We start from the raw sequence: 239,043 nt of genomic DNA, 5'->3' as shown, positions 1-239,043 counted from the left end.
TGTTAACGCCTCATCCAGCCACGGAGCTTTAACTCCAGCTGTAATCACGCCTGCTTTTAGCTTTGGAGGTCCCTGGGTCAGCCCCTAGTCGGCCCTGCAGTGCTAAGACAGGGGCTGTGTCACGGAGTATTGGGGGACTCAGGGCCCTGCACCCCCGGCTTCCTGCAATTCACCATGACTCTCAGCCAGCCAGTAAAGCAGAAGGTTTATTTGGATGACAGGAATACAGTCCAAGACAGGTCTTGCAGGCACAGACAACAGGATACCTCTCAGTTAGGTCCAGCTTGGGGTCCCAGGGCATCCCAGCCCACCCCCCTTTGGGGGGTCAGAGCCATCTCTGCCTCCCAGCCATCTCTCCAGCTCGCTTCCCACACTCCCCTTCAGCGACCCCTCCCACAGCCTTTGTTCAGTTTCCCGGGCTAAGGAGTCACCTGGCCTTCAACCCCTTCCTGGGTTCTCATGTTACACACTCAGGTATGCGCCCTCGGGCAGTCTCCCATCCTCCAATGCAGACTATCCCAGCCACACTCCCCTGTCAGCATTCACAGACCACAGTGAGAACAGGCCCAGTTCGTCACAGGCTGTCCTACAGACCCAATGAGTGAAGCCCAAGCTCCTTACATTGCTCACACAGCCTCAATCTAGGACCTCGGGATACAGCTGGTCTCGCAAACCCCACTAATAACACTGGGCCGGATCTCAGCTGGCGTTAGCTGGCGCCGTCCCAGTGAAGTCAGCAGAGCTGTGCTGATATAGGCCAACGAGGGACCTGGCCCCATCTTTCTTGTTATAAATTCAAGGGGGACTTTCATGCATCCGACGAAGTGGGCATTCCCCCACGAAAGCTCATGCTCCAATACGTCTGTTAGTCTATAAGGTGCCACAGGACTCTTTGCTGCTTTTACAGATCCAGACTAACACGGCTCCCCCTCGGATACTTTTCAGGCAGTAGAACAGGGGCAGTGAGATTGATCACCACAGTCCCCCCTTGTAGAGGTGCAGCAGATTTCTTCTGTCCTAGGCGCAGACGGATGCCTGTGTCCGGGTGCAGGCCGCAGAGATAAGCTCTCCTGGCCCGGGGGCGGTGCGGAGATAGGGCCTGAGTGATGGGGCCCCTCCGAGGAGCTGACATATTGCACAAAGGGAGCGAGGAAGGATGGCACAAAAGCTGCAGGGCTTGATTTGCCTGCCTGTCTGGGCACCACGGTGTGCACACAGCCTGTTAAGAGAGGACAATGGATGAAAGGAACCCACCAAAGGCCGCAGAGAGACGAAAGGGCTGGAGACTCAAGCTGGCTAACAGCAAGGGAGGAGGAGGGGAGTGACTGCCGGAGGAAGCATTGTCTAGTGGTTAAAGCCCAGGGCTGGGCTGCAGGAGATCTGGGTTCTAGTTCAGCACACGTGCTGCAGGACCTTGGATTGTTAGCGGGTGCCTAGAAACCCCGCCCTAAAGAGCTAAGGAGGGAGGTGGCTTATCTCGGAAGGCTCTGTTGACTTGAATGGAGCCAGGGCCATTTTCCCCAGCTGAGGGTCTCTGTCCAGCTAAGTGACTTGCCCTAGGTTATGCAGGAAGTCCGTGGCAGAGCAGAGACTGCCCCCCCCCCCCCCGGTCTCTCCAGTTGCAGGCTAGCACCCTGCGCCAGCCTTCCCTGAGACTTTCGCCTGCCTGCGGGAGCTGAGCGGAAAGCCGTGCAACAAAGCTGCAGCCCGGGAACCCTACTCACACTTCTTTCTTTCTAAATTAGCAGGGAACGAACAGAGGAGCCTGAGGACCAACCCCAGAGACAGCACCAGGCCCAACGCTCGACTCTCCCTCCATCCCGCCTGCCACAGCCAGAGCTCCCCGAGCCAGCCCGGCTGCCCCACGTCATATGGGCAGCGCTGACCGCGGCACCCACAGGCAGCTGCTTCCTTGTGTCCCTGCTCGGCAATGATCCGAAAGAAAGGCGGTCCCGGGCCGGTCGCCAGGCTCCTGCGGGAGGCTCAGAGAGCTCTGGCGTACTTCTTAGTGATGTACACGGTCTTGCTGGGCGGGCTCCTGTGCGCTGGGTTGATATTACAATACCTCGCACCGCTGTGAGCGGAGACACCACCGCAGGCCCAGCCTGGGTCCCACGAGACCTGGGTCCTCGTCCTGGCTCTGCCGGTGACCTCGGACAAGTGACGTCCCTGCTCTGTGCCTCAGTGTCCCCACCTGTACCGTGGGGGACATGCTGTTGGCTGCCGGTGCGAAGTGCTTTGAGATCTACTGAGGAAAAGCGCTAGAGCAGAGATAGCTCTTGTGATGATGCAGGGAAGGATTAAAGCTGTCTCACGAGCCACGTGGATTTTAAAAGCGTGTGTAATCCACACCTACTCAGCGTGGCGTTCTGGTCCCTTTTGTGGGGCCGGGGCCACCCGCAGAGAGGCTGATGAACCTGCTACAGCTGTAGCGAATGGCGGTGGCTATGTTAGCGCAGGCAGTAGTAGAGGGTTATGCTTTAAAGATCTCCAGGTTCAATTCCCACTCCCACCCCTGGCAGTGTTGTGTAGCACATTCAGTTACTGCCAACGGCGGCTCCATGCACCAGCGCTCCAAGCGCGTGCCTGGGGCAGCAAGTCGCGGGGGGCGCCCTGCCAGTCCCTGCGAGGGCGGCAGTCAGGCAGCCTTCGGCAGCATGCCTGCCAGAGGTCCACCAGTCCTGCGGATTTGATGGCAATTCGGTGGCGGGTACGCCGAAGCCGCGGGACCGGCGGACCTCCCGCAGGTGCGCCGCCGACTCCGCGGGACCAGGGACCTCCCGCAGGCAAGCCGCCGAAGGCAGCCTGCCTGCCGTGTTTGGGGCGGCAAAAAAGCTAGAGCTGCCCCTGTTTACTGCTGCTCACGTGTGCCGAGAGGGTGCTCCTCCGCCGGGGGAAGTGGGCCCACAGGGAAGATGCATAATGGACCCTCAGCAGTGGGATGCACAGCGGGGCCCTGATCTTGGCTGGAACGTCTGTGTGTGCAATAGGCTATTAATAATAATCATGTCGACTGTGGAAGTTGTTTGTATTTGCCAAAGCTGTGTCAGCCTATAGAGCGTTGTGTGTGATTAGATTCTGTCCTGCAAAGCCAGAGGTGGCCAAAAAGTGGGATCCATCATGGAGCATATAGACCTATAAAAATCGAGGCGGGAACTACCCCCGGGCCTCCTAGCAAATGCCGCCCCTGAGGGCAGTTGCCCCCCCTTGTGTCCAGGCTGTGCGTGACGCTGCCTTCCATTTAATGCTGGCATTTCCGGGGACCCAGGGTGGGGTGCGGAGAAGAAGAGATACTGCCTGTTGGACTCCATCCCTCGCCATGCATCAGCCCCTCACTCCCACTCGTGGGGACCCTTCCTTGTTTCTGCGGGACTCTTTGCGGTGGAAGAAAATGCTCCTTTGAAAGCGGTTCCTACGGGGTGGGGACGAGCCCTCGCTCCCTGCTAACTGCCGCGCCGGCTCCGAGTGCGTTATGGACACGGAGGATCATTAGGGTGGCTCCTGCCGTGCCCACGGGAGCGGTGCTGGTAATGCTCTGAGATGGACTAGGTTCGACCCGCCCCCTCTTGTTCCTTCTAGCTGCCTTTCTACAGCCGTTTCCGCCTCCCTTTCCACGGAGGGCACAGCACCCGTTCTCGGCTCTCATCATGTCCCCATCCCAAGAGCATGAAGCCTGCTGCTCCTGCTGTTTGCTCCCCTTGCCAGGGACAGCCCTGGAAAACGCAGGCCTCTTTAGCCAGAGAGCCGGTGCAGGCCAGCAGCAGCCACGCCCGCTTTTCCATCCTGCCCCGGGCCCTGGGACCACCCCGAGCGTGGGGCGCTTTCTCCACGTCCAGCCCAGCCATCACACAGGGGCTCCAGGCCCAGCAGTTGCTTTGACCCCCTGCTTCCCCCCGAGGCCTGTAAAGTTGGGCTCAAGGGCGACTGGAAGCCCTCCCTGGGCATGGAGGGAAGATAATCTCTACCCATAGACCTCTCCCCCTCTGTGCCTGCTCCCTTACTCATGGGGCCCTGGGTGCAAAGGGGTGTGAGCGAGTGGAGGGCGGGCATGGCCAAGGCGACGATGCGCCAGCCCCAGCCTGCCAGCGAGCCTCTGTGCCACACGCTCCCCTGGAAGGCCTCACGCCAGCCCCGGGGCAGCAGCGAGATCTGGGTCTGCGGAGCTGCCTGTCCGGCTCACGCCCTTCTCCCTCGGGCTGATACGTGCAACATGCAAACCCACCCCCCCCACAGGCCGCCTGCTCTTGAATGGGGGTCTCGGCCCCTCCCATTGGATTACTATAGAGTTGTACAATGGTGGCACAGAAACAACCCCACCGGCCAGGCTCTGCACCGCCACAGCATAACAGTCCCTGCCGCGGAGAGCTGATGGTCTAGGCCAGTGGTCTCCAAAGTGGGGTGCGCGGCAGGAGGAGCGCTTTTTTTGCTTCGTCAGGCGGGAGTCCGAGCGGATTTTTTTTTTTGCTTCGGCACGGCAGGCGGTGCGTGCTCAAAAATTTTTTACTCATAGGGGTGCGCGATCAAAAAAGTTTGGAAACCACTGGTCTAGGCAATGGGAGAGTCCTGGTCACCAGTCAACCCAGTCTGCCTTCATCCCAGTTATCTAGAGAGGAAAGGCTCGCTCCAGGCCTGCAAAGCCCACTGAAGTCGAGGGCAAGACACCCCTTGGCTCCAGTGAGCATTGGCTCAGGCCCCATCCCATCCTCTGAGCCATCTGCTCCCTCTCGCCTGCTTTTCTAAACTCTGGGACCGGAAAGCAAAAACAACTGCAAAAATAGCCCCGTGGTCCTTCATGTCTCCATTCGCCCCGCGCCCTGTCCCATTGCTAATACGGTCTGCGCTGCGGAACCGTTACAGCCAAAATCTACGTTTAGTCTCTTAAAGAATGAGATGATTTTCAGACGTGCTGTACACCAACAGTTCCCGTTTCAGTCCATTCACGTAGGTGTTCTCAGTAATTCTGGATGTAGGTGTCTGACCATAGGCTCCCAAGGCTTGGTTCTCTGCTGAGCTGAGAGGCAGCATTGCCTAGTGGCTAGGGTAGTAGGTGACCTGTATTCCCAGCTCTGCCACTGATCTACTCGGTGACCTTGGTCAAGTCACCCCCTCTCTGCGGCCCTGTTTCGCTTCCCACCTGCTGGCTATCTTGTCTATTTAGATTAGAATCTCTTCGATTCCCCCCTGCCTGCCAGAGGAGGGGACGATGGGTTTGAACGGGGGGAATCTGCCACCCCTCTGGCAAGTGCTCTAACTAGTGGGCTATGGGGTATCCTGAGGCGGGGGCTCCCCCAGTTTCTCTGTTGAAGCTGTTCCACTGTGGCTAAATAACAAACCAGGGACTTTAGCCAGGGTCTCCCCTGCGGATGTCTAAGCCCTGGACCGCAGCGTCAGTCTCACCCTCTCTCTGGCCCAACCACTGCACGTATTTAGCCACGGGGCCAGTCGGAGAGCAGCAGAGGTCTTGTGGATCACAATGGCGCCAAACCTGGGTGCCTAAACCTGAATCCTTGGTGCTAAAACTGGGGCTTAGGGGCCTAATTGCCTGTGTGGATCTGGGCCTTTCCCTCAGTGGGCCTCTGTTTCCCCTCCCGCCCCCGGGTCCGGAAACTGCTCAGGGCAAGGACTAGGATAACGGGTGCTGGGCTCAGCCCGGGCCTCTGGGTGTTGCCCTGATGCACAGAAAAGGTTAAAATGGGGCCACCCTGGGCACGCCTGGCAGTTAATAAAAGCATCCCGCAGCCTGGCGGCCCCCACGCCAGGGCACAGCCGCAGCTGGAAGGGTAATTGGGGTAATTGCATTGGCCTCAGTGGACAGTGATTTATACCAGCTGAGGATTGAGCCCACGTTGCATTGCAGTCTGATTAACAGCCTCTGGGCAGGGCTCCCCAGCGCATTCCCCTCTTGCTCTCAGCCTGCCTCGGACTCCTATGCAGCCGTTGAGGGAACGCTCTGGAGAAACCCGCCCGGCGGCGAGCCCAGATAACATGGGAGAAGCAGCGGCACGCGCTGACGTCCGAACAAACCGACCTTTCCCGGAGCCTGATCAGAGCTCCCTCCGCCGGGGCCTCCCCCGCCTCTGGCCTGCTGCATGCCACGGCCGGGGCTCTGAAATGCACAGCCCACCACAGCAGGCGAGGAGTCCAGCTCCACGGGATGACAGCCGGATCCGTCCTCCACAGGTAAGCCATCAGTCGAGGCGTTTCTGGGCATTCTCCAGTCACGGCCCAGCCCCGGTTCACAACAGCGGCTCTGCCGCTCCCTGTGCTGCTGTCCATGCCGAGATGACACTCGCGGGGCGAGGTGCTGCACAAACGTAGGAAGGGACTGTCCGTGCCCCTAAAAAGACAAGCCAGACACACGAAGGCTCATTGACCCCATTTTGCAGACAGGGGGCCTGCGGCCAAGAGCGATCAAGGGCCAGATTTTCAGCGCGCCTAGAGCTGCAGATAGGATTTTCCAGAAGCAGGTGGCACCCAAGTATGTTTGAAAGTCTGGCCCTGAGGAACGTGCCCTTTCACACAGGAATGCTGAGGCAGAGGTAGGCCTCAGAGGCAGAGGTAGGCCTCAAAGCCAGACCCCTGAGCCACAGGTTACTGTCTTCACCACCCAACCAGCCCTCCATTCCCAGGGCTGCTCTAGAATGTCTTCAGTCAGGGTATTTCCACATCCCCTTCAGGCGGCTCCTTCACATGGGGGCTGAGGCACTTTGCCGGACAATGTGGGAACCGTCTCAGGCGCTTGGGCTCTGCATCTGGCCCCTAAATCGGCTTTACAAATGCTACACTCCAACTCCTGGTAAGTGTTTTGCCTGGCGCCCTCCCCAGCTTCCCTCTAGGTAAAACCCGGCGTCCATGGGGCCTTCCATGAACCGGCTGCCTCCCGCTGGCTGCGTGCAGTCCCGGCCCAGGGTTTTAGCCCCAGGTGATGATGCACGTTGTGCTGGCGGCAACCTTATCCCCGGCTGAGCTGGCATCCGAGTGAAGCAGCATCTCACGGAGAGGCAGCCGTATGCTCTGCAAATCAGAGACCGTTTCAATGTAATGCCGGAGGGAAGCAATGCTCAGTCTGTCCTGAAATCCTGTGTAGGATGAGTCACAAAGCTGGGAACCCGCTGCAGAGAGCTTTCCTGAGCCGAGTTACTGAGCTGCTCCTTCTGGCTAGAGGAGATGGGGCTTCGCACAGACAGGGCCCTGGACTCTTCACAAGGCTGGGAGAGCAGCTCTGGGGGGGAAGGTGTCCTGGGGGAAGGCAGCGATTTAATGGTACACCATTAAATTTGACAAGTTTCAGAGTAACAGCCGTGTTAGTCTGTATCCGCAAAAAGAAGAACAGGAGTACTTGTGGCACCTTAGAGACTAACAAATTTATTAGAGCATAAGCCCTCGTGGACCACAGCCCACTTCCTCGGATGCATATACAGACTAACATGGCTGTTACTCTGAAACTTGTCATTATGCAAGGCACTGCATTTAGCCGTATGGAATGGAAATCCATCAACCTCATGAAAAAACTCATACAGGTTCCATTCTATATGCATCCGAGGAAGTGGGCTGTGGTCCACGAGGGCTTATGCTCTAATAAATTTGTTAGTCTCTAAGGTGCCACAAGTACTCCTGTTCTTCTTTTTGCGGATACAGACTAACACGGCTGTTACTCTGAAACTTGTCATTATGCAAGGCACTGCATTTAGCCGTATGGAATGGAAATCCATCAACCTCATGAAAAAACTCATACAGGTTCCATTCTATATGCATCCGAGGAAGTGGGCTGTGGTCCACGAGGGCTTATGCTCTAATAAATTTGTTAGTCTCTAAGGTGCCACAAGTACTCCTGTTCTTCTTTTTGCGGATACAGACTAACACGGCTGTTACTCTGAAACTTGTCATTATGCAAGGCACTGCATTTAGCCGTATGGAATGGAAATCCATCAACCTCATGAAAAAACTCATACAGATGGTTCCATTCTATATGCATCCGAGGAAGTGGGCTGTGGTCCACGAGGGCTTATGCTCTAATAAATTTGTTAGTCTCTAAGGTGCCACAAGTACTCCTGTTCTTCATTAAATTTGAGATGCTCTCTCAAAGGGGGTGGTGTTCCCCAAGCCAGGGGCTTTCTTCCAGAAAGGTCACCACTCAGGGAAGGAAATGGCAGGAACAAAGGGAACCATTAGTCTCCTCTCCGGCCGCTAATGAGCTGTCATCCCAGCCCTGATGGAATTAATGGTCTCTGTTATCTCCGCTCTGCAGCCTGGTGCCTGCTTTGTGATGCCAACCTGCCGAGAGAGAGAAAGATCAGAAAGGAAACAATGCCTAAGTCTTGTATAACAGGCTGTCACTATCTGCAAAGCTTTAGCTGCTGCCCTGGGGAGCTAATCGGGGTGGGCGGGGGAAGAGGAGGTTCGCCATTAGGTTTAGAGAGTTTGGCAGCCAGGTGCAATTCTAATCAGTTGAGGATATCATACAGGCCCAGAGGAGGTGTCAGCAGAGTACTTCTGTTCTGCACAGCTGGGGGACAGGACGAGTCTGCTGGGAATGGGCAGTTTTACGCCACCACAACCGTGCCCACATGTCCATGCTGCTTACCAAGCTTTGGGTCCAGAGATCTACTCGCCCAGAACAGGTAGCCCTGCCTGTGACCTTGTCGCAAGGGATGCAGGATTGGGAGTCCAGGAATGGAGGTTGTTCATAACGCTGAAATGTTCATAACTCGGAACAAAACATTATGGCTGTTCTTTCAAAAGTTCACAAAGGAACATGGTCGTCATACAGCTTTGAAATTTTACTATGCAGAAGAAAAATGCCGCTTTCCCTTTATTTATTTGTAGTAGTCTACGTTTAACACAATACTGTACGGTTCTGTAGTTGATTTTGTGCGTGTGTGTGTCTCTGCTGCTGTCCGATTGCTTTCGGTTCCAAATGAGGTGTGCGGTGGACAGGTCAGTTCATAACTCTGGTGTTCGTAACTCTGAGGTTCTACTGTCGCTAGTATTGGATGGGAGAGCGCCAAGGAAAGCCCAGGGTGCCGCCAGAAGTGGTGGTGGTGAGTCAATAGGTGGCGCTCTTCCCTCTGGGTCAGCACTGAGCCAGTGCCGATGGGACGCTTTGGGGAATCTAGGTGCAACTTCAGAATTCTGGCTGATCTTCATGAAATTGTTGTGTAAGGGAGTTCGCTGGTGTACGTGGGCTCCACCCTCATCTCTCCCAGAGCAGAGACAATGGAGAGTCGTTAACCTGAATGGCTCCCATTCATATGGGAGCACCCTGAAATGAGGAGGGTCAGTTTTCTCTAACTTCTGTGCAGGGGGCTGGGGTGTAGGGCACCAGAGACAGGGTGAGGAGGGGGCTCCCAGGAAAAACAAAGGATGCGGGGGCCGACCAAGGGCAAAGGAAATTGGCAGGAGAAAAGAGTGAGATTCCATGATTCAGAGAAGCCATGAGCTGTAGGGGGGAGGGACCCTGAATTCCTTAAAAGACTCTGGCCTGGCCCAAAAACACTTGAGAGTGGGGAGGGAACTGAGGGAGGGAAGGTGATTGTTGGGTCTGGAGCTGTATATCTTGTGTCCTGTCTAAAGTAAAGAGTAGCTGCTTTAGAAGCCCTTTTTGCAAAGCTTCTGTCTTACGTGGTTCAGCTACAGGGGTGAGGATCTCCAGGGTTGGGGCTCTGGAAAGGGTGTGCTTACGCGACCGGGGAACTGGCGCTAGTCTCTGTGCCTAGGCACTTGGACTGTGGGGTCTCCACTCCCAGAAAGGGATGCTAGACAGAGCATGTGCACCCCAAGAGTTTGCATAGAGACACCCTCTGCGTTCAAACAGAGGCAGTGCCTGAACTCTGCTCAGACTTAGGCAGCTTAAAGCACGTGGTGCCCAAACACTCCAGCAAGGGGCGCTCTACCAGGAGCATGTGGCAGCTCCATTCTGATGTTCCATCTTTCAGACGGGGCATAAAACCAAAGTCGTGATCCTTGGGACTCTCTCCAAGCATGGGAACGTAGCATCTAATTTGGAGGTTTGCACTCCATTAGGATGACCAGATGTCCCGATTTTAAAGGGACAGTCCTGATATTTGGTGCTTTGTCTTATATGGGTGCCTATTACCCCCCCCCCACCCCCATCCCTTTTTTTCACACTTACTATCTGGTCACCCTAGCTTACATTCCACCTGCATGCTGCACGCTTGCTTACCTGAGGTTAACTATGGTGCTGTTACACGCCTGCTATGTCCCATCCCCCCTGGAAGAGGTGGTCGGACGTCTCTTGTGGGTATAGTGAGTTTTATACAGACCGTTTGTAAAATGCATCGGGCTCCCGTGCAATGAAAGCTGCTCTGCATCTCCACATTATAGTTATGCCTCCATACATAGTCACAGCTTCTACATAGTCCATCCATACCGCCCTTCTGCATTAAGTCCATTAATGGCTATTAGCCAGGACGGGTAAGGAATGGTGTCCCTAGCCTCTGTTTGTCAGAGGGTGGAGATGGATGGCAGGAGAGAGATCAATTGATCATTACCTGTTAGGTTCACTCCCTCTGGGGCACCCGGCATTGGCCACTGTCGGCAGACAGGATACTGGGCTGGATGGACCTTTGGTCTGACCCAGTACAGCCATTCTGATGTTCTTATGTTCTCACCCTCTGGGGTATCATTACAGTTCCCTGGAGGTTGGTTATTAACCTGCCTACGCCACCTATTGCAACCTGAAATTTGGATTTTGCTGCAGAAGGCCCATCTCTGCCCCCCGCCGCCCCCCCCCGCGTTTTGTTTAGCGGCTGAGGTGTATGAATAGGATTGTCAAAGGGGCCGTATAGCATCTTTAGACTCTTTAAGGGCAGGGTGGCTTTTATAGCTCACCACTAGGGTGACCAGACAGCAAGTGTGAAAAATCGGGACGGGGGTTGGGGATAATAGGATCCTATAAGAAAAAGACCCAAAAATCGGGACTGTCCCTATAAAATCAGGACATCTGGTCACCCTAGCACACCCCCAGGGAGTGGTGGGGACCCACACACGTGAAACGGAGCTCATTAATAACCGATCAACAGCATATATGATGCAATGTACAGAATATAGAATTTTATTATTTATATAGTTATAGAAAGTAAATAATACATGGAAGAAATGACTTTGGCTTTTTTTTACATTATTTTTTTTGTTACTCATCCCTGCCGGGGCCCCGCCAAAAATGTTTGAATTGGGCCCCGCCCTTCCTAAAGCCGGCCCTGCTGGAGAGAACAGGAGGATTCAGTCAGCAGGGGCTGCCGATCCGTCCCATTCACCAGGGCTGCCATCCTGCGGCTTCAGCATTAGTGGCTGGGGTGACTTGGGGAAAGGTCTCAACCTCCCCACATCCCACTTCACTGCTGCCAGAATCCCTCCTGCCCCCCCTGCTACAGTCCCCTCCCTACCCAACCTGGGTGGGGCTGGAGGAGAGGGGTCTGAGAACTTGAGCTGTGGATTGGAGGTGGAACAGCTGTCAGGGGCACTGAGGGGGAGGTGGCAGGAGCTCCCCGTACAAGGAGGGGGGTTGCCACTGGAGGTCACTAGGAAGGACAACAAGACTCCATCCCGGGGGTCAGGAGGGGGAATCCATCCCTCAGAGGTGGGCAGGGGCTGGGTGGAAATGCTGCTGGTTCCAGGGGCCGTTAATCCCCCCTGATTCCTCGGAGGCATCTGAGTCTCAGACAGGTTCTCGTTCCCTTGCAGCAGGAGGACGTCACGGCCAATGTGATGCGCCAGCTCCGTATCATGCGGCACTTGCGCCAGGTGCCCGAGGCGCTACAGGGCCTGTGCCTCTGAGGCCACCAGCAACTCCCGCTCTCTGCTGCAGGTACTGCTCTGGCTCTCTGTAAATGGGGAGCTAGTGGAAGGGGAAATGGAGCCCCCTGGCACTCACAGAAAGCTGATTACAGAATGAGCCCGAACTGAGAGGCACCATATCCGCCCCCCTAAAGAGCCAGACTTCGGTGGTGATACAGCCCAGCTGGGGTAGCAACAGGATTGGGAACGAGGTAGGAAGTTCAGAGCAGCAAGGAAAGCCTGGAGGGGAACTTGAGAAGAGAGGTTGGAAAAGTGCAGCAAAGAGAAAGGTGCAGACCTAGCTGTTGGGTCCAGGGCCCTGAGCTGCTATCAATGTCAGGGTGGGACTGGGTTCCCCTACCGGCCCCAGAGGAGACGGCGTACACGCACCTGGAGAGGGTTCCCAAGCCCAGCAAGGGGGCTACAGGCTGAGCAAGTGCCCCAGCGATGGCAGAAGGACTTCTGTCTGTGGAAAGACCTCTTTGGACTTTTAGTGTGAGGCAAGCTGGGCCCCAGAAGGGTGGACTAAAGGTGGTGACCTGGCCGGAGTTACCAGTCAGAGAAACTGCCGTGGTGCTGAAGCGACCATGGATGGGGGACGCTAGCCCAGCGAGAGGGCTGTGATGCCATGCCTGGCCGCCGGGGGGCACCTAACGATGAGTAGATTCATTTATGATTGGCATAGTTGGCAGGATTGAGTTCCCCCTGTGATCCGTGAGGGAAGTCTTGGTTGCAGAAGGAATCATAGAATATCAGGGTTGGAAGGGACCTCCGGAGGTCATCTAGTCCAACTCCCCGCTCAAAGCAGGACCAATCCCCAGACAGTTTTTTACCCTGATCCCTAAATGGCCCCCTCAGGGATTAAGCTCACAACCCTGGGTTTAGCAGGCCAATGCTCAAACCACTGAGCTATCCCTCCCCCAAGCAGGTGTATCAAGGGACCAAGCTGGTCGCTGGATTTCCCACTTCAGTTCCAGGGACTGGCTAAGCAGCCAAAGCAGATCTAGGGGTTTCTCCAGCAGCTCCTAGAAAACCAACAGACGCAGAAGGAAGTGCAGGTGGAGCTACAGACGCAGCAGCAGCAATACCTGTGAGAGATCCTGCAAAGGGAAATCAACCCAGGCTCTGCTATGCCCATGGACAAAAAGAGCAGAGAAGGAGAGCATGCCTGGGCTGTGCTGAGAAGGTTAGCCCAGGGAGAAGGGCATGAGAAAGTGTACAAGCGTGGCCTAATGCCAAGATGGGAGCAAGAGTTCTTTGTTTTGGGGGCAGAGAAGCAGGCCATATCAAAAGACACGGCCTGCTTAGGAAATTGCTGAGTGGCTGAACGAGGGGCCAGGGCCCTAAGAAGTTAGAAAGAAAGGAGAAGGTGTCCTCTGACACAAACCCCCATGAGGCAGGCAAGGAGGAGGTGGCTGGGGTTGGCCATGGACCTTGCAGACCCTCCACCAACACACCCTGTCGGGTGCTGCAGGGAGATGAAGGACGAAATGATTGGCCCAGAGATGAAGCAGACTGGAGGAGGGACAAACACAAGGGTGGAGCAGTCCATGGTGGGTTCTCAGACCCTGACCCAAAAGGTTTTGGCAGATGCAGCGGCAGTAGCAAAAAGGCAACAGAAGACGCTAAAGGCTTCAGAAGAGGCTCTGCAAGCAGCTGTTCATGAGACTGAGTGGCTGCAGGAAGAGCGTCGGGATACTGCAGAAGAGAAGGTTTGCCAAAAACCTGCTGGTGGAGGTGCTAGCCCAAGAAATCTGTGACTCCAGGCCTTGAAGGAAGGGGCACCTATTGGTGAGTGAACTCTGTTACAAGCCTGCTTCCATTGTGGAAACAGCCTGGTATTGGAGAGTGGTGGGGATGGCCTGTGGGCGAGGATGGCTGGAGGGGTCATACAGGAGGGGCAGCAGCGTCCAGTGAGGAGATCAGGGAACGGGTTGTCTGCAGTCCTGCCACTGAGCGGTAACGTGATCCTGGCCAGGTCACTCTCCCACCTGGTGCCTCACTTTCTCTTTGAAATGGGGATCATCACGACCCACATTAAGAAAGGGTTTGATCCTCTGCTCTTGCTTCCCAAATCCCTGCCCTCCTTGCCCCCCACAGGTCTCTGCCCTGTTGCTCAAACTCCCATGCACATGTTAGTGCCTGTGTCACCCCCGCAACTGCAAGGTCTCATGTACAGTCTCCTGCCAGCAAACTGAAGCTGCCACTAGATCCAGAATAGGAATCGCAGTTCCTGTGCGCTGCCCTGAATGGAGTCTAGACCCTGGGCATGGGGAAGGCCAACGCTCACATCCAGGTAGATCATCAACCTACTCCTCTGTCCCAGGAGCAGGAAGGCCTCTGGTTTGTGCTCCCTTCGGTAGCTGGAGCTGCTGAGTTGGGAGTGTGGTGGGTAGAGATGGGAACAGGCCATAGGATGAATCAAGTGTCTGTTAGAACAAGAGTCTGATTTGGATAGGGATAGAGACCTCTTCAATGTTTTTAATGAAGTAAATACTAATGGGAATTGTGTGATCATGGGAGACTTTAACTTCCCAGATATAGACTGGAGGACAAGTGCTAGTAATATAATAGGGCTCAGATTTTCCTAGATGTGATAGCTGATGGATTCCTTCACCAAGTAGTTGCTGAACCAACAAGAGGGGATGCCATTTTAGATCTGGTTTTGGTGAGTAGTGAGGATCTCTTAGAAGAAATGGTTGTAGGGGACAGCCTTGGTTTGAGCGATCGTGAGCTATTTCAGTTTAAACTAAATGGAAGGGTAAACAAAAATAGATTTGTGACTAGGGTTTTTTTTTCAAAAGGGCTAACTTTAAAAAATTAAGGAAATTAGTTAGGGAAGTGGATTGGACTGAAGAACTTGTGGAACAGATGGATCAGACTGAACAGGTTCCAAACCTCTCGGAGGCTCTGACCTTCTAAACAGGGATGTCTGTTTTCTAGTAAAATCAGGAAAAAGAAAGGAGAAAACTCAAAAGAGGTTCCTCCTGGTGCTCACATACATGAACCCAAATACTCTCTCAGTCCTCAAAGAGAGACCGCGAGAAGGAGACTTGCTGAAGCAAAGATACAGGGGACTCTGAGGTTTCCCTGGCCCTGCGCCCCTGTCCTGCCTGGCTGATGTCAGCATCTCTCTGTGAGGTCAGCATCTCTCTGTGAGGTCACCACCTCCCCAGCACCCTTGACCAATAGGCTGAGGTCCTGCAAAAGGTCTTTGTGATGTCACTGTCACACCCACCCCTCCCCTGAAGTGCTAATGTCCTGCCGCAGGCCAGACCCTTTGGAGGTTTGAGCTACTCCCTGTGGATCACCCCACTCAATGAGTGTTCATTCTAGGAAGCAAGCCGGCTAGACAGTAAAACAGCAGAGGCTGCTCCAATGCTACACTCGGTTTCTCAGAAATGAGTAGACTTTATGGGCAGAAGAGACAGTTAGAGCATCTAATCTGACCCCCCGCATATCACAGGCCTTTCTGCACCATATGGGGCAGGCAGAGCTCTGCCTGGGCGCAGGGGGAATGGGATGGGGGTAGATCAAGGAAAGGGGGGAGGGGAATGGGTGAGAGGGAAAGAGCTCCTGTCCCAGATGAAGGAATTTGGGGGCAGAGGAAAGGACCCTGCTCCACAGAGAGGGGAGAGGGTTTCTGTGAGTGCCAGGGGGCTCCATTTCCCCTTCCACTAGCTCCCCATTTACAGAGAGCCAGAACAGTACCTGCAGCAGAGAGCGGGAGTTGCTGGTGGCCTCAGAGGCACAGGCCCTGCAGCGCCTCGGGCAGGGCCGGCTTTAGCAAGAGCGGGGCCCGATTCCTGGGGGCGGGGCTTGCTGCAAGCCCCGCCCCCAGGAATCGAGCCACGCTCCCGCCGCGGGGGGGGGGGAGAACGGACCTGAGCCGTGCCGCGGGGGGGACGGGGTGGGGACCCGAGCCGCACCGCGGAGGGGACGGGGGGACCCGAGCTGAGCCTCGCCGCGGGGGGGACCCGAGCCGTGCCGCACCGCGGGGGGGACGGGGGGGAGCCGAGCCGCGCCGCGCCACGGGGTAATGGGGGGGGGACCCGAGCCGAGCCGCGGGAGGAACCGGGGGGGGACCCGAGCCGCGCCGCGGAGTGGACGGGAGGGGGGGCCTGAGCCGCGCCGCGGGGGAGCAGGGGAGGGGGCGGAGCATTCAGGGGAGGGGAGGAGGGGGAAGTGAGCTGGGGGCGGGGTGGACAGCTGCAGCGCGGGGCCCTCTTGGCGCGGGACCCAATTCAGCCAAATCGGCTGAATTGGCCTAAAGCCGGCCCTGGCCTCCGGCACCTGGCGCAAGTGCCGCATGATACGGAGCTGGCGCATCACATTGGCCGTGACGTCCTCCTGCTGCAAGGGAACGAGAACCTGTCTGAGACTCAGACGCCTCCGAGGAATCAGGGGGGATTAATGGCCCCTGGAACCAGCAGCATTTCCACCCAGCCCCTGCCCACCTCTGAGGGATGGATTCCCCCTCCTGACCCCCAGGATGGAGTCTTGTTGTCCTTCCTAGTGACCTCCAGTGGCAACCCCCCTCCTTGTACGGGGAGCTCCTGCCACCTCCCCCTCAGTGCCCCTGACAGCTGTTCCACCTCCAATCCACAGCTCAAGTTCTCAGACCCCTCTCCTCCAGCCCCACCCAGGTTGGGTAGGGAGGGGACTGTAGCGGGGGGGCAGGAGGGATTCTGGCAGCAGTGAAGTGGGATGTGGGGAGGTTGAGACCTTTCCCCAAGTCACCCCAGCCACTAATGCTGAAGCCGCAGGATGGCAGCCCTGGTGAATGGGACGGATCGGCAGCCCCTGCTGACTAGGGTTACCATACGTCCGGTTTTTCCCGAACATGTCCTGCTTTTCGGCAATCAAACCCCCGTCCGGGGGGAATTGCCGAAAAGCCAAACATGTCCGGGAAAATGCCGGCCGGGCACTTCCCCTCCCACGGCTGCTCTGCTCCGCTCCTCCCCTCTCAGACTTTAAGAGCCGAGCTGCCTGAGCCAGCGCTACCGGCTTCGGACAGCGCCCCCTACCTCCGGACCCCGAGCCACGGGCCAGGCACTTCCCTTCCCGGTTCCAGCTGCGCTGGGGAAGCGCCGGCCGGGGGCGCAGGTCTGGGGGCTGCCCGGCAAACCGTGAAGCCGGTAACGCTCAGGCAGCCCTTTCCCCGTGGCTGGGAGTGGGAGGGAGGAGGGGGCGGAGTTAGGGCAGGGAAGGAGCGGAGTTGGGGCGGGGTTAGGGGTGGGGAAATGGGCGGGGCCAGGGCCCGTGGAGGGTCCTCTTTTTTTATTTATTAGACATGGTAACCCTACTGCTGACTGAATCCTCCTGTTCTCTCCAGAACGGGTCCAGCCTTGCCAGCAGCAGGACAAGTGTCCCCTGCCCATGTGCCTCAGCCCTGCCTGGTCAGACGCCATCACCCGTCAGTCCTTGGCCTCCCAGGCTGCCAGTGATGGGAGCAACTCTGGGTGGTGGCTCGGGTGACACAGACACCAGACCACTAGGAATTGGGTGCGGCCCTGTGGGACAGGAGAGTCTCGCAGAGGGCACTTGGGGGACTCTCCTGCCCTTCCCAAGAGCGATAGCACCCTGTCCTAAGAACATAAGACTGGGATGAGGCAAAGCTTGTCGTTAATTAGCCTGCCTAAAGAGCTGGGTGGAGCTGCTCCGGGGACAAGCTGGCTCGCTCCTGCTCATGGAGGTGAATTCATCTCCCTTCCCAGGAGCACCTGCTCTCCCTTTCATTCCCCACCAGGCTCCTTGTGCCAGGCCAGCGAATGGCCACAGGATGGGAATGAGGCCTGGGCCCCGCCCCAATCTCCTGACTCTAATGCAGCTGCTCACCTTGTCCCCCATCAGCTGCTGCGTTTCCCCCAGGAGGGAGTAGGTGAGGAGCAGCCCAGCCTGGCTGACAGGCAGCAGGGGGGTGTGGATGGCCAGCACTGCCCCTCTGAGAACAACTTGCCAAAGGCCTAAAACCAACAGGGTGTGAGGCATTAGCAGATTGCCCAGAGCCAGGCTCCAAGTTCTGGGGCTAGAACGGCATCTCCGTCTAGTGGCCCAAGGAGGTACCCACTGCAGGGGACCCAGCCACCCCCACTCCCTGAGCTGTCTCATGCCCTGGCAGAGTGTCCTTATCTCCCCCACCCTGGCTGTGTTCCTGTAGCCCAGCAGCCTGCTGTCCTGGTGCCAGTCCCAGCACCACAGGTCTTCGGCCTCATGGATGGTCAGCCCTTGGAAAGAGACACACACACATTTATCCTTCTGGTTGCAGGGCTTGTGTCCTTCCAATCCCATTGGTGGCTGCACAGTGGGCAGAGTCCTCGCTGCGTGCCCGGCCCAACAGAGTTGCAGGGCGTGGTGTGGAACACAGAAAGAGATAGAGAGACTCATCCTCCAGCCGGGGTCAGTCTGAGAGAAATTGGCTGGGGTCCCAGTCTCACTCTTCTAGCGGGTGCCATTTCCCAGCTGGGTTCCTTACCCCTCTGGTGCAGCAGCAGCTGGTAGAGCCGGTAAACCCCCTCCCTGGCCTGCCGGCTGATGTCCTTGGCTGGGTCACTGACGGACAGAGCCAGCTGTGCCATGTGGTGACCCATCCTGGGGAATTCCGCTGAGTTCTAATGGACGGGAGAGGGAGAGGGGACTCCATCAGCATTTTCCTGTCAGCTCCCAGTCCCCCCCGGGCCAGGACTCTCCTTCCCCTCAGCTCCTCTGCAGGAGATGCTAGAGGATAGGAGCTAGAGCCAGACCCTTAATTTCCTCTGCCGCCAAGGAAGCCTGGAGCACAGGGCTGTGGGCAGGGCCCTCCATGAGGACTTGCTTCCCCAGCTGCTCCAGGATGACAGGGAGGCATGAACCTGGAGCACAGTCCCCTTAAAAGCCCAGAGTCACCACTTAACTAGGACAAGAAGAACTTGACTCAAGCCAGGCTCACTCCCTGCTCTGACTCTGCCTCCCCAAGAGGAACACTCCTAACCCACAGCCCCTGCAGCAGCAGATCCTACAGCCCGTCGGAGCCAGCCCACCTACCCCTGGAGTCAGGAAGCTGGGGTCAGAGGTCACTTACGTCAAACTCAGGGAGGGTGATGGTGGATCTGAGCAGGGCCGTGCTGCTCTTAACGGCCCTGGATCTCTCTCGCGGCACCCTGGACACGATCCAGTAGTTAATGTGCTGTGGGGAAAGGAGGCATTGCACTGACTGCCCTGACCAAGGATGCCCACTGGGGGCCCGGCTAGGAGGACAGACTGGAAAATGGATCTAAGAGTGAAGGTAAAATTGCCCCCACCCCTCTCATCGGGCTCACCTCCAAGATGTAGTGGAGCCTGTCAGTGTCTGGGGACTCTGCCAGCAGGTTCCCCAGCATAGCGTCCAGGAGGTCTGGCAAGACCCTAGGCAGATCCTGAAAGCAAGGGAGAGCCATGGGTCAGAGTTAGGGAAACTGGGGCTAAACTTGCCACAGGATGGGAAGACGGGTCTCTGGGAAGCACTGGTGAGACCCCCAAACACATATCCTGGCCTCTCTCCTTCACATCCCACTGCAGGCAATTAGCAAGGACTCATGGCAGGATGACAGCTGGCTCTTCAATCCATGACTTTAGCATGATCTACCTGCACTTGGGTGGTGTCCTTCTCCGTGCCCAGGGTGAAGACGGCGTGCAGGGCAGCTCGGAGGAGGTGGGTCTCCAGCTCTGGCTCCAGGGCAGGTGTCATGGTGCTGGCAAGAGAGAGGAGCCGGCATTAGACTGTGCAGTGCGGGGATGGGACTGGCACCAACACGCAGGTTAAACTGCAGGGAAATAGGCACAGGCTGGCAAGAAGGGAAACTGAGGCACCGAGCCAGGGAATGACAAGGCCAAGGTTTCTCAGACAGACAGTGGCAGGGCAGGAATAGCCCCTGTTCCCTGGACCCTGCTGCCCCTCCTGTATCTGATCGTGGGAGTGAGCCTCTCCCCAAAGCCGACGCAATGTTACTGGAGTGAAAAGAACAGCCCAGCCAGGAGAGAGTGAACCCTCCCCCCACCTCTGCCAGAGGAGCCACCCTTGGGCGGTGACCTGGGAGTGGGAGGGGCAGTGACTCCCAGCCCTGGGCCTGAGCAGCACTGGGGTTAGGGGAACCGGGCCGGAGGGTCTCTGTACCTGAGGTTGCCCACAGCAATCAGGGAGTTAGCGAGGACGGCGCCGGGTGGAGAGTTATCAGGCAGCTCCTCAATGAGCTCCTGTGAGACCCAAAGGAGACAAAGGAGCGTGTGAGATTCGGGCCTCACTGACACTTCCCAGTGAGGAGATTACACAGCCAGGGCCCCACACAGCCAGCAGGATCCCCCCACCTGCTCCCCGCTCCTCTGATTCCTGCCCAATAGTGACCACTCTCCGAATTTCTCCCATCTCTTCTCCCCAGTCTTCAGCCCCAGCAATCCCTGCCCTCAGCTGCCCCTCGAGCACCAGCCATCCCCCATCCATTGGCCTGGGGAGACCCCTGCCCCTCCCATGTCTCTGTCTTTCCTCCAGCTGCTGGGCACCGTGTCTCGCTCACCACAATCCTCTCCGCCACAGCCGCCTTGCAGCAGTGCGGCTCCAGTGTGTCCTGCCCTCTCTGCTGTGCAGCGAGACGCGGGGTGGATGGCGTGCAGGAACACGAGCTGCTGGGCCTCCTCCTGCACCCAAAGAGGAGACACTTAGATCTCAAAAATTAGATAAGATGCTTCAGTCTGAGCTAAGTAGTTGCTGCTCTTAACAATTGCAAAATAATACAATACAAATCAAATAAACTATTTCAGCCATTCTATTATGTCCTAATCTGATCTGAGTAAACATGATAGGACACCTCATCTTATGCACTGCTTCTAGTGACACTCTCCAATAGACCCAGCAGTCCTTATTTCCAGGCCCCTTCACTAACCACTGCTGCACACTCCCTCCCACAGCTGGCAATTACAACCAGGCCTTCATGTCCGGTCCCCCTGCTTTGAGAGGGAGTGTGCTCCGCTGGAGTGATTGGAGCAGGGAACTGGGAGTCAGGACTCCTGGGTTCCATTGCTGGTTTCCTATTGACCTGTGGGACTTTGGGTAAGTTGCTCCCCACTCTAGGCTCTGTCCCCAGCAGTCAAATGGGGATTTCATACTTTCCCACTATTGGAAAGTGCTGGGAGAATCCCCCAGCAAAAGCTGCTCTGACAGTGCTAAGCAGCATCTGACCATTAGAGGTCGGAGCGCACTGCCCAGGAGGAGGAGTGTTTGGTTCCGGGCTGTTGGAGTACGGGCTTGCAACCATCTGTGCACACATATTATACTAATTGCATCTAGACCACATCTCCCTAGTTGGTTTGTGAGAATGTCCTTATTAACACCAAGATGGATCACATCTACTCTTTACCCACGTCCACTAGGCCCATAACCCTGCCAAAGAAGGAGCTAGGATTGGTTTGGAATGATTTGTTCTTGACAAGTCCATGCTCACTAGTCCTAAGAACCAAATTGTCCTGTAGGTGCTGACAAACTGATTGTTTAATAAGGAGTTCCAGTATCTTTCCAGGTATGTTAATGGATGGGAAGACGTTCTTTTTCAGGGATCTCTGACGAGAACTGGGGCACAGCACTTAGTTTGTTGAGGCCATGAAATGGAGAGAGGCACCTCTTCTCTCCTCCCAGCACCCCAGATACCTAAAAGGGTGGGTGCTGGGAGGAGAGAAGAGGTGCCTCTCTCCATCCCTCAATGGGCTTTTAAAAAGACAATGGTTACAATGTGGCCCCAACCATTTCTGGTTTCTGCAGACTAGATGTTTAGCTAAGTTTAGAATTCATTGGTGCTCAACTCCCATTTCTCCTTCACAAAGGGCTTTAAAGCCCCTTATCTCACCCAGGCTCTCGACTGCCCAAAGTTGGAGAATTGTCCCTGTTCCCATTGCAGAGCACTCCCCACGACACACACACAGAGTCCTCCTGGTGGTAGGAGGGGAACAGAGGAAAGGACAAAAGAAGTAAGAGATGAAGAGAAAGGAGGGAGGGATGGAGGAAAAGGTAAAACAAAAAGGACCAACCCTAATGTCCCCAGTGATTCTAAGGGACAAAATCCCAGGTGGGGAATAAAATTTGGCCACCTTAAGCTAGTGTTTTCCATGCCTAGAATTCAGCTGGCGCCAGATGCATCAGACTGAACAGGTTCCAAACCTCTCGGAGGCTCTGACCTTCTAAACAGGGACGTCTGTTTTCTAGTAAAATCAGGAAAAAGAAAAGAGAAAACTCAAAAGAGGTTCCTCCTGGCGCTCATGTACGTGAACCTAAATACTCTCTCAATCCTCAAAGAGAGACCTCGAGAAGGAGACTTGCTGAAGCAACGCCACAGGGGTCTCTGAGGTTTCCCTGGCCCTGCGCCCCTGTCCTGCCTGGCTGATGTCAGCATCTCTCTGTGAGGTCACCACCTCCCCTGCACCTTTGACCAATAGGCGGAGGTCCTGCAAAAGGCCTTTGTGATGTCACTGCCACACCCACCCCTCCCCTGCAATGCTAATGTTCTGCCGCAGGCCAGACACTTTGGAGGTTTGAGCTACTCCCTGTGGATCACCCCGCTCAATGAGTGTTCATTCTAGGAAGCAAGCCAGCTAGACAGTAAAACAGCAGAGGCTGCTCCCAATGCTACACTCGGTTTCTCAGAAATGAGTAGACTTTATGGGCAGCAGAGACCGTTACAGCATCTAATCTGACCCCCTGCATATCACAGGCCTCCTGTCTACCACAATAGCTACTTCTGGGGCAAACACATTCCGGAAAGGCATCTAGTCTTTATTAACTGACATCAAGAGATGGAGAATCCACCACTTTCCTTGGTAGCTTCTTCCTGTGGTCAATCATCCTCGCTGTTGAATATTTGTTCCTTATTTGTCATAGGAATTTGTCTCTTTTCACCTTCCAGCCATTCCCAAACCTCAGCCAGCATTTGTAGGTGACAAATCTCACGAATTGTCACAGATTGCGGTGTTACTAGAGGAGGTTTTGGAATTAACTGATAAGTCACCGGGACCAGATGGCATTGACCCAAGAGTTCTGAAAGAACTCAGATGTGAAATTGCGGAACTAATAATTATGGTTTGTAACCTGTCCTTTAAATCAGCTTCTGTATCCATGACTGGAAGATAGCTAATGTAATGCCAATATTTAAAAAGGGCACTATTGGTGATCCCGGCAATTACAGACCAGTAAGTCTAATGTCAGTACCGGGCAAATTAGTTGAAACAATTGTAAAGAATAAAATTGTCAGACACACAGAAGAACATAAATTGTTGGGCAAAAGTTAACATAGTTTAGGTAAAGGGAAATCATGTCTTACTAATCTATTAGAGTTCTTTGAAGGGGTCAACAAACATGTGGACAAGGGGGATCCAGTGGACATAGTGTACTTAGATTTCCAGAAAGCCTTTGACAAGGTCCCTCACCAAAGGGTCTTATGTAAATTAACTTGTCATGGGATAAGAGGGAAGATACTTTCATGGATTGAGAACTGGTTAAAAGACAGGGAACAAAGGGTAGGAATAAATGGTAAATTTTCAGAATGGAGAGGGGTAACTAGTGGTGTTCCCCAAGGGTCAGTCCTAGGACCTATGCTATTCAACTTATTCATAAATGATCTGGAGAAAGGGGTAAAAAGTGAGGTGGCAAAGTTTGCAGATGATACTAAAGTGCTCAAGATAGTTAAGACCAAAGCAGACTGTGAAGAACTTCAAAAAGATCTCCCAAAACTAAGTGATTGGGCAACAAAATGGCAAATGAAATTTAATGTGGACAACGTAAACTAATGCACATTGGGAAAAATAACCCCAACTATACATACAATATGATGGGGGCTAATTTAGCTACAACGAATCAGGAAAAAGATCTTGGAGTCATCGTGGATAGTTCTCTGAAGACTTCCACGCAGTGTGCAGCGGCAGTCAAAAAAGCAAACAGGATGTTAGGAATCATTAAAAAGGGGATAGAGAATAAGACGGAGAATATCTTATTGCCCTTATATAAATCCATGGTACACCCACATCTTGAATACTGTGTACAGATGTGATCTCCTCATCTCAAAAAAGATATACTGGCATTAGAAAAGGTTCAGAGAAGGGCAATTAAAATGATTAGAGGTTTGGAAGGGGTCCCATATGAGGAGAGATTAAAGAGGCTAGGACTTTTCAGCTTGGAAAAGAGGAGACTATGGGGGGATATGATAGAGGTATATGAAATCATGAGTGATGTGAAGAAAGTGAATAAGCAAAAGTTATTTACTTGTTCCCATAATATAAGAACTCCACTAGTAACCTCCCTCCAGCCTGACAGTTCACCTTTCAGTACGACCCGTTGTAGTCTCCCCTTTAACCAGTTCCTTATCCACCTTTCAATTTTCATATTGATCCTCATCTTTTCCAATTTAGCTAATAATTCCCCATGTGGAACCGTATCAAATGCCTTACTGAAATCGAGGTAAATTAGATCCACTGCGTTTCCTTTGTCTAAAAAATCTGTGACCTTCTCAAAGAAGGAGATCAGGTTGGTTTGGCACGATCTACCTTTTGTAAAGCCATGTTGTATTTTGTCCCAATTACCATTGACCTCAATGTCCTTAACTATTTTCTCCTTCAAAACATTTTCTGAGACTTTGCATACTACAGATGTCAAACTAACAGGCCTGTAGTTACCTGGATCACTTTTTCCCCCTTTCTTAAAGCTAGGAACTATGTTAGCAATTCTCCAGTCATACGGTACAACGCCTGAGTTTACTGGTTCATTAACATTTTTTGCTAATGGGTTTGCAATTTCATGTGCCAGTTCCTTTAATATTCTTGGATGAAGATTATCTGGGACCCCCGATTTAGTCCCATTAAACTGTTCGAGTTTGGCTTCTAACTCGGATGTGGTAATATCTACCTCCATATCCTCATTCCCATTTGTCATCCTACCATTATCTCTAAGCTCCCCATTAGCCTCTTAAAGACCGAGGCAAAGTATTTCTTTAGATATTAGGCCATGCCTAGATTATCCTTAACCTCCACTCCATCCTCATTGTTTAGTGGTCCCACTTCTTCTTTCTTTATTTTCTTCTGACTTATATGGCTATAAAACCTTTTACTATTGGTTTGAATTCCCTTTGCAAGGTCCAATTCTACATGGCTTTCGGCCTTTCTCACTTTATCCCTACATGTTCTGACCTCAGTAAGGTAGCTTTCCTTCCTGATCACTCCCATCTTCCACACCTTGTAGGCTTTCTGCTTTTTCTTAATCATCTCTCTGAGATGCTTGCTCATCCAACTTGGTCTACAACACCCACCTATGAATTTTTCCCCCTTTTTTGGGATGCAGGCTTCTGATAGTTTCTGCAACTTTGACTTGAAGTAATTCCAGGCCTTCTCCGCCTTTAGATCCACAAGTTCTTCAGTCCAATCCACTTCCCTATCTAATTTCCTTAAGTTTTTAAAGTTAGCCCTTTTAAAATCAAAAACCCTAGTCACAGATCTATTTTTGTTTACCCTTCCATTTTGTTTAAACTGAATTAGCTCATGATCGCTCAAACCAAGGCTGTCCCCTACAACCATTTCTTCTAAGAGATCCTCACTACCCACACCAACTCTAAAATGGCATCCCCTCTTGTTGGTTCAGCAACTACTTGGTGAAGGAATCCATCAGCTATCACATCTAGGAAAATCTGAGCCCTATTATATTACTAGCACTTGTCCTCCAGTCTATATCTGGGAAGTTAAAGTCTCCCATGATCACACAATTCCCATTAGTATTTACTTCATTAAAAACATTAAAGAGGTCTCTATCCCTATCAGACTCCTAACAGACAGCAAACCCCCCCAAAGACAGGGATAGAGCCCAGGAATCGAGATGGTGGGGAAATTTCATTGAAACCGTTTCTGTCCGAAAATCCCATTCAAACTAAACCAGTTTGTTTCTTGAAATCATATCAAGTGGCATGAAAATTCTTTGCAAAAATATTTTGTTGCAAAACAAAAGCATCTTCTGTGTCACAAAAAGGAGTACGTGTTTGTCTCGTCGCACACAAAGGGGAGACACTTAGATCTCAAAAATTAGATAAGATGTTTCAGTCTGAGCTAAGTAGTTGCTGCTCTTAACAATTGCAACATAATAAAATACAAATAAAATAGACTATTTCAGCCATTCTATTATGTCCTAATCTGATCTGAGTAAACGTGATAGGACACCTCATCTTATGCACTGCTCCTAGTGACACTCTCCAATAGATCCCCATCCTCCACCCGCCGGGAGGTAGGTAGGGGCGGATTGTTATCCCTACTTGAAAGAGGGAGAAGCTAAGGCTGAGAAAGGACAATTGACTTGTCTTAGGTCACACAGCCAGTCCGTGGCAGAGTTGGGAATAGGACCCAAGAGCCCTGATTTTCAAACTAACCATCGGATCTTGAATTTCAGACATTGAATGACCTGAATAAAGTGCTCTCAAGTGAGTTCCAGACCAGCAAGAGTTCATAGTAATTATTCAGCAAGTATTTTAGGAGAACTGGAATGGTAGAGAAAATAATGAACTGCAGAGAAGCAGCAAAATTTGTCGAACATATGACTGGTTATGACTATTTACTTGGTCTTAAAAGAAAACAACAGGGACCTGAGTCTCCTCCCTGTCAATAACCCCCTGCTCAGCCAATCAGGGTAGAGACCGAGGGGCGGGAGGATGAGGGTTCTCACCAGAGAGCCCAAAGGATGGCCCAGGTCACCGCTGGAGATCACTGTCTGAGCACTATTTCAGCCCCACATTTTTCGGTGGACCTCCCACAATGGGAGTTGTAGGACACCCCCCATGACACACACACACCCCTCCTGGTGGTGGGAGGGGAACAGAGGAAAGGACAAAAGAAGTAAGAGATGAAGAGAAAGGAGGGAGGGATGGAGGAAAAGGTAAAAGAAAAAGGACAAACCCTAATGTCCCCAGAGATTCTAAGGGACAAAATCCCAGGTGGGGAATAAAATTCGGTCACCTTAAGCTAGTGTTTTCCATGCCTAAAATTCAGCTGGCGCCAGATGCATCAGACTGAACAGGTTCCAAACCTCTCGGAGGCTCTTACCTTCTAAACAGGAACGTCTGTTTTCTAGTGAAATCAGGAAAAAGAAAGGAGAAAATTCAAAAGAGGTTCCTCCTGGCGCTCACGTACGTGAACCTAAATACTCTCTCAGACCTCAAAGAGAGACCTCGAGAAGGAGACTTGCGGAAGCAAAGTCACAGGGGTCTCTGAGGTTTCCCTGGCCCTGCGCCCCTGTCCTGCCTGGCTGATGTCAGCATCCCTCTGTGAGGTCACCACCTCCCCTGCACCTTTGGCCAATAGGCTGCGGTCCTGCAAAAGGCCTTTGTGATGTCACTGCCACACCCACCCCGCCCCTGCAGTGCTAATGTCCTGCCACAGGGCAGACACTTTGGAGGTTTGAGCTACTCCCTGTGGATCACCCCGCTCAATGAGTGTTCATTCTAGGAAGCAAGCCGGCGAGACAGTAAAACAGCAGAGGCTGCTCCCAATGCTACACTCGGTTTCTCAGAAATGAGTAGACTTTATGGCCAGAAGAGACAGTTAGAGCATCTAATCTGACCCCCTGCATATCACAGGCCTCCTGTCTACCACAATAGCTACTTTTGGGGCAAACACATTCCGGAAAGGCATCTACTCTTTATTAAATGCCATCAAGAGATGGAGAATCCACCACTTTCCTTGGTAGCTTCTTCCTGTGTTCAATCATCCTCGCTGTTGAATATTTGTGCCTTATTTGTCATAGGAATTTGTCTCTTTTCACCTTCCAGCCATTGGGTCTTGTTCTGCCTTTCTCTGCTAGACTAGAGAGCCCTTTAATACCCAGTATTTTCTCTCCATTAAGGCATTTCAACACTTCAGTGAAGTCCCCTTCAATCTTCTTTTGAGAAGCTAAACAGGTTGAGCTCTTTCAATAGCTCACTAGAAGGCATTTTTCTCCAGCCCTCAGAACATTTGGTGGCTCTTTGCTGCCCCAGCTCCAATTTCTAGGACCATCTTTTTCAAAGGAGGACACCAAGACTGGAGGCAGTATTCCAATAGCAGTCTCACTGCTGCTGTGTCACCTCTCTATCCTACTCACGGCTCTGCTCCTTCGTCTAATGATGGCTTTAGCCCTGTTCACCACAGCATCACACTGGGAGCTCATGTTGAGTGGCTTCTCCACTCTGGCCCCTAAATCCTTTTCAGAGTCACTGCTTTCCTGGATTCACGTCCCCATTCTGGAGGTGTGGCCAGCGTGCCTTGTTGCCACGTATAGGACCTTGCATTGGGCTCTGCTCAAACTTGTTTTCTTTGAATGGGTCCAGCTGGCCGAATGAGCCAGATCGCTCTGTATCACTGCCCTCTCCCCATCAGGAATGACCACTCTGCCTGTATTTTGTCACCCCCCAATCTTATCCGCAGTGATTGTATGTTTTCTCCCAATTCATTGATAACAATTCTTTTAAAAAATTAGTCCTTGAGAGCTTCTTCAGACCCTTAGTACCCAGGACCTGCTCCCCACATCACAGTGAGAAATGCTGTCCAGCCCTGCTGGTACATAGGGGATAAGCACAGAACAAACGTACCTTTAGGAGCTGTGTTGTCCATAGGCTCTGAACAACATGTGGGGGTCAGCAGATTACAAATGCACGACAGACCTGTAGTGTAGAGAGGTCCCAACTGTGTCTCGGTTTCCCACCCTGTAAAATGGGGAGAACAAACAAAACCTTGATTAGCTCCATTTGATAGCTGGGGAAACCGAGGCACCCAGAGGTGCAGAGACTCTCTCATGGTCCCAAAGCCAGGAATAGAAAACAGCAGATCTGATAGCCAGGCCTGGGACCTAACCCTGGTTTTCCTGGCCTTGCTTCTCTAAATTTAGTCACAGCCTCCATGTCTTTTCCCCCGTGTCCCTTAACCCCATGTCACTGCAGAAGAGAGATTTTCTGGTAGCCAGCTGGCTCTCCTGCATGTGGATGTCGTTCGAAAAGACGTGCTCTGGCTCAGTCCCATGCTATGGTTGGCTGAAGGAACCACTTGGTCACATTCTAGGCCCTGAGTTATACAGGAGGGGCGACTAGATGCACATAATGGTCCTTTCTGACCTGAACCTCTATCAATCGCTACATTTTCTGCTGCTAGGAAGAGAACTCTGGACCTATTTTCCCTCATTCACTTTCAGTCGGAATAATTTCAATCCAGGCCAAAGGATTTCCTCTTCCATTGTGTCTTTAGCACATTTGGGAGCAACCAGTTACTGTTACCCACAGGTTTCCAGTTTCAACCTGTCCCAGGGTAAGATGGCCAGGAAAGGGGTTGGAGCTCAACTGCACCTGGCCCAGGTGATGCAGCTCCCTAGGGTGAAGGGAATAAGTGTGGGGGTCACGTGACAAGACGCAGCCTGTGACTAGGACCCAGGCCTGCTGAGAGATAGAAGGGCAGGCTGTGCTCAGCCAGGAGAGAGACCCCAAGGGAAGCAGGCATGGGAGGGGCTTGGAGAGTCCTTTAAAGGTCAGGGAGAAGCTGGGAAGGGGCCAGGCTGAGCACTAAGGACAAGGCCCTAGGAGGGAAAGACAGGGCAGTTTAGGAGATGGGGCAGATAGTCCAGTTGGTTTCGGCTCCCAGGACCAGACACCCAGAGGTGAAGGTGATTGTCGGAGCTTCTGTCCTTCTTCCCCAGTGTAGATTTGATAGTGGAGAAGACTGATGCCGTAAGCGGGAAGTGAGTTACCCCAAGGTCACCCAGTGAGTTTATATCACAAATGCATACTCGGAAGGATCCAATAGAAACATGGATTTTCCAGTCTCTTCTTTCTAGGAGTCCCCAGGGCTAAGGTAAAACCCCTGCGGCCCCTCCCCATTCTGCTCACCTCCAAGATGTGCTGGAGTTTGTCTGTGCTGGGGGGTGCTGTCGGGAGGATCGAGAGCTCGTCATCCATGTTCTCTGGGCAGGCCTTGCTCAGAGCCTGCCAGCGGAGGGAGACCAGGGGTCAGGAGCCTGCATTAGCACCGGTGTGCCATTGACCAGGAGCTGGCTGAGGTAAGCGCCGCCTGGCCGGAGCTCGCACACAGAAACCCTGCCCCAGGTCGGAATCCCCTCCCACACCCAAATTCCCTCCCAGACCTCACACCCGGCACCCCAACCCCCTGCCCCAGGTCGGAACCCCCTCCTGTACCCTAATCCCTCCCAGACCCCACACCCCCACCCGCACCCCAATCCCCTACCCCAGCCCTGAGCCCCCTCCCGCACCCAAACTCCCTCCCAGACTCTGCACCCCAACCCTCTGCCCCAGCCCGGATCCCCCTCTGGCACCCCAAACCCCTAATCTCCAGCCCAATCCCAGAGCCCGCATCCCCACCGGAGTCCTCACCCCTCCCTGCACTCCAACCCCCAGCTCCAGCCCAGTGAAAGTGAGTGAGGGTGTGAGAGCGAGCGACTGAGGGAGGTGGGCTGGGCTGGAGTTAGTGGGGGTGGGGCCTTGGGGAAGGGCATGAAAGGGGTTGGGTCAAGGGCATTTGGTTTTGTGCAAGTAGAAAGTTGGCAACCCTACTTAAGGACCTTTGAAAAGCAGCCTCCTTAGCACCGCTCCTGATACCAGGGGCCAAGGCGCCCCGGACATGAGAACCACAATAGGCCAGAGCAAAACGCTGCGTTAGAAATCGGAGCTCAGGCTGCCAAGCGAACGATAGCTGACAGCTGACCGACAGGAGATGCGGGAATTAAGGTTGTGCCTTCAGCCAGCAACTGGTGTTCATCCGTTTGCACCACACACACACCTGTAGGCAGGGCCACTATTTCCTTGTCGGTCTGCCTGTTTAGCGTCTCTCGGTCCTTACTGTGCCCATCACCGTGGTGTCTGAGTGGCAAACCAAGGGTTTGACGTGTGCATATGAAACTGCCTGACTGGAAGGACGTGGTTTGGTGTGCAAGGCTTTGTGCAGTTTGGGGCTTGGGAAGCTGCAGTAGTTCTGTGCAGAAAGTGCATTTAGGGGCCGTTAACTAGACCGTTCTGCATTGATGCCCACACGACCCCTCCTTCCGTGCACTACCCTCCCCTCGTCCCTCCAGGCTCCCGCCCCGCTGTGCCTTTCTAAGGGGCTGAGGGGTTTAATCACAGAACTCTTGTTTTACTGCTTCAAAGGAACTAGTTTATTTGGCCACGTAGCAGATCGCTGACTCACTGGCGCGGCGCCTCCTGCTGGTCATCCAGGAATTAGTTCAATTCCAGCACTAGGAGCGCCTCCTGCTGGCCGGTGTCTCTCCTGCTTCAGGCCCCCATGTCCCTCACAGACCCCAGTGCCCCTTACCTTGGGGTGCTGTCCCAAAGCAGTGCCCCCACACTCTGGGTCTCCCTTCCCAGGGGAACCCCCTCCCCCTATGCCCACCTTGCCGCAGTGGCTCCTGCCAGTCGTCATCGAGCCCCCTTTCTCTGGGGCAGATGCAGTCTGTCATGGCCACTCATCACTGCCAAGGGGGTTGGATCAGCTGCTTCTGCCTATGCCCAGGCGGCACCTCTGCAGCCCCAGTACCACCCTGGGCCTTACCAAGCCTCAGCCTGGGGAATTGCCAGGCTGGAGCTCCCCAGCTCCTCTTGCCCATCCCCGGTCCCCTGTGCTCCCCGGCAGCCAGGCCCTTCCCACTCCCAGCTGGAGTGAGACTGAGCCAGCTCCTCCCTTAGCCCTTCTAGCAGGGCCAAAGCTGTGGCTGCCTCTTCAAGCAGCCGACCTCAACTGCCTTTAACCTCTTCTCCTCGGAGCAGGGGTACTGCCCCGCTCCAGGTCACTTTTCCTTCTTTTGGCTTAAAGGGTCTTTTTGGAAGGGGAAATCCCTGGCTTAACCGTCTTTAGATGTTAGTAAAGCCCCTTGTCGGCAACGTTAGGGTTACCATTCGTCCGGATTCCCCCGGACATGTCCGGCTTTTTTGAGTTAAAAATAGCGTCCGGGGGGAATTTGTCAATGTCCGGACTTCCCACCCCCCCCATGCAGAGCGCGCTCAGCTTACAGGGCAGCCGGCCGGATCGTGCCACTCGCACGGGCTCCAGCAGCCTGAGCCCTTCCTCCACTTCCCCCTCCTCTCCCCTGAAACTTGACACCACTCCCCTCCTCTCCCTCCCTCCCTCCCCCCCCCCGCATTCGCAGATCGCCGGCCGGCCGTTCGCCTCGGGCCCCCGGCAATTTGGAGCTCCAACCCTGGTCCCCTCCCCCGCTGTCGAGCGCGCTGCTCTGCAGCACGGTAAGGGGGCCGGGGGGTCAGAGAAGCGGCAGGGAGGTTCTGGGGGGGGGTAGTCAAGAGACAGGGAGCAGGGGGGAGGGTTGGATGGGTCAGGAGTTCGGGGGGGGCTGTCTGGGGGTTGGGGGTGTAAGGTTTTGGGCAGAGTACAGGTGGGGGGGTCTCAGGAGGGGGCAGTTAGGGGACAGGGAGCAGAGGGGTTTAGATGGGTCAGGAGTTCTGGGGGGGGCTGTCAGGGGGTGGGGGTGCGGATAAGGGTTGGGGCAGTTAGGGGACAGGTAGGGGGGTAGGGTCCTAGGGGGCCAGTTAGGATGTGGGGAAGGTCTCAGGAGGGGGCAGTCAGGGGACAAGAGGCAGGGAGGCTTAGGGAGGGGGTGGAGTCCTGGGGGGCAGTTAGGGGCAGGGGTCCCAGGAGGGGGCAGTCAGGGACAAGGAGTGGGGGGGAGGGTTGGGGGTTCTGAGGGGGCAGGAAGTGGGAGGGAGTGGAAGGGGCAGGGGCGGGGCTAGGACAGGACGGGGGCGGGGCTAGGGCGGGGCTCCTCCCGTCCTCTTTTTTGATTGTTAAAATATGGTAACCCTAGGCAACGTAAGCAGCGGGTGAATGAGCTCTCCCCTAACATCTAGCCGTGAGCTGGGGGGAGAGTTCAGGAACAGGCCGTATTTGCACAGACACGCTACTGTGCCTAGGTAATGAGCCGATGGAGCTGTTTTGCCAAAGGGATCCGTTCTGGGTGCTGTTGGGTACAGTTCACGATAGTGTTGAGTGCAGGGGTGCTGAAGTGCTGTTATCCGTATGAGTAAAGGGTGGCAGAACCAATGGGAGATTAATGCACAGGCCCACAGGGCCCGTGCCCAGGGGCGCCAGCCAATTTGGGGGCCCCTGCAGGAGCGCCGGAACCTATGCAGAAGTGAGGGTGCCACTGGCTCCAGAACTGTGGCCCCGCTTGTCCTCTTCCCCTGTGGCTCTGTCCCCTGCCAGGCTGGAAGCTGGAGCCTGGCTGTGGTAAGAGGCGCCCAGGGAGCCGGGGCCAGTTGTGGGGAGCCCTGGACCCTCCACCTGCCCAGGGTGGGGGGCCAGGGAGCCCGAGAGCAGCCATAGTCTGTATCCCCACCCCCAGGGAATGCCGCCCAGGGTAGGTGGAGAGTCCGGGCCTCCCCATTGTGACTTGGGTCCCTAGGCAGCTCTTACCACAGGCCAGCTTCAAGCCAGGCCTGGGAGTGGAGCCTTGGGGGGAAGAGGAGGACCAAGGGGCAGGACCCCATGGTGAGGGGAGCTGGGGAGACCAAATGTTCTTTGTACCCAGCTCCCCAATAATCCTTAATCGGCCTCTGGGTGGTGTGGGCAGAGCCATGGGAGCGGGCGGTGAGGTTGGTGGCTGCATTTGGGCCAGACTGGAGGGGAGCGGCCAGGAGCCAGGTAGAGCAGCTAAGGGGAATCTGGGTTAGTCGAAGTCATGACACCCACACTGGATGGATGAGGAGCAGTGCTTTGAGGACTGGCCCTGCCTCCATAGCCCTGATTGGCTGGGGATGGGCACACAGGAGAAGCTGGCCTCCTGCCCCGTCCCTCAGAGCCCTGGCTGGCTGGAGAGCTGGCAGGAAATCCTGCCTCTCCTGCCTGCTGCCAGCCCTTCTCCCACCCTTCGAGAAGGGGCTGTCGGAGAGACATGCGCTGCCCCCGCAGGGACACAGCAGGGCCCAGGGGAGCCTGAGCTCAGGGCTGGGAGCTGGGCCCAGGGAGCCGCCCTGCGCATGTGCGAACGGGCCCTGGCCCAGAGGGAAGGAGCCTGTTGGTGCCCGATGCCGATAGAGCCTATCAGGCCTCTGGGATTGGTGCCCGGCCCCCTCCTGCTGATGGTTCTTGGCAGCGACGCGGGGCTGTGGCCAGGCTGAGGAGGGTACCAGGGTGGGTCTCTGCTCTGGAGGGATTCTGGGTGAATTCCTGCCTCCCCGCGGGTGTCAGAGTTTGGAGCAATCCAGCAGGGAGAGGCGCCCCAGTGCCCAGCGGATAACTGAGGCCTACAGCTGGGCCAGTGGAGGGACAGGGAGGCAAATGTGCTGAGAATACGCCCAGCTGTGGAGCTGGGAATATCCTCTGTAAAGCCCTCACGTCACTCGGCTCTCTCCTCCCCACACAGATCAGGGGAAAGGGAGCTTCCGGCACAGCAGAGCCAGTGACATGCGGGTAGCCCAGGGTAAGTGGTAAGTGTGTCCCGCTTGCATTGTCACCCCTCACAGGGGTGACACACACACACACATACACTGCAGAGATCTGGGAGCAGAGTGCCAGCGGTGAGAATTCCCTCCGGCACAGCTATGGGGACATCAGTCTGGCGCGAGGCTAGAGACCAGAGCTCACCTCCAGGACTCCTTAGTGCAGCCTGATCTGGCCAAGATGCAGCTGCTATTCCTCGGTGGAGGAGTTGGGAAGGAGGCCAAGGAAAGATTTTATGGAAACTCCACTGTGATCGTAACTCTGAGCGGGGTTTTGTTCCATGAGGTTTTGTTCTTGACAACTTGTTTCATTTTGCCCACAGCCTGGCCCAAGGACTGCAGCGAGATAACCTGGAACAGGGTCAGTGGCGTCTTCGTCATCCAGCCCACAGGACTCCATCAATTCGAGGTCTACTGAGAGCTGAACAGCACCAGTGAGGGCTGGATGGTTCTCCAGCGGAACCGGCACGACACACAGATCACCTGGGCTGAGTCCTGGAACCCTGCCCAACTCCTGCACAGACAGGGGGAGGGGAGGAAAGAGGCCCCTGGTGCTCCCATGCCACCTGGCACGGGGCCTGGCTCTTCATCTCTACATCCGTCCTGCCCCTGCAGTCAGCAGGGCCCAGTTCTCTGAGGGGATCAGTGCCCCCTCCTTCGGCATCACCGTGGAGCTGCTCCGTGTGACACCATCATTCAGCTTGTGCCGATCAATCCTTTCATAGGAAACATTTGAAAATGCTCTGGTTTGAAATCTCCCAGTTCCCTCCCAATACGGTCTCTCAGGGAGTGGCTTTGTCACTCCCCTGGGGCCTGGTCTACACTACGGGTTTAGGTCGACTTTAGCAGCGTTAAACCGAATTAAGCCTGGACACGTCCACACAACGAGGCCCTTTCTTTCGACTTAAAGGGCCCTTTAAACCGGTTTCTTTACACCACCTCCGACGAGGGGATTAGCGATAAAACCGGCCTTTGCGGGTCGGAATTGGGGTAGTGTGGACGGAATTCGATGTTATTGGCCTCCGGGAGCTATCCCACAGTGCTTCATTGTGACCGCTCTGGACAGCGCTCTCAACTCAGATGCACTGACCAGGTAGACAGGAAAAGACCCGCGAAGGTTTGAATTTCATTTCCTGTTTGCCCAGCGTGGAGAGCACAGGTGACCACGCAGAGCTCATCAGCACAGATAACCGTGATGGAGTCCTCCCAGGATCGCAAAAGAGCTCCAGCATGGACCGAACAGGAGGTACGAGATCTGCTCGCCATATGGGGAGATGAAGCAGTGATAGCTGAACTCCATAGCAGTAAAAGAAATGGAAAAGTATTAGAAAAGATCTCCAAGGCCATGAAGGACCGAGGCCATAACAGGGACACACAGCAGTGCCGCGTGAAAATTAAGGAGCTAAGGCAAGCCTACCACAAAGCCAGAGAAGCAAACGGAAGGTCCGGGGCAGAGCCGCAAACTTGCTGCTACTACGCGGAGCTGCATGCGATCCTAGGCGGTGCAGCCACCACTACCCCAACCGTGTGCTATGACTCTCTCACTGGAGAAACACACAGGGAAGACGGTTCGGGGAACGAGGAAGATGACGATGGAGGTACTGTAGGTAGCTCACAGCAGCAAGGAAGCGGAGAAACCGGTTTCCCCAACAGCCAGGATATGTTTGTGACCCTGGACCTGGAACCAGTAACCCCCGAACTCACCCAAGACCCTCAGGGCACACAGGAGACCTCTGGTGAGTGTAACTTTGTAAATATTTGTAAACATTACAAAAAAAAAGCAAGCAAGTCTGTTAACGTGTATGGGGATGGAGCGGAAATCCTCCAGGGACATCTCCAGAAAGCTCTCCTGGTTGAAATGGGGTGATTTTATTAAGGGGGACATTCAGAGGCACCCGTTCCTGCTCTTCTGACCAGAAATGTTCCCCGCTGTTAACCACGCGGTGGGGGGAGGGGTGAAGTGATCATCCCAGAGAATCGTGTGTGTGTGTGGGGGGGGGGGTTTACTTGTGTTTGTGCCGCATGTTAACCGGGAAACCGCAGCCCCCTCCTTTTACATTGAAACCCCATTTTAAATGGGCAACCCAATTCATCCTTGATATGGGAAATGCGCTGCTGTTTGCAACCTTTCCCGCATGTTAAGAAGGTTAAAAAAGCCAAAACACTGTGGCCTACGATGGCTGCCTGCAAGCCGAAATATGCGACCTTGTAATGAAAGAGTGTACCCATTGTTCCCTAAAATGTGTCTTTTTTAACCACCTCTCCCTTCTCCTCCGCCAGCTGCAAATGTTTCTCCTTCGCAGAGGCTCGTGAACATTAGAAAGAGAAAACGTAAGACGAGGGACGAGATGTTCACGGAGCTGCAGATGTCCGCCCAGGCTGATAGAGCACAGCAGAATGCGTGGAGGCAGTCAATGTCGGAGATGAGAAAAGCCCAATATGAACGAGAGGAGAGGTGGCGGGCTGAATCGCGGGAAGAACAGAGCAAGTGGCGGGCTGAAGACGATAGGTGGCGTCAGCTTGCAGACAGACGGCAAGAGGCAATGCTCCGTCTGCTGGAGCATCAAACTGATATGCTCGAGCGTATGGTTGAGTTGCAGGAAAGGCAGCAGGAGCAGAGACCGCCGCTACAGCCCCTGTGTAACCAACAGCCCTCCTCCCCAAGTTCCATAGCCTCCTCACCAAGACGCCCAAGAACACGGTGGGGGGGCCTCCGTCCACCCAGTCACTCCACCCCAGATGATCGCCCAAGCATCAGAAGGCTGGCCTTCAATAAGACTTAAAGTTTTAAAATGCAGTGTGTCCTTTTCCATCCCTCCTCCCCCACCCATCCCAGGCTACCTTGGCAATTATCCCCCTACCTCTGTAAGGAACTAATAAAGAATGCATGAATGTGAAAAAACAATGACTTTATTGCCTCTGCAAGCGTGAGGGGAGGGGAGGGTGGGGCGGGGTGGTTGGTTTACAGGGAAGTAGAGTGAACCGGGTCGGGGGGGGGGGGTTGGAGGGTTCATCAAGGAGAAACAAACAGAAGTTTCACACAGTAGCCTGGCCAGTCACAAAACTCGTTTTCAAAGCTTCTCTGATGCGCACCGCGCCCTGCTGTGCTCCTCTAACCGCCCTGGTGTCTGGCTGCGCGTAATCAGCGGCCAGGCGAGTTGCCTCAACCTCCCACCCCGCCATAAATGTCTCCCCCTTACTCTCACAGATATTGTGGAGCGCACAGCAAGCAGCAATAACAATGGGGATATTCTTTTCGCTGAGGTCTGAGCGAGTCAGTAAGCTGCGCCAGCGCGCTTTTAAACGTCCAAATGCACATTCCACCACCATTCGGCACTTGCTTAGCCTATAGTTAAACAGGTCCTGACTCCTGTCCAGGCTGCCTGTGTACGGCTTCATGAGCCATGGCATTAAGGGGTAGGCTGGGTCCCCAAGGATCACGATAGGCATTTCAACACATCCCCAATGGTCACTTTCTGGTCCGGGAAGAAAGTCCCTTCCTCCAGCTTTCGAAACAGAGCAGAGTTCCTGAAGACGCGAGCATCATGTACCTTTCCCGGCCATCCCACGTTGATGTTGGTGAAACGTCCCTTGTGATCCACCAGGGCTTGCAGCAGCATTGAAAAGTACCACTTGCGGTTTACGTAGTCGGTGGCTTGGTGCTCCGGTGACAAGATAGGGATATGGGTTCCGTCTATGGCCCCGCCACAGTTTGGGAATCCCATTTCAGCAAAACCATCCACTATTGACTGCACCTTGCCCAGAGTCACTACCCTTGCTATCACCAGGTCTTTCATTGCCCTGGCAAATTGGATCACAGCAGCCCCCACCGTAGATTTGCCCACTCCAAATTGATTCCCGACTGACCGGTAGCTGTCTGGCGTTGCAAGCTTCCACAGGGCTATCGCCACTCGCTTCTCAACTGTGAGGGCTGCTCTCATCTTGGTATCCTGGCGTTTCAGGGCAGGGGAAAGCAAGTCACAAAGTTCCATGAAAGTGGTCTTACGCATGCGAAAGTTTCGCAGCCACTGGGAATCGTCCCATACCTGCAGCACGATGCGATCCCACCAGTCTGTGCTTGTTTCCCGGGCCCAGAATCGGCGTTCCACGGCATCAACCTGCCCCAGTGACACCATGATTTCCACATTGCTGGGGCCTGTGCCTTGTGAGAGGTCTATGTCCATGTCAATTTCCTCATCACTCTCGTCGCCGCGCTGCAATCGCCTCCTCGCCTGGTCCGGGTTTCGCCTTGGCATGTTCTGGCTCTGCATATACTCCAGGACAATGCGCGTGGTGTTCATAGTGCTCATAATTGCCGCGGTGATCTGAGTGGGCTCCATGATCCCAGTGCTAGCTATGGCGCCTGGTCAGAAAAAAGGCGCGAAAGTAGTATCTGATGGACCAGGAGAGGGAGGGAGGGAGGGAGGGAGGGCCGAGTGACGACATGGCGTACAGGTACAGGAACAGGGAGAAACACAAACAACTGTCACACAGAATGGTCCCCCCAAAGATTAAACTGGAAACCCTGGGCTTAGCAGGCCATTGGTTTCACGGAGGAAGGGGAAGCAAATGAACACAGAACAAATCTATTTTTTACATCTTAAGGTGGCAGCCGACGGTGCAGCATGAGTGACAGCCATACCAGTATGACGACGATGGGTACCAATCATAATATACCATCATCTGCCAAAAGGCAAGGGGCTGCTGCGTAGCAATGCAGCCCCACGTCTGCCAGCCCCACGTCCGCCAGCACCCAGCATCGCCCTCGGCCTCTTCTGGGTGCTTAGCAGACAATATTGGGCAATTGGCAGAAAATAGTATATTACGACTGGTAACCGTCATCATCAAAACAGTAGCATGTCTGCCCAGGTGGCCATGATTGACAGCCATACCAGTATGACGATGACGGGTACCAGTCATAATATACCATCGCCTGCAAGGGGCTGGTGCAATGCAGCCCTACGGCTGCCAGCCCCACGACTATCACTCATGATACACCGTCTACCGCCAAAAGGCAGTTAGCAGCTGCTGCTGTGTAGCAATGCAGTCCCACGTCTGCCGGCACCCAGAGGACATATGGTGACGGTGAGCTCAGCTGAGCTGAGCGGGCTCCATGCTTGCCGTGGTATGTTGTCTGCACAGGTAACCCAGGTAAAAAGGCGCGAATCTATTGTCTGCCGTTGCTGTGACGAGGGGGGAGGGGCCTGACGACATGTACCCAGCACCGCCCGCGACACTGTTTTGCATCATCCGGGCATTGGGATCTCAACCCAGAATTCAAAGAAAAGGCGCGAACCGCTTCTCGGCTCTCTGAGCTGTGGCGCAAACGTAGTATCTGACGGCCTAGGGGAAGGAGGGAGGGGGGCCGAGTGACGACATGGCGTACAGGCACAGGGAATTAAAATAAAGAACGGTGGCTGTGCATCAGGGAGAGACACAAACAACTGTCACAGACTGGTCCCCCCCAAAGATTAAACTGAAAACCCTGGGTTTAGCAGGCCGTTGATTTGACGGAGGGAGGGGGAAGCAAATGAATACAGAGCAAATCTATTTTTTTACATCTTAAAACGACGGTGCAGCGTGACTGATAGCCCTCGGCATCTTTTTGGGTGCTTGGCAGCAAATACGGGGCGGTGTATGACGATGGTCTTCAGGCCTATTGCACAATCGGCTGCTCAGGGAAGACTCTGCTAACGTGCGATGACCCGACTTGTAATAGGATGGCTAACAGTCGTAATACACCATTTACTGCCAAAAGGCAAGCCCCACGGCTGCCAGCACCCAGATCGCCGATGAAGGCTACCAGTCTACTGTTCCGTCTACCGCCAAAAGGCAGTTAGCAGCTGCTGCTGTGTAGCAATGCAGTCCCACGTCTGCCGGCACCCAGAGGACATATGGTGACGGTGAGCTGAGCTGAGCTGAGCGGGCTCCATGTTGTCTGCACAGGTAACCCAGGTAACCCAGGTAAAAAGGCGCGAATCTATTGTCTGCCGTTGCTGTGACGGGGGAGGGAGGGGCCTGACGACATGTACCCAGAACCGCCCGCGACACTGTTTTGCATCATCCGGGCATTGGGATCTCAACCCAGAATTCCAAGGGGCGGCAGAGACTGCGGGAACTGTGGGATAGCTGTGGGATAGCTACCCATAGTGCAATGCTCCGGAAGTCGACGCTAGCCTCGTACTGTGGACGCGGTCCGCCGACTAGAGCACCTAGAGCATTTTATTGTGTGGACACACACAATCGGCTGTATACAACCGATTTCAATAAAACCGGCTTCTATAAATTCGAACTAATTTCGTAGTGTAGACATACCCTGAGAGACAGCTCAGCCAATGTTCGCCCTGGTCTACCCTGCAGAATTACTTTGGTATAACTACATCGCATTAACTAAGCCGACGGGAGAAACTCGCTCACGTCAGCTTAGAGCAGCCTCATTAAAGCGATGCAGCGTTTACAGCGTCAACTCCCCCCCCACACACAGGTTTTCAGTATAGACCAACCCTCAGCGTGTCATAGGTGAATACAAGGTGGACTAGATTGTTTAGCATAAGTAGCTAACGCACGTAAGAGGCCATTCAAGCTGAAGTGGTCTGTTAGCACCCTTGCAATCTTAGGACAAAAACAGGGGTTAGTGGGTTACAGAGTGTTGTAATAAGCCATAAATCCAGTGCCTTTATTAAGATCATGATTTTGAGTGTCTAGCAAAGTTAGGAATCTACGTTCCCAGGCTTGTCTTTGCGGACTGTTTTGGTGTGGACAAATTTTTTGCTGGAAAATTTTGATATGGCCAAAACTTTTCTCCCAGCTCTAACTGTATCCTGATATCCTCCTGTTGCAGCGTTGTACCATGTGGAGTTGAAATCCAAGGGCAATATTTTTTCTCTCTGTTTACTCATCCCATGGTGCAGACCACGAAAACTAGCAAGCCTGTCCTGCACCGAAACTGTGCTTGGGACCAGCTACAAAGGGGTTACATTCTCCTGGTCATAGTGAACAGACGGGCACAAAGGGACATGACTCAGCCTGCCTGACATTTCATTTTTAAAGACCTAGAGCAGAGAGCAATTTTTCCCCCCTCGTACAAAATAACCCTGTTCTAATAACAACTATTAAACCACATCCTGCATTCAAGGATATATTCTCCCCTCCTGTGCACATTAAGATGGTGACATTAAGGAGCAGAGAAGCAGCATTGTCTAGCGCAGGGGTAGGCAACCTATGGCACGTGTGCCGAAAGCGGCACGCGAGCTGATTTTCAGTGGCACTCACACTGCCCGGGTCCTGGCCACCGGTCCAGGGGGCTCTGCATTTTAATTTAATTTTAAATGAAGCTTCTTAAACATTTTAAAACCCTTATTTACTTTACATACAACAATAGTTTAGTTATATATTAAAGACTTATAGAAAGAGACCTTCTAAAAACGTTAAAATGTATGACTGGCACGCGAAACCTTAAATTAGCGTGAATAAATGAAGACTCGGCACCCCACTTCTGAAAGGTTGCCGATCCCTGGTCTAGCGGTTAGAGCCCAGCGTTGTGTGTCAGGATTCAGCCGTTTCCAATCCTACCCACAATCACAGAGCAAGGCAAGTTTCCTTTCCCAAGGGGAGGTTTCAGCAATCAATGAAAGTTCCTGGAGCTTAGAGCGAAGACCCAAGAGACATGCTAGGTTTTCTCAGGCGAGCTGCTAGGGGCCCCGTGGGAGCCATGCAAAATATTTGCCGTGAAACCAAAGCCAGACCCTCCTCATTCCAGGTACAGTCAGGAACTCCGAGGGCAGCTGAAGTTCATTGGAAGGCTCTGAGTTGATTTATGGTTCTCCATCAAAACCTTGTGGAATCAACTAAGCAATAAATGAGTTGGCAATTTACTTAGGGTACGTCTATACCCAGCCGCTAGTTCGGCGGCTGGCAATCGAACTTCTGGGTTCGACTTATCGCGTCTTGTCTGGACGCGATAAGTCGAACCCGGAAGTGCTCGCCGTCGACTGCGGTACTCCAGCTCGGCGAGAGGAGTACCGCGGAGTCGACGGGGGAGCCTGCCTGCCGCGTGTGGACCGAGGTAAGATCGAACTAAGGTACTTCGAACTTCAGCTACATTATTCACGTAGCTGAAGTTGCGTACCTTAGTTCGATTTGGGGGGTTAGTGTAGACCAAGCCTTAGAAGACTTTATCCTTCTAGCTGGAGTGTTAGAGCCTTATGCTGGTAATTTGGAAGTGCTGGGGCTCCAATCCTGATCCCATGCAGAGCTGGTGATGGATATGTTGTTACATCCTTAATTTGCAGGTGCGAGCCTGGGAATGGTACAATTACCAGGCCCTGTCCCAAGGCGCTTCCCACTTAAAGGCTGATGCTTGTGAGCTGGTATTGGTTTGGGAAGCAGGAAGGATGGCTGTGTTAATGGCTGTGGAGGGCAGCACAGGGGCAGGGGTGAGAGCTGGGTTTTAACTTGAAGTGGCAGTGAGATCTCTAAGAAAAGGGTGGGGTGAGGAGATGGGTGCAGAGGTGAATTAGGCTTTGTCTTCACTGAAGTTTCAAGCACTGGTGCTTGACAGTAGCCATGAGCAGGGCCCTCTGGGGCTGGGAGCTGTATAAACAATGCATCCGAAGAAGTGGGCTGTAGTCCACGAAAGCTTATGCTCTAATAAATTTGTTAGTCTCTAAGGTGCCACAAGTACTCCTGCTCTTTTTGTACAAACAAAGAGACAGACAGTCCTTGCCCTGGAGAGCTTGTAGTCTAAAGATGAGACAATAGGTGGATACAACAGACCGTGTGTTGGGGGAAACCCATGAGGGAACCATGCAGACAGTGTTGATCAGCATGGGAAACCCCCCGCAGCACTGTCAGGCAGATGTGGATTCACAGCTGGAAAAACTAGGCCAGGACAGGTGAGAGTTGTCTACACTAGGGGTTAGCATCAGTGCAAGTGCCCCTGGGGCTGAAATCCCAACGCAGATGAGGCCTTAGGCTTGTCTACATGGGGGGAGTTATTCCGGAATAGCTAATCCTGACGGACGCCACGTCTGGACCCTCCGATTCTGGAATCAGAGCACCTTATTCCAAATTAGCTTATCCCTTTGGACTGAGGTAGTTTGGAATGAAGATCTCATTCATCGCAACAACCACACACAGAATTAATCAGGAATAGTCAATCTGCCTCAAGTCAGATTCCTACCCTGTTGTATTCCCAAGGAACTTTCATGCACAGCCACGCCCTGCGATCTGCAAGAGAGGAATGCCTTGCTCACAGCCAACCCTTCCCGTGCCAGCAAAGGGGACCAATGAGTGTGCTCATGATGATAGCCTTTTCCCCCAAGGTGGACCGTCGTTCGCTGGTGGGAAATGGAGCCAGGCTCCCTCCTAGGGCCGTGGAACGGCCAGAAGGTTTATGAAGCAAAGAAACTGGTGCAAACGGTGGTGAAGGGCTTGTAAAGTCCAGGACAGCCCAGAGCGAGTACGCTGGCTGCTGGGAGCACCGGGGCCCGCACCCCGCTCTCCTCCAGCCGTATCCCCTGCTGGCATGCAGCGTTCTAGCACTGTGAGGTAATTGCATTGTTTGTTTCAGTGGCAGCCGCCCACACAAACCGGCTGCTGTCGCTCTGCTTGGCGTTTGTTATGACGTGGGGTTGAGGGGAAGCCATCTCTTCAGTGACAGCGTTAGCAGTGCTGGGAATAAAGCAGCGGGGGGCTGTGGGTCCTACCCGCTCTGGGAGGTGGGGGGGGTAGTGAGGAGCTCCCCTTTGGCTTTCTCCCCCTCCTCTTTGCAGGTCTCCTGACTCCCAGCCCAGTGCTCCGTCCACTAGACCGCGCTGCCGTGCAGCACAGCTCCGACATGCGATGTGTTTGGATGCAATCCCCAAAAGCAGCATTCCCCCCGCCCCAGTGTTCGGCTTTCCTGGGACACCGGCTGCATTTCCTCCTCCAGCCCCAGGAAACGCTGATCTCCCAATGCCACTCTTACCCCACCCCGCAGGGAGTGTCGCCATGGGAAGGGTGACCGCTGACCGCCATCCAGGTGCATAGCGGCTCTTAGCCGTAAGGCGCCAAATCGCCTTCGGTGCTTGTTTGATCCAGGGGCAGTGTCTGATATGTGGGGCCTGAGTGTCGTTCGGTGGGGTGAACAGGATTGAAATGTCCCATCTGTGTCTTCCCCCCCCCCGGCCCCGATGAAACCCTCTTCTGATCTCCCCCTTAAATGGATCCTTCCCGCCCTCGTCGCCAGGCGCCGAGACTGAGCCGCTTTCTTTCTCATGCTCCCCTGTTTATAGTCGCTCATTTTCACTTGCTGAGAGCGTGGCTAAAAATAGACGGCAAAGCTGTTCAAAATAAACCTTAACGAGCAGCTGCCTCCCCGCCTGGCTCTGATGCAGTTCAGCATCGTCCCTCCCGCGGGGGCGGGAGGGGGGGACTCCATTGTTACGCGCGGCTACGAGCCATTCACTACACCTGCTGCAGCCAGTCTGGGGCGGAAGGGAGACTTAGCGCGCAGGCAGAGGGGCCTAGGCATTAAGACCCATAGCCTTTTGATTCCTGGAGCTAAGAGAGTCGAGCTCCCAATGCCTGCCTCATGACTCCCTCCTGGCTGGCCCTGTGAGCTGCAGCCGTGCCATTCTGCCAGCAGGTATCGACGCTAGGCCAGCTGTGCCATGCTGCCCAGGCTGGGAAAACCATCCTACGGCCCAAGCAAAGGGGTTTTCTCATAGATTCATAGACTTTTAAGGTCAGAAGGGACCATTACGATCTTCTAGTCTGACCTCCTGCACGACACAGGCCACAGAATCTCACCACCCATTCCTGTAACAAACCCCTGACCTATGTCTGAGCTACTGAAGTCCTCAACTTGTGGTTTAAAGACTTCAAGGTGCAGCGAATCCTCCAGCAAGTGACCCGTGCCCCACGCTGCAGAGGAAGGGGAAAAACCCCCAGGGCCTCTGCCAATCTGCCCTGGAGGAAAATTCCTTCCCGACCCCAAATATGGCGATCAGCTAAACCCTGAGCATGTGGGCGAGACTCGCCAGCCAGACACCCAGGAAAGAATTCTCTGTAGTAACTCAGATCCCACCCTGTCTAGTGTCCCATCACAGGCCATTGGGCATAGTTATCGGCCTCCTCGTCCCCTCTAACAGAGCTCCCTGTGCTGGGCCTACCTCTGAAGTCCTTCCTGGACGGGGCATGTGATTCTGATTTCCCTTTTAAAGGTCAGAAGTCTGGCTGCAGGGCTATGGGGCACTCAGCTCCCTTCGTCACACAGACTTATTCTTTCTTGGTTGGTTGGTTGCCTTCATCTGAAAACTTCCCGCCTAGCCCAGGAGGGCAAGTTGCCTGGAAGTTGTATACAGAAGATGAGATACAAGCTGGGGAAAGCTCCCCTGGACTTTTTCTTTCCCGTGAGCCTTTTGCCTGCGGAGGCCCTAGACTCGTTTGAGTTCTGACTGTGGCACCGGTTCTGGAAAACGATCGCTGTGTAAGGACCACCCCCTGGAAACCCTGAAGCCACGTTCTCCTACACGCTGATCTCGTCCAACTCTGCGTCTCAAATGGCTCACTCTAGCATGCGTCCTTGAAACGCCGGGCACCGCATTCCACCCCGTCAGTTGCGCGGAGGGGCCTGGCTGTAACGAAGGCCCAGTGTAATGACCTGGCTGCCCCCCTGCTAAGTGGTAGCAGATCTGGGAGCTCTGCACGTTGAGGAGGTGAAGCAGCGATTTGCTGTATTTACATTTATATACAGCAGCCCTGGCCCAGAGAGTCTCCCAAATGGCACCCAGGCAATCCCCGTTCATAGCTCTCAGCTCAACCATCCCTGGCTGGTTCCCAGGGAGCGGGCCTGCCCTCTCTGGGGAGGGAACTTTTAAAATCAGGACTGGCCGATTTTCTAAGAGATCTGCTCTAGGAATTGTTTTCGGGAAGGCCGACAGCCTGTGTTAGCCAGGAGGTCAGACCAGATGTTCCCTTCTGGCTTGGGAACCTATGAAAAATGAAGACAGGCAGCAAAGTTTTCTGCTGTTTGCAACAGCTTCCCCCACCAAGATCCACATTACACAACTAACAATACACGCATATCATCAAAGGCTGAACATTGCTCACGTGTGGCCATCTGCTGACTTCTGCTATAGCAACGCTTAGCCCCATCCCTCCATAAATTGCAAAGTATAGGTCAGGATTATTTCCAGTGGAAACTGAGGCACTGAGAAATGACGCGTCTTGCCCGAAGGGGGAGAGTTAGTCAGCTGCAGAACCAGGTTTAAAACCCCGATTTCCTGCTTGCCAGTTTTGGTCTCACCCCCTGCATTACTCTGCCTCGGCGTGTCTAAATACACACACAAAATGAGCTGCACACGTTGAAATTGTCCAGATTAGCCTGGTCCTTCAGTGCCCATATGCCTGCAGATCCTGCTGCAGGCCGTTAGTCACTTTGACTCTGGATCCCAAACATTCACTCCAAAGAAGCTGCTCAGATGAGTAAAAACAGTGAACAGGAGAATGTGGGGGCTGACGGGGGGGGGAATCTGGGGGCTGATCTTATAAAGGGGAATTAAAGACAAGTGCCTCGGGTTGAACGCACATTCTAGCAGATTGGGGAACACGCTTCGCTGCAATACTAATTCTCCAATAGACCGATGTCCTGTAATTTGATGGAACAGGAGTACTTGTGGCACCTTAGAGACTCACACATTTATTGGCGCATAAGCTTTCGTGGGCTACAGCCCACTTCATCAGATGCATAGAATGGAACATATAGTAAGGAGATATATACACATACAAGAGAACATGAAAAGGTGGACGTTGCCTTACCAACTCTAAGAAGCTAATTAATTAAGATGAGCTATTATCAGCAGGAGAAAAAAAACCTAAGTAGTGATCATCAAGATGGCCCATTTCAGACAGTTGAACTTTTCTGTGGTGAATGTAAGGGGTTAAACAGGGCCAGGCTGTCTGCTTCCTTCCCAGGCATGGAAGAAGCTTAGAAGCTCCACGCAATGACCAGATATAACTGGAGTTTCTCCTAGCTCTTGTAGGGCCACATAGCAGCCCCCAGGGAGAAGGGGCCAGGGAGGGGTGGGGCATGGCCTGGCCATTTCCCCTCTCTCCCTGCTGGCAGGGTGCAGCGCAGGTAACCCGCTGCCCTGTCCTGAGGCATGGCTCTATGAGCATGTGTCACCCACACCCACTCACTGGGGTGCATTGTGTCTCTCGAGTGGTGGTTGGGCCCCAGAGGTTGATTAACGTTGACGCTGAGTTGGCCGTTTTAGCTCAGGGGGTCCAGGCTCTGTGCATTCAGACCCGAGGGCCCATGGTCAATCCCCACTACCAGCAACCCACACAGGGTCATGCTGTGCCCTGGGGTCGGCACCACCATGTTGCGATGGACACTTGACAAAATTACCGTACTTAGTGATGGACGTGGCAGGTGGGGGTTGTCATTCAATTTTTTTTTGAAGAATTACCATGGACCTCAACATTTTTACCATGGACACTGGTAATTGGTGACCCCTGGCTGTGACGCACACTCCCCCTGAGTGCCTGAAAGCTCCAGAAGGAGACGTGCCTCTATGAAGGACGCTTCTCCCCAGAGTTCCTGTAGAGGTGGGACAGCTCCCCGCTACCGCCTCAAGCGTGGCCTAGTGGCTAAGAGTGACAACTGAGACCACACTGTAACCGTGTATCTATACACACGCTAGCCACTAAAATCCTCGTAAAAGGGAGACTGAGCAAGGGACCAGGTTAGCAGAGATGGGACTCTATTGAAGGGTTCACTTTGTTTGCCATGCACAAGGAGCCAGGTCTGCAATTTCCATCTTAGAAAAGGGGAAAACAACAACAAAAACCAATCAAATCTGCGTCTCCGTAAGAGAGTGAGAGCACAGTGTGTGAGACTCTTTGCTTGGCAGCCATCTTGAGTTCATAGACTCATAGACTCATAGACTTTAAGCTCACAAGGGACCATTATGATCATCTAGTCTGACCTCCCGCATGATGCAGGCCACAAAAGCTGACCCACCCACTCCTGGAATAATTCTCTCCCTTGACTCAGCTGTTGAAGTCCCCAAATCATGATTTAAAGACTTCAAGTTGCAGAGAATCCTCCAGCAATCCTCCTCTCACTGCGCCATCCCCACAGCAGACAGGCAAGGAAACCCCTTACAGACGACAGCATCATAGCACGTCCTTTACAATCACACAACCAGATGGTCCAACGCAGTTATATTGGAGTCTTGACCATGCTTTCAAGTGCTCACTCAGCTGGTGAAGGCCCTGGAGTGGGATTCGGGAGACGTGGTTTCCTGACTCTGCCACAGACTTACCATGGGACCCTGGGCGAGTCACTGGCCTAGGAGGTCCCTTGCAGTCCTATGTTCCTATTGAATATTGCATCAGTTCCCTATCCATGACATGGAAATTACAGGGGGGCTGTGAGGAAAATACAGGCATGTCTGGGAGGTGCGCAGATACTATGGGGATGGGGCCACAGAAATGGTAGATGAAGGGAATGGGTTGCTAACTGAGGGTGTATCTTAGAGCACTGGTAGGTTTTGCTGTGTCATGTGGTTATAGCTGATGGTTACATAGATGTGGAGCCTCTTGTGAACACTCGTAAAAATAACATTTGGGCAGTGTCAAATGCATGGATGGCTGTGGCTGGATCCTCATCAGAGATGAAAGGGACACTGCTCTGCCTCTAATGATATAGCCCGTCTAGAGTATTGTTCCCCTTTTGACCCGAGCAGCTAGTCAAAAATGTGGGGGTCTAGTAGGTTGTTTCAGTTAGGAGGAGAAATTCATGATAATCAAGTAGTTCTTTGTAAATAAACAAAACTGCATCAAACGAATGTACAAAGTCCCGTGTCTCTGAACCCAGAAAGAATCAAATAACAGATAAATGACAAATAAGCGGAGATTTTCCACTTGTCCCAGTTCCTGGAGTCATGTGATTCTAAGAAACACCATGATATGATCAAATAAAATCATGATAAAATTGTGAGCATTGGCCATGCTGTGTTAGATCAACCACTTAGTGGCTTCAGTGTGTGCGTCAGAAGGTCTAAACCAGGGGTAGGCAACCTATGGCACGCGTGCCAAAGGCGGCACGCGAGCTGATTTTCGGTGGCATTCACACTGCCCGGGTCCTGGCCACCAGTCCGGGGGGCTCTGCATTTTAATTTAATTTTAAATGAAGCTTCTTAAACATTTTAAAACCCTTAGTTACTTTACATACAACAACAGTTTAGTGATATATTATAGACTGATAGAAAGAGACCTTCTAAAAACGTTAAAATGTATGACTGGCACGTGAAACCTTACATTAGAGTGAATAAATGAAGACCCGGCACACCACTTCTGAAAGGTTGCCGACCCCTGGTCTAAACTTTTATCTGTCTCCACGTTTTTCTCTAACTTACTTCCTCTTAGACACCTGGCAAGTCCACTAGATGGCGCTAGACCACACTACCACTGGCACTTCTCACAGGGACCTTTTTGCACCTGCTTTCCATATCCTGTTGTCGCGTATGGTCTCCACTCAGCAGCGTGCCATGAAGAGTTGCACCTTGTTTCACCTCTCGAAGAGGAACAAGGCCGAAGTGGACGTGGGCATCTCTGTCCTTGTGCTGCCGGGTGTCTCCATCTTCATGCAGCACTGGCAAATTAAATACCGGGTGGTGTCACCCATGCGGGAGGCTTAAATTTTGGCCGAGGAAAACAGCCAGGCACTCCTGTTCTCTGGGTGCTGCCATTTTGTCTGTTCAGATTGTAGTACTCTATGAAAGCGAGGCTGCGACCCGACACGTTCTTAGTCCTGGGGCTGCGGTGTACTGGAATAGAGGAATGCCCACGTAGCTCAGGCTGCTATAAGGCTGTCACAGGATCTAGAAGGAGCTGTCTACTCTTTGCCCAGGGCTCTTGCTGACTTTCCCTTGTGATTGTTTATGGATAATGACTATCATCATTGTTCCTATTGTCTGGGTAATTTGCCTCACACCCCCTTACGTAACTTACAAAGTGAAGCTAAGCTGCATTCAGAATAGATCCACTAGAATACGTTTCTCAGAAACCACTGGCCTCGGCGTCTAGCAATCGGAGAGGAATAGATTTATCGTGTGAATTACAGTAGCGCTAAGAGGCCCCAGCTGCACTAGGGGCTGTACGTACACATAGCATTGCACTATCCATCAGAGAGAGAGGCCCTGTCTTGAAGAGTTTACAGTCTAAATAGACAAAGGGCCGGAGGGGAAAGCATAGACACATTGAGGGGAAGTAACTCCCCAAAGTCGCACAGCGGGACAATGCCAGAATCAGGAAGAGAACTCAGGTCTCCTAGCTAGTATCCTAGCCACTGGCCGACACCACCTCTCCAGAGCACATGCCCATTCCATCTAGCCCTATAGCATGTCTCTGGTACTGGATGCTTCATAGGAAGGTGATCTACCCTAGTGCACCGAGTTATTTGGGAATAGTCCAATAGGTACGATGCAAAAGCAAAGCATTTTCTTGCAAGGGATTAGTATTCAACTCTTTCAATAGAGGTACATGCCGGTCCAAGCTCACTGAGCAGTCAGTGGCCAACTGAAGATTAGAACCCAGGAGTCCTGAGACGGAATGCAGAATTGGCGCGTGTGACTGAAGAATAAAGCAATTTTCCAGTAGACGAAGACAGGGGGGAAAGAAATAATACCAACTAATCTTATGGGCTTGGCTTCCAAGGTAACGAGGAGGTCACGTTAAAACAAGCCATCCCATCAGCGATAGCAAAATCTGAGAAGGGACTAAACTGCTGTGGTCCTTACTACTGTCCCTGTATAGTACTGCCAATGCATGCCATTCATTCACCCACAGCCAAATGCCACTTACTGGGCACGTTCCGAGAGAGAGACCAGCTTGTGACCGATCCCCTACGCGAGGTCACCCACACCAAAAGGTGTGGGGGTCGTGCCAGAAATTAGATCTTGTTCCCCAGGGGACGAAGAGTATTAAATAAATGAACCAAAGATAATCTCACCGGCAACAAATGGCCTTTTCCTCGTTCGAAACGGCGCTTCCTTTCTAAGCCATCTTCTGTCAGTTCGTTCAGTGAAGTACACGTTTCACTTGGAAAGCGGCTTAGGGGAGCTCAAGTGGGTTTAGCACCCAGTCACGTGGCTTGAAATAGAAATCGCATGTTGGGTGTGGGCCCCACGGGCCGCTGGGAAGGCAGGTGGTGTTCCTTCCCCCAAAGGGCTGGGAGGGCTCCCGGTCACAGGCAAAATGCCAGGCATTTTTAAAGCAGAAAGCTGAGTGTGCCTGGAGGAATCAACCTTCTGGTTCTGTGCTGCATCGTGACCTGGCGGGAGGCGTCCAGCTGAGTCTGCAGACTAGGAATGGCCAAGGCATCATGACACTGAGATCAGGGAGCAAAGCCAGATTTACTACAGCTCCAGGTAAAATGGCCTTCAACACCTAATAAACAGATAGGGCCACACACCTGGGTTCAGGCCCCGTACGCTAGAGAGGAATGTGGCTCATTGCCTTCAATGTGACTTTTAGGAAGTGGCCGTTCTGTTTCCCAGAGAATGGGGGCTGGATGTGCCTTCAGGAGGCCCCAGGTGAGGTGGCGATGCCTTTCAAAGCACTGTGATGACGCTGAGTATCTTCTCCAGGCTGTTCGACAAGGTCTGGGCCAGCAAGAGGGAGGTTTGCCCCATGGCGTGTGGGATAAGGCAAAGGAGAAAGGGTTCCCATTGGCTTCTTTATGCATTCAGAATCCCCCGATGACAGATCAGGCAATTGGCTAGCTGTGCTGGTCAAATCATGACTGAGAAACTTTCCCGAGAATAGCCACTGAGATCGTACGGTGATGAGGGCAGTACAGATACCTAGATGTGTCAAATCAACAGTGACTAGTGAAATCTCCTGGCTGACGAATGGGATGAACTAGGCTTTACCCAAGCCAGCTTTTCGTGGGCAAAGCAAACGTTCGAGTGAGGACAGCAGAACTGCGGGTGGAGCTGTTTAAAGAAACGGATGGATTTGCTTCGTACGCAGTGAAAATGCGCAGGGCTAGCAGGGAAGCCCTCACAAGTGCAGACTCAAAGAGCCAGGCCGCTAGGAGAATGGGAGCCCAGTGCCACAGCAAGCGCCGAGCCCTTGATCTTTGCTGTCTCCCAGCAGCAGACTTGTAAACTTCTGTAGGGGGGCCTACCCACTAGAGGAGGACAAAGTGCCACCCTGCATTCAGGCATCCCCCCTCCATGTTAAGAGTCTCCACTTTCCCCATAGGGAAATCTGTCATCCATCTCTGCAGAAAAGAACAAAGAAACCAAGGCCAGATTCCCAGCTGGAGTAAAGAGGCGGAGGGCCAGTTAAGTCAATGGAATGCCGCGGATTGACGCCAGCTGACCATCTGATCCTGTCTGTCTAATGGGTTCCGCTAAAGCAAAGTAGCAAAGAGAAGGCGATTGAGGGAGGGTCCACAAATCCAGGCCCCCAGATCCAAAGGGGGCCCCCACACTACAGCATCATCCTGTGTCATGAAGAAGGACGGCCCTGTGATGGGGAGTGCTCCCCACTCTGGCCCGGCAAGAGCTGAATTGGGCCAGGTGGGCCCAACCAACTAATTCGGCTGCAAACAGGGGGAGCTTTAGGCTGGAGACAGCTAATTCGAGAGAAGCTCACCTTTGAGGGACAGGCGGGGCTTCTACAAAAGACAGGAAATTAGAAGCAGAGGGGGTAAGCAGAGAGCCAAGTTGCCTAAATTTATTCCCTGGGAGGAGGGAGCAAGGAGTGGGGAAGGCCGGGAGGTCTGGACGCAGCTCAGGGGAAGGTGCAAGGATCCTGTGTAGGGAGTCACTGAACCAACACCCGGAATAGTGGGTGGGCCCGGGCTCCCCTGCCAGCCACTGCAGGAGTGGTATGTGAGGCAGTGAAGCAGGAGACAACTGGAGAACAGGAACCTTGTTTCACTCCTCCCCTCCCCCAGAAGGGGAACCCCGATAGTGACCCGGCCGGAGGGCTGAGTCACGAAGAAGACAGCAGTGGCTCCTGAGAGCAAGAGAGGGGCGGCAGAGGAGAAACCGAGGTGGAACCGCTGAAAGGGGTGTCGGCCTGGACCGAGCTAATCCCCAGAACGGCCAGGAGGTGGCACCATCCCGCGGTGAGTAGAAAAAACCCATCCCAGGTCCCCGGATCCCCATGCTCCAAACACTGAGCCTGTTCAGATCCAGGAGCCAAACTGGACCTGGACACAACTTCACCTGCGCAGTGTCAGGCCGTCCCTGGTGGGGGTAGAAATGCGTCGGTGCCGGCACCCCGCCAGCCGCCACAGTCAGAGAGCAAATGGGAGCCGCGGCACAGTGGGCAAGGGATGTGGGGGGCTGCTCGCCCCTGGCCTCCCGACATCATGAAACACCCCAGCAGCTGCTCTTGTGCTGATGCTCTCTGCAGTGTGTGCGTTGCATTCGGGGGGGGGGGGGAGCACGAAGGAGGAGGCTGCCATTCAAACCTGCCTTTAGAAGCAGCAGTCTGGGGAGGGGGGCTCGGCTGCATGACAGCTCAGAAAGCCGCTCTCAGTAGAGGGCTCCTGCCGGGCTGTTAATTCAGGGCTGCTATTACCTGCAATTACACGGAGAACAGCTTCACTTTTTTTTCTTTTGACTCCAGTCACATGAAATTGCCGCAGGAGTCAGGCTGCTGCCGACTGAATGGCTCTCAAGGCAGGGCTGGGTTGGTCGTGGGGGCACTTTGCCGGCTCGGTTTGTTCAGAGACCACGCCGCTGACGACACCGGCTATTATGTGTAATGGATTCCGGGGGCGAGGAGAATGGAGTGGGTGAGGCAGGCGCCCATTGGGGAGCTGTGTTAAATGGCTCACCGATCGTAGGCGAGGTCTTGGCGCTTGGTCCCCCCCCCCCACTCCAAGCTAGCCTTGCGGTGGGGGTTGCGTGGCTGAGCCAATGCATACGGTAAGATTCCTCCTTCCCGTCCCATCCTTTCTTTGCTCCTCATTAGTTAACTGGGAACTAGGCCCAGGAGGGAGCAGTGGCCGGCCATGGGCCTGAATTGTGACCATTGGCTGGTGCCTGGGCCGGGTTATCCAACCCGCTTCTCTTTGTGTTTTCGCTTGTTGGGGTGTTTTTTCCAAATGGTCCGACGGGGGAGAGTTCTTTCTCGCAGGACGCCTGCCAGGCTCGGGGCTCCCCCAGGCAGGTGTCCCCACGTCTCTGGGGTCTGGAAGCTCTGTGCACCCAGGCCCTGTTCGTGCTCCCGGTGAATTCAGTGGGGGCGGGACTGGACCTATAGCCAGCCAGTAGGGGGCGGCACTGAGACCAGCCTTAAGGGCTTGGTTCTGATGATGGAAAGCAGGAGTAAGGCTGTTGAAGCCCGTGGAGTTATAATGGTGTAGGACAGGGGGAAGAGGGAGGAGGATCAGCCCCGAGGTTACTAGTCAGCCCTTTCTGCAGGACCGCGCTCACTGCTGCGCTTTGCGGGCGTGTTCAGAAGTGGCCTAGAGTCTCGGCGTGGACTCCCCAGGGCCATGCCAGAAGGAGCCATCGCCTTGCTCCGACCACAGAGTAGGCGAGAGCAGGAGATAGCCCAGGTGCCTCTCCTCTCTAAGCAGAGGGGAGCTCCCAGTCCTGTCGCTGGCTTGGGCAAGCACTGCTGTCCAGGCCTGTCCCCAAGGTCTGTCTTCATTGCAGACCGAATCTGCGCTCTGACGCTGGGGATGCTGCTAACCTCCCCCAGCCCTCTCTCCCGAGGTCAGTGTGCTTTCAACCCGGGCTAGTTGGCATGGCTGGGGGGGCTGGTTTAAACCCTGGGTTCCGCTCTCACTCGGGCTGGTAACCCACCCACTTTGCAGTGAGGACGCTGGCTACACCACACCAATGCCAAGAGTCCTCCAGGGCCTTCCCACAATTCCTCCCTCCCGTGTGCCCGATGGGACCGATGAGTTCTCCCACAACTGTCGCTGGGGTTGGGCTTTGCCAGTGCCGGTCAGCAGTGTTCACTCTGCAGCGAAGAGAGACCTTTTAACAAGTTCAGGTGACAGCTGACAACAGTCTAGCGACGATCTCTCAGTCAAGCCTGTGACATACGCAAACAGCTGGTGCCTTTTCGGCACCGTCGCTTCTAGCGAAGGCTGGCGTGTGCCTTTGCGGCGTTCTCTCTTCATGATGCGTTTCAGACTATTAAGTCACGATGCATATGTTTGCCTGCCCTCGTCAGCTCAACAAAATCTGGCCCGCGCCTCTGCTCTGTATTTACTGGGAAATCTCCCAAATTCACATAATGATCCCAATTAAAACGCCTCTTCTTTTTTTTTTTCACACACAGAAATACGGTCTGGCACGTTGGGCTAAGCCTGTGTATCCTATCGTCTGTCTATGTCGGCTCCATTCTCTGGCTTATCGGAGCCATGCGTCAGTGAGGTTGCAGGGATGTAACTGACAGATTAGTTCCGTCCTTAAATGCAGCCACCCAGGCAGGATCTGGCTGCGTATTTAACCTGGGGTTAGTGAAATGGTTCTAGAGGCAGCTTATCCTTGTCTTCCCTTGCACCCATTGGCAGCAACGGGTGGTGGTTCTCAGGCAGACCAGGCCACATTGATTTATCATTTGTTCCCTGTAGGACTGGGACATCCAGACGCCTCCTCCGAGATCAAGCCCCCTCTTGTGCTAGGTGCTGTGCAAACATGTAATAAGAGTCACTACCCAGGCCAGAGGCGAGGGAGGTACTTCCCTGTTTCACAGCTGGGGTGGGGCTGAGGCACAGAGAGACTGAGTGACTTTCCAGGGACAGTGCTTTCCCATCATATCCCTGCTAGTTGTGACCTTCCAGCCTCACCGCACAGATTTCGTTCCCTCTCTCTGCATTTTCTTCCTCTTGTTGCTTTACCAGCCACCAGCTCCATAAATCAATGGCTGTGTGGCTGAAGCCCATGGTAACAGGAGAGATGCCGCACTGGAAAGTGACATGAACCTTGGGCTGGGCGGCAGCGTGACCAAGGGTTTGACCTTGGGCAGGAACAAGAAGTGCTCTGTGACCTGCAGCTGTACTAGCGAGAGATGTTTGGTAAACAGGCCTGGCTGAAGCCTTCCGTTCCCGAGCAGGTGGGGAGCCCAGTGCCCTTCGGCCGTGAGTCTGACACTTGTATGAAGGTCGGGTTAAACCGGCAATAATATCAAGCATGGAAAAATCTATTGGGGTAATTTCCAGAGGTTTCTAACGCGTCTTCCCTCTGGCTGAGATTTTCAAAGCCCCCAGAGTGATATGGGGCCCCCATCTCCACCAAATGTCAGCGTAACCAAGCCTCCAAATCAGTTAGAAAAAATGGAGACAGATTTCGTTCTCCCAGCCCCGTTGGACTCCTGGCACAAAGAACCCACTGGGGTTTCCAGGCAGAGGGCATGCTGGTTCTCAGCCAGACTCTGAGCTGCCCTGCCATATCAGCCAACCAATGAGCCAGCTCCATTTGGAGGGCATAAGCCAAGTACCTGCAACAGGCTCCTGGATTGGCTGGCTGGGACACGGGGTAGTTCATAAAAGAGCTAGGGCAGGTAGAAGAGGGGCTTTGTCTTGCTCCATTCTTCACTGCAGACCTCAGGGCTCTTCGTTTCATGCTACCCTCCAGCTCTCCTCTAGCGCGTTTCGTCCCTAAATCTCAAAATGCTTTACCCCCGAGGGGGAGTGTTATCATCCCACTTGCAAGATGGGGAAACTGAGGCACAGAGAGGGAGCCATGGCGTGCCAGTATGAAGAACAGAACCAAGGTTTTCTAAGGCTTAGTCTAGTGTTCACTGCTCTAGACCACAGTCCCTCAACGTACCCACTTGCCACAGTAGCTCAGGCCAGCGAACCATCTAGGCTCTTAGCCTGTCTCGGACAGTGGCCAGCACCAGATGCAGAAACTCTGCAGTTGGCAGCGATGAAATCACCTGCCCCTGGGGAAAGTTTCATCCTGACCTCCTTTCTTTAGAGGTCGCCTTGTCCTCTGACTCTCAGTGGGGTAAATCAGCAGTGACTCGATGTCTGGCAGTCAGATTCTTTGCTGTCCTGCACCTTGTACAATCCTTTACACCAACGCAACGTGACTGCAGACTTGATCTGATCTGGTAGCGTTTTATACCCGTGTTGCCCGGGTGTGCATGACCACACATGGTGCAGGGCTGTGGCAAATAAGGGGGTTTGTTGACCATCTCCCATCCCAACCCTGAGCAGGTTGGACCCTGCTTTGGCTGTGGTGAGCTCAAATCTCAAGACGTTATGGCTGCAGGAAAAACAGGTCGCATTATACAGCATTGGCACTTTTCCAAAAGCCCTGAGCACAGAGTCAGTGCCCAAGCGGAGGGGAACACTGAACCGGAGTCTGGTTACATTTGTTTTCCCTCTTAGGTCTTGCCTACATGGGGAAATTGACTAGTATAATCATACACTGCTGTAGCTAGAGCAGTATAACTCCCTGTGTGGATGCCTTTATTCCGGAATAGGAGTGCCTGTTTCCACTTCAGCACGTACCGCTGCCGAAGCAACATATCCAGAGTTAGATTAGTAACGTTTGGAAACAATTCCTGGAGTTTTGGAAGGGATCTAAACCCTCATGCTTCAGGCCGTGCACTAACTAATGGAGGTCAGGAAGAAGCTTGCCCCGGAGGGGCAGGTTACCCAATAACTGCCTGCTGCAGGGTTTCTTGCAGCTGGTACTGGTCACTGTCAGGGACAGAATATTAGTCTAGATGAACCGCTGCATCTAGCCTGTTTTAGGTACCTACATGGCCCCCAGTCCCGTGGTATCTGAGCTCCTCGTCATCTTTACTGTATTTATCCTCACAACCACCCTTTAAAGTACGGAAGGGCTGCTATTGACATTTCTCAGATGGGGAGCTGAGGTACAGAGAGACTTAGCCCCCAGTTCTCACAGTGAGTAAGTGACTTGACCAGGGCCACAGAAGACCTTGTGGTTGTGGGGAATTGGACCCTGGTCTCCAGCTAGTGCTTCAACCACTAACGCATCTTTCCTCTCCAGCCTTGCAACTGTCTGGTCCCATGCAACTGAGGGGCAGAACTCGTGCTGGAGGGTAGTGGACACTTCCTATGGCAGGGGTGAATCCCACAGCAAGTTCTGGGATGGGGCTTGGAGTTAAAGCAGCCCTGGTGACCCACCCCGGGCCAGCAGGCAGGAGCCTTGCCAGCTGCCAGTTTGTTGTGCCTGGGCTGCCTAAAATTCCCTTTTGCCATGTCAGCTGCCAAATGGAAAGGAGAGAAATGAAAACAAACTAAATATAGAGTGGAGGGTGGTGACTGTCTTGGCAGCGAGGGCCTCTCTGAGCCATAGGAAAAATACACCGCGAAGAGCTGTTCTCACCAATGGAAACGTCCTCTGCGGGGGAGCTTTTTCCCCTGACCTTTCTCTCTTCTTTATTTCACAAAAGCTCTCTTGTTATGCCACCAATTTTACCCCGTGGATTATATTGTCGCCTTACCACGCACAGACTGGATAATCCGCACAGTCTTCGTTCCCGAGTCGCTCTGTCTGAGCCTCTAGAGACGGTGCGCCGGATTCCTTCGGCAGCTCCGCTAACCGAGAACAGCAACATGTCGAGCCGCCGCATGTCGTGGTGCCCACATCCAGCCTGGTCCTGCAAGGCCTGCCCACGTCTTTATCCTTCTGCATTTCATTAGCTCCTCCGCTGGTGTAAATCCACATTGCTCCAGTAGTTCCCAATGTTCTGTGGGGGGAAAGGCGGTGTCGGGAGAGTGATGCTGACGATCTGGTCCCAGGTGCTTTGTCCTAGTGGGTTTATTTGTCTCTCCTTAAATCCAGTTCTTGGGTCAGAGCCAAATCCTGGATCAAACCATCCTTCTCCCGAGGCATTTGTTTGGGCATTTGTTTCTAGCCATTGCTCTAAGACAGACCCTGGCCATTTCTTCTGGCCTCTGTACAGCGTCTTGCATTACCAGAGAGCATTCAAAGAGGGATGCAGATAGCAGTGGTTCTACTCTGGTTTTTTTTTTAAGGTGAATTTAGATCTGGTCAAAGGTGGTGGATTGACACCCCTAATTTGGGGTGTCCCAGCTGGGAGCAGCTGGCCCATAGGCCAGTCATTGGGCTAGAGAAGGGGGTAGCTTCCCTCGCTGCCCATGCAGTCTTGAGAACAGTTCCAGGAGCAGAGAAAGGCCAACAAACCCTGCCCGTTGTATTGTGAGCATAACTCATTGCTGCCAGTCCCTAGCGACCCTCAACCCACAGCTCCCCCTGACATCTGTTGTGGGTGCTCCACACTTTTGAAAATCAGGTCCTGAATGTCTGGGACATCCATAATTAGAAGCCACTTAGGAAAATGTGAGCCTTAGCCGCTCTGTGCCTCAGTTTCCCCATCTGTAAAATGAGGCTGGGGAAAACTGGGCCAAGGGGGGGATATGGTGAAGCTTAATTTATTAGCGTTTCTGAAGCACTTTGAGGTGGCGTGGGGGGGGGAATGATACAGAAATGCAAAGCATAATTGGTTAAAGTGGAGGTTTCAGATTAGAGCTGCTAATGATGGTAGTTTCTAGCGCAGGTTTCCTTGTGATGCAATATCACCAGGGAGAGGATGGAAGAGAAGAGGTGTTTCCTTTGGTAAATATTTACCACCCAAGCTCTCACCCTTTCTGAGAAATAGTGGCTCCAAACATCACGCAAAATCCCTCTATAAAAAGCAAGTTAATCATTTTCATGAATTGCTTAGGCAGATTAACCCAGAACAGCTGGAAATGTCACACCGAAGGTGGGAGTGTGGTTACAGGGCCAGATCCCCTGCTGGCGTAAATAGCTCGGTTGGCCTCAATGGAGCTATGCTGATTTACACCCGCAGAGGACTTGGCCCATTGTGTGTGTAATCAGCAGAGTGAAGGATTCAGGTCAAACCATTTCCCCGTGAAAAAAAGCAGAGGTCTTGTTCCCATGTGGGTTGGACTCCCCAATATGCATCTGAATTATATTATCATCCTGTCAGGAGGCTGGATTAGACCGAGAATAAAGGCAGCAGGCACCTAATCCTGCCGTCACTCACGTCGGTGTAAATCGGGAGTAACCCCCTTTGAAGTCAGTGGATTAACGTGGTGTAAAACAGCAGCAAGTGAGAAGGGATTCGGGCCCAAGGGCTCCAGTCCCTTTCGTCTCATTGCTGATAGCTTGCGCTTTGCTGCGTGTTCTTTGCAGCCCTAATTAAGGGGCTCTGGGAACAGATGGTGAAGGCTTAGTTAAAAGTATTATGTCCATAAACATAACCCTGCTTTGTGATTGCTCACTGCCCACGGCAGCTTGGTGCGTGTACAAAGGCCTGCGATTTTTATATCACTTACCCCATAACACCGAGCTCCCACGTAGCGTACTTCACCGCTGGCGCTCAAAGCACTTGACAAAGCAGGGCGATCGCATCTGCTCTGTTTTACAGAGGAGGGAAACCGAGGCACGAGGCGGGGGAAGGTCACCCTGTAGGCTGGGAATAGCCCGGGGATCTTGTGCATGCCAGTCCGCTGCTCTATCCCACTAGGCCATGCTGTTTCCCAGCAGGAGTCACTCCATGGAAACCAGTGGTACTGTATATCAGACTGGTATGTGTCACAGGCTCTCCGATTGTAGGGGGAATGCTGAGCAGAGGGAGAAGCAGTGTGTATTAGGACAGGAGTCAGCTAGATTTATACGTGGGGCAGGCTGGCAGGGGGAATACACCGATGCTCTGCGCTGACAAAGCGGGGAGCTTGGGTTCGGCTAGTCAGGCCGGAGCACAAGCTGGCTCAGAGCACGGTAATAGGAGGGCTGCCTTTAAGGCCAGACGCTCAGCTGGTATAAACAGACATCGCTCCATTGACTTCCAGGCAGCTACAGTCAACACGAGCTGAGGCGCTGGCACCACGTCTGGGTTCATGCGCTGAACCCCAGCCCGGTTGGGAACGGCCATCCGTTATTACCCGCTGATCGGGGCTTGGTGGGTTGTGGTCCCTTCCTTCGCAGACAGGTCTCCAGGTCACAGAGCCACTGCTGCGGTGGGAAAAGTCAGCAGACAGGCTGGAGATTCGACAAGGTCTCGGGAACTGGACGGGGTCGGTCCCCCGGGGCGCGGGCGGAGGTGGGGTGGTGGAGGCCTGTTTTGCTCCTCTCCCTGCTACAGCTGTCCTGCGGACTGAGGGTCTCGGTCGCTAGCGACTGGCAGCATTGAGTTACGCTCACAAGACAACGGGCAGGGTTTGTTGGCCTGTCTCTGCTCCTGGAACCGTTCTTCTCAGAACTTCATGGGCAGCGAGGGAAGCTACCCCTTTTGCTAGCCCAATGAGTGGCCTATGGGCCAGCTGCTCCCAGGCCTGGAAACCAGTACTTTCTGAAGCGCGAAGCAGGACTCCCGGCTTTCGGTATGCTCCCCTGCTGCGTTTTTAGCTGAGCCGTGAGCGGTGTTCCCTGCCACCCACCAAGCTCATCAGGAACTCAGAGCAGGTTCCCCGTTAATCCCCCGTGTGATTAAGCAGCGGCGTTGGAAAAGCAGAACACGCTGGCTTGTTTTGACTCATCGTGTATTTTAGGCTACAACATCTATCATGTGCGTGGCTTCTTGAGCGTGGCACCTCACTTTTCATTTCCTGGCACTGTCTCTCTGGGAGATTAACTCCGTTGTAGATCCACACACACACACACACACACACATACACACACACTCTCTCTCTCTCCCTCTTTCTAGGTTTCAGAGTAGCAGCCATGTTAGTCTGTATCCACAAAAAGAACAGGAGTATTTGTGGCACCTTAGAGACTAACAAATTTATTTGAGCATAAGCTTTCATGCCCACTTCTATTTATTTTGTCTTCCCAGATTCCCCATTCCTTCGCTTCTCTGTCCCTTGCCAGTATCAGGGCCCCTCATCTGTCTACTCATTGAGCCAAATCATGCCACTCCCTTCAGTGCTGTTGCTTGGGTGTAAAACGAAGGGCCGAGTTCCGAGGTGTGGCTGAGTGAAGGAGGGTCATTGCCCCTTAACAACCTCGGCGAGAGGGAAGACTGTAATACTGATTATAAAAATCACACGAATCTGTGCTGACTTCACTGATCGTTACAATAGTTTCCCTTCCAGGTTTTGAGGGCAATAACCCTAAAATATTGCCCAAGGGATGTGAGCAGTTGCAAAGAAAGAAGCTCAACGCTCAGCACGGTCTTTCGCATGGCTGGTGATTTTCTGGCCCTAGACCAGTATTTTACACAGCTGTTGCCTCAGGTGAAATGATCAGTACATCTTAGTTATGTTTTATTTCTGTATTACATTAACACCTGAGGGTCCCCCACAGAGCGAGGGGCCCATATGTGTTCGGTGCTGTATGTACAACTAGTAAGAGACAGTCCCTGCCCTGAAGGGCTTACAATCGATCAGAGAAAGGGACTATTCTCCTGTTTTACAGAGAGGAAACAAGGCAGGGAGAGACTGGCCAGATAGATCATGAGACCAGCTAGTCTGAGGTTATATCATGGGCCAGCCCCCAGCGCAAGGTCACACAATGAGTCTGTGGCAGAAGTGGGAACTAAACCCAGATCTCCAGGGTTCCCAGGCCAGCGTCTTATCGATCAGACCAGTCTTCCTCTTGCAGCTCACTTCTCTAGGGCTGAAAAGAGAAGTGTGGGTGTGCAGCATCTGCTTTCTCGCCACTCGAAAGTGTCTGAGCATGTGCGATAGCCTCATTGCACAATTTTGGGGACCTAGTGTTGGCCTGCATTTTTCCCCCCCCCCCAGGCAACAGTGTCTTGGGTCATGTGATTCCATGTGGTCTGGCACCACTGGAATCTCCTCCCCTCCTCGATAACTGGATCGCCAGCTCGCGACTCCCAGTAATGATACAGGTGCTGAGAGAGAGGCCTAGCCAAGCTCACGCTGCCATTTCCCATGCCCCGGCTGCAGCTCTGAGCGGGGGCACCAAGCCTGTTTTATACCCCCCTGCGGGGAAGTCAGCGCAGGCAGAGCCGGGCATAGCAGCCACCAGCCAGCCTCCTGCCGCCACAGCCGCTGGTACGAGAAAGCTGGTCGTGCTGCCTCCAAGGTACAGGCTGCAGCCCCGGCTATGCCCTGCTGCCCAAGACATGCCCCCTGTATCGGAGACAGCTGGCTGGGGAGGCCTCCTGCAAAAGGGGCATTGCATGGGGTGGGGCTTGATGAAGGCTTTGCTGCTCCACAGCACCCAAGTCACAGGGTGAGCCTAGCTAGCTCAGTTGGTAGAGTATCAGCCTTTTAATCTGAGGGTCCAGGGTTCAAGTCCCTCCTCCATCAGAGGGGAGCCTTTCCCTCTGTGGCATCCTCCAAGGACTTCAAAAGGCAACCCTTCCAATGCAGTGGGGCCAGACAACCTGAAAGGTTAGCATGGGGAGGTGTGAACGGCTGATCCTGTCAGCAATGACCTCCCTGTGACAGTGGGGGGGATGGGAAGCAACGCCTGGCCACCTCACCCCCCTGAGCACTGCCAGTTGAGTGTGCTCCAAAGAGACTGTCTTATTGCTTGCCAGGGGCCTGATCCGGCATTCTCTGAGCTCCCAGGAACTGCAGTGGGAGTGTCTGAGGCTCAGACTAGGGAAAAGGTTCCCCGTCTGTGCATACCAGAGACCGGTTGTTTTATTTTCCCCCTTTCTTTTGGATCTTGGCCACTCGCTCTCTGCAGGGACTGGCTGGCGTCTCACACCAGGCATGGGAACCTGGCTTCACTGGGAGATTTTTGTGCTATGAAAAATGATGACGTTTACCCAGAGCAGCAGCTTAAAACCTCCTCTCCCTCCCTACTCCTGATTTGCAAGAGTAACTCCACTGGTCAGCGGGCATGAACCTCCTCGCTCGTGCTGGTGCAAACCAAAAATAACTCCTCTGGGCTCAGGGGGCCCGACTCTCCTCTCTTACACCAGCGTAGCCCGATTGACTGCCGTGAAGCTAATCCTGATTTACCTCAGTGCAAGGGTGCTCAGAATCGGGTCCAGCATCCGTATTGCTTAACCAGAGACCTCCAGCTGCAGAGCATCAGGGCCAGGTTAACTATTACGTGACCAGTGAGCAGCTGCCCTTTCTCCTGTTGTTTTCCTTTGAAGGGAGCTGGGATTGCTGGGAAAGGCATTGCTGGTGTGGAACTCGGTGAGCGTTTCTCTCACCACCTCCCGGATTGCTATCAAATCCCTTTCCTAACGATCAGCTGGTTAATGATGGCCCTGGTTAATGTCAGCTTCGGAAAGGATTATGCTAATAAAGCGGGAGGTTAACATTAGACAGAGGCATTTGTAGTTTGGTTTATACGAGCTTTGACGTGTCTGACGCTCTGTCTAGCATCAATAAATATAGACATCCCCACCGGCCCTGCAATAACAACACTCAACTCTGCAGCCTGTGGATATCAGGGCCTGGTTTCCAACCCCCTTTTCTCTTCCTGCTGCTCTCTCTGACTAGCCTTCCCTTTCAGAACCGGTGCTTCCTTACTCAAGATCTGTTGCTGGTTCCGTTCACATGGCTAATAAGTCCCATTGACCTCAGCAAACACTAATCTAACCCTGTATTGCAAGATCCAGTATCCAGATGCATGTCAGCGGCATGTTTTGGTTGTTCAGTGTGTTATTAGGTTTCAGAGTGAACGGCCCATCGCTATGAATGGGTGCAGTTCATGCTTCTCAGAGCTATTGATCCAGGAGTAATCCTACGGGTCAATATAGTCAATATAGTCCTCTGTACCTTCTCCATAGAAGATGTGGGGCTTCTTAGCCCCACTAGCTCTCCAGGCCCTCAGTTCAATCACTGGTGTTGCCAAGCTGGTGGCCATCACATAAGCGCTCTGCAGACTCAGGCAGACGTCCCTGCACTGCTTGCATTCAGGGCCAACCTTTTCGAGGGTTTCTTCCCGCCCCGAAAGGCTAGAGATGGATTATGATGAAAGCTGAGACTCCGGAGCACGATTCTGCAGCCGGCGCTGAGCCTGGCCTAACCGAGGTTGCTCTGTCTCTTCCCCTACCCCCCCAGCTCTGAGCAGGGGCACTACCCGGCCAAGCTTAGCTCCATTGGCCATTCAGCCAAAGGGACGGGGCTTGTCAGTAACAACCATTAGCTCAGCAGAGTAATTGGCCTTTTCACAGGGGCCTCCATTAGCGAGGACGGGATGGACTCCCTCACTGTACCGAGGGGTTGCTGTCTCTAGACCGAGGCCCTCATTCAAGCGAGGCACTTAAGGACATGCCTAACTTCAGGCACGTGAATGCATTGCTTTGGTGCTCTCCTTCAGCCGGGCTCTTTGGTCAGTTCCAGGTTCTCCCCCCTCCCATCTCCGCCCCACAGGGCTTGGCATGAAGGGAGGCGGTGTGGGAGCTGGCCCCAGCATAAGCAATCCCTATCCAAGTGGGAGGATGGGAGGTAACCAGGAGTCCCTGCTCTCCACTGGCCTGCCTCCCTCTTTGCAGATGCCATGGCTTGCGAGTGCTTGCTTTTCTTTCTCCCCAGAGCAGGGGCTATCCATGCCACAAAGCTCCCACCTGGCTGCTGCAGGACAGAACCCCTTGGAAGCTCACAAGTGACACTCCCAAGAGTTGCAGCAGCATGGCCTGGCGGCTTGGGTACCTAGCTAAGGAGCAGGAGACCTTGATTCTTTTCCCAGCTCAGCTGTGTGACCTTATGTCAGTCATGTCTCTCTGTGCCTTAGTTTTCTAGCGGTGAAATAGGATATAATGCTTCCTTGGCAGATATAAAAGCACATCAATGTCTTCAATCCCAGAACTCCCCTGTGAGGCAAGGTAACTATTATCCCCATTGTACAGGCTGGCCACAGAGATACTAAGTGACTTGCCATGGGTCATGCTGGAAGCTGGTAGTAGAGAACTGAATCCACATCTCCTACATACCAGGGTAATGCTCTAATCATAGGACTGCACTTGCCCTGCTCTGTCAAGGCACTTTGAGAGCTATGGAAGAAAAGTGCTATGGGCTATTTGTAGTGAAGCACCTAGGCCCGCAGGTAAGCAAGGCACCTAATGACATGCCTAACTTCAAGCATGTGAATTGACTCGTGCTGAGAGTTAGGAGCACTGGTTAAACTGGGGCCCTAGTTTAGTAAAGAAACCTGATGGCTCTTGGAGGCATTAGTGGGGGCCATGTGTTTGTCTCGCCCTGGTGTAAATCATTGGGGGGGACGGACATGAGTGAGGTGTAAATCAGGAGGGACTCCACTGAAGTCCATAGTTATAGTGGTCAGAGGGCAGAATTTAGGGCCCCTACAAATTCATTCGGCAAAGGCATCTATTCTGGTCTCCTGAAACTGGATCCCGGCTCAGGCTTCCTTTGCAGAGGCTGATCTGTTAATAAAATGCCATATGGCTTAGTCTGGAGAGGAAGTCAACTCTCTCCTAATCCTGGATCCAGCTCGTGTGTGTCACATCTGGGCAACTTGGATTTCTGAATTAAAAAACTAAAAATAAAGCTTGTAAGGCCAACATCAGCCAGGCCGTAAACAGCAGAGTACGTTACGTATCCAGTATAACCCGGCGAGAGTGCTAAAGTAATGAACTGGTGTGGATTTGTGCAAATTGAGTGTGGCAGGGTGGATTGTTTTTTTATTTTTTGGGGGGGGAGGAGATATAAAAATGAAAAAATTTATTATTTTCCCCTTTATTTGTAAAAGTGCAGAATTAGTCTGTACAAAACCCAAATTCCATATGTATAAAATTGAACAGTCACAACATTTAAACAGCATCGTGAACTCTTCCAGGAGCTGATAACTTACAGTCCAACTGTGCAACTATCTGAAATTTAAATAGTTTTAATTTTCAGTTCAGGGTAAAACACTAGAATTGCACCACTTGGAGATGGCAGGCAGGAGACTCAATCTGCAGGAGGATGTAAGGTAAATCAAACTCCCTTCACCCACCCCCACGTGTGCTCCCACACCCATTTATAACAGCAGAACACCGTTGACCTCAGTGGAATTTTTACGGGCTGTATGTGACATTCAATTCAATTGAATTCCTGAATTCCTGCCTGTTTTTCTTCTTTCCAAGAGTGACGATGAAGGGAAGCATATGGGAGGGAACTGGAGCAAGGGGAAGAGAGAAAGACAACAGTGTGGGTAGATGGAGTAGAGCGGCGTGTGAGTGTGTGTGTGTGTGAGTGAGATAATACTTTGCATTTCAGCTGCTGCTCTCATCCACACATCTCAAGGTAGTTTTCCCTTTCTTTAAAGAGGAACCCAAGACACAGAAAAATTGAGTTACCCAAGTTCCTGCAGGTGGGTAGCCAGGAATAGAATGGCAGAGTCCTGATGCTCGGTACTCTGTTCTGATCACTGCTCACATTGCCTTTCAATTAGATGATGCTCCACTGACTGGCACAATGTAAGAAAAAGGCCTGAAATGAGACAGAAAATAATAACGCAGGGACATTACGTGTGAATACCCAGCTCTTCTACAATGTCCAAGAATTTGAAAGCTTTTTATAAACCTTGATGTGTCCCACTTTTTTTTTTTAGAAAGGATTAATAAATTGCTAGATGGTTTAATAAATGGTTAATTGGTTGTTATAAAGGCCAATAGGTTGCTTATATCACCATCTATAACACCTGCTGCTGATGGGCTAATAACCATCTGTTAGGGTTACCATATTTCAGCAAGCAAAAAAGAGGATGGGAGGAGCCCCGCCCTAGCCCCGCCCCGTCCTGCCCTAGCCCCGCCCCTGCCCCTCCCACTTTCCGCCCCCCTCAGAGCCCCCAACCCTCCCCCTGCTCCTTGTCCCCTGACTGCCCCCTCCTGGGACCCCTGCTCCTAACTGCCCCCCAGAACCCCACCCCCTACCTAAGCCTCCCTGTGCCTTGTCCCCTAACTGCCCCCTCCTAAGACCCCCCCCACCCTAACTGCCCCCCAGGACCCTACCTCCTACCTTTCCCCTGACTGCCCAAAACCTTCTCCACAGTGTCTTGAGCCTATACAGCATTAGGCTACAGTTTGCTCTCCCGTTTCCTCAATGAAAATCTGAAGTAACTCCTTTGAAGTAAATCCATGTTTACAACAGTATAGCTTTGAGCAGAATTTGGCCTATACTCCTTTAAGGTCAGGAGGGACCATCATGATCATCTAGTCTGATTTCCTGCACGTTATAGGCCACAGAACCTCACCCAACCACTCCTATAATAGACCCCTAACCTCTGGCTGAGGTACTGAATCCTCAAATCATGGTTTAAAGACTTCACGTTACAGACATTTACACTAGTTCTGTAATTCAGTCTCTGAGGTCAATAATTTACCGTACTTTGATTTTGAGGTAACGCCCAGTGTGGGGGAGAAGGCTCCGAAATGAGGGACATCCCATTTACTGATTAACAGAGCACAGGTAGGGTAGGAGATTGGTCAAGAAGAAAATGGGCTTCCCAATTCTGCAGCCTTTATTCACGTGGGTAACCCATATCAGCACTAGTATGTCCATTGACATAAACGGGCTAAATCGTTACTCAGGCAAAACTTTCCTTGGAGAATTGTGTGAGCGGCTCAGGGTTTGGCCTAAAGGTTTTACTCAGATAGGTAAGGATTACTCCTGGGAGTAAAGTTTGCAGGTTCAGGTGTCTGGTTTATCGCATGCCTGATTCTTTTCTCTCTTATATCAGCTGCGGCTGCCTTGCACCGGCGAGTGACAGGAGATGCAGTCCCAAAGACCATGAGTGCACCAAGAAACACACACAGTTTTTCTGCTTGTTCCTGGAGCACAGTCGTGTTTGTTCCAAGCACTCAAAGTTAGGGCTGGCTATGGGGGTGCACTGAAAGGAAGGATCCCACACAAGCTGTTCTGGGCTCCTGTCTGAGACACGGTGCAGCAGATTTCCGTGTATGGAAAGGTGTGTTTATATTTTTCTTGGTCAGTTGCTTCTGGTCAATTGTATCCAGAGTTATTTAGGGTCCCTTAGGTTGTGTGTGAGACTGAGGGGATGAGTAGGGGACGCGTGGTGGAGGGTTATTTATTGGGAGGTGGATGGGAAGTTAGAAATGATTCTTTCTATTGTAGTTAATTAGTGGCTAGAACTTCAGCAGATGTAAAAGAGGCTTTAAACCAGCTGAGGACCTGGCCATCTATGTCAACTGTGATAGATTATTGAAATATAGACCCCCAACTCCCCTTTCCACTGAGGAAGATACAGACCTGACTTGTCCCAGTATAAATCCTTGAACTTCCCTGGAGCAGCGCGCGAGTCCCTTCATTGTAAGTGAAAAGAATGTTAGGCTCTTAGCCTTAATATAATTTTGTTTTAACCAGTGGTATTTTTTTTTCTTCAAGTTGAGGTGCATTGATAACTTTGCTGGCCAGTATTAAACGTTTCTTTGGTGTATTTTTCTTTTCTCCTGTGATCAGTAGGTTTTATTGGGATTCATCAGACAATGTGCAAAACTTTTGTAAATTACAGGCTTAGATTGTAAATTCCATGGGCCGGGGATCATCTGTTTGCTCTGTGTTTGTACAGCACCTTGCACAATGGGGTGCTGGTCTATGACTGGGCTTCTAGTTGCTACTGCTGCAGTACAAATAACAATGGGATGGGCTCTTTGTATGTTTCTCTAATGTTAGCATCTGGTTCTCTGCATTCAGTAACTTCTCAGCCCGCTTGAATGTATTTATCCCAACGTCTCCCTGTGTTTTCATGCTCATTTGTATTCTAGTTTGCAGGCAACACCGGATTTAACTCAGTGCAGGGCTTGGAAACCTTGGGTACTCGCTTGCTCAAGAATGTTGCTAATAAATCACCGTCTGAGCTCCCTCCCCGTGTATTATTCGGTGGGTGTGTCTGGTGCTGTAGGTCTCTGCCCCATGTTTGAAGGTGCCAGAGGGCGGACCCTCCGCCTTGGGCCGCCTCCTGTTTACATGTACATGAGGGGACTCCACTGAAGTCGATGGTGTGAAACTGGAGGATTGGGATTGCAGGCTGCCTAGGGGATCCAGATTGTGCCCTTGCAAAAGCATCAGGCGGAGAAGCCGCAGCTGTGGCTGATTCACCGACACTAATATCACCGGGGTTGCTCTTAGTTCAGGGGTGCGTTACCCAGTCGGGTGTCACACTCCGCCGCCTCGCTTTAGAAGAGCAACCCCCCAGAGTGGGAGCATTAAAGGTGCCTTGACCACAGAGCAAGCAAGGGGCTCAGTCTGTCGCCAACAGCCAATCACCGCTGGAGCTGCCCGCCTGGCCACGCCCCTCCCTCTTCCGATAGGCCAGCGAGCTGGCCGTGACGTAGCTCCCCACACATGGGGGAATGGAGCGGGCAGCTGCCCGGCTGGGCTCAGTCCCCAGCGTCCCGCTGCCGGGCCAGGCTTGGAGCGGCTGCAGCCCGGACTGGCACCGGCCATGGCCAAGCGGAGCTCGCTGTTCATACGGGTCGTGGAGGGGAAGCACTTGCCAGCTAAGGACATGTGAGTCAAAGCGCCTCTGCCCAGCCCCAGGGGTGGGGGGCTCTGCTTGGGCTGTCCCGCGTGGGGCACAGGCAGCCTGGGGGTGATTTGCAGGGGGGCTGGCACCATTTGTGCGTGTGTGTGTGTGTGTGTGTGTGTGTTTGTGTGTGTGTTTGCTGCTGCTGAGAGCCATTGAGCCAACCTGTAAACCCGGGATAGGATGGAAACCACTTCAAGCCGGGGGGTGCGGCAGCCCCCCAGTTCCAGCGCCTGAGGGGATTGGGTTGGTTCTAGCTCGCAGATTCGAGGTGGTGCATGAAACACAGGGAGGATAGAGATTGGTGCTGAGCCAGGGAAAAGGGATCTCCCAGCCCCACCAGACTGGCATGTTAACCCCCAGCCCCCCAACAGTAAGCATCCTTTCCTCCCCCCAACTACCCACAAGACTGTCACCCGCACCCTACCCCCCTGTGCAGGCCTGTCCATAGGGTTATTGCTGCTCAGATACAACCCCTATTGCAGGCAGGTTTTGAGGGATCTCCTCCCCACCCCTCACTCCCAGCGTAGTTCTTGCATGTGAACCCTCACACACACCTCCAGCGTGGGCATGTTTCCTCAACACAGACCCACACACCTCGCAGGGTTAGTCCCCCAACACACCCACTCATGCGTCCTTCCCAAGCAAGCGAGGTCTTGGTCTTAGGGTTTTCCCCCAACACACACACCCTCTCCGGGTGTAGGCACGCTTGAGGGGTTCTTTCCCAATATACGCCACATGCCTTTCTGATGCATGCATGTTTATTAGGATTCTCACCCCATACACACGTACCCCTCCGAGCATGCCTGTTCTGGCTCTGGAAAGTGGGTACAAGGCAGCGTCCCGGCACCTGCCTGTTCTTCACGTTGCTTCTCTTTTACAGACACTGGACTGAAACCAAAAAAATCATAATGTAACCAAAGGAGGTTGATTGACTTATTTATTTGCTTCCTGATTGATTCTTATTTTCCATCCTGCCTGGCCCTTTCTTGGGGAAGAGGAGAAGTGGCTACATGTTGCTTTTTTTCTGAGGGAGAGGAGAGGAAGCAGCTGCATGAGTGAAGGGGAAAAGGGTTAGTAAATGAAATAGATGAGATTTTGCTTCTTACCATATGGAGGCATTTGTAACCAGGGTCCCAGTGTAAATCCTGAATTGCTCAGCTAGGACAGCTATCTCCGGGGGCTGTTAGTGTTAAGGAATCAGCCTTCGGGTTGGTGGGACTGAAAGGCTGCCAAAAAAAAACCCCTAACAATCGTCATGGAAAAGGAATAGACCTAAATAAGGAAAGAAACGTGACTTTTGAGTGTTTTACGGGCCTGATTCTGAAACCAGGTTTATGTCCGTGTAATAATGCCATGCTCCTGATTTGCCGGTGTGTGAATGAGAGGAGAATTGGACATTACGGAAAACTGAGGGTGAAACAGCATTTTAAAGACTGTGTTGCCCATAGACTGCGTTTGCAGGGAACAGGGACTGGACAAGCTCCTGTTTCACCAGCGTGGCTGTGTGGTCTAGTGGGTACGGCATTTGCTGGCGAAACAAGAGACCTGGGTTCTATGCCCAACTCTATCGTTGGCCTTTTGGGGGACCCTGCACAAGTCACTTCCCCTCTGTAAAACAAGGTTAATTATCTTTATCTGCCTATGTTAAAGTGCCTCGAGATCTGGACCATTGTTCTTCTGTCTTTAACTTGGCCAGCCAAATACTGCTCAGGTTTATGCTCTGCATAGCCTCCTCCCCTAAAGCTGGTGGTCAGGCTGCACAGGGGAGGTGGTGCAGGCTCTGGGCACCGAGAGAGCCTCTCCATACAGGCTGCTGGAGCATGAGGGTTTGAAGTCGTGCTGCAGCCGTGAGGGTCTGGTGGGCCAATACTTCTGCCCTAGGGGGGCTCCACAGCCGGAAATGGCAAGTGAGGCAGTGCCGTCCCCACAGAAAAGCTTACGAGGAGCAGAAGTATCTGCTGAGGGCTGCTAGCGTGTGTCGTTTTGGGAGACAAGTTTTCTCATCCGGGTTCCATACACCATTTTTGAGTGGTGGCTGCTGCTCACCCAGGTGCTCTAGAGGTGACCGGTTGGGCTGCCATGAGGTGGATCCGTGTACCTGTGCTTCACCCTCTCTGCAGGGAGAGGGAATCGCCTCCATCACTCTGGAACAATTCCTACTCCAGCTACTCCTGGAGATACACCCAGCCAGTAGGGCTGGTGTAGGGTGCTTAGCATTGGGTGAAAGGAATAATGGGGTGATTCCAGGGGATCCCCTTCAAAAAGTTGGGCCTAATTCTGAGGAACGATCGTCCAGTGGTTAGGGCACTAGCCTAGGACGTGGGAGACCTGGGTGAAATTCCCTGCTCTGCTACGGATTTGTCTCGGCGCCTTAGTGGCACACCTGTGAAAGGTGGGTAACAGCCCTGCCCAGGCTCACGGGGGGCTGTGAGGATAAAGGCGTGCAAAGATTGAGGTGCCCGGATAGCCTAGTGATGGGGCCGTGTCAGTACCTTCGGTAGACGCGAGGGTGTAAGCAAGGGAAAGAACCCTGCTGAAGTCAATGGATCTTACCCCTGGGTGAGATCAGAATCTGGCCCAACCTGCTTTAACTTGGAGGGAGGCACAAGATGTGTCATGGGATGGGTGGCCAGACTGAGCCGGTCTGTCTACCTCCAGTGCGGCTCCGCAGTAGCGCTTTCTCCTTGCGACTCCGGTGCCTGGGCTCCAAAGCTAAGGACAGGATCCCAACCCTTCGCCTTGGATCGGACCACGGTTCCCAGCACTTTCAGTGACGTTCCTGGGTGCAGGGTTGTTTTTATTAATTGCTCTTCTGATTCAATCCGTTGAATCCATACACCAGCTCCTCAGCTGGTGTAAACCATGGTAGGGTCACTGAGCGATGCTGCTTTATACCTGCCCAGGATCCGGCCCATTATAGTTGTGGATGTCTGTGGGTGGTGCACCTGCTCTGCTGACGAAAATCTGGAGTAACTCCATTTGTTCCAGCTGAGTTACTCTGCGTTTACAGCAGGATTTGGCTCTGATCCTTGCTCCCGGCTTTCGCTCCGTGGGCCAGATCTTCAGCTGGCTTAAATCCGCACAGTTGCCAATGACCAGTCCTGTGCTGACTTGTGCCTGCTGAAGATCGGGCCCCACATCTGTAAACCGACCCAAAGCCCCAGCTGTAGGTACAACCGGCAGCTCCGCGGTGACTGATCCGCGAGGTTGCTGATAGCCACAGCTGCGCCTGTGGTGTCCAATTCAGTCCACAGGGCACCCTGACATTTTAGGCAGCCTATTTGTTAATATATTAATGGGTTTGCCTTCTCCGATGCCTGGAATGAAATTCGCTCCCCAGGCAGCCTTGGCTTGTCTCCAGCTCTGGGTTGGCTTCGCTGGCCCTCTTTGTGTTTGTTAGTAAGTGCTTTGAGGGGCCACTGCTGCGGCCATGAATCCCGAGGGTTCAAGACCCTGGACTGCTCAGTGGAGAGTCTGAGCTAGTGGTGTCCTGTATCCGTGGAAACAGACTGGGAAGGAAGCTCTGAACTTGCCACTTCACCTGGATTTGCCCTTCAGTGACCCTGGGGATGTTCTGCCCGGCCTGTAATCACTTCTGAGGTTGTAAAAGTCTTAAGGCCTGATTTTTTCCTCTCCCTTCTACCAGCTTTCCCCCAGTGTAACTCCACCAACTTCAATGGATCTACTGCAGAGTGGCACCAGCGTCAGCGCGAGGTGATTCAGGCCCTGTAGGGATCAATCCTGCTCTGGTTGGCACAGTTGTAAATCCAGGTTAACTCCATTTCAATCAATGGATCATTCTGGATTTACGCCAGGGTAGCCAAGGGCAGAATTTGGCCTACAATATGCAGCTCAGGATGGATACAGGGCAGGGATGACTTATGGAAACTCTGCCATAAGTGTGTCTGATTCGCCTGACACCGCAATAGACGCGAGCTATTTACCCAGTGTGAAGCAGGTGTGAGATATGAATCCGACCCAGTCGGTGCATGGATCCAGCTCCCGCAGGAATCTGAACAAACCCAAGTGCCTCTTGTTCAAGAGACGCTTAAACCTGACCCCAAATTTTCACCTCATTTTAACAATGGGAAAAGTCATTTTCAAGCACAAATCTCCCCTGGCAGTGTTTGCAGCCTAGACTTACTTGGCTGCCCTGAAAACTTGAAACTGACTAAACCAGAGGGAAACAAACCCCTTTGATTTTTCTCCCCCACTATGGTCCGAGCCAAGGGAGATAGTTTTGGTTTGTTTGTTTTTTTTGTGCAAAGAGCCATGAACAGCATCAAATGAACTGGATTTTTGACACTCCCTTTCAATAATCTAATGTCATGTTAGGAACACAGGGAAAGAAATGGGTTTCTGTCTGTGTAATGTGTTTATAGGGAAACCCCACCGTATGCCGTCCTGTGTACCAGGCATGTTCTCTGTGCAACATCAGCTCCGTTTACATCCATGTTTCCAAACACAGCCCCTATCTTTGGGTGCCTCACTCGAATCTCCTTCGGTGGGCCCTGTTAAAAATCCATAACCCCGGTTGACTTCGCTGGAGTAGCTGGGCCTCGGTGCCTTTCTGGATCAGGCCTGAAAGAGGGATTTGGACAAAATGCAGCAGAACCCGTTTGTGGAGTGAATCTACAACTTGCTGCTGCTTAACCAGGACAAACCTTGCGTGCTCCTAAATGATCTGGCTGTGCCTGAGTCATGCTTTTCCATTCTGGCTCTGGTACACCCTGGGTTTGGCACCTGAAATAAGTTTTTTCCAAGGAGGGCTGGGTCCAGGGCCTGGTGGCGGGTGGACCATTCTGGGAAGAGTGACTCCAGTTGCCAGCCAGGAGCCCAGCCCTTGCCAGCTGGCTGCCCTAAAGGGATTGGGTTTCTCACCTTCTGCAGTTTTTGGGTGCTCACCAGAAAGGCACCTCTCAAGAAGCTATTTCTAGACTGCTTGTAATAACGTGCTGTGTCCATGCGAATGATTCCTCTCCCCCCGGGGAAATGTTACGCGTCCTTCTCCCAAGCCGTCAAGCTGCCGATTGTTTATTGTTTAATTGTGGGTGATTCAGTGGCATTTGATAGTGGGGGACTCCTAGCAACCAGAAATAGCGCGGACAGGTGTTGTGTGAGCTTCCCTCAGCTCAGTTCTAGCCTGAGCTGCAACGCACATTTTGTTAATCTGATGCTGGGCCGCTCCCCACAATGCACCTCAGTTGTGACCTGCAGCTTGTCTCTTCCAGTTCAGAACAGGTTCCCCACTGTCATCAACTGGGATGTGGACTGTCAAGCCTGCTGGTTGGCGTAGGGGCCAGAGTCAGGAATGCAGTAACGGGGGCCAAGGGATCAGAGCCGGACTCAGGAACCGAAGCCAGGGGTTAGAGACGGAGTCAGGAAGCCAGTAGGCCGGCAGGAGCAAGGCTGGGAACAAGGCAGGCACAGGAGAGATCACAGCTGCAGGCAGGTGTGGTGAATCGCCAGAGCTCGGTTAGAGCTGGGGCACTTAACCGCCGGCTTGCTGGCTTCCTCGGCCAGCCAGGCAGAGTGGTCATCTCAGGCTCCGCTGCACTCACGGGAGGCCCAGTGACTGGGCAAGTGGAGCTGCAAGGCCTCACGCCTGACACCCTACACGGTTCTGCCAGTGAATCGCAGTCCTGGCTAGCAGCCTCTCCTGCTTTCCTGGGCTGTATCGTGCCTGGGGTCTCTCCCCTGCAGCCAGTGGAACTGGACCAGGGATGGGTTTGTCGGGTTTGCGTTGGGGACGAATGGGGACCACGTTGAGCCACCGTAGGTATTTCCCTTCTGACCAGCTCCTTGGTTTGGCACCTTTGGCAAGGAGCAGCCATTGCACTAACCCAGCGCTCTAACTCCTGAAGGCTGGTGGCTTTGACCCTGACCCCTCCCACGCCCCAGCCTGTGGACCTCAATGGAAGGTCGTGTGTGGAGCATTCAGCGGCACAGCAAAAGCATCCAAAATGGAACAGGTTAGTGCCAGCTGGGTGTTTTAAATCATTTCTAGCTAGCCCTGGTATGGCCACAGATTTACAGAGGAGATTAGAGTAGCAGGGCGTGGGGAGAGGGATGTGGCTAATTCTTAGGAGACTCCAAGCCGAGCATTCCTAGGGGATCAGGGGCCCCCTGGAGGCTTCAGCTGGAGCGTTAGTTGAAGAATTCCTGTGGCCGTTTTGTTGACCATGCTATTCCACCCCTCTGCCTTTCTGCTGTACCTGCTCCTTGTTCCTGGCCGAGGATGGGGCATGAATACAGGCTGCAAGTCACTTCACCTTTATAGACTGTGCTTGTACATCTGATCTAGAGAGGAGGAATATCCCTGCTGAATCCCAAGGAGATGGCCTCTGCAGGTGGGGTCATGGGTTATTTCCATGGACAGATATCCTAGCAGGGTCATGCTGATGCCTTCAGGTACAGTTTTGCCTCAAGTTTTTGCCCTCCTGCTTAGCTAGCACAAATGTAGACCCCAATATTGGAGTCTCATCTGAGCAAAGGCCGTTTCTGTCTGCTGGAGTTACCCAAGCTACTGGAATACAGTCGGAGCCCTTGGAGTTCGCTGCACCTTCCGCTGCATTTCCCTCCACATCTCCTCCGATTTGCACATGCTATCCGTGACCCCCACAAAGTCACAAAACCTCCCCGTCAGCTTCCTCCTGGGGTTGGCCAGGAGAGCCGTGCACAAGACCAGCAGCAGGAGGAGGAACTGGATGGGGGGGGCTTGCTCTGTGGCTGTGGATTCTGCTTCCGGTTCCTTGTATCACGTCTCCAGGCAGAGTCTGGTTGGGCAGGTGGTGTCCACTGGCTCCTCGGAGTCCTTTGAGGAACCGTGGAGGCTGTGTGGGGTTCTCTGCTCTGTGAGCCCCTCTGGATCCCTTGACCCACACTCCTGTCCCTCTTTTCTTGTGGGTTTTTTTTGGCCCCAAGGCCATAACCGTTTGCCAGCTGGGCGTTGTGGTTCCTCCCCCTCAGTTGAAGAGGGTGGGCCTCTGCCCACCCATCCCAGGACCCACAATAGGTAGACTGGGGCAGGCCTTTGCTGCTGGGAGCCCACCTGTAAGGAAAGGGGCTGAAGGCTAAGTCCTGTGGGACTGGAGACCCTTGTTTGGATGTTGCTTGAAGACTTGGACTAAGGGACTCTGTAACCCCGGAAGGGGTTGAATGCTTTAAACTGGCTTGGCCGGACGTCAAGTTGCCTGTATGGCCAAAGTAGGGCCAAAGCTGATTGTGGGACAACTGAGATGGGAACACCGTGATGCCAGGTCTCACCAGGCGGGAGTGCCCCGGGATGATGAGTTTTGTAACAAGTCTCCATTGCAAGCAAAGGTATGACTGCAGTCCAGGGAGGCCTATCCACGTTCGCTAAAACAGGGAAGACAAGATTTGACGTTGCCAAGGTTAAAAAAACCCTAGAAAACCCCCTTTAGGCCTTCTACATCCATCGCAAAGGGAGGGCAGAGCTTCAGTTTCATGTCCCTTGGCAGGTCGTGGCTCTTGTTTCTGCTCCCTTTAACCTGGGTTTTAGTTCTGTTTTCTTGGTAAGTCAGGCGGCTTTGGGGCCTTATAAAGAAAACGTGATGCTATTATTTTTTAGGACGGCTCCTTTGTCCTGTTAAGCAGCCATCCTCCTGGCAGTCGGAAAACACCAGCATCCTTAGAGTTAATGGTGGAAAAACCATCAAGGCAAAAGGAGTCACTGCCACCTTTTTAGTGGTGCTTTGATTCCCAGCCTCAGTCAGAAGTCCTGGGTCATTTAGCTTCAGCAATGATTAACAAACCCCTGAACGGGAAGTTTCCAGCACCGCAAGCTATGCACACAACTCAACCTTGGCATTTCGTTATAAAACTGTCAGCCTCCCCGGAGGATCTATGGCTTCCCATAAACAATGGGACATTAAAACCTGCTGGGAGGAAGCCTAAAAATGGCCTCTCTCCAGCTACGTTCGGTCAGGTACCTCTCGTGCTACCTTGTTCCGCAGCAACCTTTCTTTGGATTGCTTTCCTCCGTTCAGATGAAATGCCTGCTCCACCAGGATCTTTCTGAGGTGCTTATATGGCCCCAACCCAGTGGAAGGGTTTTTTCTATTGCTGTAGGAAGCCGCCTCTCCACGCAGCGGTAGCTAAGGGTTAACATGAAGTAGGTACCTTGTCGTTGCAGGGCAGCTAGAGTGCACCTCTTTGGTGCTCTCTGCAATTCACAACTCCGTAGTTCATGCTGTGGCACCGTGTAGACAGAGCTGGGTCAAGGGGAGAATTTTCCGTCGACTTAGCCACGTCTACACTGGGGGTTAGGTTGGTATTTTTCACACCCTCAGCACTGTAGCGTAAGGCCATGACTTGCCTAAGGTTACACGGGGAGTTGAACTCTGGTCTCTAACTAGCACCATAACCACTGAACCATCCTTCCTCTCTGCCGTTCTCTGGAGCAGTGAGCCAAATGGTTCCCAGGACTGTCTGATTCATTAGTTGTTGGCGCTGGCCGAGAAATATTGGAAGAGTTGGAAAATGCCATTGGGTTGAAATCAGAATGATTAGCGAGAGCATGTTGATCTTGACCCAACTTTCAATGGAAAAAATTTCAAAATGGTGTGCCGTTGAAATGGAGGGGTTGATTTCCATGGTTTTGTTTCATTTGGACTCTTGTTTTGGCTTTGATATTCTAAGTACGATCATATTTAATATTTTATTTCATATTGTTTCACAGTTGTTGAAGCAAAAGTTTTGATAAGGGCAGCTCCAGGGCCGGATTAAAACGTCTGAAGGGCCTGATGCAGCTCCTCCGGGCCATAGTTTGCCCACCCCTGATCTAGGGACGGACACTTAAGTGATGTAACTTGATACAGCCCCATTGGCCTCAATAAAGCTACAATGGTTTGCACCAGCTAGGAGCTGGTCCTTCATATCTAACCTGGAGTATGTAAAGAAACAATCTACAGACTAGTTTGCCCATATCTGACATTCCCCACATGTATTCCCTACGTACTTAATAGTTTGTCTAAGGCAGGAAATGTTGTCAGCAGTGGCCTATATTTAACAGAAGTTGATCCACTGATTTCATTTTAAAACCTGTCCAGAATGCAGTTGTAGCTCATTGAAATGCTGGGAGAAACACTGTCTTAGCAACCTGAAATTCCTTCCAGCAAAACACAGATTCAAATTATCAGCTCCCCGTAAAATGAAATTGCTTTGGAAAATGTGTTGTCAAATAATCACAGAGAATGTAAGTGAGGCGGGAGCAGGGAAAATGGTGCTGGTAACAGGACAAAAAGAAGGGCTCTTTAAAATAAATAAGGTCAGTTATTTATCTGAGGAGCCGGCTTTGGAAAGAACATGGGCATTGCCAGACTGGTCCATCCAGTCCAGTAACCTGTCTTTGACATTGGCCAGTACCAGATGCTTCAGAGCAAGGTGTAAGAAAGAGGCCCACAGTAGCGGATGTGGGAAAATCTATCCCCATATTAGGTCTCATCTTGGTCTAATAGTTAGAGATGCTTTCAGAATTATTGTTTTTACTTATCCATACTAATATTCAATCCCTTTCAGTCTAGGCCCCAATGATTTCATGTAGCAGTGAGTTCCACAGTTTAATCATTTCATTCTCTAAAGTGGCACGTAGGTACCCAAACCATGGGTGCCTCAGTACAGATTTAGCTGCTGCAACTTCAGGCAAGGTGTTGAAAATGGCGCCCTGCTGCGTTCAGCCGCCCCACCCCACTCTGAGATGGGTGTGAAGCACCAAACATGCTAAACAGATGAGGAAACGAAACCGCAGTAAGACTAAACCCACGTCTACCCACCACTGCTCTAGGACCATGCCCAACTCAGTGGCGCGGGTGCGAGCGACGGCGTAGATAGCTCTCCCCACCCCCCTCCCCCCCCAGCGCATTCATACGGTACTGAAAATGGCCACCAGAACCGGCGAGCTGTCTGCCTTCTGGTTGCTGCTAGACCAGTCCTGCTGAACTGATGTGGGTTCCCTTAGCGCTCTGATTACTAGTCGTCCCCCCCCCCCCCCGACACCCGCTCCCCCAAACGGCAGCTTTTGCTATTCTGGGGAGTAAGTTTGTGGCAGACAGCAACTGAGGGCAAAAAACTCAACCTAGCATAAAAGCAGAGGCCCAAACCCTGCCTGCAGTTTGCAGCCATGCGACTAATGTTTGTTTTTAGTCTATCAGCCACTTAACGCTCCTTGGCAGAATTAACCTTTCTGCTGGCCGGGGGAATTGTTGCTCCGGCTGCAAATCATTAAGACAGTTCTGTAGAATGCCGTGTTTGGGTCCCCCTCCGCCCCCGTTCCTTCCTTTGATTGGAAACTTCATCAAAACAGCAAATGTGCCAAAGAGGCTGCATTTACCACTGGCCTTTCCCTGCTTTACGCTTGCCCCAAGCCAGCACGGTGCTGCATAGCAGTGTGGGGGGCGGGGGGGGGGAGGGAGGAGGGGGTCTCCTTGCCCCGTTTCTCCTCAGAGTCAGGGTCCTGCTTTGACCTCTAGCCTCCCTTTGGGTGACCATGTCCGGCACACCGGGACACATGGTTTCTCCCTGTCCAGACCCTGTAATAGGCCTGATCTAAAGCCCACTGAAGTCAATGAGCTTTGGGTCAGGTGCCTTTTCTGTCTGGTGACCATCACCATGGTATCTGGGCACTTGTGCTGGTTTCCCCCAAACTCTTCCCCTCCTTGGCTATGCTACACCCTTATGGGAATCTCTCCCCATGGCCGTGATGGTGGGGGCGGAGTGGCACCAGCCTCTTTACCACCTTGTCTAGATCTGCTCCCCTCCCTGCTTGGTCAGCAGAGAGGCAGCCTGCAGGAGAGGGTGTGGTGTGGGGGGGCTCTAGCTGCCTGGTGGAGGCCAGAAGGAGGCGCTGTTGTGCGTGCAGCACAGGTGTGTCCTTTGAGAAGATGGATAGTGGTGGGGCCCTAGCGTACTCCACACCCACTTGGCGGGGACCACAGATGCTGTGCAGGGGGATTGCACGTCCCCGGATCTCAGAGTAGGATCGATTCTGGATGAAATAGAAAGCCCTGGCAGCCTGGAATAGCTGCTCCGTCTATCCTGAGTCCTCAGGGCCTTGCCTGGCTCCCTTTGTTTTAACAGCAAGTAACACTGGGAATCCGTTTCTCCCTGGAGAGCTGCCAGGACAGACACCCTCGCCAGAGCTGCTGGAAGGAGAAGTAAAGGTCTCTGTCGCCAGCAGGTAGCACTGAGCTTGGCGTGACCGTGGTCTGGTTAGCACTGCCGTCCCTGGGGTGCCGCGAAGAGCTGTCGACCCTGGTTACCCTGAGACTGGAATCGGTGTCCGCACCTCTTTAAAGAGCCGTGCTTTGAACACAGAACGCCCTTTCCAGCCCCAGGCCAGACGGAGGCTGAGTTGTGCTGGGAAACAGAGGACTGTGCACAGGCTGGCTTGAGATCACCAGGCTCAGTCCAAGGCTGAGGGGAGTTCTCCTTAACCCAGAGCTGGTAGGAATCCAGCATTAGCCTCTCGATCTGCAGCGTGTCGCCAAAGACCCCATTGGGCAGGGTTTGCATTAGGCCATCTGAGGGCTTTGCCACAGAGCAGGCTGGATGCGGAATCTGCCTGGGATTCCCCACATGGCTCTAGGCCACCAGGGCAGTCTTGCAGAATAACTTCTGGACATGCTTGTGCAATGAAACCCCACCGTCCCTGGGTCAAATACAGCTTGGAGGAGATCCCCAGCTCCGTTGATCAGAGGGGCCCATGCAGCTGTCAAACGGGAGTGGCTTTCAGTCAGTCCTGATCTGGGCCATCTGTGAGCCAGCGGCCAAGGCATGAAAGGTCTCCTCTCCTCTTCCGCTTCCTCTGAGCTGGGCAGCCTTTTGTTTGTGGGCTGGTAGGTTCATGCCATGTCTTTTTCCTAATGAAGAGCATCTAGTCCTAAGCCAATTGTTTTGACTGGATATCTGCAGCACAGTTGTGGTAAGGACCTGCCTGAAATCTCGACCCTCGAAGCCACCGAGCTAGAGAAGCACTATTAGCGCTCGGTGGGCTGTTTTTTCCCCTCCATGCTGATCTGTTGAGTGGGAATTCCGGCCATGACAAACCTTGGAGGGCACTGACCGATGGATCCAAACCTTGCCGGTTTTCTGACTGCCGCTTGCGCTGGTCAGTGCTCTCCTTTTTCCCTTTGAGTTCTGTGCCATCAAGACCTTAAGTCCACGTGCAGAAGGATCTAGTCTATTCCTTGACCTAGAAGTCACTTTCAGGCCAGCACCACTTAACTCCAGATGTTTGGATTGTCGGGTCAGCACTGGGTCAGTGTGCCTTCCTGGCTGGGAATTAACCCCCCAAACCCAGAGCACTGGAACTTCCTCTTTCGGGGCATAAGGATATCCCTCCTCCAGGACGTGCGGAAAGCCCCCTAAAGCCCATCCCCGGGGAGCTACGGGAATTTTTGTGGCTGTTAGGAACGTGTGTGGGGCATGGGTTGAGAGTAGCTGGATGTGCTACGGGACCCATATGCCAGACTGAGAGCGTTGGCTATGACGAGGGGTGGTGCTGGGCCTCCTGGAGTTAGTTCTCAGGACACCTGGGTTCAGTGTTGGCACAAGGTAAAGTCAAGGAAATATCACAGATCTTAACTTCCCCGTGCAGTTTGTCCAATGGGGGAAGGAGAGGAAGAACCCGGTCGGTGGCGTTCTCTGAGCCCCCCGGATCTTGGGGGAGCGGGGCGGGGTCCAACTGTGTCTCCTTTTTGCTGCCATGACACTGTAGGAAGCACTGCATCGCCAGCAGCACTAAGTCACTCTGGCTCGAGCCGACTGGTCGCAACAGCCAGCGCCTGATGGGGGAAGTTGGACGTGCTCAGATCCGGTGATAGAGCGGGGGGTTTTCCACCCCTGTTTTGGAAAGAAGAAAACTTCTTGGCAGCCAGAAGGACTGAGAGATTCCCAGCCAGGCACCTCTGTGTTTACAAGGAAGCCAGGGTCTGAGATTTATTTCCTTCGCGCCTGACCCTCCCCCATCCTCCCCCATTTGGACATTAGGAAAAAGTTCCTAACTGTCAGGGTGGTTAAACACTGGAACAAATTGCCTAGGGAGGTTGTGGAATCTCCGTCTCTGGAGATATTTAAGAGTAGGTTAGATAAATGTCTATCAGGGATGGTCTAGACAGTATTTGGTCCTGCCATGAGGGCAGGGGACTGGACTCGATGACCTCTCGAGGTCCCTTCCAGTCCTAAAATCTATGAAATCTATGAAATAATCCTGGATCCGTTCTTATTTCTGTTCAGTCCAGACACTGTCGGGTGAAAGGGCTTGCATAGATTTCTAAGGCCAGAATGTCCCATTGGACCAGGTTTTCTGACCTACACAGGCCAGTTTTTTTCACCTAGTACCTTGTGTTTGATGAAAGCCTCCAGAATGGCACCAGTCTTGATTTAGAGACTTCAAGAGATGGAGAATCCACCACTTACTTCCTTTGGTTTACAGGACTCTTCGGTTCATTTTATTTCCTAGTGAGCTTAGGGTGCCAATGACTGGTGCCTCGCTGACGGGCCTGCTCCATTTGGGTCTCAGAGAAATAGCCTGTCTACGCTGCTCCGATTAGTTTATTTATTATTTGCATCGCAGTAGGACCTAGATCGCCCTGCTAAGATCAGGTCTAGAAGAGCTGTTCTGGAGCTGGGAAGGGTGGGTATAGCAGGCAAGGCAGGACATGGATTTTACCTCCCGCTGTCCCAAAAAAGAGCTGATACTTGCTGTGTGATTGTATCAGCCCTTCCTTAGAACTGCCGACTGTGAGCATTCAAAAACCATGAGTCAGGCCTCGAGAAAGTCATGAGATTGGCTTAAAAACCATGAGATTAAAACCTCCCACAAAAACTAATAAACAGAGTCTCCTCCCCTAACACAACATGCCTCTGGAAGCCTGCTGCTAGCGCTCTAAGGATACGTCTACACTGCAAAATAAACCACCCAGCAGTGAATCTCGGAGCTGGGGTCTACAGGCTCACGCTTCAGTGCTAAAGACAGGCATGTAGATGTTCTCGCTTGGGCTCTGAGACACTCCCCCTCCCTTACCCCCACCAGGTTTCGGAGCCCAAACCCCAGCCCGAGGGGGAACGTCTACACTGATCTTTTTAAAGCCATAGCATGAGTCCAAGTCTGTAGACCAGGGCTCTGAGACGTGCTGCCCCGGTGTTATTTTGACAGGATAGCCGTACCCTTAGACAAGTGGACCGTGACTTGCATAGGAGGGAAAGGCCATTGTGACTGAAGAATGAAAGCTGGGTGCCTTCTTTCCCTTGTAGCAACTGAGGTTAGAAATTCCCTGGGCAGTGAAGTCTGTGCTAACATGGGCATTTTGTCTTTGTTTTGCAGCACGGGCAGCAGTGACCCTTACTGCATCGTGAAAATCGACAATGAAGCGATCATCAGGTTACTGACTCATCTGCTTGCGCTCTCTAATGCTCGTTCACGTGGTCTTGTGCTCTCGCTCTCTCTCTCTCTGTGCAGACTCTATCCTCAATAGGTGCAAATCCACTTAGCTCTGCTGACATCAGTTAAGTTAGGCCAATTGACACCGCTAAGGATCTGGGGTCCTGGTTTGGCTTTTGTTGTTGTTTTTTTCCCTTGAAGTGCTCCCTGGAGCACACGCTGATTTCTTCTGCCCCTCTAGAATGTGTGTTCCATGTGTAACATGTATATTCCGAAACTTGAAAAGCCAGCGGGGGACTAATCCCGAGTGCCGTGCAGCTTGGCGCAGTTTACAATATTTGCCATATATAAAAAAAGTTTGCTGTAGTTTTAGGCTGTTAGGAGCCAGTGATCAGAGAGACGTTTCCTTTCCATGCGAAATGACCATTAGGGAGGTTATGAATTTTTCCTCCTCCTGATTAGAGATTAATGTCATGTTGATCTTGGAACCGCTGGTAGAATTGTCAACTCCCACCCCTCCCCAAGCTGGTTCTGTAAACAAGAAGGAGCTATCAGAAAAGCTATTTCCCATCTCCTGTTTGTCTCATATCCTCTCCAGCAGACATTGCTTTTTATTCTCCTGGGTTCGGAGCAGAGGGGGCATGAACCTGAGGTTTTGTTTCCCGGCGATCCATGACAAGCCAGCGCTAAAGCCTGAGACGTGTGCTGTTCAAGTATGATGGCTAACCGGTGATAGAATGCTAGTGTAGACCGGGCAAGTTTAACACATGTTAGAGTGAAGTTCAACCAGCTATCTTGGCTCTACTCTGGGATCCGGACCAGCTAACCCGTATTAGAGCTGACAGCTCACCCTGTCTGCACTAGGACTCTAGTATGTGTTAGCGATCACATTTTAAAAAGGTGCTTTATTATTTTTTTTTAACTAGTGTAGACAGGAGGCTGCTGTTGATAGTCACACACACATCCTTTTGCTGCGAGGTCGCTGATAATCCCCAGCCCCAGGTTAGTAGTGACCAAAAGCTGTTCGCATCGGAGCGTGGTTTAGGACAGACAGTGATCAGAAGGTGGTCATCTGGTGGGTCTCAAATTTTTCCATGCCGTGATTACAATAGAGAGAACTCCCGCTCCCTCAAGCTCCTCTAACCATAAAGAAAGAGCCGCTCGGCATACTCTGCTAAAACCTGATTTTTTGACCCCCAGGTTGAGAGCCCGTAGTGTATCCAAATTAAAGTTCAGGGGGAACTGGAGTCTGGCTAGGACACACTACTATGGAGACTTTCCCTGGGTCCCTGAGGCTATGTCCACACTGCAGTGTAAGCCCAGGGTTCAAACACCGGCTCAAGTCTAACCCCCCTTCCATCTACACATAAATTGCACTAACCCAGGGCTCAGACCCAGGACCCCTCGGGGGTGGAGGGGCTGAACCTGAATCAAGCCGGGACCCAAGTTTCAAGCCCTGAGTTTTGCAGTGTAGATGCAGCCCCACTGGACTCATGCTCTGGGAGTTTGTCAAAAGTATCCCACAATTCCCTGGGCCAACTTCCTTTGTCCTCTGGACAGTCAAGTTTTCGCACACTGCACCATGAACAAAGGGCTAGAGCAGCCACGTTTTGGGGAGGGCACTGGGAAGTCTGGGATATGGGGGGGCTGGGCTCAGGCCCGCATAAGGCAGGGTCCTCACTGGAGTCCCAAGTTGGGACCCAGGGCTCCACAGTTCCTAACCTGAGGTTACAACTGAGTGTAGACACTCAAACCCCAGGTTAACAAACTCATGGTCTGCTAACTCGAGTTCTCCTAACCCTGGGCTGCCACTGCAGCGTAGACAGACCCTCAATGACCATGAATGGTCAGGAGAGCTTGGGAGAACACTTCACGTGGGGCTTTGTTGCATGAGGAAGCTGGTGTCTCCCTGTCCCTATACGAGTACTTGGAAACGACTGCGATGTCTACTGCAGAAGACCTCAGGTAGGTGTCTAGAGGAGGTACATCTCAATGAGGAGCGGATGGTTGTTTGGGAGACGGGTACCCACGCTCCCGGTAATGACTTGTGATTAAAGGGACCCTCTTCCCTCCAGGACGGCCACGGTCTGGAAGACGTTATCCCCATTCTGGGGGGAGGAATATGAGGTCCATCTGCCGCCCACCTTCCACAGCGTCTCCTTTTACGTGATGGATGAAGATGCACTCAGGTATGGTGTAGACGCCTCTCCGACTCTTCTCCTCACTCCCACCGGTGCAGCTCCGCTGGCTTCAGAGGAATTAGCCCTGACTCTCCCCAGAATGAGACTTGAGCCTTGGGACGTATCCATGGCAGATCTCTCTAGACATTAGTATTGTTGTTTGTTTGTAGGACAGTAGCACCAGGAGACCCCACTGTGCTAGACCCTGTACTTACCGTCCCTGCCCTAAATAGCTTACCCTCCAAACAGACAAGGCCCAGGAAGTGCTGTTACCCCTTCATTAAAAGATGGGAAACTGAGGCACAGATCAAGTGACTTGCCCAAGGTCACAAACGGACTCAGTGACAGGTCAGGCCATTGAACCTCCCAGGTGTCCACAGTGCCTTAGCCACAAGACCATCTTCAACTGCAAGGAACTAGGGAAGAGAAATGACCGATCTGTGTCTGACTTGGCGGGTTCTGCTGACTCGCTGCTCCCTCCTCTGACCCTCTCTGAGAAGGACGGGTGGAAAAAATCCAAATAAAATTGAAGCCAGGAGAGGCCAAACCCTCAGCACCATCGCTGCTGCATCGGGGAAGGCAAAAACCAATCGTTTCAGAACCTTCCACTGCTTAATTCACAGGCTGCCCTCAGTGCTGAATATGCCAGCATGTGCCTGACTGCCATGGGGCATTGGAGACCCCCTCCTCCTGCTGGAATCCTCGGCTCCATGGAGAAAGGCTCCTGAAGGGAAACTCTCCCTGCGTCCTGTGCAAACTCCGCTGGCCTGGGCAGCCGCAGCAGGGAAGTGCATGAGTGCCCAGAGGAGGTGCAGGGTGGGCTCACGGCAGTGGTGCCCGGCTCTGTGAGAGAGATGGGCAAGTCCTGAATGGCGATGCATGTAAAACAGGGCATTTCCACTGCAGTGATTTCTGGGCTGGACTAAGAACCACCAGCCGCCTCGGGCCCAGATCCTCATTTCGTTGACCTCAGTGGAGGGAATGTGCATCAGGGCTGTCCCACAAATTGAGGGGCTTCTTGTGAGCCCCTTGCTTTCAGCTACTGGGCCCCAAAGCTGCCTAGGAATGAAAACATTCTTTCTTCTAGTAGGGTCCGTAGGAATTTAAGGCTTTCCCTGTCTTGGGCACAATGTGCTTCCTATGCTCCTTGGCCAGAGAGGGGCATGGAATGTGTTTGGCTCTCGGGCTGCCAGCTGTGAACGAGGTGAGGGGTTTTCCCCCCATCCTAGGAGCTGCCCGATGCCTCCTGCTGGCGATGCAGGTGGAGGAGCTGAAGACTCAGCCATGTGGGAAGGTCTTTGGCTCCCCTGGAGATCAGCCGCTCCAGAACCACGCTCCTCACTTAGCTGCCTGCAGAGCATTTCAGATAATCGCCATCAGCTGGAGAACAGTGCCCTAGCCTGTGGGGGCTGGAACAATGGGATGGGGTCCCTGCAGGGTGAGATGGCCTCGTTTCTGATTCTCTCTCCTTGAATGTCAGGAGGACAGAGGGCCAAACCCCCCTGCAGGCTACACACCGGTAATTGAGGGCACAGTTGCTGGTCCAGCGTCGGATGCCAAAGGGTCTGGCTGTTCGGTGCGGCGCTGGGAGCACTGGTTAACACGTGGGAGAGGAAACTCCAGATGAGTGGTTACCCCATGGTCATGGAAGAGGAAACCCTTGTCCGCTTGATGCACAAGAGTGGACACAATCGAGTGGGAATGGAAGAGGATAAGCCGTTCAAATCTAGAGGGTGCAGATCTGCACTGTCAGCCCAATGGGGCCTGCCTTTGTGTGCGCACACATAGAATTTGCTAAGTGTGTGTAACTTTTTATGGGAATTTATTTCTCACAACAAAGGATTCAGGGTGAGAATGGCACCTCGCACCTGCCCACAACCCTACGATAACAAACCAGCACTCCTAAGCAACCCTACAGTAACACAACAGCATGTGCAGTGCCAGCAGCCACACAGTAGCAAACCAGCTCCCCGGTGACCCTACAATAACACACACATTGTGCCCGCGGCACAGGGGAAGAATAATTTTGACCGGCTGCCACGTTCCCTCTCCAAAGCAGCGTGTTGGAAGCCTCTGCCAGGATGGAGGGAGGCAGTGTGGTCCAGTGGACAGAACGCTGGACTGGGTCTCGGCTCTGTCACTGGGTCGCCTTGGGCATATCACGTCCCCACTCGGTGCCTCGGTTTCCCCATCCCAGCAGCAGCACTGATGCCATCTTGCCAGCCTCTAGTCATTGCTCTGGTACAGCGCTGGTGCCTGAGAGCGCGTGTGTGCATACATGTGTGCACCATGCGGGGGGAGCGATGGAGCCCCCGAGCATCGCAAGCAGATCTGGATCAGGAAGCTTAATCAAGCTAACCGGAAAAGGACCGTCCCCCATCTCCCCCCAGCCCTGACCTCACCCCCGCGAGGAGCCGGGAAGCAGCAAAAAGCAGGTCTCCATAAACAGGAAGGGGCCGGCCCCATGCCCAGGTGACAGGCTTGGCTGATTGCCCAGCAGCGTCTCTCTGAAACTGATCCCAACAGGCTAAGGGGGGCTCCCAGGGAGCTGCAATGTTTCCACGTCTCTCTGGCTCGGGCTCTTTAAAGGGGAACTTGCATTGCGTGTTCGTGAGCCCAGGAGGCCGCATCCTGAGCAGGCTGGAATGGGGAGGAAGCCTGGCCTAGCGGGTGGAGCCCAGTGCTGGGATTTGGGAGACCTGGGTTTTGCTCCCAGCTCTGCTATTGGCCAAGTCACTTCACCGCTCTGTGCCTCAGTTTCCCCATCTGTGCAATGGAGATAACGATACTGACCTGCTCTGTAAAGCTTTGAGACCTGCTGATGGAAAGTGCTGTTTGGAACTAGGTTGGCTGAATGGGGCTTGGGTTTGAGGCCAAAGCAGGGTATAGCCCCGATTCAGGACTGCATGTAAGCAGGTGTTTATGTCCTATTTGAAGGCATTGGGACTTCATCACAGGCTTAGGTACCGCCCTGATTGGGGCTGTGGGTTGGGCTGGGTTATGCCAATATCTTGTCTGCAGGGCCGGCTCCAGGCACCAGCCGACCAAGCACGTGCTTGGGGTGGCACCTTGGGGCAAGGCGGCACTCGAATTGTGTTTAATTTTATTTGGATTCGGCGGCATGGCGCTCGGAGGGGGGGCGGGGGCTTCGGGCTTCGCGGTGCTCGGAGGGGGGGCGGCGGCTGGCATGGTGCGGCGCTCGGAGGAGGGGCGGGGGCTTCGGGCGGCACGGGGGGGTGGGGCTTCGGGTGGCGTGGTGCTGGGGGGGCGGGGATTTCGGCGGCGCTCACGGGGGTGGGGGGCAGGGCGTTCCTGGGGCAGCAAAAAAGTTAGAGCCGGTCCTGCTTGTCCATGTCTGACCCAGGAAGCGAGCTAGCTCCACCCCTGAACCTGAACCATGGGGCTCTGACCTGGGGATTCGAACCGGCTGTCTGCAGGGGTTTGGCGTGTCGAGGTTTTACATTGGCTTGGCCCCTGCACTGCAAGGCGCTTTGTTTTGTTTCCCCAGCCGCGATGATGTTATCGGGAAAGTCTGTGTCACTCGGGACGTGCTGACTGCGCATCCGAAGGGTAAGGCAGATTCTCGCTCCAGCGGAGGCCGGGTGGGTTTGGTTTCTGTGCGTGCTGCCAGACGCAAACCAGCACCGTCCCGTTCCCTGGCGCGCTGACGATGGAAAGCAGCTTGGAGAGCCGCTTCAGGGAGATTGCACCGGTGGAAATGAAAGCCAGACTTGACCCCACAGCCGAGCACAGGCTTCAGCCAGCCAGAATTTCTCTTGTGGCTTCTCCCCTGCCATTTACGCAGCCCCATCAAAAGCCACAGACTTGCCTGGTTGCATCTAAGGGTAGATTTGAACCCTCAAGCACTACGACCCCTCTACTGCCCCAGCCCCTAGGTGGGAGTGAAACCAACAGCCTGTCAACGCTGCATGTTGCCACTGTATCCCAAACAGCGGGGCTGCGCCAGGCACTGTGCAGCTCCCCAGGGCACAATGCCTCGGGAACCGGGGGTGGTAAATGCAGTGGCATTTGATTTGGGGTTTGGGCTGTCACTCATTCCAGTCCCCCTGTAAATCAGCGCGGTCTCCAAGGCATGTGCGGCGACTAATTATCACTGCACGCAAAGCGTCTGTCTGCAAGATGCTGCCCCAGATCAGTTCAGCCTGGGTCCCGGTGCGCCGTCTGGCACTGTGCTTTGTCGGTGAGTGTGATCTCTAGCCCCTGCTGCGCTGTAGCAATAGCAGTTTTGCAGGGACTCGGCGAGGATTCGCTAAGGGCTAGCTTGCAGGAGCGTAGCTGCCCATTCCAGCAGGCTCCCGCTCCGTCTGGGCAGAGAGCGCCCCCCGTTCTGAGCACTGCCTAGCTGCAAGTTGCCAGAGCCCACGGGTGATCCGCCAGCCCTCCGTGCAAACGGGCGCCAGCCTGTACTCCTGACGCTTCCACCCAGGTTCGAGCTAGAGCTGGATCGAAGGGCTGCACGCCAAGAAGGAGCAGAGAGTGTTTCCTCCTGGCACAAAGGGAGCTCATCAGAACTCAATCTCCCACCTATATCAGGGATGAGTCATGCAGGTCTCTGGCTGCCCGAGTCCCCTCATCCTTGAGTAGGCAGCTCACGTCCTCGGCTTACTATTATCTAGCGGCTGGGCAAAGGCAGCGAATGCTGCGTGGGTAGAGGAGGAGGGGAGAGGGAACGCTGCACTGGCCTCCCGCCTGCGTGTGTCTGTCTGGGCAGCTGGGCCCAGCCCAGGGGAGGCTGCAAAAGGGAAAGGAGCTGCCCTAGGGGAGGGTCTGTCCGGATTTGTGAGGACTTGGGAACTATCTGGCTCTTTTAGACACCAGAGAGGCTAAAGATCGAGGTAAAGGGTCCTGCCCCACCCTGCTGCCCCACCCTGCTGCCCCTAGCAGCGAGAGGCTTTGGGTGGCTCAGGGGGTTGGTAACTGGGTACAGCGCCTTTCCCCGCCAGGCTGCTGGTTTGGGCCTGGTCTGAGGCCAGCAGTGACTGAACGTCGTTACCCTTTGGTGGCTGCTTGGCAGCCTCGCCTGCAAACTGAGCTGCTGGCCCGGTTCTTATGGGACAGGGCCTGCGTGGCGCATGCTGCCAGCCACCACTCGCGGTAACGGGCACCTGTGTCGGCAGTGGGGATAGCTGGAGTCTGAGTGGGCCTGGAAATCTAGATCTCCTCTCCCTCCGGGTTAGGCGTGGGGCTCGTTGGGGGGAAGGGCTCTGCAGAGAGACGACTTTGGGCTCTAAGCCTGGTGCCTTTTGCCAGCACTAAATTCACTGTCAGTCGGTCTCTTGTGGGGGGTAGTGTGAGCCGACTGTGTGGCACTGTGATGGGTCAGTGGTTTGGGCACTAGTCTAGTGAGGCCTTGTGAGACTCAGTCAAGTCCCTGCTCTGCCACAGACTTCCTGAGTGACCCTGGGCAAGTCACTTAGCCTCTCTATGCCTCAGTTCCCCAGCTGTACTGTGGGGAGGACAGCCCAGCCCTGCCTCCCAGGGGTGTTGGGAGGAGAAATGCATTAAAACTTGTGAGGCGGTTTGAGATCTCCTGATGGAAAGCCCTGCATAAGAGCGAGATATTAATATCCAGGCAGGGCTGCTGGAGACCTGGGGAGTGCGCCCTAGTGGTTAGAGTGGCAGACCACGTGTCAGGACGCCTGGGTTCTATTGCAGGCCCTGTCGCTGCTTCATTGTTTGATCGTTAGTAAGTTGCTTGAGCTCCCTACGCCTGCTTTCCTGTGCGGAAAACGGGCCTGGCCAGACAAACCCGTGGCAGGGAGGCACACGCAGCTTTCTCTACCAGCGGTTCTCTCTGTGCCTAGGCTACAGTGGCTGGCTGAACCTGACCGAAATCGATCCCGACGAAGAGGTGCAGGGGGAAATCCACCTCCAGATTGAGATCCTGGGCAGCGACGCGACGAGGAAGCTGCGTTGCAGCGTGTTTGAAGCCAGGTAAGGGGGTGGAGCAAGGCAGAGACCGGCCTGCGGGGAGGAAGCTGCTAATGCCCCTTTGCTCTCCAGGAAGAGTCCAGAGAAGAGCAATGAAACTGATCAGGGGCCTGGAAAGAAGGAGGGTTTTAAAACCTCAGGGCGTGCAATGTACCGGTAAGGCTGTAAAGGGGACGGGGGTTCGTAGAGGTGGGTGTAGTAGAACGAGAACAAAGGGACATCCAGTGATGTTACAGGGAAGTACAGTGGCTGGAACACTGGCCTGGGATTCAGGAGGCCTGGGTTCTATTCCCACCTTTGCCACTGGCCTGCTGGGTGAACTTGAGCAAGTCACGTCCCCTCCCTATGCTTCCATTTCCCCACCTGTAAAATGGAGCTAAGTATACCGACCTCCTTTGTAAAGCACTTTGAGCTCTGCTGATGACCGTGCTATATAGGAGCTGCGTATTATTATTACGTGGAGTATAATTAGCCTGTGGAACTCATTACCAGAGGATGTCACTGAGGCCAATAGCTTAACAGGATTTGGAAAAGGATCAGATGTTTATCTGGATATTGAGAAAGTTCCGTTAAAAAGGCTAAAACTCCTCCTGCTTCAGGCCATAGATCAACCAATAAGTGCCTGGGGTTGGGACGGAATTTCCCCTGGGACCAGATTATTCCATTCTGGGGTCTCTTGTCCCTGCCTCTGCAATGGCTGTTCCGGGCCCCAGTTGGGGACAAGACACTGGGCAAGATGGACTCTGTGTCTGCTCCATCCTGGCTGTCCTTGTGCGCACCGCACACACAACGCACGTCCGAATCCCTGATGCAGTTGGCAGAATAGCAGGCGCTAGACTGAAAAGGCGTTTCTAATGAGGCGTTAATCTTCCCTGCAAATCCAGCTGAGCTCCCTCCATCACGGCCCCTGTTAAATGAGTCCCAAGACCCCCTGCTGCTACTGCTACAACGGGTGTGAGAATCTGGTGCAGGTGGGGGCCACCGGTGGGCAACTGCTGTCTTGGTTTTGCCCTAAAGGTTGCCTTGGCTAGAAAATGAGTAGGTGGGGCTGGGGTGCCTAGCGCTGCTTGGAGGGGTGCACGGCAGGGCAGAAAGGAGTTATTCGGGGAGCTCCAAGGGATGTCACTAGGAGGGATGGAGGGGATGAACATCAGGCAAAGCTTCCTGCCCTTGGACGTTAGGCTATGGAAGAGGGTCCCCAGGAAAGTGGGGGGAGCCCTGTGGGTTCAGATACCGTAGAGTCAGGCTGGCCAAAGCGCTGCAGAGTGGGGGTGGACAGGCCGACTGCCCGGGGCTTTCCCTTCTCTGACACCTGCCGCTCTCTCTGCTGCGTGTGCTCAGGCTGGGTACCACCCTCCAGGGCTGTTGGGGAATCTCTGTCCCCCCAGACGGGCAGAGGTGTGGGATGCCCCGTCTGCCGCGGGGAGAGGAGGGTTCATGCCACACGGAACAAAGGGGACGTCTTCACTGCAGAGTTAGCCCAGGCGATCGGCCCCACTGCAAAGCCCAGCCCCGGTTATTTGGCACTCGCGGTGCTGCGCTCCCCTGGGTGAGTCACTAGGACTTCTGGGGACCCGTCCCATGGCTCTGAGCGCTGCAGTGAACTGAGCTGCTCTCTGGTGCTTTCCCAGGGAATTGTGAGGGGGTTTAGTGTGGGGGGCTGAGGGCAACACCTGGGTAAGAGCCTGGGTTAACTCTGCAGTGAAGATGCTCAGGGGCAGGATAATGGGCTGATGTGTGCAAGACCTTTTAGCGACTCGAAAATGCAGGGCCAGATCCATCCCGCTGGCTCCAGGTGAGTGACCCCAAGGACAGGCCTCTCCTTCCTCTGTTCAGTCTCTGCGTAACCATTTCCTCCCCGGGGCCTGGGTTCCGCTCCTGGAGGCAGCTTCATGTCTGGCCCTGACTCTGCCATTGGAGAGCCGTGAGGCTCGGGGCTTGCGGGCAGTGCCGGGCTGGCGAGGGGGGCCTTGCCGCTGTGGTGTGGGCGAGACTGTGCCAGCTGCTGCTGGGCGATTGCTCCAGGGTACCAGCCTCCCCAGGCATTCGCTAGTTGGGGCTCGGTGACCCGCGAAGGCTGCGCAGATGGGAAGCCAGCGCTCTGTTTGGGCAGAACGCCCTTGAGGCAGCTCTCTAGTCCGCCCCCTCAGAGCAGCCAAGTGGCCCAGTCTGCGCTGTCAGCCAGGCACGGGGGGGGGGGGGGGGAGGAGAAGCCCCCGGGGAGCTGCAGGGAATCCGCTTCCCCAAGCCAGCCAGCTGCGTGGAGTTCCCTTCCCTGTGACTCCCCGCTCCGCACGATTTCCCTCCATCCCTCGCTCTCTTGACCTTTCCACTGGCTCTGTGGGGGGGGGGGGGGTACCCTGCACAAGAGCAATGACCAGCCGGTCTCTAATCGCAGTCAGTCTAATGCCCAGGAGCCTTGTTCCAAGGGCTACGTGGGGAGGGTACAGCAGGCCGCCTACGGGAGAGATTCGGACACAATTTCCTTCTGGTGTCTGCCCGGCCGCATGGAGTGATTCTCTCTAATACGAGCTGGCTTCTGTCTTGCTCTGAGCCAGCCTGCCTGCGGGCAGGGATCCTGGCACGCCTCCCTTTGCGGGCGGCTCTTGTCCAAGTGACGTTGCAGGGGGAATTTAGGGAGGAATCTGGTCAGGATCCCGGGGTTTCTCTTCCCAGGGGATCCTAATGAGCACAAGTGCTCAGGGCCACTTTCATCTGAAAGGCAGCATGTCCTATGTGACACGTAACCCCCGGGGTACGGTGCGCCTGGGATATTGGTTCAGTACGCAGTGATTCAGCTACTCCATCCAAAGTGCAAATTCCTGGAGTGCACCTACCCAGGTACTCAGCAGTAGTCCGTAGCGGTGGTATTATTTTTCTATTAACGAACAATAAGGAATTAATATTCATACAGTGGTAGCACCTACGGTCCTGATATCGACCGCAGCCTGTGGGTGTGGGTCTAGTCCCTCTTTGGTGGGGCAGGAGGAGAGAAGGCAGCCCCCTCTTTGCTCTGTTGGCCTCTCCGATCACTGAACTGCATCATCAAAGAGTCTGTGGGTTGCCCCATTATTGTTGGGCTTCATTATTTTCCATGTCAGCTAACCCTGCCCCTCCACCCCCCATCTCCCTGCTGCTGGGGGAAGCGCTGAGTGCAAATTCTAGGGGCGAGTGCCAGAACCTGCGACTCGCCATGAAACAAACGAGCCCCTTTTGTGACTCGTTCTGGGAAGTGCCTCACTGGCCGACCCTGCGTGTGGCTTTGACGCTTTGCACACGTAAGCCCGGCAGCAGCGGGTGGCTTTTCCTGGCTAGCAGTCGGTGACTCACCCTGCATGCGGATGGCACCGGTCACATGGCTCCGACCCGCCCTGTGGATTCTGGAAAGGGAGCACTTGCAACACGTTAGTCTCTTTTATTCCCTAATTAAAGAGGAGGATTCTGGTTTGGGTGTCTGGCTATTTTTAGCTTCTGTCCCTGGCGTCACTCCGCTCCTTCTGGGGAGCTCTGCTGAGTGTGTTGATTTGCGCTAGCTGAGGAGCCAGCCCGTATGAGTCAGACAGACTGCGTGGAAATGCGTCTTCCCCACTAGTCTTTGTACCTGCCAGTTCTCTCTAAGGCAAATAATAATCCTTCATAAAATGCCCTGGAGCCCTGCACACATCAACCCCGGTTAAAAGCAACATCACACAGGGATCTCTGCCATTTGAATTCTGAACAGTGGGGTCGGCCGAGCTCTGCCTTGTTAATAAAGGATCGTGTAAGTGATCAGAAGTGCTTTGACGCAACCATGGACGTGTTTAGATCTCAGGGAAAAGCTTGGCGCGTGGGAGGCAGAGCGAACTCGGCTGTAATAAAATGAATATGAAGGGGGTGTCATGGGAGTCACACGTACACACGCTCTGCTCTGCCATTGAGACTTTGCTTTTGTTCTTTCTTGGCCCGTCGTTCCTTTATTTGAAGCCATCCAGACTAAAAATACACCTACGGAAGGCCCTAAGCATTTTATTCCCAGTTTGTCAGCACCCCACAACGTGAACTTTGCCATGGAAAACCTACGTCAGTGGAAATAATCTCTTGGTCTAGTTTAAAGCGGGTGGGAATTGTCTTGCTAAAGAGTGCCGTGGAGAGCGGGTAATAAACCGGGCTGGCCGCGTTTTCAAAACCACAAGGGTTCCATTGAACTGCTCTGAAAAGACATGGGGGATGCCCCATGTGGAAATAATTTGTCTAGCTACAGAGAGCCTTAGTTGGAGTGGTGCTTGGATTTTGACGTGTGTGTGTGGGGGGGAATAAGGGCACTTTGGGGGGGCATATGTGTCTCCATAAGTTATAAAGTCAGAAGGCATATTGGTAGAAATATTTCAGACAATTCTAGTGCAAATTCTGCTGGAATCTGATCGATTTCATGCCGCCTTCTAACACATCAGTGTCAGCAGCTGCGTTGAGCAGTCAGCAAGGGGTTTGCCTCTAGGGAGGGCGTCTCTCGCCAGAGATCAAACCCAGTTACCGTAAGCAACAAAAGAGTGAGAACGCTGCCTCGGGCCTGGAGTGAAGCACGTTCCCGAAATTAGCATGATGTCGATGTATAAATCGGTAGCGTGTCCTTATCTGAAATAATATATCCCCCCCTGGTCACGCAACATTGAAAAGGATAGCGCAGGAGTAGAGAGGGCTCAGACGACAGGAATGATTAGAGGTCTGGAAAAAGGAGCGCGAAAGAGAGGCCTGCTTACCTGAGCGAGGCGACACACTGCCATAATGAATGATGGAGAGAAGGTAGATCAGGCCTTTCTGTTCACTCTGTCTTGTAATGTAAGTACAAGGAATGTCGCTGACAGACACACATGAAGAAATAAGTGTTTACTCACCGTGCAGTTGGCCTGTGGAACTCCTCGCCACAAGATGTCACTGAGGCCAAGAGCTTAGAAGGATGGCGAAAGGGATTGGCCATATGTGAATAATGAGAAGCTCCAGGGTTACGATAGTGGGGATGAAAAGAGAAAGGTGGGAAGGAATGTAAACTCTCGTTCTTCCAGCTAGCCTCTGACTGATGGGCGTTAGAAAGATGACCCCTCTGAAGCAGCTGATATTGGCCACTCCCAGAGACGGGCTATTGGACCAGTCTGCAATTCCCATGACCGGGGGAGCCTAGCCTGATGCTCCCAAAGGAGTTCTCCCCCGTCTTCCCCCGAACACCACTGTTGTTGGCTTTCCCCCGAGCACTCTGTCAAGGCTGCTTCCCCACTTTGAACTTTAGGGTACAAATGTGGGGGCCTGCATGAAAACTTCTAAGCTTAACTACCAGCTTAGATCTGGTCCGCTGCCACCACTCCCAAAATGCTAATTCCCTTCCCTGGGTAGCCTTGAGAGACTCTTCACCAATTCCCCATTGAATACAGATCCAAACCCCTTGGATCTTAAAACAAGGAGAAATTAACCATCCCCCTCCTTTCTCCCACCAACTCCTGGTGGATCAAGATCCAACCCCCTTGGATCTAAAAACAAGGAAAAAATCAATTACCTTCTTAAAAAGAAGGCTTTTAATTAAAGAAAAAGGTAAAAATCATCTCTGTAAAATCAGGATGGAAAATAACTTTACAGGTAATCAAACTTAAAGAGCTCAGAGGAAGCCCCTCTAGCCTTAGGTTCAAAGTTACAGCAAACAGAGATAAACACTCTAGCAAAAAGGTACGTTTACAAGTTGAGAAAACAAAGATAAAAACTAAGACGCCTTGCCTGGCTGTTTACTTACAAGTTTGAAATGTGAGAGACTTGTTCAGAAAGATCTGGAGAGCCTGGATTGATGTCTGGTCCCTCTCAGTCCCAAGAGCGAACAACCCCCAAAACAAAGAGCACAAACAAAAGTCTTCCCCCCACCAAGATTTGAAAGTATCTTGTCCCCTTATTGGTCCTTTGGGTCAGATGCCAGCCAGGTTACCTGAGCTTCTTAACCCTTTACAGGTAAAAGGATTTTGGAGTCTCTGGCCAGGAGGGATTTTATAGTATTGTACACAGGAGGGCTGTTACCCTTTCCTTTATAGTTATGACACGCTCATACAAAGAGCAGGGGACACTGAGCTGCAGTTAGCCCTTGGTTACCAAGCAACAGCTGGCACCCCGGGATACCACGCCGCTGGCGGCTTTCGGTGGCCAGTCTGGATCGCCCAGTGCTGCCAGACCTGCACCTGTCAATAGCCCTACCCCACCAAGGGATCCTGGGACAGCGTTTCCTGCTCACGCCACAGCCCTGTGTGACGCGTACAGGAGCTCTGTGGAAGCAGCTGGTAGCCCATGGGGAATGAAGTTATTGCCCTTCTCTCCTAGCCCTGACTGGGGCACATGGGAGATCCCTCCCTGGATCCGTGACTCCCCCTCCTTCCCATCAACATTCACACCAGTTATGGACATGCAGCTTGTTCCGCTTCCTTCCTCTGGCCCTGTACGCATGCAGCAGTGAGGAGTAACAGAGGAGGGACCACGCATTTGAAAGCTGCTTTGGTTAAGTAGCAGATTCCTTTATGGTGCGCACCATGAACTGGCCCCCGTTCCTTTGTGCTTTCAGTGGGAAGAGTGAGGATCTTGCAGGTTCCCTTAAAACAGGCAGAACTGGGCAAAGAACTGATTTTTGTTTTGTTTTTTTTGTTCAGTGGCAGTTCCAAAAAAAAACCTCTCTTGTTTGTTTCCGGTTGATCCACAACAAAATTTTTTTTTTTTGAAAATTTCCAACAAAAATGAAACATTTCATTTAAATTTTGAGCATTTTTTTAATTGTATGTTTTTTACGTTGGTTTCAATAAAACTGAAGGAAATTTCTAAATAAAAAGTCACTTGGAAAACGTCCAAACGAACCGTGTCCAAAATGAGTTTGGTTCTGGGCCGACGCCGATTGGCGAAATGTTTTGGTCGACCTTAATCTGCATTTTGCACTGACCTGTTTCAGTTGGAAAATGTTGCCAGCTCGAGTCAGAGGCTCTCTTGTGCCAAGGCCCTTCTGATTCCTCCTCTCTCGCAGGGATTTGGCTCGGAAAGACCGGAACGGCGCTTCCGATCCCTTCGTCAGAGTTCGCTACAACAGCAAGACCCAGGAGAGCTCGGTGAGTCGAGAGAGCTGGGCGGGGTGTTTGAGTCCATTGTGGGGACAGGGAGGAATGCAGCCCATGCTAGAAACTCCCTTCTGCCTTTCCCTTCCCCAAGGGGGGAACCAGGGAGGCAATCAGCATGGTGAGTCCTGTTCCCTTCGTGGACACAGCATGAGGGGAGGAGGTTACTCTTGGATGGATCAGTGAGTTACATGTGAGCATCACTGGGACCAGAGCGCTAGGAGCCTCGTTCTGTGCGGATGTTCCGTTGGCGCTAACGGGGTGGCTCAGGGGAGGTGTACGTCAGGCCAGAATTTAGCTCTTGTCGTGTTCAGGACTCAGGGAGGGAAACCGCTCAGGTGCGACGGCGTGAGCCATTTCGGTGACGTTATTTTGGATAGAAGACGAACTGCCTCGGGATGGGCCTGACCCAGACTCCCGAGATCTGAGCGACCCCAGGCTTTGGGAGGGGGGGATTGGCACCTCGATCGAAACGTTGCAGCGCGGCCCCATTTCTAGTGCCCTGTTTGACTCCTGTCGTTGCCAGGCTCACAGCTCGGCACAGTCTGTATCTGGCCTAGGCTTCTTTGCAGTGACCTAGTAGAGGAGTATAAATTAGCTCCAGACACGTGAGCATGGACTCTCAGTCCAGGTCAGCACCTCCTGCCTAGTAGAGCAGGGACAATCCGACTGGTACTGTCTGGTTACGGGGAAGTAGTTAGGCCCATCTGGGGAAGGGATGCAGTTGCTCTCTCGACATATGGCAGGAGGGTAAATGCTAGGGAGGGGGAAGAGCAGCTGAAGCTAAATGACAATCTTGGCACAAGAACTAATGGCGATTAAACTGACCCTGAAAAAACGGAGGCTGGAAATTAGAAGGCTCCTGACCATGAGAGAAGTGAGGCTCTGGAATGCAACAGGAGTAGTGGGGGCAAGAAACCTACCTGGTTTTAAGGTGGGGCTTGATAAATTTAGGAATGGGATTCTTGCCCGCAATAGCAGCGTACTAGACTCAGTGACCCAGGAGGTCTCTGCAAGTCCCGTGTTCCTGGATAGCAAACCATGCATAGGAACGATCTAGAGCCGCTAACTGTTTTCCTGTGGGAAGAAGTCAGCAGAGTGAGAGATCTGCTGACCCTGGGGATGGAAACGTAGGTAGTTTAGACCTAAAGTTTAACGTTTGTATAGTTAGGGGTTTTTTGTTTTTAAAGAAAGTTTTACCAGAGCTAATAGGAATCGAAATGATTGCACAATTACAAATGAAAAAAGGCATCAGTGCTGACAACCACAAACGTCCCCTCAAAAATAATGAGATTGGCTTAAAAAAAATTGGATTCTTTTTATTTGCCTTTGCTGTTCTTGAACCTTTGGGTCACATTTTTGCCTTTGAGAGCTAGAAACTTACTTCTATAAAATGAAAGCTACGATTTCCCCCCCATAATCACATGACTCCAGGAGCTGGGGCTTTCAGTGAAACGTGTCCTATGGCAAGACTCACTATGAAATCACAAGCGTGGTAACACTGAGTAATGGCAACAGGGGGCTGTGAGGAGTGAGGGTTAATGTTTGTGTTTGGGATCTAAACCTGCTGTAGTGCATGAGAATCAAAGGCCTGAATTCTTAGTGACACTAAGGCCCCACTACACCACTCTAACAGGGAAAAGAGGCCTTCTAGTGGTCTTAAATGTAAATTTATATGCACTTTAGTGCCGCTTTAGATTGCCAGAACCATTGACAAGGCCTTAGAGTAACTAGGAATCTGGGCCTCAGCAGTGAAACTGATTAGAAAGAGAAAAGACGGGTGAAATTTGATGAGCGTAATTCCGCTGCCCAAAGGGCAAAAAGGGAACTAAGAACAGCCAGGGTGACAAATCGATGGAGACTGGCTCCAAAAGCCCAGACTTCGTTAGACATCTGTATTTGAATTTTGCATATGCCACCTCTTTTTATAACGGGCTGCTCCAAACCCTTGGCCTCTCACCACTCCTCAGCGCTGAGGGGTTGGAGATCTAGCTCTGGCGATTGTGGCTTGAGGGCGTCTCTGACGCTCCCTGTCCTGGGCCTTGCGTGGTCCCTCACACTGTGCAAAGTGGGCCTGAGGCACATTGCACTGATGCGGACGACCACACAAGGTGCAGAGCCGCAGTGAATCGGGTCAGGAATCAAGGCCGGGAAGAATCGGGCATTAGGCTTTTACAATTCTTCCCACGTTGATAATCTAAGGGCGGTTAGTGACACAGGTAAGAACACACTCTTTTTAAAAAAAAAAAACATTATTTTTCCCTTGGTGACTCGGTGAGACGCTGGTCCCTTGTCCTGCGCTGCTTAGTGGAGGATTACAGATCCCGCTTGGGAGGGTGATTAAAGCTGTATTGCTTTGCCCTGCCCAAAGGTGGTCAAGAAATCCTGCTACCCCCGCTGGAACGAGACCTTTGAGTTTGACCTGGACGAGTCAGCCACAGAGAAGCTCTGCATTGAGGTGTGGGACTGGGATCTCGTCAGCAGGAACGACTTCCTGGGGAAGGTGAGGGGCGACCGCCAGCTGATCCGAGCCACCTCCATTGGCCTGGTTCTTATACACTCATTAGGATTAATATTTAATAAGCTTCATGGATCAGACATTGAGGTCCAGTTCCAGCGCGGCCACTGACTCCCTCTGTAGCTTTGGTAAGCCATGTTGCCACCCGGTGCCTCAGTTTCCCCCATCTTTAAAATGGAGGCAGGATGGCCCAGTGGTCAAGGTGCTAGTCTGGGACTCAGGAGACCTGGAGTCAATTCCCAGCTCTGCCACAGCCTTCCCGTGTGACCTTGAGCAAGTCCTGTAGCCTCTCTGTGACTCATCTGTACCAGGGGATGGCAGCACCGCCCTGCCTCGCAGGATAAGCGTGTTAAAGATGGGGAGGGGATCAGGTACTTCCCATCACTGTAAAATCCAAGAGAGAAAATTAGATACTTAGATAGAAACACCTAAGTTAGGATGAAATAATTCTCCCTTCCTTTGCAAAGTGCTGCCAGTCCCTCGGTGAAGTGTTTTCATTATTATTTTATCCAAACCACTGAAGTTCCGGGGCAGGCTGGGGGTTCAGATAGAAGCATTTGGGTCTGGGCCATCTCTAGGCTAACAGCCAACATCCTGAGGATGGCCTAGAGGAGGAAGGGGGCGTTCAGGATTACCGGGTATCAGTTCCCATCTTTGCCACATCCTTCCCGTGGGACTTCACGGCAAGTCACCCGATCTCTCTGGGTCTCCATTCCCCATCTGAAATCCTTTCTCCCACCCTGTCTCTCTTGTCTGTTGCACTGTAAGCGCCTTGGGGGAGGGGTGGAAGGGGGGACAGTCTCTCATTATGTGCACGGACAGCGCCTAGCGCCATGGGGGGCCCTGATCTCAGTTGCTGCCTCCTAGGTGGTGGTGTAATACGTGCAATTGGCCATGAGAACGAGCTAACGGTGAGAGAAGTAGCAGGTGACACTCGTCTCAACTATTCCAGAAGTGATTCGATAGCGAAAGTGCCCTGTGGTAACCCGGTCGGTTTTCCTTGCCAGCTTTCTCCTCCTGCGTTCCTTCCTAGGTGGTGTTTAATATCCAGGGGTCACAGACCATTCAGCAAGAGGAAGGATGGTTCAGGCTGAGGCCAGATAAATCCAAGCCCAGAGTGGATGAGTGAGTCTGTCTTTATCCAGTTACGTTTTCGGGCCATAAAATGCAGAGAGAACGCCAGGGGATTCAGCAGGGGGCGCTCTCCCTCCGAGGCAGTGGTGACCCCATCGTTCCTGGGGCTTGCAGAGAGCAGGGCGGGCGATGCAGTAGGGAGCGCTCTCCCCTCTGCGTCTGTATTTCTGTGCCAGCCCTTTCGAGGGGACGCCCGTCCATGGGATTTCTGCGCACCACGATCGGGTGGGTGTCCTCGTTGGTCCTGGCACACGTGGTATCTTATAGAAACATAAGAGTGGCCCTACTGGGTCAGACCAAAGATCCATCTAGCCCGGTATCCTGTCTTTTGACAGTGGCCAATGCCAGGTGCCCCAGAGGGAATGAACAGAACAGGTAATCATCAAGTGATCCATCCCCTGTCGCCCATTCCCAGCTTCTGGCTTCTCTCCACTCTTTGGTTCTGTGCTCCGTCCATTTCAGAGGCAACCTGGGCTCCCTGCAGCTGCAGGTGAGGCTTCGAGATGAGACGGTGCTGCCAGGCAGTTACTACCAGCCTCTGGTCCAGCTGCTGTGCCAAGAAGTAAAAGCGGGGCCCAAGGTGAGCTGGCTGCACCACACCATCCCACGCAGAACACAGCCGGGAGGCTGGGCACGTGGCTAGTCTTTCCCGGCATCACCCCCGTTCAGAACAGGAGTTCAGTCATAGATTTTTTTTCAGGCCACTCTGATCATCTAGTCTATTCTTCAGAGACCGGACCTAGCGATTCCTGCATGGAGCCCCATAACCAGAGGGTAAACTAGAGCATTGAGTTTAGAGAGATGTCCAGACTGGACGTAAAGCTCCCAAGTGAGGGAGAATCCACCACATCCCTTGGGAAGCTGTTCCAATGGTTACCGCACATGCTCACACATGCACATGAGCAAATGTTTTAGGCGCATGTGTGCTAGGTACATTACGCTATCCAAAGAATTAAACCAGTTAAACGCCCTTCGGAACTCAAATAATCTGTCACTGTAGGAGCTCCTGGGACTGGCAACGAGCTACGGAGCCCAGGACCCCGTTGTGATAGGTGCTGTACAAACACACAACAGAGATGGCCCCAGCCCCAAGCAGCCTACAGTCTGTAAGGCGTTTTGGTGGGGCTGCATGGGGGAAGCGAGTATAAGCCACACTAAGCGAGTGTGGTCTTTCTCTCTGTCCAGTGGCTGGCCCATGTAAAAGGACAACAGTCTACTACAGCTGGCAGCTAAGGGAGTGACTCCTGTAGCTCAGGTGGCAGAGGCTCGTGCTTTTACCACTGAGGCAGGGTTTCGAACCCCTCTGTCAGGCCAAGCAGGGTTGGTTACCCCAGCTCTGCCAATGCCCACGCTGTACCCACTCTGTAGACGACACTTCAGCCTCCAGAGCTGCCAGCAGCCAAGAAAACTCCCCAGAACCCAGCTCTGCCCTGCCGAGGGCGAAGGCCTTATCCTGGTTGCCTCTTCCACTCACTGCGGCCCCCGCTTCTCTTCCCAGCAGGATGGGAAGCTTCGCTTAATCACCCTGATCGACGAAACCACGACGGCGGAGTGCAGGCAGGAAGTGGCCATCAACCTCGTCAAGCTCTTCCTAGGCCAAGGCTTGGCCAAAGAGTTCCTGGATCTCCTCTTCAAGCTGGAGCTGGATAAAACGGGTGAGGCTATGGGGAGGAGCCTGTTATTACACTAGCCGCGAGTGACCCGGCTAGAGTCAAATGGTCTGGGACCCTAGTGGATAGAGTACTGGACTGGAATTCAGCAGACCTGGGTTCTATTCCTGGCTCTGCTGGCTGGCCTTGGACAAGTCATTGCCCCGCTGTGCCTCAGTTTCCCCACCTGTAAAGTGGGATAATGCTATTCACCTTCTTTGGAACGTGCTTTGAGATCTACCGATGAAAGGGGAGAGGTAGGTGTAGTTACGGGGATGTAAAACTAGCAGGAATTCACAAACCATTTTTCTCCTGTCACTTACCTGTCCCCTTTCACACCCGGGGATTCCATTAAACAACCCAAGTGATTCTAGGTAAGGGGCAGCCTGCTGCATGTGTACGGGATAGACGAGCGTCCCAAAAGCCAGGTGCGTGTCCTGCAGCTGTGAGCCCGGTTCTCCTCTCGCTTTCTCTGATGTAAATCCGGTGCAGTGCCACCGCTGTTACAAGGTTGTCTCTCGCCTGGTTTGTTTACCTGGCTCTGGGTATGTAAGTAGTGAATACAAAGAGCGCCATCTACTGGCAAGTAAGAAAATGGGACATTGTTCGTAAGTAAGGTAAAGTTGGTGTTTGGTTAAAGTGGCTGCTGAAGCCCCAGCTCTGAACGAGTTTAACTGCGCTGGTGAGAAAGGAGAATCTGTCCAAGGGGCATCTATGGCCGCTGTCACTGGAGGATCTCCGCCCCTCCCCGTCCTTAATGGATTCAACCTCGCAAAGGCCTTGGGTGGCAGGGCAGGACTATTATCCCTCTTGTACAAAGGGGGACCTGGGGCACAGAGAGTAGGTGACTTGTCCCAGGTAATACAGGAAGCCATAGACTGGGCTGCTGCTCTAACCACTGGACCGTCCTTCCTCTTAGAAGCAGGGAAGCTGAGAGTCTTTCATCAGACTGTCTTTGCCCTTCCCCACCCCACCCCTTCTCCCCCCATCATCCCCCAAGTCTGTCGCAAACACGGTGACGTCTGGTTCATGTTTTCAAACCCACCATGTCCCTGTAGGTTTGGGATGAATCAGGGTCAGCTGCCCCGGCCCAGGTGAGTTTTTCTGTCAACCTCCAAACAGCTGATGATGCAGAGAGGTCACAGATAAGAGGCTGGGTGGCTCTGGAGTCCACTGATGGCACTGAATTGTAAAACAGGCCAACCCCCCACTTCGGGGGTGTTCTGATCTGGAGCCAGGCTTCGGGAAGAGCTCTCTTCTCCTAGTGACCCGGGCTAACGTCTGCTGGCCAGGATGGAGTCACAAGGGCTGCAGTACCACGTGCGGAATAATGTCGCCACCTGGATTAATGTTGCGTTGGGAGACGTGGGCCCAAGTATCCGAGTGGGGCCGATCGCCAAAAGGCCTGGAGGGTTGGCTCAGCTCCGTGCTTGAGGCTGAACGTTAGTGGGAACTAGGTGTCAGGACTGCTGAGAGTCGCCTCCATTCCCATTGGGCCTGCACGGCTGGGCTGGAAGGCAGGAGACCCTGCCATGATGGGAATGCTTAGAAACTGCAACAGGAATGATAATAAAATAATTGGGGAAGGGACCTGAATTTTTCCAGGGCCCCCAAAGGGTCAGTTTGGGTTTGACTTGAGCTCCAAAGTGAAGCTTTGGGTTGTTCTTATTTTATCCAAGCACATTCAGGCTGGCCTGCAAGATATGCCCTAAGTGTGCTAGACGTGCCAGGAAAATTCTGCTCCCGGGGGCTCTGGCTCCTTGGCTCTCTCACGGGTGACGCTCTCATTTTCAGATGAGCCAAACACGTTATTCCGGAGCAACTCCCTGGCCTCGAAGTCGATGGAATCCTTTCTGAAGGTGCTGCCCCGTGCTCAGCCGCCACGTGTTATCCCCTGGAGTGTGTTATCGGTCTTGTAGTATCCACAGATGCCGGGGCGGGAGATGACCTCCTAGATAATTGAGTCTGGCCCCCTCCAGTTGCAGGCCCTAGTCTGCCTTGAGATTCGCTCCACGAGTTGGGAGCAGAGCTGGGTCTTTGCTGAAACCCGGTGACCGTGGGGAGTTTGGATCCAGATCTTTACTCTGTAGCCCGCCCTTATCTCTGTAACGGGCCAGGACAAACGCCCAGCTCTGAGAGCAATGAACGGTGAGGAGACCTGGGCCTGGATCTCTGTAGCTGGAGTCCATCTATAAACGTTAGACCTCCCATGCTCAGTGAGATAGTGGGGTGACCTCTGAGACTTTCATTGGCCAAAGGGCTGCAGTGGGGGAGAGATCCGGACACGTGGCGTGGATCCAGCTTTGCCCTTTGGATGCAGGACTATGCCTGTAAATGCTGGGGGGGCGGGGGGGGAGTGTGTGTGTGTGTGTGAGGGTGTGCGCGTGAGCTGCACACTCCTCTGCCTGCCTCACTGGCCGCCTCTCCTTAGGTGGCAGGGATGCAGTATTTGCACAGCGTCCTGGGGCCGACCGTGAACCGAGTGTTTGATGAGAAGAAGTACATCGAGTTGGATCCCAGCAAGGTGGAGATTAAAGAGGTCGGGTAAGAGGCCGTGCCGGGCGCCAGGCAGGGGACGAGAGTGGCAGAAACCCAAGAGCCTTGTTCTGGCTCAGACGCCGAGGAATGTGGCGCTGACATGTAGACTGCTACCCCGGATTGCCCTGGCACCAGCCACCCTGCCCTGAGACCACGCTGCTGCTGGAGCTGACAGCGCTCCCTGAGCGTAGGGGATGCGGGAGGCCGGATGCTCCTCTCCCCTGGCTGTAACTCCCATGAAGACCTGATGCAAATTTGATCAGGCCCACAATCTTTAAGAGCCAGAGTCTCGGGGTACGTCCACACAGCAAACCAAACCCCACGGCAGCGAGTCTGAGCCCGGGCAGCTGACTCGGGCTCATGGGGCTTGCGCTTTGGGGCTAAAAGAGCAGTGTAGACATTAGGGCCCAGGCTGGAGTCTGGGCGCTGAGCCGCTCCCCCTTGCTGGGTTTCAGAGCCCGGGCTCCCATCCGAGCTTGGATATCGACACAGCTATTGTTCAGCGCGAGGCCAAGTCAGCTGACCTGGGGGTTGGGAGGGGGGGGGTTGCTGTGTACACGTACCCTAAGGGGCCAGATCTTCAGCTGGTGGCATTGCTCCATTGACGTCAATGGATCTACACTGACTGACACCAGCTGAGGATCAGGCCCTAGACTCTGTGTGGCTGATGTTCCCCTCCAAACAGAGCGTTCTCCGAAAGCCTGTAAGTCCCTGGCTGCAAATCTCTCTCTCTGCTCTGGAATCATAGGGCTAGAGAGGAGCCCAAACCAAACCTCCAGCTCCCACTCCGGACTTGGTGTCTCAGGCCTGTCTCTAAACCGAGCCAGACAGATGCCAGGGGATTGGCTGATGACTTAGGAAGGAGGGAGCTAACTCACCCGGTGATGGTCCAGCTAGTTCAGTGTCCTATATCCCACGTCCGGCTGTGCTAGACTCTTCACACCAAATGGTGTGGTCCTCACCCCGGTGGAGAAGGGCAGCAATCCTTCCTGACCCCAGCCAGTGGCCAGCATGTGTCCTGAAGCATGTGGATTGGCAGCCCTGCACCCCAGCTGCAGAGACCACTCACAGTCTCCCCCAGTGTGCGTTCCTGACCGTGTCCATGTGGCTTGCCCGGCAGGTGCTCCGGGCTCCATCGGATCCAGACGGAGAGCGAGGTGATCCAGCAGAGCACCCAGCACCTGCAGTCCTACCTGACCGACCTGCTCATCGCCATCGCCAAGTCGGTGAGGACGTGTCCCGCCACCATCCGCGCCACCTTCAGGCAGCTCTTCAAGCGGGTCGAGGAGCGCTTCCCGGGGAACAAACACAAGGTCAGGTGCCAGGCCCTCCCCATCCCTTTCTGTCACCGGCCCAGAGAGAAGCCAGCCCAGCACAGAGACGGAGATGGTGACTTTCACTGCCAGACCATGACTCTCCGGGGGGACCTGGCTGTCCCGTGCTGTGGCTGGCTTCCAACAGGCATTGGCTGTGAGGCTGCAGAGCAGCTTAACCCGCCAGGCAGCAGCTGCCCTGAGCCTGCTGTCATACCCAGCAGTGATGGGAAGGGGACAGCCCTGGCTGGAAATCGCAGCCTTGTTTCTGTCTGGACCAAGACGGGCCCCAGTGCGGGGCCTGCTGAGGTGGGAGCTGCAAGGAGCAGCGCTGTGGTTCAGCAGGGGGCGCTCTTCCCTCTGGGCCATTAATGAAGCAATGGTGGCCTGCAGGGCTGGTCAGAAATTAAACTCTTCTGGGATGGAAAATGGGGTTTTTGGCTAAATAATCTTTTTTTCACAGGAAGCGCTGTGGAGAATCTTGAACTTTTTGTCAAAAAAATGAAAATTGAAATATCTTGATGTGGATTAGCCTGCCCCGGTGTCTTATGGGAATTGTAGCGTGGTTCTCCTTGGCTGTTCTACATGTCCCGTGATGCACCAAGGCCAGGGAACCCCGTGGTGCATCATGGGAGATGTAGTCCAACCAGGAAGCTGTACCAATATAGGAGAATAGGAGAGCATGAGGCACCGAACTACAGCTCCCATGAGGTACCATGGCAGCAAATTGAAATGTACCAGTTTTCAGATTTTCACTGAAATGTCAAAATTCTCCAGAGAAAATTGAGATAAAAATCATTCCCCCCCTCCCCCTCTTCATCTGAATTTTCTGCAGGAAGAAAACTGCATTTTTCTGACTGTCCCCATATCCAGCATGGTACATGTCTCCCTGAATTCCCCTTTGCAGTTTAAGTTGAATGCAGGATTCTTCCCCACTGTTGGCTGCCTTGTCAAACAGCTGGCATGTTCGTTCCACCCCAGAGGTGGCTGCATTACAGTGGCGGGAGAACACACTGTATAATTGCGAAAGCACTTTGCGACACTGCTGACCCATGGAGGCTCGGGGGGCCTGATTCTGATTGTGCTTACACAGAGATCAGCTGACAGACCCATAGCATCTCCCTGGGAGGCCTAAGTTACTGCTATTGGTGTTTAATGAATGATTTCCTTCTGTCTCCCTGCTGATACCGCACCCCTCCCTGGCCGCTCTCCTCCTGCAGAACGTGAAGTTCATTGCTGTCACTAGCTTCCTCTGCCTCCGCTTCTTCTCTCCTGCCATCATGTCCCCCAAGCTCTTCCACCTGCGGGAGAAACATGCAGATGCCCGCACCAGTCGGACCCTGCTGCTCCTAGCCAAGGTAAGTCCCGTTTTGCCCCACGCTGTGCTCCATTGGCGGCAGGGGGTGGGGTGTCTGTGTCCATAAGGGACCCTGCCAGCGCTTCCCAATGCAGCGTTTCCGATCAGACAAGCCGAGGGGCTGGCATGGGAGCACAGGCGGTATCCCCCCAGGCAGCCCTCGCTGCCTGCTGACCCAGTGTGCCATGCTCCCGTTGGATGGAAGGCAGCAATGGAATCCGCTAGCTTCCCTGCAGCTCTGAGCAAGGCCAGGACATTCAGGGGAGACTCCAGGCAGCTGTGGGCAGCGTCAGTCACGCAGCCAGAGCGAACCACAGAGTCTGCCCGTGTCTAGCTGCCCGTTTCTCTACAGTGGGGGACTGAGAATCAGGACTCCTGGGTTCTCTTCCTGCCCTGAGGTCAGGCAGAGGGTAACTCTCCTGGCTTTGCCCTGTGGGCAGCTCTGGTGGCGTGCTGTGATCCTTCCCTCTCGTTTGGCACCAGGCTATCCAGACCGTGGGGAACATGGACGCTGCGGCCAGCCGGGCCAAGGAAGGCTGGATGGCCCCTCTGCAGCCCACCATCCAGCAGAGCATCTCCCAGATGAAGGAGTTCATCACCAAGCTCATAGACCTCGAGGAGAAGGAAGGTGAATCGATCTGCTGGAGCCAGTTGGCCTAAGGACCCCACACTTTGCTCCATCTGTCTCCAGGGGGATTCACAATCGCTGATGTGGCTTTGGGCTGAATCCTTCTTCTAAAAGCATAGCAGCTTCTGGCCCCCACAAGTAGGACGCTGGGACTCAGTCTCTCTACTCAGCCTAGATGGATAGAGCAAGGTGGATCAGACTGGGATCAATGAAGTAGCCTGTCACAGGTCAGGGGACCTGTATTCCTGCTCCATGGATCAGCAAGGACACCCACTTTTAGTCCTCAGGCCCCAGCCATCCCCTTTCTTGGACAGAGACTCACATCTCACAACCACCTGACTCGGGTTTCCCCAGGCTACACAGTCCCCTGCCTATGCTGTGATAAGCCCAGCAAGCCAGACTGTCTAAAAGGCCAATGTCTGCGCTTTGCTTCCCGTCCAGAGGCTAGGACAGGAGAATTTCCCATAGTAACCAGGTACCACGCAGCCCTTTCTAAGCAAACACCCTGTTCTTCAGGTGACAGCGTTACAAACAGTAAAAACCTACATGTGTGCTAATATGCTTACCAGAGATCACCCCCAGCTCCAGCAAGGGGTGAGCAGCCCTTCACACCACACCCAGGGGGGTTTCTGTGGTTACAAGGTTGTGGCAGCCTGTGCATAGGTTAGCCTTTCCTGTATACCTCCCCAGAGATTCCCTAGGCAACCCACTTAACTGTTTGTCCCCCAAAGGTCATTCTTGTCTGGTCCATAGTTTCAAACGCTCCCTGGGAGTGCAGAACGCTCCCTGGGAGTGCAGAACACTCCCCCGGGTTCACATTGGTCCCGTCTGCCCCTGGAGGCATGACATGCAATCCCACAGCAATGCATAAGCTTTGCATTCTTAATACCATGGACTCCAGGCCCAAGAAGGTTTTCCAGGGACAGTGCAGGAAATTGTCATCTCTGTCGCAGACGGCCCTGCCTGCAGGCGGTGTGCTCCAGCAGACAGGGCACTGCCTTGGGCAGGAGACCTGTGTGCTTGCCCCAGCTGTGAAATGGGAATAGCTCTGGAACTCACTGCTCTGAGGCCTGCGGCTGCCCGGGGGCTAAGCGGCAGCTGGCTGGTTCTGAGGGCATCCCTGTTGCTTGCAGAGGTGGACCAGCCGAAGGCGCAGACGCTGGTTGTGAAGGAGGGGCCTTTATTCATCCACAAGAGCAAAGGCAAAGGGCCGCTGTTGTCATCTTCCTTTAAGAAACTCTACTTCTCGCTGACGAGCGAGGCCCTCAGCTTTGCCAAGACGCCCAACTCCAAGGTAAGGGGGACGCCCCCTGCATTAGTGGGGGGTGGTTTGCAGCCCATCCCTCGGACGGGCCCATCTCAGGAAGGCAGCTGCTGGTCCCATGTCTTCGGCCCCAGATGGACACGGCTCCACCTGGACCTGGCAGACAGATGGAAGCTGCTTCCTCACTCAGCCCCCAGCCCAGCCCCTGCTGCCAGCGTCGCAGTGAGCCCCCCGGGAACACTCTGCTCTAGGGGATATTCGTCCCCTGACGCACCTGGCAGCGACACAGGGCAAAGACTCTGCTGGCCTGTCCGTGGGGGGGAGGGGAGGATTCTCTCGCACTGGTGGGACTGGGAGCCGGGGTTGGGCCTGTACCTCCATTTGCCCATCTGTGATGTGGAGCTGAACTGCTGGCTTCTGGGGGTGGTGGTGAGAATTCAAGATGCAAAGCGCCAGGGGTGGGTGAAGTGGTCGTGAAGCAGCCCCCGATCCTGCTCCCCGGTTGGAGTGGGGCAAACTCCAGACCCCACTCCCCAGCAGGAGCTCGAGGGCCAGATTAAAACCGCCATTGGGGTGGGTGAACTGGCCAACGCTGCCCCAGGGCCTTGAAGGCTCTTCCTGCCCATCCGTTCGAGAGCTGAAGGGCAGAGGGGGCCGCTCGGATCACCTGGTCTGACCTGCAGAGCACAGGCCAGAGAAGCATGGCCAGCCGTTCTGCAGTGCAGGGGATCCGCTGGCATCGTCTCTAGAGTCTGGGGAGGCTGGTCAGACAGCTTTCTTCTGTGAAGCCCCGTCTAAAGGGTGCATGGCCTCTCCCTGGGCGAGCTCAGATCTCCTGGGCTCTGCCATGGGGCCGGCCCTTGCCCCCTCTCCCCTGCTGAGGTTTCCATGGTGCCTGCCCTCCCCTTCATTTCAGAAAAGCTCCTTCATTACCCTGTCCAACATCCGGGCGGCCGAGAAGGTGGAGGAGAAAAGCTTTGGCAGCTCCCACGTGATGCAGATCATCTATGCTGACGAGGCGGGACAGTTGGAGATGGCCTATCTGCAGTGCAAGGTGGGCTGGTCGGGTGTCTGTTCAGGGAGCGGGTGAGGATGCGTGGGAGACTGCTCCAGTCTGAACGGAGACTGGAACTCATGGGCCTGGCCGTGGATGTCCGGTGTCGTCCCCCTTCCCTGACAGCGCAGCGGGCTGGGGGTCAGGACTCCTGGGTTCTATGCCTGCAGGCCGGCCACAACGCTCTGCAGTTTGAGAATGTGTGAGCAGCAGTCCTGAGGCAGAGATCAACACAGCTGGTCAGTCCCAGGGGCCAGAAGAGGCTCTTGTGCTGGGCGGTGAGGGGCGGACGCTTCATTTGCCTCGTGAGGCCGGCTAGTTCGGGGAGGAGGCTCTGGCACTAGTGCAATGCACGGCTGGCACGCCACGGATGGGGGCCCTTTGCTTTGCGCCCAGTCTGGCACACGAGCGTTGTGCTGGGCAGTGCCCATGGGCTGCAGCCCAAGTGATGCTGGGGGCCGTGGGTGGGGACCCTCCAGTCACTCGGTGCCTGGCGCTCCTGGCAGGGACATAGGGCAGTGCCCGCTGTGTGTGTCTGTTTCAGTGCGTCAATGAGCTGAACCAGTGGCTCTCGGCCCTGAGGAAAGTCTGCGTTAACAACGCCGAGATGCTGGGCTCCTATCACCCGGGAGTGTTCAAAGGAGACAAATGGAGCTGCTGCCACCAAAAGGATAAAACAGGTACTGTGCTTGCCCGGCCTCCTGCCAGCAAAGGGGAAGGTTTGGGAATGGAAAGGGAGTCTAGTGGTGAGAGCAGAGGGACAGAGAGGCGTGGCTCGTGGGTGGGTTCTAGGGCTGTAGTTCTGCCACTGCCTCATTGTGTGACCTTGGGCAAGTCACCTGATCTCTCTGTTCCTTCAGGGTCCCATCTGTGAGAGGCATGCCTGGGCATCAAGTGTTAGTCTAATCTACAAGTGGGTGGGTGGGATGGGTTCCCCTCTGTGTCTGACCCGCAGAGGCTGTGGCTGGTACAGTCCAAACTAGGGACGTGTGGGTTGTCAGCTTGTTCTTTTAGCTGTCTGCCGAGAGGGCTTGGAGCCCCTTGGCTCAGGGCTTCTCTACACTTACAAGGCCGCACCGGTGCAGCTGCGTCGCTGTAGTGAAGGCGCTCCTATGAGAACGTCTCCCGTCAGCATACGTGCTCCACCCCCAGCTCCCTGAGAGGCGGTAGGAGAAGCCGTCCTGTCGATGTAGCGCTGGCTACACTGGGAGTTCGGTTGTAGTGTAGACCAGGGCTCAGGGGCTAGAGAAAGGCAGAGTATTGTTCCTGTGTCCTTGGGCGCAGAGCTGTGTTAATTTGCTGTACTGATGGCTTGGGAACACCCGGACGCTCCCTCCTCCAGGGAAGCCAGAGCAGGGGGAGTCGCAGAATGCCTTGGTGAGTGTGGTTAAACCCGATGGCTCTTACATCCACTAGAGGGCACCACTCTGATACCAACAGTCCGCCTTTGGGGGCCCACCTCAAATTAACCTGCTGTCCTGGCTGCTGTCGCCTAGGTTTGGGATGTGATAAAACCCGGCATGGAGTCACTCTGCAGGAATGGAATGACCCCCTGGATCCCGATCTAGAGTCTCAGTTAATTTTTAGACACCTGTTTGGAGTTAGAGACTTAATGAGGTGAGTCGCTTGATTCGTGCGGCATGATTGGGGCTGTTCCCCTCTAGGAGTTTGCACCCAGGGATCATCTCTGTGCCCTGCGAGGGGCCTGTAAGCATGGAGTGAGTCTCACACACTGTGCTCTTGCTCACGGAGGACCATCTTTGAGGTTCCCAAGGAGGGAGGGGGGCCAATCAGCACAGTGAGTTACGTGTCCCAGGGGCCAACAGGCCACGCACTCTGCCCCGGCAATCATCTGCCTAAGGCCCAGAGTTCTGCTGTTTCAAAGGTCCGTCTGGAATCAGCCTGGAGTTCGTACCTGTCTATATGCACAGGTCCCAGGCATTCTGACGGACGCCAGAGTGAGGGTGATCCCCAGGGGCCCCCTCTACACTGGTCTGCAGCCTGGGATCCTGTGCAGAAAGATATCATTAGTGACTAGCCTAGAAATTGGAGATTGGAATCCCTGTTAGGTCACATCTTGCCCATCCCCAGGCCAGGATTGTTCCCTTCAGTCTATTTCAGTGCTCTGTCCATTCTAGTTTAAATGCCCCAAGCAGTGGGGCTTTCACCATCTCCCTTGGGAGGTTCTTCCATTATCTTAATGGATTTCACGGTGCAGGAACTCCTGACACTCACCCTGAGTGTTCCCTTTCTGACTGTCCCCATCCTCCTTCATCTACACCCCATATCACCCTGAACAGTTCCTCCTTCCTGAGCATTCACTGGGGCTACATCCCAAAGAAGGAAGTGTGGGTGAGCAGGGGGATGGACATATACAAGAGGCTGGGGTGGCTGCTCAAAGGTCCTTAGAAGAAGCCACCATGTGTCCAGAGTTAGCCAAGGGGAGCAGACACACACAACTTAATCTTGCAAGGTCCTGACCATCTCGTGAGATGCTGATTGTCTTCAACTCCTGTTATCAGTGGCATTGTGCAGGATTTTACCTTCTGGCCTCTTGGCTTTGAATATAGTGGGGCTAATCGGTTAATTGCGGATTACATCTGAAAACCCATTGTTGTTTCATCTTGCTCCCTTAAGGGAAAAGTATCTGGAGATGTTGACGGAGAAAAATGAAAACGTTCTTCTGCGCCAAAGTGGAGGTATTGCTTTGTTGTTGATGGATTATTCATCTTTCCCAAGTGGGCATGTGCTATGATTAGCAATTATATCTAATAATCAACACTCTCCTCCCTTTTCCCAGACAATGCCACTTTACCTTGTAATAATTCCCTGTCCTGGCCATCAACCATGGCCATCATTTTCAACCAGCCCTAGCTATCATCCTTTGCTGCTGGGGGTGGGCTCGAATTTCTGGTGGTGCTGTCTCCTCTGGTGATTCTTGGGGCTGGTAGTGTTGTCAGCAGCTGCTGTGCAAGCACCACTCCACTCAGGGTAATTCTCTCTGCTTCCCTGCACCTCCACAGGCCCCGAAAATGTGGACGGACCCACAAGGCTATTCCAGGTGCTGCAGGACCTCGAAGATGCCCATCACACAGCCGTCTTCAGCTCAGGCACCCTAGCTGACCGGGACAGAAACTGCCTCCTGGAGCTGCAGACGTGACTCCTGGAGTGAACCACTCCATCGCCTTTCACTCTGCTCACTTGGTCCTGCTACGTCCATCAGAGCTGCCAACACTAGACATCTTTGCAATGGGAACTCCCTCGACACCGTGTGCTCTCACCATCACCCCGCTGCTCAAAAAGCCATGCCATGGACTTCTGCCAGCTTAGCATGTCTCCATTAGTGAGCGGCTTGTCAATGACCCTCTTGTGCTCTCACTAGTCCCCAGAGAGGGATGGGGGCCTGTGCAGAAGCTTTCACGTCTCACCTCTGCCAGGGTTGCACTAGGGAATCTCTCTCCACTATTATTTTCACCTTTCAGTCAAGATCCAGCTGTTTTGTCAAGCCTGGTCTGATGTGAAATCGTAGCTCCTCAATGCAACCTTATATCTGAGCTGCTCCACCCTGGGTTTGAGACACCAGGGTCAAAATGACTTGGTGGAGCACTGAAGCCAGTAGTGATGCATCCACAGAAGAGGAGGGGGAATCTCTTAAGGCAGGGGACCGGGAGTCAGGTGGCTTGGATTCCATACGCTCTTCTGCCACCGACCCACAGTGTGAGCTGGGGCAAGTCATTTGACCCTGCTGTGTTCCTGAGTTTCCCCATCTCTGAAATAGGGATGATGAGCCTTCCCCTCCTTTGTTAAAGTGCTTTGCAATCCTCTGCTGAAAGGCGCAATGGAGGTGCAGAGTATCCATTAACTGGAGATGCTGGCTGACGCCTGGAATTTGTAACCAACGTCCCTGAGCTGCACATCCATCCGTCTCACTGGGTTGTTGAATGAACATAAATATGGACAAGTCTTGAGTCAGCACCTCAGACCCCATTGCGTGGTATGTGGTTACTGCTGGCTGATCAGTGACCATTCCACACCTTGAGGAAGAAGAGAGGGGGAAGTGGTTCGTTAGAGCAGCTGATTCTGAGCCAGGCCTCCTGACTCTATTCCCACCTTTCCCCACCCTGGGTAAATTGCTGGGTTTTAGAAGCACTTGGCATCCACCTGCAAGAGTCAGTGAGAGCTGGAGGGGCTCAGCACCTCTGAAAGCCAGGGCCTTGACCTCTGCGTCTGTTTTCTGATCTGTAACTGCGGATAATATATATTCGGCTAAACCAAGTTCTCAGTTGCAATCCCATCGGCAATCACTGAAGGCAGATTTTCACTCCCCATGCCCATCTGCCAGGGGTCTTGCAAAGCTTACTTACCTGTCATGTGGTTCTTGATCCCAGGAAATGTAAAATACTATCTGTATAACGGCTTCCTGTCCAAAAAGTGCTTTCACATCCCTGGTGAAAGGTGCTATAGAAATGCAGGCTGGCCACTACCCCGTATGCCGCATTTCAGGCCCACGTAAACATATGCTCTGAAACTATTGAGCAGGTGGCCTGGCTGTTACTGCTGTTGCTGGTTATAAACAGTCTGGTTCATGGCCATTTGGGGGTCAGAACAGTGCACCTGCCGGATCACATGGCCCCTCCATTGAACTGGATGGAGAATACACAGGGTTAGACCTGCTGTTCTGCGCAATAAGTTAGTTAAGTTAATGGAGATATCCCATCTCCTGGAACTGGAAGGGACCTTGAAAGGTCATCATGTCCAGCCCCCTGCCTTCACTAGCAGGACCAAGTACTGATTTTGCCCCAGATCCCTAAATGGCCCCCTCAAGGATTGAATTCACAACCCTGGGTTTAGCAGGCCAATGCTCAAACCACTGAGCTATCCCTCCCCCCCAATATTATCACTTAGCGCAGCACATGGAGTCAGCACAATCTAGCAGCCTGGTGGAGGGACCCAAATAACCATCCATTTGCCACAGAAAATGTGTCCCTTTGGCAGTTCATCAGATTGCATGCGGGGCCAGGGCTGGTGCGCTCATTGCAGAGGTGGCTTAGCCCTGATCAGGTGCATGTGACCTAAGGAAATAGACTCCAGAGCAGACCGGTGTCAAAGGGAGTAACCAGGGCCTATGCCTTCCCATCCACTGTACAGAACCAAGGCTAGAGAAACAGCTGTGTATTTGAATGTACAATAAACACCTCTTTTACCATGAGGCCATGTGTTTGCTTTTCATTCCCTGCCAGCATCTCCCTCGGGAGAAAATGCCAGTGGCATGTGTGGTCACTCAGTTGAGTTCAAGGGGAGAGACTGTTTGTTTTTAACCCTTTCAGTTAATTGAATTTACTTTCATGTTCAGAACTGGGGACAGGCCCGGCCTGCGTGTGAGCCACCTGTGGAGCCGGGTCCTGCTGGCACCTCAGGCCCTGGGTGGGGGGCTGCCCGGTGAGAGAGGGGCTGTGCAGATGCAGGTTTGGGGCGTTGCCATCAATAACGATGTATTGTGTCTCCCTCAGAGGGGGGTGCTGCCCGGGCTGAGGGTCACCGGCCACGACGGCGCTAAGAGGGTGTTGCTGCCGGCAGGGGCCCGATGACGGGGTGGGTGACGCTGGTGAGGATGTTGCTATGGGCGCAGGTGTTGCCGTGGGCGACGATGGTGAGGATGGTGCTATCGAGGGGGGCGTTGCCATGGCAGCGCTGGCCACGAAGGTGGTAACCAGGGGCTTGGCGATGGGGTTGCCGGTGGTGACGGGGCTGGTGTGGCTGTGGCTGAGGGCAGCGCCCCTGGGCCGGGCTCAGCGGGGGGTCGCTGCCTATTGCTGAGCGGCAATTTCTCCTCGCTGCCGGCAGGGGGCGCCGCTGAGTGCCCCGGAAGCGGAAGTGGCGGGCCCCTGGGTGCTCCCGGAAGCGGAACCTGAGCTCGGCGCTGCTGGCAGCGGACGCGCCGCCGGCGCCGTTACCGCCGCAGGATGAACGCGCCGCCGGCCTTCGAGTCCTTCCTGCTCTTCGAGGGGGAGAAGAAGTGAGTGCGGGGGGCGGGGCCCCGGCGCTGTGAGGCCCGAGTTCGACCCCGCCCCCCCGGACAGCGCCAGCCCCCGCCCCCCTCCCGCCGCGCCAGCCCCCCCCGCTCCTCCTTCCATCCCCCCCGAACCCCTCTTCCCCTCCCCCCCCTTCCCGCCGCGCCAGCCCCCCCCCGCTCCTCCTTCCATCCCCCCCGAACCCCTCTTCCCCTCCCCCCCCTTCCCGCCGCGCCAGCCCCCCCCCGCTCCTCCTTCCATCCCCCCCGAACCCCTCTTCCCCTCCCCCCCTTCCCGCCGCGCCAGCCCCCCCCGCTCCTCCTTCCATCCCCCCCGAACCCCTCTTCCCCTCCCCCCCTTCCCGCCGCGCCAGCCCCCCCCCGCTCCTCCTTCCATCCCCCCCGAACCCCTCTTCCCCTCCCCCCCCTTCCCGCCGCGCCAGCCCCCCCCCGCTCCTCCTTCCATCCCCCCCGAACCCCTCTTCCCCTCCCCCCCTTCCCGCCGCGCCAGCCCCCCCCGCTCCTCCTTCCATCCCCCCCGAACCCCTCTTCCCCTCCCCCCCTTCCCGCCGCGCCAGCCCCCCCCGCTCCTCCTTCCATCCCCCCCGAACCCCTCTTCCCCTCCCCCCCCTTCCCGCCGCGCCAGCCCCCCCCCGCTCCTCCTTCCATCCCCCCCGAACCCCTCTTCCCCTCCCCCCCTTCCCGCCGCGCCAGCCCCCCCCCGCTCCTCCTTCCATCCCCCCCGAACCCCTCTTCCCCTCCCCCCCCTTCCCGCCGCGCCAGCCCCCCCCCGCTCCTCCTTCCATCCCCCCCCGAACCCCTCTTCCCCTCCCCCCCTTTCCCGCCGCGCCAGCCCCCCCCCGCTCCTCCTTCCATCCCCCCCGAACCCCTCTTCCCCTCCCCCCCCTTCCCGCCGCGCCAGCCCCCCCCCGCTCCTCCTTCCATCCCCCCCGAACTCCTCTTCCCCTCCCCCCCTTCCCGCCGCGCCAGCCCCCCCCCGCTCCTCCTTCCATCCCCCCCGAACCCCTCTTCCCCTCCCCCCTTCCCGCCGCGCCAGCCCCCCCCCGCTCCTCCTTCCATCCCCCCCGAACCCCTCTTCCCCTCCCCCCCCTTCCCGCCGCGCCAGCCCCCCCCCGCTCCTCCTTCCATCCCCCCCGAACCCCTCTTCCCCTCCCCCCCTTCCCGCCGCGCCAGCCCCCCCCCGCTCCTCCTTCCATCCCCCCCGAACCCCTCTTCCCCTCCCCCCCTTCCCGCCGCGCCAGCCCCCCCCCGCTCCTCCTTCCATCCCCCCCGAACCCCTCTTCCCCTCCCCCCCCTTCCCGCCGCGCCAGCCCCCCCCCGCTCCTCCTTCCATCCCCCCCGAACCCCTCTTCCCCTCCCCCCCTTCCCGCCGCGCCAGCCCCCCCCCGCTCCTCCTTCCATCCCCCCCGAACCCCTCTTCCCCTCCCCCCCTTCCCGCCGCGCCAGCCCCCCCCGCTCCTCCTTCCATCCCCCCCGAACCCCTCTTCCCCTCCCCCCCTTCCCGCCGCGCCAGCCCCCCCCGCTCCTCCTTCCATCCCCCCCGAACCCCTCTTCCCCTCCCCCCCCTTCCCGCCGCGCCAGCCCCCCCCGCTCCTCCTTCCATCCCCCCCGAACCCCTCTTCCCCTCCCCCCCTTCCCGCCGCGCCAGCCCCCCCCGCTCCTCCTTCCATCCCCCCCGAACTCCTCTTCCCCTCCCCCCCTTCCCGCCGCGCCAGCCCCCCCCCGCTCCTCCTTCCATCCCCCCCGAACCCCTCTTCCCCTCCCCCCCTTTCCCGCCGCGCCAGCCCCCCCCCGCTCCTCCTTCCATCCCCCCCGAACCCCTCTTCCCCTCCCCCCCCTTCCCGCCGCGCCAGCCCCCCCCCGCTCCTCCTTCCATCCCCCCCGAACCCCTCTTCCCCTCCCCCCTTTCCCGCCGCGCCAGCCCCCCCCCGCTCCTCCTTCCATCCCCCCCGAACCCCTCTTCCCCTCCCCCCCTTTCCCGCCGCGCCAGCCCCCCCCCGCTCCTCCTTCCATCCCCCCCGAACCCCTCTTCCCCTCCCCCCCTTCCCGCCGCGCCAGCCCCCCCCCGCTCCTCCTTCCATCCCCCCCGAACCCCTCTTCCCCTCCCCCCTTTCCCGCCGCGCCAGCCCCCCCCGCTCCTCCTTCCATCCCCCCCGAACCCCTCTTCCCCTCCCCCCTTCCCGCCGCGCCAGACAAACCCCTCCCGGGCCCCCTTCCATTCCCTCTCCCCCCGAGCGGGACAGCGCCAGACACCACCCCGGTCCGTCCCCCTCGAGCCGCGCCAGAGACCCCCCCCCGCGACTCGGGCAGCGCCAGGCCCCCCCCCGGCCCCTCTTCCCTGCCCCCCTTTCCCGTCGCGCCAGACAAACCCCTCCCGGGCCCCCTTCCATTCGGCCCGCCCCCCCCGACCTGAGCAGCACCAGCCCCCCCTTCCCCGCACCCCTTTTCCACCGCACCAGACATCTTCCCCAGACCCCCTTCCATTCCCCCTCGCCGGGCAGCGCCAGCCTCCCCTCGCCCTCCTTCCCTGCTCCCCCTTTCCCACTGTATCAGACCCTCCCCCAGCCCTGGGCAGTGCCAGCTCCCTTCCACCCCCCTTCCACCCCAGCCCCTGAGCCGGGCAGTGCCGGACACACACACCCCGGTCCCGCGGGTGCCAGGGATTGCAGACCCCCTGAAACCCGCTTGTGGACTCCTGCTTGAGAACTGCTCGACTAGATGAGCTCTTGAGGTTCCTTCCATCCCTACGTTTCTCTTATTGTAAAATCTCAATTGGCAGAAGGACTCAGAATTAGGTGGCAGACCATAAATCTATTTCCAGCTTAGAGATAGTATCAGAGGGGTAGCCGTGTTAGTCTGAATCTGTAAAAAGCAACAGAGGGTCGTGTGGCACCTTTAAGACTAACAGAAGTATTGGGAGCATAAGCTTTTGTGGGTAAGAACCTCACTTCTTCAGCTGCAAGTAATGGAAATCTCCAGAGGCAGGTATAAATCAGTGTGGAGATAACGAGGTTAGTTCAATCAGGGAGGGTGAGGTGCTCTGCTAGCAGTTGAGGTGTGAACACCAAGGGAGGAGAAACTGCTTTTGTAGTTGGATAGCCATTCACAGTCTTTGTTTAATCCTGAGCTGATGGTGTCCAATTTGGAGCTCAGCAGTTTCTCTTTGGAGTCTGGTCCTGAAGTTTTTTTGCTGTAAGATGGCTACCTTTACATCTGCTATTGTGTGGCCAGGGAGGTTGAAGTGTTCTCCTACAGGTTTTTGTATATTGCCATTCCTGATATCTGACTTGTGTCCATTTATCCTCTTGCGTAGTGACTGTCCAGTTTGGCCAATGTACATAGCACAGGGGCATTGCTGGCACATGATGGCATATATAACATTGGTGGACGTGCAGGTGAATGAGCCGGTGATGATGTAGCTGATCTGGTTAGGTCCTGTGATGGTGTTGCTGGTGTAGATATGTGGGCAGAGTTGGCATCGAGGTTTGTTGCATGGGTTGGTTCCTGAGTTAGAGTTGTTATGGTGCGGTGCGTGGTTGCTGGTGAGAATATGCTTAAGGTTGGCGGGTTGCCTGTGGGCGAGGACTGGCCTGCCTCCCAAGGTCTGTGAAAGTGAGGGATCATTGTCCAGGATGGGTTGTAGATCACTGATGATGCATTGGAGAGGTTTAAGCTGAGGACTGTAGGTGATGGCCAGTGGAGTTCTGTTGGTTTCTTTTTTGGGCCTGTCTTGTAGCAGGAGGCTTCTGGGTACACGTCTGGCTCTGTTGATTTGTTTCTCTATTTCCTTGTGTGGGTATTGTAGTTTTGAGAATGCTTGGTGAAGATCTTGTAGGTGTTGGTCTCTGTCTGAGGGGTTGGAGCAGATGCGGTTGTACCTCAGCACTTGGCTGTAGACGATGGATCGTGTGGTGTGTCCGGGGTGGAAGCTGGAGGCATGAAGGAAGGCGTAGCGGTCGGTGGGTTTTCGGTGTAGGGTGGTGGTAACGTGGCCATCGCTTATTTGTACTGTGGTGTCGAGGAAGTGGACCTCCCGTGTAGATTGGTCCAGGCTGAGGTTGATGGTGGGGTGGAAGCTGCTGAAATCATGGTGGAATTCTTCCAGGGTCTCCTTCCCATGGGTCCAGATGATGAAGATGTCATCAATGTAGCATAGGTAGAGAAGGGGCGTGAGTGGACGAGAGCTGAGGAAGCGTTGTTCCAGGTCAGCCATAAAAATGTTGGCGTATTGTGGGGCCATGCGGGTGCCCATAGCGGTGCCACTGGTCTGGAGGTATATATTGTCACCAAATTTGAAATAATTGTGCGTGAGGATAAAGTCACAGAGCTCAGCAACAAGCTGTGCTGTGTCGTCATCAGGGATCCTGTTCCTGACAGCTTGTATTCCATCTGTGTGTGGGATGTTTGTGTAGAGAGCCTCTACATTCATGGTGGCTAGGATGGTGTTTTCTGGGAGGTCACCAATGCATTGTAGTTTTCTCAGGAAATCAGTGGTGTCACGGAGATAACTGGGAGTGCTGGTGGCATAGGGTCTGAGTAGGGAGTCCACATATCCAGACAGTCCTTCAGTGAGAGTGCCAATGCCCGAGATGATGGGGCGTCCAGGATTTCGGATCTTGGGTAGTAGATAGAATAACCCCAGTCGGGGCTCTAAGAGTATGTTGATTTGTTCCTATGTTAGTGTAGGGAGTGTCCTGAGTAGATGGTGCAGTTTCCTAGTGTATTCCTCAGTGGGATCTGAGGAAAGTGGCCTGTAGAATTTGGTATTGGAGAGTTGTCTGGCAGCCTCCTTCTGGTAGTCAGACCTGTTCATGATGACAACAGCACCTCCTTTATCAGCCTCTTTGATGATAATGTCAGGGTGGTTTCTGAAGCTGTGGATGGCATTGCGTTCTGCATGACTTAGGTTATGAGGCAAGCGATGTTGTTTTTCCACAATTTCTGCCTGTGCACGTCGGCGGAAGCATTCTATGTATAGGTCCAGACTCTCATTTCGACCCTCAGGAGGAGTCCATGTGGAGTTCTTCTTCCTGTGTTGTTGGTGGGAGGGTATCTGTGTATCAGTGCGCTGTTCAGTGTTATCTTGAAAGTATTCTTTGAGGCGGCGAAAGTAGGCTTCCAGCTTAGAGATGTTTCAATTGTTTCATTGTGTGTACACAATCCTAGGACATTCAGTCATAAACAAGTATGTCCCAATCAAATCCTTTCATTTCAAACTCCTGCTCTGTTTTGCTGTGATATTTGGTACATATGGCTATGTTTGTCATTTTGCAGCTGCCAAATCAATGGTTGCATGTTGCACCTTTTACCTAGTCTCTGAGCTGCACAATCAGTCAAAGTTATGGGTTAAGTGAGAAACTTTCAGAAATACAAATGGATTAAAGACGGAAAAAAAATTGGTAAGCTAAATCTTCCAAAAATTATCTGAATTATTAAAGGCAGCGTCTACTGAATAGACAATTTGGCAAACAGCTCAAGGATAAAATGTTTGTGGCTTTACAGTATTCATCGTGAAGTGACATTTAGAAGCTATAATTTAAAAGATGGTGCAACTTTGAGGTTGACGAATTATTCTATATTTCACCCACAGAGCTTGTAAAATGATCTGCTAAATTACCCTTTTATTAGTGCACTGTGCAGAGTCATTTTTGGCACATGAAAAAAATTCTCCCTTGCCAATACCAGTACACAGCTACAGCTGTGTGGGAAGCAATTGCTATTACAGTAATTCTTAAAGAAGGAAACCGGGCTCTGAAATTCATTAGTTTTCTTATGTCACTGTTGTGCGGCTTTAGCAATGCTGTAGGGATTGCATAAACTTCTCCTTCTGATGAATCAAAGTATCATTGTGATTCCATATTGACTTCATAACTTTGTGTATCCAAAACAGGTACAAAAGGATCTATCCGGTGTGAATCTAAAGATAACCATTTATGACTGAAAGCATAGAACCGTTTGGTTTGATTTGTTAGATAACATCACTTGCTTTAATGCCAATATTTGTCTTTTACTCAGGATCACAATTAATAAGGATACAAAAGTACCAAATGCCTGTTTGTTTACAATCAACAAGGAAGACCACACACTTGGAAATATTATTAAATCGTAAGTAAAACCAATTCCTGTTGTGAAGGTCTAATGGTGATGCAGTAGCTTACATTTAGCTGGGAAGATTGCCAAGGTGCAGAGTGTGACTCTAACCATAAACACTGGATAACTAGCCGTTTTCACTAGCATGCAGGCCTATTTGTGGTAGTTACGGATGTGAAGTTATGTTCATTGACACCCACTTCTCATTGTGGCCCTTGTTACCACCATGTGTCAAACTTTGAGCTGGGGGGCGATTCTTCTGCTCGTGTACACATACTGGTGCCAGCTCCTAGCGTGAGCATAAATAGCTGTGGCCGCAGCGGCAGACATACACCCCCTGGTTTCAGGCAGGGTTGTACTTCTGCCGCTCTGAGAGCTAGCAGGAGTATGTGTACATGAAGCATGGGAATCATACCTCTAGCACAGGAGTGGGCAGACTACGGCCCAGGGGTCACATCCGGCCCACCAGACATTTTAATCCGGCCCTCGAGCTCCCGCCATGGAACAGGGTCGGGGGCTTGCCCCGCTCTGTGCAGCTCCTGGAAGCAGCGGCATGTCCCCACTTCGGCCCTTATGTTTAGGGGCAGCCAGAGGGCTCCACACGCTGTCCCTGCCCCAAGTGCTGCCCTTGCAGCTCCCATTGGCCGGGAACCACAGCCAATGGGAGCTGCAGGGGCAGTACCTGCAGATGGGGCAGCGCACAGAGCAGCCTGGCCGCGCCTCCATGTAGGAGCCAGAGCAGGGACATGCAGCTGCTTCTGGGAGCTGCTTCAGGTAAGCAACTCCCCGAGCCTGACCCCCTCCTGTGTCCCTTCCCCAGCCCTGATCCCCCTCCCACCTTCCAAACCCCTCAGTCCCACCCTCCTGCACCCCAAACCCCCCAGCCCCAAGACCGCACCCCCACCCCCAATTTCATGAGCATTCACGGCCCACCATACAATTTCCATACCCAGATGTGGCCCTCGGGCCAAAAGGTTTGCCCACTCCTGCTCTAGAACATAGTGTTAGCATATAGCCTCTAACTTTTGGGTAAAGATTGGTTCTTTGTAACACGGGAAGACCTCTTCCCCCCCCCCCCCCCCCCCCCCGGTCAAATTGGCAGTGACCTTGTGGGTTCCTCCCCCCCCCCCCCCCAGTATGTGGGTGCAGGTTGCTTGCCTGAATGATCTGGTTATATCTCACTTTACCGTTTCCCTTGCTATTACTGGGCCTGATGCATCTTGATCCCTCGTAGTCTCTGCCTGCGGTACATAATAGTGTAGTCTTCTGTGGGCTGTAATAAATTGGTCAAATGTTGGTTGTTGGGTTTAGTGCAGGGGGTGGTAGTGGCCTGTGATATACAGGTCAGAGTAGATGATCCAGGGCCCCCATCTGCCCTTAAAATATGAGACTCGATCTGGGTGGCAAAGGTGCAAATGCCTACTTTTTTTTATAAATTACAAATTAGCATTGTAGCAGTACACACTGATTCTAGTGAAGCAAGAAACTGTTAATTTAAGAGTGTAGGAAATTCGAGAATCTCCAGGGGTAAACCAGGTTGACTTCACATGGTTGGACATGGCAGGAGCTAATCCATTCATAGCTAGTGATGCAGAAGGTCTTTTGCGTAAGTCCCTTCTGTAATTTATAAGCTCAGAACAGCAGCACGTGGCCTCCAGTGATAGGAGTAAATACTGCTAAACTTGGGCTCTCTGCATCAGATGATTGAAGTATGCTTTTGATAGCTCTTCTGCATGGATTTTTGCTGGAAATGATTCTAGTTATACCCTGGTGCTTTGTTCATACGAACACCACTGCTCAGTTCTTGCTAAGCATTTCCCATTATCCCTGCTGTTCCAGTCCTGGATCTGTCAATGCTGCCAAAATGTGCAGTGGTTTTATGAAATGTATGTACTGGCATGGACATAACATTCCCTCTAGCCCTCAAAAAAAAAAACTTTATGGAAAAATTCTCCAAGGATTGAATTAGCCTGTTAGAAAGGTGTGATGTGTGGCAGAACCAACTTCATGCTTTGGGATCTTACAGAAATTTTGCAGCTAAACTGTTTAAGTCATGTGTCTTGTACCCTCTAAATGCTCCCCCCCCCCCTTCCCATTTCAGGCAATTACTGAAAGACCCTCAGGTGTTGTTTGCAGGATACAAGGTCCCACATCCTCTGGAACATAAAATCATCATTCGAGTTCAGACCACTCCTGATTACAGTCCCCAGGAAGCTTTCACCAATGCTATCACGGACCTGATCAGTGAACTCTCCCTTCTGGAGGAGAGATTCAGGGTAAGTTTGCTTCTCTGGCTAAACTGCGGTGTCACTAATGTGGGGAAAAGTTATGAAACTGTGACCTGGTTTAAAAATGACAGTTAAGTTACATTTTTCATATGAAAGCAACAGCTGTAAGGTTATGATCAGCCCAATTCAGCTCTGAATACCCATGTGTAAATTCCACTAAGCCGGAGCAGAATTTGGCTGTGTTACCACAGGACACTTGAGATCTTGTTCAGTTTCCCACACCCCTTGTCTCTCTAGGTGTCTAGCATTTGCTTTCTCTCCCTTTTCACAAGCATTTAAGTGTGAAAGCCTGTTGCCTGGAACAACTTACTTGAAAAATTCTGCCTTTCAAATCTTTTTCACATGCCAAGAACTCTTTAATAATACTTTCACTTATGTGCCCTTCTGTAATTACTCCATTCCTTACTGTACAGTGTCTAACCTCAAATTGTTTGAGATACCATTGGTCTGAAAAACATTTCAGAATAAAACTATAGTGAATTTCATACACTCCTATTTGCTAGTTCCTTAATTGAATCATATCCTTGACTTGTTTTAATATAATCACAGCAACTAATGATATCTCAAAGAATAAAGCAGTTGACACACAGGAAATCCTTTGAAAGTTTTCCTCTTTTCATGTAAATGCCTTCCAGTAATTAATAAAATGTAAGGGAAAATGTATAAATATGCATTCTCCCTCAGAACATTTCCTGTTTTCCATCAGGAGATGCTCATATTTCTGCTGCTGATTTAAACCATTGTTTCTTTACTTTGTATCAGAATATATGATTAAATATTTTTTAAACCAAGTCATCTCTTTAATCTCAAATATAGTTTTTATAGTGATGAATGTTTTGCTCAAATTATTGGTCTTCAAACCCTATTTAGAGAGGAAATAAATGAGATCACTTTCTGGTACAGAATTCCTTTAAAACAGATTATCTATTTCTTTTGTTTTACAGGTTGCCATCAAAGATAAACAAGAAGGAATTGAATAGAACGTGAAGCTTAGAGTGGACTTTTTTTTTTTTTTAAAACCTGGATTGTGTTATAAATTTTGTTTTCATTATAGTGGATGTGACTACTTCGTTGAACAAGTTCTTTAAGGATTATTTTTAACTTTTTCAGTAAGAATTAATGTCTCTAATAACAGTGGCTCTAAATTCACTTATTTGTAGTTAGTTTGCCCAGAGAAAGCAGCGTTTTGATTTCTGTACAGGATAAATTATTTGCAGGTAGGATGGTAAGTGTCTGAGAAGTCTTGTATCAGTTGAGCTATTAAACTTTTTTCAAAGCTGTGTGTAAGACTTCCACTTGCTCAATCCATCATTTACTGTCAGTGAGTGTAGAGCCTTTGATTACTGTTGTAAGACCCCATGAAACTTAACAGCTGGGTAGTTCTCCACTTTATTTTGTCCTGTGGAGCATGTTAGTTTTTTCACCATGTAGTATTGGGCTTAGTAGCTGTACGTCCAGAACAAGATTAACTGCTGAGCTATGCTGGCTAATCTATTCTTGTGCCACTGATGCCCCTCCTAGATCTAGGGCAGCATTCCCTCCCATCCCCAGAAGTCATCTCTTCACTACCAAGTTAACAGGTATTACGTTTTATTAAGTATCATATCTCTATAAAACAAATACACAAATTGTGAAAACTCACAGTAAAAGAAATTGGCTATTGTCAAGGACAGGATGTGTGCCAAGTCCCTTTGCTTTTTCTCTCTTGCATGATAAGGGCTGGTTTAGAAAACTTCATGGTTAAACAATCACTAATACTGCACTATTTCAAAACATCACAGGAATGAAATTTTCCATAAAGAACAAGCTATGTTTTCTTCCATACAGCTGCTATATTTACGCCAGTTAAAGCAATAAGGTAAGTGAAGGTAGGGTCTGTCACCACATTGTTTATTAAGACTTCAGTCAGCAGCTCTCCATTTGCTCGAAGCTCTGGCCACTCAAGAATCTAGCAAGAGAACAGATTAGTTGTACAAAGTCAGTCTTGGTTTGGGTTTACCTCTGTTTAGAAAGGAAAGGTACAGCTACCCCCCCCCCCCCCCCCCAAGTCAAGTCTTCACTGGGGGAGTGTATAAAACACTGACCCCCAGTCCATCCCTTTATACCTACCAGTTGTGGCAAGATTATATAAAAAGTTTGTAAGTAAATAGGGTTGTGGAGTAGCTACTGGCTAACAGCATGCGATGGCAGTAGTCTGGAAAAGTCACCTACGAAAACTACATGCTAGCAGTTAGAGCCTCAGTCGTTGGGAGTATATCAACACTGATCTAGGACAGTAAATCTATTATAGAGATGTAAGCTAGGGTAACCACATAGATTTTCAAGTGCATGGAAAAAATTAGATGGTTGCCTCTCAAGTTATCTAAAATCTCTCCTCTTGTTCAACAGCTTTAGTCTTAACTCGGGTTTTGATACTCATTGGTTTAATCAAGGAAAGACAGTAGGTAATGCGGAGAGCCCTGTTAAAGACCAGCTGTTGGGGGGGGGGAATCATCAAGTTTTCAGAGCTGGTGGTGAAAAAACATCAACTATAAATTGGTACTGTCAGGACTTAGCATGTGAGAAGCCTTTCAGTAGGAAGAGGTTAATGGCACCAGAGCTTGGGAAAGGTAGAGACTTACCCCACATTTAGTTCCCTGCTGACTCTAACAACGCCTTTTAGAATTAAATTGAACAGTCTGAATTTTAAAAAAATTTCTTAAGAGACATCTAATGACAGTGCTGTTAGTTACTTTCATATGCTAACATTAATGATCAGATTTAAACTCAAATCTGTACAGTTGTTAAGTAATTTGTCTTATGCCTCCTGTTTGCACAGCCTCACTGATGGGGAATATCGTTCAATATAAAAACCAAAGGCCTACCTGTGTGGGAGCTATTCTGTTCTCTGAGCGTTTTCCCTTGGAGGCCCTCCAGGCTGAAGAGTACTTGCTGAGATTGTACATCCACACACTTCCCTTTTCATCGCCACAGAACACATACTCTGCTGCTGCAAGAGCAAAAGGACCAGGGCAGGGTTGAGATTTCTGATGGCCAAGACCAAAACCTTCTCAACCCTCTACCATTCATTAACCTGATGTTCCTCTTCTTATGGCAGACAGAGCCCAGGATAATGAATGTCACCTTCCAGATGAAATGTATCCCATTCTTAATTGCTGCAGTGTGTTAAGTAAACCCACCTTACAAAATTCAACTCCAATGATTTTTATGGGCTAGTCCAATATCATTTGTCGTATCATATGAAGGAGGTGCTGAATGGATTTTGGGCTCAAGGTGGTATGTTTTTATGACTATTTTGCAAGGCTGAAATAAACATTGGTCTTGCACTGCTAGTGTCCCTATTGTAATGCTCAGTTGGGTGCCTCCAGCAGACAGCTCAGAGCGGTGGCCTTTGTTAGGAGGCACTCCTTTCAAAGTAAGGCAGTAGGAGGGGAAAGAGTGTGGATTATTTTAAGATTCAGGTTCCTCCCGGAAATTTGTCACTATTATGAGGGCCGGGCAGAAGTTCTACCACCAGTTTTAAATGCAGCACAAATGGTAACATGCTGCCCACCTGTATAGTGAAAGCACCCCTCATTTTAAAGTGCTTTGCAGATGTTCAGACGGTAGCTATTAGCATTTTAGAGGCAGCATCAGAATAACTGAGCAGCAAGACCTGATACCTTACCTGATACCTTGGGCAGGGTAAGTAAAGCAGAAATGGCAAGGTCTATTAAAAAAAACAACTTGTAGCTTCTCGAATCCAATCCAGCCTTCTCCATTGGCAGCTGTAAAAGTGGGCTTACCGGGGCAGGTGCTGAGGGTAAGGTAGGGCAGGTCTGTTGTAGACCACTCCAGTTCAGCTAGAATAAGTGCGGGTCGTGTTCTGTGACATGATTTCCCCTGTGCCTCAAACGACTGGCTCCAGCTCCATAAGTAGATAGACCCTGTCTTAGAACTCTTAGAAACTGGAGGAGAGAGCAAAAGCGTATCAGGAATGAATGTCCTAAAATATTCAGACATTTATTTCAAAACACCCAGCCCTCTTTAAATACTGCCTTTCTGACAGTAACATGGCTCCCTATTACGAAAGAAATCTAGTCACCATGTGTGGTGATAGCTGAGGGAGCTTTCTAGCCACGCTGGCCTTAAGCAGACTGATAGTGAGAGACTAAAGGAAGAATTAAACAAACGTGATTTTCCACCCCATAGTACTTTAAAGCAGCACCCAAGGACCCTGGAGCTAGTGGGGCCTGGGAAGCAGCTGCTGAAAACAGAAGGCCAATGAACAGCTGGCTACTATAAAGGCTAAAAGGTTGTCCATCCTGAGAAGTTTAGTGCACAGCAAGGTAGGGTGTGAATTTACAACACATTAGCTACACTGCACTAAAAGTGCCCAAAGTTACTTAGTGCGAATGTCCCTGTGTGGAGAGGCCCATAGAGCCAAACCCTGCCAGATTTCAGGGTGGGAATTAGGGGCCCTGAACCAAGAAAGCATTTTCTCCAGTTCTATTCAACACCCAAAGCAAGTACACGCCATCTGCCTTGCATGGCTAGAGGTTCCTCCTTAGATTAAGAATGTAACGTTACCATATTCACGGTATGTGGCTCCAGTCCCAAATCTGCCCCAGCTGTAGTACAAATTAAAGTTGTTCCAGTCTTCCTGAGACCAGGAAGCATGACTTCTATTGTGTGTAGGAAGTAACTGTGCTTATGGCAATCTGCCTCCAACTAAGAGGGAACTGAGTTCATGCTTACCCACAACATCCTTGTTCAAAAAAGCCAATCCATCCACTCTGTGGGAAGCTGTCTCTTCTCCCTCATCATTAGGAAACTGGAACGCCACTTCAAAAGGCCTGATGAAAAATTGAGAAGTTAAATAGTGGTCAGCTACCGAATAAACAAACATCATCTCCAAGCACCACGTGATCCGTTAAATGAGACAGTCTCACAGAGTTCAGTGATGCAAAAACAGCGTGTCATCTAGCCCTTCTCGGTGCCTAGGCAGGATTATTCTCTAATACGATCTAGTTTTAGATGTGCCAAGAAATAGGCCTCCTATTATGCTGTGATAATCAGGTCCTGACACCCCAAGGGAAGAACAGAAGGTTTAAACCCCCAACAATGAGCACGTGAAGTAACTGATTGCGTACTATATTGTACTATCAAAGTGTATCAAGTAAAGTCTTTTATGAAAGCCTGTAATGTGCTGAACTTGATGGGTTTTATGAGAGATGTATACATACCTGCACTACAATTTCAACTACATCTCCAGCATGGAGGCATCTCCTAAGCCAGGTATTTTCAAGAAACTGGCTTCAAGTAATGACCCATTGTCCAGTCAGGAAGAGACAACGGTGGAGCATTAGAGTTAATGGAAAGCCATCCATCCAACCCAGCTATAAAGTTAAGAAGGGATTTACACACTGAATAAACCCTGGACTAAAAGGGGGAGGGGAGTCTTTTAAAAGTAAGCTTGTAGCTGAAGGGTTTTTTTTTTAAATCTGGAAACTGAGGGACAGCCTGGAGGCTGTCTGTGAAACCTGTATCCCCCTAGAGTTACAGGGTACTGGGGGAACCTGTTCAAAGGCATTAGGTAAATTGTTTTAGAAAAGGGACATTCTCTAATGTAGAAGTGGAAAGCCTGAGGTTAAGCCTTTGTCATTTGTGTCTGTTTGCTTTCCCTTACTATTTCATCTCTGAATCGGTGGTTTTTATATTAAATGAACGTTTTGTCTATTTCTATCCCAAACAGGTCTCTGTGGTGCTAGGAATGTGGGTGCCAAAGTGAATTGATAACTGAGGACTGGTTTCATGTCTTTGGGATAATGAACCGGGGGGGCAGTTTGAGTGTTTGGTAGTTAAGAACTCAGGGAGGACAGATCTGTTGGTGTCACCCTCCAAGGAGTAACTAGCCTGGTGAGAGCCAGGTGAAACCTTGTGCTTTGGAGCTCGCTACTGGAGTCAGGGATCTGAGCATCATACGTGCCAAATAACTGCTCTCTATACCTCTTGCTGGGGTCCACCATCTTGTAAGAGCTGGGGAATTATATCCAGATCTAATAGGTTTTCCTCATCTCAGCCCTCTATAATCAAAATCCCAAAGCCCTCAGCATGCTTATGGTTGTGGAAAGTGAATTTGTGTCCCAGGCCCATGGTTCTTACCTGCTCTTCTGTGGCTTGTCCAGTCTAATATCCCAAGCAAAGCAACCGTCTTCACAACCAGCCAGCAGGAACTGATCTGGGCAGGATGGGACCAGGGCAATCCGTAATGGAATAGAGGCAACTTCCAGCACCATCAGTTGGCTGGCAAATAAAACGGACACTTAGTCCAACCTCCTGTAACAGTTGCTTCTCAGGAGAATTTAATGGCGTGAATCTTGTTTCTGAACACTTACCTTGCTTTGAAGTTGTAATCACAATCCGGAACCCCAATATCCCAGAGGCCGATTCTTTTGTCATAGGATGCAGCTGTGGGGGGACAAAAAAAGGTACCAGGTAGTTACAGACCATTACTTGCCAACTTTTCTTTTTGTTCCACTTAAAAATTCCACCTGGAGCACTTGAGAGGCCATTAACACAGCATCAGCCATATGGGCTTTGGCCCAACTAACAGAGCAGCCCAACCCTATCTTGTGTGAATTTACTGCTGGTGAAGAGTGCCAGCTTCCTAGCTCTGGGGCCCTTTAGCCACAGCACAGGCAGTGTAAGCTTCCCCCATACCAAATCTGTCTTCTCAAGGGAGCTCTTCGAAGGGGGAAAGGGAAGTTGGTTTTCCAGCCCTCTGAGAAGGCCAATAAGAGGCAGTGTTGTTTTGGTTACTCGTCCCAATGGACTGCGACCCACCAGTTCTTTCCACATCCTTTATTAATCATCATAGAACCTCCCATTGTGGACGCTAGGCACCAAGTACAAAAGATTTTAAAATCTTTTTTGGCATTGAGAGCTACGTGGTACATTTCCAATAGATTATTCGGAAAATAACTCAGACCCCAATCAAATGATTGCCCTCAAACTGCCACTACCTGGGCACCAGACCGTCCTTCAGGGAACAACTGTTAACCCCTGCAAAAAACCCACAACTCTACAAAATAAAATGGCCCTGCCTCTATTCCGGGTCCCTGTGGTTGCCAACTCAGAACAATTCTCCAGGCGAAAGTCCCCCTCAGCTGGGCTAGGCTCTTGTTTTTAAATTCCTGAGCGTACTTTTGCCACATGTCTATTAGTTTTGGCTGCTTCCAGAAGTTGGTCACCCAGAACTGGAGGATTCCAAAGTTAGTGGATGCTTCTGAAAGTTTAAACCTTCATGAATTCACGTGGCACTGGGCACACAGCAGGATGAGAGTCGTTTCAGACGCAAGGCAATGTACAGAATGCGAAAAAAAGAGGGGTTGATCTATATCAGGGGTCGGCCACCTTTCAGAAGTGGGGTGCCGAGTCTCCATCGATTCACACTAATTTAAGGTTTTGCGTACCAGTCATACATTTTAACACGTTTAATGAGGCCAATGAAGGTATTAGGGATACTAGCACCGTGACAGAGGGGCAAACAGAATGGGGGATTACCATATCCGAGGTAGAAACAAAGCTCGAACGCCTTAATGGGGCTAAGTCGGGAGGACCGGACGATCTTCATCCGAGAATATTGAAGGAATTGGCGCAAGAAATAGCAGGCCCATTAGCGATAATATTTAATGAATCTGTAAACTCGGAGGTGGTTCCGTTAGACTGGAGAATAGCTAATGTGGTTCCTATTTTCAAGAAAGGGAAAAAAAGTGATCCGGGTAACTACAGGCCTGTTAGTTTAACATCTGTAGTGTGCAAGGTGCTGGAGAAAATTCTGAAAGAGAAACTAGTTGAGGACCTTGAGGTTAATGGCAAGTGCGATAAATTACAACATGGTTTTACGAAGGGCAGATCGTGCCAAACGAATCTGATCTCCTTCTTCGAGAAAGTAACGGACTTATTAGATAAGGGAAATGTGGTGGACCTAATATACCTGGATTTCAGTAAAGCGTTTGATACTGTACCCCATGAGGAATTATTGGTTAAGCTGGAAAAGATGGGGATCGATATGAAAATCCAGAGGTGGATAAGGAATTGGTTAATGGGCAGAATGCAGAGGGTCGTATTGAAGGGTGAACTGTCAGGTTGGAGGGAGGTTACCAGTGGAGTTCCTCAGGGTTCGGTTTTGGGACCCATTTTATTTAATCTATTTATAACTGACCTCGGAACCGATTGCAGGAGTGGACTGATAAAGTTTGCGGGGATGATACGAAGGTGGGAGGCGTTGCCAATTCGGAGGAGGATAGGGATATTCTGCAGGGAGACTTGAATGAGCTTGTGAATTGGAGTATCAGAAATAGGATGAAATTTAATAGTGAAAAGTGTAAGGTGATGCATTTAGGGATGACTAACAACAATTTTAGTTACAAGCTGGGGACGCATTGGTTAGAAGTAACGGAAGAGGAGAAGGACCTAGGGGTTCTGGTAGACCGGAGGATGACTATGAGTCGACAATGTGACGTGGCGGTGAAAAAAGCCAATGCGGTCTTGGGATGCATTAGGCGAGGTATATCTAGTAGGGATAAGGAGGTGCTGCTTCCGTTATATAAGGCGCTGGTGAGACCTCATTTGGAGTACTGTGTGCAGTTCTGGTCTCCCATGTTTAAAAAAGATGAACTCAAATTGGAACGGGTGCAGAGAAGGGCCACTAGGATGATCAGAGGAATGGAAAACCTGTCGTATGAAAGGAGACTAGAGGAGCTCGGGCTGTTTAGTCTGACAAAGCGAAGGCTGAGGGGGGATATGATTGCTCTCTTTAAATATATCAGAGGGATAAATACAAGGGAGGGAGAAGAATTATTCCAGCTTAGTACTAATGTGGACACGAGAACGAATGGATATAAACTGGCAGTGGGGAAGTTTAGGCTTGAAATTAGATGAAGGTTTCTGACAGTCAGAGGGGTGAAATATTGGAACGGCCTTCCGAGGGAAACGGTGGGGGTAAGGGACCTGTCTGGTTTTAAGATTAAATTAGATAAGTTTATGGAGGGAATGGTTTAATGGTAAAACATATTAGCTAAGGAATACCGAGCAATAGCAGGTAAATAATATAATGGCTAACAAGGGTCAGGCTGGAGACTCTTGCCTATATGCTCGGGGTATTACTGATCGCCATATTTGGGGTCGGGAAGGAATTTTCCTCCAAGGTAGATTGGCTGAGGCCCTGGAGGTTTTTCGCCTTCCTCCGCAGCATGGGGCAGGGATCGCTAGCAGGAGGGTTCTCTGCCAATTGAAGTCACCAAGACACAGGATTTGGGGACTTCATCAGCAGAGTCAAGGGAAGGGTAGGGACGGTTTTGTGGCCTGCAGCATGCAGGGGGTCAGACCAGATGATCATAATGGTCCCTTCTGACCTTAAAGTCTATGAGTCTATGAACATTTTTAGAAGGTCTGTTTCTATAAGTCTATAATATATAACTAAACTGTTGTTGTATGTAAAGTAAATAAGGTTTTTTAAATATTTAAGAAGCTTCATTTAAAAATAAATTAAAATGCAGAGCCCCCCCGGACCGGTGGCCAGGACCCAGGCTGTATGAGTGCCACTGAAAATCAGCTTGCGTGCCGCCTTCGGCACATGTGCCACAGGTTGCCTACCCCTGCTCTATATGTTACTGGACACAAAATACAACTCTAACTTGTAACCCAATGGTTATTACTGGCTGCTCACTGAGCACCAAACCACGCTGTCTACCCAGGCAAAACTCTCCTCAATGTCAGGATCTGGCCCTGAATAAGGTCATTAGTAAGAGTGAGTAAAATCAGAGGTCGCTAAATTTTTTTAACAAGTAAAGGCACAGAACTTCATTGATCTGAAGCAATCAAGCAGCCCAGGGTAAGCTCGCTCATTTGACATGGGGACTGAGTCACAACTGATGCACAAGATGCAGCATGGACTCACCCTCCTTACTCCCTGGCATGGAATGGTTGGGGTTTTATGTGGTCTCGGTGGGACGGCCGCCCTCACGGGCAAGAGCCTGAGCTGCTACCACTTGAGCGAAAGAATCGAGGCTCTACAGCAGAAGGCTGTAACAACTCCTATCCTCTGTGGATAGACACCGAAGGGAAACTTGTACCACACGCCCCAGTGAGGTACATGTGCGTCTCAACACTCCTCCACATCAATACCCACCTGCCAGTACTGACGACCATGAAATGCCTCCTTATTTGGAAGCAAGGCCTTTTCCCTGCTACTAGAGAGATGCAGAACTGGAGACTTACTAAAGAGGTGGGTCTCGCAGGTTGGGCTGAAGCAGGCTGTAGCAATGGGCTTTTTGTGAGCCTTTATCTCTCCGTAGCAGAAATCAGCAGATACATGAATCAGCTTTACAATTCCTCTTCTTCCGGCTGCGGCCAGGATATTATGTTTTTTTTTCCGACCGTCATTAGTTACCATGGTCAGAGTTGTCCAAGCAACGGTGAAAAACTCCTAGGACAGAGAGAGGTGAGAAGTTGTGAAAGGTAACACAGGAGGATGGCTGTGAGGTCACGGATTAGAGAGCAATCTAGGGCACCAGTGAGAAGCTGCATTTTGAAATGACATGAATATTCAGTCAGGGGCCATGCATGTCAGACCAAACTTAAAGGGAAGAAACACGCTGTGAAACAGATTCAGCAGCCTACAAGTGGGGTAGCTAAGTTTTACCCTGTATTATTATTTTCAGCATCAACAAATGACATTTTCCGTCTGTCCACCCTTCTAACAGGCTGTTTTGTAACACGGTTATCGTCACTGTACTCACGCCCCTACCTCGGCAGGAACTTTATACTTTTTCAGCACGATTCCGGTCTCGCAGTCGATAAGACAAACAGATTCCCCTCCGCACGTGGCCATGGTTCTGGAGGTGCTCACTACAGGGTCTGAAAGGTGAAAGGAACTGGTAAGAAATCCCAGGGCTTGTTACACTTCTGCTTAATCATCATAATCTCTCGGTTACCCGAGGCTCCCCCTGTCTGTGCGGTACTGGACCGATTCTGGGGGCTGGCATCTCTAGGGAGGTTAACTTGACACAAAATTCACACAAGCTAACCACAAGAGAATCCTGATCTATTTTATAGTCAAAAATATAAGTAGGTAGCAGTGGAAACTACTGCTTGAAAGTGGAGGGGTCTAACACACGAGTCAGTTGGGCATCGTGCCCACCACCCCCTTCGCAAAGGGTTTGTGGAGTCATTCTGTGAAGCCGGCCCACTGCAAAGTGCTCTCCAGGTGCCTTTGAACAAACTCACCTTTCCTCGTCCCAGAATCCAACGGCGGCTCGAAGACACAGGACCAGAGCTGCGTTTTAAAATCCTCCCGGCTGTTGCCTTTACTGTGACACTGAAGAAAATGCAATGGCTCCAAACTGATAACTTCCTGCAATAAACCTCATGGTTAGAAAACATGCGCCAGGAACGGGAATAGAAGATCAGAAGCCTGCTACTCCAAGGGCTTGTTTAAACAGGACATCAGTGACTAGATCCAGAGGCAGATGGATCTTAGGTGTTTACACAGCCCCCGTCACTGCAGCTAGGAGTTAAAATACAGTGTAAAAAAAAGGGCAGAATACTTCCTATAAAAGGGATCTGCTCTTGCCTACATAGGTCCCAGCTGCTTGTACTGGTGTGTTAGACACCTAGTCATCATCTCAACCTTTGGGAAGGTTAGCATATAAATTGGGAGGTCTGCACCAGTCTCTGAAGGGGATCAGACTAGAGGCTGCATTCTATTTCCTGAGGTCCCACAGCCTCAGATCCAGCTGCTAACCCTCTCTCTGGGCCTCTCTGCTTTCCAAGTCCTTAACAGTGCCTAGACATGAAATGTTCCAGGCAGCAAGGCACTCCCTTAGGTAGGCTGGCTAGAGTCCATTAGGGTTTTGAAGACAAGGGCTCCGATCCTGCGCTATATCCAAGTTGGGTGGAAAGGTGGCTTTGTGCCCCAGTCATGCTCCCCTTATCCTGGGACTGGCTGAGAAATGGGCCAGTTCCTGCTGTATGTTAGAGCAGTTTAAGGGCTGCTTAAATTTATTTCCAGACACTTATGGCACCAAGGGGTTGCTCGGCTAGGCAGGGATCAGTGGGGCACTGTGCATCAGGGAAAGCTGCGTGAATTGTTGAGATGCCTTGAAAGAGCAGAACCTTCCCATCCCCCCATCTGAACGTGGATCCTCTCTGCATGCCCAAGAGGCCAAAAACCAACCCCAAAGGAGAATGATCAATGTACCTTGTCTTCTAGGTTCTTGACCGGGGTTATGGTCAGAACCCTTTTGTCCTGCTCCTGGCTTTTCTGCTCCTCTGTCAAGTGGCTGGATCTTCTGTGGCTTTGTCCTTTCGGAGGGTTTTCTCCATTCCTGTGAGTCTCTTCGGCCACCTTGGCCTGTTGGTTCGATGCTCTTGGTCTATCGGGAGTCGGGTCATCCTGTGAATGGCTGGACTTTCTGGGACTAAGCACTACTTCCTCCTCAGTGTTACACTGGGACCGTGGCCTTTTGCTCGCAGATCCCGCTGTTGAGTGATTCCCTCTTCTCTTGCTGGGGATTAATGTGACCTACAAGACACACTGGCAATGTACTGGGTTGTTTCCCACCCCAGCCAGCATACAGACAGCTTGTAATACAGAGAAAGTCTTCACCCAAAACCTGATTCCCTTAAATGCCCAGAGACTGGGCTCCTACATCTGGCTAGTATTCTGGGATACTAACCCTGCCTTCACATTCCTCGGGAAGCTTAAAGCTGGCACCAGATGAAGGTGCCACTAGCTTGCAAGGTTTGTTAAAATAGGATAATACCGGAGATGCTGCCTGTGTTACAGAAGGGTAAGTTTTGGATGCAACTGATGAGTATTGTTGAATTTGTAAGAAAATCAATTAAAAAAAATAAAAGTTAACAAAACCAACCCCTCGTTTCAATTAGGATTTCTGAAAGTCAGCATGCAGCTGCTGCATATCATCCCAGAGGTGGTGGCATTTTAGTGGTGGGTGAAGCAATCCCTGTATTGACGGAGAGGCAGCCTGGTCCAGTGGCTACGGCACTGGACTAGCAGTCAGGAGACCTGTTTCTGCCACTGACCTGCTGTGCCTCTATTCCCCCTTTGTCTTGTCTGTTTAGGTTGTAAGCTCTTCGGAGCATGGACAATCTCTCACTATATACAGGTACATCACCAATCACAATGGGGCCTTGATCTCAGGCTGGGGCTTCTAAGGCCACTAACCGAATACAAATAATTCATAACAGCAGCATTCATTTTGTAGAGGACTTTAAGTTCCTTCTCGATCAAAGTAAAAACATCGATGGAATGAGCTGTCTTTACTTCCCTGATGAGGCTGCAACTGAATCTGCTACGATCTCCGGGCTGGGGATTCCTTAGTAGAGAAATATACTTCTTGAATGCAGGTTTGTTACATCAAGATCATAAAGCTGACCTCAATGCCGGGTGTAAAACCTAACTGGAAAAGCAGTAGTGCGCGGTCCCTACTCTTTAATGCAGTATTCTTTTAAAAAAACAAGAAGAATCCCCTGGAGAATCCTTACCTGCGCAATATCATCATCTCCCACCTCCCTGGGGTTTTCTGTAGTCTCCTCCTCATTATCGTCCATCCTTTCTTGTGTTTCAGGGTTTGTGTTCTCTTCCTGTCCCAGCATGGATGCCAGCAACTCCTCTGCAATCATTTTCACCTAGCATTGCAAGTACATTTTTAAAAGGCATCACTTAATGGAGGACAAAGAACAAGACCATCCTGACTCAGCTATGCAATTAGTTTGTAATAGGGGAGGGTGTTTTTAACCTTTGCTTCCATTAGATATTTTGTGTGTACTTACTGGCTGCTGGAAGGACCCTGGGCTGACAGGCAGGGAGACTGAAGCCCTCTCTTTAGTCACAGAATTCGTCCAGGATGGGAAGCAGCAGTGCAAGATGCCCCATGCTGCCACCCTCCCGTGCCTCATTCCTGATCTGGAGGGACCACTGCTAGGAGGTTGGAATTCAGCCTCATTCGGTCTACAGCCTCTCTGCTGAGGCTGCTAGCAACCAGGGTCAGTTACGATAGTTTAAAGACAGCTCTTTTTAGAGTCCAAGAAAGGAGCAGGTGCTTGGCAATACAGTGAGCCCGGAAGCAATACGGGTTGACGCAATGAAAAGATAGCCAATTGAAACCAGTTATTAGCCAAAGACCAGTGCATCGGAACAGCAATTGCGACTCATCGACCAAGGGGTGCACCTGGACACCGTGAATGGCAAGTGATAGATACTGGTGAGCTGGGAGACCAAAGTGCACAGGCAGAAATGAGAGATCAGGGTGAACTGTCTGCATTAGCACAGCAGAGTTCTGCAACATGTGGTGAAATACAGGCCTGTTTGACTGCAATCTTAACCTCCACATAGGACTTCTGCCAATACGTGTTTTGTTTTACTGGGTATGTCTGTGCCACGTAGACCAGGCACCCCACTCTGTTACTGATGCCAATGGTGTCACCTGAGGAAGGAATGCAAAAGCAATAAAGCTAGACAAAGAACAGATGGAAGTCTAGGGCACATGCCATTCAAATACTGAAACAAAAGGGCCTATTTCCCTCTGGCGATATGCACACAGCGGCCATTAGCGTTAATGGGAGCTGTGCAAAATGAGCGGTGAATACACAGTGGTTGCCATTAAAATCATTTGCCACTTGCAATGACTACCGTATTTCTATCAGAGGGGTAGCCGTGTTAGTCTGAATCTGTAAAAAGCAACAGAGGGTCGTGTGGCACCTTTAAGACTAACAGAAGTATTGGGAGCATAAGCTTTCGTGGATAAGAACCTCACTTCTTCAGATGCAAGACATCTTCAGATGCAAGAACCTCACTTCTTCAGATGCAAGAACCTCACTTCTTCAGATGCAAGAACCTCACTTCTTCAGAAGTGAGGTTCTTACCCACGAAAGCTTATGCTCCCAATACTTCTGTTAGTCTTAAAGGTGCCACAGGACCCTCTGTTGCTTTTTACCGTATTTCTAATACTTAATTACTATGAGTACCTTAACTACTGGCGAGTAGAAAACAAAGACAGTATAGACCATCACTCCATCTGGAATGGAATGTATTGCTGGCGCTTGTATAACAGCCACAGTTAATTAGCAATGAAAACCAAAGACGGATACTGTCGTTTGCCGGAGCGCCCCTGACCAGGAATCATTAGATCAGTTTAACCTTATGGGTGCACAAAATGAAGCTGCAGAATCCTGGTGTCGGGCAACTCAAAAAAAGCTCAGAAAGATCAGACACTTACCCTCCATCGGGTAAATTCACCAAGGGAGCTGGGTCCGTATATGACGTGGGTTTGTGCAGACTTCAGAAACTTTTTCCTGATGAACTTCACGTGCTCGGCTGAATACTTCTCAGGGAGTTGGCTTCGGAAGTGCCTCTCCCAGTGAGCTGTGACCTAGGCAGAGAGATTTGGTTTACTGAACTGGATACTTCATGGAAATCAGAAGGCTCCCTACTAAAATTGCTCCAGAAATGGCCAACCCCTAGACCCAGACACTGCTCTGTCTGCCATTTCCTTGATCAGGTGCTTGTATATGATCTCAGCTCATTTGGGAGGGGGAGCGGGAGGGGAAGGACGATTTGTTAACACATTTTGCATTTGTGTTTTTACTTTAAAGAACACGTATGTGTTAGAAAGAGGCACCCTGGAAGCATCTGCAAATAACTGATATATTTACATAGCACCTTTATTCGTGGGACACGTGTATTTTTAGGTCTGATTGTGTAAGCAGGTAGTTTTTAAGTGAGGTGACAAGACCAATCAGACTCCTGAAAGGGGCACGTTAGTCTGGAAAGGTTGAGAACCACATACTTATGGGTTGTTGCAGTAAACCCAGAGAAGCTGAAGGCCCCCGACACAAACAATCTCAGCCAAACCCATTTACTACGGGCTGCAAGGGGATCTACTCATAGACTTTAAGGTCAGAATAGACCATCATGATCATCTAGTCTGACCTCCTGCACAACGCAGGCCACAGAATCTCACCCACCCACTCCTGTAACAAACCCCCGCCTATGTCTGAGTTACTGAAGTCCTCAAATCATGGTTTAAAGACCTCAAAGTGCAGAGAATCCTCCAGCAAGTGACCTGTGCCCCACGCTGCAGAGGAAGGCGAAAAACCTCCAGGGCCTCTGCCAATCTGCCCTGGAGGAAAATCCCTTCCTGACCGCAAATAGAGCGATCAGCTAAACCCTGAGCATGTGGGCAAAACTCACCAGCCAGACACCCAGGAAAGAACTCTCTGTAGTAACTCAGATCCCACCCTGTCTAGTGTCCCATCACAGACCATTGGGCATATTTACCGCTAATAATCAAAGATCAATTAATTGCCAAAATTAGGCTATCCCATCATACCATCCCCTCCATAAACTTATCAAGCTTAGTCTTGAAGCCAGATATGTTTTTTGACCCCACTACTCCTCTTGGAAGGATGTTCCAGAACTTCACTCCTCTGATGGTTAGAAACCTTTGTCTAATTTCAAGTCTAAACTTCCTGATGGCCAGTTTATATCCATTTGTTCTTGTGTCCACATTGGTACTGAGCTTAAATAATTCCTCTCCCTCCCTGGTATTTATCCCTCTGATATATTTATAGAGAGCGATCAGATCTCCCCTCAGCCTTCTTTTGGTTAGGCTAAACAAGCCGAGCTCTTTGAGGGCTGTCAAATCCCCCCGGTACAAAGGGGAATTCCAGGTGGGAAGATCTGCCAGCTTTGCAGCCCCGATACACCAGCACAGCTGGTAGACAGGTGCTGCTGGGAATCCCAGAATTGGGGCCCATGTCTTTTAGCGCTGAGCATGCTGGTTTAAATTGGGGGCACTGGACGGTCGTGAAGGCTGGGTGGAGTGAGTGTAAGGAGACTAACAAAAACCAGGAAAGCAATCACGAATTGATTTCGGAGAACAGGAGGCCAGTGAAGGGGACTCTGAAGTATTTACAAGGACTGTTCACACTGCAGATGAAACTGTGCTACCGTATTTAAACACGCCGGCTGCCAGCATGGTTTCAATGGCAAAGTGGAGGACAGCGGCTGAGGCATTAACCTGAATATTGTATTGTATCTACCGTAGAACCTCTGAGTTACAAACACCAGAGTTACGAGCCGACCAGTCAACCACACCCCTCATTTGGAACTGGAAATACACAAGCAGGCAGCAGCAGAGACCAAAAAAAAAAGCAAATACAATACTGTCTTAAATGTAAAATACTAAAACAATAAAGGGAAAGTTAAAAAAAAAAAGATTTGACCAAGTGCTTGTTTCATTTAAATTAAGATGGTTAAAAGCAGCATTGTCTTCTGCATAGTTAAGTTTCAAAACTACATTAAGTCAATGTTCAGTTGTAAACTTTTGAAAGAACTAAAATGTTTTGTTGAGAGTTATGAACAACCTGCATTCCCGAGGCGTTTGTAACTCTGAGGTTCTACTGTAGGAACAAGCTATTTCTTAGGCATGCCTGGGGAAACGTTACACATCTTACCTTGCTGGTCAGCTCTCGGCTGTTGACAACTCTCACGTGATTAGCTAATTTGGTGACATCCTTGCCATTGAGTAGCCGAAGATTTTGTAAAAGAAACATGACCTTATAGTCATCATTGGTCTAGAAAACAGATAAAATGTTTCAGTTATGGTAACACATGTATGATAGTCCCTTGAACAAATAATCATTGTTTGTTTTTAAATTACAAAACCACCAGGAAGGAACTGAAGATATTTATTCCACAATGGGGAATTAATAAAATAATTTAGCACCGCACAGGACTTCCTGATCAAATATGCTTCATTTACAAGTAAAAGCTTTTTCCTGACTTCCAGCCCTGGAAACTCAACCTGGGGTCTGAAAGTCAAGTCGGGCTCTTTCCTGTTCATACATCACCACGACTAAAATCTCTGCCAGTAGCTACACCAGAGAGAGTTGTGCAGATATGATGGCTGGCAGAATTTGCTTCTGCGCGTAGAACTCAGTTAACTCTTCTGTTGATGACCTCCCTTGCTCTCCTACAGTTGTGGCACATCTGCAGCGTTATGTGGAGTACAAAGTAGCAAAAGGGTTTTTGTGGTCCCTGAGATCCCTTTCACACTTAGCACTTCCATAGAGTTTTCCATCTTCAAAGCGTTGCACAGAGGAGTGATTTAGAACACCCTGAACAAGCAGCCCTGGGTGGGAAGTTTCCTGTAGCTGGCCTAATGACTAGAGCACTGGTCTGGGACACGGGAGACCCGGCATGCTGGGTGACCCTGAGCCCTCTATGTGCATCAGTTTCCTCATCTGTACAATAGAGATAATGCTACTGACCTCCTTTGTAAAGCACTTTGAGCTCTACTGTTGAAGAGTGCTATATAAGGTACTATTATTATTTACTTCCCACTCAATATACTGCTTATCACCTAAGGATGGAAACTGTATCACTCACTGTCAGGTACACATTGTTTTCATAGTTTAGCTCCTCCAGCAGCGGGAACTGCTTCAGGACAGTCACATCTTCCAGTTGGTTGTTATTGCAGTTTAGGACACGCAGGTCTGGCAGGCTTAGATTAGCAGGTAGCTTGTCCAACAGATTATCAGAGAGATCGAGATTTTGCAGATGTCTCAGGCGGGAAAACAACCGGGGGTCCAAGTCTCCGGTCTTTAACTGTAGCTTGGATAAGCTGAAACAAAACAAAAACAGAACACATGCTGTCTCCAGTTCTCCAAAGGTAAGGACAAAGGTGGACACATCTGAGTTTTAATGGATATAAAGTCTCATTCTGCTGCACTTCTCACTCAGGCAAAACTTGCTGAGTAAATCTTGCTGACCCTACATTAACTTTTGAGTGTAGTGCTACAGGTTTCAAGCATAAATCTGAAGAGGACGAGAACAGAGTTGTTAAGTGTAACCACAAGTTTGGTGGGTGAACAGTAACCATTGCTAACATCTACAGGCAAAACCTGCACCTGTTACTTACTGAGAAAACAGCCATTTGTGACACTCCCAATAAACAGTGATATGACTGTATCTTAATTCCCAGGCCATGCAGTCTGTGGCTCACTATGAAACAAAAGTTATTGAACACCTATCACCCATTCTATTCCATATCCTATAATGATAACAATTATAACTAGCAATTTTGATGTATCATTGTTGCTGAATTCTCTGAGTTCACATCTTTCAGAATCCACACTTGACTTCCGGAACACTATTTCCAAAAGAGAAACAACATAGCAGAGATACTTTCTCATCAGACTGTGTCTGTTGTATCCATTTACATCACATACATGGCGGCCAGACCCACAGGATACACTATATTTTTCATGCACCTCAAAGCACTTCCCTCTCTAACCACTAAACCATCTAGCCTGGGATCAGACCCTGGGCAGTTTCCAAACAACTGACTGACTTTCAAAAAAATAAATGATGTTTTACTTTCAATAAATAAAATAAAATCAACTAATAAAAACACGCTATAAAAGTGTTCCAATGTGGAATTCCACCTCCAAGCCCATGATGGCCTGAGGTACAGAAAGGGCTGAATCCTATCCTAGAACAAGCAGAGGTTTAAGGTAGTTGTGAACAATTGGTCCTATAAAAAAAACAAACAGGTGTTTCATCCCATTGGAGAAATGGGAAATTCTCTTTCTAAGGGAATAGAGAACCTTTCCCACCTGACATATCATGAGAATTGGGGTCAGACTGGTCTAGTTAAACCTTTACATTACAGTCCAGATTCCGATCCCCTTACTCACAGCAAGTAGCACCTTACTCCGTGAGTGGTTTCCATTATAGACAATGGAGGAAAGTGCTATTTAATGTAAGGAGATCAGAAGCTGGCCCTCCTTAAACAGTTCTGCAGTAAAATACATGGCATATGCAGAATATACATGGTGGCAAAGATCTTACAACTGCAGATAATATGACTATCTAATTCTTGCCTATTCAACCCTATAATGCTGATAAAACCCCTGTACCCATCACACCATCAAGTATTCCATATTTTATAATGTGTGTTATTTCTAGGGCTCTCGATTAATCGCAGGTAACTCACGCGATTAACTAAAAAAAATTAATTGGGATTAATCGCACTGTTAAACAATATAATAACAACTGAAGTTTATGAAATATTTTGGATGTTTTTCTACATTTTTATATATATTCTGTATTGTAATTGAAATCAAAGTGTATATTATTCTTGATTACAAATATTTGCACTGTGAAAGATAAACAAAAGAAATAGTATTTTTCAATTCACCGCATACAATACTGTAGTGCAATCTCTGTGTTCTGAAAGTGCAACTTACAAATGTACACTTTTTTTGGTTACATAACTGCACTCAAAAACAAAACAATGTAAAACTTCAGAGCCTACAAATCCACTCAGTCCTACTTCTTGTTCAGCCAATCGCCAAGACAAACAAGTTTGTTTACATTTACAGGAGATAATGCTGACTGCTTCTTATTCATAGTGTCACCAGAAAGTGAGAACAGGCATTTGCATGACACTTTTGTAGCCAACACTGCAAGGTATTTACATGCCAGATATGCTAAAAGTTTGTATGTCCCCTCATGCTTCATCCACCATTCCAGAGGACATGCTTCCATGCGGATGACACTCATTAAAAGAATAATGCGTTAATTATGTGACTGAACTCCTTGGGGGAGAATTTTATGTTCCCTGCTGTTTTACCCACATTATGCCACCTATTTCATGTTATAGCAGTCTCGGATGATGACCCAGCACATGTTGTTCATTTTAAGAACACTTTCGCTGCAGATTTGACAAAAAGCAAAAAAGGTACCAATGTGAGATTTCAAAAGATAGCTACAACACTCGATCGAAGGTTTATGAATCTGAAGTGCCTTCCAAAAATCTGAGAGGGATGAGGTGTGGAGCATGCTTTCAAAAGTCTTAAAAGAGCAACACTCCAATGAGGAAACTACAGAACTTGAACCACCAAAAAAGAAAATCAACCTTCTGCTGGTGGCATCTGACTCAGATAATTAAAATGAACATGTGTCGGTCCGCATGTTGAATTGTTATCAATCAGAATCCGTCATCAGCATGGACGTATGTCTGCTGAAACGGTGGCTGAAGCATGAACGGACATATGAATCTCTAGTGCATCTGTCATGTAAATATCTTGCAACGCCGGCTACAACAGTGCCATGAGAATGCCTGTTCTCATTTTCAGGTGACATAAACAAGAAGCAGGCAGAATTATCTCCGGCAAATGTAAACAAACTTGTTTGTCTGAGTGATTGTCTGAACAAGAAGTAAGACTGAGTGAACTTGCAGGCTCTAAAGTTTTGCATTGTTTTATTTTTGAATGCAGTTATTTTCTGTACATAATTCTACATTTGTAAGTTCAACTTTCATGATAAAGAGATTGCACGACAGTACTGGTATTAGGTGAATTGAAAACTACTATATTTTTTTTGTTTTTTTACAGTGCAAATACTTGTAATCAAAAATAAGTATAAAGTGAGCACTGTACACTTTGTATTTTGTGTTGTAATTGAAACCAATGTATTTGAAAATGTAGAAAACACCCAAAAATATTTAAATAAATGGTATTCTATTAACAGTGCGATTAATTGCGATTCATTTTTTTAATCATGAGTAATATTTTTAATCGCTTGACAGCCCTAATTATTTCATATTCCAATGACACTATTAAAAGAAAGAAAAAGGGGGGGGTATAGCCTAGGTTGGATTCAACTGGAGTTTGATGAGAGTCTGGTTTGCACTTACTTCAAAGTCTCAATCTTTCGTAGCCTAGTAGATCTTGGAACTGCTCTTTCCAAAAGAAGCTCTGTAGTAACTTTTGACATTTTTAATTTCTGTCCCTTTCCTGGAAACACAGGGCCGTCAGCAGTAGACTGTCTTCTTGGCACCTTCCTGGTGAAAGAAACAGGAATTAGGGGGAATCCTTTAAAACTGTGTCCCAGCAAGAGAAAGAAAAAAAAGTTATGGTGCAACTACCCCTTGTTGATAAAGCTGAAATCATTGGGTAATATTAGCAACCCAGCCTTGCAAAACAATCAAATTCCACTTCACCTGCCCTGACTGCAATGATGATAATAAAAACACTAGTGATACTTTGCTCCCCCATTAAAAGAAGTTACTCCTTACAGGTGAGTTGTAGCCTAGATTGTAAGCTGGTGCAGGGACCACATTTTAGTTCTGTTTGTACAGCACCTAGCACAACAGGGCTTGGTCCATGACTAGGGCTCTTGGGCGCTACCGCAATGCAAATAATAAATAGTCTGCCTACTGCAAGGTTTCTTCCTCTGAAGCAAGTGTTCCTGGCCACTGGATAGGATACTGGGACCACTAGCTGGATCCAGTCTGGCAAGTCCCAGAATTGTGCAAAGCTGGACTAACTGGCTGATTCCCCTATCCAAAGGGAGAGAAGGTACAAATGATAATGTCCATCACCTTTGATGGGCACTAATTTCTCACATGGGAAAGAAATGCTAATAGCAATATTGTAGGTTATTGCTGTAGAAAGGGGAAACGACACATATTAAACAATACTGTGTACAGAGCCAGAACAGCCTTATGGAACTGCTGTTGGGGTTCGCTTTCTTTCCAGCCCTCGTTCTAAAGGAAGGGAGTACAAAAGAGCTATTAGGCCATGATCATGACCTGCCGTCTAGTCCCATTGTTGAAACCGAGATTAGGCTGCAAGTCGATGAGAGTATGTGGAGTTATGAGCCATGGCACCATGTTAGAAACTGTGCTGATGTCTCAGACACAGATGTGTCACACTGTCATGGGCCACATTATGGGTCACACCGGGGCCATATCATGGACCATCTCAGGGGCTCTGTCACCACTGCGTTACAGATCACATTATAGTGACTGCATTACAGGTTTTGCTATTACGTTACAGGCCACGTCACTGTCATGTTTCACACAGCCACGTTCTGGACTAGCACTCACTCAGGGACACATCCTTGGCCTGTTCTGGCTCAAAGATGCCAACACTATGTTATGACAAATCCCCATGTTCTAGGCTAGTTATGTATCAGGGCTGCGTCACTGTGTATTGGGCTGCACTGCTGTGTTCAAAGTTGCTTCTGGATCAGAACAGCGCTAAGGATGGCATCACCAAATTCTCCTCCAGTCCTGGCTCAGCGTCACATCACCGTTATGGATTAGGTCACTATACTATGACAGCATCGCCGTATCCACATTGTCACATTCTGGCTCAAGGTTGTGTTGCCACATTATGGGCCATGTGGCTATGACCACGTCACAGTATTCTGGTCCAGTTCCGGCTTAGGGTTGCTTTGCCGGCTGTGACTGTCGCCGTGTCCTGGTGCGGTTCTGGCTCAGGGCTGTATTGCATTGGTATGTTACAGGCCACATCTGAGAGGCTGTCACTGTGTTTTGGCTCAGGGCTGCATTGCCATTTTACAGGTTCCTGTGGAGCTGTTACGGCATCACCATGTTCTGGTCCAGCTCGGTCTCAAAACTGTGTTGCCACATTATGGGTTCCCTAGCTATGGCTGCCTCACCATGTTCCGGTCCAGTTCCAACAAAGGTTTGTGTTGCCATGTTGTTGATCATGTGACTGTGACTGAGTTGGGGTGTTCCGGTTCAGTTCTAACACAGGGATGCGTTGCCGGGCTATGGGTTGCATGGCTGTGACCAGGTCGCTGTGTTTCAATCCCATTCCAGCGTGGGGGTTGCGTGGCTGTGACTGGGTTGCTACGTTCCAATCCAGTTCTGGATCCAGATTGCGTTGCCATATTAAGGTTCACGTGGTTGTGTCTGAGTCACCGTTTCGATCCAGTTCTGGCATGGGGTTGTGTTGCCATGTCACGTGGCTGTGACCGGGTCGCCATGGTCGGGGCTGGTCCAGTTCCAGCGTGAGGTTGTGCTATTATGTTATGGGGCGGGTGGCTGTGACCAAGTCACCCTTTCCCAGTTCAGTCCCAGCTCAGGATTACATTGCCGTGTTTTGTCATGTTGCTGTGTCCTGGTCCAGTTCCAGTGAGACGTGGCATTGCCATGCTCTGGGCCATATGGCTGTGTCTGAATCGGCATGTTCTGGTCCTGTTCCGGTGCTGCGTTCTGAGACACAGGGCTGCGTCCCGGTCCAGTTGCAGAGCGGGGCACGTTACCATGTTATGTGTTAACATGGCTGTGACTATGTTGTGTTCTGGTCCAGTCCAGTTCTGGGGTGGGTCTGGGGGTGCAGAGCCTCCCCGGGCACGTCCCCACATATCAGCTCAGTCCTGACTCAGAACCCGGCCCAAAGTATGGAGGGCGGCCAGACCCCCCATGCTCTAGGCCGGCCCAGGCTCGCAGCCCTGCCTGCAATGGGGGGCAGGGAAGACCTCCATGCCCCAGGCTCGGGGCCAGGCCTGCGATGTTGGGGGATGGGGTCAAAAACATCCCATGTCTCATGCCAACCCTGCCTGCGCGTTGGGGGGGCAGAGCCTCCATGTGCCGGGCCGGGCCGGCCCTGGCTCGGGCCCTGCCTGCGGCGCTGGGGGGAGGGAGCCCCCGTGTCCCAGGCCGGCCCGGCCCGAGTTGGGGTCGGCAGAGCCGGGAGCTGGACCCTGTCCCCAGGGGCAGGGGCCGAGGAGCGGCTAAGGCCGGAAATAGGGGGAACTACAACTCCCAGCATGCCCCGGGGTCGAGCTTGGCCCTCTAGCTTGGCCGGGCGTCCCGCAGACTGCTGGGAAAGCGAGTTCCGCGTAGGGGCGGCCGGATCGGCTCTGGGCCTGCCGGAGCCAGGCTGGGGAGCCCGGGTGTCCCTCCCCCCGCCGCGGGTCCCCTCCCCTCATCCCCCCCGCCGCTCACTCACCTGCCGCCGGGGCCGCGGGCGGGCCGCGCTGGGCCCTGCCGCCGCGGGGGAGCCGGAGCGCGGAGCCGGCTGGCGGCGAGCTGGGCCCGGGGCGGGGGGGCCGGGCGGGGCCTCTCCCCGCGGGATGGAGGCGCGGGGAGGCGGCGGGGGCGCGGGGCCCGCCTGCGGCTGCAAGGGGATCCGCTCCTGCCTGCTCTGCGAGGGGCCCGCGCCGGCCGCTCCGCCCCCGCAGGTAGCGGGGGGAGGGGCCGGGAGGGGGCAGGGGGGGAGGATGGAGGGGGGCAAGGAGCCAGGGGATGGGGCAGACTGGGGGGAGGGGACAATGGTGGGTTGGGGTAAGGGCAGAATGGGGGGGGGGTACGTGGGTGGGAGGGGTTTAGGGGCGGGGTTACCTTCTTTCAGCCTCTTGGAGCCCCCCCAATACCTCTTGCCCCCTTGCTGCCCCCGAGGAACAGAGAGCGGCAGAGGGGGCTCTTGTCTGCCTCTCCCTACCTGGAATAGTTTTGCATCCTCCCTTCCTTCGAGGGAGAGGGGGATCTGTAAAATCATCCGCTTCCCTTCCACTGCCCTCCCCCACTCCTGCCAGGTGGAGGAAACCCCACAAGGGCAGCCCCTGCCCTTGGCATTGCCAGGGCATGGGACTGGAGATAGCTTCAGGCAACACCCAGGCCTGCGGAGCATGAGCATGACATTGATCTCTACCTGATTAGGAGTGATGCTAACGAGCTTCAGAGGGCATCCCCTCTAGCCAGGGCAGGAGATGTTGCTTCGACTTAGCGTGCGGCACTGTCAAGCCCGATCTGGATCACTTCCTGTTTAGGCCTGTGTCAAATGCATCAAAAGACTCGTTAGTTATACAATTGGAGCACCCCAGTTGGCCAACCCACACCCAGTCCAGAGTCAGTTACTCACATTTCACCTAGAGGCAGAAAAGACACAAAATCGTTATTGGGGCAGCCCTGGGGCTAGTGCACCAGACAGTGGATCCATTTTTAAAGCATAGGATTTTGTTACTCTAACCAGCAGCATTGGTAGAGGTGCCTCTGGTTTTGCAGGGAGTCCAGCAGTCTTTGCAACCAACTTCACTGGGGCAATCTGGAGCACTGAGGGATGGGAGAGGGGCAATAATCCCTCACCTATACACTGTTTTAAGAATGCACAGTTTATTTTTCCCCCCAGTGGTGGCTTGTACTATAGATGTCACTGTTCAAGAAAGACAGCGTCTATTAACCTGCATTGCAAAGATGCAACTATAAAAGGAGGGAGACATTTCCATGAAGACAAGCAGTATAACGGTTTAACTCTACAGCAGTCTTATGCATAGCTTACCTGTTGCAATGCTATACCAACAGATATAATGGCAGTGTCTTATCTTGCTGTGTCCTTTTTTATTTCTGCAGGGAAAGGGTAACTTCACTTATTGTCCAGCAGCAGGTTTAGCAGTAGGAAATGAATGCTCAGAGTTTGCTGGCTGGGCATTTCCATTTCCAGGCGTGTTCTTGCTGGAGGAGTTTATAAACCAAGATGAGGAATCTGAGATGGTTCGGCTGATGGATCAAGATGACTGGAAACTATCACAGTCTGGCCGAAGGAAGCAGGTCTGATTCCAGAAATATGCTTATTTCTAACTCCCTCTGGGGAAGGAGATTATTTCTTCAGTTAAAAATCATGCTTTAGGTTGAATGTTTTCATTCAATTGATTCTTTTTGAAATAACAAAACCATAATTGTATTTGAAATTAGCCAGGATGGGCAATGGTGGTGTCCCTAAGCCTCTGTTTGCCAGAAGCTGGGAATGGGCGACAGAAGATGGATCACTTGATGATTCCCTGTTCTGTTCATTCCCTCTGGGGCACCTGGCATCGGCCACTGTTGGAAGACAGGATACTGGGCTAGATGGACCTTTGGTTTGACCCAATGTGGCCATTCTTATGTTCTCTCAAGAGTGCATTTGTGATAGTTATGAATTACACTTGATAGTGCACATTCAAATACAACCTCATATCACGTCAGTGTCCATAGACAGGAAAACTGAATACAAGATTATACGACTTTCATGGGGTCATATTATCAGAACATGACTTGCACCAGCAAGTCACTGGTAAAGATGGGAATAGAACCCAAGAGACCCAGGGCTCCTTGGTTTGTCCAGAGGATAGTGCCTCCCTAGAAAACCAGGCCCCAGATTTTTATTTATCATCATCTGGTTTTCCTTTTCAACAGGACTATGGGCCCAAAGTGAACTTTAAGAAAAAGAAGCTGAAAGCTGGTGGTTTCATTGGCTTGCCCAGTTTTAGCCAGGAGATTGTGCAGCGAATGAAGGCTCATTCTGCGCTAGAGGATTTCTTTCCTGTTGAGCAGTGTAACCTGGACTATCTACCTGAAAGAGGTTCTGCCATTGACCCACACTTTGATGACTGGTGGCTTTGGGGGGGGCGACTGGTTAGCTTAAACTTGCTCTCAAAAACTGTGCTGTCCATGTCTTGTGATTCAGAGGACAGTCTTCAGTTATTTGCCACTCACAGTCAAGGAAGCGGGGAATCAAATCTCTCTGCCTCACCTCAAGTTTCTCAGACCCATAAACCAAACAACCTTACTCCCACATCAGCATGTGAAAATGTAGACAGTTGGGATATGGACCACTCATCTTCCCCAAGACTTATTCCATACAAAGAAGTTACTGTAGACATTCTCTTACCTAGGAGATCCCTGATTGTGCTGTCTGGAGATGCACGCTATAAGTGGAAACATGCAATTTACCGCAAGCACATTGAGCATCGCCGGATCTGTGTCACCTTCAGGGAGCTGTCTGCAGAATTCACTTTGGGAGGAAAGCAGGAAAAACTGGGTAAAGAGCTCCTCGAAATAGCCCTGACATTTCAAGGAAAACCAGTGTGAACATGAGGGGGAGAACATCGGTATTATGAGTTGTATGGATATTTGAAAATTAAAGTTCAGAATTTTTGCAATTTATCACTGTCTTATTTGGAGATTGTTTAAGGGCCATTATCAGACCAAATTATGCAAAATACAAAAGGTAGATCTCATGGAAATGTTACAACATTGCAGCAGATTGAAGGTGGTTGGTTGTTTTTAAAGTAAGCCTTCTCTGGCAGTATCCAACCCAAAACATTGTAGTGTTAGCTGCTGGATGAGAATCAGAAACTGGCTATTGTACTTTTGTCCTTACTGTAATGAAATGCAAGGTAGTAAACAAACCACTTTAAAATAATCACTTGAAGCTAAGGTGTAAATCAGGACGGAAACTTGGTTCGTAAGTGACTTTCAATTTGACAGTCTGTATAGTCTAAACATTATTGTAAATTGATCTGTGTTTATTCTGATGTTTCAAATTACTGCAAGCAGAAAAGGGTCTTGTTCTTTAAGCTTTTTGGATCATCTTTCTGCCTTGACTTTTCTTTAAGGCTCTATTTTAAGAATGCAGGTGCTCTGCCTAAACTAATTAGTGAATGAAAAATAAATGTCCCTTCTTATGGGACAGAATGTTTCACACTATCATTCTAGGAACCAGTCACTAACCTTCTGGTTCAAATTCAGTCCAAGCAATGGAGCAGATTCCAAACTTTACTGGTCAAGGTTCAGTTCTGAGACACTGCTTTTAGAGCTGCGCTGTTCCTTAGGGACATAACTATCTTCTTGTTTGCATCAGCTAGTTCCTTTAAAGGCCAGCTCTCCAGGGGAGGAGCATAAGGAGCATATCTACCCATAGATAATACTATACACAGAGAACTAATTAAAGTAATTTTCCCTTTACTGAAAATATTAACTGTGATTGTGAGAATTAATCATATATATATATATAGTGTATGACCTACATCTTCTGAGATTTCAGGGTGACAGCAACATTTGCAGTGGGCTGTTTTCAAAGACAACTCAGACATCTTCAGTATCTGAACTCTGTTTAAGTAGCTTGTGTTCTTTTCTGAGCATCTGTAATCTCTGAATCCTGCCATTAATTCACAGTAATAAAAGTATGTTTTTAAGAATAACCAAAGAGGCAGACTACAGCAGGAGTCCTTTCCTGTAATTTCCAACAGAAAGGCTCAGGTTTGTGTCACTCCATGTAGGAGATTTGAGAAGTCAGCTGTGGCAGAAGCTAGTTTCTTCATGTTGTAAGTCTTAGGCTTCAGCCACTTGTATTAAAAAAAAAAAAAAATCTACTCACTACAAACAATTGACACAAATAGAAAAAGCATTGAGTTATCTGATATTTTAATCACATTGAGTTTTACATACACAAACACGGGTCTGTTCATAGTTGCAGACAAAATGAACCAGTTTCAGTTTAGTCAAATATTTAAATGCAAATACACAAATAGCAACATATTACATCGATTAGCAAGTATTAAATGTACATCGTGTCACACCCGTGACTCCCGCATAAGCTTCGAAAGCATGAGCTGCTATTCAGATTTGCTGACAGCAAAGCATTTGCTTCACACAGTTAAAGCATTCCCTCTCTCTGCAGGGAACAACATACTGTCACAGCAGGACAATTCTTTGTGCCCGATACTACTGTAAAAATGCAACATGCATGAGACTTGTTCACTACAGCCACGTCGTTTATTTAAAAAAAAACACGCCACCTCTCCCATAGGCTATAACCTTTTTGGTCCAATCAGAAAGCAGGATTGTGTGTGTAACTTGTGCTCTTAAGCTAAAGGTCCCCTCAACTTTTTCTGGTAAATGTACCGGTTCATTCTAACCTCTCCTGTACTGCTAGCACCTACTTCTCAGTTGCATAGCGTGCTCCATCACAAGAGGAGTCTTGGGGTGCTCCCAACTCCATCTCAATTCAGTGCATGTCCCATTGACTGGAAGGAAGGTAGTGGCAGAATCCTGGAGCGCTGTACAACGGTTCAGTAAGTTAGGAAGCCTAGAGTACCATAGTTGTATATGTAACAATACTTTGGATCCATGGTCCTAAATCATCCTGTTTGCTGTTAGCATTTAGCCTCTGCAGTAATATGCTCTTCGCTTACTAAGCGACAGTAGACAGAATATTTAAATTAGTGTTTGGTCCTTATATTTCAGTCATTAACCATTCTTCCTTTAACTTACGCTCTGTGCTCTCACTCCACTGCTAAAATACTACATATGCCCGTTGTTTTAATCTCAAGGTAGGATACCAAATGGTTTCATGGAGAACCTAACTCCATAACAAGGAGATAAATTGTAATACATATTTTGGCTCACATTTTGCCATGTGTTTATTGGCTGTGTTTTCAGCCCTGTACAATCTAAATGAAGACAGTCCCTGCCCTGAGGAAAACAGACTAGAGAGACTCTGAATGAACTAATGTTATTATATTCTGAACTACAAACTAAAGGGTTTTACACTATGTATTTTAGAGAGGCTGAAGTTTAATTTGGTCACTGTTTGCTTCTTGCTGCATCTTAGTGCATACTTTTCCTAGGTACACACTGACATGGGCACCTGTTTAAGGAGCTCCTGAATGCAATATCTGTAAGCCTGGCATTTCATGCTGCTATTGCATCAGTAACACACAGGGTGGCTCTGTTTTGATTTGTGAAAAGCATATGCACGTTCTCTCCTGAAAAGGCAGAATGGCAGCATTGTAAAGACATTAATAGTTGTTTCGGATGATCAGATATTGTGGAGATCTGTGAAAAGAGGTTTTTAATCTGTAACTAGTAGCCGCTAAGAAGAGTTTTGGTCTTCTTTGCTAATGCAGTTAATGTAATACATTTAAACTATTAAAGTTCAATGCAACAGTAACTCCTATCAGAGCAGTATATTTTCTTAACCTAGATTAGTGCTTGTAAACATATTCCAAGAACAGGATCCTTCTCAAAAATCAAATGTATCAAGTTGACGTGCATCCTGTACATTTTAGAAAGGGGGAGCCTACCACGTTTGGTCAAATTAATTAAATTAAGTCAACATCCTAATGTACTATTATATTTTCTTTGTCCATACAGGACACTGGATAACTCAGTCTAGCCTTCAAAAATATAGTCTTAAACAGCATGACAGTGTAAAGGCCACTATACTTTAGAAAATGTTTATCCAGTTTCACATAGGATGGGTTTTTATTAGTCACACATCTAGATACAGTCTAGGATATATATGTATTCCATAAAATACTCCATGCATAGATAAAGCAAGACTGGAACAGGAACTAGCCCCACAGACTTCAAAAGTTTTCTCCTGGCACTTAAATTATTCAACATTTTGTTCTCGATATCAGTTGTTAGAATCAAAGCAAAGGTGAGCTTTGAACGGTATGTACAGATATTAATGTAGATGTTTGCTATATTCAGATGGTTATCAAATGATTTAGAGTATTAACTTTGAAGTGGACACAAAGGAGATTGATGGTGAGAAGTTAATTAGAAAATAAATGGGCTGGCCTGATTGTGCTGGCACTTGGGGGATAGAACTGGTTTCTTTGTTTCTCTGGCTGAAAGGAATGGGAGGGGAGGGGCTTGTGGCAGTGGTACAAAGCTTGGAGGATAGGGAAGGTATGAAATGGGGAATGTTGAGGGCATGAGAATTTAAAATAGGAGAGGAGGGAGACAGGAGGATGGATGTCCTGAAATACAAAACAAAAATATTGGACAAGGAGCTTAGGCTCCAGTCCTGCAATTTACATTGCATGGCAGACTATTGTGCTTTCATGGAGCCCTAGTGACATCAATATGGCTCCACACGGACACAGCATCCATCTGCGTGTTGTAAATTGAAGGATCAGAGCCTAAGGATACACTGCTAAAGTCACAAAGTCAAGCATATTAATTCTGTGGTGGTGTGCATTCTACCTTCCCACATCTTACTACCACGTATTGTAAAATGCATGCCATACCTTAATTCATCCATGGTGTTTAAGACATCTTAATCATAGGAACATAGGAATTACTAGACTGGATCAGACTTGAGGTCCATCTGTATCTTGTCTCTGACAGAACCTCCACCAGATGCTTCAGAGGAAGATGCCAGAACCCCATAGTAAGCAGATGTGGTCTGCCCCCATGCAAGTCTCATCCAAATCCCCAAGAATCAGATTGGCGCCATCTTGCATCTGGAGTTTTTATCCCTGCCAAAACTCTGTATCTTGATTGTGATTTTAAGTGAGCAGCCTTAGGCCCCAACCCTTCCAGTACTACAGACGAGTTCAGCGAGCGTACTCATGTGCTTAAAGATATTCAAATGTTTGCAAGATCAAAACTGTGATGCTGCATTACTGTTGTCTGGTGCCTTTCCTTTCCTGACAAATAATTTGTATTTGTCTTATTATTATTGTGATGCAGTCTAAAGAGGAAGGTGGCCGTTTACACTAACATGGTCACCGCTGTTGCAAAATTGTAATAAATCTTGTACAAAGTGTGCCTTGTACGGTATCATTTAAAAAAGTCATAATTTGCTGAAACTCATTGTCCTGTTTGAATGCATCATCGTTGTATATGAAGTTATGAAATGTTGATATATATTTGTAACTCAAACATGTGTGAGCTTGAGAAACACCCACAGATTAGCTCTTCAGAATGACAAAAACTGTAAACAAGGGTAAAGACACCTCAGACGGCATGTATGCAGAAAGGGGCAAGCAAAGATTTGAAATTCATATGAGGAACTGAGGGCAAAGCACTTATGCCATGGAACTGCTTGACCTCTTGAGACAGCCAGGATTTTTCCAGCAAAACCAAAGCGTCAAGAACAAGATACAAAAGGAGAGAACAAAGGCTCCTGGCCACCTCTTTCCTACCCAGTCTCTGGATGGTGAATTCTGACCAGGGAAGTTTTAAACAAAAGGACTGAGGTCCCAAAGCTATTTGGGCAACCCAGAGAGACTTATAAGAAACTAGCAAATTTAACATCCCTGCTAACATTTTGGACTACATTCTCTGATCCAACAGTAATATGTCTTAACCTTTTAATAACGCATTTCTTTTCTTAATTAATAAATCTTTAGTTAGTTTACTAAGGATTGGCTACAGAGTTGTTTCTCATATAAGGTCCTGAGCATCCACTGACCTGGGTAGAACCTAATGTGTGGTGTTTTTTTCGTTTTAATAACCTTACATCACAGAAGTCCGGTTTGTCCGGGCGGTAATAAGGGGCTGGAATGCCTAAGGGAATTGTTTGTGGCTCCCTTGTAAAATTAGTATAATGCTCCAGGAGCATATTTTATTACTGTCTTGGTAAAATCTAATGGTAGAATATACCACCAGTTTCGGGGGTCTGCCCTATTTTCTGACAATCTTCCCTGAGTTTGGCATTTTTAGCCGTGACCCACTCCAGGCACAATGACAATTATTTGTTTATTTAAGTCTTGTGTTATGGATGTTATTTGTCCCTTCACATAACACGAGAACCAGGGGTCACCTGATGAAATTAATAGGCAGCAGGTTTAAAAACAAACAAAAGGAAGTAGTTCTTCAAACAATACACAGTCAACCCATGGAACTCATTGCCAGGGGATGTTGTGAAGGCCAAAAGTATAACTGGGTTAAAAAGAAAATTATCTTAAAAAAAAAAGTTAGATAAATTCACGGAGAATAGATCCATCAATGGCTGTTATCAGAGATTGTCAGGTATGCAACCCCATGCTCTGGATGTCCCTAAGCATCTGATTGCAAGAAGCTGGGAATGGATGACAGGGGATGGATCACTCAATAATTGTCCGGTTCTATTAATTCCCTCTGAAGCATCTGGCACCAGCCTCTCTCGTAAGACAGGATACTGAGCTAGGTCTGACCCAGTGTTGTCATTCTTACCTTAATTTGGCTTTGAAGACCATACCTATTTCAGTACCGAAGGGGAGAGAATTCTCACCTTTATGGCTGTCACTGTTTGGGCTGGAAACAGTTTTCTTGCAGTTTACACTGTAATTTGCATCAGAGGCACTCTGAAATCATGGGCTTTTTGCTTTTCTGCACCTGCACTTTTCATCTTTTTCTTGCAGCAAAATCCTCCACTGACACATTTACAGTCCTAGCACCAGCTGATGTCCCTGTCTGGGCCCTCTGCTAGCAGGGAGAATTTAAGTGATGTTGAAGAGGGAGGGAGTTTCAACAGGCTCTACTAAAATCTTAGCAGATGCACCATGAGCATATTCAGATGTGATTTTTTTCCTTAATCAGTTTTTCAATGTCTCATCTCTTTCCTCCTCAAAACAAAGGCACACATCCTTGGAGGATTTATGTCCCAGCCAAGTTTCAGACTCCAGCCATTTTTTTTTGTAGCCGTGTTCAAAAATAGTTTGGTTAGAAACTCCACATGTGCACAATACAGTACACTGGGCCATTTTTTTAAATTAAAAACACAATTTTGCTTTTCACCCTGCTTTCAGTAAGACAGTAAGTGGATTTTGCGAATCTTTCCAAAAAGTCCCCATCAGAGAGAGCCAAAGCACATCTTATCGTATATTAACCTGCTTAGCGATCCTAACTGTGTCAGGTACTTGCAAAGAAACAATTGAGGAGATGAAAACAAAGTCCACTGTACCTTTAAGAGCTTTTCCCTATTATGATCCCCAAATCTTTGGTCTGGACTACTGTTCTGTCATACATAAGCCAGCTTTGGCCTTAGACTTATTATTTCTTATTATCTAGAGTAAACTTCATTTCCCTAAGAAAGATCTAGATTCTCGAAATCTGCTTGCATTGTTTCCCCCTCCTATCTGGGGGCAGCAACGATTTAAATGTGCATGTTGGAGTCATTGTGAATAGTTCTCTGAAAACACCCATTCAATGTGCAGCCACAGTCAAAAAAGCGAACAGAATGTTGGGAATCATTAGGAAAGGGATAGATAAGACAACAGAAAAGATATTGCCTCTACATAAATCTATGGTACGCCCACACCTTGATATGATCGCCCCATCTCAAAAAAGATGTATTAGAACAGGAAAAGGTTCAGAAAAGGGCAACAAAAATGATTAGGGGTATGAAACGTCTTCCACATGAGGAGAGATTAAAAAGATTGGGACTGTTCAGTTTGGAAAAGAGACGACGAAGGGCGGATATGATAGAGGTCTATAAAATAATGACTAGTGTGGAGAAAGTGAATAAGCAAGTGTTATTTACTCCTTCTCGTAATGCAAGAACTAGGGGTCACCAAATGAAGTTAATAGGCAGGAGGCTTAAAACAAACAAAATAACGTATTTCTTCACACAATGCACAGTCAACTTGTGGAACTCTTTGCCAGAGAATGTTGTGAATGCCAAGTATATACCAAGGTTCAAACAAAAAACAAAAACAAAACAAAAAAAAACCTAGATAAATTCATGGAGGATAGGTTCATCAATGGCTATTAGCCAGGATGGATAGGGATGGTGTCCCTAGCCTCTGTTTGCCAGAAGCTGGTAATGGGAAAAATGGGATGGATCACTTGATCACCTGTTCTGCTCATTCCCTCTGAGGCACCTGACATTGGCCACTGTCGGAAGACAGGATACTGGGCTAGATGGAACTCTGGTCTGACCCAGTATGGCCATGCTCATGTTCTTACCCCAACACACTGCTTTCAACACTGGCTTCCCAAAGAAGACAGTCCAGTTCAAAAAGTCACAGTCCTGATTTTCAAAGTCCTACACAGAACTGGTCCCAAACCCCTGAGACCACATATCTCCCTGTGTGATAAGGACCTCCCAACCACTGTGTTTTCATGGGGAAATGATACTGTCGACCAATAGGTGTAGGTTTGTAACTATGGGAGACAGGGTCTGGACTAAAAATATGGAACTCACTTCCAGAAGAAGTCAGAACAGCCACTAACCTCAATGTATTCAAAGCCAAGTATAAAACCCATCTCTTCCCCTAGACTTTCCCACAATAGTGCCCTTATTCTCAAATTCATTCTTTTCAGAAATACTCTAAGCCTGATACCTGGTGGCAGTGAAAGAGAAGAGAAGAGATCATTGTCATCTTGTTCAGTAATAAGAGGCGCCTCGACACTATGAAGGGAAGGGGCCTTATAAGTACCTAGATAGGTAGCTTCTTTCCCTCAGCAGGGGAGACAGACCTGAGAAGAGCAGCAGCTGGGTGGGAAGGCTCATCAGGGATAGCTTGGGCCAGGGCCTCCATGGTTCCCTGCTAAAAGGGAGCCACGGAAGGAACTGCCTGAGAAGACTCAGAAGAAGACCTGGGGAAGAGCAGTCATCAGGGATCTGCAGCGAAACCACTGGTGGCTCCCTGCGGCAAAGAATCAGGAGCAGAGTCCATGAGGGGCTCAGTAGAAGACTGCAGGAAGAAGCCAGGGAGAAAGCCTGAACAGAGCTAGATATAAGCAGAATGTGGCCCTGGGAATCATAGAATATCAGGGTTGGAAGGGACCTCAAGAGGACCTCATGAAGCAAGCAGTTGGGAGTTGAAGACAAACTGTTGCTCTACAGTATAGGAAGGTCCCAGGGGTGAAATCTGGAATAGAGGGACTAGAGGCAGTGGGGGAAAATGCAAGACAACAACTGGTAAACTGAGACAACTGAGAATGTAATGGAAGGAAACAGAAAAGGCACTTACAAGCTTCACTACTGGAAATCCTGTTCGTGCGAAGACAAGCAGCAGCTGCTGGAATTTTTGGCATAGTGGCTCAGACACGCCCAGCTGGCCAAGATAGGGCTCAACTCCATGAAGCCTTAGCAAAAGTCTAATTAAAACAAGCTCATACTGCTTCAGACATTGCTTGGGAAACGGCTGAGTTTCACCATGCTGCCAAACACCCTTTTTTGGATCAACTACAATTCCCGTCGCTGTGGCTGACACCATATGCAACCTTTAAGGAACACACGTCAGTGAGTCTGTATGCGAGAGCGGTGAGGATGAAGACACATTAGAGGAAGATGAAGAGGCACAGGAGAAAGAGAAAAGGAACCACTACTCTTGGGGCAGGAGCTGGAGAGGAGCCATGGCAAAAAGCTGATGAGAGGATCTAGGAATGCCTGGCTGTCGTGGACCCCTGCAGCCAAGCAGTAAAAGAACTATTGATGCCAGGGGAAAGATTAATGCCCACACACACACTGGGCAGGGATGTGGCCTGAATCTTGCTTGTTCTTGTTTTGACTTTATTTGCCATGGCAGAGGATGATTTGATTTAGCTGGAGGGCCAGATCATCCTACTGGCCTGCAGGAGACAGCCTCTAGTGCAGGGGTTCTCAACCTTTTTCATTCTGAGGCCTCCCACTCCCAATATGCTATAAAAACTCCTTGGCCCACTTGTGCCACAACAACTGTTTTTCTGCATATAAAAGGCAGGACCAGCATTAGGAGGTAGCCCCATGAAACTAAGTTGCTCAGGCTTCAGCTTCAGCCCCGGGTGATGGGGCTCGGGGTTTTGGGGCTTCGGCTTTCTGCCCTGGGCCCCAGCAAGTCTAATGGCAGCCCTGCTTGGCGGCCCTCCTCAAACCTGCTCACGGCCCCCCTGGGGGCCCCAGACTCCTGGTTGAGAACCGTTGCTCTAGTGGACAAACTTAGGCACAGCCTGAGGCCTGGTCTACACCAAAAACTTAAGTCAACCTAGCTACTTCACTTAAGGTTGTGAAAAATTTCATACCACTACATTTGAAAATCTGATTTTCATTACTGTGATCCTGATCTGGTTTTGACATGTCAATACTAATTTTTACTGTGGTGAGATGAGAAAAGGGGTGAGGTGGGACAGAATTCAACCCTAATGTCCTAGCCAACCTCCACATCAGGTAATTATATTCTACCTACCTAAACTATCCCAGCAATTTCAACTGCAATCAGAATTAAAGTTCCATCCTAAAACTTGCATGGTGTACCTGTGCAATGTCAAATAGTGGCTACATTTCAATAACGGATGAAGAGATTACTGTGTGACATTCAAAACACGTTGGGGTCCTTAGGATAGAGGTACTACATATAAGGAAGTGTATTAGCATTTGGTATGGAAGCTCACTGAAATTACATTCAGGAGCTTTAGCAGGAATTTTAAAACTACCCCTTACAGGAACAAGGTCCTTATATTGTGTATGTGGAAAGTAGTAGGTAGTCCTATGTAAACATGGCCCATGTTGATGAGGGTAAGAATAACGGATGAAAAAACAGACACGTGCTAAGCCGCTTGCCCAGGAATGACTGAATTAAAATGAAAAAAAGGATTGGAGTTGGCTTTCCAGGAACTTGTCAGAGAGAGATATTTAAAGCTACATTCTCATCTTGCTGCACGCATTATTTCACACACACTCCATGCTGGGAATCTGACTTCGTACACTGACATATTTCCTAAATACCACTGGTTAAAGGGAGGGGATTAAATAGAACATTACAAACTTCTTCAATTATTTTAGAAATATTCAAGAACTGGCAGAAATTGTAAAACTATTATAGAATGCAAGGGAGTAAGGCCTGAAATTAGCACTGGCGGCAGCCTGCAGATTACGGAGCGTGATGAGACAGGACCGGACCATTTTGCTTAAATATTTTGACATATTTCTGTAGCTGAAATACGTATGACTTTTCCTTTAAAAACTAAAATCAAGCTACTGATTGCAGAAGAATATTTTGCCTCCCCGTGAAGTAGTTGTAATTAGTTGGGACTTTATTAATACTTTCACCCAGAAAGATGCTACAGCGCTTTACAAGTTTCACTCACTAAGCTACATAAGCACAAACAAGAATCACTTCCTCCACTGCTGAAATACAGCCAACAAGTGAAATGTGATAGTACTTTAACTGCACGCAGCTTTCCCTTTGGAATAGCAAAGGCTGTTTGCAGCTCACCCTGAACTCAAAAATGCAGCTCCATGTGCCACAAGGGGTATGGGTTGTTTGAGAAAATGCAAGATGCTTTCTTCCCTAAGAGGTAAGAATGCTGAATGCTCTCAGGCACAACTAGCACAAAACAAGGGAAAGGCACAGGATCTGGACTCCGAGCCCTCTGTGGCAAACCAGGCCAGCAAAACACATGAATCATTCTAGTATATACAAAGCAAATGAAGAAAGCATACAGCTGAAATCTGTCACTGTGTTATGTGCTATCTTTCCTCACCCCTTTAAATCTGCTTTTCTAGTCCTTCGAAATTCTATGCCAGGTCTTTTTAAATTCCCAGGTGGTTTCCTGCTTTAACAATGTCTTTGTTGTTAAAATGAAAATACCTGTAAGCCTTCCCTGAACACACCAACTTTCATTATCAGTAACATTAGAAGATCTTGGCATGCATTCATTGTAAAAGAATGGACACTACTGAAGCAGGCAAAAACAGAGCTTCCCAGCCTCCTGCCAGTCTGAAATTCTCTCTCCCCTGTTCTAAAAGAGGGTTAGACACTAGCAAGAGAGGATAGCAAAAGGAGGACATATGTACTAAGACTGCCGATTTCTAACCTCTTGCGTCATTCTAGTGAGCAGTTTCTGTCATATCCATTTTATAATAAAGGTAACACACACCCATGTTCTGCAGCGCATTCAGAATGTCCTCAGATTTGTAGTTGATAGCACTACTTATCACCTCAACCCTGGAAACAGTCATTGTCAGTTTGCTGCTGCACAGCCAGCAAGAGAGCGCGGACACTTAAAAATAACCCAAACAAACAGATCCTACAGAAACAGTGGCTTTCTTTGAAGTGTCAAGTAGTTTCACTCTTGGCCAAAGAAGGTTGCATTGTTAATATATAACAATTTGGAAACCACCCTCCAGAACATAATGTTAAAGTAGATAAAGTTTTGGTTTTTAACTGTATGGCAGTATCAACTTAAGTACACAATTGTGTAGGACTAGAAATAGGCCAGACATCCCATTAGTTTGGAAAAGCACTAGAACCCATTGCCCTATAAATCAGGCAATTCACATTTTAGTTTGTTAGACCCCCAAATAATCCATCATTGGTTTGGGTTGCTCATGTTAGCAAAATATTTATTTTGCTCTTCGCCTCAGCAAAATGATTTGCTTTGAAACAGATCCCTGTTCCTCTGTCACACTACCTGCAACCCTCTGTCATGTCCATCTAATTGCACTTTCAGTTTGTGAAGTTCTTCAATCTCCCGGTTATGTCGCTCCGTTTTGTGCCGCACCAGAGAACGGTAGAAGTGAATGGTGAAAACAACAAAAATCAGACCCACTGGGACCATGATGATGGTGGAGACCAGAGCCGCTTGCCAGCCCACATGGCCGCTGGGCTTTTGGATGACGGTAGTCTCGTTTTTCATAATGGAGTCCACAGGCAGAAATTTTATCCAGCACAGAAGCACCACCTCAGCGAGGAAAAGGAGGATTCCCAAGACTGTGGAGAAACCCCAGGCCAGCTCTATGTAGACATGCATGCGTTCGTGTGGGGATTCGCTGATGGAGTTTAGGTTGTGAATGTTACTCACCGCTTCCACGTTAGGTAGTATACAGGTGCTGATGAGAAGGGCGAAGAGATGAACTGCTACCAGCACTGTTGTGCAGGCACTGAACGCAATCAGCAGCATTTGGGGGTACTGATACTGCATCTCTAGTTGCACCTCCACCATGGCAACCTGGGGGGGAGGGGGAAAAAAGGATGGTCAGTTGCTAGAATTCCCATATTTCACTTTTCAAGGCTCCAGTTCAGGAAAGCATCATTGTTCAGAGTGCTTAAAGCACATACTTAAGTGCCTTCCTGAATTGGGGCCTAAATGGATCATTCCTTTTTTTCCCTGAAGATGCATGAACAGTCTGTATCTTTCCCTTTCTCGAGGCTAACTCACAAAGTTACATCCAAGCCCACAGGAAATTATTTCAACATCACACGGTTGGTTTTTTTTAAGCAAACTCTCCCTTAAATTGTGACCCATATGAACAGCATCAAACAAAAGGCTCAAAAGGGGAATTTATTAGGCAGCAAGTGTAACTTTGGCACAGATAACAGCGCAGCCAACCATGCAGTTCATCACATAGCTTCAATTTGCATCATTAGTAGTCACATGATAGGAAACACTGACTTCTGGTGTAAAAAGGGTTAAGTCAGAAAAGTTGTAATTCTGGTCATTGGATAGGTGATACTATCTCTCAAGCTACTGAATAGTTTAACTATTCCTTGGTTAAATGGGTTCCTCCTATTATTTTAAATCCTTATGCCACCACAAATATAGCCAGATAAAGGAAATTATTTCCATCCAGAGTATCTTTCTCAGTTTCCAATAACTACTGAATATTCAAGAGAAATGGAGGATAGCTGTGTTATATGGCGTTACTAAGCATGCATAAGTGAAAAAAGAACAGGAGTACTTGTGGCACCTTAGAGACTAACAAATTTATTAGAGCTTAAGCTTTCGTGGGCTACAGCCCACTTCTTCAGATGCATATAGAGTGGAACATATATTGAGGAGATATATATACACACATACAGAGAGCACAAACAGGTGGGAGTTGTCTTGCACTTTTGTTTCCAATGTACTCTACAGAAATTAGCTTCACAGACGCTCACTTTATAAAGTGTATTTGATCATTTTGCCCATACACTGTTGAGTTTTATCACTTCATTAAGTTAAGCTCCATGTAAAAAATAGAATGGAGCATGTTCAACAGAGCAGAGGATTGGGTGTCAGGACTCAAATGCCAGTCCACCTCTACTACTGGCTTGCTGGGTGAAATTGGGCAAGTCACTCAACCTGTCTGTGACTCAGTTTCTCCATTTATAACAAGAAAAATACTCAGCATAGCTATATCCCAGGTTTGCTGTGAAATTTAATCTTTGTAAAACACTCAGAAAATCCAGAGTTACGAGAAGCTATGTAAGTGCAATGCCCCTGTATAACAGTTCAGTCAGATACTATACGTCTCCGCTAGTCAGCCTCCAGCATATTGTTCAAATTTGTTTGCAGCTGTATTTATTGATTTTACACTGATTAACAAAGCGTGTCAGTAAGCAAAGCAATAAAAACAAATGTGTTGGCTCATACTCTCCCTGATCTTGTATTCCAGTGAGGCCCCATCACCCATGTCTGTTAATAAAAGAGGATCAAACAGGGATGGCTTTTGGATACCAGCACCAGATCAGTCCCTGTCAGGAGGGACCTCAGTATGTTTACAGGAGCTTAGTGGAGGCAGAATGAATAGCTTGACCATAGCGCTGGGTGAATGGATTTCATCGGGCCAAGTGTCCCCACTTTTACAAAGGTTCCATTTGAAACATGTCTTGAATAGCTTTTCCAGGCTCTACACAATACCTCAATTCATTTATTGTGGGGTACGTCCTATTAGCAAGATCCTTTAAAATGCATTGGGAGTCCAGGGATACACTCCTGTTTCCAGTCATGTTAATGGAAGCTCTGCAGTTAATTTCAGCGGGACAGGACTAGGGCCAAGGCTAGGTGACTGACCTTTCTACCTACCATCTACTCTGAAACCACCAGCAGACTGATTAGAAGCTTGCAGGAAAGTTGTATTAGCAAATACATACAGCATACCGGTGTACACAGGTGACATTGTTATTTTTGATTTAGCTGAACAAAACCTGTTCCTACAGTGACTGAAACTGTGAATCTCCATGTTCTTGGACTTCCAACAAATTGGAGAGAGTCCAGAGGAGAGCAATAAGGTTTAGAAAACATGACTTAAGAGGAAAGATTAAAAAACCTGGGCACATTTAGTCCTGGGAAGATGACGACTTAGTGGGGACCTGCTAACAGTCTTCAAATATGTTATGGGCTGTTATAAAAAGGATGGTGATCAATTGTTCTCCATGGTCACTGAAGGTAAGACAAATCATCAGGTTAATGTGTGACCAGGAAGAGATAGGCTAAATACGAGGAAAAGCTTTGTAACTAGGTTACCAAGGGAGGTTGTTGAATCCCAGTTATTGGAGGTTTTTAAGAACTGGTTAGATCAGTGATACTCAGACCTCAGTGGTTCAGGAGCCAAATTGGTGATCAACATTACCCAAAAGAGCCAGAGTAGTGTAAATTCATGGTTTCATTTACTATAGTACTATTCACATTTAAACAGTATGACAGGGGAAATATTTAGTGTCTGTGTATATTATATATGTTATTCTCACAGCAAATAAGGCACATTAAACAGTCACTTTCAGCTCACAAGCCACAGTCTGAGTGAGTATCACTGGGTTAGACAAACTCCTGTCAGGGGATGGTCTAGATATAGTTGGAGGTGTCTCAGCATGAGGGAGCTAGACAAGATGACCTCTCCAAGTCCCATTACTCTTACATTTCTATGATCATATGATTCTCATTTCAGTAAATACATCTCAAGTGTTTTGGATACTGAATCTCCTGAAATATTGTATCCTTTCACTAGTGTTTACATACCGCTTTCCAGGGCTCTTCATTGGCTCTAAAAATGAGCTCCTTCATATGTTGACAGGATTAATGAAGGTTTTAGCTTTGCCATCCATTACAAGCATGAATCTTTTAATCAAAATGTATGTTTTGTTAGAAATATGCTTGCAGACGTTCTCTCCTTGTAATTCTCTCTGTTTTGATTCAGCGAGGGACCCATCAGCCCTCAACTATTTGAGTTCCCAAGTGAAAAAGGACTCTCATTCTCCACTTTGCTGTTCTACAATGCTGCATGTCAACCACACCATATTAGACTGGAAAAATTATATAGTTGTTTGAGGGAGGGTACCAGACCCAAAGGACATATACAGTATTCAGCATATTGGACAGGAATTTTACCTATATATAGGATTTAAGGCTTTTTATTAATCAGCCTGGCTTGCCAAAATATCAATTTCCACTTGCAATTGCTACCCTTTGTGCGGACAACAGTTTCCAGTTGATTGGGTGCTCCCTGTCACACTAACGTTCCCTAAGGCTGGCCTTAGTGGTGTGAACTGATGAATCTTTAAGATCGACTGATGACTGTGATATTTCACAGGTAAGCAACAACCGTCCAGAGGAAGATGGACAACGGGAGGTGGAAGAAAAGGAGGAAGAGATTTTATTTAGCCCAAACAAGTATTGAAGAAACGCAGTCTCCTCTTAGCACTTTTCCCCTCAAAGGCTGTCATTACTCTCTGGTCAAAATCAGAGAAAAAGGACAAGCTAACATGCTAGAAGTCCTGGTAAATGTTTCAGTACATGTAATTCAGCATAGGGTCAGCCTGGCAAAATTTTCCATATTAGTCATTTAGTCAAGTTTATTTTTATACCTAGAGTTTATTTTAATCTCTCTGTAAAATAAAATATTTTACTGGACAATTTAGACAGCTCGAAGTTAGTCTTGGAATCGTTAATTCAAGCAGTCACTGGTGGACATCTTTGAGAGAGAGAATAAACTCTGACCTTGAGGGAGGCAGGCAGGCACAGGATCAGACCATTTAAACACAAGAGTTAGGCAGAAAGGAGATTGCAGTTTTCTTCTTCATATAGCGACACAGAATGACCGGCAAGGACCATTGAGAGCGCATAGCCTCTGGGTTCCTAAACTGTAGGTGTCATTAGGCTCTCAATATTTAACATAGTGTTATATCAAACACTACATTGTCTCACCCTGGCCTCAGGGCCTTATACTCCCTTAACTTGGCCCTGGAAATGTAGCTAGAGATACCTAGAGTTCGATCCCCCAATTTGCTGAGCAATTTGCCCTGACACAGCAAAGAACTTAAGCATGTGCTTAATTATAAGCTTGTGAGTTGAAGCATTGAAATCAATGGGACTACTCATGCATTTAAAGCTAAGCAGGCACTTAAGTTTTTTGCTGGGCAAGGCAAAGGGCTCAAGGTCCTTGCAGGATTGAGCTCTCGATTTTTTTCTCCATCATCACATCATTTAGTTCAATATACTCCCTGGCTTCTCCATAGCACAATTACAGAGAACTCTCTTACCTTCAGAAATGGGGCTAGGACTGATGCTGTGAGGCAAGATGTTGACAGTAACTCTGAACACAAATATATTACTGTCAGGCACATGGTTGGGCAGCCTCTGCAAATAGTCAGGCCAGTAGATCTGGGCGGGGGGGGAGGGAGGGGGGGGAAGAAACCTGGACAAATCTCAGAACAATTTGACAACAAGCCAAGGAGGCTGATTGCAGAAGCAGCTGTTATCTCAGACAGGAAAATGATGAAGGGGATTTCTGAAGATCTTTCTTCTTAAAGTGAATTTAGTGCTAGACTGAGACCACGGGTACCAGGGGCCCTCTGTTTGCAGTGGTCACAGGCCAGGTGCAGTGACAATGCAGACCTTCTCCACCTGCCCTGACAACATGCCTCAAACTAGACCTAGAGGGAATATACCTACAGGAAAAAGAGGAGCTCTGTCTTCCTGACCTATTCGGTCTTTGGCCTCTCCGCTAAAACGGCCAATAAGAGCATCAATTAGTGATGATTTGTGTGATAGGATGCCTGCCCAATAGGAATGGGACCCAGACCAGCAGCTTGATTCACATAGATCATTAAACAGCTATCAGCTGGTAACAATTTTCAGCCACTACTGATCTGTGTTGAATTGAAAGCAGCAACAGGGTGGTGAAAAGATCTGAATCTGCGTCCCATACTACATTATTTTGGACTTATTTTATTTACATATTTAAATATACATAAGACTTCGGAATACATTTTACTTCCATCAATAGCCAGATTGTTGCCTCTCTTAGGACAGAGTACACAGCCTGCTTAATAAGTATTTGCCTACCAAATTACTGCAGCAGAAATAAATTGGCTGCAAATGATACCATGGTCGTTAACTGGGATGCCCAATTCTATCAGTTGGAGAAAAATTAGTAAAAAGACTTGCACAAATTAAAGGAATCCCTATATTCTGAAAGTTAGGTTTATGAAGAAAACATTGCAAGTAATACCAAAGACCAGAGATCCCACTTCTTTGAATGTAAACGCATGCCATCCAAAATGAAAGTCATTTTGGTCTATTTTCGTTCCATTTAAAAAAAAAAATATACCCAAACAACCAGTACTCCTTGGAGTCAGCTCTGAAGTTCTCACAACAGTTGCACTGAAAAAAAAAAATCTAACAGATCCAATAGCACAAAGTGAAGTGGATAATTTTAGCAGAAACATTTAAACACCTTGTGAATATGCCATAAATAGAAGTCAGATGGTTTATACTGGATATTTGCTGAGAATTTTCCATTGCTGTTTGTGTTCAGTGAGTTGAGAAGTAGTGTTTTGTTTTTAAAGTGACCACTGTGATTTCCGATCCTGCAAACAGACCTATGTGGGTAGACCCTGAGCCCAGGAGCAGTTCTGTGAACTTCAGTGACACTCCACAGGGCCATAGAAGGTCCGTTTGCCTAGATCAGGTTGCAGAATTCATTATAGCTAGGATAATGACACTGTTCTTACTACAAAATTCTCTCTCTAAAGACATACAATTATGCTAAATACTACTAAAAGGAAGCAGATTTTACCTATAGATTCTAATAGTGCCTAATAGCCATATTCTTGTAAGGAAAACAGAAAGGAGAATAAACTCTGACAAGTCACGTGCAAAAGTACAACCAAGCCAAGTAAAATGTATTTTAAAATAAAATAAAGCAGGCTATGAAAGAATTTGAAGGGCAACTAGCTAAAGACACACAAACTAACAATGAAAATTTTTTTTAAGTACATCAGAAGGAGGAAGCCTACCAAGCCGTCAGTGGGGCACTGGACGATGGAGGTGCTAAAGGAGCACTGAAGGAAGACACGACCATTGCAGAGAAGCTACATTAATTCTTCGCATCAGTCTTCACTACAGCAGATGTGTGGGAGATCCCCACACCTGAGCCAGTCCTTCAAAGTGACAGATCTGAGATGCTGTCCCAGACCGAGGTGTCAGCAAAGGAGGTTTTGGAACAAATTGACAAATTAGTCACCAGGACCAGATGGTATTCACCCAAGTATTCATCTAAAAAATATGTATTAGAATTGGAAAAAATACAAAGAAGGGCAACAAAAATGATTAAGGGTATGGAACAGCTTCCATACGCAGAGAGATTAAAAAGATTGGGACTTCATCCTAGAAAAGAGAGAACTAAGAAGGGCCTTGATAGACATCTATAACATCATGAATGGTGTGGAGAAAGGAATAGAGAAGCAGGGATGCTGGAACAATTTTTATAGTGGAGGTACTGAAAGCAGAAACCACATATTTGGTTGTTATTACTACTTCAAGACTAGGGGTGCTGCCCCACCCCTAAGTCCCTAGTTCCAGCACACCTGGAGAAAAGTGTAATTTCCCCCTTCACATAAGAACTAGGTGTCACCCAATGAAATTAATAGGCAGCAGCTTTAAAACAAATAAAAGGAAGTTCTTCTTCACACAATGCACAGTCAACCGGCGGAACTCATTGCCAGGGGACATTATGAAGTCCAAAAGTATAACTGGGTTCAAAAAAGAATGAGATGAGTTCAAGCTATTAGCCAAGAGGGTCAGGGATGCAACCCCATGCTCTGGGTGTCTCTAAATCTCTGACTGACAGATGCTGGGGACAACAGAGGCTGGATCACTCAATATATTGCCCTGTCAGTTCATTCTCTCTGAAACATCTGGTCCTGGCCACTGTCAGAAGACAGGATACTAGACTACACCCAGTACGGCCGTTCTAATAACCAACTTATTAACTATTGATTTTTACACTCAGTCGTCTCTTGGTTAGGACAAATCGGGGCAACCGCTCTGGGCCCCGCGCTTTGGGGGGGGCCCCGCAGGCCAGTGCGATTAGTCAGCTCAGTCGGTTCCAGAAGACGTAGGCACGGGAACTAGGGGTGAGGAGGATGCTCCACCTCCTCACTACCACACATATCTGCTGCGCATGCATAGGGATAGGAATTTCAATTCCATCCACTAATGAGTGAGATCCAGAGGTTCGATAAGGGGGGAGGTTCATCACTTCATCATCTTATGCAAGTGTTCTGTTTATGCCAAAGACTCTTGCTGGCTGTCAGTTAGCGACCGGTCAGCTGATACTTTGGGGCCTGGGTTTGGGGGCTCCCTGAGACTATTTTCTAGGCAGCTGATCTCACAACACTGCAACAAATGTCTCGAGTTAAAACTTTTCAACAGCAGACCAACAAAAACGCACACACTCCCATTTCTTACCACCTAATAAGGAAATGGAATGTCCTGCTCTATGTACTGAAAACAACCCCTATTAACAAAGGAAGGTTTTACACAACTCAACATTCACAATCCAGCAACTAGAAATACATACCATAGCAAATCCAGAGAGCAAAGCAGACGTTCTGCTGGACGCTTTGAGCTTGGCTCGACTCAGGTACAGTTTTCTCCATGCGAGGGCCTGAACCGAGTGATGATTTGAAGTGACCAATTCCAGATAGCTACGCCGGACCCAGTCCCGATAATCCATGCCCTTTGTGCCAGGTTCAGAGCCGCAAGCAGGAGTGGCAGGATCCGCCGGGACATTTAACTCGGAACTCATGATGAAAGCAATGCTAGAGAAATAAAACATTTGCATGTTCAGGACAGGAACAACTATTGAACAGGAGAGGGCAATCCCAGAGACTGTTTTATTAGCCTGATTTGTAGAAGGTGTATGGATAGGAATTCAGTAAAAAGCTACATTAAAAAAAATTACCCTCAGGAGGTAGATGTAAACTAGATTGCATGGCATATAGAGCTCTAATCTCTCCTCCCTGCTCATCTGTAGCTTCTGTGAATGCCTATGGGAGTTACAAGGGGAAAGACTACATAAGTAAGGCTGTGAACTACTTTCAGCATGAGTTCAGGATGGGCTGGTGACAGTTAACCTTTGTATCTCTAGGTTGCTGCCAGTTTGCATTTCAACTTTAAACCATTGCTTAATTCTGCCCCCCACCCCATTCTTGTTTGTTTGTTTTAAGATGGTTGCCCTTATTTTTTCAATCTAAACCTTGCTTGTTCTTTCTACTTTGTTTCCAAAGTGACACAGTTTAATTCCATGCTGCATCATGGGTGTGTCTCAAAAGCTTCTTATTAAAGCACTGCTGTAATATCGGCTACTGCATTCAGTGTGTCCATGTTAATTATTTTCTAAATTGAAGCATTTTCAATTAAGTCGCCCTGAAAGAGATGGCAATTTCCTGCAGTATCCTTGAAAAACCTTATTGAATTAAATGTAAGTAGCTTTGGAGTTCATTGTATCAAAGGCAAATTTTATGTATTAACATGGGCTGGGATTGTATGTAGTATCGTTAGGGGGGGAAGATGGGATTTCAACCTGGGAAGTTTTATGAACTTCAGAGGACTATTTTCAACAATGGGCCGGATAAAAATGGACTTTTGGACAAACAGTGTCAAAAGGTTTGCCTGGGGAATCTCTAGGGGGAAGCAAATGCAAATTCCCACCTCCAATTTGGCAAAAGTCCAGCCTTTTGAAGCTATATCCTGAAGGGAGGACCATTGTCTACTGATTACCTGTCCTAGAGTCACAAGGTCAAAGGCCCAAGCTGTATAAAGGAAGGACTAACCTATTCTGAGCTAAGGCTGGTATGAACTTGTAACCACAGAAAATCTCCTGTGTGGGTTTTGAAGGACTGACTCCTACCAAAGTCCATGTTGGAATTTGGGGAGGGGAAGGGGTTGTAGGCTCTGGTTTGAGCGCTTAACCTACACACATGCTAATCTTTTGTTGTTTTAATATGTTTTCACTGTAATGCCTACACCTTCAGAATAAACGTGTTCACTTACAAAGAGCTGTGTGGTAACATAACTGCTGGCAGTTAAGTTGGTCGTAAGCCTTCGAAGAGCAAGTAAAGTACAGCTGTGGGCCTGTTTAGGAAGTCTGGTTTGCTGAGAATACCACAATGTAGGTAGGGAATCGTGCAGCCTGGGGAAAAACCCAGTCACATGGGAAAGGGAAGTGGGTCTCTACTCAACAGAGGTAACAAGTGGGAGTTGGAAGCCTAAAAATGGGTGCCATTGCTGGACCATAGAGGGGAAATGGAGGTGCAGTTGCCCTGAACCGTAACAATCACATCATGGAGCACAATTCATTTTACAATTCCTCCCGCCACCTGAGATTGCAAAGATACGAAAGGAGTTGAATGGCATATAGCATAGAGCAGTTGAACTGGCTGATACCTTGAAAGGGACAGCTGTGGATTTCCTAACCCACTCACCCCATTCCATGCTTATCAGCCAATATTTGTGCTTCTTTACTTCTATCAGCCTCGCTTAGTGAAGGAGAAGATGTGATTCTTAAAGGGAAATCAGGTTTTACTTCTCAACTATGTAGTTTCATAAATGTTCAAACATCATTAGATTCAACCAACTGTCTGAAAAGCAAGTTAAATCAGCAAGACTATTTCAAGTGACCACATACAACACTGGCCATGACCGAAACATCACCTTCATTAATACTATGAGTTAACCTTATTGCTATTTAAAAGGCAACCTCTTGGGTTATGATCACAGTGTTACTCATGGACATGGACATACAGTAGAATTTAACTGAGCAGGGTTTATGAACTCTAGCACAAGTTTGAAACTCATATCCTAATTAGGAGGTTTCAGATCAACAACAGAGACCTTGACCCTGCAATCAATCCTTGTACCAACAAGACTGCCACTGACCTCAATGAGAGTAACACACAGGAGCTACTGCAGAACTGGATCACATCAGCATTTTAACGCTATGAATATTTATACGTATCTAAAAGGAACACACATGACGTGGTACTAATTCATCTCAGCACCACACTTCAAGGTCAAAAGCACCTTGCCTTTAGTTTGGCACAAGTTACTTTTTATTCACACCCATGCAGTACAAATGGAGACTACAAACATAACTAATAAACCAGTATTTTCCCCAGGGTTTCAAGCAGTGATGGAGGTAAATGTCACTCGAATGCCAACAATATGTAGAAACGGTCTTCATTCCATACACCATTTTAAAACGGATGCTACTTCTCCATGCCATGGTGAACCAGGAATAGAGTAGTTTACTGTGGCCAACAAGGGAAAGTTGCTCACCAGCAATTTCTACTATTTTGCAGATACAATGACAGAGGATTCTCACTCTTGAGTCTTGTGCTCTGCAAATTCTTTCAGATTTTGGCCCTCTGACATGGTGATAGTTCGAGTGCAAGACCCTCCTCCTGGTCAGCTTGCACCAGCAGCTACAGCCTCAGCCCTTGGGGTATTCCTACTCCGCTCCTGAACTGTGCGGGAAGCAAGACCTCCCCATTTATTTCCATTCAGAAATCAGATAAAGTGTCTATAAAAACCATCCCAAGGCACATGACAATAAAAACCAGAACAAAATCACAGAAACATCCCTGCAAACAAAGAAGGAGAAGGAGGCTCCACATGGTAAGTGAGACTCCAGCATGATATTTTCAAGAAGCAGATTCACAGGTGAATAATTTTCCCTTTTCAAAAAAATACCGTTAGTACAGGATTGTGACTCGGAGTGCAAGCAGCTGGACAGATGACCTAAAATGAATGTGAACAACACTGCAACAAGCTAAATAAGAAAAGGCCAATGCCAGATAAGCAACAAAAACGTTGGTGGGAGCACCTTTTCTGACTGCAGAGGGAAATGACTGGATGGTTCTGAGGGCTGAGCTAGGAGACCCAGAAGGAGATTCCTGTAGGGATGGCGTCTTTAACAGAACAGTTTTACTGCACAGTAATCAATAGCCGGGCCTCTGAGTAGAGAGGCAGAGTAATTGTAGGAATCCTGGTCCTGCCCCTGTCATACTGCAGGGCAGGAGACCACCAGCTGTTGCCTCTGGTAGAATGGAAAAGAAAGGGAAGTGAGGGCAGATGTGGAAGAGCGTAGTAGTGTTCTCCAAAGTCTATTCCCCAGCACTAGGTCATGTTTTGGACCAAGGGACAAGGAGACTCTTCCACAGTCTAATAGTCCAGGGGTCCTCAACCTTTTTCCTTCTGAGGCCCCTCTCAAGCGGATATAAGAACTCCGCAGCCTACCTGGGCCACAACTGGTTTTTTTCAGCACTCGGGAGTAGCGAACAGGACAGCTGCCTTTTGCCGGATCATTCGCTGAATGAATCTCAGCAGGGTCACTAGGATTTCAGGACCCTTGCCCGGTTTCACCATCTCCATTGGCTTCGCGACCTCCCCGGGCCATGCCTGCCTACGGGAATGGGGGTGCCGGGGGAAGGGGGTTCCTTCCCTCCCGCACGGGGTCACGGTTTGCCCCAGTGGCTCTCAGAGCCCCCCCCCCCGCCGCTGTACATGCGGCTCCAGCCCCCCCGCGGCACCGGGACCCGAAAGTGGAACAGCCACAAAGCCCAGGCCAAGCCCCGGGACAAGCGGCGGGGGGGGGGGGGAGTCTCGGACATCAGCTCCCCCCTTAGCCCGGGGCACGAGCCCCAGCACCCGGGCACTGAGCCCCACGCCGCCCCCGCCGCGCCTCCCCGGGCCCGACCCCCCCGGCACCCCCGCACTCACGCACCGCGGCGGGGGCCGTGCCCGGGCGGGTCCGCTCAGCCCCGCTGACTGCGCTGGAGCCGCCGCCGCCGCCAAACAGACCCAGCCGCCTCCGCCGCTGCCACGGCAACGCCGGACCCCCCGGCACGTGACTCGGGGAGTCCTGCACCACGTGACCGGAGCAGCCCCGCGCCAGGCGGGGAGGGGGCGAGATGGGCGGGGCCTGCGGCTCATCCCCATGGGGATGGCGAGGGTGGGGTCATCTCTCGGCGGGGGGGGAATCTGGGGCTCACCCCCATAGAGGGGGCAGGGGGAGTCTGGGGTCACCTCGCTGCCGGGGAATAGGGGGAGTCTGGGGCTCACCCCCATAGATGGGGCAGGGGGAGTCTGGGGTCACCTCGCTGCAGGGGGACAGGGGGAGTCTGGGGCTCACCCCCATAGAGGGGGCAGGGGGAGTCTGGGGTCGCCTCGCTGCAGGGGGACAGGGGGAGTCTGGGGTCAGTTCTCTGGGGTGGGACAGGGGAAGTCTGGGGCTCATCCCACTGGGGGGGCAGGAGGAGTCTGGATAGGAGTGGATGGGGCAGGAAGGGTGCAGAGCCCCCCCCCCCCTGCAGTGCTGGCCCTGGGAGCCACAGCAGCCACACATGTGGGGTACCTCACTGCTAGGGGATTGTGTAACCCCTGCGGCTCCCAGAGCCAGGATGGGGACTGTGGGGCTGGCCCTGTTCATCCCAGGCTCCAGGGAAATCCCAACAGGTGGCAAATCTCCCCAACTCTGCAATGGGCAGACCCCCTCCCCGCAGGTCCCAGCACCCTGCAGGCATAGCCCCTTGGCTGCAGAGCACTGCGGGGGTGAGAATGGAGGGACCCCACACTACCAGGAGCTGCATCTGCCACACCCATACCATGTGTGGTTTACAAGCATCAGATGGAGGAGTGCACTTGGCTGCTGCAGTGTCGTGCTATATACAAGGCATAGATAGAGCCAATGACCCAGGAGCAACCAAGCAGATAATCGTGTTTGCAGGGCCTACAATCTTTGAAGGAGGCTTTTTTGAAGATCAAAAGACAAATCCGGTTGCATCAAAATTTCATCACACGCCCATTCTGATGTAATCGCTATTCTTTGCACCGAGGCCAGGATGGAAAGAACCACCCTGTTAGCTTTATTGGAGAATAAATAATTATGCACCCCCGCAATCATCCATCTATCTTACAAAACATCCCTGTTTGTCCCACTGAGATGAACTCAGAAAGGCAGAGATCTCCTCTTCTGGGCTGCAGCACAGGAAAGTATCCCTTTGTATATTAGAAACAAAGCCAGAGTGCTGCACCTTCTCTCTATAGCCTCTGCAAGAAATCGTGTAGGAGCCCATCACAAGAGGGAGCAGGGATGGGGACTGCTTTGGAGGGAAGAGGCTGTATTAGTTCTTTACTTAAAAAGGAGATGCAGGAAAATGGAGATTCCATACCAGAAGTTACCAGGACAAAGTAGCACAATAGGGCAGCTTGACCCCCAAAGTCATCCCCATCTTTCAGAAGTCAGTTTTCTGGGTGGGAGGGGAGAAGGGGGGGAGAGAGAGAGAAAACAACAACACACAGCAAAAGCCCATTAAAGGAACTGCACCAATCCAAATAACTTCTAGCCCTACAATAATATAAATATGTATTTAATTGACTTTTCACCATTTAGGTTGTTCAATTTTTGCATTCATTCAAGGTGAGATGCTGAAAGTTGCTTAGTTTTACCATTGTAGGCTTTATTTTACCAATCCTCATTTGGGACTGCATGGGACTAGAAATCCAGAGACCTGGGTTTCTGCTACTGATTTTTCATGGGACCCAGAACAAGCCACTTCCCCTGCTGTACTTCAGTTTTCCTTTCTACATGAGGAAAATGATACTAATTTTCTTTTATAAGATCACCACAGCAGACTGTGCTCTTCGTCTTCAGGGGGCAAACATACTGCATAGATATTTACTGTACAATGTCTGTGATCTGGAAGAGACACCAGTGAAACATATCCCTAAAGTAGCTTATACAGTTCTTTGCAGGATTTCTTGCAACATACACCAAACATGGCCTGAACTGGCGCACACATTCAGCCCTCCCAGAGACTGCCAGCGAGGGAGACAGCAGGACACATTTCACCTTCAGTGGTGCAACATCAGTCCTTTGATGAGTTTCTCATACAAGCTTAATGTTCTTGGAAGGAGATGTGTGTGTGTACGCAATTCGCTATAGGTCGTTAGGGAGTCATAAGGCGACAGTACCAGGCAGCATAGCTTGAATGCAGTTGGAACCTAATGTAGTGGGATAGACAAGTCCATCTTCACCATTCAGACAAGAGTCCTCCGGTGACACACATGCCTTTTATTAATGAAAAACCCCATTCATTTCATTCAGTCCAGCAACCTGACAGCTCAGAAGAGAAGCAATGCCTCAGGGTATAGTTTATTCATGAGACTCATGCTCCTCCCCTCCCTTTCCCCACATACAGGCTGGGAAACGATCTATATTTTACCTGTCACCTACAAATCATCCTAGTGTGGAAAGTCTGCCCACCCTCCTGCCTGCCTGGAGCAAGCAGAGGGCACAGCCCTTCTAACTCATGTCTGTACCAAGATCCCTGGGGAAACGCCACTGATCACAGCGTGTTGTTAACATGTAGCGTACCTCCTTCCAGCACACTAAACGCCTCAACAACTACGTGGGTGAAAGCAATCACTACGCTCTCGTGTGAGCTCACAGGAAAAGGAAAAAAGATACACACACCCTGTCACCTGTGGGTGAAAAATCTTTCAGTCCTCATCCACAAAGGAAATCTGCACAATACCGTCAAAGGACGAGCCTGGGAATTTAAATAACTTTGCTAGACACTAAAAATCATGGACGGAATAGGGACACTGGAATTGTGGCTCACTACAACAGCCACTCTGCCCCACTCCCAGCTGCCTTTCTTTTCCCCTTCTCCCACATGACAGGTGTTGACAGGCCACTTCACCTTGAAATATACATTAACCACTCAGGCTAAACAATCTGTTCCACCTTGTATTTAGCTGGGACATGAGGTACATTTCCCAGACCTGAAGAAGAGCTCTGTGTAAGCTCAAAAGCTTGTCTCTCTCACCAACAGAAGTTGGCCCAATAAAAGATATTACCTCACCCACCTTGTCTCACTGATCATGGAATCATTCAGTCTCTTCAATCCTACTCCCGCATTGGGAGTGGGCTAGAGACAGCATACAAAGCAAAAAAGGGCATTACAGCACCACCTTCTGCAGCGATGAGCTCCCAAGAGAGCACAATGCAGCTTTCTACCACTGAAGGAGAGGTTACCTTGCCACAGGCCATTAAGGAAAGGGATCTAGTCCTCAAGAACTGGAAAAAACCTCAGTGGAAGCGACAAAGTCTGTTTCCCTGTTATGCAGATAACTTTACAGAGAAACAGAACATTAACTTGCTCAAACACCACAACTGGTTTCAGGCAGCAACATCAGATGCAGTGGACTGATCTAATAGTCTCCCTTTCTTTTAAGGTTATTTTACATAACTTAGCATCAGCAAAGGCTTTTTGGACTAAAAGCATTCAAAAACATGACCAGCACTTCCAAGTTAAAAAGAAACAAAAGTTGTTTTCTTCAATTCAAGCTGCAGGCAATGAACACAATAATGGGTTTGGGGTTTAGTTTTCAGCGCAGATGGAAGGTGCTAGATTGACAACTCCTGAAACCTAAAGTCCTCGCTCCACAAAACGGGCACAGTTCAAGCAATGGCAGGGCAAGGTGCCCTGCTAGTGTGCGTCAACCGTGAGGCTGCACTGTGCTGGGGCTTTTTGCAGAGACCGCCCCTAAGACAGTCTTTAAGAGAAGGATGCGTGTCCCAGGACCGCAAAACATTTAACACAGCAACACAAGGTTCAAAGCATGATAGAAAGAGAGGCTGCTATCCCTTAAGAAATGACTGGCTCTGTGGTGTTTACAGACCTACTTTCTTTTGGAAAAATTAGAAAAGTTCCTCCTATCAGAAAATTAAAGGCACAGTATACACAGCAGCTCTCAAATCCGTTATCTCTATGTTAAGCGTCAGTATCACTACTGATCTCTTCATCCCCTTAATCCAAACATGGCTGGGATGGTACAGCATTGCCATATAGTGTTAAGTATTTCTCCTTTACTGTAACTCTAGATTTCCTGGAATTTCACATGCTTCTCTCCCCCCCACACACACACCCCCATGAAACAAAGTATCATGTTCTTTAAAAACTCCTCAGTCTAGCTTTAAAATCAACAAGCAAGAGGTTCTTGTTTTAGTTAAATCACATTCAAATAAGAGCAGACAGGAAAATCAGACATTCCCTTTTTATTAATAGAAAAATTTAAAAGAAAGTAATAGGGCACATCTGAGCAATAAAAAAAGGGTTTCTCTGTTTAAATACCTATCACACCCGTCTAGCAACAGAAACCGACTTATTCGGGTTAGAGACGGGCCCAATACAAAACCCCAAATTGAAAACACTCACAGTGTGGGGAAGTCTGGGCCCAGACCAATCTTTACTTCAGGCTAAATTCTGCCCTCAGTCATACATCCCATTCCTATTGAGTTCAATGAATGTTGTGTACACAGCCTTCAGGGTAGAATCTGCCCTAAATGTTGATGGACATGTTTTAGATCTCAGCCAGAAAACACTTTGGGCCATGCTAGAAAGAACTCTAGGGTAACGCAGGCTTGTGGCTGTCTCGTTAGAGCAACCTTATAGCAGACTGCACAGCAGTTATACAAGCAGTTATGAAAATATTCTTATTTGGCAGCCTTCTACCAAAAGCCTTTGGGACTCAGATGTGAAGGTCACACCTCCACTGTCAAGCAGGTACAACATATGCTAATGGGTTCTGCCCAGCTGAAATGAAAGCTTCTGTGTTCCTGAACATAAAGTAATGAACGTTGTTTCCAGCTGCCACTGCATTATCATCATCTTCTCATCACAAAGCTGGGCTCTTCTGTATCCTCCTCCTTCTCCTCTTCCTCCTCCTTGGTATCCTCATCTTCTTCCTCACTGGTCTGTTGCTCTTGAGACTGGTCAGACTCTAATGGGGTAAAGAGAACGTGTTGATTACCTGTAACAAGGCGTGCACGCCAATGTATTAAACAGCAGGTTAACCTCAGAAATTAGAAGAGAAAAAGCTTATTAGGTTACCCACCTTGTCCAATCCTAAAGGGTCACTGCAAGATTGCTCTCTACCATGTATTTACCAACGTTTTGTCCAGTTAAATTTTAAAGGCCCCATGTGACAGGCTTCCAAGTGAAATGATGGACACACCAGAAAAATCACACCTTCAGGAATACTCCCTCACTGCATCTTCTTAATTGTATCCCATTGCTCCTAGTTATTACTAGCACTCCTTGTACCACTAGGTAATGCCCATTCAAGATCACAGCTATTTTATAGCTAGGCTGGGATCTGCAACAGATTGACAGGTTTGGCCTTGCTTAGGAGTATGCCGAGCTCTTTGGAGTATGTGTTGCAAACTAGGTTCATGAAAAGCGTCTCAGGTTTCAATCTGTTGGAGAAGGACCAGACCTGGGACCATTTATCAGAACCCCAATGATGACCTTTGGTTGGATACAATGGGACCCTTGATCCAAAATCCCTCCGCCAGCTCCTGCATCTGAATTTGGTTTGGGACACAACAGTACTCATCCCAAGTGCCAACCCTTGCCCACAGCATTTATATTTTAGTAGTTTGATGCCACCAACTGGTGAAGCTGTGTAATGTCGCTTGATATTAGGCACCACACTTTATTGGAGAAAAGAAAAAAAAAAAGCGAAGGCGACAGGAATTGGATTCACAGTCCTGGAGACTGATGTCCTATTTATTCAGAGAACAAGCTTCCATACCCAATCCAACCAATAAACTTCCACCTTGCTTTGGAAGGGCTCTCTCTAGAAGACAGAGGGGAGTGTGATCTCTGTTGAGACTTCCAAGACATTTGCCAGTTACAGCCAACTGTGATGCTAGTTCAAACCAACAACCTAGTTGTGAAAGATTCCACATCACATCACAAGTCCCTGATGCAGCAATTCCATCCTCACCAGTACACAATTTTAGTTAAATATGACACTAGTCAAAATAAAGACTCTGCAATTTACGTTCCCCTCGAGATCAAGCTCCACAACAAACTAACGAACTGATAACAAGGGACCAAATCCACCTGTAGTGTCACTTCAGTGGAATTACGCCAAGGATTTAATAGGTCACAGGCTGGCAAATGTCAGGTTCAAATAGATGCGTGTTTTACAAGCAGAAATAGTCACACATCTAGCAAAACGGTCAGCATTGCTACAGCCCTCAAAGACTTCCTGTGGAATCATAATTCAATGCCACAAAGTGCAGTTATTCCTAAGAAAAGTGAGTTATAGTGCTCTCACTAGAGCAAGTGTTTGATTCTCAAATCAGTGATCTTGATTGTACTAAGATACCTGATTTTCCAGATTTAAACAGAACAGCTATAGAATTGTGGAGGTTTCTTTCTATATGTGGAACACGGATGGTACTGGAATAGATCACTCTTTTACATGCAGTACCCTAAGTCAGTTTCTGGCTGGCCACAGAGTATGTAGTTTTTTCCTCAGTGGGGTTCTAATTTTTCTGCCCTGTCCTCAGTGCGCAAGACTATTTTTATGTCATCTGATTCCTTCTTTAAAAATGCCTTTTGTAAAATGCTCTATTTCTGCAAGTTCTCAGTTTGACCGAGTCAAAATATTTGCAACAGCATCACCTTAGAAAAACACCAACGTTAGCTGCAGTTCAGGAGCAAACGGACCCAGTTTGTAGGTCAGCGATACTTGGAATGAAGGGTAACATTTTCAGAAGCACCTAAGGATATGTCTACATTGCAGCAGGGAGGCTGCTTCCCAGCCCGGACAGACAGACGCGCTAATTCTGCTCAAGCTAGCACGCTAAAAATAGCAGCGTGGACACTGCAGCATGGGCAATGGCACGGGCTAGCCACCCGAGTACACACCCGCTCAACCCTCTTGGTCCGTACTCTGGTGGTGAGTCTGCGCTGCTATCTCCACACTGCTACTGTGAGTGCACTAGCTGGAGCAGAGCTAGCGCGTCTGTCTGACCCTGCTGCTGCAGGCATACCCCACCTGATTTACCAGCCTAGCTCCCATCCTAAGTGAATTCCAATGGGGCCTTTGAAAGTTGGACTGAAATTTCAAGTTTAACAGACTGGCTTGTCCTCAATCACACAGGTACAAACTGCAGGCTCAGAGGGGGTGTGGGTGTGGGGAATCAGCTATTGCCCTTGTATTGGAAAGCAGAACTGAGCCCTGAAAAAGGGGGAAATTTTATTCCACTGACCTTCTTGCTGCTTCTTTTGCTCAAGTTTACTTTTCTTAGCCAGCAGTTTCTTCTCTTTTAACTTCTGTCTGTAAAACAAGAAAAAACACTTGTAACAGTGAAAATTCCAGCATGTCCATTTTTTTGTACATTTTAATGTGTTAGACAATATGTTGCTGTCAGATTTGAAGCTTGGACCTTAAAAGCCAAGTTCAGGTCAAATCTGGCCTCACATTTCCGTTCAGTGAGAGCGAAGTTTGACGAAACAAGACCAACAGAAGTGTCCCCAAGTTGTTTTTATTCCAACTGAAAACTTTCTATTTTAGCCATTTCCCTGGGGGACTTGCAACCCAAGTGCTAGTACAGGAGAACCTGAAAATGGAACAGACATGAAACAAAAATGAATGTGACTCATCTATTTTCATTATCCAAGGCAAAAAGCCCCAAAAGCAAACAGAATGGCGAAGTCAGTTTGTTAAAGCTGAACATTCAAAAGAAAAAGGAAGGCATTATCAATAACAACAATTTTTATATACAAGTTTTTAACTTGAAATCATCTCTCTAACTATACTGACCTATTACAAACATCTCCCCAGCAGCGTGCTTCAGCTCTAACTTAAAGGCAGCACCTCTAGGCGTAGGAGGGAATTTCAGTCTCCAGGGCTCATTCTCTCCTTGGCCCTTATGTCAAGAATGCTAACAAGGGACCAGTAACAGTCAAGGGTGACAAGGCTGTTTGTGATGTGGATATTTGTGCACAGATACATTAACTGAGACCAGCAACTAATGTCACAGACCTTTCAACAGCTGGTAGCACCTGTCAGTCACTAGAACCCTGAACACTGACCTCCAGTGGTGGTGAATGGAAGCTGCAGGGGTTCAACACCTGAAAATTCAGTCCTCTAGGTGTTTTAAAAAGACACGGTACTAAACAAAGATTGCAGACTTCGCATGCCTCCATCATTCCGATACAATTCCTGGAGTACGCTTGTTAACAGGAATTTATCCGTGTCAATCCCATATATGCTGATGGATGGCAGTCACTTATGTGGTTTTAAACATTTCACATTAATCAGTGGTTCCATATATTTGGTATATTTTCAGAGCTGAATTCATTACTGGTATAAGAGAGCACACACAGTACTGTTGACTTAAATAGTCAACTTAAGTAGTAAATCTGATCTGCAGTCTTTTTGAGCGTCCACATAAAACAATGAGCTGAATAAATCCTGTTGATTTACACAGAACACTGATCTACAACGTCATCAGCTTTTGTTCTGCAGGCTCATACCCCTGCAAATTCCCAAGATGCACAGTCATTTTCTGAACTTAAAGTTCTTGGCTCCAAGTGCTACAGACACTCACTTAAGAAACTTTTAATGGTGACACTTTTGAAACTGATCTCTGTAGCCAGACATCTGAGCTGAAAGATCTGGAGAGTGGAAGACAGCATTTAGTCATAGTATGTAGCTACAGGCAGGACATAAAGCATTTAGAGTTTCTGTGTTCAGTCCCCCGGGAACAATTTGCTCTCACCGCTTCCTTCTGCGTTTCGCTGTCTGCTCCTCTGCAATTATCTTATTCTTCTCCAGTTTCTTCTGGTATTCCTCATCCAGTTTTTGCTGTAATTGATCATATGACATTTTGGTTACAATCTAAACAAAATGTGATTATATAAATTGTCTCTCGATGTTGGGAGAAGTCTCTTAGCAGACACACTGGGAAGATTTGCCAGCAGGTTTGGTGTGCGTGCCTGTTTATATTAAAAGGTGTGTATTGATAAGAAAAATGTTCTATGTAAAATTTAACAGCCAAATTCCAAGATCCTTAACTGAGAGGGGAGGGGGAAAGAGTGAGGTCTCAATCAACATCAATTGCAGCAAGAACCTGAGGATTTGGCCCTAGAAAATTATATAGCAAAAGAGGGAATAACATGGAAGACATCAGCAGCAACATACGAATCAAGTGGCTTTGAAAGATGTGCTGAGGGACAAAGATCCATGGGAGAGCAGTGTTGATGTATCCTGGTCCAGGACTTGAGAGCAAGTCCAGGAAAGTGCAATTTTTGATTCCTCACTTTATAGAAGTACTTGTTTTGATGCTGTCTTTGTAAGCTAAGGGCTGTTAGTCAAGGAAGCATAACCAACACTGCTCACTTTTTTGGCTGGGAAGAATCTACTCATGTTTCTATTGATTTTTAAAGCATTTTTAAGTCGTATTTGGGAACGGGGGCATAAGCACTCTGGCTTAGTCCACCTCCAGCAGGGTCACCCACTACAGAAAGGGGATGGCACAGTCTGATGCAAAGAGCCAGATGTGTTAATGCTGGTTTTCCAGGGCACATATCCCATATTAGGAAAAACAGCCAGCTTGAAGTTCGTCTGATTTCAGACACTCTTAGAAAAACAGTGCAATGAACACTGAGTAATCGGACAATTGACTGCAACAAGGGGCCCGCTTACCTTCTCAGCCATGGCATCCATGAAATCCTGCCTCTGGTACTCTCGCCGACGAAGATGTCGGTACACATGGAACTCCCCACTGCCAGCTCCAGCGCTGGAACCTGCCAACGGCACAGGGATCATTAGATAGTCTGCTACTCTTAGTACAGTCTGTGACGTTTCACTCCATATTCTTTATGAAAATATGCTTGTATGAATATGACATAACTAATGTACTTTATGCAAGATGGGTCTCGTAAGATATCATTGGAAAGGTTATAATTTACGGAATGCGATTATCCAACGTGTATGCCTGTATCATTTCTGTAACTGAAGTTAGGAATAGCGACTGTGTATTTGTATTTCAACTATGCTACTTTGGGTAAAGCCCTCTGCTAACACTTCAGGTACAACAATGGAAAAGCCAGACAGGGCTGATGACCCATCAGCGAGGACAATGGACTGTGAAAAGGCCTGGCCTTCCTGCAGACTGCTCCATACTGCCACTGACTCATGGATGCGATGATACTACAGAGTCAGGTGGTCTTGTCACCCGATACTAAACATTACCTGGGACGACTTGTAACTTTCCACTGGAAGGGAAGGGGGGGGGGGTGTGAGAGGGGTCAAATTTTGGTAACAAAGGATTCTCACCTTATGTAAATCCTATTTAAGGGTGGGGAGAAAGGCAAGCATGGCTCCTCCTCTCCATGGTGTGTCTGCCCAAGAAGAAAGATTGCTAAAGCCACCTGAAGGGAAGGCCGGGGGGGGGGGGGGGGGGGGGGAAGGGTCCAGATTGAGACAGGGGTCCACTCTGAAATGGAATATAACTGGAACTCTGAACCATAGAAGCTTTGCAACCTGCCTAAAATCACATTTAGGGTGAGAATTTACATTTTGTAACCTATTTCTTAAGTTTATTGAGCTTAGCTTGCGTACTTTGGTTTATTGGTTCAGTAATCTGCTTTGTTCGGTCTGTTTTCTCTTATATTCACTTAAAATTCACCTTTTGTAGTGAATAAACTTATTTCTTGTTTATAATATAATCCAATTTATGTAATTTCTAACGGGGGGGGGGGGGGGGAGTTGTGCATATCTCCCTCCACATTGAGGGAGGGGGCGAGTTTCATAAAACCTTTGGGTTTGTGCCCCTTAAAGGGAGTGGGCACCAGAGTGTTGGGGCGAGCCCCTAAGGCTGAATCTTTCCAGAGCAGATCTCTGTCTCTCTGTACAGCTGGGTGTGTCCCTGCCTGTGTGCTTGACTGGAAGAGGCTTGTGAGCCTAGCCCAGCAAGGCCAGGTAAAGGGAACCCAGGCTGGCAGAATAGGTTGACTCAGTGGCACCCCAGCACATCATCAGGTGACACCCCAAAGGGCCCAAACCTGTCACACTGTATACATAGCACCTCCTAAGGGAAGGTCAGAGTAAGATTTACCTAAACTCTGCCCCTTTAAGCACTGACGTCTGCTGAGGAGATCAAAGGGAATGGCCCAGGGTGCGGAAGCAGAGTCTGGTGTGCTCTGAAAGGACTCAGCAGCCCTGGGGCGTGTGTCTGGAGACTGAGTTTAACAAAACTCCAGTTTTAAAAATGTCCCTGGTCTAAGATGCTCCCAAACGGATGCCTATGGGATTAGGGTGACCAGACAGCAAGCATGAAAAATTGGGACGGGGGTGGGGGTTAATAGGCACCTATAGAAGACAAAGCCCCAAATATCAGGACTGTCCCTATAAAATCGGGACATCTGGTCACCCTATATGGGATACAACTGACTGAGGGATTGTAGGAAGTAAAGACCATCACAAGTTGGTAACAGCATATTTTTATCATTGATTTTTATCCAGCCCAGGTCAACAGGGTTTGAAAGCCAGAGTGAGCTATGAGACCCCAGTGGCTCAGTCCAGCTTCCGTTGGTCAGCAGCTCACATCACAAAACCATCACCATCGTCAGTTTATTGACTAGACCTCTTGCCATCAGTCTCAGCTGAGTCTCTAAGAACTGAACGGGCCATGGAGACTCAACTCATCCCCCATCCTGGTTCAAGTAACGGTAGGTTGACTGGGCAATGTGGTACATATTGTCCCGCTATGCACACACAGACCAGTCCCTCCCACCTGCCTCCCTTTCCACATGCATCGCTAAGTCTTATACAAAGTCAGGGAGGGAGAGCAAATACAGTGGTAATGAAACCTTTGTAGTCTATTCACCACACCTTCTTTTAAGGCAATAATGGTATTATAGATATAATTGGCTTCCCCCTGCCCTTTTGTAAAGTGATCCTTGGAGTTCCCTCTTTCTGGTGTCAACCTGCACCCAGACTCTCACTGCGGCTTCACCTGCAGGATCTGTCCCTTCCCTTTGATTGCTAAACCACCTCTTTAAGGCCCCAATTCAGCAAAGTACTTAACAGAGACACGGCCCCAAACCAGAGGATGGTCTTTAAGGCTCAAGTCTAAGTATCAAGAGATCCAGGTTGATCCTGGCTCAGATGTTCATTATGTGCCTCAGTTTCCCACCTTCTGAGAGATGGGGATAATACACTCAGAGAAGGGGCTGTGAAGTCTGAATTAGCATCTGCAAAGCACTTTGAGATCCTAGAGGAGGACAGAGTTACTACTTACTATCAATACAGCAGCACCTTGCCTTTACCCACACAGTCAGAAGTGCAGACGACCGTTTTGGGGAGGCTTAGGTGCTGTTCACATTACACTCTGAAAATAAACAGCCACAACGTAGACTAATAAAAGGACAACTTGGAAAAATGCTACCAAAAGCCCATTCCTGGCTGCTTTTCTTAACAAAGGTGGACAGGAGAAGAGCTCTCTCCCCCGTCTTTATTGCACATTCATCTAGGATTAGGCCATTTGATCTATAGTTATTTGAAGAACAGCGAGTGCCCTTACCCATAACATCTCTCACAAATTCCGGGGGAGGGCGTGGTGCCCATTCATTTAGTTTTTCAGGAATTGGAACAGTCTTATCCTACAACAAGAAACAAGCCAACCATCAATATCTCCTCTGGGCAGAGAGTGAAGGTTTAATGCATTATCGAAAGTTGATATACGCACAATGGTGGAATCTCTCCATGTCAGCACAGATCTTAGTGGAAATAGAATTGTGCTAGCTCCTTTCCCCCAGCAGAAAAATTGGGGATCAGTGGCCCCAGGGAACAGGAGTCAGGGTACACCCCCAGAATGGGAACTGGAGGTCAGTGCCAGCCACCCCTCCCCACACATACTGAATTTGGGATTTCCTCCTGGGATACAGAATGGAGGATTACAGTGTCTACCCAACACAGGGGATGGGGGAACCAATCCCCCCAAGGGGGAGGAATCAGGATGCCCCAAGCACAGAGGTATAAGGGATCAGTCTGCCAGGGAGGAGGGCTCAAGGTGCCCCCAGCGAAGGGGTATAGGGGAACAGTCGGGGAGGGGGTGCATGGGGGGTTGGTTCAGGCCCCCAGCATAAGGAGGGATGTCAGTCCTGCAGGGGACCCAGTCCCAGGGAGGTCAATTTGGGCCCCCAAAACAGGGAGCAAGTTCAGTTTGGGGAAATGGGTTGGGGTACCCCTGGGCAGCAAGGGCGAATCAGTTCCCAGAGGGGGGATCAGGGTGCCCCAGGACAGAGATGGTGGGGACAGTACAAGTGGGACCAGTCCTGGGAGAGAGGGGTGTGGTCCAAGCCCCCAGCAGAGGGGTGTGGATCAGTGAGGGAAGGGGAGTTTGGTTCAGCTGGTGGGGGTTGTGATGCCCCAGGGCAGCAAGGGGGGGAATCAGTTCCCAGAGGGGGTGGGGGGTGCCCCTGGGCAGCAAGGGGGGATTCGTTCCCAGAGCAGGGGATTAGGGTGCCCCAAGACAGAGATGGTGGGGACGGTACAAGTGGGACCAGTCCTGGGAGAGAGGGGTGTGGTCCAAGCCCCCAGCAGAGGGGTGTGGATCAGTGAGGGAAGGGGAGTTTGGTTCAGCTGGTGGGGGTTGTGATGCCCCAGGGCAGCAAGGGGGGGAATCAGTTCCCAGAGGGGGTGGGGGGTGCCCCTGGGCAGCAAGGGGGGATTCGTTCCCAGAGCAGGGGATTAGGGTGCCCCAAGACAGAGATGGTGGGGACGGTACAAGTGGGACCAGTCCTGGGAGAGAGGGGTGTGGTCCAAGCCCCCAGCAGAGGGATGTGGATCAGTGAGGGAAGGGGAGTTTGGTTCAGCTGGTGGGGGTTGTGATGCCTCAGGGCAGGAAGGGGGGATCAGTCCCGCGGGGGGGGGGTTTGACGTGCCCCTGGGTAGAGCTGGAGAACAGTCAGACGGGGGCCGGTCCGGAGGGCTCGGCGCGGCGGGTCTGTCCGGGGGGGGGCGGGCAGGAGCCAGTCCCGGTCCCGGGGGCTCAGCGCGGCGGGTCAGTCCGGGGTATCAGTCGGGGGCCGGTCCCGGGGGCTCGGCGCGGCGGGTCTGGCCGGGAGCCGGGGGATCAGTCGGGAGCCAGTCCCGGGGGCTCGGCGCGTCTATCCGGGGGCCGGGGGATCAGTCGGGGGCCGGTCCCGGGGGCTCGGCGCGGCGGGTCGGGCCGGGGGATCAGTCGGGGGCCGGTCCCGGGGGCTCGATGCGGTGGGTCTATCCGGGGGCCGGGGGATCAGTCGGGGGCCGGTCCCGGGGGCTCGGCGCGGCGGGTCGGGGACCGGGGGATCAGTCGGGGGCCGGTCCCGGGGGCTCGGCGCGGCGGGTCGGGCCGGGGACCGGGGGATCAGTCGGGGGCCGGTCCCGGGGGCTCGGCGCGGCGGGTCGGGCCGGGGGATCAGTCGGGGGCCGGTCCCGGGGGCTCGGCGCGGTGGGTCTATCCGGGGGCCGGGGGATCAGTCGGGGGCCGGTCCCGGGGGCTCGGCGCGGCGGGTCTATCTGGGGACCGGGGGATCAGTCGGGGGCCGGTCCCGGGGGCTCGCGGGGGGACCGGGGGATCAGTCGGGGGCCGGGCTGGGGGCTCGGCGCGGCGGGTCTGGCCGGGGACCGGGGGATCAGTCGGGGGCCGGTCCCGGGGGGCTCGCGGGGGGACCGGGGGATCAGTCGGGGGCCGGTCCCGGGGGGCTCGCGGGGGGACCGGGGGATCAGTCGGGGGCCGGTCCCGGGGGGCTCGCGGGGGGACCGGGGGATCAGTCGGGGGCCGGTCCCGGGGGGCTCGCGGGGGGACCGGGGGATCAGTCGGGGGCCGGTCCCGGGGGGCTCGCGGGGGGACCGGGGGATCAGTCGGGGGCCGGTCCCGGGGGGCTCGCGGGGGGACCGGGGGATCAGTCGGGGGCCGGTCCCGGGGGGCTCGCGGGGGGACCGGGGGATCAGTCGGGGGCCGGTCCCGGGGGGCTCGCGGGGGGACCGGGGGATCAGTCGGGGGCCGGTCCCGGGGGGCTCGCGGGGGGACCGGGGGATCAGTCGGGGGCCGGTCCCGGGGGCTCGCGGGGGGACCGGGGGATCAGTCGGGGGCCGGTCCCGGGGGCTCGCGGGGGGACCGGGGGATCAGTCGGGGGCCGGTCCCGGGGGGCTCGCGGGGGGACCGGGGGATCAGTCGGGGGCCGGTCCCGGGGGGCTCGCGGGGGGACCGGGGGATCAGTCGGGGGCCGGTCCCGGGGGCTCGCGGGGGGACCGGGGGATCAGTCGGGGGCCGGTCCCGGGGGCTCGGCGCTGCTCACCGGGTTCTTCATGAGCCGCTCCAGCCGCAGCCGCTGCTCCTCGGCCGCGCTCCGGGGGATGACCAGCGGCTGCGGCTCCTTGCGGGGCCGGGGCGGCCGCGGGGCCGAGGGCGCCGCCATCTCCGGCCTCTGCCGGCAGCGCCTGGGCCCGCCCGGCCCCTGCTGATGACGTCCTGGCGGCGACGGGCCGCGGCTCATTAGCATACATGAATATTCACCAGGCCAGGCGGATTACTAATAAGTGCTATGCATATGCATGAGAACGTCAATATTCATAGCCAGGCGCTGATCAAGGAGCGTGTCTGCGCCAGACCGTGTTATTGTAGGGTCGCCTGGAAGCTCTGGCTCCTTATTCAAGCAGCATCAAGCAGCATCCCTTGCTAGCACCCGAGCTGGTTTGTTATTGTAGGGCCACTTGCGCAACTGGTCTGTTATTGTCAGGTTGCTGGTTAGGACTGAGCCTGACACCCTGGTTTGTTAGTGCAGGGGCTGCAGGTGCCCACGGCCCCAGAGCAGGGGGATCACAGCGGATCCAGCCCCACCCTTCCTGGCTGCTTCTCCCCCTGGCTGCAGGTTGGACCCGCCCCGGCAGCCGGCCCCTGCGGTTAGTCACACCATGAGGCCATTCCACCTCTGTGCCCTGCTCCCCTGGCACACCAGGACATGGTGAAGGTGAGCCAAGCCCCGGCTGACGGGCGTTTCAGGGAGGCCGTAGGCCTGCTCCCAAAACGTGGGGTGGTCCTCACACAATCCGTGTAGGGCCTGGGCTCTACCTAAACACTAGGTTGACCAAGCTAACTTTCAGTGCAGTGGGGTGGATTTACTGCAGCCACAGCAAAACCCCTTCCATGGCTGTAGTGTTTACACTCCAGTGCTACAGCACTGTAGCATTGACAGTGTAGACACAACCCCTACGCAATACCCAGGCAGGAACACACCTAATACCAGCACTGATCCATTCTCATAGACCCAGCACCAGCCGTGTTAGAGCAGGGCATCCAGGGACGCTCATGCCACTCACACACCCCTTTAAGCCATGCCTGGACCCCCAACGGTTCAGCTGGCTCAGAGCCAGTCTAGCCAAGGTGGTAAAACAACACAATTGTTTAACTGCTGGGGCCCTGTGTAGAGCATAGTTCTCACCCTTGCTATCCCTAATACAACCTCCTCTGTATTGGCAAGGGCAGAAAATGGTAGTAGACACAGCTGAAGAAAGTAAAGAAATACACACATCATGTAAAGTACATGAAGGTCTACAACTGCAAAATGCTTAGCATTATTATTAGAGCTCTAGGGTATTTTTTCTCTTTGCTGAGGTATTACAAAACACTGGAGGTTTAATACTGATGATCACCAGTCATACCGCACCCTTCACATCCAAAGCACCTTCCAGATATTATCTCGTTAACCCTCTACAGGGTAAGTAGAATTACACCGCTCTAAGGCACAGAACGTTTACGTGACATGCCCAACCCTACAACAGGATATGGGGCAGAGCTGGGATTACAAATCAGTTGTTCCCAAGTCCCGGTCCTGTGTTCTAGCCACTAGATTGATTTGCACCAGTGTTTTGCACCAGCATGCCTGCCCGTGCCAAATTTCTACCTCGGTGACAATGTAAGCGAGACCGTACTTCCTAGCACCTCCCTGTGTTGCTGCTTGCGCCATCTGTTCCTGTCACTTCAGTAATTAACTAGCGCTCCACGCGACACCTCACAGGCTTTTGTGCACAGACAGTGATAGATGACGGTGGCTTGAGGGGAGCTGCTTCCAACAACATAGGCAATCTATATGGGAAAGAAGGCATTGAGGTAGCTCCCAGTCCCTGCCTGTGAGTCTGCACCATGCACATCCCCTTTCACAGCCTTTGACGGCACAAGGCTTGTACCAAGAGGGAGATTGTAAACCTGAGCGACATTTAGCCATTGCAACAGCTGGAAATCAAGAGCCGGGAGTCAATGCAGAGCCCAGCTGGGACACAAGCTTCATATGCAAGCCAAATTTCTTGTCAGCCAGCTGTGTGCTACAGAAATGGCATGACATTCACTCAGGCTGTGTGCATGCCAAAATTAGCTACTAAAGGTCAGGTGCAGTGGAAGAGGGGAATATGCCTTTTTATATTTTACACCAAGATTGGCAGACGCTGGATCCAGATCTCAGATGGCCTAAAAGTGCAAAGGATGTGCAGGGAGAGAGCTTTGGGTCAGCGCTATACATTTAAGGACCATTTGCAAAATCTGGAACCCGCCCAAAAAAGACAGAGGACGTGAAGCTGGCTTTCTGGTTCAGCCCCCCCTCTGTGTTTACATAAGGCTCCGTTTTAGCTCCTCTGATTCTGATCTAGAAATCACACTGGTTTATGCATCGTGTTGGTCTTACAAAACTGATTTTAAAAAGAACAGTGTGAATTTATCAGAGGGGTAGCTGTGTTAGTCTGAATCTGTAAAAAGCAACCGAGGGTCCTGTGGCACCTTTGAGACTAACCAATACTCCCACTACTTCTGTTAGTCTCAAAGGTGCCACAGGACCCTCGGTTGCTTTTTAGTGTGAATTTAGTGCCGGCAGAGTTCCCAAACGGCTGACAACACCAGAGCTTGAAGTCTGGACAGCCACAGTCCAGGCAGGAGCAAGATAACCTGCCCCCAGCCCAGCACGTTCCTCAGGCAGTCCTGTCTCCACGGCTCGTTCAGCCCTTGGGCCGTCTGCTGAAACGGCCAGAAAACAGGCCCGTTAGTGCCAGTTGGGATGGTGGTTCCCGTGATGTGGATACCTGTTCAGCTTCCAGTGGACAGAAACCAGCTCATTTCCCACCAGCCATGGAATAGCCCTTGGTCCATTTCCAGTCACAAGCAGCCTGGAGATGAGAAGTGCTGTATACAGCATCGTTACTAATCCACTGACACCCAGCCAGTCCCTCTGCATCGCTTAATACCTAGATGCTCACCGGCCGGTCTGATTGCCCTACGATGCCCTGTTTCTTCATCACTGCAGCTGCCCCCTCTACAAAGCTGTAATTCCAAGATAAACATTTCAATATTGGGAACTACTGCCTGGCTGTCAGGTCATGGTTCTGGGGGCGCTATCCCCTAATGAAGGAATGTTAACTGGGAGTGTAGAAACAGCTACAAACATGGACCTGGCTAGCTTGTTTGTGTAGATAGTCCAAACTATGGTTTCCCACCTGTAACAAGGTACGACCACATAAAATCACAGCCACTTCGCTGGTCATCTAAAGGAGCCCAAACATGCAGTATGTGGAAAGAGCAGTGAGCACGGTGTGCCCTCAAACCACACGTCCCTAGGAAATTGCCCTGAGCCAACAGTGCAGTTGGTACTTGCTTGTTATTTTGAAGATACTCACTGGAGGCAAGACAATTGTCAGGGTTGTGCAAAAATAGCAACTATTCCTTTGTGAAATTTAAAAAATCCCCATATAATGACTCACAGTTTTGTGGTGGGGCCTTGATCAATTCCAAAATTGTGCTGACTGCAGCCTGGCAGGTTTTACATCAGAACAGGAAAACATTTGCATGTTTTAACAGGAAAAAAAAAAAACAACCCAACCCTGCTCTTGGTCTAAACAAATGTTTGCATTTCAAAATTCAGCATTTGGAGGCACTTTCTTGAAAACGGGAGCATTCTTGAAAGAAACTGAACTTATCGGTCTGACATGCTCCTGCATTTGGATGGGGAGGTGGGACAGAAATGTCCATTTTTGACATTTGAGCTTTGCAATATCTAAGTGAATGAAATGTGAAAATCTTTGATCCTGAGGGGTCTCAGGTTCATTGTAAAGCAGTCTCTGCCCTAAATCACACATGCTACAGCAGTTCCGATTCCATCCAGCCGAGGGCAGCGGGGCTCCTACAAATAAGCCAGTATGCTACACTACAGCAGGCTTGTCTCTTACATTGTTTCTACTCCCAGATCTCTCTGTTCCTTACAAATGGACAGACATGTCCTTCTCTCAGCTTCCCAGGAATCCTGTAAGAGGAGGACAGAACATTATTTTCCAGCACACCCCACAATTCCTTCGTCCCTGCTGCAGGAGGTTGCAGTTCACCAACACACCAGGCACGAATAATTTACTAATCCACAACAGCACACAACGTAATTGGCCCTGGGGCTTGCCTTAGGGATCAAGCAGTATGAGGGTCCTAGAGCCAAGGATTCCATCCTGCTTCTCCTGAACATGTGATTGCTTTACCAGCTGTCTGGGCCTTGACTGAGGAGTTACCCAGAACTGGCCAAGGTCCTGTCCGTACCGCAACGGTGGGGTTTGTAATCACCCCAATCACCTGACCTGGTTACAAGAAACTGGGTCCAGCAGCTTGTGCCTCTGCCCTCATCAGGCTGCCTAACTGTGCTTGTGCCAGGGCATTCTGGGAAAATCCAGACAATGCCTCAGCAGCGGAGAGAACGTCGGCTCCAGAGGATATAGGACCATGTGCCACAGACAGCAACGGAGCAGGGGGCTGGCTGCGGTTAGCGGCTCACAAGAGACCTCTAAAAACAGGCTACAACTAGCAGGAAGCACCTCGGATCCATGACACAGAAGGGTCACCGTTGGCACAGCACCGTGGACCACTTGGAAGTGCTTTGGTGCCCAACAGTGCTCCAGCCACTGCCGTTTGAGGCACTGTCAGTGCTGCATGTGAAAGAGGAAGAAGAGTCTTGTGGTTAAGGCTCTATCTGGGGAGCCACAAGACCTGGGTTAAATTCCCAGTTCTGTTTACTCCCTTTGTGACCTTGGGGCATGTCACGATCGCTCTGTGCATCAGCTTCCTCAGCTGTTAAACAGCCAACAGGTACTTCCTTCCCACCCTGTGTAGGCTGGACGCTCTTTGGGACAAGGACCATCTCTTGCTCTATGTCTGTACAGCCCCTAGCATAATGCAGCCCATGTCTCAGTTGGGACTTCTTGGTGCTACCGTTCTACAAATCATAAACAACCTATTCACACACACAGGGCGTGTGGTCCACGACTGGGCCTCCTACGCGCTCAGAGATGCTGGAGCAATTTGTCGAGTGGGGGTGCTGAGAGCCATTGAACCAAACTGTAAATTGTGTATATGATGGAAACCATTTTGAGCCAGGAAGGCCGCCACACCCCTAGTTACAGCACCTATCTACGCACTCAGAGAAGCTAATATGGCAGCCGGCACTCTTCTAGCAAATCCAGGGACGCCCCTATAATCACTTTCAATGCAGTGTCTTGGTTCAAGTGGTTTTATTTCAAAACTGGAACTCAATTTTTCCATTTGTTTTACAAGTTGCTTAAATAAATTTAGTTATTCTACAGAACATTACACTTTTCCCTACTTCCCCCTATTTACAAATCAACATATTTGCTTGTAGATCATTTGCTACCCCCTTTCCCGCTTACCCCACCCCCAAGGCGGAATGGGAAAAAGCCGCCAACTGGCGAAGGTCTCCGAGGCAATGCTTTGCCTCTGTCCGGCCAGCTCGCTGAGTCTGTCTGGAGGAGGAGAATGGCAGCAACCATTCAATAGCTGGACGCGCCCCGTCAGTTCCTTGGGGGCGCAAACACAGCAGGTCTATTTCAAACTCGCTACCTGCCTTTCTCTGCAGCACAGGATGGCACCTGTTTGCATATCGCACGGGCTCCTCTGTATGTGACCCCCCTAGGCTGGGCTGCTGCAGCAGGCAAATAAAAACCCCAAACTAAATCAAACCCCTCCCGCTGTCCCTTCCAGAGCCTTTGAAAGCAGAAGTGGCTGTAAGCAGAGGGGGATGGGCAGCCGAAGGCTCCACTCCCCCCATCCTGCTTCAGGGGCACAACACTTAAGCAGGTGGTGCAGGCTGGCCCAGAAGACCCATTCTTTGCCTTTGCAAGTGGGGGGCAGGGGAGGGGAAGAGCTGGCCACAGGAAAGGGGAGGGGGGAGAGATGAGGACACATTTTGCTGGCTCAGGAAAGAAGGCACCAAAAAATGCCAAAGGAACCCTTGAGTGGGACTCAAGGCCTTGTCTACACACACAAGTTGTGCTGCTTTAACAACACCTGCAGCGCAAACCCTCCCTAGTGTGGACTCTGTTAGACTGGTAGATAGGTGCTTACACCATATAACTTGTTCCCATATGGAATAATATATAGTGTTAAAAGGCAGCTTTCATAATACCTAGCTCTTATATGAGGCTTTTCATCAGTAGATCTCAAAGCACTTTACAAAGGAGAGGTCAGTCTCATTATGCCAATTTTACAGATGGGGAAACTGAGGCACAGAGACAGGACGTGACTTGCCCAAGGTCACCCAGCAGGCTAATAGTAGAACTAGGAACAGAACCCAGGTCTGCTAAGTCCCCGTCCAGTGCTCAATCCAGTTTGCCACACATGCACACTAGAGGTGTACTGGTGTAACAATTTCAGTTTAAATAAAAATACACACACCAGGCCCCAGCCCACCAACTGACATAATTATATCAGCATTAAATTGGTGTGTAGACCTGGCTTTAAGTGCTGGCTCTCTGCCCAGGGGGAGTTTCATCCAGCCATGAATACATATTTTTTATTTTAAATTAAAACCAAAAGCATACCAACCAAACACTTCAGTTATTTTATCTATGTATACAGCAAGAAACAGCCCTCTTTTCTCCAGCTCGCTCTTCTTAGGCAGTTAAGTTTAATGGGCAATAGTTTCAAAAGTAGCCCCTGATTTTCAGTGCCTTAATTTTGGGGAGCCCAACCAAATTTTCACTAACTTCTAACAGAGTAGAGGGGGCCTGGCCCTCCTGAAAATGAGGTTCCCTGGGCATCTCTAGCTGGGGACCCAAACACTGGAGCACCCCCGCCAAAATGTGTGACCACTTGGAAAATCTGGGCCAATGTCATATTTTAAAAGCTCTGTCTCTAGGGGATGGAACTGATTGAATTTGCCATGTTAGCCAAAAGGTGCATTTGCAATTGTGTTCCTCTTAGCAACGACAATGGAACATACAGGGGTTAGCCATGATTGGGATTCAACCAGGAACTTTCACATTGGTGTATGTGTGTGTCAGAGAGAAAGAGCATGCACGTAAAAGATTGAGTGAGTGAGAGAGAGAATATGCATAAGAGACACATGTGCATATGTTACCAAGAAGCCATTGACAAACGGGGGGAAGTTCAGAGAACATAAACACAAATGATCAGGGCCTGAGGAGATGGCTTTAGAAGGAAATACTAACAGAACTTCAAAGATACAGGCTGGATAAGAGGTGACGGCGGCAGGGGGATTTTATTCCACCCCTCAAGCAGCTGTAGGATTTAAAAAACCAACAAGGAAAAGGAATTATTAGGGTGGATAAAGTGAAGAAAAGGAAAATATAGGCTGGCTATCAGGAAAAACTTTCTGACAGTCAGATGCATTAGGCTGTGGGATAATCTCCCCCCGGGTTTGGAACTCAAGTGGACAAACCCCCCTACATTTCCTGCAGTGAACAATCTTATAATAGCAATGGAAAGGGACCAGATAGTTGGATGGGTCTTTTCCATCCCTGACTGGTGTGTGTGTGGGCACCTTCTCTGTGCTAGCAACAAAACTACCTTGGCGAGATTTGTCATGTACAAGGTCACCTCAAAACGTTACCAGCCTGCAGTGTCTTGTTTGCAGAACTCAAGGTAATTATCCCTGAAGGGAAGTAACCGTTTGAGGTGACCTTGACTATGTTCCAACACTGGCAACGTCTAGTCCTTTCCATCAAGGAAACGCCAGGAGATGCTTTCATTGTGCACAGCTAAGGGAAGAACGATATAAATCAAAGCCATGAATTCCTATTCCAGGAGAACCACTACATGTTACTAGACCCAAACGGGAAGTGAAAAGTCCCGATCCGATAGCAGACAATGGAGAGACAAGCAGGCGAGTCTTCGTAGGAGTTAAGGGAACTGACCACAAGCTGACAAGGGCAGAGAGCGGGCACTGCTGACCCTAGAACAGGTCCCTTAATGGCACTGGTGTCTTTGGCCTTCTGAGCTCAGAGCACGAGCCAGATCTAGGGAGCCGTGAATGTGTTTGGTTGGGACAACCCCAACGTGGTTGCCAGGCTGGCGAGTCGCTCATCGTTCAAACCATTCTCTGAGCTGCCAGGGGGAGACAGGACAGCCCAGGTCCATTGCTGGTAATGGATGGAGTTGGCACCAGTGAATCGGACACAGAGGTGAGGGGCACGCCAGAGAGTTGACAAGAGAGTGGGGACAGCCCAAAGCTTTGGGCCATGGCGATATGTAAACATCCACTGGGGGAGGGAGGGTCGGAGATTGGAGCCAGGCTCATCGGCAATCCTCATGAACCACAGCTGCATCGGTAGGCCAGGACACCCCACACAGAGGGCTGGCCTCCACTCTGTGACCCCTCAGTAGAAAGAATACTGGTTCTCAACCGCCCTGGTCCTGTTGCGCGAGCCGTCACTCTCATGGTAGTCGTCCGCGCTAACGCTGGGCGACTCCAGCAGGCGCTCAGTGCTGTTGCTGCGGCTCCGGGCGCTGAGGGTCCCCTCCATTCGGTGGTACAGAGGGTGGCCGGTGGAGGAGGAAGAGGCGACAGCCCCCTCCACGGGCGACGCGGGCTGGAAAGGGCCTGGCACAAAGCTGGAGAAGTAGTGTTGGGACGGGAGGTCGCTCCTGCAGCTGGGCTGTTGGGAGGCAACAGCTGGAGCAGGGCTGGCATCTGCAAGGTGAAACACAGAAGAGTCACGTGCACGGCGAATGTTTTACAAGCCATTCAGTGCTGGACTGACAGCTGTGGAGAGAGGAGTTCTCCAGCCCCAGGGCACATACCACACAGGGACGCTTGCCCCGCACAACCCTGCCAATATGCTTTGCACTCACACAGCACCTGTCATCAGAGGGTCTCGTGTGCTTTACACAGGTGAGTGTCATTAGCCCCAAGTTACAGATGAGGAAACTGAGGCACCCAGGGGATAGGTGGAGGGGGTCTTGCCCAAGGCCACCCAGCAAGTCAGTGACTGTCAGGACTTCAGATCTGCTGCAGATCTTCTAACTCCTAGACACTAGGTGGTGTGGTCTCCCATGCCCTCAACCAGTTGAAATATGGAGCCAGGCCCTGGGAGTGGCCATGCTGCACTGGGCATGGGAGGAAGGGCAGCGTGGTACTGGCATGGGCTGTTCTATCGACTAAGGAGCTAGCTCATTGTCCCTGCCCATCTCGCAGCGCTTTGCAAACTCTGGCTCGGCCTCACAGCGCCCAGACCAGGCGAGGGAGCAGGCGGGATCACCCGCGACACTGCAGGCAAGTCCCCACATAAAGTCAGCGGGAGAGCTGAGAAAGACGTTAGGTCTCCCGAATCCCACGCCAGCTCCTCGCTGCAGATCCCCCAGTGGTTCCGATTCCAGTGCTCGGAGGCCAGGAGCTCCATCCTGTCCCTCCCAGCCTCTCACACTGACCCCCGGCAGGACACCGACGAACCTGCTCTCAGTTGATTTGGGTCTTGGCCAATCTGGGGACAGCCGCCCTCTGAGTCGGCTGCGTGAAGCCATGCAACCCTCATTGCCTGCAGCGGGTGAGTGCAGCGATGGGCCCTTCCTTGCAGGCCTCCGAGGGCAAAGGGGTGGCTCCTTCTCCCCAAGCGCAGTGGCACAGTCCCTCCACTCTCATGGCAATGCCCTGGCCTGCCCCATACCCAGCTGGGACAGCACTGGGCTGTGTAGGCCTCACCTCGGAAGCCCTGTGCGTCGCTAACACAGCAGGGGATTGAGAAGCTGGTGCAGCTAAAAGGCCTCCAAGGGGAGCACAAAAATCTACGGGGCCAAGAGGCGAGGGCAGAAGTGCCAGCGCTGTAACTTTGCCCCTTCTACCTCCAACTGCACAAGTGCTCAGCGGGTCTGGATGGGACGCACGGCCTAACGCCCCCGCTCCCCAGTGGACCCTGGATGGGGACCTGGAACAAGATTAGGCCCATCAGGTTTGCATCATCTGGCGCAGATCCCCCCTCACTGCTGTAGCAGGGTGCGGGGAGGACAGCAGCTGATGTGGGGACTCCTGGCAGCATGTCCCTCCGGAGGGATTGCGGGGCGTGAGGGGTGTGGGTGACAGCCCAGAGGCAAGGGGATTCTGCACGGATCTGGTGGCGCCCCAGAAAACCAGGCAGGTCTTGGGGAATACCAAGGTCCTTGGGGGACTGGGCCCCCTGCCACTTCCTATGCAGACGGAAGGAACTGGGAGACAACACTGAGCCCCATATGAAGGCTATGTAGGGGAGCACTGACCTCTGTGTCTCATTACGGCCCCCATTGCTCTCTGGGATTGCTCATTTGAGGCATGGGTTTTAAAGGCATCCACCCTACACCACTTTGGAAGCAGCGCAGCCCCAAAGGATCACAACCCCTCGGGACACAAGGTGCTCAGGGCTCTCGCCCGGTTCAGCCCTTCAAGATCTGATCAGACGCCCGACACAGGTAATAAAATCCTTCCCACAAGGGCCCACCTAACTGCATCTCGAGTGAATTCACTCGCCCTGCCTCATCAAGCATGTGCAACAAGCCATTCAGCACATCCCTTATCACCGGAGCAGAAAATACACACACCGGCCCCCAGAACGCTCTGGAGAGACGTGGGGATGGATACACACACAGAGCTCTTTTAGATTTGCTACATATGGAGGCAGCACCTCTAGTGGTTAGAGCAGAACACTGGGCATCTGTAAGGCCAGGTACATGGTTGTCAGTAGGGACTGAACCTAGGACCTCTGGATGCTAAAGCCCGCACCATTACTGCCTGAGTAAAGCAGCTGGCTCTGCTAGCCAGGACTGTAGCAGGCTCAACCTCTATATATGGCCTGACCACCACTAGAAGGGGCACATCCACATCCAGGATGCTGGTTTCTATTCTAATCCCTTGCTGTAGGACCCTGAGCAAGTCAGAATCTCACTGACCCTCAGTTTGTCTCTCTGTAAAATGGGATAATAGACACAGACCCACTTTCATACCGTGCTTGGAGATCCCTGGATGAGAGATACCAGAAATTCCACCCCAGCCCATATCAAAGGGCGCCAGCCTGTAAAGCCGGCTTGGTCCTTCTAGCCAGGGAATCTTGGATGCGGTTCCTTCTGGAGCCAGACACCATCATTCCTGAGGTGGCTGCTGGTCAGAAGAACTCCAGGGCTAAGTGAAGTGCTCCTAGCCCCACTCCCCAAGGGTCAGCAGAGGGGCAACACCTTGGAATAAGCAGCACAGCTTTGGGGAAATGGTATTGGAGGGGAAAACACGAGAGAGTCTTTTGCTTTTGGATGGTTGCAGGAAACTTGGTGCAAACACGTTTCTCCTGGAGACGGCCCTGACCCCAAGTCCTAGGATCGCATCCGGATCTGAACTCAGGCCCATCTCCAGCTCTCCTCACTCATCTCCTGTGCAGGATCACGAGGGAGGCCGTGCTAGCTGGGTGACCTACCAGAGAAGGGGCCCTGCGCCACGACATAGCTGCGGAGAGTGATGTCAGCTGAGCCGCCGGACTCCAGGGGGATGGGGTGGGTGTGGAAGTGCCGCAACATGTCGAAGATGGTCTGGAACCAGAGGTGCTGCACGTGGCACTGGCCGGTCTCGTTCAGGGACAGCCGCAGGTGCTGCAAGAGAGGAGCGCAGTGAAGCAGATAGGCCGGCCAAAGGGCAAGTCCCCCACAGCCGTGGATACTGACCCAAGCGTTATTTCTGCCACAGATCATGCACGTGGCTCGGTTCCTTCATGTGCTGGGTAGAACATTTACAGCCCCCCCAGTCCAAAGGCGACTGGTTATCTACAAACAAAATTGTTTTTTCCGCTTCGCTAGCGATTTGGCTCAAAACAGGAAGATCTCACGTTTCAGAGCATGTCGCATGAAACTGATTGGCTGCCAAGCAACAGTTGCTATGACCCATTCAGAAAGCGTCTGGTCAGGGAAGCCGGCCTGTCGGGTTACCAGCAGCATGAAACCGAAGTGTTCTTTGAGCAGAGTGGGAAACAAAAAGCAAAGAACCTTTACCAAAAAAAAAATAATAAAAATCTGGACTAGAGGCTGCACAAAGAGAACATACAGCAGAGAGCTTCTGCTCTGTGACCTTTCATTGACACTAGCACGGCTGCATGCAAGTTAAAGTGCAACTGAATTGCAATTGCAGTGCAAGACATTTGCTGGGAAATCAAGGGCCATTTGCCCTAGTTACCACTTTCTGCAGTGGAGTGGCCTGTTAAAATGTTATCACTTCACCCCTACGGGGCAGTATTCCTTATAAACACTGCACGTTTAAATGGCCTTTCTGAGTTGCAAGTCCCTCCAGTGAAGTGTGAGGTTCCTCTGCGTAGCTCCTACCAAACTCTGGGGTGTGTGTTTATGAATAAGCCCAGGAGATTTAAAAAGGACCCTATGTAGTGTGCCCCCTGGTGGAGAGGTGACAAGGCTTGGCTGCAATAAAGAACAGGATTTTCTATTGGGGCTGCTGGATACTTCTCTCTGGCTCGCCAAGCTGCCAGACCACCTAACACAGCCTGTGCTGCCCAATGTCACCGTACAGGGTCTCCCCTCAGTTCTGGCCTGGGCAGCCATGGAAGGAACTGCTGACTACCCCCCACACCTCTCTCCCTTCCAAGTGTCTTGGCTCTGATGAAAGATGCCAGATTAATAATCGTGCGAAACGAAACCCAATGTTCATCCTCAGCAATCGTGATGTGAGCTTCCTGGCTGGGCTCTCAACCCAGAGCCTGGGAGGGCAGCTCAGGGGTGACGCAGCAGTTCTGTGGTAGGCCCATTCAGTGCTCTGCGGTCGGCCCACCAGCACAAATTGCAAGGGGCGCTTTTTGTGATGCCGACGCTGGTTCACACATAACTAGCCTGAGCCTGCAACCCCGACTTCTGAACAGGCACGGCTGCATTGGAACCAGTCACCTAGAAGCCGAGAGCTCCACAGTCTGGTGAGCCATCTCGGTCCCCTAGGCCGGCAGCCTTTAGGTAGAACATAACCACACACCAGAGCACACCTTAGAAAGGGGATGTCTGGCTCTTTCTTAGCAGTCTGGAAAGCTGCCTTACGTCCCCTTCTATCCGAGCTAGGAGAGAGACATGCCCCATCCCTGGATCTCACTGGCGCACCCGCGAGCTAATGCTTCCTCTGACGCCAGTGACAAACTCTCTCTGGTGTCAGTGGGAGCAGCCTGGAAAAGTCAGACACAAACTGCAAATCCTCAGATTATCTGGCAGACAAGGGTGCATCCTATTCCCAAAGTTATGTTCTCGGCTGCATCCTTCCCCCTCACCTTCCCAGCACAAGGAGTCCCATTAGCGACAATGGGACAGATGACCGTACTAACCACGGTAACGCAAGCAGGATTTGGCACACAGACAAACTGTATCCAGCAGCCTCTCTGTTGTACTGTAAGTCAGGAAGCTGGTTCAGCAATCTCCTATTAAAAGATCTGTTCCCCGGGCTCGGAAGTCCATTCCGTGACTGTTTATCAGGCTGGCACTGAAGGTTTGAATTTGACGGGGCTCTGGATTCTTCTCCCCTTATGTTAATATCTTTAAAACCAGGCCTGTTTTTCAAGCTTCAGAAGTTGCATCAATGTATTTTGGGAATGGAGTGGTGGGGCAGGCAGGGGATGAATTTGGAATATGCAAAGATAAACAGAGGCCCTTAATCTAGGGTGTGAGCTGAGCAGTCTTGAGGGAAGAGCCCCCAGAGGAGTCAGGCCTGGAGAGAAGGTTGGAGCTCAGCTTTGTTATGCTGCACTTGATTTCTTTGTTAATAAAGCCAAGCCGGAGGAAAGGGACTAGTTAGCAAGTCGACGTGCCGGGTGACTGTTGATTTAGATCAGGTTAGGCACAGAACCTGCACCCAAATCCGAATTCAGCAACAGGACACACGGCATGTGCAGATTTGGAGCAAACAATTATGTTCTAAAAATAAAACAAAAAATATTTATGGAACAAGAGCTTCCTCTCTTGGGGCCTGAGCCTGAGAGGTGCTGAGCCCCCACAATGTTCCCTGAAACCAGGTGGAGTAGAGAGCACTCAGCATCGCTCAGAATCAGGCCTGACATGACTTGCCAAGGCTAACACTTGCCAGGGGGACATCTCCTTTGGCCCTGCAGAGTTGAGAGCGCTCAGAGCTCCCTCAGCCCTAACCCATTTCAGGAATGTCTCTCTTTCCCCGTCCCCGACCCAGGGCTTAGCAGGGTGGCTGCTGGACCAAGCACACCCCTGCGATGTCTAATAAGAGAGGATTTGCACTCAACTCTGCCACTGAAACCTGACAGGTTTCTACTTCACTGAACCCCCTCAGACGTCACCCACAGCACCATTCAGGCGAGGGCATTTCGCTTTCACGCATCAGGCCAGGAAACTGTGCGGCCAGCACCAAAGGACTAATAGATCTCTCCATGGGAGATTAACTAGCACATCACCAAGGGGAGAACATCAGTTCTGTCCTTCGCTAGAACATGGACACTTGGGAGAGTCATTGCTACCGAGCCACTCAGGCTGTCCCAGCATTTAGGGCCATCGATACCAAGCAGAAACAGAAGAATAAAAGGGAGGCTTTTAATCCAGTGATCTCAAAGCACCTTAGAAAGGGAGCCAAGTATCCGCCCAGTTTTGCAGAGGAGCTGGGAATGGAGCTTGAGTAACCTGCCCATGGTCACTCAGTGAGTCAGTGGCGGAGTAGGGAATAGGCTGCAGATCTCCAGAGTTGTCCCCTGAGCTAAGTACGAGGTCCAAGTTGTTCTGCTGGGATCTCTTCTCCCACTGGACAATTAAGCAGTGTCAGCCTTTCACTGGCTTGCAGGCTAGCGGCATCATCTCGCTGCTGACCCACAGCTATGCTGCATGGTATCATGGAGTTAAGCCAGCCACGTTACGGAGGGACAGACTGCAATGGGTGCTGACAGAGTCGCATAGTCCGTGCTTAATCCAGGGCATGTGAGTCATACACCGCATAGAAAAGGGTCTGCGTTAGACGCACACAAAAAACCAGCCAGCAAGAACAAACGGGCTTTATATTCAACAACAACAACAACAACAAAAAGCAGGCCTTGCTCTGATCTTCCTATTGTGCCGTTCCTGGCAGGCTGGCACTGGGAGAAGGCACTGCCAGCATTGTTTCTTTTAAAGCCTTCCTGCCTTAGCAGAGCGCTGTCAAATCTGCAAGATCTCAGTGGCTCAGCATTTCCACTCCCAGCTTCATGTTCGGAGCAGCCAGACAGAGCCCTAGATAGTGGCTGCATTTCTCTTGGGGGGAGGGTGGTTAATGCTCACTTGGGAGCTGAGCCCGGAGACTAAACTGCAACTGCGTGGGCTATTGGCAAAGTGGGTGGTTTGGGGTCCCCTTGGGCGTTTTACTCTCTATTCATTAGAGCGGGTCTGGCAGGGCCCCCTCTGGCAGCATCTTGAGCCAACAGGAAGCTTTTGCTTCCTCCTACACTCTAATCCTCCAGGGCTGCTCTCAGTCCTCTCCCCGCACCAAGCGGCTCATTCACTCTCCTCTAGCACTGCAGCCTTGCTTCCCACTGGCTCCCTGGGCTGCTCCAGGTGGCTAACATCCAGCTTCCTTTAGAGCCCCCGCAGGCTTCCTTCGCAAGGGGTTTGGTAGCCCCAGTGTCCTGGCTACATTCCAATTCTGGTAACCGCCTGACAATCCCTTCCTCACTTTCAACTGGATCCAGGTCCCTCACATCGCTCTGGGGAGGTCTTCACTGCAGCTAGAGGTAGACATATGCACACTAGCTTTGATTAGGGTAGCCGGGGCAGCGCAGGCGGCAGGAGGGGCTAGCCACCCCGAGTACCCTCCCGTCCGAGACCTAGGCCCGTACTCAGGCCATTAGCCTATCCTGCTACCCTGCAGCTATGTTGCTATTTTTAGCGTGCTAGCTCAAACAAAGGTAGCACATAGAAAGAAGAACAGGAGTACTTGTGGCACCTTAGAGACTAACACATTTATTAGAGCATAAGCTTTCGTGGACTACAGCCCACTTCTCCGGATGCATATGCAAGTACTCCTGTTCTTCTTTTTGCGGATACAGACTAACACGGCTGTTACTCTGAAAGGTAGCACATGTATATCGACTCGATGTACCCTCCGTACTGACTCAGTATTTCTGTGCCCTGTTAAAAGGGGTCAGCGTTCCGCCCCAGAGATAGCTGCATTTCAGTGATGGTGAGTTAATCCCTGTTCATTACACAGGTCTCCATCTTGCCTTCACATACAAGGGTGTCACTTCCACTGAAATCAATGGGAGCTTTGCCTAGAGAAGCTGGAGGCAAAACTGATCTGCAGTGTTGTAGCCCAGTAGACTGCGCACTGGACTGGGACTCATGACACCTGGGTTCTATTTCTAACTCTGCCATTGGCCTGCTGGGGGACCTCAGGCAAGTCATGTCCCTCCATGTGCCTCAGTTTCCCCATCTGTAAAAAGGGGCTAATGATACTGACGTCCTCTGTAAAGTGCTTTAAGATCTAACAATGAAGAGAATGAGGTAGTAGTAGTTTGTGGAGTGCTTCCAGTTCTGGTAACCACCTGACCATCCGGACCTCTGGATAAAAGGCCACACAAACTTTAGCTCTTTTCATTCCCCCTTATGCAGCACAGAACTAAAGAGACAGAGAACCACTTGGAGACAGCATTTCTCTTCCCTTCCTGTCCTAATTTGTAATACAGCATGGCCGTGTGTTTTAAACAGCTGCTATGGGTCCTCTGCAGAGGTGGCCACATTTCAGCCACACATAGAATGAATCCTTGTGCATCATTCTGGGATGAAAGGCACTTTCAAGGGTCAGAGGATTATTCGTGTTTGGGGATCTCGGCAATCCCAAAAAAGCCCAGTCAATAACGACACTTCCGAGCATCTTTTTAGAAGTCAGCAGAGCCATCCTGCTTCCAAGCCCCACTGTAATCAGACAGGTAGGCCAGACAAGCCCCCTGTCCTGCTCCCTGCATGCTACATGTCGGAGTGACGCTGATAGGTGGAAAGACAAACTAGGGATAGCATCAGAGAACAGTGGGTGAGTGCTGCTAGTGCAGTTCTAAAACCAATGAAATAATCAGCATCACAATGGCACTTGCCTTTGCTTTCCCCTGGAAGTTAAAAGTCAGCACATATTCGCCTGGTCGAGTTTCACTCTGCCGAATGACAAACAGACCGTGACTCCTGGTCCCACCAAAGAGCACCAGCTGGGCGGCTTTGATCCGTGACAGCGTCCCGTGGAACCAGGGGAAATCTGAGAGGTTGATCTCCGCTTCTGTCTCGCTTTCGTCCCCTGTACAGTTGGAAAGGGGCAAAAGAAAGGCCGTTTAGAGAGGGAAATGTTTGTCTTTCGAAAGGGACGGCAGCGACAGTGAATAGACTGCAGGGCTCTGGCAGAGGACGTTCTGGCTATTCCAGCAGGACCAGGAAGTCATGCTGGGAAGATAACATCTGAGCAGGCTGGCTACTGGGTGCTCCACTCAATTCCACTGAAAGAGTGGACGGGCAGGGCAGAAAGAGGATTTCTATATTAAACTAATGGGCTCCTCTGGCTGGGAGCAGCAGGGCAAGGTTAGAACTGAGTGCACTCATCCCTCCGGGCCTGCCTGTACAACCTCCCCATCACCACCTCCCCACCAGCATTATTCCTGGGTCCACACCAGGCACACCCACCCTATGTATGGGCACCTCATGTACACACCTGTCCCCATGAACACCCCTTTCTTTAATTCGCCACCTCCCCCCTCCTACCCTTTGCTCTAATCAGAATGCAGCAGTTCTGCTCAGGGCTTGCTCAAGAGACCCACGTTGCATTGCAACGGGATTTTTCCCTTTTCTTCTATTAATTGTGTCACATGCAGCAAATCAGCTGGAAGGTGGCCAATGTGGCTACATCCCCCTTACTCCCCCAGAGCCTTGCAGGTACCTGCTAAATGACTGCTGGTGGCTGGCGACTCCAGGGTCTGCAGGAAGTTTTCCAGTGGTATGTGGGCCAGGTGTTCCCCCGAGGAGTCCCTGGCCCTGCCATGCGGGGCTGATATGACAGTGGCAGCGGTTGGGGTGGTGGGGTGGGTGGCGAGCACAGAACATCTGTCTGGAGTCCTCTGCACACCTGAAAGGAATGCAGGCTTTAATGGCTTAAAGCTCAGAGTTTCTCTGCAAATCAACCCACAGGCACCTGTCTCGGACCCACCAGATCGGTGCTACGCCCTCAACTTTGGAGCAGTTTCTTGGAGGACCCCTTCAGTTGTTATACCAATAAAAACTAGCAGGATCTTATTAAAGGGACAAGATAAAGATGCCACATTTATTATGATAATTTGATTTATGACCAATAACTAATATCTTAATCCTTATACACACACATTATACCTAATACCTATACACACACTCACACACACTCACACACACACACACTCACACATCCATCAGATGTTCTGCAGCTGCTGCATAGTTACCAGTCCTGCTTGAGTTTGCAGCTTGGGTTCGTAGCTTGTGGCGGCTAACTGGCCAGGAAAGCCAGGCACAAGGACGAGCTGGGTCTCTGTTGGGCATGCACCGATGCCCTTCCATGTTGGCAGCAGAATGTTACCCTCCTCCAAAGTTTTCCATCTCACCCATCCTTTTTGTAGGCTTTAGTTTGAATCCAGAGTCTATAGGTCTTGCTGTGTCATGCTGCCTTCAGGTTTGGTGATTGATCACCCGTCAATTGCAGACATGACTTTCAGACTCGGACCGGGCTTTGATCTTCCTTTTATTGTACCTTTTCTTTTTAGGGTGGATTCTCCTTACTTTGTTAGGGCTCTTGTCTGCATCTTCAGCCGTTGGTGTTTGAACTCTATTTAATCAGGACAGGCTGGGGCTGGAGGTTGATTCCATCATCCATACATACCTCATTCACACATCTAAACTAAACTAATAAGATTACAGCAGGGTTTGCAAAAATGAAGGTTGCAGCAAGCCCTTACAAAATGGAGTAAGCGTTTTAAAATGGGGTTTGAATTACAATATGGCAAACAGTGAACAGAAGTTACAATATAGACAAGTATAATGGATGGCAAACAGTGAACAGAAGTTACACTGTAGGCAAGTGTAATAAATGGTGAACAGAAGTTACAATACCGAAACAGTGCAAGTCTTAGTGATTTAAGCAGGAATTGGATTGACAGTGAAACTTACAAAGGCAGCTGACTGAACAACTATGGCTCTTAACAAGCATCTTAATTGTTAATTAGCCAGTTATTGGGGTAACCGGTTTTATGAATGAATATTGTTTCATTCATAAAACTTTACTTATGGTGTTACATTAATAAAGTGAACAATTAAAAACAATTTCATTCATTAGTTCTACACAGTGGGCCAGACCCCCAAGGGGTCTCGCTCCTCCTTCAGGGCAGGCCACGCAGCCTCCCGAGACTGAGCCTCGGGGGCGCCAACACTCCTGCTTCACACCGCGAGCTCTGCTCAGCGAGTCCAACTGAGATCGACACCTGGTAGACTTGTCCACCCACCAGGGATTAATGCACCTCAGCACGTATTGACAGGGACACTCAGGCAGTGTTGTCAAAACAGGCGGGTTTATTAGTCACCCACAACGGAGGAAGTCCCTAGGGTAGCATAGAGGAATGAGGGTTAAAGCATAGCCTGGTCTGGCTAGCCCAGAGCCCCAGCCAAGCTGAAGTGAAACTCCATTTTCCGGCTCTGTCTCTCTCTGTCTGCCTTCCTTAGCCTGTTCCCAGGTGAGTGAGCTCCCAGCTTCCTCCAGAAGCCAACACTTTATCCCCCCACCTCACACCTTCCAGCCCTTTGTTCTCAGGCTGGGGTCTTTGTTCAGCGTCCCTCTGAGAGGTGGGGAACTCCATCTCCCTGCTTACCGGGGTCAAGGTCTGATTGACTGGGTTTTCCGTTGATACAGGTTTGAATTTTCTATTGCTACAGTATCAGCCTTGACCAGTCCTTTTTAGAGACACATTCAGGCTCAGGCAGCTAGGTAAAAAACACACACACCCCCCTAGGTCTCTTAGCCTGCCCCCAGAGACAACTTAGTCCTCCCCCCCCCCCCCCCTCCACTGGGTAGCCATGCAAAATATAAGGGAAACTGAGGCAAACAGAGGCTTCATAAAATATTATAGAAAATCCCCATGTTGTCAGCACCACATTCAGTAATAACGGACTTGGTATATTGTCCTCTATGTGGTCTGCTCCTACTAGAGAGAGAAAGGTAGACAGTTGGCTGGTTTAGTTTTAGGGTTAGTTCGTGCCAGACTGGTCATCCTAGAGACTGCAGTCTTCCATTTACCCAGAGAATGGGTCCAGCCAAGCAGAGCCACTTTAACCCTTTCCTACATCACCCTGCCAACATGCTACAACCCTGCCCCGAAAGGACAACCTCTAGAAGTCAGAGAGGGTTGTTCAGTCTCAGACAGGCCATTCACTGTGCGGCTGTGTAGACATCCGATCTCATCCCTGCGGCGCCTCCTGCTGGTTGTCCAGGGAATTAGCTCTACCAGCCTCTCGAGCACCCTCTGCAGGCCGGTGATCCACCTTGTCCTCTACTGGCACCCGTGTCCCTCCCAGGACCCAGTGCCCCTATTACTGGGATGCTGCCCCCTGGCAGTACCCCACAGATCTGGGTCTCCCCTCCCTGGGGAAACCCCACCCACTATCCCCACCTTGCCTCAGCACTAGGACACTACCAGTCACCAACTAGCCCCCGCTCCCTGGGTTAGACTGCAGTATAGGCCACTCATCACGGGCAAGGGGGGGTTGGACCTGCTGCCTTGACCGAGCCCTGGGCTGCCCTCTGCAACCCCCAGTATCCCTTTTCTTTTGCGGTCAGCTGCGTTATTGCCTTGAAACCCAACCCAATACCACAAGATGACCAACATCTGAATCCAACATTTCTGGTGATTTTCTCCGGGTGTCCTTACCATCGGCCAGAAATTCACAGCTGCAGGAGGGTACCCTGCCTGGCAAGCAGGCTCCCTGCACACAGGAGGAAAGTTCAATATCATCTCCGCTGTCCCTGCGAGGAAAAAGCAGAGCAGATGGTCACATGCAGGCTGTCACTCTCTGCAGACACACACCTCACCGGGGACGGGGTGGGCGGGGAAGAATTTCCACTCCCACGTAGGAACCATGGTTCATTTGACTGATGTTATAATTCTGGGTAAATTCTAGCTCCGTGCACTCAGTTGGGTGCTCTGGATCTGTGCCATGAAACAACGGGCCCCAGCTCGGCCAGACGGCTGCTGTGCCTGGCTTGCCAGTCCCTGGGATGCAGGCCAAGCTCCCATGCTGGCCAGTAATGGCGGTGACTCGGAGGCCATTTGGGTTGGAAGCGGAGTTCAAAGAGAGCATCTGGGACCGAACAGATGGGGGCAGGTAGGGAAAGAAGAGCAGGTGGGAGAGATGAAGGCAGGCCAACCCCAGAGGTGGAGGACACCCATCTGGAGATGGAGGAGCTGATGTTTAACATGGGGGGGTGGAGTGGGAGCAAGATAGGCCTGGTGGACCTGGAGACAAGGTCTCTTGGGGTGACGGCAACAGCCAGTCCAACAGCAGGAACGTCTGACCAAATGACCCCCTATGGGAACAATGCGTGTGCACATCCCTGACCATTGGCTGATTGCCCCTGTCGGTCACAGCTGTGCCCGCCCCTTTAGCCTGATGTCATTGTCATGCAAAAAGCCACGCTCTCTTGAAATCCTATTTTTAGCCCGGACGCTCCCGATTGCCCCATTGCGGTGAGATGCGCCCTCCAGTCTCCGTTACTCTCCGAGCAACAGCCTCTAGCTGAACCAGGAGGACGCGTGCTAGCAGGCAGCTCAGGAAGCGGTTTGTGTTAGCAGTAATTGTTTGGGAGGGAGCTGCTGAATTATTTAGTAATCAGTGAATGAATCAGCGATCGGAGTCACTCAACTGCAAGCCTTAAAAAAAAAAAACCTCTGCAGAAAATGTGTTGACAGGGCATTGACGAGGTTTCCGATTCAAACCCTTGGCAAAAGGATCAAGCACAGCACACACAAGATGAATGAAAATTCACTCGTGGTGCTCACCGGGCGTGCCCGTGTGTTAAATCCCAGAGCGCTCTACAAACCCGGGCCCTGATGCTGCAAATACTTATGCCCGTGCTTAGCTTCGAGCCCACGCAGGGTCCCTTGCATGGCTGCAGGGCTGCTCACGTGCTGGAAGTTAAGCACGTGCATGCCCGTTTGCTGGATCGGGGCCCTTACTCCTGTGAGGGAGGCAAAGTATTTGCCCCCCCATATTGCAAATGGGGAGAGAGCCGCGCAGAGATGTCAGAGTCACAGAGCATGGCAGTGGCAGAGCCAGGAGTCCTGGCTCCCATCCACTGCCTTAGCCTCTGGATAACACTCTTTACAAGCTGCAGGGCAGTGACCAAAGTGCATTAACGTGGTCCTCTAGACTCCAGAAAGCCCTTTGACACCCAAACCCTTGACCCTTCTGTGGGCCGGGCGCTCTCAGCTGAGGGCTCCCGGTTGCTCTCTCTAGCGGAGCAGAACATGTATAATGTGCTCCCAAGACAGGGATTCAATAAAAACCAACAGACCCCCCCTTTCCCAGTTCCTCCCTTCACAGCTGAGCCACCAGGGGATTCCCCCTCCCCCGTGAACAGCTTAGTATTTCAGACATGTTTGGAATTAGGATGGAGTCTTATGCTGCAGAAAGGCAGCTAAAGCCAAAGCAAATAAGTCTATTTGCTACTGTGAGATGTTTAAGGTATTTTAACCTTTTCCATGATGTTTTGAGGAGTCAAACCCCCTCCCCCCCCCCCAAACTCTCAGTGAGACTAAGACCATCTTCAACAGCATCTTGCAACCTAACAGTTACCATACCAAGCTGGTAGTAGGCTGCACACACAGGAATCACTGCCTGTCAGCGAAACCCGCAGCAGCTGTCTAAACCGTAGCACTCCACAACAGCGTAGGAGAGGATGTGAAGACAAATGCTGTATCCAATTGCAACTGCAAGCAGAACCAGACTCTAACCCACCGGTTAGCGTGTGCAAGACATCCGGGATTCCAGTCACAAATAAGTCCCCACTTATAGGATGTCCACTATATTAGCTGACACACTGGGGATTTAAACTAGGAACTCCAGAGCTACAAACATGAGCTGGTTTAGCTAGAGAGACACGCCTCTATAGCTGCTGGCTGTAACAGGCTCAGATCCCCTGCGGCTCAGGCATAGATTGGGACCCCCAACACACACTCAGCAATGGGTCACGCAAGCACTGGGAGCGTGAGGGGCCTTGTTTCATCATAGAGATGACTGCTGGTTAGTACCAGTGTTTCTCTTCCAGTCAGCTGTATCTGAAAGCTGTTCCCAGTCTGCCAGGGCAGTAGATTGGTGGGTCACTCAATGACTAAAGCTAGCCAACCTTTTATGAATAAATTTTGTTGTTGAAAAAAATGGGCTTAAAAAAAAAAATAAAGCATTTTGGGGTGAAAAAAAAATCGTTGACTTTTTTCATTTTTCTCTCTCTCTATCTGAGCACCTCACCATTCTTTGTAATGGATTTATCCTCACAACACGCCTGTGAGGTGAAGCAGTGTTGTTATCCCCACGTTACAAATGGGGAACTGAGGTACCAAGAGACTAAAGGACTTTCCTTGGGGTCACACAGAATATTTGTGGCAGAGCAGGGACTGACTCCAGATCTCTCGGGCCCAGGCCGTGCTCTAACCACTGGATAATCCTTCCTCTTCTGAGATGGAGAGGTGCTTTTTGAAACAGGGAGGGCAGCTTCCTCAAGTGAGCCTTACCCAGGGTCTATGCAGTCCTGGATATCCGCCACCCAGGAGTGTTTCTGGAGGGAGTCAATGGTTTCCAGGATATACTCAGCGCCATTCTCCACCTAGATGGGGAGAAAAGTGTGGGGGGGGGGAAGATGCAGTCAATTTACAATTCCTTTACCTGTTTGAAATAGACTCTTCCTCACTTTGTCACCCACCCCGGAGATGTGAAAGGAGAGGAAAAATAAACTGCATAGCGCGATCAGACTGGACCGTGGAGTTAAGTAAATGCTCGTATCACGCCTTCACCCACCACTGTAATGCAGCTACCTCTCTGACACATGGGCAGCTGTTAAATACCTCACAGCACATCAGTTCAAAATGGGAAGTGAAGGAGCATATTCTGTCCAATAGAAATTATGATGTGGGATGGAAGGGGAAATTTTCAGGCGTTTGACTGTAACTACCTAAATTGGAATTAGACAGAACATCCCTATTTCTGTGAAATGTGCCATGGGATTTTTAATGGACATGACTTCAGTGTAAAGGCGCTTCTGAAAAAGACAGCCTAAGCCCAACACCACAATACCCCCTAACTCCATGCTGGAACATTAGCTCAACACTGACTCAGAGGAAAGAGCCGACTTACTGATCAACCAGCCTCACTTCCTGTAGTACCCCAGGCTTTCTTTGAAGGTCTCCTTTCCACATACTAACCAGGCCCAACTCTGTTTGATTCACCACATCGGATACCACAGCCAGAGGCAGTATGGCCAACCCCAAGTGTTCGAAAATCACAAGTCAGCTCTCCATCCTCCCAAGAAAAAAATGCAAGATTATCTTAAAAATAATTAGATTTTTAAAAAAATGTAATATATTTTAATGTCTTGTTATTTGCTTCTGGTTCCCAAGTTTTTGTCTGCAACCATGTGGGCTAAAAACATATGTGAAAAAATAGCAAGCTGACAGTCTCGTATAATCACATGACTCCAGGAGCTGGGGCTTTAAGTAAAAATACCAACAACCCAAAGATGTGACACAGCTGCAGAAGCTAGGGCTGGAAGGGGCATCATAAGTCACCAAGTAGAAACTCCTGCATCTCTGGCAGACTTTGCCCCATTCTACCCCACCAAGCATGTTATATGATCTGCTAACTGGACGAAGGCAGACCTGGCTCAGTCAGGGCATCACATAGCTGGCCAGGATGACCTTCTATCAAATGAGCCTAATCACATAGAGCTGAATCATTGCACCCAAAATAAACAAAAGTGAGAGCTGAGAGCGCCCAGCCCACAGAAGGGTCAAGGGTTTAGGTGTCAAAGGGCTTTATTTTGTTTATTTTGGGTGCAATGATTCATCTCTATGTGATTAGGCTCATTTGATAGAAGGTCATCTTGGCCAGCTATGTGATGCCCTGACTGAGCCAGGCCTGCCTTCGTCCAGTTAGCAGATCATATAACACGACGCTTGGTGGGGTGGAATGGGGCAAAAGGAGCTGCCAAAGCTCTGTTCAGGATCCCCAATCAAAGCCGGACAGCAGCGGGGGGCATGAATCTGTCCTCCTGCCAAGAACCAGACAAGCAAGCGCTGTGACTTAGCAAAGCCACCCCCAGCAGATATGCCCAGGGTGAGCAGGTGATTACTCCACTCCTGTGATTTACCTCACCATAGGTGAAACTGACACCTACACTTTATAAGAAATAACACAAAATATGCCTGGAAGATTTGGGGATTCTTAAATAGTTTGAACAAAAGGAAAGGAAAGGAAACAAAACACAGTGTTTAGATATCTTGCAAGGCACTATTTTTCTTCACAGTGAAAGGAAATGTAAGCATACAAAAGGGAGCACTCAGTTAAAAGGTGTATAAATACATTTTGGCTGAAAGGAGAGACAAAGTGCAGGGCCAATTTACAAGGGAGGTCCTCTGAAGTAGAGAGGAAGGTTTTCCATTCACAAATATGTGCATTTCCTCTTCCCTCCATCATAAACCCACCGCTGCATACAGCCGACACAATTCCTCCATACATCAAATGCACGTGGGCAGCTGAGAGCGGAAGCCTGCTGCTTTGACTCAAAAACTACAGACCTCCTCCACCTGAGGAGAGCTCCAATAGCCAGCAGAGGTAATAGGTCCCTTATCCTTGCTGGGCGTCCAACCCCTACATCAGTCACTTCCACACTTCTTCAGGGGGGCTGGAATAATTTGTAGAGTGGGGGTGCTGAGAGCCATTGAACCAAACTGTAAACCCTGCATATAATGGAAACCCCTTTCAAGCCAGGGGGTGCGGCAGCACCCCCGGCACCCATAGTTCTGGCATCTATGCACCTCTTCCCAAAATACATCTTTGCAGTGCATCATCTGGGTCCCGCTGAATTCACCACACGCTTTCCCCACACTCGCTAATTCTTAAGGCAGAAGAGGTTTGTGGGAAGATAGCAGTGTGTAAAGGGGGAGAAGGTTCTGGCTCTGGGACTTTCTAGGCAGTTATGTAGTGGTCAGTGCCACGCCAATTCCTAAAAAGTCAGCAGACCTTTTAAACACTTCCCTTCCCTGAGGAGACAGAGAGCAGGATCTCAACAAGCAGTTATGGGCTTTGAAACTAACAGACCAAATAAACCCCTAGGGGAAACTGGGACTGAAGCAAAGGGGAGAGCCGTTATTGTTAGGGAATTATTGGGAAAATGTAGGAGAGGAAAGAAGGCACATTAATCCAGCTACTATCCCAGGACACGATTCCACCTCACCCTCACCTGCCTTGCTCACTCTGGAAAGAGAAAGTGTGAGGAACACCCCCTCTCTCCTCCCGTAGCAGAACACCAAATACGAAGTTTTGTGCCTCACAAAGTCCCTTTGTCCTCATTGAAAAGGAGTGCGGGTGAAGTTTGCATAAGTTCGACTAGTCGAGGAACCGCCATCCAAGGGAAAGAACCATTTCCATGGCAACCTCTGTGTGCCACGGGGCATCTAGTCAATTCAAAGCGCTTTCCTAAAGGCCTGGTAGGCAGCGGGAAGTGAAGTGCCAGGCTTTTAATCAAACTATGGTAAAGACAAAGCGAGACCCTACTACAGGCAGTTTTCCCCTTGACGTTTATGATTGTGAGATCTTTAAACAGGCTCATCCACACAGGCAAACTGGCCTCTGAACTCTTCCTTTGAAAATATGCTTTAGGCAAACAATGCAGAAGAGGAGTGATTTAAGCAGCAATGGGATGGGGACGGGGTGTTCTTGGCTTTCGTAATGGAAGTGATGAGCACATCAGGTGTCTAATAAACTCAGATGCAAGCACAAGGGCTAGTGGAAGTCAGAGGAGGCCGGCACTGGACCATAAGTGAATGTTCCTTTCTCCAGCAAGGCTGTTCAAATATCACATTAGCCCAGTATGATTTGCTGCAAGGAAGGCAAGATCTAGAGTAAAATTCTGCATGCAAACAGTATTTTCATCAGTATTCTACATTAAGTGTATATAATGGAAATCACTTCAAGCCGGCACCCCTAGTTCGGCACCTGTGCACCTCTTCCCAAAAGACATCTTTGCACATGTGCATCATCTGGGTCCAGCTGAATTCCCCACATGCTTTCCCCACACTCGCTAAGAGGCTTGTGGGAAGACAGCAGAATGTAAAGTGGGAGAAGGTTCTGGCTCTTGGACTTTCCAGGGAGTCATTTAGTGGTCAGCGGCATGCCAATATATTCATCAGTATTCTACATTAAGTGCAAAACTCAACTCAGTCTTCAAACTATGGAGCTGCAACTGGCACTTCCCTAATAAATGAAACGCCACAGCCAAGAGGTCACCAAGCTGGTCCTGATGCCAGACAAGGAGCCAGGATTGGGGCCCGCTTTGCTCATGTGCTTGGACTCTCTCCTAATACCCCAGTTTCTCATTTCTGTAGCTCTGATGGAAATGAATTTAAGACAGCAGCCAGGAAATACGGGTTAGGGTGGACGTTGATTCAGAGATGAGCACCCCCTACTGCGTCACCCTCAGTGCTTGTGGCAGCACAGTGCCTCCTGGCATCCCACTGGGAGCTTAGGTTGGGTTCTGGCTCAGTCAGTGCCAACAGTAATAAGACATTGCATTGCTCTAGCTTCTCATGCCCCTGATCCCCAATTGCTTTGCCAGGAGAGGGAGCATCAGTGTCCTCCTTTTAAACGACAAAGGCACAAGGAAAGGAAACAACTCGTCTCAGGTTCTACCATACACCCAGGGCAGAGAAGGGAGCAGAACACTGTCTCCAGCCTCAACCCACGACTAGACCAAAGCTGCACCAGCATGTGGGTTTGAACTGGGACCAAAAACAAAGGGACCAAGATATCCTGAGAGCGCCTGATCTTGTAACCGTCGTCTCCCAATTCTGGGGACATGTGTCGTTTGGAGAGTTCAGACAGGCAGCTGGATCTCTGGATGCTCACAAACACGTAGTGCTTGCCCAGCCCTGGAACGGATGCTGGTGCACTGAAAACCTAAGGCGATTTTCACTCACGTATGCATGCTAACCTCCTGGCTGTAGCCGTAAGCGTTTCTGATCAGGCTCAATGGGGAGCGATAGTCCATTAACACAAACATCCCATAGAGAGCAGCTGATGTGAAGTGGCAGCCGCATTAGTCAGAGCGAAGCACTCTCTTTTGAAAAAAAAATATGTAATTTTAACTCAGCATTCAGTGCGTGCTTTCGCGCGGCAGCCCAGGACGAGCGAGTTCATGCACTGAGCCAGATTCTAGGAGCTCTGGGGTTTGGGGGCTGGAGAGAGAGTGGGGGGGGGAACCTGGATGGCGGGGAATGAAACTCAGCAGCAAAAAGGCAGAGCTCAGCTCCGGCTGCGGGAGCCGCCTCCCAGCTCAGCGGGCAGCACGGACATTTTCCACCCCTTCTGCTTAGACCCAGTGGGATGAAATCCCCATTTGTAGGGGGAGTTTGTTAGCAGCAGCTGCCACCAGCATGCTCTACAGGATAGCAAGCTAATTAATTGTATTTTATGGGAAACGCTTCTCTGGAGTCTCTAGAGCAAGCGAGCGAGCGACAGACTTTTACTATCTGCTCTCCCGTCTGCTATGTGTGATTCCTCATCCCTAGGGGCTGTACAGCTTCCAATGCCAGGGAGGCTCCCACAGATCAAACAGCATCTGCCAGCCCCTTATTGATAAAACCATCACTACACTCTAGTGGCCTAGAACAGCCGCATTTACATACCAGGGCGCAGCTCCCTAACAGAGGAAGCATGACTGTCTCTGAGTGTGGACGAATCCACCCTTTGCCAGCCAAACAGGGCTGTCTACCTAACAAATCCTTTTTTAAAAAGGGGAGAGCCTCTTCTGTAATCTCTCTATATGGAGAGGTGCCCAGAAGGCAACCAAAGACCAAATGCAGCCCCTAAGAGGGAGAGGACAAAGCAGATAGTCTTTGTGTTCTATTTGTCTAGAGGCCCCATTGTTCCAGGCACCATCCAAACACATGGGGAGAGACAGTTCCCCTGAAGAGATTACAGACAAGGCAGACAAAAGGTGGAAGGGGAAACAAATCAGAGGAGAATTAACTTGCCCAAGGTCACAGTGCCAGAGCCAGGAGTAAAATTCAGGGCTGCCAAGTCTCCATCTGCAGAGTTTTACTGCTGATTAAGACAGGGAGCAAGGAATTGCTGTTCGCCTATAGGAAGCTAAAAGAATGGAAAACCCTACATGATCACCCAAGTGCACCTATCAGCTAGCACGGGGAGAGAAGTATAGGAGCCGATACAAGGGGAGCACTTAGTTAATTGTTGGGGAATTGTAAGGTGTAGTCCAACACAGAAAAGTAACTGTGCAAAAATGGCACCAAGACAGATCGGTTGCGTATTTAGTCTCCAATCTTCAGGCTTCACTGTAAAATATTAATTTTCTTAGCTCTGCAAAATCCTCACAGCTCAGAGTAAGCAGGATTCTATTCCGATTCATAGAATATCAGGGTTGGAAGGGACCTCAGGAGGTATCTAGTCCAACCCCCTGCTCAAAGCAGGGCCAATCCCCAGACAGATTTTTACCCCAGTTCCCAAAATGGCCCCCTCAAGGATTCAACTCAACCCTGGGTTTAGCAGACCAATGCTCAAACCACTGAGCTATCCCTCCCCCATGCATCAGCAACAGAATTGTTACCCAGATTCCAGCCACCGAATCTTGGTTGCTAGAAACAGCTATTGTTACCGTGCCTGGGAACTTTCAGATAGGGCAGAAAGATCCCAGCTTAACTGGCAGATCCCGGGGGAGGAGATGTGCATAGGGAAAATGCATCAGTTTCCTTGTAAACTGAGCAGACTTGCTCTAGAAGCCAGAGAGAGTATCACACATACATGCCATTGTTATAGTAATTTTAGGACAGCCCTACAGAGTCTGGCAGCGCACCAGACCTCCCCCGGCCAAACAGATGGAATTTGGCCCTGATTCGGAGCCTGGGCCCTCGGGACAGAGATTCAGCACCATCACCACCTTGTCTCTCTGGAGTACCTTCCATTGAAAAACACCCGTGAACCAAGCCTCATGACCTCACTGCACTCGCTAAGTAATGCCACCAGTTAGCTCCCACGCAGTGCTGGAGAAAGCTACCAAGCCCTGGGTTGGCACAGCGGAGGCAGGGTTTGCCTCAGGGACAGACATCACTAATGACTGCTTGGGGCCACTGTGTTTAAGGGTATGTCTACACTGCACACTAAGCCTGGATTCTGACTCAGGTGTGAGCCCAAGGCCTGCTTCTGTCTACACACAAATCAGTCTGACTTGGGTCAGCAAGCACTCAGCGCCCAGGTCCTCTGATCCTGGTAGTGGGGAGGGGTAGGGAGGGCAGGGAGGGGGTCAGAGCCAGAGTCCTGCTGTGATTCTGGTCCAAGCCCTGCCATTTTGCAGTGTGGACACAGCTCAAGCCGCAGACCCAAGTCAGAAGGTCTGCACGGTGTAGCATGGAAGCGTTAGCACGGCTGGATGACTCGGGTCCAGCCAACGTAAACCCAGGTTTACAATGAAGCGTGAACACGCAGGTGTGGACCCAAGCCCCACAGGCAAGGGGTTAGTGTGCTGTGTAGACGTACCTTAAGAGTCTCCATAGTCCAGCACTGTTATCAGTTCATCTGCCCCTTCCACACTCCATAAAGATGGCCATGGAGGAGGAACGGCAAGACAAATGCAACAGGGCAGTTGAATGTTAATATTATACGTGTACGCTACGTTCAGGGGTAGATTAAAGCACCAGAGGATCTTCAGGCAAACAGCTGGCAGTGGCGTGGTGCACAGCTGATTGGTGCCAGCCTTCGGCAGGGAAGAGGATCTGTGCAGTCACTGGCTGCTGGGGAGCGGGGAAGAGAAGCCCAGAGCTTTGGTGGGTTCAGTACAGTCTCAAGGCATCCAGGGTAGCCAAGCAACCTTACCTTCAGCACAAAGGTGTTGTCTTTGTCCGGCATCTCCAAAGGCATGGTCGTCCGGACCTCAATGATGGCGGAGAGCGGGATGCTGACCTTAGGTTTGGAAGCCTGGAAGAAATAAAAGGAATGAACAGGGCCTGTATAATAGAAGTTCTCCCAATGGACGATACAGCCCAGCTCACAGCAAGGCAAGCTCCCGCCCCAGTCTGTGCAGTTATTAAAAAAAAAATTTGATTTCCCTCATGCGCCTGATAACTCCAAGATCTTTTAATTAAGCCAAGAGACGCCCCGGTGGAAGATAGGAGAGTTAGCGTATTTCACTGCCAACCCGCTTGCTTATTTCAGCGCCTGCTGACATTCCAGTTCTGCTGACTACATTAATGTCTCTCTGTTTTTTTAATCTCTCTCTCTCTTTATTAAGATGTGCTGGGAAGAAATAATGCTATCTGATCAAGGAAATATTTAGCCGGCACAAAAGGCAAGGGGAGTCAGAGCCTGGAAAGGGCAGCTGGACGGGGGATGTGACAGTTTATCTAGAAGAGAGAGAGGCATTTCAATAGGTAAGTGAAGACACATCTGCTTTGGGAATTTTGACAAAAAATTTCCCACTGGGGTTGCCACCGGCTCAGATGCATCAGTAAGAGTTTTAGTGGGGATGCAGCTCTGGTAGCTTCCAGTTTTTCAACACAATGTGCCAGAGCCTCGTCTGCACTAGGGTTGAGATCCTCCACAGCTGTAAACTGACATAGCTCCACTGCAGTCAACTGAGTTCCCATGATTCACCCCAACAAGAGGCTCCAGCCCCAGGGTACCCCCTGGAAGAGCTGAACTGACAGCAGCACCAGTGGGAATCTGCTGCTAAAATTCTTTAATGTAGACACAGCCACATCTTTCCTCACACCCATGCCGGCAGCAGACTCTAGAGATGGGTTTACAAACCTCAGCAAGGCCCGTTTGTCCAAGTGGGGGAGAGAGTGATTAGCAATTGAAGCTGTACATGAGTGGATACACCAGATGTGCTGGGGTCTATGCAAACACAAAAGGTAGCACAGTCCCAGCCCCAAATCTCTAATCTCTCCGTGCCTCTGTGTCCTTACCTGTAGAGTGGGGATAAAAATTTGCACCGGCTCTACAGCAGGAGTGCTTTGCATGTAGCTGTACTGGAATACTATGCTGGCAAAGCACTCCTGCTGTGGCCAAACTTACATGGCCAAAGCTGCACTTTTGCTGGTCTTGCTTATTCCAGCCCCCTACACTGCATTTCTCCTCTGTCTCCTGTGGTACAGTACTACGGCCCAGTGTACTGCTGGGCAGCTCACGTGTTCCACCCCAGAAGTAGCTGTGTTTCAGTGGACAGAGAAGAGTTTCCCATGTCTGTAACGATCTCCATGATGAAGGCTCTTTACTAAGCATTGAAAGACACTTTCAAAGTGAATCTTCTCCTATCCTCACCCTCCTGTCTTGCCCAATAGGCAAGAACAAGCAATTTCAGAGGCATAAATGCTGCTCTCTCTGGGCAATGGGATGGTCTCTATGCACCACTGCAGTCCTGGTAACAGACATACAACCCGATGCATGCTAAGCACTTTGCACCCTTAAGGGCAAGATAAATAATAAGCTGCTGTGTATCTCAGCTCCAGATTTGTGGCGTCTCCTTTTTAATAGGGAGAGGGAGTAGACAATACGGTCAGGACTCCTGCGTTCTGTTCCCAGCTCTCCCAGTGATGCGCTGTCTGGCCTTGAACAAGGGACTAGACTGTGCCTCCGTTACCTCCATCTCCTAAATATTTACCTTCCCCTCACAGGTGTATAATGGTTGGTTGTTGCCCTCCACCCTAGAGGTGGCTGAATTTCCGCAGTGCTGCATGCTGAAGACAATTCAGTCCTGCTTCCATTGAAGTCGATTTCAAAGCTCCCAGTCCCGCAGTGGTACTGGAATGGGCCTCACGTCTGACTGCAAACACTTGCTACTGAGTGTAGTACTTACTCCCATGAAACCAATGGATGCATGCCACTAGTAAACATTATAACTGGTAGCAAGTGTTTGCAGGATTGGGCCCTAAATGTATACAACGCTTCGGAATGAAAGGTGCTATACAAATGCAACATGATTATTAGTAAAAGCTTGTCAAGTAGCACATCTGAGCAACAATCCCCAGATTTCTAGTAAACTGGCCCCCCTAGAATTATCACAGTTAGGGATTTGGAAGCGAGAGTTTCTCTTAACTAGACGGACAGACTGGCTAATCCTCCCTGAAGCCGTGCACTTGAATTCAAAGCAAGCATCTAGAGAAGGAATAGGAAGGCAACGTAATCATCAGCAAACCGATGAGTTATCCCACGTGCCTCCAGACCCTTCAATAATAGAAACAGGGTCATGAAGTGCATAATGCCACAGCCTATTAATACAGGGTTCTGTTCTCATTTTGTAAATCAGTGTTGCTGTGAAACAGGAACCAAGAGCTGCCTTTCCCTTCCCCTAAGATTTCATTTGCCTGGGCCTGGGAGTTTCTGACCACATTACTTTCACTGCAAGACTCAAAATGAATGAAGGGCCCTGATCTTTAGAAGTGCGGAGTGTCCACAGAGCCAAGGACCACTGAGGCAGCACAGTGGCTCCTCTAATGCTTGGTCTGAAGCAATGAATTTGCAGAAGCTGCTGGGCTGTTTGTTTTTTAATTATTATTTATTTTTAACCAGAGGTGGATCAGAAAAGAGGAAGCAGCTGTTTAAAGGGAAGAAAATATGACACCAGCTCTGAGGGGTAGAAGGAAAACTTGCTCTGACTCTTCTCAGGGACGGCAACCAAAAGAGCCAACAGAGGGAGTCTTCACTGAGTTCCCAGCCCTGCAAAACACTGGCACATGTGACAAGTCCCACAGAAGTCAATGGGACTCCCCAGGTAAGTAAAGTTACTCCCTGCTTAAGCGCTTGCAGGCTCAGGCCCTGCGCTTGGGCGGTGGTTTTAGGGCTTGCTCAGAGACTCATCACAGGAATAAATGGGGGCAGGCAAGGGAGGTTTTTGTACTTTGAATCACCATCAAAACTGCTAGTATAACACCAAAGGGTAAGATGGGCTGCTGCCAGGTACTTCAAGCACCACATTTAATTTCCCTTCATGTTTTCAATCACTGTTGCTTTGGGAAAATATATACACACCTAACTTTGTTAGAAAGTATAACATCTACTAGAGAGGGGTTTTTCTTTTTCTTTCTTTTTTAAATGAACACCCAATTCGCCCCTATTTTTGTAGGACCCACACAAAAACAAAGTAATGTGTTCTTGTGCACGCTCAGGAGCAAAAATGTAAGTTCTCTTCCCACAAACGTACAAGAAAGCGAGGTTAATGCATCAGTGCCTCTCAAAGGGTGGAGTTGTGAGTGGAAGTACAGGAACATTTGCCAAATGAAGAAGATAGCTATCATTAGGGAAAGAAATTTCAGCGAAAGATTTCAGGAGGTTGTAACGATAACAATAGAAGACAAGACTGTTTTCATAAAAAGCACTTAAAAGAGTGTCCTTTTAACACTGATTCTTTTAAAAGGGAGATAAAAACAAACCTGAAAAAATACCGATTACCAGCTATAATATTGCTTAACAACAGTTACGGCTCCGGTTAAACCTATGGCCGTATCAATCTGCGCATAGACTCACAAGCACTGCTCCCAGATGAGCCAGTGCCAGCTGCGCATCTTTCATGCCCTAACGGCTAGTGTGGAAAGAGACTCTGGGGCAGGGAGCTGGGAAGCGGGCGGGGAGGAAGGTAATGCAGTTAAAATTAATTAAATAAATAAACAAACCAACCCTCTCACTCGGTCTCCAGTTCTCTAGGGGACATTAGAAAGGTTAGAAGTCAGTGAATGGAAACCAGATATTTCACTTGTTTGATGACACCCAGAATTCAGACACTATAAATGGTTTCACCCTAATGGATTTTTCACGTGTTCTGATCTGGTATGTACATGGGTGTTTTTCCTCCATCTCAATTTCAGGTTAATACACTGTGAGAAACAGTTTATATTTGACTCAAATATCTTCCGAAAGGGTATATATTTCTCTCTCTCTCTCATCACACACACACACAATTTTTATTGAATGCAAACATTCCTCTGCCAAGTTGTAAGCCCAAGTACAACAAGAGTAAGGACCTGATTTGAAGTCCATTTCAGATCAATGGGAGATTTCCACGGACTCGGATAGGCTTTTGATCAGGGACTTAGTATAGGAGGCCCAAACTGTGAAATGACTAGTGAACGTGATTACTTCAGTTCCACTGGGGAAGATGAATGAAATACAAAAAACAACAACATAAATGGCACAAAAGTAAATGATCTATGTTTAATAACCTCCGATTTAATTAGTGATAACTACCTCATCTGCAAAAGGTATCTACTTGGAAGCATTAGTTAATGTTTCTACAGTGCTTTGAAGAGAAAAAAGTGCAAAGTGCACGCCAAGTAAAATTAATGTGTCTCCACAGGTAAGAACAGTGCATAATTATTTTTAATCTCAGCAGGAAGGATGGTCCAGCAGCCGTGGCACTAGCCTGAGACTTGAGCAACCCAAGGTCAATTCCCTGCTCTTCCATGGTCTCCTTGTGTGACCTTGGGCAGGTCACTTAGCCTCTCCCATGCCTCAGTTTCCCATCTGTACAATGGAGGATAATTGCACTTCCCTGCCTTACAGGGGTGCTGTGAGGGTACACACATTAAAGACAGTGAGGGACCCAGCTACTGTAATGATGGGGACCATATGGCTCCATTCCATAATGGGGATCATTCAGTCTCTCCGTGTCCCCAACTCTAAAGTTGGGATAATAATTCTCTGCCACGTTTGGGAGATGCTCAGATACTTGATGGTAAAGAGGGACATGCAGGTAGGTAGATATTAAATTGCATAATGAATCTATAGCAGTTGGCTCTTTTTTCTGAAGCTTTCTTTAGGACCCTATGGAAGGAAAAGAGTGCAGGGAAGAAATAGATAAATAAATAAATGTTCAGGAAGGTAAGTAACTGAGAAGATTTGGGAAGGTGTGTTACGAAAGAGGAAACAGGAACAATATTTACTATATGGGCTAGAATGCTCCTGGCAGAGGACACTGAAGTCTTTCGTTGAAATGTTAGTGTGTGTGTGTGTGTGTGTGTGTGTGTGTGTGTGTGTGTGTGTGTGTGTGTGTGTGTGTGTGTGTGTGTGTGTGTGTGTGTGTGTGTGTTGAAAGATGATAATCACCTTACATTTCTTTAGCTCCATTCATCCCACAGGATGCGACAGCACTTTACAGACTTACTCACTGCTCCACAAACTATACACAAGAACCATTTCCTCCACCTCTGAATGCGGCCAGTGCTGGGATGAAACACGGCAGCTGTTTAACAGTGCACAGGAACACTTTTGGAAAAGAAGTGAATAACTTCAATTTCCAGTTGAAAACTCCCCTACAGTTTAGGTAAGCAGAATAGAAAGTTGGATTTGCCTAGGACATTGGAGGCAGCATAATTATTGCGGCAAAGTGCCCTGGGACCTTTAGTAATCAAAAGTATTTAGTATCTTGGCTCTGCTTCTCACCTGAAAGAGAGCGCCTCCAGCAGCAGTCTCTTAAAGCTGTACTGGGGTATTGATTCAGGGGTGAGGGAGGAAAGAGTGCCACCTACTGACATATCACTACCTGCCTGACCTGTGGCACCCTTACAAGTCTCCAGTGGCCAAGGCAGCTACTGGCCATGTGCTGAAACGCTCTCTCTCGTCAGGATGATGTCACTGTCAATTGGCCAAGGAAGCTGGACTCAATTAGGCAAAACTAGGGAAGGTTTGGTCTAGGTTCCATTCAATCTAAGCCACCACATTTCTCAGATAAAGATGTCTGAGTATACCGCAAAGGATCACAGTGGAGAAGCTACAGAAAAGGCTGAAACAGCTACTCAATTCTACACCCCTCTTTTCACTCCCTCACAATGGTCTCAATGCTATTTCCTATGCACGAGCAGAGGTTCAATTCTGATTAAATTAAAAAAGGGTCAGGAATTGAGGTTCACAATTTAGCCCATCTCTAGGGGGAATGTACCATCCTGAGGGCAGGAAAGGGGGCATGGCTGGAGTTCTTTATCCCCTGTTACAGTTACCTAGCGGTACAGAGAATCTGAACCTGTCAAAAACATGGGTGTGGGGTTCACAAGTTGCCTTCCTACCTGAAATTAGAAATAGAAATTAATGGAGATATCCTATCTCCTAGAACTGGAAGGGACCTTGAAAGGTCATTGAGTCCATCCCCCTGCCTTCACTAGCAGGACCAAGTACTGATTTTGCCCCAGATCCCCAAGTGGCCCCCTCAAGGATTGAACTCACAACCCTGGGTTTAGCAGGCCAATGCTCAAACCACTGAGCTATCCCTCCCCCCCCAATGCACGAGCAGAGGTTCAATTCTGATTAAATTAAAAAAGGGTCAGGAATTGAGGTTCACAATTTAGCCCATCTCTAGGGGGAATGTACCATCCTGAGGGCAGGAAAGGGGTGGGCAGGGCTAGTCCAGGCTCTGTACTGTGCACGTCTGAAGCATGAGTAACAATGCTAATGGGCCGAGAGAACTCAGGACTGGTCAGGCTCATCCCAAGCTGTTTTTACATCCCTGACATCCAGTTGGTGAACGATCAGTGCAGCACCTGACAGAGCCTCGTTAGCCTCGCAGCTAACGGGCAGGGAGATATGGAGACTCAGCCTAGGCTCCAAACGTTTCCCCGGCAGAAATGAAAGGTTAGAGGCGGTTCCTGTACGTTGCAGGTTAACAGCTACTAGAGAGAAGTTCACTGGTGTATTGGGAGAGCTCCTGGCTTCAGTCTCCTGCCAGGTAAACACCGGGATCCGAGTTCACCCAAACGCCTGGCTGACTCATCACAGACTGCCCAAATGGCTGACAGAACAGAAGAAATAGCAAGGGGATAGAAAGCTAGAGAGAGTCACCCACGCTTTGTTCCTAACCTATAAGAGTGCAAGTTACAGGGCCCTCTCGGTGCCTGATCCACAGAGGATCCGAGGCTGTTACACCGCAACTTGTAGCAGTGGCTCTTTAGCTCAAGCGATAACAGCTCCTGCTTTTAGCTCTGGCCATCCCTGGCTCAATCACTAGTGTCAGCCAAGATGGCGGCAATCACAACAGCACAAGATGATGGGTCCGGGCTCATCACCACCAGAAAAAAAAATACTGCATCGTATTACGCGCAGGATAGCACCCTGGCCAACCAGGAATAACTCCGCTTGCTTTTCCCCCATGTAGACAGGAACCGATCCATGTTACGGAGTCATGTTCCACCCCTCTAACGAGATTACCAGTTTGATCCCCGTCTACATGAGGGAAAACGAAAGCCAAGCTCTGAGCGTGTGTGATTGGGGTACAAATCGTGTGTATTACATGAATCCCAAGACAGGGTCGCTAGGCGGGTGCAGATGGATGCCTTCAGTGCTTCTTGCTATTTGAAATCAGACCTTGTCCCTAAAATCCAGACAAAGTAGCACTCAAACATGAACCATTTGAGTCCCTGAGGGACTGGACGGCTTGGGGAGGGGAACTGGTAAGGAAGTTGGTGACAGAGCAGGGAATTGGGGCCAGGTCACCCAACTCCGAGGCTAGAACCCTAACTACTAGGCCATCCTTCCTTAGTGATGGATTTGGGAAGCGTCACTATCATAAAAGGCTCGTTGACAGCCTCAGTAGCTGTGCCTGCCTCAATTGGCCCCTTTGCTTTCAGTCTTAACTGAGAGGCCAGTGACTGAATGGACTGACATTAGGAAAAACTTCCTAACTGTCAGAGTGGTGAAGCACTGGAATAAATTGCCTAGGGAGGTTGTGGAGTCTCCATCATTGGAGATTTTTAAGAGCAGGTTAGACAAACACCTGTCAGGGACAGTCTAGATAATACTTAGTCCTGCCTGGAGTGCAGGGGACTGGACTAGATGACCTCTCAAGGTCCCTTCCAGTTCTATGATTAGGGATACTAAATTCCTCTTTCACCCCTAGGAGGTGGATCTTCCAGTTCTGAGGTGAGGCACACTGGTGGTGGTAAAAAAAACTCCAAACCCTATTCAAATCCAGCTCAAAGACCTATAAGATAGATAACGAACTAGGAGCACTGGGCATCAGGAAGTCTGAGCAGACAGTAACATTGTTTGTCAGAAACTTGGTGGAGAGCTTGGCACAGACAAAATAAGCAAAAACACTGAATTATGCTTCATCCCATAGAGTGGATTAAGACCAGGAGGTGGAGGATTAAAATAGACAATCTGAAACAATAGAGGAGCAATACCCATCATTGGGCAGCAGCACACCAGCCCATCAGAGAGCTGTAAAACTGCCTCGGCTGTCTGGAGCTCTGATGAAGCGCAGCTCGAAGACATGTCAGCCGGGATCTATGGCCTCTCGGGGCGAGGAACGTCACATCTATAAACTCTGCAGCCTGCGGCCAAGCAAGTCAATATAGATAGGAAGCTCAACCATGAAGAACCTACAAGACCTACCTTTGGAGGCACATAAAACTCCAGCAGGAACCTCTCTCCCTCCATCTTCACAGCCTTCCTGAGCATCAGCCGACATTTCTGCCACTGAGAGCTACCCACGCAGTTCGTGTCGTCCGCCACCATGTAGCGGAGGGTGCCCTCCCTCTGAATATCCACCAGTTCCACCTTGGAAGACTGGACTTTTGACAGCCGTAGCTTGTGAGTCCATCTCTCCCTCATGTCATTGTGTTCCTTGTTCACAGAGGGACAGTGCTCTCTCTCTGACCTCCGGCCACCCTGCGTGGCCTCCACGCCTGGCTCCGGAGAGGACTTCCTGTGCCACATCTCCTTCATGCCATCCACCACGCACAGGCTCATATTCCTCAAGGAGAAGCCTTTCTTGAATTTCGGCTTGGAAGTAGCATGGACAGAGACGTCCTCTGAACTCCGAGAGTGACCGTAGGAAGAAACTTTATGGGCCTGAGCCTGCTGGGACTGGCTCAGATATCGGCTGGAGTTCACGGGGTTGTCCATGCTGTCCAGGGATTCTGTGGAGGTCTCCTCTTTCCTCTGGAGGATGTCTCGGCCGTAAGGCATGTGGCAGTTCTGTAGCCCCACAAAGGGCACTATGTTGTACTTGGTTGGGGAGTCGGACACAAACACCCTACTGACCTCCAAGCTGAAGATGTCCAAGAAATTGGCAGCAAAGTGATGGGAGAAGGAGGTTTCAGCCCCCGGGGTATCGTAATGGGGGTTCTCCTTCAGGAACTGGCAGAACTTCTGAGCAAAGTCCACCGCGGCAGCCTGGGCGTGGAGCTCACAGAATTCCCTCCAGTCGGGAAGCTGGGAGGAAGACTCTTGGCAAAGGGCATCACCATTCATGACTGTCCCATTCCACCTACCAGCAAACTGCAAAGGCAAATCAAAGAGAAGGTTAATGACAGTTCAGATAAGGAATTCCAAATACAAACACACACACCACTGCAGAACTACCCATGGCCAAGGGAATCCACAAGAAAAACCAAGGACAATTGATGGTATGTAACATTTTAAACAGCTGCTGTCACAACATTCCACCAGGTCTAGAAAGCATGCAAAACTATGGTTAGTGCAACCTTATTTCTGCCTCTATGATCACGTCACTTCAGATGCTAGCCCTAACATGTTCCATGTCTTAAGACCACTGAGTAATGGCTATGATTTCCAAGGATCCCACAGGGCTTTACAGGGTGGTGGGGCAGTGGGAATCAGGTTCTAGAACATCGGTATCTTAGTTAGCACATCCCGTTTCACATCTGGTGCTCACATCAGCATTTTCACAGCTAAAGTACCAATATGAACACCCAAAATGAGGAACTGGATGCCTTAAATTAGAGGCCTACAATTGAAAACCAGGCCTTGTATATATCATCTGCACCATGATGATCTCACTCACTACTGAAATGCATCCACCTCTGGAGCAGAACATATCCACCATTTAACAGCAAACTACAACACCTCCCTTTAGGGCAGAAAGAGAAGAGTACCCTGTCCAATTGAAGCTACAAGAGAGACTTTTTTGGTAAGCAAAATGTAAATACCAAATACAGATTTGGCTAGGACCCAATGATCAACAGTTTGGTCTTTTAAAAGAAGAGTGCTACCATTTCACAATGACAGATGGTTCTCTCAGCATCATGACTGGGACAGAGACAAGTACGGACTCAGAAGGAAGAGCATCGTCTACGGAATCACCAACACCACTTCCTGTGGTGCAAAGTTTTTCCTTAGACGTCTCTTATCAGCACACTATCCAAGTGTATCGTTCGGAAGCAGACAGCGTCCCAGACAGATGCAGCAGGGCTAGGCAGACACCACCAACCATATGGGGGGGGGGGAAAAAATCACAAAATTACTGCTGGGAGTTCAGAGGGATAAGTCAAAGTTAGGGTATACGTACAGAGCCAGCTATGCACAACCTGCCTCCGGAGCCACACAGTGAACGAGGAAACAGGAAATTCCATCCACTCAGAGTTCTAGTCTATTCTAAGTTTTTACACTGTCACACGAGTGCCTTCCAGTAGTGCTTTCAGTAACACAGCCACGCACCTGTCACACGTTTGTTCTCTCATCCTCTGCCCAGAGGGAGAAGTGCATGGAGATGAGCACCTTGTTTTGGTCAAGTCCTCCTGCAATGCTGTTCCTTTCTTGCCTCAGGAGCAGGGATTATTTCGGGAGACGGCATCTTTTACAGATGGAGTCAGTGCACGACGACAGGAGCAGGGAGGGTCTCATCCAAGCAACAAGGGAACCCCCCCCCCGATCGGTTAAAACAGGCACAGCTGCAAAGGCATAAAAAGCCAGCCTTTGCCTTTGCTTCAGTGCTGGAATAAGTTAAAGGAGTCTGCTGCCATAACCAGCCTCTGCTATTGCTGATTCTGGAGGTGGAGTGTGTGACGTTGCACTTTCTATGCTTTTATGAAAATATGCTAATGTAACTGGAATATGCTTTATGCAAAAGGTCTCTTTGTAAGGCATCATTACAAAGCTTCTAATCTACTGAGTGTGATCATCCTATTTGTATAAATGTTCCACTCTTGTATCTGAAACTAGAAATATGAAATATAACTCTGAGGGCCTATTGTAATGATGCAAAGTGTGGGCAATTAATAGTGGTTTGGAATCTTGATGACTCCCATTAACCAGGACAATTGACTGCAGGTGGCTCTGTTTTACCTGTGAGTCTTCCTGTATACACGTGTGCTGGCAAGTGGGCAATGAAGTCTGACAGTGACATGTGATCATGTCACCTGAACTGGGATCCATCTTTGACCTGGTGCTTTTCCATTGAGAAGGGGGGGCACCCAGAGGGACAAAGGATTCCCGCCTTATGCAAAAAATATATAAGTGGATGGAACAGAGAAAAGGGAGAGCCATCATGAGGAATCCCCTAGCTACCACCTGAGCTGGAACAAGGGCAGTACCAGGGGAAAGGATTGTGCCCAGTCTAGGAAGGCGTCCAGTCTGTGAAAGACTTATTGAAACATCTTTCAGCGTGAGATTTTATCTGTACTCAGTTGTATTACTGTATTAGGCTTAGATTTGCATGTTTTGTTTTATTCTGCTTGGTAATTCACTTTGGTCTGTCTGTTACTACTTGGAACCACTTAAATCCTACTTTCTGTATTTAATAAAATCACTTTTTACTTATTAATTAACTCACATGTGTTAATACCAGGGGAGGGGCAAACAACTGTGCATATCTCTCTATCAGTGTTATAGAGGGCGAACAATTTATGAGTTTACCCTGTACAAGCTCTATACAGGGTAAAACAGATTTATTTGGGTTTAGACCCCATTGGGAGATGGGTACCTGAGTGTTAAAGACAAGAACACTTCTGTAAGCTGCTTTCAGTTAAGTCTGCAGCTTCGGGGCAAGTAATTCAGACCCTGGGTCTGCGTTGGAGCAGATGGACGTGTCTGGCTCAGCAAGACAGGGTGCTGGAGTCCCAAGCTGGCAGGGAAAGCAGGGGCAGAAGTAGTCTTAGCACATCATTTGGCAGTTCCTAAGGGGGTTTCTGTGATCCAACCCATCACAGAGTGATACCAATCCACACCCATGGCCTGCCACCTGGGGGAGTCACTCATCTTCTCAGGAGCACATCTGGACCCGATATGCCCTGCTAAGTATTAAATCTTAGCTGGAAATGACCATGCTCATCTGCTCCTGAAGTTACACAGCACACCGAGAGGGGCTGCTGTAGTGGTCTCAGGTCCCTCACACAC

The 239,043-nt window shown here is 50.7% G+C and overlaps 7 protein-coding genes across 11 annotated transcripts; 3 read left to right on the top strand and 4 right to left on the bottom strand.

The window, feature by feature from the left end:
* Nucleotides 1–70,487: 70,487 nt before the first annotated feature.
* On the top strand, nucleotides 70,488–118,951 carry LOC128825756 (ras GTPase-activating protein 4-like). Of its 2 annotated transcripts, none has more exons than XM_054008520.1 (21): nucleotides 70,488–70,632; nucleotides 84,996–85,052; nucleotides 87,128–87,241; nucleotides 90,741–90,802; nucleotides 93,058–93,187; nucleotides 100,200–100,281; nucleotides 102,659–102,790; nucleotides 103,839–103,930; nucleotides 104,402–104,519; nucleotides 105,441–105,594; nucleotides 107,383–107,447; nucleotides 108,020–108,132; nucleotides 109,247–109,439; nucleotides 110,660–110,797; nucleotides 111,280–111,424; nucleotides 112,558–112,718; nucleotides 113,605–113,742; nucleotides 114,287–114,422; nucleotides 115,239–115,359; nucleotides 116,380–116,441; nucleotides 116,766–118,951. In XM_054008520.1, exons 1-21 carry the CDS (start codon nucleotides 70,568–70,570, stop codon nucleotides 116,900–116,902), a joined length of 2,415 nt encoding a protein of 804 aa, XP_053864495.1. In that variant the 5' UTR covers nucleotides 70,488–70,567; the 3' UTR covers nucleotides 116,903–118,951. The 2 variants fall into 2 exon arrangements, with proteins under 2 accessions (XP_053864495.1, XP_053864494.1); XM_054008519.1 differs by having other exon boundaries at nucleotides 105,438–105,594.
* A 678-nt stretch (nucleotides 118,952–119,629) lies between these two features.
* Nucleotides 119,630–129,433, top strand: POLR2J (RNA polymerase II subunit J). The gene is made up of 4 exons (XM_054008391.1): nucleotides 119,630–119,758; nucleotides 125,789–125,878; nucleotides 127,965–128,139; nucleotides 129,096–129,433. Exons 1-4 carry the CDS (start codon nucleotides 119,706–119,708, stop codon nucleotides 129,129–129,131), a joined length of 354 nt encoding a protein of 117 aa, XP_053864366.1. The 5' UTR covers nucleotides 119,630–119,705; the 3' UTR covers nucleotides 129,132–129,433.
* Nucleotides 129,434–129,724: 291 nt separating this feature from the next.
* On the bottom strand, nucleotides 129,725–153,714 carry LRWD1 (leucine rich repeats and WD repeat domain containing 1). Of its 3 annotated transcripts, none has more exons than XM_054008387.1 (16): nucleotides 153,694–153,714; nucleotides 149,922–150,068; nucleotides 146,609–146,843; nucleotides 145,675–145,794; nucleotides 143,436–143,588; nucleotides 141,703–141,846; nucleotides 140,396–140,719; nucleotides 139,423–139,549; nucleotides 138,944–139,053; nucleotides 138,415–138,622; nucleotides 134,529–134,601; nucleotides 134,296–134,436; nucleotides 132,889–132,986; nucleotides 131,937–132,098; nucleotides 131,016–131,140; nucleotides 129,725–130,099 (listed from the first exon to the last, which is right to left on the bottom strand). In XM_054008387.1, exons 2-16 carry the CDS (start codon nucleotides 149,999–150,001, stop codon nucleotides 129,959–129,961), a joined length of 2,241 nt encoding a protein of 746 aa, XP_053864362.1. In that variant the 5' UTR covers nucleotides 150,002–150,068; nucleotides 153,694–153,714; the 3' UTR covers nucleotides 129,725–129,958. The 3 variants fall into 3 exon arrangements, with proteins under 3 accessions (XP_053864362.1, XP_053864361.1, XP_053864360.1); XM_054008386.1 differs by lacking the exon at nucleotides 153,694–153,714 and adding an exon at nucleotides 152,992–153,076; XM_054008385.1 differs by lacking the exon at nucleotides 153,694–153,714 and adding an exon at nucleotides 151,694–151,866.
* ALKBH4 (alkB homolog 4, lysine demethylase) lies at nucleotides 153,023–155,963 on the top strand. The gene is made up of 3 exons (XM_054008388.1): nucleotides 153,023–153,223; nucleotides 154,392–154,589; nucleotides 155,214–155,963. Exons 1-3 carry the CDS (start codon nucleotides 153,116–153,118, stop codon nucleotides 155,886–155,888), a joined length of 981 nt encoding a protein of 326 aa, XP_053864363.1. The 5' UTR covers nucleotides 153,023–153,115; the 3' UTR covers nucleotides 155,889–155,963.
* Nucleotides 155,964–157,206: 1,243 nt separating this feature from the next.
* ORAI2 (ORAI calcium release-activated calcium modulator 2) lies at nucleotides 157,207–180,330 on the bottom strand. Of its 2 annotated transcripts, XM_054008390.1 has the most exons (3): nucleotides 180,271–180,330; nucleotides 176,065–176,305; nucleotides 157,207–168,452 (listed from the first exon to the last, which is right to left on the bottom strand). In XM_054008390.1, exons 2-3 carry the CDS (start codon nucleotides 176,290–176,292, stop codon nucleotides 167,907–167,909), a joined length of 774 nt encoding a protein of 257 aa, XP_053864365.1. In that variant the 5' UTR covers nucleotides 176,293–176,305; nucleotides 180,271–180,330; the 3' UTR covers nucleotides 157,207–167,906. The 2 variants fall into 2 exon arrangements, with proteins under 2 accessions (XP_053864365.1, XP_053864364.1); XM_054008389.1 differs by lacking the exon at nucleotides 180,271–180,330 and having other exon boundaries at nucleotides 176,065–176,472.
* A 4,263-nt stretch (nucleotides 180,331–184,593) lies between these two features.
* Nucleotides 184,594–195,846, bottom strand: PRKRIP1 (PRKR interacting protein 1). Its single transcript, XM_054008187.1, has 6 exons — nucleotides 195,701–195,846; nucleotides 192,940–193,018; nucleotides 190,059–190,159; nucleotides 189,133–189,218; nucleotides 187,618–187,685; nucleotides 184,594–185,333 (listed from the first exon to the last, which is right to left on the bottom strand). The coding sequence occupies exons 1-6, from the start codon at nucleotides 195,818–195,820 to the stop codon at nucleotides 185,218–185,220; spliced, it is 570 nt and encodes a 189-aa protein (XP_053864162.1). The 5' UTR covers nucleotides 195,821–195,846; the 3' UTR covers nucleotides 184,594–185,217.
* A 5,067-nt stretch (nucleotides 195,847–200,913) lies between these two features.
* On the bottom strand, nucleotides 200,914–238,432 carry SH2B2 (SH2B adaptor protein 2). Its single transcript, XM_054008656.1, has 8 exons — nucleotides 235,300–238,432; nucleotides 226,801–226,902; nucleotides 219,435–219,526; nucleotides 216,576–216,670; nucleotides 213,572–213,757; nucleotides 212,745–212,938; nucleotides 207,108–207,279; nucleotides 200,914–204,367 (listed from the first exon to the last, which is right to left on the bottom strand). Exons 1-8 carry the CDS (start codon nucleotides 236,158–236,160, stop codon nucleotides 204,054–204,056), a joined length of 2,016 nt encoding a protein of 671 aa, XP_053864631.1. The 5' UTR covers nucleotides 236,161–238,432; the 3' UTR covers nucleotides 200,914–204,053.
* Nucleotides 238,433–239,043: the final 611 nt, after the last annotated feature.

The sequence above is a fragment of the Malaclemys terrapin genome, chromosome 18 (assembly GCF_027887155.1).
Source record: "Malaclemys terrapin pileata isolate rMalTer1 chromosome 18, rMalTer1.hap1, whole genome shotgun sequence".
NCBI classification, from domain to species: domain Eukaryota; kingdom Metazoa; phylum Chordata; order Testudines; family Emydidae; genus Malaclemys; species Malaclemys terrapin.
The sequence above is the reverse complement of the archived record's forward strand: the minus strand, read 5'-3'. Positions and strand labels throughout refer to the sequence as shown.

Coding starts and splice junctions, on each gene's coding strand:
- LOC128825756 (XM_054008519.1), top strand. CDS start 70,568: ATGGCCAAGCGGAGCTCGCTGTTCATACGGGTCGTGGAGGGGAAGCAC. Junction 112,719..113,604: donor CCAAGACGCCCAACTCCAAG/GTAAGGGGGACG, acceptor CCTTCATTTCAG/AAAAGCTCCTTCATTACCCT. Junction 113,743..114,286: donor TGGCCTATCTGCAGTGCAAG/GTGGGCTGGTCG, acceptor TGTCTGTTTCAG/TGCGTCAATGAGCTGAACCA.
- POLR2J (XM_054008391.1), top strand. CDS start 119,706: ATGAACGCGCCGCCGGCCTTCGAGTCCTTCCTGCTCTTCGAGGGGGAG. Junction 125,879..127,964: donor CTTGGAAATATTATTAAATC/GTAAGTAAAACC, acceptor TTCCCATTTCAG/GCAATTACTGAAAGACCCTC. Junction 128,140..129,095: donor TTCTGGAGGAGAGATTCAGG/GTAAGTTTGCTT, acceptor TTTGTTTTACAG/GTTGCCATCAAAGATAAACA.
- LRWD1 (XM_054008385.1), bottom strand. CDS start 151,851: ATGGGATTGAAACACAGCGACCTGGTCACAGCCATGCAACCCATAGCC. Junction 150,069..151,693: donor TGGAACTGGACCGGAACATG/GTGAGGCAGCCA, acceptor TTCTTTCACCAG/GAAGGTGCCAAGAAGACAGT. Junction 140,720..141,702: donor GAGATGATGATATTGCGCAG/GTAAGGATTCTC, acceptor TGTGTCTTGTAG/GTCACATTAATCCCCAGCAA.
- ALKBH4 (XM_054008388.1), top strand. CDS start 153,116: ATGGAGGCGCGGGGAGGCGGCGGGGGCGCGGGGCCCGCCTGCGGCTGC. Junction 153,224..154,391: donor CGGCCGCTCCGCCCCCGCAG/GTAGCGGGGGGA, acceptor TTATTTCTGCAG/GGAAAGGGTAACTTCACTTA. Junction 154,590..155,213: donor AGTCTGGCCGAAGGAAGCAG/GTCTGATTCCAG, acceptor CCTTTTCAACAG/GACTATGGGCCCAAAGTGAA.
- ORAI2 (XM_054008389.1), bottom strand. CDS start 176,328: ATGCAAATGTTTTATTTCTCTAGCATTGCTTTCATCATGAGTTCCGAG. Junction 168,453..176,064: donor TGCTCTCTGGATTTGCTATG/GTATGTATTTCT, acceptor CCTCCCCCCCAG/GTTGCCATGGTGGAGGTGCA.
- PRKRIP1 (XM_054008187.1), bottom strand. CDS start 195,820: ATGGCGGCGCCCTCGGCCCCGCGGCCGCCCCGGCCCCGCAAGGAGCCG. Junction 193,019..195,700: donor AGCGGCTCATGAAGAACCCG/GTGAGCAGCGCC, acceptor TTCTTGTTGTAG/GATAAGACTGTTCCAATTCC. Junction 190,160..192,939: donor ATTTGTGAGAGATGTTATGG/GTAAGGGCACTC, acceptor TGCCGTTGGCAG/GTTCCAGCGCTGGAGCTGGC.
- SH2B2 (XM_054008656.1), bottom strand. CDS start 236,160: ATGAATGGTGATGCCCTTTGCCAAGAGTCTTCCTCCCAGCTTCCCGAC. Junction 213,758..216,575: donor CTGTGAATTTCTGGCCGATG/GTAAGGACACCC, acceptor CATTCCTTTCAG/GTGTGCAGAGGACTCCAGAC. Junction 204,368..207,107: donor GGCGCAGGGCCCCTTCTCTG/GTAGGTCACCCA, acceptor TTCACCTTGCAG/ATGCCAGCCCTGCTCCAGCT.